General features: G+C 40.0%; 2 protein-coding genes across 7 annotated transcripts; one reads left to right on the top strand and one right to left on the bottom strand.

Moving 5' to 3' along the window:
• The first annotated feature begins 38,696 nt into the window (after positions 1-38,696).
• Positions 38,697-158,446, top strand: LOC140472531 (PHD finger protein 21A-like). Of its 4 annotated transcripts, none has more exons than XM_072567499.1 (14): positions 38,697-38,837; positions 95,982-96,236; positions 100,161-100,247; positions 101,714-102,001; positions 110,172-110,267; positions 112,369-112,420; positions 116,912-116,991; positions 134,072-134,132; positions 140,792-140,946; positions 148,097-148,204; positions 151,258-151,413; positions 152,417-152,492; positions 152,863-152,966; positions 156,511-158,446. In XM_072567499.1, exons 1-14 carry the CDS (start codon positions 38,724-38,726, stop codon positions 156,727-156,729), a joined length of 1,851 nt encoding a protein of 616 aa, XP_072423600.1. In that variant the 5' UTR covers positions 38,697-38,723; the 3' UTR covers positions 156,730-158,446. The 4 variants fall into 4 exon arrangements, with proteins under 4 accessions (XP_072423600.1, XP_072423599.1, XP_072423601.1 ...); XM_072567498.1 differs by having other exon boundaries at positions 100,158-100,247; XM_072567500.1 differs by lacking the exon at positions 140,792-140,946 and adding an exon at positions 140,726-140,748 and having other exon boundaries at positions 100,158-100,247.
• A 23,278-nt stretch (positions 158,447-181,724) lies between these two features.
• Positions 181,725-226,245, bottom strand: LOC140472529 (rho GTPase-activating protein 1-like). 3 transcript variants are annotated; one of them, XR_011957699.1, is made up of 15 exons: positions 226,227-226,245; positions 225,559-225,712; positions 214,699-214,755; positions 214,233-214,334; positions 212,145-212,232; positions 208,359-208,490; positions 205,762-205,848; positions 200,800-200,898; positions 199,393-199,485; positions 198,229-198,305; positions 197,057-197,134; positions 194,690-194,818; positions 190,145-190,248; positions 184,393-188,052; positions 181,725-184,326 (listed from the first exon to the last, which is right to left on the bottom strand). XR_011957699.1 is itself a non-coding variant. In XM_072567496.1 (14 exons), exons 2-14 carry the CDS (start codon positions 225,695-225,697, stop codon positions 187,879-187,881), a joined length of 1,359 nt encoding a protein of 452 aa, XP_072423597.1. In that variant the 5' UTR covers positions 225,698-225,712; positions 226,227-226,245; the 3' UTR covers positions 181,725-187,878. The 3 variants fall into 3 exon arrangements, 2 of the variants coding, with proteins under 2 accessions (XP_072423597.1, XP_072423598.1); XM_072567496.1 differs by having other exon boundaries at positions 181,725-188,052; XM_072567497.1 differs by having other exon boundaries at positions 181,725-188,052; positions 214,233-214,331.
• Between the last annotated feature and the right edge of the window lie 6,098 nt (positions 226,246-232,343).

Raw genomic sequence — 232,343 nt, 5'->3', positions numbered from 1 at the left:
CTCCCTCAGGACAGCGTTATGCTATCCCTGATCAAAAACACCACCCCCTCCTCCTCTCTTGTCTCCCTTTCTATCCTTCCTGTAGCATTTGTATTCTGGAACATTAAGCTGCCAGTCCCATCCATCACTGAGCCATGTTTCTGTGATTGCTATGATATCCCAGACCCATGTTCCTACCATGCCCTGAGTTCAGCTGCCTTCCCTGTCAGGCCCCTTGCATTGAAATAAATGCAGTAGAAATTATCAGTTGTACCTTGTTCTCTGCTTTGTCCTTGCCTGCCCTGACTGTTTGGCTCACTTCTTTTCTCAACTGGACCAATCTCAGATTGATCTTTGATCTTTTTCCTGACTCGCCCTGGCCACATAGACACACACACACTCCTGCAACACCGCTCCCTCTTCTCTTCCCCCACCCCCCCGAAAATCACATGTACACACGCGCACGCGCACGCGCACACGCACACGCACACGCACACGCACACACGCACCCTACCCTCACACCCCTATGCACGCTGCCCCCCCACCACACACACGCCCATATGCCCCTCCTTCCCAAAACGCACGCACAACCCTAGACCTCCCCCACATGCACGCACATCCCGACACCACCCACACACCCCGGTACATTTCCCCCCGGCACGCGCACTTCATGGCACCCCAACTCCATGCCCCCACACCTCCCCTGCACCCCCCACACACTCCTACACCCCGCTCCCACACCCCGCCCCCCCCCCCCCACGCGAACACATCCGTATGCCTAGCCCACGCACAATCCTACACACCCCCACATGCGCATGCAATCCTACACCCCCCCACCAACGCGCACTCGCATTCCTATATAGGTGCACGCCCCCCCCCCCCCCACACATGCCACGACAGCCCCCCACACGCGCCACGACAGCCCCCCCACACGCACACCCCATACACACCTCTAAACCCACCCCCCCACACATCCCTACACCCCTAAACGCGCGTGCACGCACACAAAACCCTACAAACCCCCCCCAAACGCGCACATCCCTCCCACACGCACACACCTCTACACCCCCCCACACGCCTCATGCCCACACCCGTACGCCCCCTCACACACCCACGCGCGCACCACTAAACCTCCCCACACACATCCCCCCCCCCTCCCTCCCCCCTCCTCCGCACCACCCCCCACCCCCCCACACACACCACCCCACCCCACACCACCCCCCTCCCCCCCCCCACACACCACCCCCCTCCCCCACACACCATCCCCCACACCACCCCCCTCCCCCCCCACCACACACACCCCCCACGCCCCCACACCACCCCCCCTCGCCATTCTCCCCCTACGCCATTCCTCCCCCTACGCCATTCCTCCCCCTACGCCATTCCTCCCCCTACGCCATTCCTCCCCCTACGCCATTCCTCCCCCTACGCCATTCCTCCCCCTACGCCATTCCTCCCCCTATGCCATTCCCCCCCCCCCGCGCCATTCCCCCCCCCCCGCGCCATTCCCCCCCCCCGCGCCATTCCCCCCCCCCGCGCCATTCCCCCCCCCCGCGCCATTCCCCCCCCCGCGCCATTCCCCCCCCCGCGCCATTCCCCCCCCCGCGCCATTCCCCCCCCCCCCGCGCCATTCCCCCCCCCGCGCCATTCCCCCCCCCGCGCCATTCCCCCCCCCGCGCCATTCCCCCCCCCGCGCCATTCCCCCCCCCGCGCCATTCCCCCCCCCCGCGCCATTCCCCCCCCCGCGCCATTCCCCCCCCCGCGCCATTCCCCCCCCCGCGCCATTCCCCCCCCCCCGCGCCATTCCCCCCCCCCGCGCCATTCCCCCCCCCCCCGCGCCATTCCCCCCCCCCGCGCCATTCCCCCCCCGCGCCATTCCCCCCCCCGCGCCATTCCCCCCCCCCGCGCCATTCCCCCCCCCCCCGCGCCATTCCCCCCCCCGCGCCATTCCCCCCCCCCCGCGCCATTCCCCCCCCCACGCCATTCCCCCCCCTACGCCATTCCCCCCCCCTACGCCATTCCCCCCCCTACGCCATTCCCCCCCCCTACGCCATTCCCCCCCCTACGCCATTTCCCCCCCCACGCCATTCCCCCCCCCCACTCGCCCCCCCACACCATCACCATCCCCCTCGCCTTCCCCCCCCACTTGCCCCCCCCACTTGCCCCCCCCACACCATCACCATCCCCCTCGCCCCCCACCACACCATCACCATCCCCCTCGCCCGCCCCACCACACCAGCACCATCCCCCTCGCCCGCCCCACCACACCAGCACCATCCCCTCGCCCCCCCCACCATCCCCCTCACACACACCATCCCCCTCGCCCCCCCCCACACCATTCTTCCCCCCCCCCCCACACCATCCCCCTCGCGCCACCCCCCACACCATCCCCCTCCCCCACACACACCATCCCCCCCCCTCCCCCCGCCCCCACACACCATCCACCCCCTCCCCCACACACACCATCCCCCCCTCCCCCACACACCATCCCCCCCTCACCCCTCCCTCCCCCCACACACCATCCCCCCCTCACCCCTCCCTCCCCCCACACACCATCCCCCCCCACACCATCCCCCCCTTCCCCACACACCATCCCCTCCCCTCCCACCTCCCCCTCCCCACACACCATCCCCCCCTCCCCCCCTCTCCCCCACACACCATCCCCCCTCCCCCACACACCATCCCCCCTCCCCCACACACCATCCCCCCTCCCCCACACACCATCCCCTCCCCCTCCGCCACACACCATCCACCCCTCCCCCACACACCATCCACCCCTCCCCCACACACCATCCCCCCCTCCCCCCGCACACCATCCCCCCCACACCACACACCACCCCCCTCTCCCCCACACACCATCTCCCCTCTCCCCCTCCCCCACACACCATCCCCCCCCTCCCCCCCCTCCCCCACACACCATCCCCCCCCTCCCCCCCTCTCCCCCCACACACCATCCCCCCCCCTTCCCCCCCTCTCCCCCACACACCATCCCCTCCCCCTCCGCCACACACCATCCACCCCTCCGCCACACACCATCCACCCCTCCGCCACACACCATCCACCCCTCCCCCACACACCATCCACCCCTCCCCCACACACCATCCCCCCCTCCCCCCGCGCACCATCCCCCCCACACCACACACCACCCCCCTCTCCCCCACACACCATCCTCCCCTCTCCCCTCCCCCACACACCATCCCCCCTCCCCCCTCCCCCACACACCATCTCCCCCCTCCCCCACACACCACCCCTCCCCACACACACCACCCCTCCCCACACACACACACACCATCCCCCCCTCCCCCCTCCATCCCCACACCATCCCCCCCTCCCCCCTCCATCCCCACACCATCCCCCCCTCCCCCCGACACCACCCCCCCTCCCCCACACACCACCCCCCCTCCCCCGCACACCACCCCCCCTCCCCCGCACACCACCCCCCACACCACCGCCCCCTCCCCCACACACCACTGCCCCCACACCCCCCCACACACACCCCCTCCCCCACACACCACCGCCCCCTCCCCCCACACACCCCCCCCCTCCCCCACACACCACCCCCCCTCCCCCACACACCACCCCTCCTCCCCCACACACCACCCCCCCTCCCCCACACACCACCCCCCCTCCCCCACACACCACCCCCCCTCACCCACACACCACCCCCCCTCACCCACACACCACCCCCCCCTCCCCCACCACACACACCCCCCCACACACCCTCCGTGCACACCACCCACCCCCACACACCACCCTCCCCACCCCCCCCACACACCACCACCCCCCCCACACACCACCACCCCCCCTCCCCCACACACACCCCCTCCCCCACACACCACCAACCCCCCCCCTCCCCCACACACCACCAACCCCCCCCTCCCCCACACACCACCACCCCCCCCCTCCCCCACACACCACCAACCCCCCCCTCCCCCACACACCACCAACCCCCCCCACCTCCCCCACACACCACCAACCCCCCCCCCCCTCCCCCACACACCACCAACCCCCCCTCCCCCACACACCACCAACCCCCCCCCTCCCCCACACACCACCCTCCCCACCCCCCCAACGCACCACCACCCCCCCCCCACACACCACCACCCCCCCTCCCCCACACACCCCCCCTCCACAAACACACCACCAACCCCCCCCCTCCCCCACACACCACCAACCCCCCCCCCTCCCCCGCCACACTCATGCACCCCTACACCCCCCCAACACATACACACACTCCCTCATTATACATACACATACTCTTCCCACACACACCCTACCTGTGTCATTGATTGTAATGTGTATAATGACCTCCTGCTGGGCCTAATCTCCTTGAGAACATTCTGCACCCTCTCTGAAGCATCCTTGATTCTGGCACTAGGGACGCCATGTACCATTCTGATTTTTCGCTGTTGGCCGTGGAAATGTCTGTCTGTGCCTCAGATTAGAGAGTTCCCTAATTCAATTGATCTCTTGGAACCCAACGTACCCCTCATTGCATTAGGGCCAGTCTCAATACCAGAAACTTGGCTATTAATGCTACATTTCCCTGAGAATCCATCATCCCTTCCATTTTCCAAAACAGCATATTTGTTTGAAATGGACATAACCACAGAAGACTCCTTCACTATCCGCCTACCTCTTACCTTTCCTGGAGTTAACCCATTTATGTGACTGTATCTGCGATTTTTCTTCCTTCCTTCCTATAACTGCCATCCATCATACCTCCTTGCTCTTGTAAATTCTTCACTGCCTCTAACTGTTTCTCCATTTGATCTGATAGGATTCGCAACCTACGGCATTTATAGTATAATCCTCAGTAACATGTAAACTCTGCCTAAACGCACACATCTAACGAGAAGAGCATATCAATACTAAGAGCTATTTTTTGCTGCTGCCAATCTGCAGACCCAGAAAATAGCCCTGTCTTATTCCTGTACAAAACACTGCTCCAGGCTAACTTAACACTTACAGCTTATATATTTTTAAGCTTAATGAAGAGACATATCTCAATAAAACATATAATCAAGAAAAAACCAACTATTCACTACTGCAGGCTGACAGCAAGGCCACACTTAAAATTATTCACTACTCTGTCTGTGCTGTGAACTCTCCCAAACATGTTCCTCCAAGATCCGTTGTGAATTTCACTGTTCGTTAATTTTCCCAGAGACTCTCCGATGTCCAGCAAAACATGAATTCAACAGCAAAAGCAGTAACTGCACAGTACAATTTCAAAACCAAATACCAGGTTAAGTAGTAAAGAAACAGTCAGGAATCCTTCTTCAGATGTGGCAGATAATGGCAAAGCCATGATTAAACCAAAAGAGAAGTAATAAACAGCTGAATAAAGCATCAGTGCTGATTGGCACGTTAGAGTGTATAGTTCAAATAAGAGTTCTTTATCTAAACATGCAGATTGCAAGCAATAATTTAAATGAGTTGCAGGTGCAAAGGCGGCACGGTGGCACAGTGGTTAGCACTGCTGCCTCACAGCGCCAGGGACCTGGGTTCAATTCCCGCCTCAGGTGACTGACTGTGTGAAGTTTGCACATTCTCCCCGTGTCTGCGTGGGTTTCCTCCGGGTGCTCCGGTTTCCTCCCACAGTCCAAAGATGTGCAGGTCAGGTGAATTGGCCATGCTAAATTGCCCGTAGTGTTAGGTAAGGGTTAGATGTAGGGGTATGGGTGGGTTGCGCTTCGGCGGGGCGGTGTGGACTTGTTGGGCCGAAGGGCCTGTTTCCACACTGTAAGTAATCTAATCTAATCTAAAAAAAAGTTCAAATTGGCTGTTGATATAGTAGCCATTACTGAGACATGGCTGCAGGATGGTCAGAATTTGGAACTAAATATACCAAGCTATAAGGTTTGCAGGACAGAGGAAGAAAATGGCAGAGTGGGTAGTAGCTTTACTGATTAGAAACAAAATCCATTCAGTGATGAGGGTGGATATAATGAGGGGAAATCATTCAGTCAATGGGTAGAAGTGAGGAAGAAAGGATCTGAGATGTTGTGTATAAATTCTCTGAGAGCAGCTCTGAAGTGCTTAAGTGGTATAAATGTCGAAATTTGCAAATGTATAGCTGAGGAAGAGTAGTATTAATGAGAGATTTTAACTTTAACCTTGGAGAGAGGCAGACAGGCACACGTCAGAGGGGTAGTGAATATCTGGAGTTAGCATTACTATTAGCAATTATTCATCCTCCCAGTCTGTCCAACTGTGTTTCTCTCTCTTTAGGCTCTGTCTCCACATAATGTTTTCTCGCTCTCGCTTGCCCTCAGACATTTTAGATAACTACATAAATAAGAAATGTATGCAGGGATGTGGGCCAAGCACAGGAAGATGGGATGAGTTCAATTTGGGATTATGGTCAGCATGGACGGATTGGACCAAAGGGTCCCTTTGCACGCTGTGTTACTCCGTGATTCTATGACTATTGCTCTGTACAGTCACTGGACCCAAAGCATTAACTTTGATTTCTCTCCACGGATGCTGCCAGACCTGCTGAGATTTTCCATCACTTTGTTTTTGTTTCTGATTTCCAGCTTCTTTGAGTATTGTGTTTAATTTCTGGAGTGTATCTGGGATAGTTTCCTACAGTAATATACCCTGGATGCAATAAGGAGATAAAGAAAATTGGATTTAGTAATGAGCAGGTCTAATTAGTAATCCAATAGTGTGTGAACATTTATCAAGTAGTGATTATAATATGATCAAGTTTAATGTAAGTTTTGAAAGTGAAAAGCATGTATCAACACTAGAATTTTAGATTTGGATAAAGCTGGCTTTAACGAGATGCAACAGACCATCCATAGTGAACTGGGAAAATCTAGTGAGTGAAACAGCTGAAGAACAGTGGAGGGAGTTTCACGAAACACTTAACATAATACAGATCCAATTTATATTCCTGAGAGGGAAAAGTTCCACTTCACAGAAAAAATGTTTATGGGTAACTGAAAGAAATAAGAGACAACATAAAACTTAAAACCTTACAAAAATGCAAGCAAACACATAGATCCTACTGGATGGAAAAGGTCTGAAGACCGCAAAGGGTCACAAAGTAGCTTATAAGACCTACTTGAAGGATTGTGAAAGGAAACTTGCAAGGGGCATCAAAATCAATTGTAAGAAATTTTATAGTAACATGAAGGGAATGCGAGTGTTCAGGAGCGATGCTGGCCCACTAAAGACTGAAAGTGGGAATATTTTCAATGACTGAGAAATGAAGATGTTGAGTAATTACTTTGCCTCAGTATTTGTGTGGAAATCCAGAGGAAGTTAATAGTGAAATTACCATAAGTAAAATATTAATGAGGAAATTAGAGTGAACTAAAGAGTGACAAATCCTCAGGACCTGACGGTGTTAAAGGAAGTAGAGGAGCACATTGTACATGCCCTAATTGTAATATTTCAGAGTTTCCTAGATTTAGGAGACCCCTCTGTTGAATGGAAAATTGCACGTGTAACTCTGCTTTTTGAAAAGGGCGAAAGTGAAAAACTAAGGAATAACGCACTAGTTAGCCTTACTTGTTGGAATCTACATTCTAGGATGGGTTACCTGAACATCTTGAAAATTTTCAGTTCATTGGGCAGAACCAGCATGGATTCATGACCGGTAGATCATGATTGACAAATCTTATTGAATTTTTTGAAGAGATGGCTGAGGTGACAGGGAGATGTCGATGGGCATTGTTTATGTGGTGTTCCATAAGACATTTTATAAACTCCCGTATAAGAGCCTGCTAACCAAGGTAGAAGCCCATGGAATTGAAGGCAAATTACTGACATGGCCAGGAAATGGCTGCATCAAAAAAGCTCTATGGTTAGGATGGAGAAATCCCATTCAGATAGAGTGACAGCCTGAGTGAGATTATAGTTTGAGGAAATTTGGTGGCAACATGGGAAATCGGTGCCAAGGGGAAGAGGTGCCTTTTGCATCCTTTGGTAAGGATTTTTAGTGGAATAAGTTTAAATTCAGAATCAGGGGCCCAGTGTAAGAGTGACATCACAGATAAACTATGTTCATTGGTTGATAGCTATTAGATTAGATTCCCTACAGCGTGGGAACAGGCCTTTCAGCCCAACAAGTCCACACCGACCCTCTGAAGAGTAACCCACCCAGACCCATTCCCCTACATTTACCCCTGACTAATCCACCTAACACTATGGGCAATTTAGCATGGCCAATACACCTAACCTGCACATCTTTGGACTGCGGGAGGAAATTGGAGCACCCAGAGGAAACCCACGCAGATATGGGGAGAATGTGCAAACTCCACACAGACAGTTGCCCGAGGCAGGAATTGAACTAATTTGACTATCTAGATATGTTACTTTCAGGTTTAAGGTGAATAGCAAATCTGCAGAGCATTACGAAAGTTTTAAAAGTCAAATTAAGAGCAATGTAATTAAGAGGTGCTGGGCCAGGCGATGTGTTCTAATTGTGAGATCTCGAAGCTGGTGGACCCCATTGTGATTCATTGTGACCACATCTGTAGCAAGAGTTGGTTGCTTGAGGAATTCAGGCAGAGTTGCTGAGCTGAAGTCTGAACTTCGAACACTGTGACACATCTGGGAATGGGTGAGTTAGCTGGATGCTACGTTTCAAGAGGCAGTCACGCCCCTTAGATGAGCTGTCTTAAATTTGGTCAGTGGTTGGGGCCAAAAGGATGTGACTACCAGCAACTCATGGAGAGGGATCCAGGAGTTAGTTATGAAGGAGCTTAACTGTTGAGCTTTTCCAATGGGTTTGAGATTCTTGCTCCCTGTATGAATGAGTGCGTGGGCTGTAGGAAGGATATTGTTAAAAATCACACAATGCCAGGTTATAGTTCAACAGATTTGTTTGGAAGCACTTTCTTTCGAAGCGCTGTTTCTTCAGGTGGTTGTGAAGCAAGACGAATTTGTCAAATGATGCTCACAACCTCCTGATGAAGAAGCAGTGCTTTGAAAGCTAGTGCTTCCAAATAAACCTGTTGGACGAGAACCTAATGTTATGATTTTTAATTTTGTCCACCCCACTCCTCGAAACCAATGTAGGGAGGATGTGCAAGCTGACCATAGCTTCGTGGTACAGGGAGCCTTTCAAGAAGTGGGAGAAAAGAGAAATCTAGCTGTAATTGGGGATAGTGTTGTGAGGGAATAGCAGAGTGTAGCCAGGATGAAGAGTTCTGAAGGGGGGAGCAAAGTTACATTGTGACCAAAACTACGACTACAGGTTTCCTGAACTATTCTGCATTTATTTGAGAATCAATTTATCTGAGATATGTTCTTTGTTCAAAACATTTTGTTGCTGATAAGTTTATTCTACATCACTTCAATACATCAAGGAATACTTTACTACCTGTCTTAGTTGTTCCATGGAATATGTTATGATTTTGTACATTAGTTTTAGTAGAAATGTGAACTAATATAAAGCAATGCAATTTCAACTTCATTTTGGATGGAAATTGAAATTCAACTCTATGAATTGATTCAAGTTGCTACAAACCCATCGTGCAATATGTGAGATGATCATAATGACTAATACAGAACTTAAAGGCATGGGCGTTCATGAAATGGATTGTTGCTCAGAACAACAAGAAATATGAATTATGTATTATATGTTAGTTATTCAACAAACTTGGAAGAGTACTGTATAGCTTATTAGTTTAAAATTGTTGACCACCTTGATATGTCTTTGGATGAATATCTGTGCTTATAGTTAGTCTGTAAAGGAATGTTTTGGAAGATTAGTAAAGGTTTCTCTAATGGCTCACAATGTGATTTAATTGATTTTAGCTATTGTGATGGGCGCAACAGTGGGCTTCCACTTCATTTGTTTGAAAAGCTTTTAAATCCAGAATTAGTGCTTGCAATTTGCTATCTAGCTGAAGCTGCAGCTGAATGCTGCAAATATACAAGGTTAGACTTTGTTCTTTTTGGTTCCCTGATAATGAACTGTGCTAAAGCCCAAAGCTGAAAAGTAATGTGATTTGCATAGAAGCATATTTTAGCTAGAAACCAGTGGTTTAATGGCTCTTTAAGAAATTAGGTGAAAAATCTTAGACCTAAAATGTTAACTTTGATTTCAGTTCTATGGTCACTGCCTCAGCTGCTAAGTATTTCCAGTATTTTCTGTTTTTACTTCACATTTCCAGCATTTGGAATTTTTTTCCTTTGGTGTCTTGGTTCTGTTTGAATAATATTATAAAAATTGAAGCACATTTCAATTAATATTCTCCTTTTAAGCAGTTTCATATTGGCTAATTATTGGGGTCAACCTGTTCTGCTATGCTGTAATCAGAGTTGCAGAATCCCTACAGTGCCAAAAGAGGCCATTCGGTCCAGAATCCCCACAGTGCAGAAAGTGGTCATTCGGTCCATAAGTCCATACTGAACCACCTCAGAACATCGCAACCAGACCCAGCCCCTCACCATATCCCTGTAACCCCACATTTTCCATGGTTAATCCATGTAGCTTGCACATCCCTGCGCCATGAAGCAATTTAACGTAGCCAATCTACCTAACCTGCACAGCTTTGAGTGGTGGGAGGAAACTGGTACCTCAATCCACAGACATAGGGAGAACATGCAAATTCCACCAACAGTTACCCCAAAGTTGGAATTGAACAGACCGACAAGGAGAGAGGGTGAATACAAGCAAGGGCTGCCAGGAAGTTTTTAAGTGGTTGAGATCTAAACCCAAGACCCTATACCGTAGGGCCTCCCTCCCACGACAACCTCTAACCTTACTAAGGGACTATAACCTCGTAAGTTTTCAGGTTTTTTCTTTTTTTTTCTCTTGTTTAGTCCTGTGTGGGATTTCAGACTAGCAGGGTATGGCTGATAGGGCAGTTGTATGTTCCTGCAGAATGTGGCAAGTGAGAGACACTTTCACATGTCTCTGCCGACCACATCTGCGGGAAGTGCACCCAACGCCAGCTCTTTGAAAACCAAGTTAGGGAGCTGGAGCTGGTGTTGGATGAATAGCAGATCATCCGGGAGGCTGAGGGAGAAATTGAGACGATGTATGGGGATTGCAACCGCTCCTCAGACACAGGATAAAGACAGATGGGTTACAGTCGTGAGGAGGACAGCGAACCAACAGATAGAGCAGGGATCCCCTGTGGCCGTTCATCTCAGCGATAAGGACACAGTTTTGGATACTGCTGGTGGGGAGAATATACTGAGTCAGTATGAGTGGAAGTTAGGAACAGCAAGGGAGCAGCCACCTCATTGGGGGTTTTCTACAGATCCCCTAATAGCAGTAGGGAGATTGAAGCACTTGTTAGCCGGCAGATTTTGGAAAAATGAATTATTATGGGTGACTTCAATTTTCCCAATATTGACTGGAACCTCCTTAGTGCAGCTGGTTTGGATGGACCCATTTTTGTCAGGTTAATTCAGGAGGGTTTCCTTACTCAGTATGTAGACAGGCTGATGAGGGGAGAGGTCATTTGGATTTGGTGCTCGGCAATGAGCCAGAGCAAGTGTCAGATCACGCTTTGGGAGAACACGTTTTGGTGACAGTGACCACAACTGCCTCACATTTACCAAAGCCTTTGAGAGGGAAGGGAGCAGTTACCAAGGGAAGATATTTAATCGGGGAAAAGGAAACTATGACGCTATCATACAGGAGTTGGAAAATACAGACTGGGAGCAATTGTTCCAAGGGAAGGGCACAGCAGACATGTGGAGACTGTTTAAGCAGCAGTTCTTGTGAGTGATGCATGAATTTGTCCCTCGGAGGTAAGATTAAGGAGCCTTAAATGAAGAGAACAGAGGAGCTTCTCGTCAGACGGAGGAAGGCAGCTTACATAAGGTGGAGGAAACAAGGATCTAGCACAGCTTCAGAGGATGACGGGCTTCTAGAAAGGAGCTCAGAAATGGACTGAGGAGAGTCGGGGCACGAGAAGGGCTTGGCAGGAAGGATTAGGGAGAACCAAAAGGCATTTTGCTCATATGTGAGGAATAAGAGAATGACCAGGGAAAAGGTAGGGTTGATCAGGGGTAGCTTAGGGAACTTGTGTGTTGCGTCTAAGCAGGTAGGGGAAGCCATAAATGAGTTTTTTTTTGGTTTTTACTAAGGAAAGGGATCTTGTTGTGAATGAGAACTTTGAGGAGCTGGGATACAGGCTTGAACAGATCAAGATTGATGAAGTTGATGTACTGGAAGTTTTGGCGAACATTAAAATTGATAAGTCCCCAGCGCCAGACCATATTTATCCCAGGCTGCTCCGGGAAGCGAGAAAGGAGTTTGCTAAGCCGCTGGTGAAGATCTTTGCTTCCTCACCCTCCATGGGAGTCGTACAGGAGGATTGTAAGGAGGCGAATGTTGTTCCTCTTTCCAAGAAAGGTAATGGGAAATCCCTGGCAATTACTGACCAATCAGTCTTATGTCTGTGGTCAGCAAGGTTTGGAAAAATTCTGAGGGATAGGATTTATGACTCTTTGGAAAGGCATTGCGTGATTAAAGGCAGTCAGCATGGCTTTGTGAGGGGCAAGTCATGCCTAACAAATCTTATTGAGTTCTTTGAGGAGGTGACAAGACAGGTTGGCGAAGGTTGAGCAATAGATGTGGTGTATATGGACTTCAAGGCATTTGATAAGGTTCCCCATGGTAGGCTCATTCATAAAGTCAGAAGGTATGGGATGCAGGGAAGTTTGACTATCTGGATTTAGAATTGGTTGGCTTATGGAAGGCAGAGAGTGGTTGTAGATGGAAAGTATTCTGGCTGGAGGTTAGTGTTGGGTGGTGTCCCGCAGGGCTCTGTTCTTTGGTCTCTGCTCTTAGTAGTCTTTATAAATGACTTGGATGAGGAGCTTGAGGGGTGGGTTAGTAAATTTTCAGATGACACAAAGGTTAGAGGTGTCGTTAATAGTATCGAGGGCTATTGCAGGCTGCAGCGTGACATAGTCAGGGTGCAGAGCTGGGCTGAGAAATGGCAGATGGAGTTCAACTTTGATAAATACGAAGTGATGCATTTTGGAAGGTCGAATCTGAATGCTGAATAGAGGATTAAAGACAGGATTCTTGGCAGTGTGGAGGAACAGAGGGATCTGGGTGTGCACGTACATGTGCCACCCAAATGGATAGGATTGTTAGGAAGGCATATGGTGTTTTGGCTTTCATTCACGGGGGATTGAGTTCGAGGTTTTGCTGCAGCTCTACAAATCCCTGGTGAGACTACACTTGGAATATTGTGTCCAGTTCTGGTCACCCTATTAGAGGAAGGATTCAGAGGCTTTGGAGAGGGTACAAAGAAGGTTGACCAGGATGTTGCCTGGACTGTGGAAGGCTTGCTTTTTGAAGAGAGGTTGATTAAGCTTGGACTTTTCACTCTCGAGAAAAGGGGGAAGAGAGGTGACCTGATCGAGGTATACAAGTTAATGAGAGGCATGGATAGAGTCAATAGCCAGAGACCTTTCCCCAGAGCAGCATTGAATGGCATGAGGGGTCATAGTTTGAAGATATTAAGAGGAAAGTATAGAGGAGGCATCAGAGGTAGGTTCTTTACACAGAGTTGTGAATGCATGGAATGCATTGCCAGCAGTGGTGGTGGAAGCAGAGTCATTAGGTATTTAAGTGACTGTTGGACATGCACCTGGATAGTAGTGAATTGAAGGGCGCGTAATTAAGTTATTTTACTTTAGGATTAATCTTCTGCGCAACATCGTGGGCCGTAGATCTATTCTGTGCTGTACTTTTCTATGTTCTATCTATGAACTGGGTCCCTGGCACTGTGGGGTAGCAGAGCTAGCCACTGCCACCCCATTTTTGTCACTTTTGGGTTCAGTTTTCAACCTTGGAATGGTTTAAGAAGAAATCCTCATCATTTTTGGAAACCTCTTGGTGCTGCAGCATCTTACCTGGTAAACCTATTGGATTTGGAATGTCAGTGATATTTCAGCTGAGAAAACTACTTCAGTGAAAAGTATCCACTTTGGTGCATGTTTGCTTTTATTTCCCTGTGTTGTTTCTGATGAATTTTTTGAAGTTGAGAGCTTCACTCGACAACTTGGTGCCAGGTCTCTGCTGTTTTTACTCTGGGCAAGCACTTGCTTAGAATTTGACTGTTCCTCACCAACATGGAAGATAGAGCAAACTTAAACCAATGTTTCGCCAGTGCAGTGCACTGTGAATTGGTCATTCAGTGACTTCTGTGTCTTGGATTTGTCAGCCAAGAGATGTGGTGTAGGAGAGAAAATTTACATTCCTATTTACATGTCTGTTTCTCAACCAAGTCAAACAAATTAATTATAGAGGAAAGGGGATGGTTTAAATTTGAAGTTAATGTTTTTGAGAGAATGACTCCTGATCTTGCAGTCAATATTTCTCTTCAAAGTTATCTGAAAGCTAATTTAAAGATTATTCTACTAAAAGAAACTAAATCTTGCTTTCAAATGGAAATTTAGCAATTTATGTTCTTACTCTATTATGTTTGTCATGTTTGCAGTAGAATATTCATCACTCTTGTCTTTCACATTCTTAAATTGTTCAAAACTTTGCAGCCTGTCTCTGAACTTGAAATGGGCCCTGTTCACCCTCATCTCTATTCATTGGTCTATATTGGCACTTGGCTGGCAACCCCTCAACTTTGAAGATCCTCACTGCTCTTTTAAAATATTTTCCATTATCATGCCTCCACTATGACTGAAACTTTGTTCAGTGCCAAGAGTCATAGAGATGTACAGCACGGAAACAAATCCTTCAGTCTAACCCATGCATGCCGACCAGATATCCTAACCCAATCTAGTGTCACCTGCCAGCACCCAGCCCATATCTCTCCAAACCCTTCCTATTCCTATATCCATCCAAATGCCTTTTAAATGTTGCAACTGTACTAGCCTCCACCACTTCCTCTGGCAGCTCATTCCATACACGTACCATCCTCTGCATGAAAACATTGCCCGTTTGGTCTCTTTTATATCTTTCTCCTCTCACCTTAAACCTATGCTCTCTAGTTCTGGACTCTCCCACCCCAGGGAAAATACTTTTGTCTATTTATCCTCTCCATGCCCTTCATAATTTTGTAAACCTCTAAAGGGTCACCCCTCAGCCTCCGAAGCTCCAGAGAAAATAGCCCAGCCTATTCAACCTCTCCCTATAGCTCAAACCCTTCAACCCTGGCAACATCCTTGTAAATCTTTTCTGAACCCTTTCAAGTTTCGCAACATCTTTCCAATAGGAAGGAGACTAGAATTGCACGCAATATTCCAACAGTGGCCTAACCAATGTCCTGTACAGCTGCAACCTGACCTCCCAACTCCTGCACTCAATATTCTGACCGATAAAGAAAAACATATCAAACACCACCACCTTCATTATCCTGTCTACCTGCGATTCTACTTTCAAGGAGCTATGAACCTGCACTCCAAGGTCTCTTTGTTCCGCAACACTCCCAAGGACCTTACCATTAAGTGTATAAATCCTGCTCAGATTTGCTTTCCCAAAATGCAGCACCTTGAACTCTCTACTCTCCAGACTGGTCTGTGAGCTAGGTTCCCTCCAATTTTTTTACTTTGCTGCATGAACCTCCAAGGCCTATGCATGACAACAACTTCACGAATCAGATGTCAATGCATCTTCATGGTGTTTGGTTTGCATGAAAACTCCGTGTGACCATGTAATTTAGGGGGATCGTTGTTCTTGGACATCCCATATTTTAATTGCTTAATCATTAGTGATCTGCTTCAACTATGAAGTTTCCTTACTGAACTTTTTAAATTCTATCCCACATTAAGCGTTTCTTGAATAAGGTTTTATTCACCTTTTCCAATATCTCTTTATGTAGCTCTCTATCCATTTTTATTTGATAACACTGCTGTGAAGTATCTTTGGACATTTATCTACATGAACCTTGCATTGTTAAAATTCTAGAAATATGCAGTGCAGTAGGAGGCTATTCCGTCTGCTCTTTTTGATTAAGCTAATTTAGTACCATTCTCTTACTCTCTCTCCATGTCAGAGTCATAGAGCTGTAAAGAATGAAAACAAACCCTTTGGTCCAACTCATCCAGATAGCCTAAATTAATTTAGTCCAATTTGTCAGCATTTGGACCATATCCCCCTCAATCCTTCCTATTCATATACCCATCCAGATGCCTTTCAAATGTTGTAATTGTACCAGCCTTCACCACTTCCTCTGGCAGCTCATTCTATACATGCACCACCCTCTATGTGAACCGGTTGCCCCTTAAGTCCATTTTATATCTTGCCCCTCTGATCTTAAACCTAATCTGTCTATTTTTTGACTCCCCACCTCAGGGAAAAGTCCTTGGCAATTCACCCCAACCATGCTCCGCATGATTTTCTAAACCTCTGTAAGGTCACCCCTCAGCCTCCGACGTTCCAGGGATAATAGCCCCAGCCTGTTCAGCCTCTCCCTATTGATCAAACTCTCCAAACCTGGCAACATCCTTGTAAATCTTTTCTAAGCCTTCAAACGTAACAAAATCTTACCGATAGCAGGGAGATCAGAATTGCACACAGTATTCCAAAAGTGGCCTAACCAATGTCCTGTACAGCCGCAACATGCAATAGCCTCCCAACTCTTAAGCTCAATGCACTGACCAATAGATGCAAGCATACCAAATAACTACCCTATTCTACCTGCAACTCCACATTCAAGGACCTATGAAACTGCACTCTAAAGTCCCTTTGTTCGACAGCATTCCAGAGGACCTTTCGATGAAATGTATCAGTACTACCTTGATTTGCCTTTCCAAAATACAGCACCCCACATTTATCTAAATTAAACTCCATCTGCCAGTCCTCAGCCTATTGGCCCATCTGATCAAGGTTACATTGTAATCTGAGATAACCTCCTTCGTTGTCCACTACACCTCCAATTTTAGTGTCATCTGCAGACTTGCTAACTATACCTCCTATGTTCACATCCAAATCATTTATATCAATGATGAAAAGCAGTGGACCCAGCATCGATCCTTGTGGGACGCCACAAGGGCACAGGCCTCCAGTCTGAAAAGCAATCCTCCACCACCACCCGCTGTTGTCTACCTTCAACTTGTTCTGTATCCAAATGGATAGTTTTCTGTGTACTTCATGTGATCTAACCTTGCTAACCATTCTACCATGATTAATCTTTTCGAAAGCCTTAGTGAAGTCCATGTAGATCACATTCACTGCTCTGCCCTCATCAATCCTTTTTGTTACTTCAAAAAGCTCAATCAAGTTAGTGAGACATGATTTCCCACAAACAAAATCGTGCTGACTATCGCTATTCAGTTCTTGCCCTTCTAAATTCATTTAAATCTGTTCCTCAGGATTTCCTCCAACAACTTGCTCAGCACCGATGTCAGGCTCACTGGTCTGTAATTCCCTGGCTTTTTCTTACCACCTTTCTTAAACAGTGGCACCACGTTTGCCAACCTCCAGTCTTCCAGCACCTCACCTGTGGTTATTGATGATACAACTACATCAGCTAAGTCCCAGCAATCACTTCCCTAGCTTTCGACAAAATTCTAGGGTACACCTGATTTGGGCCCTAGGAATTTACCCACCTCTATGCATTTTTAAGATGTCCAGCACCACCACCTCTGTAACATGGACACTTTTCAAGATGTCGCTATTTGTTTCCCCATGTTCTCAATTTCCATATCCTTCTCCACACTAAACACTGATGCAAAATACTTGTTTGTAACTCCCTCATCTCCTGTAATTCCACACATTGTTGACCTTGCTAATCTTTCAGGGGCCCTATTCTCTCCCTTGTTACTCTTTTGTCTTTAACATACTTGTAGAATTCCTTTGGATTCTATTTGCCAAAACTACATCATGTCCCCTTTTTGCCATCTTGATTTCCCTCTTAAGTATACTCCAACTGCCTTTACTGTTTGTTTTCTAAGGATTCACTTGATCCCTGCTGTCTGTGCCTGATATATGCTGCGTCCTCCTTGACCGAAACCTCAATTTTTCTCTTCTCTTTTAGCATTCCCTACACCTACCAGCCTTGCCTTTCACCCTAACAGGAATGTACTGTCTCTGGGCTCATTATCTCATTTGTGAAGGCTTCCCATTTTCCAGGCATTCCATTGCCTGCGAACATTTGTCCCCAGTCGACTCTTGAAAGTTCTTGCCTAATAGCGTCAAAATTAGCCTTCCTCCAATTTAGAACTTGATCTTTTAGATCCTGTCTATCCTTTTCCATCAATATTTTAAAACTAATAGAATCATGGGTACTGGCCCCAAAGTGCTCCCCACTGATGCCTCCGTCACCTGCCCTGCCTTATTTCCCAAGTGTATGTCAACTTTTGCACCTTCCCTAGTAGGTATGTACCTAATCAGTTCCACCCAGATAACTTCTCTGGATGTAATTCCAGGGATATCCTCCCTTAGTACAGCCGTAATGTTATTCCTCATCAAAAATGCCACTTCCCCTCCTCTCTAGCCCCCTTTCAATCCCTCCTATAGCATCTATACTCTGGAACATGAAGCTGTCAGTCCTGTCCATCTCTGAGCCACATCTCTGTAATCACTACAATATTCTAGTCCCATGCCCTGAGTTCATCTGCCTTACCTGTTAAGTCTCTTGTATTGAAATAAATGCAGCTTATCTTTATAATTTATTTCCCAGATGTTCATTATCCTGTTTTCCTTTAAAGCAACTAATCAAACTGTTCCTGCCATCCTTTTGGACAGTACATTCCAAATCCTGACCACTGACGAAAGATTATTGACCTGAAACATTACTTTCTTAACAGGTGCTGCTAGATCAGTTGATTATTACTCATGTTTTACACTTTTTATTCCTAACCAGTCGTCTTGTGAAAATGGTTTCTTAAATCTCATTACTGTGTCTTTAGTTATTGGAAAACATTTTTCTTTATTTAATCTATACCTTTCATGCTTCTAAATGCCTCTGTCATGTGTCCTCTTATTATCCTCTGTTGTAAGGAGCAGATCTTGAAATCCCAGTTCAGTAACATTGGGATATAACTTAAAAGCAGGTGTATGCCATATGGTCCTTCAAGCCATCTCCACCATTTACCGAAGTTACGCTGATCTGGTTGTGGTTGCAACCCTGCATTCCTGTGGAAACCTTGATTCCTTTATTAATCAGAAGTCTAACTCAGCTGGCAATAAAATCAGTGCCCAAGCAGTTACTGCTTTTTGGGAAAAAGCATTCCACAGGCTAATGATTCTTGAAGAAATGAAATTGTCTCAAACAAGATGAAAGAGACATTTGTACTTTCTACTGGTGCTAATATGTCCTGCAAGGGTAAAATTCTTTCAGACTTCATGTCAAGTTCCCTCAAGATCTTGGATGCTTCAATAAGGTCACTCATTCTTCTAAACTCCAATGGGAAATGCCCAACACGATCAAGCTTTCATATAAGAATGAGACAAGTGAACCTTCTCTGAACTTCTAAAACAATTATGTTCCTCTTCAAATAAGTTATTCAAGTACTTTAGATATGATCTCACCAAGGCTTGCAGCTGCTGTAAAATTTCCCTTTATTCCTTAGATTGTATTTCCTTTGCAATAAACATTCAACATTACATTTGCTTTCCTAATCACTTGCTGTACCCACAAACAACTTTTGTGAGTTGTGTACCAGGCACCTGGATCCTTTTTTACTTTTGAGTTCAGAAATATCTCTCTTTAAATTAATATACTGCTTCTCTATTCTCCCAGTCAAATTGGATAAGTTTACTTTTCCCATATTGTACTCCATCTGTTCAAATTTTGCCAATGTGAATAATCCATCTATAATCCTTTTGCAGATTCTCTACCTTTGACAATTTACCTTGTCTGCCTTGATATCATTAGCAAATTTAACTATGATGTATTAAGTATGTATGTAGAATTCACTGACATAGATTAGAAACAGTTGAAGTCCTTGCACTGATTCCTGTTGCATTGTACTAGTTGCAGCTCACTAATGTGAAATGGACCCATTTATCCCTAATCTCTGCTTGTTGTCAGATAATTGTTTTTATATTCATGCTAACATTTATTCTGTAAGTGGAAATCCGTTAGCTCAGTTGGCTGGATGGTTGATTTATGAGGCATAATTATGCCAACAGTATAGCATCAGCTGTGGTTACCATGAAGGACTCTCCTTCTCAACCTCTCCCCTTGCCTGAGATGTGGTGACTTTCTGATAAAATTATCATAAGTCGTGTGTGTGTCTCTGTCTCTTGTTCTCTCGCACTCTCTCTCTCCCCCTCTTTCCCCCCCCCCCCCCCCCAAAGACCCCAAATGCCTTTTGGAAATCCATATACAGCACATTCAGTGGTTCCCCTGTATCCGCATTACTTATTACTTACTAACTTCTAAAAGGTTAGTTAATCCAGTTTCCTTCTTGCAATATCATGTGATCTACCTGATCACATTTTACTTTAAGAATTTTTCTGCAGTATCATTAATCATGGAATCTAGCAATTCCCTATGATAGATGTTAGGCTAACTGGTTTATATTTTTCTGCTTTGAGTCCCTCCTATCCCAATTAATGGGGTTTCATTAGCTATTTGCCAATCCTTTGGGACCTTTTATGAATTCAAGTAGTTTTGAAAGATTATAATCAATGTTTTTATGATCTTAGCAGCTACCCTTTTAAGATCTTTGGATGCATGCCATTTTAGTCTAGCAAATTTGCCAGACTTAAGTCATTTTCCTATACCTTTTCCCTTTTGATTGTTCAAACTCACTCTCTCTCCCTTTCATCCCATGTTACGATTGTCAGGTCTTTGAGAAGTCATCGAGTTATATAGCTCAGAAACAGACCCTTCAGTCCAACTCGTCAAGCCAACCAAATATCCTAAACCGATATTCCATTTGTCAGTATTTGGCCCATATCCTTCTAAACACTTCCTATTCGTGTACCCATCAGATGTCTTTTATGTTGTTGTTGTAATTGTAAATGCCTCCACCACTACCTCTGGCAGTTCATTTCATACCAATCTCTGTGTGAAAAGGTTGCTACTCAGGTCCCTTTTTAAATCCTACCCCTCTTTCCTTAAGCTTTTGCCCTCTAGTTTTGGGCTCCCCCCACCCTGGGAAAAAGACCTTGGTTGTTCATCTGATTCATGCCCCTTATGATTTTAAAAACCTCTATCTGGTTATTCCTCAGCTTCAAACACTTAAAGGGAGAAAAGCTCCAGCCTATTCAGCCTCTCTCTGTAGCTCAAACCCTCCAATCCCAGCAACGTGCTTGTAAATTCTTTCTGAACTGTTTCAAGTTTAACAGCATCTTTCCTATAGCAGGGAGACCAGATTGAAATCAGTATTCTAAAAGTTTGCAACACTGAAAACTGATAAAAAATATCTGTTTAATACCTCTGATAGTTCCTAGTTTTCCATTGTTGTCATCTCAGACACACTAGAGGACCAGCACTAGTTTTAGTTGCACATTTCTGATTTAAATATTCAGACAAACACTTATCTGTTTTAATGTTACCATTTAGCTTTCTTCTATACTTCTCCCTTTTTTTAAACATTCTTTGCTGGTCTTTCTGACCAATCTTCGGTCCTGTCTTTATGCAATTTGTAACTTCCTTACTTAGCCTTGGATGATGCATTCTTCTCAGTATTTTCTCTCACTGGGGTAAATCTTTGCTGAGAGTTATTAAATATATTCTTAAAATTCTTCTTCAGCATCTCTACTGTCTATCTTTTAAACTAGTTTCCCAGTTCACTCTAGCTACCTCTGCCTTTAGTTCCTCATAGGATTAAAACGGTAGTCTTAAAACTGCACATCTCTCCCTCACATCGAAAATATACTTCGACCATGTTGCAATCACCATCCCCGAGAGACTGGTATATCTCGTGTTCTTCTTTAAGGGGCCAAGTAGTGTTATCGATTATTGGAAAAACCCGTCTGGTTCACTAATGTCCTTGAGGGAAGGAAATCTGTCATTCTTAACTGTTCTGGCCGACATGTGATTCCAGACCCATAGCAATGTGTTTGACTCTCAACTGCCCTCTTAGCAATTAGGGATCAGTAATACATGCTGGCCCAGCCAGTGGCACCCTCGTTCTGTGAATGAATAAAAAGCTGATCCTGTTTCATTGTTTATTAGCAAGTCTAGAATAACCCCTGCTTCCTGATTGCCCGTAGAACGTACTGCACTAAGACATAATCCTGCATACAATCTGTTTTCTAGGCTGTCTTTGTCCATCTTCATCCAATTTATATTTAGGTTAAAGTCTTCTATAATTATTGCAGTACCTACTTTTATTTATTCATGTTACACTGTTAGGGTGCCTAATCTCTCATGCTGTTACTTTCCTATTTCTTATTTTTACCCAAACTAATTCTACATATTGCTCTTTATAATTAAGTGTGACTCTCATTAATGTACTACTAATGGATCTTGAATTAACATAGCCACCCATCACCATTTCTCAAGCTTCTGTCTATGCTCACATTTTTTTTCCAATGCTGTGTGTATTAACATAGAGAACCCTTGGCTCTGTCTTTTGACTATTTTTACAATCTCTAACCTTGTTTACAAGTTCACTCTTAGGTTTGTACACTCTGTTCATTCATTGCACAGATGAATAACAGTCCTGAACTGTTACTTATTTTGTTTCCCTTTGATTTACCACATCTCTTCTCATGAGCCCCCGAACCACTATTTGTTTTTAAAACCCTTCCACAAACCAGGTATATGACTCACACTGAACATTGAACTCAGTACGGATCAGATGAAACCTAACCCAGTATTGCAGCTCCTACTTTTCCCAGTATTGGTGCCAGTGCCTCATGAATTGAAACCTATTTTTCTTGCCTCAGTCATCTCTGAAATTATTCACTCAATACCAGTTTGCTTGTGATTCAGATGATAATCTAGAAATCATTATTATTGAGATTTTACTGTGTACTCTAGCCCCAAACTGCTCATTCTTCCTGTGCAGAACGTCTTTCCCAGCCTTGATTATGTTATGGATGGGGAATGTGCGCTTCAACCATGACAATTGAATCGCACTGAAAATTCTTCTGCAACTCTGAGCGGACATCTTAAACCCTGTCACTAGGCAGGCTGCACAATCTTCTGAACATATGCTGTTAGTTGCAGAAAACTGTCTATTTCCTTGACTTTATTCTCTTTTATTATCACTACATTACTGCTGATTTTGCCACTTGAATGGCTTCCTATACCACAGTGTTGTGCTTAGTTTACTCCTCACCTTGCTTTTGTCTGTACACGTTCCAAACAACCTTCAATTTTTTGGACAATTGCAAGGGCCATACCTGCCTCATTCATAGTCCTGCTAATGAACCAATTTAGAAAGTGCTGTCCTAAGTGGCATAACCACCACCTGGAGCAAAGTGTCGAAGGAGCTTTTCTATTCCTTGATGAATCATTCAGCCTATGTTATCTCACTTCATTCTTCATCCTAAATAGTTTCACCACTAAGTTTTCTGTATTGCATTTTACTTGCTATTTGTCCACCCTTTCAATCAGCCTGTGCATCCTTTTGACTTGTCATGAAATTTGTAAATGCAGTAAAACACAAGTTTCAGAATTCTATTCTGTTCTCAAATCCAAGTTTCTATATATGTAAAGAACACAAGTGGTCTTGATATTGAACCATGGGAAATCTCTTTGCATCCTGCTACAGTACTGCCCTTTTTGTAATACAGTATACTTAAATTTTGCTAATATATCTATTAAATTTTTAAAAATAACTGAAACGTCAAGTGTACAATTTACGCATGTATTCCTCAGTTACTATATTTTTTATTAGTTCATTAAGAAACCTAGTATGACCCAAGTCAAACAGATTTTACTGCACAAATTTATGACTGCATTCCAGTCTAGCTGAGATGTATCCCTAGACTGCTGTGGGAAAGAGGGTAGAAGTCACAGTGGTGCTGGGCACATCTTCCAATCCTCCTGATGATTACTGATTTAGAACCCTGTTCTGGCCTCCAACAGAGGATCTTGACATTCCCTTTTTATGTCAGTTGTCACTCAATTTTTGTACTGCCTCTTTGCCTGTCTTATTTCCTTTCCTCTGTTTTTATGTTTAACCTGTTTAATAACTGGTTTAACAGAACTCTTATGAGAATCTTTCCTATAATTCAGAGAAGACTATAATTTGTTGATAATTGTCAAGTTTTTAGTTTTTTCACTTTAGATCCTGACTATTGGAGGCCCAGTGAAACTTTTTCTGATCTCAGGTAGTCTTGAAGATCGCTGTAATAGTCCTAACAAGCTCTGTACTAATAAACAGATTAATGTATACAGAGCATTCTAGTATAATGCAACACTTGCCTACCCCTGCAACCTTGCACTATGGAAAACTGCTATAGAAAATCATGCTGTAGAAGATCACTATACCTGTTAAATAGAAAGTTTGTATTATCCACAATGCATCCGCAATTCATCAATCCCATTATAATCAAATTGTGGTGTCAAAACCCGGTTTATACCAGAACGACCTGCATATACAAAAACAAAATACTATGTGGAAGGGTGGAGTAGCAAAATTCAAGGCTGCTTGAGTGACAAGTGAGTTAGAAAATATGGCACCAAAGAGAAGGTGTATGATGAATGGCAACTTATTTCTTTAGTGGAGAACCAGGCCATATATAGTAAGTTAGGGGTGAAGGAAAGAATATGAGAAAAGAAAGGCAGTTCATATAAAAGGAAACCCTAGATTCTCTATTAGAATACAAATATGGGTGTAAGTGGTTGGTGAGAAATGGGTTGGAGCTTATTGGGGACATAAAATAGGGATGTTATTTTTAAAGTTTCCAGCCAAGGCCGGTATAATCAATAAAGGTGGTACTAATGAGTATTCAATATGAAGATGCTGACAAAATACTTGTACAAGTGGAGATGATAGAGGTTTAGGGTAGAGGGAGAATTGATTGGCAGATTGTACTGATGAATTAGCTTATCCATCGATTGCATAAATCGCTGGTTAGGGGAGGTTCCAGAGGATTGGGCAGTGGAAATTTGTTCGTGTGAAGATATTCAGAGTAACTTGAGTGGTGTGTCGCGGTTTGGAAGTAATAATCAGCGAAGAATTTAACAGATTTATGGATTCGTTTGAGTTACCTAAATAGAAACAGCATACTTTAAGTCAGATTGTGTTTGAGTGATAATTAAATTCTTTGATGAACTGTCAGAAAGATGAGAATGTGGAGAATGATTATATGAATTTTAAAGTCAAAGGACCAAAATTAGTGAACAAAATTGAAGCTCATGGGATAGGAGGGTGTGTGCCAAAATTGGAGAAAAAATGGCTTAATGGCAGAAAACAAGAAGTCATGGTAATTGTTTTCAAACTGCAGGATCGTAGATGGGATATTCTCCAGGGATCAGTTTTGTGTATGTGATAAGTGTGTAGAAATGTGGCAAACTAATTTTGTGTTCTGTTGAAGTTGGCTGGTTCGGTTAGCAAACTGATAAACAATCAACGGATAGAGTTTAATACTGAGATATGAGAGAGGGTTTGATTTGTGTGTGTGTGTGTGTCATGTGCATAATCTATCTTCGTGGTGGGACATATTGAGGGAGTCTTTAGCAGATCGTATGGGTCTTGGACATTGTAATTTGAGGTATTGAGCATTAAAAACAGCGAAGTTGTGCTGTCGGTGCAAAGACCTGGATATACCACACTACGGGATTGAATCCAGTTCTGGCCTCCACACCTTAGTAAAGATCTGAAGGTCCAGTAGAGATTTACCAGAATGGTCCTATTAGTAAGGGATTTTGTCGACAAACTTAAGTTATTTAAGTAGTGGTTATCCTCTTTGGAGGGGAGGAGGTTACAGGAAATGCTGATACTTCATAAGATTGTGACAGATTTGGATAAAACGGGTATTTAAAAAGCTCCATTTTAATATCTGGTGCAGATCTACAAAGTTTATTATATTTCGTGACGTGATGTGCATTGAAACAACCCCAGTAGTGCACTTACCTACCTTTATGCTGGTAGAATTAAAGCCGGTAAAGGAGTTACATTCTATACTGGATCAGCTTATACTCATACACACTAGGTATTTGGATTTTCTTAGTTAAACGTGTTTGTACAGGTGTATGATGGAGCACATGTGTATGCTGAGTTGCATTCTTAATGATTAGAGGCAATGAAAGATCATTATATACAGAGAAACTGGTACAACCAAGACATCATTAATTGCCAACAATTTATTCCTTCAGGATCAGTAGACAAATACAGTCCCCATTACTTCTAGTTGGTGTTAATGCTGTGTGTTTTCTTGTGTGATTTATACAGCGAAGTATGAACTAACTTTTGTAACCACAGCCTCAATGCTCAATGCCTACTTTCTCTTCACTGCAAGCTACCTTTGGAATTCTACTTTGCCAGTTTTTAGATGAGAACTAACACTCAACAAATGCAACAGAAAGAAGTGGCTGAAACAATTTGTTAGCATTTGCACTCAGACTTTGCTTAGGTGATTACACTTTAACTTGATGCTAACAAATTGTTGGAACTGCTTGAAGACCTAACTTTGCCTGAAATCAGCACAGCTTTTTACATTGGTAAATATGGGAGCTTAGTGAAGTGCAATGTTATTTTTAAGTCACTCTGGATGTAGGTTTGTTCGTTGAGCTGCAAGGTTTGTTTTCCGAAGTTTCATCACCATACTAGGTAACATCTTCAGTGAGCCTCTAGATGAAGCACAGGTGGTGGAGCCTGCTTTCTATTTATAGAAGATCAGAGAATACCTACAGTGTGGAAACAGGCCCTTCAGCCCAACAAGTCCACACCGACCCTCTGAAGATATGTTTGGGTTTTCTTGGATTGTTGATAGGAAGTATTGATTAACATATCAATGTTGCATACGTGACTTATAAATTCAATATTTTTTCAAAATAATTATTTTACAATGTCAAAAGTGAATTATTTTGGTGATGGAGTCGTTTGGAATGTCGTAGGATTTAATTTGGCCTTGTGTGTTAACAAAATCGTCAACAAAGGTTTGATATTATGATCGGAGAATGAATTTCATAACAAATATTAGTGGTGCATAATCTATCCAGGTTTTCATTAACATAATGGGGCGACACGGTCAGTGGTTAGCACTGCTGCCTCACAGCACCAGGGTCCTGGGTTTAATTCCAGCCTCCGGTGACTGTGTGAAGTTTGCATGTTCTCCCCATGTCTGTCTGTTTCCTCTCACAATCCAAAGATGTGCAGGTCACGTGAATTGACCATGCTAAATTGACCATAATGTTAGGTGCATTAGTCAGGGATAAATATAGGGTAGGGGAATAGGTCTGGGTGGGTTACTCTTCGGAAGGTCGGTGTGGACTTATTGAGCCGAAGAGCCTGTTTCCATACTGTAGAGAATCTAATCATAACATACAACAGAAGAAACCCGTGCAATGATGTTGAGATAAAGTGAGTAAATCATGCGTTTCTAGTTCCCAAATAGAATTTGGGTGTCATATACAAGTTTCTTGAACATCTCAGTTCATTGCTGTTGGGTTCACTGTCCCTCTCCCCAGTTCAATTTAGACCTGTTGCTTCATCCCAGCCATTCATTATTCAGTTACGTGAATTCAGTAAAATACTATTGAAAATTACAAATCTGATTAGTTTTTTAAAAGTTATCAAATCTCTAAGTACATAAAATACTCCAGACTGTTATGCAGTTGTTGAACACATTGTGGAATGTAGCTTGCTACTCCTATATTGAAATGACAAAGCAGCACCGAAGGGACTTTGAGGATTGAGTAACGTCAGCTGTGATTATACATTTTTAAAATCTTTCAGTGGTATTTATCCTACATAATGTAGTCCTTAGTGTCGTAAAATGTGGTTTATTTACTTGTAATATAAACTTGTTATGTGTGTCGCTGGACTGTATCGAGCACAAAAGTGGGCAACTGAACCTGTGAAACTGAAGGAGTGATTTGCTCAGGTACTAAATTCCTAATTTTTTTGTATTATAATAAGAAACCACCAATGTGTATTTTTACAATGCTATACAAGTGCAAGCTCAACTTGAACTATGGAACATGTATGTATGTGACAATACTATGCTCTGTAACATGCATCATGTTATGTCCACATGACTTTTTAAATATAATCCTAATATATTATGATATACTTTGTTATAAACTGAATTACCACTACTGGAGGATTTGTGCTATTTCTCAATTTAGTATTTCTTCTTCTTTCAACCCAGATGATCTATCATCATTTGTGCTCAAATATTGTTGCTATGTTTTGTTTCATGTACTGATCTGACTCTTCGAACATAGTGCAGTACAGGCCCTTCGGCCTTTGGTTCCACAGGTCAGTGCAACGTCAATCAGAAACCCATCTATCTTACACCATTCCATTTTCATCCATATTTTGCAGATGACACTAAAGCCGGTGGAGTAGTGGACAGTGGAAAAATGTTACAGGTTGCAAGGGGACTTGGAGTTCAATGCAGCTAAATGTGAGGCGATTTACTTCGGGAAGAATAACAGGAAGGCAAAATACTGTGTCAAAGGAAAGATTCTTGGTAGTGTGGATGTGCAGAGGGATCTTGGAGACCATGTACATGGATCCCTGAAAGTTGCCACCCAGGTTAAGACATGCGGTGTGTTAGCTTTTATTGGTAGAAGAATTGAGTTCCGGAACCGTAATGTCATGCTGCAACTATACAAAATGCTAGTGCGCCGCACTTGGAATATTGTGTACAGTTCTGGTTGCCCCATTACAGGAAAGAATGTGGAAGCATAAAAGTTTCTTTACTCAGAGTAGTAGGGGAGACTTGCCATTTAAATGGCCATTGGATTGACATATAGAACAATGCAGTGCAGAACATGCTCTTCGGCCCTCGATGTTCTGCCGACCTGTGAGCTAATCTAAGCTCATCCCGCTACACTATCCCATCATCATCAATGTGCTTATCCAAGGATTGTCTAAATCTCCCTAATGTGGCTGATTTAACGACATTGGCAGGCAGAGCATTCCATGTCCTTACCACTCTGAGTAAAGAACCTGCCTCTGACATCTATCATCCCTCAATTTGTAGTTATGCCCCCTCGTACAAGCTGATGTCATCGTCCTAGGAAAAAACTTTCACCGTCTACCCTATCTAATCTTCTGATCATCTTTTATGTCTCTATCAAATCCCCTGTTAGCCTTCATCTTTCCAATGAGGACAGACCCAAGTCTCTCAGCCTTTTCTCATAAGGCCTTCCCTCCAGATCAGGAAACATCCTGGTAAATCTCTTCTGAACCCTATCCAAACCTTCCACATCTTTCCTATAATGCAGTGATCAGAACTGTACGCAATACTCCAATTGTGGACGCACCAGAGGTTTGTACAGCTGCAGCATGACCTCATGGCTACGAAACTCAATCCCTCTACTAATAAAAGCTAACACACTGTATGTCACCTTAACAATCCTGTCAACTTGGGTGGTAACTTTCAGGGATCTGTGCACATATACACCAAGATCTCTCTGCTCATCTACACTACCAAGAATCTTACCATTAGCCCAGTGCTCTTTATTCCTGTTGCTCCTTCCAAAGGAATCACCTCACACTTGACCGCATTAAACTCCACTTGCCACCTCTCAGTCCAGCTCTGCAGTTTTATCTATGTCCCTCTGTAACCTGCAACGTCCTTCAGCACTATCCACAACTCCACCAACCTTATTGTCATCCGCATATTTACTAACTCACTCTTCTATGCCCTCATCTAGGTCATTTATATAAATGGCAATCAGCAGTAGCCCCAAAACACATTCTTGTGGTATACCACTAGTAACTGAACTCCAGGATGAACATTTACCATCAACCACCACCCTGTCTCCTTTCAGCTAGCCAACTTCTGATCCAAACCACTAAGTAACCCTCAATCCCTTGCCTTTGTATTTTGTGCAATCGCTTACCGTGGGGAACTTTATCAAACACCTTACTGAAATCCATATACACCACATCAACCGTTTTACTCGCATCCACCTATTCGGTCACAATCTCAAAGAGCTCTAAGGTTTATGAGGTCCGACCTACCCTTCACAAAACCATGTTGACTATCCCTAATCAACTTATTCCTCTCTAGATGATTATTAATCCTATCTCTTATAACCTTTTCCGACACTTCACCCATAACTGAAGTAAGGCTCACTGGTCTAGAGTTGTCTCTACTCTCTACTTGAACAAGGGGACAACGTTTGCTATCCTCCAGTCTCCTGTCACTATTCCTGTTGAAAATGACGAAGTAAAGATCAAAGGCTCTACAATCTCCTCCCTGGCTTCCTAGAGAATCCTAGGATAAATCCCAACTGGCTTAAGGCACTTATCTATTTTCACACTTACCAGAATTGCTAACACCTCCTTGCGAATGTCAAATCCTGTCTAGTCTAGTAGGCTGTATTTCAATATTGTCCTCAACAACATTTATCTTTTTTTCAGTATGAATACTGACAACAAATATTCATTTAGCGCTTCCCCTATCTCCTCTGACTTGAATTAGCATTTTACTTGAGTAATATGTGAAGAGACCTTCCCTTTTGCAGCCATTTCAAGCCTGCAACCTCAACAACCAGAAGGACAAGAGTAGCATAAGCAAGGGAACACCATCACCTATAAAATCCTCCCTAAGAGAGACACCACCTGACTTGGAAGCATCTCACTGTTCCTTTGCTGTCATTAGGTAAAAATCCTGGAAATTCCTTAGTGACAGCAAGGTTGGTCTCCCGACACCCCAAGGATTGCAGTTGTTTAAGACGACAGCACACCACCATATCCTCAAGGCACTTAGTGTGGGCAATAAATATTGGCCAACCAGCAACACCCACATAAAATGCATTATTTAAAAAGATTAGCTCCCACATATACATTGAATGCACCCAGCTCACTCACATCTTCTGAGACATTTCTGCTGTCTATGAATTTAGTTACTGCTTGTTCAGCAAACATACATGCATGTAATTTCTCCATTTGAAAGACAAAGCTTTTTTCATAAGCTTTGTTTTTCAGCTCTGGAACAGACTGTGTCTTCACTACTGAGACCATCTTTCTTCCTGTCCATTGTTTTAGGCTAAAGCTAACAGTAATTTAATGTTCTGTTTCACACTCAGTTGAGCTTCTTGACTCTCATTCTCTTCACTATTGTCGTCTTTTCCATCAAAGTTAAAAATCTCACAACACCAGGTTATAGTCCAACAGGTTTTTTGGAAGCACTTGCTGTTGGACCATAACCTGGTGTTATGTGATTTTTAACTTTGTCCATACCAGTCCACTATTCTGTGCTGCAACACTGGCACCTCCAAATCTTATCCATCAATGCATTGTTCATCTCAACCAAAGCTTGTATACCATTGAAGCCCTTATCTGTACGCTTGTCATCTGGTTTCTCACCTATAATGACATTTTTCTAGCTTGCCTTTTTTTCTTGTGATCTAGTGCTTGTCTATCTGCTGATATTCTGGAGTAGTCTCATTTTCACACACTGCCTACCCTTTTTAACCTATAATGTACCTCAACATCTGAAGTTGATAATTCTATTTGCTTTTAAAATCCCTTTACGGCCTCAGCTTCTTGACCATTTCTAGCCCTGTCGCTCTTTTTTTGATGAACATCAACTCCACAATGTTGTCATCCTATTTTTGGAATGTTTTTTAACCTTTTTTGTATCTTGAATTACCACGCCACCTATAAGATTAGGAAAAGTCTCTCCTTTGTTTGAGTGCATTTTTGCTTTGTACTTCTGTAAAGCAATTTTGAATGGTGTGCATTTAAAAAAAATGTTTGAAGATCTCGTGCAGTGAGTGGCATCCCCTCCTCTGAAGCTCAGGGTTTGAATTCTACTCCAGGACTTGAGACACAAGGCAATCTGCCCATTTCAGTTATCAGGCTACTAGACCTTTATCCTAACTGCTTCCAGTACATTTACATCCTTAAATAAGTCTCTAATATTCATCGCAAATGTGCTCTCACTCTATATAAACGAAGAATAAATAACCTACGTTCTTTTGCAATCAATTCACCTCGCAATAAAAATATAATATTCTATCGGCTTTCCTAGTTACTTGCTGTGTTTGCTGAGGAGACAACAAGCATCACAGTTTTTGATGCATTGAGTAATTGGTGGGACAGAACTAAATAACTTGGCCCTTAAAACCAAAGGTAAATAGCAAAACTCAGAAACTATTTTTTTAATTGCTGGCTTATTTGTTCCAAATCAAAGAGCAAAACTCAGAATCTTGAAGTTAAAACAAATGGCAACCAAAAAGTGAAATACTTAAGATAATGGAAATCTGGAACCAAAACTGAAAATTTCATGCTGCAGTCTAGGTGCTATCTGTTGTCCAAAAGAATATTGGTTTTCGAATCCTAGACAAAGGTTTGTTAGTCTGAGATGGCAATTTTACTTTGTCTCTGAAGATACTGCCAGATTTGAGTTTTTCTTGCATTTTCTGTTTTAATCTTCTGCTAGAAGACATGGCAAAATTTTGGGCTGTGTTTCTTGTTTCGGGAACAACATTTAATATAATTGTTGTAAACATATTAAGCTGATCTATAAAGGACTTTGTTCTCAAATACACTTTACACATTCATATAATTAAGTATTGAAGATCATTTGTGGGCGGCACGGTGGCACAGTGGTTAGCACTGTTGTCTCACAGCGCCAGAGACCCGGGTTCAATTCCCACCTCAGGCGACTGACTGTGTGGAGTTTGCACGTTCTCCCCGTATCTGCGTGGGTTTCCTCCGGGTGCTCTGGTTTCCTCCTACAGTCCAAAGATGTGCAGGTCAGGTGAATTGGCCATGCTAAATTGCCCAGAGTGTTAAGTGAAGGGTTAAATGTAGGGGTATGGGTGGGTTGCGTTTCGGCGGGTCGGTGTGGACTTGTTGGGCCGAAGGGCCTGTTTCCACACTGTAATGTAATCTAATCTAATCACTAATCTAATCATTAATTTTCCATTCATATATTTGAAAGAAGATAAAAATCATATCAATTAGCCAATTTATCTTCAGTTTCTGTTTACTCTAGGGAAGGAGTTTCAAGATAGGTTAGGTCTTGTTTCAGTGAATTATATCTGAGAAAATATAATGAAATTGACACTTGTGACGCGTTCAGGAATCGTAAGATTAGAACATTTTCCTTTTGTAAGTTTAAGTAGTAGCTTAGTCAACCCTGGATCAATTAATTTGAAAGAAGTTATTCAGAGTATAGTATAACCCATGGTTAACTTTCAAAATAAACACACTTACCTGCAGTAAAATCTAATTCTGTGTGAATTTAAGTTTTTGTTAGCATATTAATTATTTTGCAGAATTTAATATTCTTTGTAAAATGTGATGGTTCAGATCTAATCAGTGTCCCATAAGATTTAACCGATGCATTGCAAATAATTATTATTGACGCTCTTTTAAACAAAGAAAGAGTTCACTTTAATAGTCTTTCTGTCTCATCATAGGTATTCTGATACATAACACTGATTTTCTTTCAGTGAAAGTGCATTTTAGGTTTCTGAACTTTGCATTTGTTTGAGTGATAAATGTGCACCAGCTGTTCTTAGTGGTGTAATCAAAAGGAAGTGGGAAGCAGCTGGTCCAGGTTATTTGAGGGTTGCAAACAGTAGCTGTGCTGCTAGGCCAAGGTCCCTGCAGGTTTGGCTAGCTGATCTCTGATACAGCATATGATGAGCTTGTAAGATTTGATTAGAGTAGGGAGTTGCTCCTCATAGTATCTGGTAGTTTGAAACACAATTGTATTTTTAATTGCTAGTGTTAAAATGGAGATCTTAGGTGTATATGAAGTTGAAAAGATCCCTTTTCCTGGGCCTCCTTTATTGTTCCCATAGGATTGTGATGCGTAGTTCATAATTATCTTTCAATTTCAGCAGTCCTTTTGTGATTGGCTATTTCTTTGTTTCAACCATATGACACTAGCTCAGGCTTCCTTTGCTCCCACTATACTTTCCCTTGCGGTTACAGGGAGTTTTTTTTCAGTAGAGATAACTGGACTTCACTGTGTAGAGATGGAAGAGTATAAAATTGTTATACAGTAATTTTCAACAACTCTAAGAAAGTACCTTCACTTGAGATTTAATTGATTTGTTCATCGCTAGTTTTGTGGATAAGACCTTGAGCAGGTGCAAATCTTTTTTGTATTTCCCTTCCCCCACCAACTCCTGTCAGTTTTCACTGAACCTTATAATTCTTTCATTCAGTTGCTGTTCGCACCCAGTGTGTTACTTCTGGACTGTTTTATTGTATATTGCTGCTATGTAAACGTGCAGTGTTTTGTGTAATGTTTGCAGATGTATGTGAATGCATGTAGAATGCTGTGTTTTGGTTGGGTAACTTTACTTAGCAAGTAGGTTTGTACATGTTGAATTTTTCTGTTTCTGCAATTTATATTTTGACACTGGATCACTTTCATTTGCCTTGTGTCCTATTTATTTCGTTATTTGTCATACTTAAAGTTCAAAATACATGATAAATATGAATGTTTGATCTATAACAGTATCAGTTAGAATAATGAGTAGATGGTGGTAAGACTGAAATCTTATGGAGAAGTTTTATTTTGCTTCGAGTTTGTTATTCGATGAAACATTACATAATGTGTTGTGTAAAGCAAGATAGGTGAATATTTTTCTAATATTATGTTGCTATTTAAATTTCTGATATGCATGTGATAGCTTTGCATTATAAATATACACAAAAGAATCATTGTTGAGAGTATTATCGAAGTGAATTGAGGCAAGTTTGGTCTAAAAAGGTGCTGCACACTAATGGTATGCATCATGTGAAAGAAAGGGTGTGCATAAAGATCTTCTAGAAATAGGATTAAATCATTCAGTTTTTTGGTGTTTAGAGATGAACTGCTATGAAAGTGTAACAACCTCCCTTTCCCCAATCCCAGTTTCTTTTTTAAAGTTATTGATTGATGCCAAGTTCCTCTTTGATAAGTATTAATACTCTTGTCCAAAAGATTGTGTATAAACTTAGGTTGAATATTGACAGGTTGCTCAATCAAGAGGACAATGCTGAATTCTGCTGCATTAAATGCTTATAAATTAATACATCCCAAAATGGTGATCAAAAGTAACTACTAATTCAGTCCAATTTCCTTCCTTCCACTATCAAAGCCTAGCAGCGCACAGTATAATTCTAGTGTGTCTACAACAGTTGTCTCTTTTGAGACAGAACAGCATAGGCCTCTTACTGAACTGATGACCTATTCAGTTTGTATTCGAATGCCAAACCATGGTGAATTTAAACTCATTAATTAGATGTGCCAATTTATGTTCTTTACAAGGTTGCATCATATTGTTTTCCTTACTTTGTTTTATCCCTCCTACACACAACACATACATGTACTATTACCACACTCTTAAAAGTGGCAAGTTACTGCCTTCCAGGATTCTGTCAGTTTCACTGCAAAGTTGGTAGCCAAGTTGTTTTTGAGAATGATCCAGAATAGCAACCAGTATATAAACTAGATTTTGTTGGTGGCTCATCATTTTCTTTAAAAAAAAAGTGAAGTTTACATCTTTGCATGTAAGTAGTTTTATTTTAAAATAGATTCTTTAGTCCTTGTATACTTGTACTTGTGCTTTCCAATAGTTACAGAAACTTATATCCGAATAGAAAGCTTTGAAGCATATTTCAAAAGAGACAACTCAGTTGAGGCTGATTGCTTTTACTGTTCACATTCTGAAAATATTGTCTTTCAGAACAATAACACACTGGTGCTCACAACAGCAGGAATTGCCAAGTATTGTTGTACGTCAGCTTATGTGATTAACTGCTTTTTTTAAAGCTAATATTGCATAGCCGGATGTTGTATTTGAAACCAGTCCTTGTAATTATTCCACTTCCTATCTCACTTGCATTTGTGGCTGATGAAGGGCTTATGCCAGAATCATTGATTCTTCGGCTCCTCGGATGCTGCTTGACCAGCTGTGCTTTTCCAGCACCACGTTCTTTGACTCTGATCTCCTGCATCTGCAGTCCTCAGTTTCTCTTTATTCATTGCCTGGTACCCATTTTGCAACTCTCCAGTCTTCCAAGTTAAGACTTTCTGTAAAGTACTGTCATTCCAAAGCAATTTTGAGTACTTTACATAATACATGTATGAACATACCATCTGTACACACCACCTTCGTCCGAGTGGATATTTGATAAGTGTAGTCCTTAAACAGCATGAGCTGAAAATGTGTTGCTGGAAAAGCACAGCAGGTCAGGCAGCATCCAAGGAACAGGAGAATCGAGGTTTTGGGCATCAGCCCTTCTTCCCGAAACGTCGATTCTCCTGTTCCTTGGATGCTGCCTGACCTGCTGCGCTTTTCCAGCACACATTTTCAGCTCTGATCTCCAGCATCTACAGTCCTCATTTTCTCCTTAAACAGCATGAAGCTATCTGACTGTGGACAATCAGTTTTATGAAATTGCTGCTAAGATCTTAAACTACATTTGTTACCTGTAAGTTACCATAATAATAGATTTAGAACAAAAGTCAGAGCATGTGAAGTGCAGGACAATTTTTAAAATGTGTGACAAGCTAGCTACGAAACAACAAACAGAACATAATAGGTAGCTACTCAAACCAGTAAAATATGGGAAGTGTTGTTCCACTGGGAATAATTTTGGGACAATTGTTGTTAGCAACTGGTGAATTGAATCAGGAATCATATGTATGACTTCATAATTTGTGATGGGGTTAAATGATTCTTTCTTTAATTGGTACTGAAGACGTGTGATGAAATAAGAAATATTCATTAACCCGCAAGATCTGTGTGATTGTAACTGAATATATTGTGAGGGCATGCATTTTTGTCGTAAGATTAGGAGATCATGAACTGTTTCAATAAGAGACCAAAATGGGGCAGTTGAGAGGAGGATCCTGAAGTACATTTATACACATTTGTCAAAACAATGTCACACATTTAACAACTCATTTAACAACCCAAGCAGTGAGGTTTATTTGTAACTGGAGAGATGGTATTGCACAGTACTTGTCTCAAAAGGATGTGAACCTTGGCTGGAACACAATTGTCAGTATGATGAATGGAAATTCACAAAGTATTTTCACTTTTGGGGAGTCTAAAATAATTGTAAATGTAAGTTGGTAACTCTCAAATTATCATTACCCTGAGTTTAGTTAGAATATGAAACTTTTTTCCGTAAAGTGTATTTAGGATAAATAACCAAAGGAAAAGGAAGTTTGATAAACGCATGAAGAAGAAATAAATATTGATAGCATAGGATTAGATGCAAAGTCATGAGAAACAAACACTGGAATTGGACTGGACTGGACTGAACGTCCTCTCTCTACTGTAGATTGTATCTGTGTGCATTCTAGTATCTTTCTGGCTGGACTCTTGTCCTTCAAACCATCAATTTTAGCTAATCCAAAACTCCACCGCCTATTTTCAATCTCGCACCAAGTATTGTTCTTATGTTGCCACTGTCCTCACTGACATATATTGAAAAAGGCACCCCATACCTCTAATTTAAAATTGATATCCTTGCAAGGCATCTTTTTCCACGCCCAGTCCCCCTCATTATACCTCATCAATTTATATCTGTGAAGTTGTTTCAAAGGTTTTTGAAGGTGCTAGCAAAACATAATTTAATTCTTTAATGGATACGTTTATATGTATAATTGGTCAAGGATCATTGCGTCCTCAACAAGAATAGGATGCCTGCCATCAATTTGATTCGCCTTAGCTCATGGATGAAAAGGTAGTTTGCTTTGTCACAGCAGCTATGATCAGCTAAAGCAGCAAGGATCACAAATGAAAGCTACACACTTTGGTTTATGTGGTTTTGTACCTGTTTACTGAGACAATAAGTATAAAAGATCAAGATACACTTTGAATTAGCTTGATAATTCATGTAGTTTTTTCATCTGTGTTTTTTCGAAACAAAATCCACTCTGGATGTGCTCCCATCACTTAGATCTTAGCCTATTGGCTGAGCAACAGATAGATAAATAATCAGTCTTGATGCTAATCGATTAGGTGCTGAGAAGCATATAGGGGATGGTACTGGTAATTGTTTGGTAGTAAAGAATGAGAGCATCACTGATAAATATGTATTTGTCAAAAATCTTTCGTCTTGCACTCATTAAGACATTTTGCAAAATACAACTTCACAAAGAAAATCCAAAATTTATACTGTATGACAAGAGTACTGATTAGTTGAGAAGTTAGTGTCAGTATTTCAACAGTCTAGTTACTGTTTTTTGTCTTGAATTTGTATTCTTGTAAAATTTCCTGATCAATTTAAGACAAAAAGCTTCATCAAGATCTCTTGGCAGCAGTGTGAAAAGCGTAGCGTTAATTTGTTTTTCTGTTCAGGTGAATCCTTTTGTTTGTTTATAAGATCACCAGATAACAAATGAGTAAGGCCATTTGGCCTTAATTCATTCAAACAGCATTAAACATAATGCATTGTTTGCACCACCAGGCTTTTCATTGCTTTATGCTGAGTGTTGGATCAGTAGTATTTATAACCAGTGAAGGCTAAAATATCAGGCACAGTGCAGAATGGGCAACTGATTTGCAATCACTGTCCAAAATATAAATACTTATACTTTGCTACTTAACTTGGCCGAATGGCATATTTTTGCTCCTATATCTTGAGTATTCCAAGTCCTTTGTAGACTTCTGTATGAATGAGGTTTTGGCTCTTTTTGTTTTCTGTACTTTCTGTTTGATCAGCATTCTTCAAGGAAGTCCAAATAGGCAGACATAGCAAACTAACATGAATGAAGTGTTTTACATTTCTAAAATGCTGATTCTATCTTTTTGTTTCAGAAAAAAGTCGTTGAACAATTGAGAAAAGATTTGATGGTGAAACAAGAACACCATGAAGGCAGACTGCCAATGCAACAACAGCAGGTACCACCACAGCAGCAACAACAGACTGTACCACAACTACTACCACAGCTGACCAGTCCACAGGTAATAGAATTGGAGGATATTTCGGCACTGAAGCAAATCTACTGGCGCATCAAATTCTCATTATAGTTTTATTCTTGAAGATAACCTTATTGTCGTCTTCATTATTATATATGGAACTGTTTGTTGAACCTGTAACTTGTTACACCCCTCGATAGCAATATCTGCACTGACCAATAAGGTAATCCCAATATTGAGCTTGATGGTTGTGTCAGTTTTTCTAATAATCTAAACCCTGCACAAGATTATTTTGTGTAAATTTAGCCAACTTATTTGGGTTAATTGTTAAATTTAGTGCCTATTTCACCCTCCTTACAATTCTGTCTTCTCTAAAAGTCCAAGGACTATTATTGATTTGTATAGTAATCTGAATCCTGTAGATTCTTGTGATACCTTTTGGTATGCACACTAAAATAATGTTTTATCTTTCCTTAGACATTTTAGCTTGGCTTACTAAAGCATCAGATATATACATTTAAAGCTGGTTACAGTCTATTGTTATGAGCTGCATAAAAGATCTTTGTGTATCTTGTCAAAATGTGTGATCACCATGTCAGATAGAAGCTCTTTGGGTACCCAAGAGTATTCTATCAATGTAATATACAACAAAAGTACCTAGTAAGTATTGGAGCACCCAGGTTTGTAAGCTAACATGATTAATCAAGTATCCTTACCCTGTGAGCCTGACGTCGGTGGTGGGCAAGTTGTTGGAGGGAATCCTGAGGGACAGGATGTATATGCATTTGGAAAGGCAAGGACTGATTAGAGATAGTCAACATGGCTTTGTGCGTGGGAAATCATATCTCTCAAACTTGATGGAGTTTTTTGAAGAAGTAACAAAGAAGATTGATGAGGGCAGAGCAGTAGACGTGATCTATATGGACTTCAATAAGGCGTTCGACAAGGTTTCCCCATGGGAGAGTGGTTAGTAAGGTTAGATCTCATGGAATACAGGGAGAACTAGCCACTTGGATACAGAACTGGCTCAAAGGTAGAAGACAGAGGGTGGTCGTGGAGGGTTGTTTTTCAGACTGGAGGCCTGTGACCAGTGGAGTGCCACAAGGATCAGTGCTGGGTCCTCTACTTTTTGTCATTTACATAAATGATTTGGTTGCAAGCATAATAGGTACAGTTTGCAGATGACACTAAAATTGGAGGTGCAGTGGACAGCGAGGAGGGTTAGCTCAGATTACAACAGGATCTTGACCAGGTCGGCCAATGGGCTGAAAGTGGCAGATGGAGTTTAATTGAGATAACTGCGAGGTGCTGCATTTTGGGAAAGCAAATCTTAGCAGGGCTTAGACACTTAATGGTAAGGTGCGAGGGAGTGTTGCTGAACAAAGAGACCTTGGAGTGCAGGTTTTTAGCTCCTTGAAAGTGGAGTCGCAGGTAGATAGGAAAGTGAAGAAGGCGTTTGGTGTGCTTTCTTTTATTAGTCAGAGTATTGAGTACGGGAGCTTGGGAGGTCATATTGCGGCTGTACAGGACATTGGTTAGGCCACTGTTGGAATATTGCATGCAATTCTGGTGTCCTTCCTATTGGAAAGATGTTGTGAAACTTGAAAGGGTTCAGAAAAGATTTACAAGGATGTTGCCAGGGTTGGAGGATCTGAGCTACAGGGAGAGGCTGAACAGGCTGGGGCTGTTTTCCCCAAAGGGTCGGAGGCTGAGGGGTGGCCTTATAGAGATTTACAAAATTATGAGGGGCATGGATAGGATGAATAAACAAAATCTTTTCCCTTGGGTCAGGGAGTCCAGAACTAGAGGGCTTGGGTTTAGGGCGAGAGGGGAAAGATATAAAGGAGACTGAAAGGGCAACTTTTTCGCGCAGAGGGTAGTACGTGTATGGAATGAGCTGCCAGAGGATGTGGTGGAGGCTGGTACAATTGCAACATTTGAGGCATTTGGATGGGTATATGAATAGGAAGGATATGGAGGGATATGGGCCGGGTGCTGGCAGGTGGGACTAGATTGGGTTGGGATATCTGGTTGGCATGGGCGTGTTGGCCCGAAGGGTCTGTTTCCATGCTGGACATCTCGATGACTCATTAAACTTGGAACAGTGTTATCTGTGCCCATTCCTTTTTGAAATGTTCATTATTAATGAGTAGAAATAGCCAGAACTTTGTAGTATGGCCTTTTTACACATATGTTGGCACTGGTCATGAGTCTTAAAAAATTCTGCCTTGTGTGTCAAGTTATTGAACCAAGCGAAGTGGTTCCTTTTCCATTTTTCCCTCTTGATATTCTGCAAATAATATAAATTGACTTTTGTTCAACCTGATTTGTATACTTGCAGTACTGGTCTGTTAACTCCTTGATTTGTTTTCAAGTTCAGAGGCATTTGTGATGTTGCTGTGTGATCATATTCCTTGTTCCTTGTGATGTTGCACACACTGCAGATTCATATCCTATAACTAGGTTTGGCCTTTTTTGGTTGGTAGCTGGATCCATGGCTGGTGAAATTTTTTTATGCTCTGCCAATTTATGGCACTCCTCGTCACTGTTATTTATGTCATGCACCTTCTGGATCTCTGATGTTGATACATTATCAGCCATGTGTATTTATGTGACTGTCTCTTGGCAGGAATTCAATTATCCCTACGATCATAAAACGTGTAATTTATGTATGTGATGGTTAAGAGTATTATGCAATTGTGTGTCCACCTTCAACAGTCATCTTCCTGGTCAAACATCAACACCCTTGGGGATTTTGAGAAATGTTTCCCTTTTGAAGTATCTTCTAGTTGTATGGCTAGTTCAATTACCGTTTGCTCTCATTTCCCATACATTTATTCTTGGACTTCAGTAAAGCCATCAATGTTCCGCATGGTAGACTAATTAGTAAAGTTAGGTCACATGGGATTCACGGTGAACTTGCCGGTTAGATACATAATTTTCTTAGTGGCAGGAGATAGAGGGGTGATGGAGGGTTGCTTTTCAGACTGGAGGTCTCCTACCAGTGGTGTTCCACAGGGACCAGCTCAGGGTCCTATTTTGTTTGTCATTTAAATAAATGACTTGGATAAGGATATAGAAGGCATGGTTAGTAAGTTTGCAGATTACATCAAATTTGGCAGCATAGTAGACAGTGAAGAAGGTTTAGGCAAAAGTGAGGACTGCAGGTGCTGGAAATCAGAGTGGTGCTGGAAAAGCACAGCAGGTCAGGCAGCATCCGAGGAGCAGAAAAATCAACGTTTTGGGCAAAAGCCCTTTATCAGGAATGATTGAGTGAAGGTTTTCTAAGATTAAAAAGGGATCTTGATCTGTTAGGTCACTTGCTGAAAAATGTCAGATGGAGTTGTATCTGTATAATACAGGTTACAGTACTGTCCATCAAACTTTTGATAAATGTGAGGTATTGCATTTTGATGCAACAAACCAGGGTAGGGCTTGTACAATTAATGGTCGGGCCTTGGGTCGTGTTGAAGAACAGAGGGACCAAGTTCTTTGAAGTTTGTGTTACACGTGGACAGAGTGGTTTAAAAAGGCATTTGGCATGCTTGCCTTCATTGCTCAGACCTTTTGAGTATTGGAGTTGGAATGTCATGTGGTGGTTATACAGGATATTGGTGAGGCCTCTTTTGGATACCATCTCCATTTCTGGTCTCTGTTAAAGGAAGGATATTAAGCTGGAGAGGGCTCAGAAGAGATTTACCAAGATGTTGCTGGGTATGGAAGGTTTCAGTTACAAAGTAAGACTGGACAGGCTGGAATTTTTTCACTGGAGTGTAGGAGGGTGTGAGGTGACCTGATAGAAATTTCTAAAAAAATGAAGGGTATAGATAGAGTTAATGGTAGTTGTTATGCTCCCCTTGAAATCCTAGGGAAATATTTTTAAGATAAGAGAGATTTAAAACAAGACATGAAGGGATTTTTTTTTTAACAGAGGGTGGTTTACATGTGGAATGAACTTCCTGAGGAAATGGTGGATGTGGATGCAATTACGATATTTGAATAAGTACATGAATAGAGATATGGGCCAGGAGCAGACAGGTGGGACGGGTTTAGTTTGGGATTATATTCGTCATGGATTGATTGGACCGAAGGGGCTGTTTCTATGCTGTATGACTTTGAGCTATGGTGTAGCTGAGCCATAACCAGAAACTCTGCAATTTTCTTTGAATTTAATTGATTTCCTAATTCATTTGCTTTCAACACCTCCTCAATAATAGCATGTTTCATTATAATAGCTAGTTCCTCTGCATCATAACTTTCATCTGGTCTAGTTTAAGTGCACAAAGTGTAGCTGTCCAATCAAACTTCTGAACTGGTCTGTTTCTTCATGGGATCTAAAATTACCTTTCCCAGTTTATTGAGATGCTGTTCATAATTCCCACACATTGCTCAAATACCATTTAATATGCCCACCGTAAATCATCTCTGTGTGTCATAAACGTGCCTGACAGACACTCACTCTCTCTTTACATCTGTGATGTCAATGGAACATGGCTAGGTCTACTTTAAGCTGAATGCGGCCTACTTTTAGTGCTGTCATCCTAATCAAGTATTACCATTTTCGCTGCATGATTCAACCTATAAACACACTCTTTAATTTTCATAGCTTTATGTCATTATCACCTTTAGGTTTCAAAAATATTTTTTGAATTTTTTTAAACTCCATAAAAATCAATTGACTTAATTCCAAGAAATATTTTGTTAAAATAGGTAAGATCTTCAAAATCGCCTTTTCTGTGTAGGGGGAATCCACTATAACATCTTGCTCACTAAGTTTCTCCTAAAATCTCAAACTACTAGTCACATTAGCGTTTTATTTCCTACTAGGGAGCACTTTTTCTGTGTATATACACATATGTCTGTATGAGGCTGGCTGACTCCTATCTGGTACTTCTGTGTATGCACCAAATTCTTTCCAGCTCCCCAACTCATTTAATTTGGCAACCTGAACTTCTAACTTGTTTGTACCCATAAAACTTCTCAATCATGAGTTTCTATATCTTGTATTCTCAATCTGTTCTATGGCACTTTTTCTTGTAAAGTGACTATTTCTGCTCACAATGTTCACCTACCTATCTCCTGGGTTACTGAAAAATTCTATGATCTGAATTCTTTTGCAAGTTTGCAATTATTTTTGGGGCCATGACAGCTTTCAGAACTCTTACTATAGAATTGGGCCTTAGACATCTTTACTATTTATCATTGTCGACTAATTAAATCTAATTGCTATGTTTACCAGTACATAGCAAAAATGTGTCTTCCCTTATCCAATTCCTTCATGTCTATTGCTACAACTCAATCCGTCTCTTGCTAATGGGTGACTCACTGTGAACCATGACACTGCTTCTCATATCTTTATATCACACTTATTACTGACTTAATCTTAGGGCTTCAGGCTCACTACCTTTATTCCTGATGAAGGGCTTTTGCCTGAAATGTCGATTTCGAAGCTACTTGGATGCTGCCTGAACTGCTGTGCTCTTCCAGCACCACTAAATATATATATATATATATATAGTCTACTCGTTTTCATTTGTTTGGATTTTTAATCTGATAAGGCAGATGGGCAAATTGGTAATGTAATTGTAAGATATGTACCCTCTTTTCCTTTGAACTCTTACCTCCGAATGTGAATGACTGCTTAATATTTTAATTAGAGAATGTACATCTTAATTCTGATTTTCCCTCCACAGATATGGTGCTGCCAAACTTGCTGATCTTTTCCAACAATTTGTTTAGGTTCCCAAAACAATTGCCTTGTCTACTTTTTCACTAGTGGGAGCACTTTTCTCCCCATTTCTTAGAGTCATAGAGATGTACAGCACGGAAACAGACCCTTTGGTCCAACTCATCCATGCAGACTTGATATCCCAACTAATCTAGTCACACTTGCCATATCCCTCCAAACCCTTCCTTTTCAGTGACCCATCCAGATGCCTTTACAATGTTGCAATTGTACCAGCCTCCACCACTTCCTCTGGCAGCTCATTCCATACACATACCATCCTCTGCGTGAAAAAGTTGTCCCTTAGGTCTCTTTTATATCTCTTTTTCCCCCTCCTCATCCTAAACCTATGCCCTCTAATTCTGCACTCCTGCACCACAGGGAAAAGAGTTTGTCTATTTATCCTATCCATGCCCCTCATGATTTTATAAACCTCTATAAGGCCACCCCTCAGCCTTTGACACTCCAAGGAAAACAGCACCAGCCTATTGAACCTCTCCCAATAACTCAAATCCTCCAACCCTGGCAACATCCTTGTCAATCTTTTCTGAGACCTTTCTAGTTTCGCAACATCCTTCTGATAGGAAGAAGGCCAGAATTCCAAAAGTGCCCTAACCAATGTCCTGTACAGCAGCAACCTCCTAACTCCTGTATTCAATCCTCTGACCAATAAGGGAAAGCATACCAAATGCCGCCTTCACTATGTTAAGGACAAAAGGGTAACTAGTGAGAGAATAGGGCCCTTCAAAGATCAGCAAGGTGGCAGCTGCGTATGTGTGGAGCTGCGCGAGATAGGGGAGATAGTAAATGAGTATTTTGCATCAGTGTTTACTGTGAAGAATGACATGGAAGATATCAAATGGAGGGAAATAGATGGTAACATCTTGAAAAATGTTCACATTACGTAGAGGAAGTGCTAGATGTCTTGAAACGCATAAAGGTGGATAAACCCCCAGGACCTGATCAGGTGTACGCTAGAACTCTGTGGGAAGCTAGGGAAGTGCTAAGTTATTTGTATTATCAATAGTCACAGGTGAGGTGCCAGAGGACGGCTAACGTGGTTCCACTATTTAAGAAAGGTGGAAAGGACAGATCAGGGAACTATAGACCAGTGAGCTTGACCTCTGTGGTGAGCAAGTTGTTAAGAGAGAATCCTGAGGGACAGGATTTACACGTGTTTGGAAAGGCAAGGGCTGATTAGGGATAGTCACTATGGCATTGTGCATGACAAATCATGTCTCACTTGATTGAATATTTTGAAGAAGTAACAAAGAGGATTGATGAGGACAGAGCATTGGATGTGATCTATATGGACTTCAGTAAGGCATTCGACAAGGATCTCCATGGGAGACTAGTTAGCAAGGTGAGATCTCACGTGATACAGGGAGAATTAGCCATTTGGATACAGAACTGACTGGAAGGTAGAAGACAGAGCGTGGTGGTGGTGGAGGGTTGTTTTTCAGACTGGAGCCCTGTGACCAGTGGAGTGCCACAAGGATCGGTGCTGAGTCCACTACCTTTTGTGATTTCTATCAATGATTTGGATGTGAGTATAAGAGGTATAGTTAGCAAGTTTGCAGATTACACCAAAATGGAGGTGTAGTGGACAGTGAAGAAGGTCATCTCCGATTACAACAGGATCTTGATCAGATTGGCTAATGGGCTGAGGCGTAGCAGATGGAATTTAATTTAGATAAATGGGAGGTGCTGCATTTTGGAAAAGCAAATCTTAGCAGGACTGATACATTTAATGGTAAGGTCCTAGGGAGTGTTGCTGAACAAAGAGACCTTGGATTGCACGTTCATAGCTCCTTGAAAGTGGAGTCGCAGGTAGACAGGATAATGAAGAAGGCGTTTGGTATGCTTTCCTTTATTGGTCAGAGTATTGAGTACAGGAGTTGAGAGGTCATTTTGCTGATGTACTGGACGTTGTTTAGGCAAAGTTGGAATATTGCGTGCAATTAGAGTCTCCTTCCTATTGGAAGGATGTTGTGAAAGTTGAAAGGGCTCAGAAAAGATTTACAAGGATGTTGCCAGGGTTGGAGGAGTTGAGCAATAGGGAAAGATTGAAGATTCTGTTTTCCCTGGAGCGTTGGAGGCTAAGAGGTGACCTTATACAGGTTTACAAAATTGAGGGGCATGGATAGGGTAAACAGACAAGGTCTTTTCCCTGGACTGGGGGAGTCCAGAACTAGAGGGCATAGGTTTAGGGTGAGAGGGGAAAGATATAAAAGGGACCCAAGGGGCAACTTTTTCACACAGTAGTACGTGTATGGAATGAGCTGCTAGAGGATGTAAGGGAGGCTGGTACAATTGCAACATTTAAAAGACATCTGGATGGGTCTCTGAAAGGAAGGGTTTGGAGGGATATGGGCCCAGTGCTGGCAAGTCTGACTAGATTAGGTTGGGATATCAGGTCTGCATGGATGCGTTGGACCAAAGGGTCTTTTTCCGTGCTGTACATCTCTACGGCTCTAAACAACTTCAACAAAACCTCCTTGCTCTTGCAGTTTATAGGTTTAATAAGAATATGTGTGTACATTGCTTTAACCTCCTCTGTCTGTCTTGCCATCCTCAATGGCTTGTGTACTTATTCACCAAGGATCTTTCCTCTTGCACTGGCTTTATAATTGAACCCTTTCACTGTCATTCCTTCTAAATGTAATCACTTCACATCTCCTCATTGAACTTCACCTGCCTCTTCTCCGCGGGGTCCTCATCTATGTCTCTTGTTTGCTCTTCAATGTTCGTAATACTTTCACGTTTGATATATTTCACAGACTTTGAAATTTTGCTCTGTACATCGATGTGACTATTACTGATATATATACACCAGGAAAGCATGGGTCCCAGCACTGATCACTGGGGTACTCTAATCCAAATATTTTCTAGCTCAGAAAATATCAATGCTGTTACTGTTTGTTTTTATTCCATCAACTACAGCTTTTCTTTTTCTAGTCCGTTGTGTGATGCTTTTAAATAACAAACAACACGTTAACAGCATTCCTATCATTAGCCATACCATGACCAAGCGCAGGAAAATGGAATTAGAATATTTAGGTGGTTAGGGCATTTTTCTGTGCCAAATATCTCCATGATGCTACGCTTAACCAGTTCAACTACCTCCTTGAAAAAGCTGCAACTAATTCATTAAACATTATTTTCACTTAAGAAATCCCTGCTTTCCTTGATCTGCATTTGTCTATGTGACCATTCATTTTTGTCCCGATTATTGTTTCTGGAAGCTTGCTCACCACAAAAGTTAAACTGATTGCTGGCTTACCTTTCAACGTTTTTGGATAATTATGCAATATCTGTATTCTCGAATCCTCTTGAACCACTCCAAGTCTAACAAAGAATGAAAAGTTATGCCCAGTGCATCTGCAGTTTCTACTGTCACATCTGTGAGTAGCATCTCATCCACTCCTGATGCCCTCTCAACTTTGAGTGCAAATAGCCTGTCCATTGCCATCATAATATCAATTATAAAACCCTGTACTGTCTGAATTGCCATCTCTTTTACTGTTGCATGGGTAACATCTTTCTTTGTCATACAACATGGAAACTGTCCTTCAGTCCAACTTGTCCATACAGACCAGGTTTCAAACCTGAACTAGTCCCATTCTTGGTCATGACAATTGCAAAGTATTCACTTGATAACTCATCTATGCCTTCTCACTCCCCTTTTCAGTCTGCAATTAGTGCTACTCTTCTTAATATGCCTCAAGAAAACTTCAGCATTCCCTTTTGGTTGCAAGTCAATTTTCACATACTCTTTGCCTGTCTGATTTGCCTTTTCACCTCCCCTCTAAAATTTCTATGTTCAGCTTGATTCTCAAATGTAATAACTAATAACTGAGCAATAAATGCAGGCCCAGCCAGCGGAGTTCGCATCCACTGAATGAGCGTCGTAAGTGTAATTTTTCTTCTTTATCTTAGCTTCTATTTCTCTAGGAGGCCCTAACTTTGTTTGCCCTACCTTTCCTTTTCAAGGCATAATATACTTTGATTCTCTTTAAAGGCAGCCCATTTTACAGCTTCATTTTACCTGCCAACTTTTCTCTAATTCAGTCCAGATCCTTCCTTCCCCAAAATAATTTGGCTCTCTCTCAATTAATTATTCTTCCTCTGTTCATTTTTCTTTTCCATGGTTACCTTAAATACTGATAACACGGTCCTCAATGTTATCTCACTGATATTTGTTCCACTTAAGCCGCGTCATTTCTGTGCACCATGTCTAGAAGTACCTATTTTCTCATTGAACTGGAAATACACTGTTGTAGACAATTTTCCTGAGCATTCTGTTGGAACTCTTGGCTTTCCCTGCCTGATTTTTCCTTCGCCAGTTTTGCTGCTTCTGACCAGAAAGTGTTTACTGCCATCAGTTTTGTAATGGAAAAAGAAATTGCATTTATGTTGCAACGTTCCCAACCTGTGGCATCCTGAAGGGGTATACAGCCACTGAAGTGATTTTTTGAAGTGTAATAACTGTTGAAATACTGTGATTGGTATGGTAAACCTTATTAACATCAATTATGCTTATTTCATGAAGCAAAACTTTTATGAGCAGATTGACTGAATTTGCTTCGGCAGACATCTCATTGGCATCTTCTTTAGCAATTAGGAATGAACAAGAAGTGGCACTATTCTATGAATAATTAATGTAAAAACCCTGCTGAAAAAAAATATTTTTTACTGAGGAGCGTTTGAAATAAATTTGATAACTTTTTTTTTCAAAATGTTCATGTTTGAGTATCTTTTTCCTTTGAAAATGATAATTTAATTCTTAGGACTTTTAAAAAGCTGGACAACAGATTATTATTTAAACAATAATAAACTCCAAAGTTTCACCCGTGCACTGTAATTGAGGAGTATTGGGTTGCTCACTTGTTTTGTCATAGGATAAAGTAGGCATTTTATTTTCAACATGTCTCAATTTCGTTGTTACTATTCAACATTAAGGATTTTTCTCAAGCACAAGATTTGTGAGCCAATTATTTTACTTCAGTTGCAATAGAATGAACAAAGGAGATTTGAGCATGATTGTTGAAGTAAAGCGAGCATAACTTTGTAGTTTACCCAGCTTTAGTACTTTATTTGGTTTTCTCTTAAACAGATGGGCACTTGCACAGTTTTCATTATTTAAAATCCATTTATATTTAATTTTGCCATGTTCTTTCCTTGTTATCCCCATTGTTTTTTAAATCATGTTGATTAGGTTCCGGCACACATTTGTTATATTGGAAATTTTTTCTACTTTTATTGTTTTGAAAAAAATTGTATTTTGTAGATAGTGGAATTAAAGCAACGATTAGGCCAATGTCTTTTGGTTGGAGTCTTAAGCCTGTGTTTTTAGGATTTATTTATTTGATTTGATTTGAACAAAGGTCGATATGAAAGCTCTTGGGATACTTTCAGAGCAGCTGTAAACAAAATACTAATTTGATATACTGTATATTAGCCAGTGAAATTATATACTTGGCTGCCACAGCTAATTTCAACACCTTTAAAATAAAAAAAAACAGCCATGCTGTTTGACTAAGAGACTCCAATACTAAATCTTGTTTGAGTTGGTTCAAACCTGTTTGATCAGTAACATAAGTGCCTTATTCCATATTTATGTTGACTTCAATTCCCAAAGACTATATTGAGAATTTTAATGGTCCCTAAGTGTGGTCTTGGATATTCTGCAAAAGCTGTTGGAACGTATTGTATACTCTTTTTATTTTTAAAGAATATTTTCTTTCCACCTTAGGATTCCCTGTGTTCTTCGAAGAGACTGGATAGTACTCTAATTCTCAGGTTCTGCCCGTGATAATAGATTAAGCTGCATGTAACCCTGGTTAAACCACATACATGTAAAATAATATAGATGGTGTTGATGTTCATTATTGCCAAAAAAATGGAGACGCATTGGATGATGTGCAAGAATAATACCAGACCTGGGAAGGTACAATGTCCTTGACAGTTAGAACTGCTCAGAAAAGAAAACACTCAGAGATGGTTTAAATTATGGAGTTGAAAGGGTATATTCAGATTTCTCCTCTTCCCAAGGAGTATCCAAACCTACAGATCATAAATATGAGTCATTAATAAATCGATAAGGAATTTGAGAGAGAATGTAATACATGAGATGGATATAGTGCATGCAGGAGAGCTGTATCTATGTTCAGCATGTAAGATCTTTTCAGTTATGTAATGCATCTTTATTCACCATAAATAGACGGTTTTGAGTCTGGAAATCATTGATTCCCTTACTAAGTATAAACATTGAAATTGATAAGAGATTGGTGGGGCAAATGAAAATGATCTTTTCATACAGATTTATGGTCAGGGTCAGCAAAGAAACATTTGGAACAAGGTTGGAAAAGATCTGTTTTAAAGTAACAAATGTATTTTTATTTTGTTTGGAAAATCTTACCTAATTTAAAGAACCAGAAACCAGCCATTTGACACATTTAAATTGGCACAGATACTTTTTCATTAATTACCTGATTCACTTCTGGAAAGTGTGTAGAATGAGCTGCCAGTGAAAATGGTAGATGCAGGTACAGTTACAACATTTAAAAGATATTTAAATAAGTGCATGAACAGGAAAGGTTTAGAGGACTATGGGCCAAATGCAGGCAAATGGGACAAGTTTAGTTTGGGAAACTTGGTCAATGTGAACGAGTTGGACCATTCTGCATTGCTCTATGACTCGAAATTACTGGTTTTGAATTGTTTTTGAGTATTGAAATGGGATTTTGTGTGAACCTCAAATTTAGAAATTGTGTAGTTGATACATCAAAGTTTTGTGATAAATTTGCTGGTTTTTGCCTTGTATTTTTCTTTCTTCATCCTTCCCATGGGTCATGTAGATTAGGTTTCTATGCATGCTAGTGTTTGTAGGAGAAATAAACTGCCCATATGACAGAATTTGCAATCATCTTCATAAACTAAAATTTGTTTTGAGTAGACATTGACACTCAATTTAGTGCGATTTGATAGTGTTGGTGCTATTCAAGAATGAATCTGCTAGATACAAGTGACATTTTTCAAAAACATAAGATGAGCATGACACCAAGATTATGAACCACTGTGTCCAATCAATCTTTTTAAAATCTTATGAGCAGGAAAATAGAGAAAAATAAGGAAAAATAGGTGACATGTTGAGAACAGGGAAAGGCTCAGGAAAAATGTACAGAAGGAATCTTCGGTGTTACAAAGCAACTGAGAATGTACACAGGCTGAAAAAGATAATAAAAGTAAATTGTCTAGTATTATAGTAATGCGAGTAGAGAGTATGAAGTAGGCAGCGCTTGCCAATGTTGCTCTTCGTGGCCTATTATGGGCATATTCCATAACAGGAGAGAACCATGAGTGTGGCAGTCTGCTCAGAGGCAGAAATCTCATGTCTGTCAATACTTATTGAGCAGAGGAAGATGCTTGCTACTCATTAACTTGCTATGGTGAGAAAGGTCCATTTCAGGAATACATAGATACATGACATGAAGAACTTAAAAATTGACGATTGCATTTGATAATCATTATGGCTCTATGATTTTGTCATCAACTAAAGTGTGGAAGCAGGCCATTTAGCCCACTGAGTCCACACCGACCCTCGGAAGAGCATCTCACTCATATCCAAACCCCTACCCTCTCCCTGTAACCTTGCATTTCCCACCGTTAATCAACATAGCCTGCACATCCCTGGACCCTATGGACTGGCAATTTAGCATGGCCAGTCCACCTAACCTGCACACTGTGGTAGGAAACCCTCATGGAGAGAATGTGCAAACTCCACATGCTCCAGGCTGGAATTGAAACCGGGTCTCTGGCACTGGAGTATTAAATGAGATGGAGGAAGGTTGTGAATTACTGCTGTATTGAGGAGACTCCAATATGTCAGCAAACGGTATAGTATGGTTTCCACAGTACAAGGGAACGACAAAGCTCTCTTTGATAATTACAGATCAGTACCTCATATGCATAGGAGACCAGTTAACAGCAGCCAAAGAATGAATGTGTGAAAGTTTTGAATAAATGATAATTGTAATGCAGAAATCTCACCTTGCTGACTACATGGACAGTTTTAGATTTATTGAATCATGAGGTGGTTACAGCACACAAAGAAGCCTTTTGGCAATTCTGTTGTGCCGTTTCTGTGAAATGGCTATAGACAAAACTTAGTCACCTTTTCCACATAACAAGCTTTTTCTCTTCATATAATTAGTTAATTGTATTTTGAGGGCCTCAGTTAATTTGTGCCCCTAACATGTTGAAGCCATGCATTCCAGATCCTAACCATTCACATCAAAATGTTTTTCTTCATGTCACCATTGCTTTTAATGCCACCTACCTTTAATTGATTTACTCTGCTTCTCCTTCCTGATGGTCTGTACGTTTAAAGGATAAATTCCATCCTAACAGTCTCCAAAGTCCAAAGGGAAATGTACTTCACAGTAGTTGACAGAGACCTTGACCATGTTCAACCCATCTGACGCATTTCTGTCCACACCCATTCTCCTCCTCCTCCCCTGAACACTGATAGGGTTCCCTTTGTCTTCATTTCCACCACTCGAGTCTCCACATTCCAAAGATTATCCTGTGCCATTTAACAACCCCTTTGTCTTTTACACTGAGTCTCCACAACACCTGTTCCATTTGTCCCTTCTCTGCCTCTTTGAAAGTACTAAAAACACCTGGTTCCAAACCTTTCAGTCCTGAAGAAGTCATGTAGGATTCAAAGCGTTAACTGTTTCTGTCCACAAATGCTGCTAGACTTGCTGAGTTTCTCCAGTATTTGTTTGTTTCAGATTTTCAGCATCTGCATTATTTTGCTTTTATTTTTATTTTTGAAAATAGTTTCCATAGCACTACCAGAATACGATGCTTTCCTTTGTTCCATATGTACAAATTCCAGCAAGTCATATTCTTTTGTTAGTATGGGTTTCATGTTGTATTACATGCACTAATAGCATTGAATTTTGAAGTGTTGAGGTCTCTAGTGATTTTGATAAAAAATGTCTTGCTACTCCTTGACCATAATTCCATCTGTTTGAAGTGAGAGGCATTTCATTCATCACAGATCATTAAAAATTACTGTAATTACACAATTCATTATCACAACGTTATTAGCCCTTTTGTGTTTGGCCACACTCATCCCAGATTATAACTGATTAATTTGTAATATAACCCCCTATTTCTCAAGCCAAGAATCCTATATGCTTTGCTAGCCACTCTCTCAACTTGTTCTCCTAACTTTAAACTGCCTGTCTGCTGAGCTTTTCCAGCAATTTCTCAGATTTACAGCAAGTCAGGCAGCTTCCTGAAATGTTAACTTTGATTCCTCTCCATAGAAGCTGCCAGACCTGCTGAGCTTTTCCAGAATTTTGATTTTTGCCTGATTCACAGCATCTGCAGTTCATTTGGTTTTTATTAAGTAGCAAATGAAATCTAATTTAAATGGTAGATAAATATGAAATGATTCATTTCGGTAGGAAAAAACTAGTAGAGATATGAGGGGTACTATTACAAAAGGGCTGCATGAATGGGTTGTTCTTCAAAGGGTCAGTGTGCACCTGTTGGGCCGAATGGCCTGTTTCCACACTAGGAATTCTGATTCTTTCGTCCTTTTGAGTATTACTGGAAGTCATACAACTCTGGTCAAATGCTCTGGCGATCACACCCAACTACTCAAAATTGCATCAATAGGACAAATAGTTTGATTCCACCACCAACATGACCAATTGTTTCTCTTTTTGTACTACAACCATAAAGAGACTTTTGTCATGCTACTTTAATGAATTCAAAAATAATCTGTTTACTATAAAATAGTAAACGATTCTAAAAATATGTGGCAATCTTTGGAGGGGTTTTTTTCCCTTTTGACTGCCTAGGTTTTTGAAACCAAAGTTGTGACCTGAAAAAGTTGCTAGACAATTCTCTTCCAAAATCAGATTTTCCAGCATCTTCATAAAATCCTTATCTCACTAAAAGCATCTAATCTGTGATCCTGAATTAGAATGAGAATGGCATGATGGCTCAGTGGTTCGCACTGCTACCTCAGCATCAGGGACCTGGGTTTGATTCCTACCTCGGGCGACTGCCTGTGTGGAGTTTGCACATTCTCCTTGTGACTGCATGAGTTTCCTCCTACAACTGAAAGATGTGCAAGTCAGGTGAATAGGCCATGCTAAATTGACCATAGTGTTAGGTGCATTAGAAATGCAGGGATAAATAAGGGGAACGGGTCTGGGTGGGTTACTCCTCGGAGGGTCAGTGTGGACTTACTGAGCCGAAGGGCCTGTTTCCATACTGTAAAGAATCTAATGTAAACTGTTTAAATTCCATCCAACAAACAAACAAACAAAAGCCCACACACGTGATGTCATTGAACCAAGACACTGAAAAGGATACAACAGTCTGAAAAACAAAAGTTGAATTTGTTACATTCCCAGTCCAGTGAGTTTCTTGTTGATAAAATCCAGTTCGTGTCAGCCATAGACTGTTAGAAGATTTTCAAGAAAGCTTCACTTCAAGCTGGTTCCAAGCCTTTGGGAAGTGTTCATAGTTCATTGTCTTGGGGGTTGACAAGTGAGGCAAAATGCTAAGACATGGATATTTTATCAGATTCCCAGTTACTTCAACCAAGAAATAGAGAAACTTGCAGCTTTACTGCAAGATTTGGAGGTTTCTCTTCCTCCTCCCTGACAACCTAGGTTTTTGAAACACAAATCAAGGTCAGAAAGGATTGCAATGCAATTGTCAGCAAAAGAACTCCTAATCTTTTCCAAAGCCAGGTTTTCTAGTAATTGAGGACAATAAATCCCAGCTGTTAACTCCCAGGAAAATTTATTTAATTATTCACATTAAATTACAAGAAAGACTTGATTATTTTGTAAATGTAAAATCTCATGTAGATTACATATAAATATTTGGGATCTATAAATTCTTGGCTAAAAGGGTGGTAGAGGCAGAGTCTCAGCGTATTTTTTAAAAACGAGATTTATGGAATACAATTTGTTGGGGTGGGAATTGAAAGATTCCGAGAAATGATTACTGGCTTGTTAATTATGTTGAAAAAAGGGTGGTGATTGCTAGAACAGTTAAGTTGAAAATTCTTTCAGGGCTTTTGACAATTTTTCCATTGGGATCATTCACAATGTTTATTTTCATGCTGGCTTTTTAAAAACAAATTGTATTTTTGAGAGTTGAGAAGGAAGGCATCCAGTTAAAAGATGACTAATGATGAAAAATTGTTTGTTCTCCCAGAGACTAAACAATAAACAATTTGCTAATTCGTGCTCACTGTTAGAAAACCCTTTTATTGTTACTTATCTGAAGTGGGAAATGAGCAGTCAGTTTTTAATGGAAATGCTGTGGGGGGCCTTCGTTAAGGCAAAGAACTCAAAAGTATGATAAGTATTCCTCGTGGATTATAGCTTGCTGGAATATCATCTCAACTTTAAATGAGCCTTAACTTGTTTTGCCTTTAGAGGCTGAAATCATCCAAGTAGTTTGAGTATATTTAGTTTAGTTGAAAGGAGGTTTTTACTTTTAGGCACACCATACTCTTCTCCCACCCTGGGATCTTGTACAGGTAGTTATGTAACATTGAGGTCATTTCCAAAAAGTCAAATGGTCGAATTGCTTGTGAGTGATCCCACTGAAATTGAGTGTGTTCCTGGCAGATGTTTTCTAACCATTCAGTGAAGTTTTAATGAAGACTTGGTCAGACCAAAGCTATGATTAGAGCATGCCATGTAATCCTACATAGTATGTTGGTTGTAAAAACATTTGGAGCCTAAAATCGCACAGAAGAGTAACCAGACTCCTCTATGATGTTTTAAAAGTTAAGCTGTGAAAAGCAGCCAGATAAACTGGGATACTTTCTTGAAATGAAAATGTATTATAAAGGTATGCAAAGATATTTGGTAGAGAAAATGAAAGGGACAAAATTTTGTAATATTCTGACACGACATGTTCAAGGCTGTGGAGAGGTGACGTGTACATGCCACATGCACTCCTCTACTGTCTCACATTTGTGAACTGTGATAGAAGGGATGTATAAAATATGATTATTACTAAAGGTTTTCATTCAGTTGAGAGAAAAACAGATATTCAAGTAGCAGTGTTTTGTTTCTCCTAGTGTGTGAAGTTTTCTAAGCCAGTAGATTTTGAGATAGAAATTGTTAGTTTGTTGAACCTGAAAGATTTATGCCATCAGACTCCAATTACAAAATTGTGTCTCGAAGATTGACTGGCAGAAGGCAGACTTTGGGAATGAAGAGGACTTTTTCAGGATGCCAGTCAACTGATTAGTGTTGCGACATTACACATTAATGATTTGGATGAAGGAACTGAGGGCCTTGTTGCTAAGTTTGCAGAAGACACAAAGACGGAGGGGCAGAAAGGGTTGAAGAATCAGGGAGACTGCAGAAGGACTTGGCTATGGTAGTACAGTGTGCAAAGTAGTGGCAAATGGAATACAATGTGGGAAAGTGTGAAGTTATGCACTTTGGTAGGAAGAATAGAGACATAGACAACTTCTAACTGAGGAAAAACTTTGGAAATCCAAAGTGCAAAGGGACTTGGGAGTCCTAGTTCAGGAATTTCTTAAGGCTGCTATGTTTCTCAAATTCATTCTCTTGCCTTCGCACCATAACCCTTGTTCCTCTTACTTATCAAGAACCTTTCTGTCTCTGTTTTAAATACACTCTAACTTTGCTTCCACAGCCTTTTGGAGCAATGAGGTCAATAGATTCACTGCCCTCTGGCTGAAGAAATACTTCATCTCAGTTCTAAAGAATTGGACCTTCATTCTGGGTCTGTGCCCTTGGGTCCTAGTTCTGGCTATTGAGGGAGTGCAGCGTAGGTTCACGAGGTCAATTCCTGGAATGGCAGGATTGCCTTACACGGAAAGACTGAAGCGACTGGGCTTGTATACCCTTGAGTTTAGAAGACTGAGAGGGGATCTGATTGAAACGTATAGGCTTATGAAAGGATTGGACACTCTGGCAGGAGGGAACATATTTCCGTTGATGGGGGAGTGCCGAACCAGAGGACACAACTTAAAAATACGGGGTAGACCATTTAGGACAGAGATGAGGAGAAACTACTTCACCCAGAGAGTGGTGGCTGTGTGGAATGCTCTGCCCCAGAGGGCAGTGGAGGCCCAGTCTCTGGATTCTTTTAAGAAAGAATTGGATAGAGCTCTTAAAGATAGTGGAGTCAAGGGGTACGGAGATAAGGCTGGAACAGGATACTAATTAGGAATGATCAGCCATGATCATATTGAATGGCGGTGCAGGCTCGAAGGGCAGAATGGCCTACTCCTGCATCTATTGTCTATTGTCTATTGTCTATTGATGTGTGGGTTCAGTTGACAGTTCAGAAGGCAAATGCAATGTTAGCATTCATTTCAAGAGAACGAGAATACAAGAGTAGGGATCCATGGCTGATGCTGTATAAAAGTGTGGCCAGACCGCATTTGGAATATTGTGAGCAGTTTTAGGCCCCATAACTAGGGAAGGATGTGCTGGCATTTGATGGGGATCCACAGGAGGTTCAAATGAATGATTCTGGGATGAAGGGCTTGTCAGATGAGGAGTGGTTGAGGACTCTGGGTCTGTACTTGATGGAACTTAGTAGGATATGGGGGGAATCAAATTGAAACTTATAGAATACGGAGAGGCCTGGGTGGAGTGGACTAGTAAGAGAGAATAGGACCCAAGGGCACAGACCCAGAATGAAGGTCCAATTCTTTAGAACTGAGATGAAGTATTTCTTCAGCCAGAGGGCAGTGAATCTATTGACCTCATTGCTCCAAAAGGCTGTGGAAGCAAAGTTAGAGTGTATTTAAAACAGAGACAGAAAGGTTCTTGATAAGTAAGAGGAACAAGGGTTATGGTGCGAAGGCAAGAGAATGAATTTGAGAAACATAGCAGCCATGATTGAATGTTGGAGTAGACTCAATGGAGTGAATGGCCTAATTCTGTTACTATGTCTTATGGTCTTATTGTTTAATAATGAGAAACTGGAAGGAAGCAGTTAAGGAAAAACTGCAGTTGAGATAAGAGTATAATTTCTCTGATCTTTCTATCTGCAACAAATATAAAGAGGGAGCTTGGTTCATTTGTTTTTGTATAGTAAACTTGTATTCCGTTGTTAAAGAGCATGTGAATTGTTTCAATGACGAACTGCCACATTAATGAATTAAAAACAAACTTACTTTACGTTGGAATCATTGGTAAATTGGTAGACAGTAATCTTCAATTGCTTGATCTATATTCAGGTGTAAATAGCCAGTCTATGTAAAGATCACTAACTTGTGATGCTCATCAACAAAAGGCATTAAGAGGAGTTGTGCATGGGCTGGGTGCACATCTGCAACTGTTACTGACACTTTTCTGACCAGCATGCAGTTAAAAAGTAAAAACATTTTGTGATATTTAAGAGGGTCACTTCTGGAACTATCTTTAGACCTAGTGACACCTTTCCTCCCTTCACTAAAGGGCCTTGTTTATTTGAACAAGTGCAGGGGTTTCCTCCACAGCCCAACAAATTTGGGCAATAATAGGACTCAAACCTTTGATATTGATTTTGAGTAACTCCACATTGTGTTGGATTGTTTCCTTAAATATTTCAAGAATGCTTTTATTTTTAGCAGATACCTTGGTGAAAATATCTATTTACCACACTCAGACAACTTGTATTCACTACTGGAATTTCTTTTTGGAAAACAGTATTGTTTTGCAAGTTCAAACATTGCAAAATTTCACTAGTAAAAGATGTTGGGGATAGTTTTAAACAACCTGGTTGCATTTGAAGGGATTTAAATATGTAAGTCCAGTAACAGGAGATGTAAGAATATATTTTTGTTTATGTAGGTTACTGTATGAAAACACTCGTCCATTGTTAAACATGGAGCTATAAATAATTTTATTAAACTTACCTGTAAGAGCTGTCATATATTGAGAACCATTAGCCTTTAGTTACCAAAGTATCTGGCACACTATAGTCCCAAGTCAGGTGGATATGATCCTGTTTGAGGTTGAATTTGAGTAAAATAATTCACAAGTATAGAGATGTGGGTAGTATTTGACAGGAAAAAACAATTTCAGTATTTATTAGACTAGTCTTATTTTAATGTCATAATGTTGTTTAAACAAAAGTATACAGCCACTCACTGACCAGATAACTATCAGTAAAATTAATCTGAGGTTGGATTTGAAACATGTGTTCCTTGTTCAAGTAGATAGGTACCATTTCTAGCCACTCCACTTATAGGCAACCAGAATTAATTACAAAATGAGAAATAAAACCAATTCCATTTATACTTATAATTTTAAAACAAGTCTACAGAATGTTTTTGGCCTTATTACTTTGAAAGAAAATGCAATCTGTTGTTCTGTTCTTTATTAGGCCCTAGTACCTTGGATGTCCCTCAGCCAGCCATTGTCGTAAAATCGTGCATATTCCATTGTAGACATGGCACTCACTGGGGGAAAGAAATGTATTTAACGCAATTTTATTTGACTTCCCCAAACCACAAAGTTTTCCTCGTAGTTAATTTAACATCTGTAAATTTGCAATTCTATGCACTAAGTGCGCTGACTTACAGTTAAATAAGGAAAATCTTCATGTTTATATGTAGGCTTTTTTTTGTAGGGTATGCTGCTGAAAAAACTGTATCTTGTAAGATATGTTGCTGCAAAACTGCACAGTGAACTTGGTAATTAGTTAAACCTCATCAGGTTAATCAGTCTTTCTTTATGATTTCCACCTGATATTTCTATGGACATCCGAGATGCATCCTTCCATTAGCCATTCCTAATTTGCAACCTCTTGGATTTGACTTTGTTTTCAGATTCAGCTCCACTAGGTGACAGAACCTGCTACTCTGATCACATCATTGAGTGGTCAGTTTGGCAATTCACACCTGTGCTAGCTCTCCAAAAGAGCTATTTACTTCAGTCAACCCCAATATTTATCCACTGTCCATTGATAGCCTATCATATATTTCACTTTTTCTGCTATTTTTGGTCATATTGTTCAGGACACAACGACCATCTGTACTTAAACAAAACAATTAACTTCATTTACTTAACAAATCCCGAAATAATGCCCAGTGGTTAACAATCTATTTTTCCAAATTACTTCATTTAAACAGTAACTTCTATTTATATTGTTGGGAGATGATAGAGTCATGGTAATGTCATAAGCTAATACGCTGGAGAGTTGGATTCAAATCCCACCACAACAGTTGAAGGAATTTAAATTCAATGAATAAACCTGGAATTAAAAACTAGTCTAATGGTGGTCATAAAATCATCTTTTGTTGTAAAAACCTATCTGGTTCATCAATATTCTCTAAAGAATAAAATCTGCTATCTTGTCTGGTCTCCATGTAATTCCAAACCTGGACCAATGTCATTAACTCTTAGCCATCCTCTGAAATGGCTTAATAAAATACTAGGCCAGTTAGGGATTTACGAGATTAACTGGCCTTGCCAGCAATGCCCACATTAAGGAATAAAAAATATGCTTTTACCGGTGCTCTCTGATCTTGGTCTACCATTTTCACTTATCCATGTGGACAGAATCTAACATTTCCATTTTCAAGATCCCAATCATGTAACCCTTGATATCTATATTTTTTCTGTAAAATGTTTCCGTTCTTTGTCTATCTTGATAGCTAATGTCCTTTCAACTTAGAATTAGTTTAGCAGTCCTCCTATGAAACCTTTCTGGGACTTGTCCATTCACATGATGAGAGGTATCAAAGCTAGATGTTTTATTTTCTAGACTTGGTGAGCCTAAAAATACATATGAAAGGAAATGTACCTTTTTGTTCTCTCCATGCACCCCAAGACTTTTGGCTTTTGTAACAGCCTTACAACTGTTAATGGTTGTTAACGGCTAGCTTTGGGTGTTTTTTCTGCAGGAGAAAGTGAGGACTGCAAATGCTGTGCTTTTCAAGCACCACACTCTTCAACAATTTTCTTTCATTCACTCACAATCGTATATTTGTTTTAATTGTTACCATATCACTGAACTGGCAGGTTGAGAATTGCACAAGAGTCCTGCTGATGGGCGTGTGAGTAGAAAAGACTTCAAAACAATTATTAGAATCATAATTTTGTTGCACTTTGCTCTCCCTATCTTAAGGGTTTATTTATATTAGAACTGAAAAGGTAACATCAACATATAAATTAGAAGCAATTAAGTAATACTGTCCTTTTTAAAAAAATTTTTCCTACCAATGTGACAATTTGAAGACTGGGCTAGAGATATTAGAAGTTATGGGATGGGGCAAAGTTGAAAGAGGTAAAATGTTTCCAGTGGATGATGAATTTAAAGCAAAGGCATAGATTTTGAAATTAAATTTGAGGTTTAGGAGAGGGCAAGAGAAACTTTATGTACCTGTTATTTTGAATCTCTGTACTCCATACTGGAAATGGTAAATTAAGACCATGTTAATCACCAAAAACCGTTAAGTAGTTGGATGGTTGAAGGAAAGCAAAATAAAACATGAAAACAGTTTAGGCAAGTTCGATTCAACTGTGAGCTCTTCTAGAGGATAAGCATTAACGTGGACTTACTGGATTAGTGGTGCTGGAAGAGCACAGCAGTTCAGGCAACATCCAACAAGCAGCGAAATCGACGTTTCGGGCAAAAGCCCTTCATCAGGAATAAAGGCAGTGAGCCTGAAGTGTGTAGAGATGAGCTAGAGGAGGGTGGGGTGGGGAGAGAGTAGCATAGAGTACAATGGGTGAGTGGGGGAGGAGATGAAGGTGATAGGTCAAGGAGGAGAGGGTGGAGTGGATAGGTGGAAAAGGAGATAGGCAGGTCGGACAAGTCAAGGAGACAGTGCTGAGCTGGAAGTTTGAAACTAGGATGAGGTGGGGGAAGGGGAAATGAGGAAGCTGTTGAAGTCCACATTGATGCCCTGGGGTTGAAGTGTTGCGAGGCGGAAGATGAGGCGTTCTTCCTCCAGGCGTCTGGTGGTGAGGGAGCGGCGGTGAAGGAGGCCCAGGACCTCCATGTCCTCGGCAGAGTGGGAGGCAGAGTTGAAATGTTGGGCCAAGGGGCGGTTTGGTTGATTGGTGCGGGTGTCTCGGAGATGTTCCCTAAAGCGCTCTGCTAGGAGGCACCCAGTCTCCCCAATGTAGAGGAGACCACATCGGGAGCAACGGATACAATAAATGCTATTGGTGGATGTGCAGGTGAAACTTTGATGAATGTGGAAGGCTCCTTTAGGGCCTTGGATAGAGGTGAGGGAGGAGGTGTGGGCACAGGTTTTATAGTTCCTGCGGTGGCAGGGGAAAGTGCCAGAATGGGAGGGTGGGTCGTAGGGGGGTGTGGACCTGACCAGGTAGTCACGGAGGGAACGGTCTTTGCGGAAGGCGGAAAGGGGTGGGGAGGGAAATATATCCCTGGTGGTGGGGTCTTTTTGGAGGTGGCGGAAATGTCGGAGGATGATTGTAGAGCTGAAAGAGACTGTTTCCGTGTTGGAATTCTGTGTACTGTTGTTGGTACAGCCAGTGCAGATCTTTTTATTGTGGATAGAAAATCAACCTTGAGTGATATGGATGGATGTCAGTTGATCATTAACCCAACTGTTGTTTTATTAAGTCCTTCCACTTCAAAGCTATTGAGAGATTCAATTAGACGTTGAACAGACCTTGGATCTGCCAAATAGGAGAGGGTAAAGGGTGCATCTGTCAGTAGGCCAAGTATTTTCTAACATGTTTTCTGTTCGTTTTAACTGCATTCTTTTACTTTTGTTTAGTCTGCCACAGTAAGAACTCAGAATGTGAACCTGGTGGATTTTCCTAATCCTTGGAATTTCCAAGCATTATTGTACTGAAGCCCCCATTTGGAGCTGTGTTGTAACAGTTTCAAGATAAATGGTTTAAAACTCTATTGCAGCAATGTCATTTTGAAGGGAAGTCGCAACTTAAACATTACTCAAAATGTTGTAGAACCTTGGAAAGAAAGAAGTTGCAATTTTGAATCAGTCAAAATGAATAGAAACTAGAACCCATACATGTTGTCAAAGATGAGAGTTCTTGATGTCTACGGCATAAATGCATACTGAACTTTTCAACTCATTTGTTACTTGTAGTAGATTGCTGGGTTTAAGGGCAATATGATGTGTGATCTTGTTGCCAATGATGGCCATCTTCGTGATATCAGGTGGAAAATTCTCTGTTATTGCGTGTAACTCTTGCACATTGGCTTCAATGGATTTTCAGTTGATCACAAACTTCTAGCTATTAAAACTAAGTAAATAGGGTGCCCTGCATCCAAAATATTTGGTGGTAACCCTGTGCATCATAGTACAAAATAAGACTTAAATTATGATTATTATAATTCATTCTGTTGCTCTGCTGGTAATGTATTCAACAATAATTGAGACAAGACAGTCATGGAACAACCACCTTGCTCTTAAGGGAAATATACAGGCATGGAACTGGAATCTGTGGTAGTGAAGCAGCTTTTCAGTAAATATCATAACTTTATCCAGTGCAGGCGGTCATGAATGAACGAACTTTTTGCATACATTTTTCTAACAGATAATATTACCAGGAGTAAATATTCTAGCCTTGGCTCATTATAAATAGGTTTGAATACTTTCTGTGCATAGCATTTCTCACTCTAAAATATAATCTGGACTGTATGTTTTAGTAATTGTTTTTGCAGGGTTATTTCAGCTTCATTATTTCAGATTTGTCTTCCCCTGGTAGTCATGAAAACAATTCACTGCCTTCACATCTATCCAACCCAAACTTTGGGTCTACTAAGTGGATGACACCTTAGTCATCACAAAGTGGAACAACTTCGAGGAAGCACCATCAACAATATCCTGACAGGCATAAAATTCACTAGACATTATTTCAATGAGCTACATCACACTGCAGTACCCAAGAACTACAAAAAGCAGAAGTAAAATATTTTTACAAAGTTTTCAAGAAAAACGGATACCCAATAAACATAATCCATCAATTCCTCAAAAACAAACCTAGACAAGCAGACACAGTGCAACCAAAAACTAGCCACATTACCTTACATCAAAGACTTATCAGAAATGACTTCCAGACTACTCAGACCCCTTGGCATCATGGTAGTCCACAAACCTACCAACACACTTAAACAGCGACTAACGAACCTAAAGGATCCATTAGATGCTACCAGTACACCTACGTCATTTAAGGATACCGTGCAAGAACTGTTTTTAAAAAAAAAAGTACATTGGACAAAAAGCAGGAAAGTTGCCACCAGGATACACTAACACCAACTTGCCACCAGAGGACATAACCCACTATCACTAGTTTCCATCCATACATAGACAAAGAAGGACACCACTTTGACTGGCACAACACACATTCTACGACAGGCAAAAGAAAGACATGCACAAGAATTCTTAAAGGCATGGCATTCTAACCAGAATTCCATCAATAAACATACACATTTAGATCCTATCTACCTTCCCTTGGGGAAAAAAACACTCAGAAATGACGTCACCCACCTTAAGAAACCAAGACCCATAAATAGAGAGATGGGACATACCACCAGCACTTCACTGGAGACTCTTGCTGATGATGATGCCTAGTATGGTGACAAAGGGTCTGAAAATAAACCTTCCAGCTCAGTGAGCTAACTTACATACTTATCATCAACTTGAGCTACAAATCTTCTCAAAAATCACTCACAATTCGCAAGCTTTTAGACAAGGCCATTAAGAAAAGAATTAGGCCATTTTATCCATTAAGTCTGCTCCTCCATTCAATCATAGCTGATATGTTTCTCAACTCCATTCTCCTGCCTTCTCTCCACAACCTTTGCCAATCAAGAACCTTTCTGTCTCCATTTTCAGTCCATTCAACGACTTGGCCTCCATAGCCTTTTGTGGCAACAGGTTCCACAATTTCACTACCGTCTGGCTGAAGAAATTCCTCCTCATCTCAGTTCTAAAGGGATCAACCATTGCTTTTATCCATGAGAGCCTGTAGGTTAAATGCTGACCATTGCCTTGATTGTGTGTGAAAGGTGTTTTTCTATATATTAATTTTTCCATGCTGTTCTGTCCAAGCCCTTGTGATCATCCTACTTACCTCGTTCAGTCAACCCTTGTTCCAGCCTTGTTGAAGTGAAACTATCAAACAGTATGGTTTCTGTTTCTGGCGGAAATAGTGTCAACGACTTATAAAATGGAAACCACCTTTCCCATACCATGTATTTACCTTCCTAACTCGATTACCCCATGACAGTTTTCATGTGGCTCAGGTAATAATCCAGAGGATCCTGTTTTCATTTTCAGTTCCTGATTCTCTCCAAATTAGATGACTTCTGTGTCATCGGCCCCAACATGGTTTGCAAAGACTGGATTCTCCCCATCATCACTAGTACCCTTTCAAGCCATGAAAGATTTTCTTGAGCTTAGTCCTGGGCAGACAATGTGCTGTGAGGGTTTCATTGCCCAAATCATTGAATCTCCAATGATTAGGGTTTTACGTTTTCCCCCTTCCTGCAATTTTTTTCCCCTCGTTTACTAGGTTAGAGAAAGTACATGTCCAAGCTTTTGCATTTTTTTAGCTTGCATGGAATTGTGCTGGGGCAGGCCAGCTTTTGTTCTCAGTCACACTTGCCTTTGCCCATATCCACACAGGTTCCCAAAGCAGCAACCTCTTTCCGGCAAAAGTGAGCAGGAATCTAGCAGTAAATTTGCTCACTTTGCTTCCTGGTAGCCTAAAAACGGATGTTGATGGTTCTTTTTATTTGGCCTTTGGCTCAACGAAGAAGCAGAGGGCTGCACAGTATCTAATAACCATGTCTGCATTGTAAACAGAAAAACATTGGAATCAGAAAATTCCCTTTGTCATTTTAATGTAGTTGGTATCAAATGTACATGGTTAGACAATGCACATGGAGTGGTGTGGGTGGGTGAGTGGAGAACAGTTGAGATTATATGAAATTTTTCAGTAGCATAAGGATTTCTGTTCCTGTTTGTGCCTCCTACAATACTCCGAGTGGAATTTTGAGCACAAAATGCACGTGTTACAGAATTTGGCTGAACTTGGTTTTTTTTATTGAACTCTTTTACAAAAAAAAATTCCGTCCCTTGTGAAACTTCTCCTGTGACTTGTTTGGAATGTGCTCAAAACCAGTTTATAAAATTAACTCAAACTTGTACAGATTGCCACTGTTCAAACATTTCTGCAATTGGACTCTAGCTTAAAAATGATAACAGTAGAAACGGTTCTAAAATTTGGCTAAAACGTAGGATCTTAATCCTGGAATGTTTTTCAGAAGATAATGATCCTATGATAAACACCAAGTTAATACTTTGTTCTTTTCAATCTTGGAATATTGTTTTTGAACTTTTAGTGACTTTGTTTTCATTCTTCAACCTAGTACCTGTTGAGTATTTGCTTTTCAATTCTCTTTTACTTTTAGAAATGTTAATAGCCCATATTTTGCAAGGATGACATTTAAAACGTTATTTTGCGATCATTTAAACCTCAGTCATTTTAAGATATTAGAAGGTTAGTTTCTGAGTTAATTACTCCTAAGTACAGCAAGTTGCTACACTTTAAATTTTTCATTCCGAAGGGATCAAGTATTTATGATGTGCTACTGTAAGGTAATAAATTATCTCTTAATATGCTAAATGTATGAAGTATGATGCTGGAGCAGGATTGTTAATTGGCTGCATTGGCCTCAGCCTTTTTCTAACATTTTTGTGCACATATGAAATTCTAAGTAATTATTATCCAGCTCCCATTCAATTGAAATATCTCTACTCTCTCTTGCTCCTGCTTCTAAGTTGGTTAATCAAATATACATTGTGAACCAAAATTGTGTTGCACAGAAATTGTAATTATTTCCATTATCCGTGTAATATTATAACTAACAATAAAGATTGGTGGGTTGTCACAATTTTAGATTTTTTTTTCCATCATCCTTTACTCAAAAAGCTATACTACAAATTACTGGAAGTGCATTTGGTGACAGAGCACTGAAGAAAACAATAGCACCTACAGCAATATGTAAGTTAAGGTGAGAGACAGTAAAAATGGAGAAGAAATCAAAATATACCAGAGCTTGGACTAGACTTTCTGGCCTGTTAAGCTTGATCCACTATCTAATACATCCATTGCAGATCTGGGCTTCTTTCAGCTCCCTTATCTCCAGTCTCTTTCAAATTATTACAATTTGCAACTCACATCCGAAATTTGTGAATGATGTCCACACTGCCAACAGCATGTTTAATAAAATCACTATTACTTTACCAGCAAGCACTAAACTTCATGATTTTACAAATAATACACCAGCAATTATACTACTAAAATAGAAGTGGTTTTTTGTGTAAATCTAGTTACGAGTAGTCATTTTCCTGCCATGGTATGTTCCCCTAATGGTAAGAGAAATATAGTATACAATTTCTGTGGCAATAAGTATTGCCAGCATTATGCTAATGTCATTTAGTCATGACATTAACGTAATAATTTTGATTATATGTTCGATAAAATGTGCTGACATTCAAAAAGGTCATTTGAGATATCTGCTACTTTGATGTAATTGCAAGATTAGCAGTAAAAAAAATTGGTTTATGATGAATAATTTTTATTGTATATGAAAATGTCAAGTTCTATAGCCATACAGCTTTAACAACATTGAGGACAGAGTACTGTATTAAAAATGATGAACATTTGTTTTAAACCGGTTAGAATGCAAGATGCTTAGTTATCAAACTCAGTAGTGCTGTTATAGAGTCAGAGTTATACAGCACAGAAACAGACTCTTTGCCTAACTTGTCCATGCCAACTAGATATCCTAAACTGATCTAATCTCATTTTCCAGCATATGGCCCATATCCCCCTCAATCCTTCCTATTCATGTACATATTCAGATGTTTAAAAAATGTAATTATATCCACTGCCGCCGCCACCTCTTGCAGCTCATTCCTTATACCCCCCACCCTCTGCATGAAAACATTGCCCCTTGAGTGCTTTTTAAATCTCTCTTTCCCCCCTCACTTATACCCTCTAGTTTTCAATGCCCCCACTCTGGGAAACAGACTTTGGCAAATCATCCTATCCTTGCCCCACATGATTTATAAATGTCTATAAGGTCATTCCTCAGCCTCCAGCATTCCAGAGGTTAAAAAACCCTAGCGTATTTGGCCTTTTCCAATTCGAGCAACATCCTTGTAACTCTTTTTCTGAACCTTTTCAAGTTTCACAACATCTTCCCTATAACAGAGAGGCCAGACTTGAATTCTTTCTTTCAAAAGTGGCCTCACCAGTGTTCTGTACAGTCGCAACATGACATCCCAACTCCCAAACTCATTGCATTGACCAGTGAAGGCAAGTAGGCCAAACGCCACCTTCACGATCCTTTCTATCTGCGACTCCACTTTCAAGAAACTATGCACCCTTCGGCCTCTTTGTTTGACAGCACTCCACTAAGCCCTTCTACTAATAATGTATCAATCCTGCCATAGTTTGCATTACCAAAATGCAATATCTCCCATTTATCTGAATTAAACTACATTTGGCACTACTTGGTCCATTGGCCCATCTGATGAAAGTCCCACTGTTCTCCAGTGGTTCAACAAATTTAGCCATTCTGGCACCTTCCATGCTCCTGAACTAACTGATCTTTGGTTAGAAAGCAACAAGGACTTCATCGTTAGCCGCAGCACCCCATGACAGGAGGATAAAGTTAGTATAGCAACAGTTCTGGTAATATTCCTGCTGGAATTGCTCACGTGTAAGCATCAAGTGTGGACACGTTGGCTAACTGTGTTAGTAGTCGAAAAGTGTGGTGCTGGAAAAGCACAGCAGTTCAGACAGCATCTGAGGAGGAGGAGAATCGATGTTTCTCGCATAAGCCCTTCATCAGTTGTGTTAGTTTCCTGCACTGCAGTCAGTGTTTAAATCTCTCAACATAATTAAAGTTGCAGTTAGCCAGGATCCATTGCTGGCACACTTCCTTATTCCTTTAAAAAAGGAAAAAGACTTGAAAATGTCATACAGAACAAAAATGTTCTATCCCTCAGAGAACTTGCAAGTGGAATGGCACTTGAAAGAGTAAGCTGCATAGAAAAACTTGAGCCAGAATGTTTTGAATCATGATTAATAGGCTACAATTTCATGAACCTTTCTGATTTTTTTCAGCCAGTTTCTTGGGCTATGGCATTAGATGTTACCTCGTCAGCTTTAAAATGATAGGTTGTAATGTTGGAGGGGAGACAATAGTATAGTACTAGAACCCCAGGCTAATGTTGGGAATAAAACACAGAGCTGTGTATGCTGGAGATCTGAAGCAAAGAAAAACTGAAATTGTTGGGGAAGCTCATTAGGTCAGACAGCATCTGTGGAGAGAAAACATAACATTTTGAGTCCTGTGACTCTACAGAATTAGAATCAGCTAGGAGCAGGTGTTATTTATGCTGGGGGCTGGGATGAGAAAGGATTGGGTGGAGAGGTGGGCCAGAGAGAGAGGAATAAAGAGTAGCCAGGCAAAGGGATTGTTGATAGCAAGCCAGGGTGGAAGACAAGCTAGATAGGTGATGATGGGTCACCAGTTTTGGAAGGAACTCACTTTGTGACAAGACCTGGGATTGTGGAAGTAGGCAATGGAAAAGGAACAGGGTGTTCATGCTCTGAAATTGTACAACTTGATGTTCACTCCGAAAGGCTGTTCAGATGTTTAAGCAGTTGATAAGATGTTGTGCCTCCAGCTTGCTTTGAGCTTCATTGGAGCACTGCAGCAGGCCTGAGATAGAAACATTGGCTCATGAACGTGAAAGTCGTCGGCAACTGGAAGTTCAAGATCATTCTTACAATCAGAATATAAGTGTTCCACAAAGCTATCACCCAGACGGTTTCCTTTCCCCAGTATCGAGGACACCATGGGGACATAGTTTTGAGTGCTGCCAAGGCAAATGGTGACATTTGAATTCTGAAATCTGGAATTAAAAGCTGGCATGATGGCAACTATAATTACCACTTTCAATCATTGCAAAAACCTATCTGGCAATGCGATAACCTTACCTGATCTGGCTTACGTGTGACTCCAGACACATGGCGATATGATTGACTCTTCAGTGCTCTCTGAAATGATATAGTATGCCACTCAGTTGTACAGGCCGTACAATGTCTAAAAGAAGTAATGAAACCAGTTAGGCCACTTGGCACCAATCTTGACATTAGAAATGGCAGTGGCGAGCACAGTTCAGTCGACCCTTCAGAGTCGTTCTTACCACTATCCGGAGGCTTATGCCAAAATTGGGAGAGCTGTCCACATACAAATAAAGAAACAACTTGTCATATTCGTGGAATCATACCTTGCGAACACTGACCAGCCATCACTATCTGGTTAGAAGCACAGGAAATAGTGACAGTGCTATACAGTAAGGAAGAAGTTACCTTGAGAGTCCTCAACATAGATTCCAGGTACCATGAAATCTCATGCCTTTAAGTCAAACTTTTAGTTGCACTTAAATGTTATCAAATCCGAACCTATTTCAGTTCCACATAAAGTCCAGGCCTTGAGATCATAATTATTTCAGGGATGTTGCTTGTGACTTAGTTTGTGAAAGTTTTGCAAATCATGTTTGTTTCTTGTTACTTTCCATGTTATTCCATTCTCTCAGTCCTCAGACTGCAACTTTTGCCAATTCTATAAGCCACCTTCTTGATCTCATACTATCTTTAATTTCCTTTGCTTACTGGCAATCTTGCGTTCCCTGTTGAGTATTTTTAACTGAAGAGAAATGCATTTCTTTAAAACAAACATTAATTCTTATAAATTAAACGACATCTGACTTTGGTGCAAAGTTACTTCAAATGCGGACAAAAGAGGTGAGATGAAAGTGACTGCACTTGACATCAAGGACCCATAATGAAACTGGAGCCAATGGGTGTTTGGAGGAGGGTATTCAACCTCTTTCCTGGTTGGTGTCATAGCTGACACAAAAGGTGATTGCGTTTATTGGTCAATCATCTCAGCTCCAGGATATTTCTGCAGAAGTTCCTCAGAGTACTGTCCTCGGCCCAGCCATTTTCAGCTGCTTCATCAAGACCTTCCCACCTTGATAAGGTCAGAAAATAGGAATGTTCACTGTACAATATTCAGCACCATTCGCAACTCTTCAGATATCCAGATACAGCAAGATCTGGACAGTATCTGGGCTTGGGCTGAAAAGTGGCAAGTAACATGTCACAAAAAAATTTTCCCATCACTGAATTCTCCATTATCAACATAATTTGGGTTACCATTGACCAAAAACTGAACTGATCTAGCCATGTAAATACAGCAGCTACAAGAGCAGGTCCAAGGCCAGAAATACTGCAGCAAACAACTCACCTCCTGACTCCCCAAAGTCTGTCCACTGTCCACAGTGCACACATCAGGAGTGTGATGAAATACTCCCCACTTGCTTAGATGCGTGAAGCTGCAACAGCATTCTGGTATGATACCATTCAGGACAAAGAATCTGCTTGATTGACACCATGTACACAAACATTCACTTATTCCACTGATGCTCATTTAGCTGCAGTGTGTACCATCTATAAGATGTAAAACAGAACTTCAGATCCTTGGACAGCATCTTCCAAATCCATGGTCAGGTTTCTTTTAATTTATAAAGAATTAATGTTTGTTTTAAAATAAATGCATTTCTTTAAAGTCAAAATACCCAACAGGGAAAGTGAGATTGCCAGTTAGCAAAGGAAATGAAAGATAGTATTAGATCAAGAAGGTGGCTTAAAATCCACAATCACTACCATCTTGAATGGCAGCAGAAACATGGGAACACCAGTTCCAGGCAAGTTCCCCAACAAACTACTCACCATCCTGATTTGGAAATATATCACTATTTCTTCACTGTCACTGGATCAAAATCCTGGAATTCCCTCCCGACAGCATTGTGGGTCTACCAATAGCAAATGGACTGCAGCAGTTCAAGAAGGCAGCTCAGTACCACCATCTCAACGGTAACCAGGAACAGGTAATAAATGCCTAGTCAGCAATGCTGTCATCCCACAAGTGAATGGAATAAAGCTAGCAGCCATTGCTTATCTGGCATCAAACTTTTGTGTGTTTTGCTAATCGATCACAGCTGTCACCATCCTCCAACTTTCATAACTTCCCTTCTTTAGAGACCCTAGTTTCACACTGAACTACATACTTTCATACTTATTGGAAACTCAGATTGTGCTCTGGTCATTTTGCCTAAATGTTCTTTTGCAGCAAAATTAGTCATTATTTCTTTCTCATTTCATAATGAGAATAGAGATGATGTTTCTTGTACATCAAGCATTATCTTGAAAATGTGAAGAAAGTGAATTACCATACATAATAGAAGTTACAATGTTTTAGAGAAATACATTTGTTAGATTTCCCCCATTTGGCACTAAGTAGGCATCGTGATTAAAAATATCTACAATGTGACATGCTGACGAACCATATAATTAAGGAAAATTTCAGGCTCATTCTTCTATATATGCTGAAATAGCTAACGTTAGCCAGAGCAGAAAATGAGGTATGACAGTTGGCATCAGCAGTCCTGTCTGTGAGCAGGAGAAAAGTCAGGTAAACTTCCAGCTGTACAATTTGCATGAATGGATGCCTGGTAAATGCATGATTAGTGCTGATTGTGGTGTCCATTTATTTTCTTCAAATGGTTGAATAGCTTGATAGTATTGTACTCTGTTTACATGTATTCACAAAGACTACTTGGGAAAGCACTTAAGAGAAATAATGAAGTCTGAAATAGACATTGCAGGGGAATTGAGAGAAACATCAGAACAGAAGTAGGCCATTCAGCCTCAACAGTCTGATCCACAATTCAACTAAATTATAACTGATCATCTATCTCTGCCCTTTTCACTATCTCCATATTTTTTGATGTCATTAGTCTCCAGAAATTTATCAATTTCTGATCTTGAACGTGCTCAGTGTTCCCCAAAGCCTGTGCACTTTCGACAGTGTACAAATCAGGAGTGTGAGGAGATACTCCCCACTCACTTAGATGCGTGAATCTCCAACAGCATTCTGGTATGACACCATTCAGGACCAAGAGTCTGCTTGATTGACACCATGTACACAAGCATTCACTTATTCCATCGATGCTCATTAGCCCTCTTTAGTAAAGAATTCCAAAGAAACCCTTTAAAACTTGTTGGCACAGCATAATTTTACTATTCTTTTCTAGGTGTCCAATTGTCTTATCTTTTAAAATAGATTCTAACATCTGTGTGAAGAAATTCCTCCTAAATGTTTTAAATGGCCTCCTCAACTGAAATTATAGCTGCGATTTTAAACCCACAAGCCAGAGGACACGTTGTCTAAATCTGGCTTGTCATTTACTTTTCAGGATTTGTTTAAGGTCACCCCTCATTCTTCTAAACTCTTGTAGAGTGTAGATTGAGTCTCTTCAGTCTCCTGAAACAATTCCTCCATTCCACCTCGTGATCTTCCATTGCATTCCCTTTCTTGACAAGTATGTCTTTCCTTAGATAAGAGTTCCAATACTGTACACAAGACTCTAGGTGAGGTCTCACCATGGCTGCATACAACTACAGCAGGACTCCTGTTGCTTTACTTTGAAGTATCAATGCTTCAGGTAATATCCTCACTAAAGTATCGTTGAACATGAACCCTTTAAAACTTGTTGGCTCAGCATAATTTCACTATTCTTTTCTAGGTGTCCAGTTGTCTTATCTTTTATAATAGATTCTAACATTTTAGCTACTACTGGTGACAAACTAACAATCCTGTAGTTTCTCTTTCACCCTCTTCATCCCTTCATATACAGTGGGGGTTTCATCTGCTACCTTACAGTCCACAGGAACCATTACGGAATCTTTAGAATTTTGAAAGATAACCACCAATGCTATGGTCACCCTTTCAGCACTTTGGAGTGAAGCGCATCTGGTCTACGTGATTTATCAACCTATAATTCAAATAACTTTACAAATGCTTACCTCTTCGCTGATATTAATTTATTTTAATTCCTCAATTTTCACTGGTCCCTTGGATGTCTAATATTTCTGAATAAGAAGCAAACTTTTTCAAATATAAAGAAAACCAATGGTTAGATTTTTAATTTTGTGTACAGTATAACAATTTGAGTTTGATATTTTTACTAATAAGATTTCAAGACATCTAGAGAAATCAACCCACAGCCATTGTGTCTCAATTTTTTATTGTCTCCATACCTGTTTGCAGAAGTAGGCAGATTATTTTAATGTTAATAGCATCAGCTAATAGGAGGTGAAACTTGCCACATGGATGCTCTTTATCATTTCGTTTTGTGTCATATTAAGTTTATTCATTTGGTTCTTAAAAATATTACAGACTTGCCTGCTTCATGATTTTTTTTTTAATTTGGCAAGCGAGTACAAGTTCTTATCATTTAACAATATGAACCAAATCTATCATTGCTACAGAAGTTATTTATTTAAACCTTGATCATGCACTTGAGTGTTAGACAATATGTGCAGGAGTAGGCCATTCTGCCCTTCGAACTGTTGTACAGTTAACGGGGAAAATCCCAAGTTATAAACTGAGAAATGCTGACATTAAAGTTAAAATCTTTTTAAGTAAGTCTGTTATACAGAACTGTTAAAACATGACGACAAATGTTCTCTGTTATTAGAGAAATATTTCAGTTTTGTGCAGTTTATCAGTGAAACACGAATAATTATTTTGAAACAGGGTGGGTAAATGGAGCTGTACAAAGAGGAGTGTCTCTTGCTAGAAGCTTCCCTTTCTAATTTGTTAATTTCAACAGGAAGTTTTTTTGATGAACTGCTGATTTTGATGGTGGAGAAGGATGTAATTTTAGTGATTGTAATAAAACTCCTGGTTAGTTTATTCTTCAAGAATTGATTGTTAGTAAAAATTTAAGAATTACATTTTTAAAAGCTCAAAAATATTGAATTGAAATTATGTACCTGCAAGTTATAAACCGTTAATTTGGTCAATTAAACAAGCAATTGCACTCTATCCTCTTTCAAATACAATCTGTTGAAAATTACAGTGACGTGAATTGTGCATCTGCTGCAAGGATTTAGTACATGCTGTTCTGAAATGTTATACAAAATGTTTTTTTAAAGTACATTCTGTAATGCTTTTGTATGTGTCTCAAATAGTTGTATTTCACCATCTTTCAATACTGCTTTATAATTTGGTCTCTTAAATTTCCTACCGCACAGAATAATGAAGTGGCTGGATTTGGACAGACAGCAGAAAATACAAATCTAGGCCTTGTTTCATTCAAACTGCTTGAGCTACAGCAATTTGTAGCATTGCTCTTGGTTCACTTCACAAATTGGGGATAGCTTGAATCTGCAAATTCATCAAAATGACTAAACTGACTGAATAGTTGTCAGAATTACTTGAATTTTGCATTTGGAGAGTTTTTTAAATCACACAAAATGTCCATCATAATCTGTTTGAAACTTAATGGCTGTGGTGTTCTGTCAGTGTATCAAGGAATCATGAAGGTAGCACCTGTTGGTGATTGCCTATACTTTGAGTTGCTTGCACTTGTATTGTGGAATCCAGTCTCCTGAAAGGGTAGCAATTTATGGTATAAATCACATAATCAGATATTTTCTGAGGGCTGTTATTACAGCTAATATTATTGTGAATCTCAAAAACTCCAAAAACAATTATAGTGGGGTGGGGTATGTTTTGATTGACAACTTTGAGATTATTAAAGGATAAGCTGCCTTTATAGTTACTGAGTTTATAAGAATTTTTTTAGAAGAAACTGTGCACTTGAAGGAATTAAAGGTTTGGAATATGTTTTATGAATGAGTATTTGTATTTTCAGTATCAACTGTGTATGGGTGAAAACTGTGCTAGATTGTTAGAAGTTTTAATTTATTGCATCTTCACGTACCTCCAGCCATGTACCTACAATGTACAGTTGGAGAGGTGGGTTGAGATGACAACTAGACAGCATCCTTTTATGAAACAGGGCCAAATTTTCAGAGAGCTGAGAGCCTCCTAATCAGCCCACTTTGGAACACTCATACCTTCAAGACCACCTCCACATTTCCTCGAGACATAGAGATGTACAGCATGGAAAGATATCCTTCAGTCCGACTCGTCCATGCCAACTAGATATCCTAAGCTAATCAAGTTCCATTTGCCAGCACCTGACCCATAACCCTCTGAACCCTTCCTGTTCATATACTCTTCTGGATGCCTTTTAAATGCTGTAATTGTATCAGCCTCCTCCACTTCCTCTGGCAGCTCATTCCATATGCACTACCCTCTGCGTGAAGATGTTGCCCCTTAGGTCCCTTTTAAATCTTTCCCCTCTCACCTTAAACCTATGCCCTCTAGTTCTGGACTCCTCCCAGCCCAGGGAAAAAACCTTGTGTATTTGTCCTATCCATGCCCTTAAGATTTTATAAACCTCTATAAGGAGACCCCTCAGCCTTTGACGCTACAGGGAAAACCGTGACAGCCTATTCAGCCTCTCCCTGTAGCTCAAATCCTCCAACCCTGGCAACATCCTTGTAAATCTTTTCTGAACCCTTTCAAGTTTCACAACATCCTTCTGATTAGAAGGAGACTGGAATTGCACACAATATTCCAAAAGTGGTCTAACCAATGTCATACACAGCCGCAATATGACCTCTCAACTCCTATACTCAGTGCTCTGACGAATAAGGGGAAGTGTACTAAACACCGCCTTTGCTATCCTAGCTATCTCTGACTCCATTTTCAAGGAACTATGAACCTTCAGCAGCACTCCCCAGAACCAGATTTGCCTTTTGTTAATGTAGCACCTCACATTTATCTAAATTAAACTACATTTGCCACTCCTCAGCCCATTGGCCCATCTGATCAAAATCCCATTGTACTGAGGTAACCTTCTTTGCTGTCCACTGCACCTCCAATGTTGGTGTCATTTGCAAACTTACTAACTACAGATTGAGGGGTGATAGATTTAAGACAGATGTCAGAGGTAGGTTCTTTACTCAGAGAGTGGTAAGGGCGTGGAGTGGCCTGCCTGGCATTGTGGTTTACTCAGCCACATTAGGAGATTTAAACAATCCTTAGATAAGCACATGGATGATGATGGCATAGTGTAGGGGGATGGGCTTAGATTAGTTCACAGGTCGGTGCAATATCAATGGCCGAAGGGCCTGTTCTGTGGTGTATTATTCTATGTTCTATACCTTTTGATGTTCAAATCCAAATCATTCATATAAATGACAAAGTAGTGGACCCAGCACCGATCCTTGTGGCACTGGTCACAGGCCTCCAGTCTGAAAAGCAACCCTTCACCACCACCTCTGTCTTCTACCTTCGAGGCAGTTCTATAACAAAATGGCTGGTTTCCCCGTACTCCATGAGATCTAACCTTGTTAACCAGTCTACCATGAGGATCCTTGTTGAACACCTTAATGAAGTCCATATAGGTCACATGCACTGCTCTACCCTCTTCATTCTTCTAAAAAGTCAATCAAGTTTGTGAGACATGATTTCCCCCACACAAAATCATTGCTAACTATCTGTAATCAGTCCTTGCCTTTCCAAATGTCCCTCAGGATTCCTTCCAACCACTTGCCCACCACCAATGCCAGCCTCACCAGTCTATAGTTCCCTAACGTTTACTTACCACCTTTCCTAAATAGTGGCAATAGGTTAGGTAACCTCCAGTCTTCCGGTACCTCATCTGTGGCTATCGATGATGCCACAGCAAGGGCCCAGCAATCACTTTTCTGGCTTCCCATAGACTTCTCAGGTACACCTGATCAGGTCCTGGGGTTTTATTGACTTTTATGCATTTCAAGACATCCAGCACCACCACCTCTGTAATATGAATATTTTTCAAGATGTCACCATCTATTTCCCTACATTCTATATCTATCTTGTCCTCCTTGAGGTAGCAGGTTTAGCTTGATAGCTTGATCTTGCTTGGCTGTTCTACCTCCAGCTCCAAGCAAAGATTGCTTGTGATGGGGCCATTATATCATAGCACATTTGCCTTGTCAGAAAGCCTTCTGTCTTGGGTTGCCCAAATGCCAGGAACATCAGGAACACACTATCTCAACTATAAAGCCAAATATAAGTATTCAGTCCTAGCAATATTCTTCAATCCAATTTCATAGAAGCAGCTGTTAATTAACCTGTGTGAATAATTTCAACTTGCACACCAGCTATCCTGGTGGGTTCAAGACAACATGCTAGTTTGTGCCAAACAATGAATCATTTTGTGCTATATGCCCAATACATTAAGTTCTGGATTGTTGTCAATTTCATTTCATATGACATCATTGCAGCTGGCCAAATCTGGAGATAGTTATTTTGATGCAAAAGCTGAAATTAGAATAACGTTAAACTTGGTTCTGAATGTATTTGAAACAACAATTGCTTTCTAACTTCAATATGGAAATGGTTTCTTGTGCTGAGCAAAATATTGGTAAAATTGATTCGGCTGGAGGGTTTAACCCCCTGCTGCTTTACAATACTGACAGTGTGAACTTGTAGACATTTGGTAATGCTAATATATATCTACTTCTTCAATTGAGAGGTAGTACTGAGAGGGGTGGCACAGTAGCTCAGTGGTTAGCACTGCTGCCTCACCGCATGAGGGATCCAGGTTCGATTCCAGCCTCAGGCAACTAACTGTCTGTGTGGAGTTTGCATATTCTCCCCGTGTCTGTGTGGGTTTCCTCCAGGTCCACCAGTCTCCTCCCACAATTCAAAGTTGTGCAGGTTCAGTGAATTGGCCGTGCTAAATTCCCCATAAAGACCAGGGGTATGTAGGTTAAGTGCATTAGACATGGGGAATGCAGGTTTACAGGGATAGGGTAGTGAGTCCGGGTGAATGCTCTTCAGTCGGTGTGGACTTATTGGAATGACATTCTGGATTCTATGAACTTCTACGATTCTGTGAGCCGCATCCAATGCAACATGCGTATCTAACTTTCACTAGGTTATTGTTCTGCATCATATAAATACAAGCACATATTCTTTAATTTTAGGTGCAGTCAGTGAGCAAGTTGTGATTTTTAGTTAGCACCTAATTTTAAAGAAAGAAAGTGGCCATGAGGAAATAATTTCACGCCACTTTGCGTTGTCCAAATTCAAAGTATATTTACAGTATTGACTGCACAGTTATGATCTTTGTAGCTCAGAGGAATGGATGCTACCACTGCACTTTTGGTGCCGTTGATACTCTCCGGGACAAAGTTGACCACTTGGCCAAATCTCATTCGCTATCTTAAACTCTATCCACCACTGATGCACAGAGGCAAAAGTATGTGCCGTGCATAGATGTGCTGCATCAACTTGAATTCACTTTCCAAAGACATGTCTTCCCCGAGCTAGAAGAACAAAGAAAGCAGAGGTATAGGAAAATGACTACTTGCAAGTTGTCCTCCAAACCACAGAAGCCCTCCCTAATATCACCATGTCTGTACACACACAACATGGGCTGTGATGGTTCAAGAAGGTGGTTACCACAAATTTTAAAATCCCCGAACACTATAAAAGTAAAAGCTTTTCATATGTGTCTTCTGGATAAGCTGAAAAAGATGGTATCGTTGATATTGCAAAGGTTGAAATTATTGGCTTAAGAGCTGTCTTAATCTTAATTATCCTGTGATTTTGCAAGAAGCCCCTCATTCAACTCCTATTAGAGGAGTAAGATACTCTTGTCAATAAGTAAAATGTTTCATGCCATTTACAAATAAATTAGCTGGTACATGAATTCTGGTAGTTATTTCTATAGTAAACGGTTGCAAATTGTTGAAAAGGAGTAAATGAGGTAGATTACACTGATCTGATTGTAAAATTTCACTAGCATAATCTACAACTATGTTTTTTAAATAGTTTTTCTGTTGTGTTTCAGTGAGTGTATGAGACTGCTCAGTGTGTTGCAAGAAATGTCTTTTGTCATAAATGTATTCCTATCTACATTGTTGCTCAAAGATGAGTACTTGCTCACAAAACTGAGGGTTTTAACAAAAATATGGATTTCTGTTAATTGTGTTTTGGATTATTACCAACTGGTCACAGCCCACACTTTAATAAATATCAGTCATTAATGTAAGTTCCAGAGAATATGTTATGGCCTGTTGTATTAAAGACATGGTTTTCAGGTTTGCCTGCTTAGTACCTCATCATTGTAAACTAATTCTGAATTGAAATACTTTTGCACTGAGATGTCTATTGCTCTTGGATTGAGACCAATGCCACATCATTCATTATTTGAAACTAAACCCTTTCAGTTCACTGTGCATGTTCTCATTTGTGAATGCTGTGAATTCCAAATATCCAATAGAAAGTGGTTTTGAAGTGTTAATGCAGAGATTTCTCGCTGTTTTGAGCAACTGTATTTTGGGGGTGGGGGAAGGGGGAAGTGAGCAAATGTTATTTTGAATCTTGTTAGTTGAGGGAAATGATTTTTAATTTCATTTTATTTCAATATTTCAAAACAGTCTAAGTCTGTGTCTTAGCTGTAGTGCAAAAAAGCTGCACTCAATTTGAGGGTAATCAGAGGAATCCATGCATTAAATAATTAATCATTAATCGAAGGATAGTTTTATCCTAAGCAATAGTAGAAGAAAAGTATTGTGTTGCTTCTAGCACTTCTAAGACACGAATGAAATTTGCAATGACTGTTTGGTCTGACTATTGCTCATTTATCATCTTAACCATTCACAGCATTGTTTGTTATTTGGTGAGTAAGTGTAATTTATAGCCTGGTTTAATCACATGCACTGATCTACCATTCACAGTGGTGAGGAACAATATTCTCTGGTAAAGTAGCAAGAATTCTCTACGCTGCTGTGGAGGTCTCATCAATCTGCACTTTGAGCAAGTAATAATTCTTTCTGGTTTGTAAATGAATGAGATTCACTTAATTGCTGGATTAGGTATGCTAATCCTAAGGAAATATCTCCCACAAAAAGCAAGATTTCCAATAGACGGAGAGTTGAGTCAGGAGTAATGTTGGTGTCAATTTGGAACTCTTGGAGTCTTTGTTGGCTCAAGGTAGAGTTAACATAGGACAAGAGAACCAGAGTAAAGGAAAATATTTCTTCCCATAACCTTATTAAAAAGAAACACTAAAAACCCTTTAACCAATCTCTTTCCATATTTGTACTTTTTATATGGTAATTGATTATCTGTCCTGATCATAAGTCAAAACATAGATTTCAAACAATTTGTAATGATCTGATTTTATTTTGTTTGCTGTGACTGGCTTTTTAACAAAAAGTTTCAGCTCAAGCTGTTACCAATTTGTCATAGTGAATTTAGGTGGCATTTTTCCAAAAGAATAGAAGAAATGCATTTTCAATCTATTGCTCATGTTGTTTCTGTGAAATGTGTTGGGAGGAAGAGTAAAGCCTACGCTGGTCCTGTTTTATAGCTATGAACAAAAACCTGAGTTACGGCTCTTTTTATTGGGAATAACAAATTGTCTAATGTTTATATTTTCTGGTTTGCAAGTTATTTTTAAAAACAAAATAATTAGCGAAGACTTAACCATTCAGGGTCTGAAACCAAGAAATCATTGTTAAAACAATACTATTAATTTTGGGGCTCTGCATGTGGGATGTGGAAACCAATAAGCTACTGTCAATGATCATATTACTAGAACTTTGTTGCTGGCGGTAGGTCACTTCCTGTAATTTAAGCTTCCTGTTTGAAGTAAGTATTACTGTGGCTCTCTGCTAGCAACAGAAACTGAAACTGTGGTTCTGCTATGTTTAGAACGATATTAGAACTCCCTCTACTGGAAGTCCATGATACATTTCAAATAGGTATGTGATTGACAACTTGGCCATGATAGCTATGATCAAGTATTTTAAAATTTTCTGTAATGTTTTAATCAAAACGTCAATGTACTGAAACTTTTTGAGTTGGTAAGTTTTATTCTTCTGCTTTCTATGTTATCAAAGTTTGTTTTTAATTGGTCTTGTATGGATATTGGTAAGCGAGGGATATTGGTCAGACTTCCAGAAGAATGTTCATGATTTTTCTTTTCAACTATTCTTTTAAGATTCTTTATGCTCATCTCACATTGATTTTTAATGTCTTCTTCAAAAGACTGCCAACAGTCTTTAGTACTGCACTAGAATCAACCAGGACCCTTCTCCTTTGATGCTGCCTGACCTGCGCTTTTCCAGCAACACATTTTTAAGCTCTGCACTAGAATCAGCCTAGGTTATATGCACCACACTCTGTAGTCAGGGATTGTCAGACTTGGTATTAGCCTTGCTTCAATGACAACGCTATGTTTCTATCTTAATGCAGTAGGGCTCCATATATGCATTTGCTGACTGCACAAAACTTTAGCCAACACAGATTTCCATATGTTCTGATATTCATTGTAGTGTTTTCAACTATTTACAATAATGAATTGACCTTGAAGCCCAAAATGTTTATGTAAAGATGTTTTAAATTGAATTTTCTACCAAAATTAAAAGGAAGATTGGTTTGCTATGAACAGCAATCAATTAGAGAGCTTCTTATCATTCAAATATATCTTAATTAGGTTTAAATTACTTAAACAAATTCCACTGAGGAGGAGAAATATTTTTTGACCAAACTAATTTATCTTCCAAACACAAATTGCAACTGCTGTCAAGTGACAGTTAACCATTTATCAATGAGTTACTTGACATAAATCTGGATGGATTTGATCTCTTGCTTTATTGAGATGTTTGAAAGAAGCAAAGAATCAGGAAATTTCTCCTAGTTCAACTCAAACCTCCTGAGAGAACCAAACATGCAAAGAAATTCTGCAACCAGTACACATTCATAATGTGCAAGTGTGGCTCTCAAATTTTTACGTCATTGATGCAGAATCTATTTTAGCTTCCTGTCACATGCTGGTAACGTTGGAGGCCTGAAGATTTCTTCAGACACGGCTTAGGAATCCTATCTGTGCGGGTGGCCAACAGCAGGAAGAGTAGACAATTCAAGTATCCTACGGAAGAAAATGTTGCTGCAAACTTCAAGATTTAATCTACAAGCGGATGCAAAAACGTATCAGACTGGGTATGAAACAAGCTGTAGCGGGAGTGGTAGGATTTTAATGGAGCTGAAATAGTCATTCCAAGACAATTGCAGATTGCATTGGGTGTCAATGATCTGTAGTAACAGTCCAGTGTCGAGGCAGAACCAGCAAACCTCAGAAGGTTCGAGAGTAAAGTTAAAGATCCTGAAGAGTTGAAGGAAAAATTTAAAAAGCAGTGCAGAGTTACAACATGGCAAGACAGAAATCAAGAAAGGTACTCACAGTTCAGTTTGAGCATTGTCACTATAGAGCATGGCCAGAATAAGGACAATCCAGGGCTACGGGGCAACTTAGTCCAAGGTCTGAGACAGAGGATGTTCTAAAAACTTGAATTAAGTGAGCAAATTTGAAGCCGAATCAATTTTGGTCTAAAATAAAGAGTTAAGAGAAGTCATTGAATTGCAGAAAAGACAGGTGGTCCTTTATTAAAATTATGGTAAAAGTGAGAAGCATTTAATGAAACTGCAGACATATTGTTAGTCTCACAATGCAAATCATCAGATTTATTATACCAAGCATTAGTATTAAAATCATGAGCACCAGGAATCATTCAGTAAAGCTGTTAAGGAAATGGGAATTGCTGATTTTTTTTTTAAATTCATTCATGAGGTCTGGACATCACTGACTCAGCCAGCATTTGTTGCTCATCCACTATTGTCCATTGGTTTATTCTGGAGGTGCATGCAGGCCAGACCACGTAAGGACAACAGTTTCCTTTCCTAAAAGACATCAATGAACCAGATGGGTTTCCCAATAATTTGCAATAGTTTTATCATGGAAACCATTGGACTTCCAATTCCAAATTATTGTTGAATTCAAATTCCACCATCTGCCATGGTCCAATTTGAATCCTGACCCCAGAATACTATCTGGGTCTTTGGATTAATAGCTTAGTGGTGTTATCACAAGACTATTACCAATTGTGAATTAGGTCACAATTAGCCAGATTTATCCACTGAGAAATATGTTAATGCTCTGCCTTGGCCATGGGGGAGGGGGGTTGCGGAGGGAGTCCTCTCAGTCATCTATAAGGGGCATGGGAACCTTTTCAGGAAGACACGTAGGAGAAATAATTTTGCCAGAATGATTTAATTTCAAAGATAGGCCATGTAAACCAGAGTTGAACATCCTGGAGTAACCAATTCTTAAATTACAGAATAGCTTGCGAATTTGATGCTAAATCAGGGGCAGAACAAGTTAATAAACCTTTATTTAAGATTGGAGAATAGCTGAAGTTGTAACAGTCCAGGTTTAATGAAGTAGCAGATACTATTGAAATGTTGAAAGCTTTTAATAATTACTTTAGCCCTTAGAACAGATAAAATTCTTGAAAGAACAAGATTTAATAGAAGAGTTCAGCATCCAAAGGTAAATTTGATAAAGTTTTATACAGATGAATGGAGAAAAGTATCCACGGTGATTTAAATTGGGGTTCATCAGAATTATTATTGGAATTGCTGATGAACCTTTTACAGATCTATTATTCATCTAAAGAAGATTTGGCCTCTGAGAAAGCCATAGAGATGGTCAGTAAAGCTGACATCCAGAAGCAACGCAAGATCACTGGATTCCCGTTCAGTTCTTAAGTGTACAAAGATGTGCAAGTTCAGTGAATTGGCCATTTTAAATTGCCCGTAGTGTTAGGTGTATTAGTCAGGGGTAAGTGTAGGGGAATGGGTCTGGGTGGGTTGCCCTTCGGAGGGTCGGTGTGGACTTGTTGGGTCGAAGGGCCAGTTTCCAGACTGTAAGAAATCTAATCTTAAACCACAAAAGACAAACATGAGAAACCAATATAATGAATATGATAGAGACTAGATACTGAAAATCCTTGACTGCATTTGAAGCAAGGAAATTTCTCACATAGGTATTTCACATCAATTAAAAAGGAATGGTTTATCTGTCATAAATAGATCATTTTCCGAAAGTATGCACAGATTGCACAGTCATAGAAAAACAAGTAGTCAAAAAGCTTGCTATACAGAGGTTAACGAGATAGAAAAATGTGCAATAAAAGAAAGGTCTAAAGTACTTGGGAAATAGGTGATCCAGTTCTGCCTTTTTGGTTGAAGATATTTACCTTGATGGTTATTTTAAATGTTATAATTTTGATACAGGGGCCGCATGTTTGAAAACTGTCTGCAGCTGACAACAGTGCTATGTAGGCAATAAGATTAAAGATATGCTTACAAGCATTCTTCAGCTTGAATAGCACCAAATGGTTAAACGTGTACATATGTCACAACACAGAATTCTCACACTTGAGCATTAATGTGTGCTTTGACATCAGTCATCTACAAATGGTGGAAGAAGTCAAACTAGTTAAAGTCAAGATAGACCAGGAAGACTAATTATAAAACAACAGGTCAAGGAACCAGTCAGTTAACAGATTATTTCACAACTGGCTATTAGAGGACAGCCTGTAGAAGATTTCATAAGGCTCCCTAGATTCATGGCATGATCCAATCAGAAGGCCAAATCAATTGTGGTTAGCCAGTTAGGCATAAGAGATTTATTTCATGCTATAAACATGATAAGCACCTGTAATTATCCTGGATGGGCACAATTGTTTTGCGTTGCTGTCAACACAAGCAAGTTCAGACGGCAAACTTTGCCAGCAGTCATTAGCCACTATGCAGGTAACGAGTAGTATATTCCACTTGAGTTCTTGATGAGCCTTTAGCCGAAGAAGCTCAGAGTGCAACACAATTTGATGAGCAAATAGTTATGACCTATTTAAGTCAGGTCCTGAGGTGATTTAAAAGGCGCAAATTCAAATTAATTTCATTATCATCCCAAAAAGAATTCTCGGCAGCTGTGACAAAGATCATGCCAAGCGAGTTACAATCCTCAAAGAGCAGAACTAAAAAACCAAAAATGAACATGTTGGTTTCATCAATTCTGTGATCATGGATGCTGAATAAAAACACCCAACCCTCAATTCCAACATTTAGCTTGGCCTTAATAGATTGTCAGAACCCTACTCAAGACTGAGGAGGAGAACTAGTATCTTTTAATAACTATGAATGTTTCCACGAGATTTCCGGACCATACCTTTAGGAAAAAGTACAGCATAAGTGGTGGAAGAGTTGGTACTTTTTTTAAAAGAAATGAATTACCAAATAAAGCATAATTGGATAAGAACCAAATTTAATGCTGCAGACAATTAAAGAAATTATGACTAGTTTAAGAATTACACAATTTTCATCTTCTACGTATGACTCAGTCACTAAATGCATGAGAAATATGATACCATACTTTGAAGATTATGATTGGAGCTTATTGCCAAGAATGGTCTAATGATTGAGGTAAGAGAATTTTTTTTTAATATTTACTGTTAGCAATGTTCCTAATGAGCCCACTGGATTTTGTCTTTTTACTTCATGTCCATATTTTAGTACAAGAGGACCACTCAAATTAAATTAATTAACCAAACCCTAGAAACAACACACTCCCAAATTTCAGAGAGAAACTGACTAATGCATGTTTGGGAATTAGAGTACACAAAGGTCAAATACAAAATTTTGTTATGGGCAACATAAGATGTTAGTAGTGTTACCTCGCTTTGGGGAAGCATTAAAAGCATAGTTTAATGGACTTTTTCAAATTAGGAGACTCAAGATGTCCATTATCGTATTTACTGCAGTAATAGTTGATCTCATTTAAAAGTCTATCTCCTGTCTTTGACTGAAAAATCTAGAATTTTTCATTTATCTTGTAAAAAATCAACCCTAGATAAGGCTAGGAAGGAGGACCTGTTTGGGGATTATCAAGCACTAGGTACAAAATTAAGAAACAGGTCCTCAAGGATTCTAATCTTCGGATAATTACCTGAGCCAGTACAAATTTGGTTTAGGGATAAGAAAATTAGGGAAGTAAACACATGGCTAAGGGAGCGGTCTGGGAAAGAAGGGTTCTATTTCATGGGGCATTGGCAGGCGGAGGAGGCATCAGTACCAATGGGATGGTCTCCATCTGAATCGATCTGGAGCCAGTGTTCTAGTGAAAAGGATAAATAGGGTGGTCATTAGGACTTTAAACTAGTGAGTTGGGGAGAAGGGGAAAACAACAGGAAGTATGGTAGTGAATAAAAAGGAAAGCAGGTTAGCATGTTCGCAAGACTGTTTAATTACATACTGTTCAAGAAAACTATTGCAGATACTTTCAAAGGACTCCTCCAGAGTTTAATCAATATGTAGATTAAAATCCCCCATACCATTTTTACAGGCATTAGCTATTTTTATGTTTATTGCCTGCCCCAATGTGATATTATTATTTGGTGGCCTATAGACTAAACCTATCAGTGACATTTTCTTCTTCGTATTTCTAATTTCTAATTCACAAACTTTGAATTTCTAATTTCCATCCAAATGGATTCAACCTTATTCTCTACAGAAACTATACACTGCTCTGATTTTGTCCTTAAGTATCACAGCTGCACCACCTCCCTTATCTGCCTGTCAGACCATGGAAGAAGTAAAAACGAAGGATAACTCATCTGATATATTGGATTGTTGGAATTCATAAAAAGGGTACAAAAATTAGCATAAAGGCACTTTACCTGAATACTCAGGGCATTCATAACAAAGTAAGTGAGTTAACAGCACAAATCATCACAAATGAATGTGATTTAATAGCCATTGCAGAGACATGGTTGCAAGATGGCCATGACTGGAAGCTAAATATCCGGGTATTAGGCTATTTGGAAGGTCAGACAGGCAGATAAGGGAGGTGGTGTAGCTGTGATATTTAAGGACAAAATCAGAGCAGTGTATAGTTTCTGTAGAGAATAAGGTTGAATCCATTTGGGTGGAAATTAGAAATACTAAGAAGAAAATGTCACTGATGGGTGTAGTCTATAGGCCACCAAATAATAATATCACATTGGGGTAGGCAATAAACATAAAAATAGCTAATGCTTGTAAAAATGGTATGGGGGATTTTAATCTACATATCGATTGAACTCCTGAGGAGGAGTTCACTGAAAGTATCCACAATAGTTTTCTTGAACAGTATGTAATGGAACCGACAAGGGAGCAAGCTAACCTAGATCTGGTCCTGTGTAATGAGACAGGAATAATTAAGGATGTCATATTTAAGGATCCTTTTGGAAGGCGCGATCACAATATGGTTGAATTTAGAATATAGATGGAAAGTGCAAAGATAAAAATCCAGTACCAGGATGTGCTTAGAAAGGGAGACGACAATAGAACAAGAGAAGAGTTGGATAAAGTAGACAGAAAGTAAAAACTTTATGGTGAGACACTTGATGAACAATGGAGGACTTTCAAATCCGTTATTCAAAGTGCTCAGCAAAACTAAATGTCAGTGAAAAGGAGGGACTAGGAAAAGGGGTAGTCTGTCATGGGTGTCTAAGGAAATAAGGGAGGTTACCAAATTGAAAGAGAAGGCACACAAAGTGGCCAAGATCAGCAGAAACCTAGAAGATTTGGAAAGATTTAACAGTCAACAGAGAACCACAAAAAGCGCTGTAAAGCAAAGTAATATTATTAGAAAAAACTAGCTCAGAATATAAAGACAGAAACTTTTGCTTTAACTATATAAAACAAAATAAAAGGAGTGGCTAAAGTAAACAGAGGATGAGAAGTGGGATTTAGTAATGGGATATGCGGGAAATGGCCAAGTCATTGAATAGGTATTTTGTTGGTCTTCGCAGTGGAGGACATGAATAACGTACTAGTAATTGACAGAGATGAAGGTAGGTGAGGGTCTGGAGGCAATCATCATGAAAGAGGTCGTGTAGGGCAAGCTAAGGGTAGACAAGGCTCCTGGCCCTGATGGAATGCATTCCAGGCTGCTAAAAGAGATGGTGGGAGAATTAGCAAATGCACTTGCGGTAATTTTCCAATATTCACTGGAATCTAGGGCAGTTCCAGCAGATTGGAAAACAGCAAATGTGATGCCACTGCTTAAAAAAGGAGGCAAACAAAACATGAGGAATTATAGAATTATAATTATAGAATTATAGCTTAACTTCTATAGTGGGGAAAATGCCTGAGTCTGTTATCAAAGAAGAAATAGCCAGGCAGCTAGATAGAAATTGTCCCGTTAGGCAGATACAGCATGGGTTAATGAAGGGTAGATCATGCTTACCTAATCTTTTGGAATTCTATGAAGTAATCATGAACACGGTGAACAACGGGGATTCAGTAGATGTGGTGTATCCAGATTTCCAAAAGACATTTGACAAGGTGCTGCATAAAAGGCAGCTGCATAAGGTAAAGATGCAAGGCATTATGAGGAATGTATTAGAATGGATACAAAATTAGTTAACCAACAGGAAGCAGAGTGTGGGAATAAACGAATGTTCTTCTGGTTGGCAATCCGTGACTAGTGGTGTGCCTCCGAGATCAGTGTTGGACCACATCTATTTACAATTTACATAGATGATTTGGAGTTGGCGGCCACGTGTTGTGTGTGTAAGTTTGCGGATGACACTAAGATGGATGGTTGAGCAAAGTTTGCAGAGGACTGTGAAACTTGTCAAAAAGAGACAAAGATAGATTAGGTGATTGGACAAAGGTCTGGCAGACGGAGTACAGTGTCAATAAATGAAAGTCATCCATTTTGGTAGGAGTAACAGTAAAAACGACGATTACTTGAGTGGTCAGAAATTGCAGCGTGCTGCTGTGCAGTAGGACCAGGGTGTCCTTGTGCATGAATCACAGAAGGTTGGTCTGCAGGTGCAACAGGTAATTAAAAAGGCAAATGGAATTTTATCCTTAATTGCTAAAGAGATTGAGTTTAAAAGGTTATGTTGTAGCTGTACAGGATGCTGATGAGGCTACATCTAGAGTACTGTGCGTTGATTTGATCTCCTCACTTGAGAAATGACGTACTGGCACTGGAGGGGGTACAGAGGAGGTTCATTAGGTTGCTTCCGGAGTTAAGGGGGTTGGCATATGAGGAGAGACTGAGTCAATTGGGATTATATTCATTGGAATTTAGAAGAATGAGGGAGGATCTTATGGCAACATATAAAATTAATGAAAGGAATAGATAAGGTAGAAGTAGAGAGGATGTTTTCACTGGAGGGTGAAACTAGGACAAGAAAGCATAGCCTCAATGAGGGGGAGCAGATTTAGAACTGAATTGAGAAGGAACTTTTCACCCAGAAAGTTGAACAATACAGGAATTCAAGTTTACGGTGAGAGAGTGGGCGGGTGGGTGGCGCTGAGTCCACGAACAGATCAGCCATGATCTTATTGAATGATGGAGTAGGCTCAAAGGGCCAGATGGCCTACTCCTGCTCCTAGTTCTTACGCTCTTATAACAGAATAACATGTATGAGTCCATGTGCTAGCCGTCCGAGTCTGCTGGCCGTGGCACTTCACTCCAGGTTTTCAAAATTACCTTAACTTGTTTTTTCATCAGTTGGGCTTCTTCTAATGATACAGTATCAATTTTATTGGGCATGAATTTCAGCCAATCAAAAGTAGTATCCATGTAATAGTTGACTCCATAAATTTAACTTTAATCAAAAAAATTTGAATATTACTTGAGTATGTTTGGTATGAGGTGACTACTCCAGGCAGGAGGAAGAATCATTGGATGTGTCATGTTAATATGTTGATATTGGGATAGGAATGATAGTTGGGCGGGAACAGTGGAGTTTGTGTTAATGAAGGAAGTAGGGAAAGAAATAGAAACGTCTGATCAATGGGAGAATTAATCTGAAATGGACAAAGTTAAAAATCACAGCTTTTTAACTTTATCCACCCCAGTCCAACACTAGCTCCTCCATATCATAACTTTTAAATGCTCATTTCAGATTAACTTCTCAACAATCAAGTTTAAAAATATGAATGTACATTTAAAAAGTCATATCTGATCTTTCATAAAACCATTGGTGGTTTCTGAATGCTAATACAGAATTATAAATCAACTTGTAAGGATAGGCCAGGGAAAACAGATTTGACTGTTTATACTGTTGGTGTGGAGAATGCAGTACCTACAAAGCAACACCTGTTAGACCTAAGCCAGAGAGATCAGCTCAGTTGAGGAAAGAGCTTGTCAGACATTATTGAACCAAGTCAAGAAACTGGAACTCCCCTGGGATACTGGCAAGTTCCTTTAAGAGGAAAAGGGAACTAAAGAAGTCTCAACTTTTGTATGCCAGCTGGACTTTTATAAGTGCAAAGTCATGCAGTTTTTAATGCAAAATGTGCCGACAAAGTTTCAATTTTTGACCATTGAATTAATTGAAGGACTTGGTATACTGTACTGCTTATGTCGATGACTTATTTATTTTGTGCATAAATCTGGGGGAACATCTACACCATTTGACTGAACTGTTTGATCAGTTACAAAAAGCTAATTGTTCATATATTTGGATAGGAGTGAATTTTCCAAGACCAAGGTGACTTTTTTGGGGCATATTGTGGGACCGTAAGCCAAGGTTCACCCAGAGAAGCAAACGTACAGGCTACTTTTGATTTCCACATGTCTAAGATGAAATGTGAAATTTTATACCCTGTAGGTGTGAATGTTTACTTCCATAGGTTCACTCTGAACTTCAGCGCTGTCATTGCACACCTAACAAACTTGTTGGAAAAAGGCAAGAAATTTAAATGGACACAAGAATCAAATTGCCTTGAAAATTTAAAAGCTGTACTAATAACAGCACTATTTTTGCTCATGCTGAATTTCCAAAGTAATTCAAACTTGCTGTTAAAACCGGTTATATTAGTGTGGGCTGTTTTGTTGTAAGATGGCAAGTTGAATTGAACAGCTTATCAATTATTCTTGGAGGAAGTGACTGCATGCCAAATATATTGGAAAAGAGATATTGAGTTTTACCCTAGAACCATTTTGACAAATACATCGCCAGTAATGCAAACAAAACTTATTTATATAGATCATAATCCATTGATTTTACTTTAAGAATATCTTTGGGACAAGAACTTAACCATTTCAATGGAATTTAATTCAACTTCCACCTGCTCCAGAGATGTCGAGTAACCTCTCTGACAAGCTGATTGAAAAATACCTATAATTTGAAAATCATTCATACACTTGGTAAATGAAAATCGCTGAGATTGCTTTATTGAGGGCACACATGCCAGAGACATGTAAAAATTATTGCTGTGTAATTTAGTGTATCTTTAATGTTAACATGCAGTTGGTGGTGAGATGTCATAGACTTAGTGATAAAAATTTTCATGAATAATGAAATGCCTCTTTAAAATACATTTCCATTCTTCAGAGGTGTGGGTAGTGTGATATAAACTGGGATTTACGTGTGTAATTTTCAATGTATTTGGTGAGAGTTTGAGTTTCTGGTTGTTAAGTTAGTAACCTGTGGGTTTCTTTGCATCCAGAATCATTAACTAACTTTGAAGTATTTCTGTAAACACAGAAATTACTTTTAGAAACAGTTTTTGAAGCCTGGCTGGTGAGTGGGTTTTGTGCACTATTGGACTTACAAAATGCATTGCAAAGACTCTAACAAACACTACATTGGACAAACAGGCAGAAGACTAGCCACCAGGATACATGCACATCAACTAGCCACAAAATGACATGACCCACTCTCACTAGTATCCTCACGTACAGATGAGGAAGGACACCACTTGGACTGGGACAATGCATCCATCCTAGGACAAGCCAAACACAGACACGCATGAGAATTTCTCGAAGCTTGGCATTCCAACAGAACTCTATCAACAAACACCTTGACTTGGACCCGATTTACCACCCCCTGAGAAAAAGAACAGGAAATGGCATCACCAACCCAAAGAAACCCAACATATAAAGAGAAATCAGGAATCATCAGCGGTGCTTCGTCCGGGGGCTCATTGAAGATGTTACCTAGTAATGTTATGAAATATCTGAAAATGAACCTTCCAGCTCAGCAAGCAAACCTACATCCAGAACCTCAACCTGAGCTACAAATCTTCTCAAAACTTAATAAATATAAGTATTTATTCTGACTAGACAATCTGGAAGACATTATCAGTGTTTTGAGAGGTCAGTCTTTTAAGGCTAAGATTAGGAGAAATATCTTGAATTATAGTGGGTGAATCTTAAGAATTGTTTTGAGGCTTAATGTTTGACTGCATTGAAAACAGAGGCCACCAGATTTGGGGGTAACGAGGGAATTGAAAAATATGGGAGCAAATGCAAGAAGATGGTGGTGAGGTCAAATTGTTCACCAGCAGAACAGACTCAAAGGACCAAATAGTGAATTCCAGTTCCTGTTTCTTGTGTTCTTATAAATTAGATATTCCAATTGTTTCATTTTGTACATGACTGCAGTTGAAAATCCATTAGTGGTTTAATCCATTAGCCCTTGCATGCTGAACAATATATTTTAAATACAGATAAACAAGGCAACAAAGATATCATTGGGTATCCTTCTATGACAGGCATGCCAAATTTTTTGTTTATTAAGTGAACAGTTGTACCCCTTTCCTGAACAGATCCACCTGAGCAGATGGACTTTCATTCTGTTGTCTGGTGGAAAGAGATTGACATTTGCCTGTTTATCATATGGTGTTGTTAAGCAATCAGTTGTGATTAATTTGGACTTGTGCTTCTGTAAGTCAGTTGTAGGTGATCGACATTCTAATTGGATTATTCAAAAAACATTAGTGATATCAAAAATGTTCAAAGTATAATTATATTTATCCTATTTGAAATATTAATGTGACTGCCTCATTTATTATGACATTGTCTTCTAGAGGAGTAGCTCTTATGGAAGTTGATAGAAAGAAGTGGATTAGAATTCTTTGTCACAAAATGTAGTTGAGACATCTAGAGTAGATGCATTAATGGAAATTGAAATATATACATGACAGAAGAAGGGATTTAAAGGCTCTTTTGGAGTTGGGTAAAGGTTGATGGAGATACATGTCAAACATAAATCCTTGGACTAAATGGCATGTTTCTGGGTGTAACTGCTGTAATTTGATCCTTTGAAACATATCACATAGTAAATAAACAGAGATCAATGATTAGTGAAAAAGTATTAGCATGTATCTGTCGTCATTATTTGCATGCTTACTTTATTTTCCAGCAAAGCTTATTGACCCTTACTGACATATGTGTGAGAGGAGAAAGATTTAAAAGGGACCTGAGAGGCCATTTATTTGTGCAGGGGTGGTTCATATGTGGAATGATCTGCCAGAGGAAGTGGTAGAAGCGGGTACAGTCACAACATTTAAAAGGCATTTGGATATATACATGAATAGGAAAAGTTTATTGAGGGAAATGGGCCAAATGCAGGCAAATGGGGCAAATTTAGTTTGGGAAATTTGATCAGCCTGAATGAGTTGGACAGAAGGGTCTGTTTCTGTGCAGTATGACTCATACAAAATTAAGCTTGCAGGTCAGCAGAATCTAGCAATTGAACTGAAATTGAGGTATAATAGACTCCTTCGAGTAATGACATAAAAATTTGAAAATTCAGCTCACCTGAACTATCACCATTATTTATGTTTAATTTGCAAAATAACTGAAACATGCATGTATTTTAAAATAACATTTTCCCATTCACCTGAACAATGCAACTGTATAAAGACCAATTAATGGATTTTCTTGAAGTACATTTGAATGATAATCCTGGTTAGCATGTAATACTTAGGGAAGTTTCCCTCAATGCCTCCTTAATTCCCATGTCAAATCTTCCAAACGTATGGATTTTAATGTCCTTGTGGCATTCTGACTTTTACAGTTCTTCAGTAATTGCAGAAAAGTTAGTGATATATCTGCTTTGTGAGTTGTACAGATAGAGATGAATAGCTAATATAAAAAAATGACTTCTACCATCATAGTTGTTCCTTTGTTCCATCAAATGTTGGTACTGATGCTTAAATAAATAATTTAGTCTGAAGGTCCTCTGACTCTTTGCCCATTTCCTATTCAGTCATGTTTCAGGTTAATCCTTGAATGCCACATTAAAGTGAAATTTGGCATAATTACACATTGGCGAGACTGGCTGTCTTCAATTACAAATAGTGGATTAACTGTGTTGGTTGGTGCACTTGCTTGCATGCAGTTGTTCTTCAATACTTGTGATTTCTGCTAAGAAAACTTCAGTATATTTAATTAATGGGATGCAGCCAGTTTCGGGAAGGTTGAACATAATGGATATTGAACACGTGGATGTTGAACATTTGTTCTTCTAAAATGAGTTCCTTAATGATTGCATGGGTGCTTGTTCTATGTATAATCTTAATTTTTTTTTGTAGCATTGACATGCTGAACATGTTTACTCTTATTTAGGTTTTATTTCGCATTGCAAAAAGAAATGCTGAAACATCTAATTTAAAATACGGATTGTAAATACATAAAGCTGAAATGTTTCCATATGTCTATCTCTTGATTTTTTTCATAACAAATAAAATGTAATCACAATTTTTGTATATTTTTCTTTAATTCACAGAAAGCAATAACTGACGCTTCAGTTGTTACCACAAATCAGATTCCACTTACTCTACTAAAAACAGCGCATGCAATGTCTGCCTCGGCCGTTACACCAAGACCTACCATTGCCATGGTAACGGCTCTAAGTAATCCTCAGAAATCAGTGGTTAATGCAGACTCTCAAAACACACCCATCAACCTTCAGATCACCAACAAACTGACAACTCTGGGGACTGATGCTGTACGAATAATGCCAAAATCAACTGTACAGTTGGTAAGAAAAACTTTAAAATGCTATCTTTTCTTTTAATGAGTTTCTTCAGTCTTTGTTGTACTCTACTACCTATGAATCAGTCATACATTATTGAGCATTAATTCTATGCACCTTAGGTTGATGGGCTATACTTTAGCAATGATGTATTTGTTTTTTGGATCTGTTGCTATTAGTATTGTCCTATCAAATCATCTTAAACCCAACCTCAGAAGACTAATTCCCCTCTTTCCCCAAACACCACCTCCCCACCTGCACACTACAAAATATTGGTTTTCACAGAAGACATCCTTTACTGCCTGTCTTCAGTTGGGTTACTAGAATGTTATATAGTTATATGCTGTACTCACTTGGACCTGAATTGTAACTGTTCAAGCTCACTGCTCACTTAGGAACTTTTACAACAGCAGACTTCCAGATTATATTTGAGATTGCTGTCAAACTGAGGAAAGATTAGTTAAAAAGAGTTTTTCATCAAATTGTAATTGGAATTTCTCTTCCTCTTCCCTTTGTTTGCCCACGGTCTTTATTTTTGAAGAGAAGCAAAACTATAGTGTACAATTGCCTTGTCGTAGTCAGCGACAATCATTGATATAAAGGAATTTTTGTCAAATACTTTAAAGGATAAAGTTAACCCTAATTCACAACTAATTCAAGTGATCTAAAAGAAACTACGTAAATACTATTGAGTAAAACAGTGCCCTCCTTTCTGTTCCTTCCATGTAATCTTATCAATTTGACCTGGTGAAGCCATACAAAAATAACAAAGATCTTGCTGAACTATCCAGCCTGTCTCATAATTATGATGTTTTCTGCATCATAGTACAGACACTTCCTGCCCACTCAGAGCCAATACTGAAATCCTTTATTTTGTCCTTAGGAGGACAGAAATATAACATGTATGTTTTATAGTAAAAAGTGAGGATAATATATGCTATATGAGAGGAACATTGAATATAAATCAAGTCTTTGATTCAAACTATGTTTATTGTGTGAATTATAACAAAGACACTCTCATTAGTGAACTATGAAAAGTTGGCATTCTTTCAGTTACTTTTTTTTATTATTAAAATCTTGCCTCCACTTTACAGCAATTTCAGCTTTGTTTCTAGTTAGCTAATTATTTTTTCAGCTCTCTTTTGGATTAGGAACTGTAAAATCTGTTTTTTTAATATTACTATAACCTGCTTGCTGGGATTACGACTATTGCTTTCCTGTCTGCTGACTGAAACCTTTATTTTTGATAACTCTTTTGTCTTTGTCTTATTTTAAAATGTATCTCTGGTCCCATATTTTCTTCTTACAATTTAGCTATTTAACATCTGTGCATTGTCCAGATTAAATGAACAATTTATTTTAAAATAAGATACCACTTCAGAAAATGTAAATTTGCTAGACCTATTTTCTGATGTTGAATGTGATTATCCATAAAACAGGGCATGAAATCCTTCCCAATTTTGTGATTTAATATTTTAAAAAAAGCTTTCTGCAAATTCTTTGTGGCAAAATGATTGGGAAATGCCCAGACACTGATATTAACAGAACTTTTTGTTAAAAATGACAGTTTTACTGTTTGTCACAAATTCAAGTTGTTGACTTAGATTTTGATGCCCATGAAATCAAAGTACTCACTGCTGACCTCCGGAAAAAGCTGCCCAGATGGTCCAGTGAAATCTGTGGCATGGACTTCACTTTTCCTAACATTAATTTAATTTAGGCATCCCGTAGATCTCGAGCAATGATAAGGATGTCATCGATGTCAATCACTTGATAAATTCTGAAAGACGCCAAAATAACAAGTGCATTTTATCGCAATAGTCATAAAATAGCAAAATAAAGATTGATATTAAGTCAGAAGCTGAACTTAAAGGCATTTTTTGCATTACTTTAAAAATGTAAAGTGTTTAACTGGAAATGGAGAAATTTTACCTTTTGCAACTGTAAGTTTAGTTTTCAGGAGCAGAGGGGTAATTCAAAAGTAATTATTTATTAAAGCATTAGTTACAACCCATTCAGGGCATAACATGAAGGGATTTTATAGCAATAAAAAAATTTTGGATGTTTACATCAATTCAGAATCTCTAATTTTGTAGCAAAACTCTTTGCTTTTCTGTCATTACTCCACTGAAACTGTCAACTCCTGTATGCAAAATATCTCCTTGATATTTCATGCAACTTTTGAAAAAAGGAAAACCGTGCCATAGAGATCGCTGCTTGTGGGTAGCTTTCTTTGAAGTCAGCGGCAAGTGACTTTGCTTAGCCACTGTCCCCAAAATTTAGGCCAGTGACTTCTGGATGATTTCCATCTGCAAGGACTTCAGCAATGTGAAGAACAAGATGTTCACTGTTAGCAACTTGTGAATTCTGAATTTTTCTATTTATCTATGCATGTCAAATGCTGCAAGTTACAGTCTCATTCAAAGAAGAATAAAGGGAAATACAATCCATTTTACCATCATTACAACTGCAAAATTTAGACTATTGTAGTTTTTAAACTCTTCACTGTTTTCAGTGTCTTATATATTTCAGGATTTAATTTCAAAACCATTTAATAAAATTCTATTTAAAAATGCCACATAATAACAGTCCTAGAGAGAAGTAAAACATTTGAATCAGAATAAAAGGAATATAGGCAATACAAGCCAAGTAACAGATAAAATGCTGACATGGAATTACATTGTTTTAAAAGATGAAAATGAAATTTAAATCTCAGTTAATGCTGTGCATCACTTACTGACTATAAAATGACTCGTCCTAACTTTGAAGCTCACATTTGTCACCGAAGCATTTCAGAATTGCACAACAGAGAGAGACCATTCAGCCTGTCTTTCTAGTTTAACCTAATATATTGCTTTTTTTTTCTCTATAACCCTATAATGTTTCATAATTCCTTGTTGCCTGCTGCTATTGAATCAGTACCTACCATCATATCAGATAATGCATTTCAAATCGTAACCATTGTTGAAAAAGATTTTTCTCTGTTACCTCTGGCCTTCAGCCATTTCAAACAGTTTATTCTTGGTTGCTCTAACCAAGCCCATCATGATTTTAAGCATTTTTATCAGATCTGCGCATGTTATCCTTACAGCAGAGGAGAATTAACTCCAGCTTCTTCAGTGTATTTACTTCACTGTAATTACTTGTTCCTTGGAACAATTTGAATAAAATGTTTTCTATATCCTCACCAAAGCTTTCATATCCTTCCTTAAATGCTGTGTTACGGAGTTGAACACAGTATATTCCATCTGGGATCAAATTTGTGTAATCTATAATGCATAACATGGATGATGGTTCAATTATAGATAAAAGAGCATGCATTTATACTGTTCCTTGCATGGCCACCAACCATTTTGAAGCACATCATTGCTAATATCATACTTTGAAATTTGGACATTTGTAATGTTGGAAATGCAGCAGCCATTTGTGTGAAAGATCATATAAGCTGTCAGTGACCAAATGTTGAATATTGATCAGAACACTGGAGAGAACCTTCCTCGTCATTCTTTGAATAGCCCAATGAGATCTGTTATGGACCCTGAGAGGGTAGGCAGGCAGACATTTGAAAGATGGCATTGCACTATGTAATATGCCTTCACTAATGAACAAAAGTACCAGCCTCGAATTTGTGTGCTTAGGTTCCTTGTGTTGGGCTATAATCTATTGACTAAAGACTGGAATCATGCTTTACTGAATTGTGAGGTCCTTACTTTTGTTTCTTTGTATGTTTCATCTGTAATAATTAAATAAATCCTGCTTGGGTGAAAAGCTTGTGGTTTTACAGTTCAGAAAAGAAAGCACATTGACTTTCTGGAATCTTGGTTGCAAACACAGGTGGTACTAGCGTGTATGTACCCAGGGGTTTATTCTTGATGTGAAGGATTTCTATGAAAGTAGTGTGTAAGAGATAAATGTGTTCAAAATCAGCAGGTGCAGACTACAAGTTCCCCACCAATCAAGGTTCCTCAGTTCATTCCTCCACCCAGACTGACTCAACGCCCAACGCTCTTACCACAGGTAAATAAGAGTTATAGGGAAGGCTGCTATTATTTGTGGCTTCACAAATGCAGAGTTGTCTACTGAAACATTAAATAGGTATGATTCTATAGTATGTCACTGCACCAGTTGAATTGTTTTATACCTGTGTTTCAGAGGCCATATTCCAAGGTGTTGTTTAGGAGAAATTCACAATTTCTTTTGTTTTTAATCTTTATTCACATACAAATGAAAAGCTGACTAAATCTACCATTCTGTTAAGAATTTTGTACCAAGAAGGATTGGTATGCAGGTCTTAATCCAGAATTAAATCGCATTTCTAATCTTGCCTCAGCTTTGTGGTCAGGGTTTTCAATACTACTACTATTCTTGGGAATATAACTTGGGATATCTTTTGTATATGAGCTGAGGAGAGAAATGTCAGATAAGAATCTCACTCCTGTGTGTTATTGAGTGTGAAAAAAAAATACTGTGGATGCTTTAATATGAAATAGAAACAGAAGATGCTAGATATACTCAGTAAATTTGCCAACATCTGTGGAACTTGAAAGAATTACGTTTCAGGACAGTGACCAGATGAAAGATGATCACTTAGTGATGTCTATAGCTACCAGAGTTCAGCTGTGACGCTTCACTTGGCTAGACATTCTGATGTTTGCATGGGTTCACAAATGAAATTTGATCTCCTGGTAAATTACAACATGGCTGTTGGCATATGTGAAACCATAATCCGAATGAGTTAGTCCTTCGGAAGAGGAATAGGGAAAGGTGACGAATGTTGAATTTTTGAAAATACTTTATACATGGTAGGTATTCAACCATTTTTACTTAGTTTTCTGCATAACGTATACTTTATGTTCTTATGTTGAGATACTGGACTTGTCAAGAATTTTATTCTAGATGTTATAAGGTTTAGGAAACTGTAACCGTAATTGAGTGTTACGTATATTTAATTTTTGTGGAATTTAAGCAGGACAGTTTTTGGAAGTGTCAGTATTTAGTTTGTGAAGATAGTTGGTAAATACAAGTCTGACACTGAGCCATCTTAAGTAGAAAGACCTCTGGTTCAATCTGCAGTCTTACCTAGGCTAGTTATGTTTATCGAGAGCTGTTGTAAAAGTGATACAGTTGATCCCAGCATTTTATTCCTGTAAGAGCAGGACAGAATTACCTATGGTTCTTGCTGTCACCATTCTTTGTGTTCAGAAAGTGCAAGTGTGTCATGGGGGATGAGCCCAACAATGGAATAAGTTGAGTTGCGGTAGGCCTTGGATGTAATACTCAGTATGATGTTTTGAGTAGCCTGATGACATTGTCTTGGTTCACACCTGAAGAGTTGCTGCTTGGAAGGTACTGGACCAGCCAGTTCTGGACAACAGGACCTTAGTAGTCGTCAGCTTCAGAAAACAAAGAAAAATTGGGGTGTGGGAGGAGAACCGGTTTGCTTTCTAACATGCTAAATTGCTCATTGCAACCCAAATTCTCAGGTTCGTCCGAAGCCAGTGATGCCAAATAGTATTCCTATTGCACCCGCACCTGTGTTTACGACTTCGCAACTAATCCAGCGACCTGTGATGCTGACAAAATTCACACCCACTTCTCAGCCATCAGCTGCAAATTCCATACATCAGGCTAGAATTATGAATGGACAACCAGCTACTGTCACCAAAACGTTACCAACTGCACAGCTGACGAGTATTGTCATAGCAACCCCAAGTCCCAAAGTGGTTGGCCCCCAACAGCTGAAGCTCAGCAAAGCAAATCTGGAAAACAAGGTACTAATGCCTTTGTATTTTTTTTGTTCCCAAAACAGGCACAAACCTATATCCAAGTTAAAATAATCTTTGCTGCATTGACTTTGTCATTTAAATAAACTTGGATATGTTATAACCCACCTCTGGGGCAGGTGAATACGTGAACGAAGACCTCCTGACCCAGAAGCAGGAACCGTACCACAGTGCTACAAGACCTCTCTTTATAGCATTCAATTGTGCATTCAAATCTGTGAATGGTCATTAATTAAATACGTTTGTATGTAACATTGAAAGTGAGACAACAAGAAACATTTGGGAGAAATAAAAAAAAACGGTGTTGGTTCTAAATAGTTGTGATATTGAACCACTCAAACTTAAAATTTCATGCTGTTCTGCCATATATGTCTCGTGTATAAATATGATTATATTGGTTAATTGGTTGGGCTATAATGCAAAGACCTACTCTAATAATCTATCACCGCAGTAATTAATCTGGAATTAAAAAGCTGTTCTCATGAAACTATTGGATTGTCATAAAACTCATCTGGTTCATTAATATTGTATAAGGAGGAAAGTCTGGTATTCTTCTCTGCCTGTGTGTGCCACCAGATGCATAGCAATGACTCTTTGGTGTCTTCTGAAGTAACTGAGCAAGCCATTCAGTCACGTGAAAATGCCACATGAAGTGCAAGAATCAAACTCGGCACACCGCCAAATGATCTAGGCAGCATATAGAGTCGTAGAGGTCTTCTGCATGGAAACTGAGCCCAAAGGCTCAACTGGCGCACGCTGCCCAGTTATCATAATTTAAACTAGTCCCATTTGCCTGCATTTGGTCCGTATCCTTCCATATCTAACCCATCCATGACCTATCTAAATGTTTCTTAAATGATGAAATTGGACTTGCTTCCACCACTACCTCTGACAGCCTGTTTCATGCAATCACCACCATCTGTGGGAAAAAAAAAATTACCCCTCTGGACCCTTTTGTATCTCTCCCCTCAAGCCTATGCCCTCTAGTTTTAGACTCCCCTACCATGGGGAAAAGCTGTCAGCTATCTACTTTATCCATGCCTGCCATTATTTTGTACACCTCTATAAGGTCACTCCTGAATCTCTTAGACTCCAGTGAAAACAGTCCCAGTCTATCCAACATCTCCTTATAACTCAAACCTTCTAGACCAGCTCGGATCATAATAAATCATTTCTGCACTCTCTCTAGTTTAATAATGCCCTTTTTAAAGTAGGGTGAGCAAAACTGTCCACACAATTTCAAATGTGGCCTCTTTAAAGTCTTGTACAGCTGCAACAAGACATCCCAACTTCTGTACTTGATGTTTTGACCAATAAAAATTGGCCTGTTGAAAGCCGCCTCCACTACCCTGTCTAACTGTGACACCATTTTCAAGGAACTATGAGCCTGTTCCCCTAGATCTGTATTTTTTGTATAACGCTCTCAAGGCCCTACTATTGACTGTGTAAGTCCTGCCCTGGTTTACTTTATCTAAATGCAATATCTTACATCTATCTAAATTAAACTCCATCAGCCATTACTCAGCCCACTGGCCCAGGTGATCAAGATTCCCACATAACCTTCTTCATTGTCCACTATATCACCAGTCTTGGTTTCATCGACAAACTTACTAACCTTACCTCCTAAATTCTCATCTAAATCACTTAAAAATGATGAATAACAGTGGACTCAACATTGATGCCTGTGGGACACCGCTGGTCACAGGCCTCCAGTCTGAAAAACCAGCTCTGCCATCAACCACTGTCTTCTAATGTCAAACCAGTTTTGTATCCAATTGGCTAGCTCTCCCTGGATCCTGAACGGTTTAACCTTCCTTAACAACCTACCATGCGGTACCTTGTGAAACTCCTTGCTAAAGTCCATGCAGACAACATCGACCGCACTGCCCTCACCTCCTTTCTTGGTCACCCCTTCATAAAACCTCAATCAAGTTTGTGAGCAGATATGCCAGAAGCACACCCAGCCCAGTATATCCTGCCAACACTTCACTGATGTGGAGATTTGCGCCCAATTTGGAAGAGCCATTATCCTATAGACCAGTCGAGCAACAACCTGACACTTCAGAATCATATCTTTCGGTAATTGTCCAAGACTCCTACACCAGTATTCCTGCTAAATGAATAATCATATGTACTATGGTATCACAATGTTGTAGATTCAAGAAGAAGTAACCCAGGGAGGCCTGAATATTGACTGTAGAAGTTATGAAAGTCTCATGGCATCAGGTGAAAAGTGAACAATAAAACCTCCTGCGGAATAGAATCTTGCACCCTCCTTAGCTAGTCAATCAGTACTCTTTCCATGTTGAACTTTGAAGAGGCACTGAGGACAGCAAGGTTATAAAAGTTTCTGGATATGGACCACCAGCCGGCTGACTTAATTGTTCACTAAAGTTGTTAAATCCCGTGGACATAGGTGTTACACTAGGCCAGGAGTGGTTTCTGTAGTAACCACCATGCAGGAAAGACTTTTTTCTCACTAATTTATCTGTCACACAAGCAGATGCCTGTTACTGTAGCTGTCCTGTTGTCCTTGGCAAGGCAATGCTCCATCTTCACCTTGAGGATATTGTCCACTCTGTAATGTGAAACTGTCATCACATTAGATTTAGAACAGACTTGGTATCTCAAAACTGAACTGAGAATCCCATGAAGCACTGAAGTAAACAACTCTTTGGATAAATCAACTTGGATAAGTCAAATGTACCCATGATCAGTCACACTCAAATGGTCTTTGGTATTCAACTCCTTTTCCCACATTTGGATCAAGGTTGTAATGGGATCAGGAATCAAAAAGCCAGCATTGACTACAGTCTATGTAACCTCGTGCCCTGGCGTAGCCCTTGTTCAGTCATCATCACCACTAAACAAGAGGACTGACTGATCCGCGTTCAATAAGTGTGGAAGAGCAAACCAGGAGTAGCACCCTGAAATCTGCAACCTGGTGAAACTAGAATCAGGATCACATGCTGCTAAATAATGGAATCAGTATTGTGGACAGAGCAAAGCAGAACTCTAACAGATCAAAAAACTGCAATGCAACCACATATAGTAATGAATGGTGGTAGGTATGTAAATACTTTAATTGGAGCAGTAAGTTTAATAAATAATCCCATCCTCTGTGGTGATGGTGCAAAACACAAGAGTATAAAAGACCAAATTGAAGCCTTGGCAACCATTTTAAGACAGAAATGTCAAGTAAATGGTCCATCTTGGTTTTCTCCTCAGTACTTCCTCATCAAAGCCAGTCTTCAGCCAATTTGATTCATCTATGTGATATCAAAAAAGTCTGAGCACATTTGATGTAGTGAAGTCCTACAATATTCGAACTACAGCCATATATAAGCGTTCTTCAAACTAACCATGTCCCTGGCCAAGCTGTTCCTCATGCAGCTACATTACTGGCATCTAGTTGAGAAAGTGTAGGGTTGCCCAGGAATGTCCTCTTCCCAGGACAAATCAAAACCATCAGTCTACTTTCAAATCACGAGCAAAGTGATAGAAGATATCATTAATGTCAAATTGCACTTGTTCACCAAAAGTCTCCTGATTGCCTATTTTATGTTCTATGAGTGTCATTTAATGCCAGACTCTGTATCCTTGATCCACCTACCAACAGGTGGCGCTAGACCCAACCCCACAACTAGGAAACAACATTACATATCGCCTAAGAAAATTACACAATTCTGGACAATTAAACAAGACGGAATTTCAGAAAATGAAACCCGATGGGACCAACACCCCCACGATTCTACGGACTACCAAAAATCCATAAACCAGGAGCCCCTCCTCAGACCCATAGTCTTACTACCCAGAACATCAACTTGCAGACTGGCCAAAGAACTACATGCAACACTGAAATACCTAGTAGAAGAGTCATGGCACTCCATCCACTCCACCCAGGAATTCCTAAAAATCATCAAAAACACTAAAATAGAGGAAGACAAAGCAATGATCTCGTTCGACGTAACAGCACTGTTCACCTCCATCAACATCGACCTGGCAAAGGAAACACTTACCACATTTTAGAAGAGACCATCACACACACACCAACCACCATCAATCACATTACCAACGAAAGCATCATGAAGCTAGTGGACCTGTGCCTCACCACCCACTTCACTTTCAACAACACAGTCTACAAACCAATGGCACACCCATGGGGTCTCCGCTATCAGGATTCATAGAAGCAGTAATGTAAAGACTAGAACAAACAGCCCTACCAACCATCAAACCAAAAATCTGGGTCCGCTACGTAGATGACACCTTTGAGATCACAAAACAAAACAAGATAGAACAGACATTTAACATCATCAACAACACCCTCACAGGCATAAAGTTCACCAAGGAGGAAGAAACCGACAACAAACTCGCATTCCTGGACGTCACAGTGGAAAGAAGGGACAACTGAGAACTACAAACCTGCATATACCGAAAACTGACAAACACTGACCAAATACTTAACTACACCAGCAACCATCCCAACACACAAACGAAGCTGCATCAGAGCACTATTCCAATGAGCCACCACGCACTGCAGCACAGACTAACTTCGGAAAACAGAGGAGAACCACCTACACAATGTATTCAAGAAGAACGGATACTCAAAAAAAATACAGTCCACAGATTCCTCAAGAACAAACCACGACAAGCAGACCAAACTCGGCCAGAAACCCTAACCACCTTACCATACATCAAAGAAGTTTGAGAAATGACAGCCAGACTACTAAGACCCCTCGGAATCCTAGCAGCACACAAACCCACCAACACTCTCAAACAAAAACTAACAAACTGAAAAGACCCAGGACAACCCATGGACAAAACCAAAGTCATCGACAAAATTCCATGCAAGGTCTGCCGCAGACACTACGTAGCACAAACAAGAAGAAAGTTAGGCACCAGGATACACGAACACCAGCTAGTCACAAAAAGACATGACCCTCTCTCCCTTGTAGCCCTACACAAAGGATGAAAAAGACCACCATTTTGACTGGGACAGCACATCTATCCTGGGACAGGCTAAGCAAAGACATGCCAGAGAATTCCTAGAGGCCTGGCACTCCAACCACAACGCCATAAACAAACACATAGATCTAGATGCCATCTATCAACCCCTCAGAAAATGAACAGGAAATGACATCGCCACAAACCCCAGGAACCCCATCCAGGAGAAAGATATAAATAGAAAGCAGGAGACAAAAGCTTCGCTTCACTTGTTACCTAGCCAGGTAATGAAACGTCTGGATATCAAACCTATAGCTCAACGAGCATTCCTACACCCTAATCCTTGATCCAAACATAGGAAAAGAAGGTGTAAAGTTCCAGCAGTGAGATGAGAGTGACTGTCATTGTTATGAAGTTGACAATCAGTTGTGTGCCCTTGAAAAATTTACACAGTGTAACTGGCAAAAATACTTTGCACTGTCTAAAAGACACAAGTCAGGAGCCTGCTCTCTGAATGAGTGCAGTTCCAACAATACTCAAGAAACTCAACACCAGCCAGTGCAAAGCAGCCAGCATTTTATTGCTACCTCCATCCAGAACATTAAACTTTCATTCCCTTTGACATTGCAAGGTGTACAATATAGAAGTGGGCAAAGTTAAAAATTACGCAACATCAGATTATACTCCAACTGGTTTATTTGAAAGTACAAGCTTTCGGAGCACTGTAACCTGGTGTTGTGTGATGTTTTTTTAAACTTTATCCATCCCAATCCAACACTGGCACCTCCATATAATGTAGAAGTGCACTGTGGGAAATCGTCATGGTTTTTTCATAAATATAGAAACATCAAAGATAGGAGCAGGAGTAGACAATTTGCCCCCCTTATTCTTCACTGTTCACTATGATCATGGCTGATCATTGATCTCAGTACCATAATCCCACTCTGCCCCTGTAACTACCTTAGAATCATACAGCACCAACTCATCCATGCCAACCAGGTTTCCCAAATTAAACTAGTTCCACTTGCCTGTATTTGGCCCACATCCCTCTAAACCTTTCCTATTCGCTGTTTTATACCACCAGTTTTGGTATCATCGTACTAACCATGTCTGCTGTATTCTCATACGAATTGTTTATGTAAACAACAGACAACAGTAGACCCAACAGTAGAACATCCTTCCTCAGATCAGACCAGAATTGCATACAATATTCCAGCTGTGATTTCACCAACTTCCCCAGTACCAATGTTAGTCTTACTGGTCTACACCCCAACCAAACAACTTCCCAGAAGGACCGCGAAGGGAGGCAGACACAAAGGAACCTGCAGTTATCCCTCCAAGTCTCTCAACATGCTGGTCTGGAAATGTATTGTCATTCCTTCAGCATCATTCAGTCTAAATCCTGGAACTCCCTCCTGAACAGCACTATTGGATTTGCCTTCATCATGTGACAGCAATAAGTCAAGAAGGTGGCACCAAAAGGTGATAAATGCTAGCAATACTTTTATCCACAAATGAATTTCAAAAAAGATATTTTCGAAAATCTTATTTTGGCAAATCCAGTAGAATGTAGAAATCAAAAATTATTAGTCTTCCAGCATTGCCTAACTCTGATGTTGATGTACCCGTATAGTTAGTTTCAGATCACACTTCATCCTCAAAAAGGATGTAATATGCTGTCAATTGACACTACTTTATGCATTGCTCATCATACTCATTCTGGCAGTTGACGAGTTTTGTTGACTGATAATGTGACGGATACATAAGCAAGCATTAGGGCACTCATACTTATTCAAACATAAATTTTCGAAAATGCTTTCAACTACCTAGAATTATCTTTAAACTCCCCTTTAAGTGACACTATTACTGAATACCCTAGTTCACAATATTCCTACCATATTGGAGTGATCTGTTCTATAATGTTCACTGAGCTATATTTCAGAGACCTAATAAGGTACTCAATCAATTGTTATCTTCCTCCAAAAGTGAGGATCATCATCAAATTGTTTCATAGCTTTGGTATAGTGGAGTTTCTGACCTGACTCCTAAATTAAATAATCTATTTATGTAATTTAGTTTGGCCAGAGTGTCCATTTATCCAGCTCATATTTGCATGCAATTATTTTGTAAGCTACCCTGCTGCTGTCTTTGTTAATTTCACAAATTTTTATAGTTAACCATACTGTTTGACAATTTTCAAGTTCTGAAAAATGAATTCCTCAACCATGACACCAAATATAGTAAAATAGTCACAATTATTCTTAATGTTCAGCTAAGAATATTGACCCTCAATCTGGCCCAGATTTTGCCTTTAGTGGCAAAACACCTGCAAAGGAGCAAGTCTTGCTGAAAATTAGTGATCTCCCTTGCATGAATTTCACCTCTAATATCATTCAGTTTCACTGCAAGTGTTCTTTACTGAACATTGTGTACGGTAACTGATGTTTTTGGTTTGTTCAAGCAATTAATCATATTAAAAGATTTCAAAGGATACTAAAATAAAAATACTTCTAAAAGTGTTTTTCCATACAGCAAATTAAACACATTAACAGATAAAATTGAAGCTAAAATAGTTTGATAGAATGCTTCGAAGCATACTCAAAATATGTAACTCAAAGTTACGATCAGTTTATTCATCACATTTTATTAATCACCTTGCTGTTTAAAAACAGGTGTACCTGATTCAACAAAGTATAACATTTAAAGAATTTGAAAGTGTAGGGAGAGAGTATGAAACTTGAAATTGTCCCTAATTTGTGATTTCTGGCTCTGTGGGGGGAGGTCACAGCAAGCAGCCTGTGTCACAATCACCAAGGACAGACAGCATCTTAAGGATTTGTGCACTAATCTGCATATGTCTGACATTCTGAAGTTGTCAGTTTTGCAATTGTTATCCCCTCCTCTGCAAAATGCAGCCTAGTTCTTATACTGAAAGGTACCAACATATATTTAACAGCCAATCATTAATTGTGGTACCACTTCATATCAGTTTTAATATTTTAGCAGACAATAATACTTTTGAAAATTGTTGGTTATATTCTTCAACATGGTAACTCATATAGGATTTGGTCCTTATTTGCTATATGTTAATTAAGATCCATTTTAAATGATCTGAATCAAAGCTTCATACATTTGAAGTATGGATGTGTTTATAATTATGGAATCTATATTGTTGAAATATTTAATAACTTACTGATAATTTTTCTGTTATTAGACCATCAAACTTCAGGTGGAATGGGAAGAAAGACCGAATGACAGCAGTCCCACTTCTCCAGTTCCACCTAAACCCAAGAAAGAGGAGAACGCAGAGGTAATGTTGTTGAAGCAATTTCTATTTACTGACCAATTTGTTAAAATTCAAAGGAAAACAAAAATGAAGTATTAAATTATATTTCAATATCTTTTAAATAAATTATTATTGGTTAATGTTAATATGTAAAACATGTCAGGTTATAATGTAGAGCAACTGGGACTGTTAAGAATATCTGAAAGAATAGTGGAAGCAGATTTAGCAATAACAGGAACTGAATATATTGTATTGTTGGAAAGGAAAACTGTGTGTAGGGCTATGGGGGAATCAAGAAGGGGAATCAGAATAGTTCCTTCAAACAACCTGCACAGGTAAGTGGGCCATCCAGTCTTGTCTATGCCATTTGATTCTATGATACTACTTGGGCACTGAATGATGATATAGGGTCAGAATATGTATGTATTTTTGTGGCGCGATCAATAAATTGCATTTGATATGTTGAGAGTTAAGAGTCACAACATTGGGAAGCCAGTGAAGAACTGGTGGTTATCCATGAAATACTGACATTTTATTGTGAGAAAGCAATAGACTTTCAGGAATTGGATTCGGGAGATAAAGTAGGAATTGGAGCACTGGAGAAGTTTGGTCCTGTGGTATGGAAAGTGCTTCTAGAAATAAATTTATCATTGATGTTTTTGATGTATCTGTAGGAAACATTCTCAGTTGTTTCAATATTTTGGCCACCTTCTAGTGGGACAGCTTTAGCATGCAAGGTACTGATTATCCATCAGTAATTATTTGGTAACTGATGACATTTGTATTAAAGTACACCTAGATCACTGTACACACTTCATTTTGAGTATGAATTTTGATTTAAATGTGTTTCACAACATTCTTGCTCGACATGGTCTTAACCCTGAGTGAGTTTGTTTATTTTTAAAATTAAGATCTTCAGGCTAAATCTGTTAAATTACATGGTCAACAACACAATTTATCCATATGTAGCACTCTTATGAAACAATATGAAGCCATATTGCTGCAACCATATTAAGGAGATTGACCAAATAGAAGTTTTGAGGAGTGCTTTAAAGGTGGAAAGCACTTCAGAAAGACAGAATTGTCGGGAGGAAATTCCAGATCTTGAAACTAAGGCAATAAATGATGCAGCTGCCACTGATGAACAAGTTATACTTGCGAGTGCTTAGGAGGCTGAAATTAATGGAGCAAAGAAATCCCTGGAGATTATGGGGCATGTGTAGATGATCAATAGGGAAAGAAATACATGAAGACTTGAAAATTGGATGAGAATTTTGAAGTCCAGGTGTTATATCACTTGGACCTGTAATTGGTAGTCAAACATAGGAGAACTGGACTAGTTAGTTACATATGGACCTTTAGATGAGTTAAAGTTTACTAAAGGTAGAATATGGGTGTCCAGCCAGGAATGCATTGAAATAATCTTGATCAAAGGTAACAAAGGAATGAACAAGAGTTTCAGTAGCCAATTTGTTTACCGATTAAGTCAACGGTTGTTAGTGAAATGGTAGTCCCCTGTCAGGTAGTGGTGTGACTGTAAGTTTGGAAGGTCATCTTTGGATCAAATGTGACATTGAGGTTACAAATAGACTGGTTTAATCTTATATTGTAACCATGGAGAGGGATAGAGTTGTTAGCTCAGGACAGAAGTTTGGATATGGATTGAAAACAACAGGGTTATTCTTCCCAGTATTTAATTGGAGAAAATTTTTGTTCATCTTGAACTCTGTCGGATGAGTAGTCTTATTATTGGAAGAGTTGAGATAGGTAGTGGGGAGCTAGGGCAGAGTGCTACCTTTGAAAAGTAGTAGTATCTGTTTAGACGATATTAAGAAGCAGCATGTAGATGAGAAACTGAGAGCGCTATGGGTAGATTCTTGAGAGACATTGGGGTTAAAGGCATGGGAGTGTGAAGAGAAGGCATTTCAGATGGTACTCTGACTATGATCAGATTGATAAGAATGGAACCAGGCTCAAGCAGACCCATCCAACTGGATTATATTAATTTGTTAGAAATTGTGTACCCTTCAACAGAAACTAATGAAAATTAAGACAGAAACTCTTATTGAACAGTATATATTATTAACACTGCTTTAATTAGGTACTATCATTTTTTTTTGTACAGAAAGTTGCTTTCATGGTTTCTCTGGGGTTGGTTACACATGATCACCTTGAAGGTAAGAAATTAGTTTTTGTCCCTTTTTGTCTCTGAGCGTTTTGCAATTTTGTTTGCATGTATCATTTCCATGTCACTCCCAAGAGTAAATTGAACATGTCCAACTGACATTTAGATTTAGTAAAATCTCAGTAAGTTGAATCATAAGAGCCCTGCCCACAATTTTGTGATAAGCAGAGCCCTGAGATAGCTAAGAAAGTCCCTGAATAGCCTGATTTGCAAACAACTGCAAGGTACATTTTAAAGAAATGAAAACAGTGATACAGTAAGTATGAGAAAAATCATTTTCTAGTTCAACACGTTCACACCTTCGAATGATCTGACCTTGAGCATTAAAAAGCATTGCAAATGCTGAGAGTTAGCTATGGGGATCAGTACTGTTTCTTTATAATCCTTAATTAATGATTTCTCGGTAATCTAATTAATCTTAGTGGGTGTCTTTGGATGAGTCCTCATGTCATCAATACAGTCAGACTGGTTTTCTGTGTTTTTGTGCTGTACAGTCATTACTTCTATAGTGTGCTAGTCATGTTCCTGTGCGACCCCACGCTTTACAAGAATCATACAATCCAAATAGCACTTAGTGTTGGCAATGCAATTGTGCTTTAATCAACGCACATTTCAAAAGGTCATGCTTTAGAAACAGCATCACTATTTGTCAATCATGTTAAAGCGAATTTGTGTTGACAAAATGTGTTGTAGCAGAATGACCAGTACTGCAAAATACCAGAATATTTCTTGGAGCTTGCAGCTTCAGCCAGGGAAGCGGGTGGGTGATCATTCATTAGACTCTTCAGGGTTAATAAAGATGACCATTTTCCTTTATTAATAGTTTTTCCAATTTCTTGATCCATATCTTAAAAATTGTGCAGGTCATTCAGACAATTTTATTAAACTTGTACTGTATGGTTAGTATTTTGATATTCACAAAGCTATATGGCTTCTTGGACTTTTCTGCACAAGGAGCAACAATTTCTTTTTTTAAGTGGCATCCATGTTGGCACAAATCATAGTAGCAGTGATATGTTCCTTGTTTCCCTTTTCACCATTATACATTTCATCTTGAAACATCAAAGAGCAATCTGGTAAAACATGATAAAACTGTCCAGTTTCATCTGTTAAAAATGTGTCTTACTGTATTTTTAAGTATGATGTGGGTAAGACTATTTGTAGCCATCATTCTAGGCTTGCCTCTGATTTTGGGCAAGTGTGGCCTGTACACTCTGTTAACCTGGCTGCATGATCAGCATCTACAATTTGGGCTAATCTGGTGTTGTCATTCTGGAAGTTCACCACCTTATCGTAGACATCCTTTATTTGCTATACTGCCACGTCGCAGGATTGCTTACAGGCCAGTGTGAATGGCATGCAATAAACAGCTGAGTTATTCCACAATTGACAGAACAGATTTAAGCCCTACAATCCTGGCACATGCAGTCATGAATGGTAAGGAACAACTAGACAGCTCACTGGAGGAGGAGGTTGCACAAATATCACCACTTTTAAGATGCCCAGCACATCAGTGGTAAAGAGAAAGTGAAGTATCTTAAACAATTTCAATCAGAAGAGTCAAGTGGATGATCCATTTTATCCTCCCCTGAGGTTCCCAGTATCGCAGTTGCCAGTCTTCAGCAAATTTTATTTGGAATAGATCAACAGACAGCTGAAGGCACAGGATACTGCAAAGACTCTGGGTCCTAATAACATTTGAGCACTGTTACCAAAGATGTATTCATGAACTAGTTGTGCTGTTAGCCAAGCTTTCTCACTGCAGTTAAAACTCTGAGGTCTATGTCTTACAAAAGCAGGAAAATATTAACTCTGCCACTCTCTCCAACTTGTCACACAACCCTGCTGACCTTGCAGAGTTCTCCTTACCAACATCTGGAGACTAATGCCAAAATTGGAAAACTGTCTGATAGATTAGTCCAATAATAGCCTTAATTTAATTATACTCATGGAATCATACCTTACAATGTTCCAAACATAACCATCAGCATCACTGGATATGTCTAACCAGGACAGGCCTAGCAGAAATGATGGTACCATGGACTGCTATCAGGTGGGAGTTGCCTTGGGAGTATTCAACATTGAATCTAAACTCGATTGCATCTCATGGCATAATGTCAAACATGGGCAAGGACACCTTCTGCTGATTGCCATGTATCATCTTCCCTCAGCTAATAACTCCCTGCTGCCCTGAGTTGGACAATCCTTGAAGGAAGCTTTGAGGGTGCCAAGGGCACGGAATGTACTCTGGATGGGGAAATTTAAATATTCAACATCAAGAATGGCTTGGCAGCAGCACTATTAATTGAGCTGGCTGAGTTCTAAAGGACAGTAGTGAGAGAACCAGCAAGAAGGGAAAAATGTACCTGACTTCTTCATCACCAATCTGCCTGCTGCAAATACATCTGTCTGCGACACTATTGGTAAGAGTGACCACCGCACACACCTTGTAGGGACAAAGTTCTGCCTTCACACTGACACCACTTTATATTGTGTTGTGTGGCACTATCACCATGTTTCGTAGAATCCACAGCGACCCTCCGAAGAGTATCCCAACCTGACCCCTACCATATCCCATAATTCCATATTTACTATGGCTAATCCACCAAGCCAACGCATCCCTGAACACTACGGACAATTTTTAGCATGGCCAATCCTCCTCACCTATACATCTTTGGACTGTGGGAGGAAGCCAGAGTGTGAGGGGAAATGCTCACAGACATGTGCAAACTCTACACAGTCACCCAAAGCTGGAATTGAACCTGAGTTCCTGGCAAGGTGAGGCAGCAGTGCTAACCTCTGTGCCACCATGCAGTTGTTAAATGGGACAGACTTCAAATGTATCTAGCCACTCAAGATTGGGATCCATGAAGTGCTCTTCAGCAGCAGAATTATACTCCAGCATAAGTGACCAAGCAAATAGGAAGCAAGGACTATCTCCAATACTAAGCAATCTAACTACTGACCCTTGACATTTAGCAGCTTTACAATCACTGAATTACTTGTATGAACGTACTGAGGATTACAGTTGATCAGAAGCTGAATTGAACTCAGTATAAGTAGTGCCTACCAGAACAGAGCAGAGGCTAGCAATGCCATAACGAAGAACTCACCATCTGTCTCCCCAAAGCCTGACCACCATCTATGAGGCTCAAGTCAGGAGTGTGATGGAATGCTCCCCACTTGCCTAGATGAGTTCAGATCCAGCGCCACTTAAGCTTGATGCCGTCCAGGACAAAGCAGTCCACTTGATTGGCACTGCATCCACAAACATCCACTCCCACCACCGACATTCAGTGCACATGGCTGCTACTATCTACAAAATGGCAGAAATTCATCAATGCTCCTTAGAAACCTTCCAAACTCAATCATTTCTGTCTTGAAGGACGAGCAGCAGATACATGGGAGAGTCACCATCTATAGGTTCCCTTCCAAATCACTCACCGTTTGAGTTGGAAATAAAATGCTGTTACTTCACTGTCACTAGGTCAACATTGTGGAGCTGACTGCCTTAGGGCACATCGGTCTACTTAAAGCAAAGGACTGCAGAAGTTCAAGAAGACAGTTCACCATCAGCTTCTCAAGGGCATCTAGAAGCGGGCAATAAACGCTGACCCAAATCCCATACTGAATGGTAGAACCCACATCCCAGGAGTATTTAAAAAATGGCAGCCATATGTGCCATCTAAAGGATGCACTGCAGTAACTCTGCAAGGCTCTTAAAAGCACCTTACTAGCCATAACCTCTACCACCTAGAAGGACAAGTGCAGCAGATATATGGGAACGTCACCACCTGCATGTTCCTCCCTGAGCCTGGAAGCCCTGTTATTACCCAGATTCACTGTACCTAGAGGCAGTCACACCTCTTAAGTTTTCTGACATGGTCAGACATCAGACAGGATGGGGTGTGATTCCAGATAGAGGTTTCAGAGGACAGTATTGCAGGAGTGTCAGCCTGTGCAATTGTCCAATAGGTTTGAGATTTTCTCAGTCTGGATGAGAGTGAGGGCTGAGAGATAAATGAGCTAAAGACTATGGCATTGTGGTACAGGGAGCTAAAAAGCCAACTGTAGTGGTTGTAAGAGACAGTGTAGATTTACACTGTTCTCTAATAAAGAGTGAGAGTCTGGGGGTTGTGTTGCCAGCTCTCAGGATTTCAGGTCTGGGCTGGAGAAGAACTTGTGGGACAGCAATGATCCAATTGTTGTGCTCTAATGATGAAGGTAGAACTGGAAGAAGAGGTTCTGCATGGCCAGTATGAGAAGTGAGGCTCTGGATAATAATGTCTTCCCCCCCCCCCCCCCCCCCCCCCCCCCACCGTCACGTGGGCGCTCATTCCACCCCACCACACCCCCCCCCATGCATTTCGTCACTGTGTGAAATTTGAGGAGGTCAGGCAGTAGAAACAAAAAATACAGTAAATGCATTGATATGCAAGTAATCTTGAAGCTTGATCTGTATAACATTTTTGATTTTAAACAGAGATCCAAAGCAAGAGGCAAGAAAGGAAACGACGAACAACAGCAAATCCAGTGTACAGTGGAGCAATCTTTGAACCAGAGGTACTACATAGGAACATGGGTTAAAAGCAGGAGTGGACTGTTTGGCTGTTCAAGTCTGCTCTACCATTTAATATGGTCATGGCTGATCTGATTGTAATCTCGACTCCACATTCCCACCTACCTCTGATAACCCTTCACTCCCTTGCTTACCAAGAACCTATCCACTCTACTTTAAAAATATTTCAAAGAATTATTTGGAACCCTTTTAAAGAAGATAGTTTCAACAAATCTGAAAGTCTCCTCTGAAATGGATAGCCCCTTAATTTTAAACAATGACTTTATATGCAAGACCAAAATCCATTCTACATCCACCCTACCAAGAATTTTTGTTTCTGTAAAGTAAACCTTTACTCTTCTAAACTCCAGCATTTACAAGGCTAACCTGTTCAACTTCCCTCATAAGACAACCCACCCATTTCGCGAGCATATTTACATCCTCCCTTAAATAAGAACATTATACTATATACATTACTCCAGATGTAGTTTCACCATGTTCTATATAATTAAAACTAACCCCTAATTTTGTATACATTCTCCTTTGCAATAAACAATAACATTATATTAGCTTAACAAATTACTCACTATAATCTGCATACTAACCTTGAGTTATTTGTGCCCTAGGACACCTCTGCATCTCAGAATTCTATAATTTCTCACCATTTAGGCAATGTGTTTTGTATTCTTCCTGCCAAAATGGACATTAGTACACTTTTCCACATGATAATCTACTTCCCAGATCTTTGTCCTCTTTGCATCTTGCTTTCCAGCCTATTTTTGTTGTCATACCTTTGGTCCCTTCATCTAAGTCATTTGCATAAATTGTAAAAGGTTGAGGCGCCAGCGCTGATCCCTGCGGCACATCACTCATGTCTTGTCAATCTGAAAAGCATCCATTTTTATGCCTGCTCTATTTCCTGTTAGAAAGCCAATCTTTTATTCATGTCATATACCTTTTATTTTCCACAATTGCTTTTGACGTGACACCTTATCAAATATGTTCTGGAAATCCAAGTACAGTATGTCCATCATTTCTCCTATATTCACAAAACATGTTATTCTTCAAAGAAGTCTAATAATTTGGTTCAACAGGACCTCTTCACAAAATCATGTTGCAACTGCCTGATTACCTTGAATTTCCAAGTGCTCTGCTTGGTGCCTTCATTAGCTGATAATGTTTTCTTTATGCCAGATATTGAACTAACTGGCATAAGTTTTCTGTCACCCTTTCTTCTTGATTTAACAAATTATATTTCCTATTCCCTAATCCAATGGAATCTTCCATGAATCAAGATAAATTCGCGAAATTGGAACAAGTGCATCAACTGTCCAGAATAGAATAAAAATTTGTTGTCATGTGTATTTTTACATGAAAAATACAGAAAAGTTTCATAAGTCACCTCACCATGGTACCTATTTTAATGATCGAAGTCATACATAGTAATAAAAAATAAAATTAAGACAAAGTTCATTACAATTTAGTTAATGGTTTCTGGGCTCAGGGAAAGCCGATTGAAGGAATATTGCAATACCCTGAAGACTGAGCCAGGGTGAGACCGCCATTCTCTGCCACTAGATTACTTGGCTGGAAACCACCACTGAAAAAGACTGCCATGCCAGGCCGAGATTGCCATGTGCGCCACTGGAAGCCACCTCATTGCTGGACTGGGAGAAGCCGTCTGTTCCCCCTCTGATACTCTTCCAGACGCTGCTGCCGATCTACCGTCCAGCTATCCCTTTCACCAATGCTTTCGCTCCTTCAAGACCCCAGGCATAGTTGCAGACCTGAAGTGTTGGCCCAGCCTCGAGTCCAGGCCAAGGGAGTCAGCCCAGAATCTGTTCCTCGCTCGACAGGAGATCCCAGGCTGGGGTGGAGCCATGTCCAGCTCTTCCTGACATTGCACCACTGCTGTCGGATGCCTCCTTTACCCACCACTGTCCAAATTTTAAAGAAAAAAAAACAAAAAATAAGCAAAAGTAAAAAGAAGAATAAAAGGTGAAAGACTAGTCCCAGCCTTGCTTCCTTACTCTGCTATCATCTTTGTTAATTCACTGGCCACTTATTTTAAGATTCTATCAGCTTCTGGGAACTTGTTGTATATACATGCTGACAAGTTGCTAAGTACCTGGTGTTTGTAATTTTCTCGAGTTTCTCTCTCCCTTCTGTTTTCCATTATATCTGGCTTTGCCTCTATGGTAAAATCCAATGTAAAATACTGTACAAATCATCCACCATATCCTTATTTTCCATCATTAATCCCTGAGGCTCACTTTCTATAGGACTACGTTTCACCTTGTTAATTTGGATTTTTTAAAAAACTATACAAATTCTTATTATCTTTGTATGTTTCTAGATTTCTCTCTCTCATATTCTTTGCCCCTGAAGACCATAAGATGCCGGAGCAGAAGTCAGCCATTCAGCCTATTGACTCTGCTCCATCATTCACTGATATCATGGTTAATTTGACAATCCTCAACTTCACTTTCCTGCCTTTTCCCAGTAATCCTTGGTTCCCTTACCAGTAAAAAAAAAATTTGTCTATCTCAGCCTTGAATGTACTTAACGACCCATCCTAAACATCCTCATTGGGAAAGAGTTCTACAGATTTGCTATCCAGAAAGAAATTCCTCTTCACCCCTCTCTCAAATAGAGTGACCTCATACTCTGCGATTGTAACCTCTGATCCTGAAACATTCTCTCAAAGGGAGACGATCTTTCTGCATCTACCCTTATCAAGTCTCCTAAGAATCCTGTATGCTTTGATAATGTCTCCTGTCATTCTTCTGTACTTGAATGACCACAGATCCATAATACTGAACAGCCTAGCGAACCTTCTCTGGACCATCTCGACTGATGGTATACCTTCCTAAAGGACCCAGAACAGTTCATGCTTCCCCTACTTTTATATTCATTTCCTTGGAAATAAAGGTCCAACATTCCATTTGTCTTTTCTGTCGCCCACTGAACTTGGATCCTAGCTTTCTTCTGAATCTTAAATGAAGACTCCCAAATCCCTCTGTTTTGTAGCTTTCTGCAATCTTTCACCATTTAAATAAGATTTAGCTACTTTACTCTTCCTACTCAAGTGCATGTCCTCTTATTTCATCTAAGTTTTTGTTCACTAACTTAAACTGTCTATATCCCTCTGCATCTTCAACACTTTGCTCACAACCTATTTATGTGTCATCAGAAGTTTGGCAATAGAGCATTCACTTTCCCTTCTTAGTAATGCTTTTAGTCATTCTCATTTCTTAATATTCTGTACAATCTTCTGACCTAGAATATAATTATATTCTTTCTCATTAAGTTCACTATCTTTAATTCTTCTGTTGACCACAGATGATCATCCTCCAGTGAATGTTAAATTATGATTGCACTGTTGGAGGGTTGCCTATACCAAAGTCGCTAATTAAACATATCTCGTTACATAGGCCTAGTATGTCTTGCTGTCTGGTCAGCTCATCTCTACTTTTATATCCTGGTTTCCTGAACTAAGGACATCCTTCTCTATTGCATTAATATGATAATTCATTAGCCGAGCCATTCCTCCACCTTTTCCTATTTTTCTTGTCCTTCCTAATTACCCTATACCAGAATGCGATAAAAACTGCCCTGTGTATTATTTTAACATTTTTTAAGTGTTTTATGTTGTGAGTTTGGGTTTCTGGTTTTTGAATTGCTAGGCATTGGCCTAGTGATATTATAGGTGGACTATCAATTTAGAGGTCCAGCTAATTTTCTGGGGAACCAGGTATGAATTATATCACAGCAAGTTGTGGAATTTGAATTCAATGAAAAGTCTAATTGAAAGTCTAATGACCATGTCACCATTGTTGAAAAGTCCATGTGATTCACGAATGTCCTTCATGGAAGGAAACTGCTGTCCTTACTTGGCCTAATCTACACGTGACTCCAGGCTGTCAGCAATGTGGTTGACTCTGAACTGCCTTCTGAAATGGCCTTGCAATCCACTGTAACAATTGCCAGAAAGTCTGAGGAAAGGAATGAAACTGGATACATATATGGTATTGACCTAGACACTGGGAACAGTGTGAAAATTGAGCAATGGCCTGACATATTTACACTCATGGAATCATACCTTGCAGATAACATCCCAAATTCTTCCATTGCTGTCGCAGCATATGTCCTTTCTCATTGGCAGGACAGACCTAGCAGAGGTGGTCACTGAGGAGGATACAGTCATAAAGGAGTTGCCCTGGGAGTCTTCGATATGGACTCTAGATCCCACAAAGTCTCATGACAGCCTGTTAAATATCAGCATGAAAACCACCTGCAAATTACAAAGTATCACCATCTCGGTTAATAAATCAGTACTTCTCCATGTTGAACACCATTTGGAGGAAGCACTGAGGATGGTATGGGTGGAGAATGTATGCTGGATGGGATATTTCCATGTCCAGCACCAAGAGTGACTTGGCAGCAGTACTACTGTCGAGCTGGTGGATTCCTAACATATAGTGTTGCAGTATTGGGCCTGCAGCAGGTGATGAGGCAACCAATAAGAAGAAACAATGTTCTTGATATAATCCTCACCAATATGACTCTCTCAGATGGATCTGTCCATGATAATCTTAGTAAGAGTGACTACCACACAGTCCTTATAGAGACAAAATCCCCCCCCTTCACACTGCAAATACCTTGTGTTGTGTGGCACCATTGCATGTAAAATGGGAGACATTGAACAGATTTATTAACTCAGGATTGGGCATCCATGAGGTACCATGGCCCATAAGGAGTAGTAGAACCATACTCCAATACAACCTGCAACCTCGTGGCCTGGCACATATTCCCACGCTACCAGTAGCATCAAGACAGAGGATCAACCCTGGATTAGTAGAGCGTGCAGGAGGCCATGTCAAGAGCAGGACTAGGAAAACCTAAGAATGTTAACCTGGCGAAGCTACAAAACAGGCTACTTAATGTGTCAAACAGCATGAGCAGGAAATGATAGACAGAGCTAAGTGAATGCACAATCAACAGATCTGATCTAAGCTACGTAGTCCTGCCACATCCTGTCATGAATGATGGAGGGCAACGAATTAACTCACGGAGGAGAAGGACTGAGTGATCCAACTCTGCCTCCTCCAGAAATTCCCAATGTCATAGATGCCTGTCTTCAGCCATTGCTATCAAAATATAGCTAGATGTGCTAGATGCAAAAGATATCGGCCCTGAACACTTGCATCCTATACACAAGAAAACAGAACAAATCCAACCCAACAAATTACTATCTCATCAGTCTACTCCTTTCATCAGTAAAGTGATGGAAAGTGTTTATGTGCAGTGGTATCGAGCAGCACCTGCTCAGTAATACCCAGTTTGGTTTTTGCCAGGGCCACTCAGCTCTTGACCTCATTACAGCCTTGGTTCAAACATGGACAAAACCGATGAATTCCAAGCATGAAGTGAGAATAACTGTCCTTAATTTGACTGAGTGAGGCATCTAGGAGTCTTAGCAAAACTGGAGTCACTGAGAGTCAACAAAACTCTCTTCTGATTGGTAGAAAGGAAGATGGCTTTGGTTGTTGAAGATCAGTCACCTCATTTCCAGGGTTACTCTGCAGGAGTTCCTCAGGGCAGTGTCCTAGACCCAAGCATCTTCAGCTGCTTCATTAATGACCTTGCTTCCATTATTAAGAACAGAAGTGGGAATGCTTGCTGAATGCACAATGTTGACCCTTTACAACTCCTCCAATACTGAAACAGACCATTTCCAAATGCAACAAAACCTGGACAATATCCAGACTGGGGCTAAAAAGTGGCAATGACCATCTCTAGTATGCAACAATCTAAACTTGACATTCATTGGTATTCTTTCATTTGACCAGAAACTGGATTGAATGTACCGTATAAATACAGCAGATAGAATAGTAGCTCAGAGGCTCAGAACCCTGCAGTATGTATGAAGCCTTCTGACTCCCCAAGGCCTGGTTGCTGGTCCTCCACAAATCAGAAGTGTGATGGAATAATCCATACTAGTCTGGATGAGTGCATATCAAACATCATTCAAGTTTGACACCATACTGAACAAAGAAGCTTGCTTGATTGTCACCACAAATATTCACTCCGTCTACCATCAATAGTTAATGGTAACAGTGTGTATCATCCTCAAGATGCAGTGCAAAAATTCACTAAGGCTTGTCGGGCAGCTTCTTTGAAACTCATTGATATCTCCATCTAGAAGGACAAGGGCAACAAATACGTGGAAACACCACCACATGCGAGGTCCCTTCTAAACCACTCATCACCTCACTTGGAAACAAATCATTGTTCCTTCAGTGTCATGGGATCAAAATCCCAGAGCTCCCTAATGGCATTGAGAGTCTATCTGCAGGACATGGACTGCAGTTATTCAAGAAGATGGCTCACCACCACCACCACCTCTAGGAATGAGCCAGCAATGCCAACATTCCTTGAGTATTTGAATTTAGTAATTAATTTGTAAGTCTTTGTATCGACAGTGTTTCTTTTGCGAACAGTTTGAGACCTTTAGAATTAATCAGTTTTGTGCATTACTCGTGGCATTCTTAAAAGGTTACATTGTTTGCAACCCAGCATGGTATATATTGGGACCTCACGGTTTCTGAGGGAGCTTTGGAACTTGCTTGTTTTAAGGGAAACACCATCAGCTGAGAAAAGAATTAAAGTTTTTTTGATTTTGTGTGGACCAGTCCTGTGAATCGTGATGTGGAGGTGCTGGTGTTGGACTGGGATAGACAAAGTTAAAAATCTCACAACATATGGTTATAGTCAAACAGGTTTATTTAGAGCTACAAGATTTCCGAGTGCTGCTCCTCTGTTAGGTAGCCAGTGGGGCAGGATCACAGGACACAGAATTTATACAAAAAGATCAAAGTGTTATGCAACTGATGCAATGTCTTGAATAAACCTAGATTACTGTTCATCTCTTATAATGGGGATGCAGGTTTTGATTAAGTAATATGTTAATTCCAGAACTTACTTCAAGTCACAGTCCTAAGATAACAAGTTTTTCTTAAAATAAAAGTGACATCTCAGCTCAGGCAATGCATTAAAGGTGTGAGGTTAGTGTCTGTCTGAATCCCAACCTTGAGTCAGACTGGGTGTACTTCCAAAGTAGGAATTTATAAAATGTCACATGGACTGATTACCTACAAATTGTGTGTGTTTTGAAAAAAATAAAATGTATGCGCACACACAAGTTCACCCCAAAGACTTGTGTGCATGCGTGTGTATGTGAGGAAGAGAGTGTGTGCATGTTTGATAGTGTGATGGAGTATATGCCTGTGAGAGGGTGTGCGTATGTGTGTGAGATTGTGTACATGTGTATGTGTGCTTGTATGTGTGACAGTGTAGTGGGGTCACCTGTAGTGTGATACGAACCCAAGATCCTGGTTGACGCCATCCTCATGGGTATCGAACATTGCTATCAGCCTCTGCTCGGTGACTGTGTTGTTGCGTATCCCGAAGTCTGCCTTGAAGGGAAGTCACCTGAAGATCCGAGGCGGAATGCTCTTGACTGCTGAAGCGTCCCCCAACTTGGAACGAACATCCCCTGTCTGGCGAATGTTGTGCAGTGTCCATTCATCCATTGTAGTGGCATCTGCTTTGTCTTGCCAATATATCATGCTTCACTGCATCCTTGCCTGCAGCGTATGTCATAGGCAACGTTGGCTGAGTCACATGAGTACCTGACACGCACATAAGTGGTGAGTGTCCCCATGTGTAATGGTAGTAATCCATGTCAACACTCTGACACATCTTGCAGTAGTTGCTATGACTGGGTTGTATGGTGTTGTAGTTGATGTTGTCCTGAAGTCTGGGCAGTTTGTTGCAAACAATGGTGTGTTTAAGGTTTGGCAAGAATTGAAGGTGTAGGGGAGATCTTAGTCAGGTGCTCATCCTCACTGATAATGTGTTGCGGGCTGCAAAGAACATGGCGTAGTTTTTCCACTCCCAGGAAGTACTGGATGACGAAGGGTGTATCCTGTGTCTGTCTCCTGAGGAGTCACCATGGACTACTCTTTAAAACTGGTCTCATTCTTGGGCACACTCATCTCCATCAAGGACAGGCACCTCAGTACCTCACTCTGCACACCCCATGGATAATCTCATGACGCTGCACTTCTCTAGCTCCCACTCTAAACACATTAAAACAGCCGTCCCCTATGGACAAGCCCTACGCATACACAGGATCTGTTCAGATGAGGGGCAGCACGATGGGCACCTGAAGTGCTGAAGGATACGGTGCTCAACTTATCAATCGTCACTTCCAACATGCCATTGTGAGAAGCCATAGAGACCTCCTCAGGAGACACACACTGGATGCAACCGACATCGTCCAGTACTTCCCTGGAACAGGGAAACTATGCAGTGTTCTTCGCAGCATGCAACGAATTATCAGTGAGGATGAGCACCTTGCCAAGATCTTCCCTATGCCTTCACTTTTTACCTTTAAACGCCTACCAAACCTTAAACAGACCATTGTTCGCAGCAAATTGCCCAGCCTTCAGGACAACATAGACCACAACACTGTACAACCCTGTCATTGCAACCACTGCAAGACGTGTCAGAGTGTCAACGTGGATACTGCTATTACATGTGGGGACACACCCCACCATGTGCATGGCAGATACTCATGTGACTCGGCTATCCTTGTCTATCTCATACTCTGCAGGCAAGGATACTCCAAGGCATGGTATTTTGGCGAGACCAAGCAGATGCTACAACAACGTTTGAATGAACACCGCATAACAATCATCAGACTGGGATGTTCCCTCCGAGTAGGGGAACACTTCAGCGGTCAAGGATATTTAGCTTTGGATCTTGGGTGACCATCCTCCAAGGCAAACTTCAGGATGTGCAACAACGCAGGCTTGCTGAGCAGAGGCTGATAGCCAAGTTCAGTACCCATGAGGATGGCCTCAACTGGGATCCTGGGTTCATGTCACATTACAGGTGACCCCACTGCATTATACACACTGACAAAAGTTTACACACGATCACACACTCTCAGATCCTCTCTCATACATACACGCTCTCTCTCAGACTCTCACTCGTGCACACCATCTCACAGGCACATACTCCATCACGTTCAGGTGCACACTCTATCAAGCATGCACTCTCTCTTCCTCATACATGCACGTGCACGCAAGAGTCTGTGGGGTGAATGTGCATTTGTAGATATATTCTGTTTTATTCAAAAAGCACACAATCTGTCAGCAGTCAGTCCATGTGGCGTTTAATAAATTCCTACTTTGGAAATAGAATCAGTCTGACTCAAGATTGGGATACAGACAGACACTAACCTCACATCTTGAATGTATTGTCTGAGCTAAGATGTCACTTTTTTAAGTAAAACCATACGTTATCTTGGGACTGTGACTTGAATGAAGTTCTGGGATTTACATACTAATCTATTGAAACCTACATTCTCATTCTAAGTGATGAAAGACTTAACAACAATCTAGGTTTGTTCAGTTCATTGCATCAGTACTATGACCACTTTGATCTTTTACTATGAATTTTGTCCTATGATCCTGCCCCACTAGCTTCCTGATTAAGGAGGAACACTCCGAAAGCTTGTACCTGTTGGACTATAACCTCATGTTGTGTGATTTTTAACTCAGTCCTGCGATGTCCTTGGAAATAGGGTGGCTGCGTAGGAAAGTGCTGCTGGGATGGGAAATATATATAGTAAGCAAGGTTTACCCGAGTGAAGAGTTAGCGTGAGTCTCTGATCAGACATGTTGGATTAAATCCTGAAAAGGTTATTTAAAGCTGAGTACATGTAAGCAAGTGTGTAAACCTCCAGGAAAAGAAGCTGTCTGAATTTCAAGTCTAGAAGTTGAACTCTGTGACTTAAACATACTGAGATGTTAGATACAAATGATGTTTTGAATATTTGGGAGTGTTTTGGGTACTATACAAAAAAATGATTTTTTTTGCAATTTATCAAGGAATGTTGTGCAGTATAATGGGGTTATACTGCTACAGTAGGTTTAAAAAAGTTTAATTTGTCTTCTAACTACATAGTTTAGTTCGTTCTGTAGACTGGTTATCAAGGTTAGATTACATGGGTTGCAGGGAGAGAGGGCCACTTGGTTACAAAAGTGGCTTGATGGTAGAAGATAGAGGATGGTGGCAGAGGATTGTTATTTCGGACTGGAGGCCTTTGATCAAAGGTGTGCCCCTCTGATCGGTGTTGAGTCCACTGTTTGTCATTTACATCAACGATTTGGATGAGAATTTAGGAGGTATGATTAGATCAGATTAATTACAGTGTAGAAACAGGCCCTTCGGCCCAACAAGTCCTCACCGACCTGCTGAAGCGTAACCCACCCAGACCCATTCCCCTACATTTACCCCTTCACCTAACACTACGGGCGATTTAGCATGGCCAATTCGCCTAACCTACACAATTTTTGGATTGTGGGAGGAAACCGGAGCACCCGGAGGAAACCCACGCAGACATGGGGAGAATGTGCAAACTCCACACAGTCAGTCGCCTGAGGTGGGAATTGAACCCAGGTCTCTGACGCTGTGAGGCAACAGTGCTAACCACTGTGCCACCGTGCCGCCCACTTATGGTTAGTAAGTTTGCAGATGATGCCAAGATTGGTGATACAGTGGAAAGTGAAGAAGGCTGTCAAAGAGTACAATGAGATCTTGATCAGATGGGCTAGTGGGCTGAGAAGTGGCTGATGGAGTTTAATTTAGATGAATGCGAGATGTTGCAATTTGGTTGGAACAGCAAGGACAGGACTTACACAGTTCATGGCAGGGACTTTGGGTGTGCTGTTGAATAAAAGGATCTAGGGGTACAGGTTTGTTCCTTGAAAGTGGCATTGCAGGTAGACAGAGTGATGAAGTAGGCGTTTGGCCTGCCTACCTTCATTGGTCAGTCGATTGAATATAGGCATTGGGACAACGTGATGCAGCTGTATAAAACATTGATGAGGCCCCTTTTAGCATACTTGTTCAATTCTTGTCACTTTGCTTTAGAAGGGATGTTCTTAAACTAGAAAGGGTACAGAAAAGATTTACAAGGATCATGCCCAGGATTGGAAAGTTAAAGTTATAAGGAGGGACTGGGACTTTTTTTTTCCCTGGTGCCTTGGAGACAGAGGAGTAAGAGAGGTTTATAAAATCATGAGGATCATAGATAAGGTGAATAGGCAAGGATAGGTAAGTCCAAAACTAGAGGGCATATGTTTAAGGTGAGACAGGAAAGATTTAAAAGAGATCTGAGGACAATGTTTTCCACACAGGGTCGTATGGAATCACTTTCCAGAGGAAGTGGTAGAGGCAGGTATAATTGCAACATTTATAAGACATTTGGAAGGTACATGAATAAGAAAGATTTAGAAAGATATGGGCCAAATGCAGGCAAATGGGTCTTGATTAGTTTATGATAACTGGTCAGCATGGACAAGTTGGACTGAAGGGACAGTTTTCATGCTATATGACTATCTTCAATTCGTGTGCTTCTTTTGTATTGTTAAAGCAAAATCTGCAGCATTTCAGTGAGAGACCATTGCTTTCAACCAGAGCAGATGAAAATATGATTTGTCAAACCTCTGGCTTCTATTTGGGATGTGACTTGTCTGGTACTACCATCAGCTGAGATCATAACATTCATCCCTAACTGATCTTCAGAAGGAGGTAGTGAGCTTTTTTTAATACATAAAGACTAGGAATAGATTATTTGAATCTGCTCTACCTTTCTACATGATCATGGCTGATCCTCTAAAGATCACATTCATCCTTTCCATCCATTTCTTGATGTCTTTTAACATCTAAAAAATTGTCACACTGTTTCTTGAGCATACTCAGACCCAGCCTCCACAGCCTTCTATGGTTACAAATTCCACAGGTTGGCCTATTGCATATCTTGAAACTGTGAGACCCCTTGTGCTAGATTTTACCAACCAGGGAAAATATCCTTTATCTTGTCAGTCCCATTAGAATTTTATACATTTCAATTTTATCCCCTTCCATTATTTTAAACTCTAGTGAGTGCAAACCTGGTTGGAGCAATCTCTCCTCATGGGACAGTCCTACCATCCCCATACCAGACTAGTGGACCATTACTACAATCTCTCAATGATGTGTATATCCTTTGTTGGGTAGTGAGACCATATTGCACACAATACTTCAAGTGCGGCCTTACAAAGACTCTGTGAAAACTACAATAAGATTCCTCTATTTCTGAACTCCAATCCTCTTGTAATTCTCCCTTATTTATTGCACTCATTACACCTTCCAAAAAACTCTAGATTAGTTGAGTCTTATTTCCTTTCATCATGCTGACTGTCTAATTCTGTTAATGCTTTTAGTGTTTTCAAATGTTATCATATTTTGCAACAGGCTTCAGTGTTCTTCCCAAAAGTGATGTTGGGCTAACTGGTCTGTAATTCTCGGTGTTTTTTCTCCTTTTATTTTAAATAATGGGGTTACATTTGCTACCAATTAATTTGTAGGAACTGCTCCAGAGAGTATAACATTTTGGAAGATATCTACCATTGTATCCAATAATTCTTGGGCCACTTCCTTGGGAATTTGTCAGCCTCTAACCTCATTAATTTCTCATGTTTTTAAAAAATCTTTTCTTAGCCACTATAACATGTGCAGTCAGTGAGATGCATAAACTCTATCCTACAAATTTAATCTAAAAGAAAGTTCAAAATGTAATAATAAAAGCAAAAATGGCAGATGCTGGTATCTGAAGTAAAAACAAGAACTGTTGGAGAAACTCTACAGGTCTGGCAGGCAACTGTGGAGAGAGAATTAGTTAAACGTTTTGAGTTCCCCATGACTTCGGAATGCTTAATTTTATTAGATTAAATAGTTATATACGACCCTTATTCTCAAAGATATTTGAATAACACTTGATTCTTTTAATCCTTTTCTCCAATTGAAATGAAATCTGATTATCTACCACTCTCAAATTGGCTATCAATTTCAAGCCTTTGTTGCCCTGTGATGAATCATCCCACATTATATTCATCTCTAAAACCTTTTGGTTCCATCCTTAGCCAATTAAATTATTCAATCTATCTAGCTTTTTAACAATTGATTAATGTTACATCAGTTGCTTTTCGGGGAGTTCATATTTTAATTATTAGCAGATGAAAAGATTTCTTCTAACATTGTAGGCTTGTTCAATTTTACTGGAATAATGAGACTAACACCATAATAGAGATAGTGAAAATGCAAACACATTTAGTCCTCAAAATAGTGTACTGCACTTTCGAATGAAGTGGAAGTTTTAGGGTTTAGAAAGAATCAAAGAGAATTGTTCCAGGACTGGGGTAGTTCAGTTATTTGGATACATTGAAGAAGCTGGGGTATGTCTGTCTTGTAGAAGAGAATTTTAAGATAAAATTTTCTATCTGACATTGGAGTAATACACTGTCCCTTTCTTCAGTCCTACAACTCCACTGACTACAACAAATTTGTCCATTTTATCCAGTTATCAACAGTTGTATCTAATTTAGAACTACAGGTCATATAAATTTCCATCAAGTATGTTTTTTAAATATGCCAGCATTTCCCTGCAGCTGTTACAGACATATACATCAAAATATTTAAGAATCAGTAACAATTGGAGGGTTTTACTTTCTACTGTAGAGTGTTCTTTCGATGGAGATTTAGCTTATTAAGTAGGTATTTGACTGGTTTCTCGATGTTCATCTCATTTTTTTTGTAACAACTGCACCTACCAAATTGCTAACATTGATCGCTACTGAGAAGGGTTTCGTGACATTATGAGCAGCCAACACTGGTTCATTGATCATTCTTTTCTGCCTCTCAGCTGCTTGACATTCCCCCAATCACACTGCCTTGACTTTGACTTTGTTTTGTAGTAAATCTGTTGGTGGAGCCATTCCACTGCTGAGGTTTGGTATGGATTTCCAGGATAAATCACATATCCCCAAAGATCTCAATTTCTTGATTAGTTTTAGGTGCAGGGAACTTCACTAGAGCCTGTTCTTTGGCAGCACTTGCCCTTGCCCTGCTATATACCCTAGCTAGCTTAACCATAGGTTTGCAGACTCACTTTTGCCAAGGTCTATCGCTAAATCAGCTGATTATAATCTTCTAAATAGAGCTTCTGATTATTCCAAGTGACACTACATACCAGTAAGTATCAAGGTAAACTGCACAATTTAGAACAATGGCCACTTGGTTCATTGATTTTTTTGGAAAGCGGCTTGGGTAATTTATTTTAGCCAAGTGACATCACTTTGCATTGGAGATGTCCATTCAGTGTGAGACATTCTTCCACTGGGGGCATTAAGTGAACTTTGCAGTATCCTTTTAAGAAGTCTATTTTTAGAAATTGGGCAGTGGCAACTCTGAAGAGAATCTTGCAGGTGACGAATTAAATAGAAGTCTACTTATGTTACTGCACTGATCTTTCTGCAGATAAATTGTTCACAGTATTCCATCTGTGGTGTAACTAGTACATTGTATATTTTCAGCAAGCGTACACCATTTTTATTTTCCATTGCCCATTGAAATAAAGACCAACATTCCATTTGCTCTCTGTATTATCTGCTGAATTTTATATGCTAGATTTTGTGATTTACACACAATGTGCTGTAGCTTTCTGCTTTCTCCATTAGAATGATATTCAGTTCCTCTATTCCAGCTGTCAAAGTGCATAATGTCATATTTCCCCAAATTATATTCCATCTGCTAACTTAAACTACTTCTATCCGCAGACTGTGTCATCCTCAGCACTTCCCCTCCCACATAATTTTGTCATCCGCAAACTTGCTGATAGTACAAACACTTCCCTCATCTAAGTCATTAATACATCTTGTAATTAATTCTGTCCCTAGCACTGATCCCATGGCACTCCAGTAGTTATAGGTTGCCATCCTGACTATACCCCTATAATCCCAACTCTGTCTTTCCTTGGTTAGCCTGTCCTCTACCATGCTAAGATATTACCTCAAACACCTTGCCTTCATTTCTTATTAAGTAGAGTATTAAATATTATTAAGTAGTTATAATCTTATCAAATGCCTTCTGAAAGTTCAGAAATATTATTGGATGAAGAGACTCCCTGCATTCTAGCTAAGTTTAGTGATGATGAAAATAAAGATAGGAAAACAACATATAAGATGACGACAAAGGCTCGGGTCTATTGTCAATCCATTGTGTTATGGGCAAGTATTTCTTGCAGACAGCTATTTTGTTGTTAAGATGTCAATGTTGTCCATTGTTATGATCCTAGTTGATGCTAATACTGAACAAGTCAGATCCCAAACTGAGATGTGGTCTGAGAGATTTTCTTCTTTTAATTTTTGCAGGTGCTTAATATTGTGCTTAACACATCAGGATAAAGTTTCAACTTTTTTCCCCCAACACCACCCACCAATCCAGAATCTCAATTAGATAAATATTACTGTCATCTCCGTTTATATTAAAACTTTCTTGAACTGTGGTGGAAAATGTTATGATTCTTTTCTAAGTCAGCTTGCATGAATATCTGTCAATTCTCATGGTCAAAATTGTTTGGGTGTTTCCATTTTGAAGTTTTCTATTCACCCTTTACTGGCTTGAAAAAAAATCCATAGACTTGAAACCATTCATATTGAGGTGACCAATTAACCAGAACTGATTTGATTTTCCTGGTAGGAGAAACTGTTCTACTTTGAAATGAACTCTGTTCTTTGAAACTAAACCTCAGAACATTCTGTTTTGAAGTTAAATCTAAGTTAAATGCCTTAATTCTGCCTATCATAAAGTCAAGAGTATTAATGTTGTATCTGCTTACATTGCAGAGTTTTCCCAGTCATGTACTTTTTTGGAACTGGTATATTTAGGCCACTGTTCCAAATTGGCTTTCTGGCCTTCTAAACAAAACCTTCACAGCACTGACCCATATTCATCTGCCTCCAATTTGAAATCAAAGTACAAATGTAAATTTTTCACTTTTCATCTCAAGATGACTTCCAAAACCCCAGCTTTATTGGCTTTTCTACAATGTTGGTTTGAGCAGATCCCCTCTCTCCATTTCTCTTGGTGGTTACTAATGTTAATTGGAGGGTTTTAACACCATTTTTGATTATACCGAGCTATTTTGCTCCAATTTGAGGCATCTGCTTGTGCTGCAGCTGAAATTAATGGAATAGATACTCCTGACTTTGAAATTGTCTTTAAATCATTTCCATTGATCTGTGTGTGAATTGGCTCCTTGGAGTAGCTCTAAGGGGAGCACCTGTTTGAACAGTTTTGAGTCATGGATTCTGCCAACAAATCCATCCATCCCAGCTGAGATTATCTTGGCAAGTTTGTGTCTTTAAGGGTATTTTTGTTATTTCAATCCCCCCTGTTTGGTAACCAAGATCCTTCTAAGACAGTGTTGATATGGTTCCAGTGGTATTAGTAATTTATTCAAGCCTTGATGCTATGAGGAAGAATGGGGAGAGCCATTGTCTTTTTAAGTTTGAGCCACTGCCAGTAAGTTTAGTGTCATGTCTGATTACGATTCTTGGAAACTTGAAAAGGTACTTTACCATAGACTGAGCTAACACTTTGAACCATACAGCAATTAGCTGGAACATGAAAGCAAGCTCCTCCAAAACTTCTGCTGACAATTAAATGGTCACAAACCACTGCGAGCTAAATTTGGAATATATAATAACTTCCAATAATGTTCCAATAATGAAAATTTTAAATCTACTGATAATGCATGTATAAGAACAGCTCACTTGCTGAATCTTACAGTACAGTAACAGTATTCTGTATGAAGTTTTTGAATCCTTATGATTGCATTCCTTCCTGTTAGAAAGTTTCCAGTTCTATTTGTATTTTGAAGGGAAGGAGGGTGTAATTGAGTTCAGTATTATTGATATGTTTTCTATTGGCTACATGAAATGTTGTCTTTGAGGTTTGCTTTGTGACTAGTTCCAGAATGAGACCGAACCAAGTACAGATTGTGACGAGATCAGTAGTAGGAAGAGATGGTCATATCATGGTAATTCAATGGTGATGTGAAGCACAAATCATGAAATTACTAATTTTGTTGTTTGCTCAAAATTGTTTTTGTTTTTATTTGTACAACAGCGCAAAAAGTCTGCAGTAACTTATTTGAACAGCCCTGTGCAACCTGGGACAAGGAGAAGAGGTAAAAAGTCATAAATAACCTCTGATTTTTAAAAAAATTGAATGTTCAATTATTGACTTCAGTCAGTTTATTCTCATTTCTATTAGTAGTAATAGGCGATGGAAGATATAGCTGTTGGTTGGTGTTGAGAAATTAAGCTGGTTTTTATGTTTCATAATAGACCAAACATGAATCAGCTTAACAATCTGTTGAATCTTATGTTTCATCAGATCTCAAAATATTTCAAACAAATTTTATTGAAAAACACTTTTTCGAATATGTTTTCCTGTTTGTCCACTAAAGAGTTGTTATAGCCACTCTCTATCTTGGCCCTGCAATCAGCACCAGCATTTGCTCTACTTTCGATGGTGATGTTTATTTTGTATATTAATTTAAAGAATGTCATCATGTTATTTTAAAGTGCACACGTTAATAGGCTAGCATGGCATGATGTGAACTTGTGCTCACTGTTTACCACTTTGAGAAATCTCAAGTACAATGCATCATGTAAAAGGCCACCTTGTGCATTATTACTTTCAGCTTCTGTATCATCTTCTTTCAAGATTTTGACGACAGTTTCGAAAAAATGAATTCCCCTCCTCCGTATGACTCAATCTCCTACCTTATAGATTAATGTATCAATTTATGGTTAATTAAACAATTATGTAAACACTAAGTTTATAATTATTACCAAGTACTTGCAACAACGAATTCCATGATGGGTAAAGATTCATTTATAAGAGCGATTGCAATTTGACTGCAACTTATCCCTGAGATTTCTAGGTATAAAATACTCAGTTTGTTCATGATTATGTATGATCCAAAAGGGAACTTGGATTTGATCAGAATTTAGAAGAATTTGAGCCCTCTTCCAAATATTCCAGTTCTAATGCCACAAGTCACAATTTTAATATATTTAATACCTTAATACCACTCTACATCAGTCATTCCCTTCTCCCCTCCAAGACCACTGCACTTCTCCTGGGCCATAAACACTTCGTTACACCTCTGTGCTTCTCTACCTCACGCCCCTCCTCTAAGATGCTCCTTAAAGTTGACCTCCTTGACTCTGCTTTTGGTCATCTGTCTCAATATTCCCTTATGTGATTGGGTGTTGCATGTGGATTGGTAAGAGGCTTGGGATATTTTAAAATGTTAAAGGTAAGCTGTATGATATTAGCATAATATTTTTCATGATTGCATCACTTGAACATAGGACTCAACCATCTTGATCAGGTGGGCCAATGGGCAGAGGAGTGGCAGGTGGAGTTTAATTTAGACAATAGGCAATAGGTGGCCATTCTGTCCTTCGAGCTTGCACCACCATTCAATATGATCATGGATGATCATCCTTTAATCAGTATCCTGTTTCTTCCTTATCTCCATAACCCTTGATTCCACAATCCTTGAGAGCTCTATCCAACTCTTTCTTAAATGAATCCAGAGACTGGGCCTCCACTGCCCTCTGGGGTAGAGCATTTCACACACCCACCACTCTTTGAGTGAAGAAGTTTCTCCTCATCTCTGTCCTAAATGGTCTACCCCGTAACTTTAAGCTGTGTCCTCTGTTTAGATAAATGTGAGGTGCTGCATTTTGGAAAGGCAATTCTTAGCAGGACTTGTACACTTAATGGTAAGGTCCTGGGTAATGTTGCTGAACAAAGAGACCTTAGAGTACAGTTTCATAGTTGCTTGAAAGTAGAGGCTCGGGTAGATAGGATAGTGAAGAATGCTTTCCATCATTGGTCAGAGCACTGAGTGTAGGAGTTGGGAGGTCATGTTGTAGCTGTACAGGGCATTGGCTAGGCCACATGTGGAATATTGTGTGTAATTCTGGTCTCCCTCCTATTGGAAGGATGTTGTGAAACTTAAAAGGGTTCAGAAAAGATTTACAAGGATGTTGCCAGAGTTGGATGGTTTTAGCTATAGGGAGAGGCTGAATAGGCTGGGGCTGTTTTCCCTGGAGCATCAGAGGCTGAAGGATAACCTTATAGAGGTTTATAAAATCATGAGGGGCATGGATAAGATAAATAGACAAGGTCATTTCCTTGGGGTCGGGGAGTCCAGCACTAGAGGGCATAAGTTTAGAGTGAGAGGGAAAGATTTAAAAGGGACCTAAGGGGCAACTGTTTTCACAAAAAGGGTAGTGCATGTATGGAATGAGCTGCCAGAGGAAATGGGACAGGTACAATTACAACATTTAAAAGGCATCTGCAAGCGTATAGGAAGGGTTTAGAAGAATATGGGTCAATTGCTGGCAAATGGGACTAGGTTAATTTAGGATATCTGGTCAGTGTGGACAATTTGGACAGAAGGTCTGTTTCCATGCTGTACATCTGTATGACCCTATTTCTTGAATATCACAATCACAGTGATATCAAGAAAATTAACCATTTCAATCAAAATGAATCAATTCAGCAGGCGCACTCACCACCACCACCATCACACCACACATATTCCGTGTTTTTCAAAAAAAAAGGAAAATCAAAAGGCTTACTTACTCCTTTGGCCCCTTATGTATGCAAGACATTGAATATGAAGTATGCCTGCTCCGCCTTTAGTTAAATTTTTGGTCTGATCTTCAACTTCAACTCCACTTACCTATCTTACCTGAATATCACTTGAATTTGTTAATGTGGTACCCATTGAGTAATACCCCATCAATCTGAAAATTGCCTGGTTTTTTGCTACTGTCTCGTCTCTTGTTCAACCAGTTCAACCATGTGGCTATATTTCCCCAACTCCATAAATATTTATCTTATCCATTTTATGTGGCAGCTTATAAAATCTCTTGAAAATCCAACTATTCCACATCTAGTAAATCCTCTTTAACTACCATGATAGATTCTATCTCAAAAAAACTATAGATATTTCTACACCATTTCCCATTCATAAAACCAAATTTGCGCCAAAGTGTTTTCTTGCAACTTAGTTAAAAATGGATTTTGACATTTTCTTGATTTTTGTTTTGACTAACTGGCCTGTCGCATTTATTGTTTCCCTAATTTGTTTACTAGTGTTATTAAAATTACAACCTTCCAATCCATTGGGAAAATTCCAAAATCTATGGAATTTAGGACGATTGCAACCAGTGCATCCATCATTTCTGCAGCTATCTCTTTTGCAAACCTGGAATATATGCCATCAGTCTAGAGGATTAGTTAGCTTTTGATTCCATTAATTTTTCCACAATTTTTCTTTACTGGTAATTATTGTGTAAAATTATTTTTGTGTTCCTCACTTTCTTTCTATTTCTGGTATGCGTTTTGTCTTTTGCGCTGAAGACAGGCATTGGAAACTTGTTTAGCATCATTCCATATTCACATACTATGCTACTTGGGTAATAGTATGAATTTTCTTTTAATTAAATGGTATCCTTACCCTTTTTAATTAGTCACATAGGGATCATTATTTTCTTGGAGTTTCCAATCTCAATTTCAGCAATCATGAAGAATTATGGCATGTTTCTTTAAATGTTTGCCATTACTTATTTGCTGACAAAGTTTTTTCATCTAATTTCATCAGTTATCTTGGTCAACTCGTCCTTTTTAACATAATAATTAGAGCTATTTGAGTTTAATACTCTAGCTTTAGCCTGTATCTATCATTCTGGAATGAGATGTGATTGTAACCTGCTGTTTTCACTGTTCCCCGAGAGGATTTTGTATTATGAGATTACATCTTTTCTTCAATAGGGATATTTATATTAGCATTTCCCTAATTAATTCCAAGGCACATCATTATAAAAAAAAATTTTGAATGCATTCCCATGCATTCCTTTTGATAATTTGATTTATCAAGTCAGTGTGAAAATTCATGTGAAGTGAAGTCACGCAGTTGTTAAAGCTGTAATTTTTAGATATACTACTACGTACTTGAAATGTTAGTGCTTGTTTTAATATTGAGTTTTTGCCATTGAGAATGGATATTCTTAATATATGATTTGACTTCCTTTCATCACTGGCCTAAACTCTTTGAACTGAGAATCCTGCTGTCATTCAAGATGGGAATCTAGGAACAAGAGTAACATTTATATACCCACACAAAACTAATAATTTTTTAAAAACCTACCCCGCTAGGAAATATAAATGCATAAAGCATAATAGTAATGCTTGTTTTGAGAACATAAGGAGTAGAACAGGAATAGACTGCACAAGCCTATTCCATCATTAAACAAGTTAGGGGATGCAATAGCCTAGTGGTATTATCCAGAAACTCAGCTAATATTCTGGAGTCCCAAGTTCAAATCCTGCCGTGGGCGATAATGGAATTTGAATTCAGTTTTTTTTAAAGACTGGAATTAAGAACTGATTGCTGATTGTCAGAAAAACCCATCTGACTCACGGGAAGGGAAATCTGCTATCTTCACCTGGTCTGGCCTACATGTGAATCCAGATCTACAGCAATGCAGTTGACTCTCAGGTGTCCTCTGAAAAAGCGTAGCAAGCCACGCAGTTCAAGGTCAGCGAGGGACGGGCAATAAATGCTGGTCAGCCAGCAATGCACATGTTCTAAAATGAATTAAAAATGAAAGCTAATGCCTGCGCTTGTTTTTGCATCAATAAGGTCAGCCTCTATCCCTAACTCATAGGAATAAAAATTCCACGATGGTTTCAATTGAACTTTTCAAATTTAATTCTACAAAGTTTTATTTTCTACCTTTTATTTTCCTTACCAGTGTCTCAATCCCACCACCTCCCTCCCCACCTTCCCATTGCTTAAATTGTAACCTGTTAATCAAAAAAGAAATGTGTTTTCCCACGGCATTCAAACTCATCATGTTTATTGATACTTAGTTGACAGGTTACCATAAGGCAAAGTACGTTATTTTCATTTCTCCTTTGTCTGACATTTGTGTTGGCTGTAGAAGTAGAACGAAGGACTAATATATCTACTCATTCGACAGTGAAGGGCTGATAGTGGATGCAGTTGTCTTCATTGAAGTATTCGCTTCCATTTAGTTTTATATCCTCTCCCTCTCCCTCTCCCCTGACCAATTAGGCAGTGATGTAGATGAGAATATAGAATGTAAATGTTACTGATGCCCTTATGATTTAGTGCAAAAGATCAATTGCATTCAAATGTCCCCATTCTTTGCCTTGCTGAATAGTCTATCTTCAACTCTAACTGCATCTTTCAATCCTAGCAGTTTAACTTCCCACGACCATTATTATTCTATAAAAGTGATCATCAATAGGGTTTTGTTTTTGTTGTTGCTGACTTGGTATTCCCTCTGCGTGAAATTTATTGTAGTAACTTAGAAGTGTTAATTTTCATCAGTATGAGATGCAGTGTAGACTGCACTTCTAAAAAGATTTTTATGCATGAGAGATTTGGGCTTCTGAAATAAGTGCTGGTAGAAGTGATTGGGGATTATTTTAGTCAAAATCCTCTGAAATATGAAATGAAGGTACATCAATTCTAATGGTCTCAATACAGTAACCTTTTTTGTGGAGTAATTTAGAAAATATAGCATATACATCAACCTTCTTACACTATGAACATTCAACCTCCATTTTGCTTAAGACAGCTAGCAGATCCTTTAAAGTCTTTTAGGATTATAAAATGCATCAGTGTGTTTCACACTGTTTTGGATTGGAGTCTGAGTTCTCTGAGCTTAGCCAAATAGATCCTGGTTATGTAGTAATTTTTATTACTCTGTGAAGTGCTTTTTTCTTTGATTTAAAATGGCCCCAGAAGAATAATTGCTGCTATTCTGACATTTGGGAATTCTTTTAGATCATCACAAATGCCAGACTCTTTTGCAAAGCAACCTTCAAGTTCTGTGAAATTTGCCGTGAGAGTATTGTTTTTCAATTTCTTGCACCAATCTTGAAGGCCTGGCCAGGAAGTGTTTCAAATTCAGGTCTTGAAAGAAGTAAACAGTATATTACTGATGGACTTTGCAAAAGAATGCTTCACTCACGCTAGCTTAAGAAGTGGCATATGCTTCACTGGGCTCTGTATTGGATGTTAACAAATATTTTGCACATTTGAGTAATGAAATCTGTGGATATAATTTTCCTGGATATAATCTTGGATTTTATATTTGTAATGGGTGTTTAGAACGCTTCAATGAAAAAAAATCATTTTAATATTTAGTATCTCATGCTATTTTAATTGGCAAATGTAACTATTTTCTGAAATATAAGTTGTCTGTTAAAATTGGGATTTGAACAACTATTCCTGTTTACCAAACAACTGCTTGGGAATTTGATTTAAAATGACCTCACTGTAATATCTTTGAAACAATTTTGCTTTGTGTTAAATTGAGATAAGTAATTCAGGGGGTTGATTTGTTATAGTTTGTTTATTGATTGCTAGGTAGTTAACCCACAAATAGTAGCTTCGGAAATTTGAGCTGTGAGGTTATTAATTATTATAGTTCACCATGTAATACAATGACCAGTATTATTGTTTATAATCTTGACTAGATGTATCTTTTCTATATATTAAGCCAAGTTGCATTTGTCCAACAAATTAGTGCTGACAAATTTTCTGTCATTCTTCCCTTTTTAATTACATGCCAATTATGTATTTTTGCTTGTTCCTTGTTTTGATTAACTTACAACTGTTTATTAATGCTCCTCCTCCTCCTCTTTCCTCAATGGCAGCCAATGAGGATCAGTGGTTAAAGGTATGTGTGTATATATTTTGTGTTTTTTTTTTCTTGTATGTAGGTCGCCCTCCTAAGTACACTAGTGTGCTGGGTATAGGGACTCTGGCACCTTCCTCCCCTCCAAGTCATCCTGCCTCCCCAGATTTCGAAAAAACAGAAAGTTTGCTCAGTTTTGGTGTTCCAGCACAGTCTGCATCCAGCCCCAGCTCTTTAGATGTAAGTTGCCAAATTTCATAAGGTTAATAAGTCAGCAAATTTGAGGTATTAATTATGCAGGCTTATTTATGTATCTTATCTTGGATAATGAGTCATAAAAGAAGCAATATCATAGTAATTTAAACTACCTTGTGAGCTTTTTTCCTTCGACTTTCTTCATTTGCTGGATGCACATTACTGTATGTCTACATAGTTTCTGAGCAAAGAACGCATCTGTATAACACATCACACACTGCTCTATAGCAATAAGTTTAAAATTTACGTCTCTATTTCTGTATTGAAAATTGGATTACTCCTCTGCAAACTGTCAAGATAAGCTGTTCTATACTATTTGAGAGCATTATCTGGACCTTGAAATTTGTTTTATAATTGCATATTATTACATGCTCACTCGATCTGAGCCCCAGATTCTCAATGTCCCTCAAAATGTAATGCATGATTCTTCTATTAACTGTAATTCAGTACGCTTCCTTGAAACTTAATAGGACGCACTGCAGTTCAGCGACAGTGCGAATGTGTCACTGTGTTGATCTTTATGGTTGACAATTTTATTGCCCTGCTAATTTACTCAATAATCATAGAGTCAGAGTCATACATCATAGAAGCAGACCCATCAGTCCAGCTTGTCCATGCCAACCAGATATAGTCCCATTTGTCAGCATTTGGCCCATAGCCTTCTAAATCCTTCCTATTCATCTACTAATCCAGATGCCTTTTAAAAATGATGTAATTTGACCTGCCTCTCCCACTTCCTCTAGCAACTCGTTCCATGCGTGAAAATGTTGCCCCTCAGGTCCATTTTAAGTCTTTCCCTTCTCACCTTAAACCTATCATTTTGGACTCCTTGGCAAAAGACTTTGCCCTTCATGATTTTGTAAACCTCTATCAAGTCACCCCTCAGCCTCTGTCTCTCCAGGGAAAAAATCCCCAGTCCATTCAACCTCTCCCTATAGCTCAAAAACTCCAGTCCGGCAACATCCTTGTAAATCTTTTCTGAACCCTTTCAAGTTTAACAACATCTTTCCCATAGTAGGGAGACCAGAATTTTGTGCAGAATTCGAAAAGTGGCCTAACAACTGTCTTTAGCAGCCACAACATCACAGGCAAATGTGGCAAAATAATGCAAAAGAAATTGTGTGGCTCATGTTTGATGTTTAATTCTTTCTTGCCCTCATTTCCATATACAACCAGATAGCAAGAGAGAGCAAAATACTGTGGATGCTGGAAATCTAAAATAAAAAAGCATAAAATGCTGGAGAAACTCAGCAGGTCTGTTAGCATCTATGGAAAGAGAAACAAAACAAACACTGTCAGATCTGAATTCTTCAGCGTTTTGTTTTTATTTCAGGTTTCAAGTGATTTGCATGACATTGTTTTCCTGTACTTTGCCATAGCTGAACAAATGATGACTTGAGAACGATGCTTCCTCCTTTTCACCTGCAGATAGTCAGCAGATAGTGTAGTTTGGATCAGATTACTCTGGTCACTATTGATTGTTATTATTTGCTTGAATGTGTTAACAGAAGGGTGGTGCACTCTATTGGATTATCATCAAATATGTAGGAATGAATATATCAAAATAGATTACAGCAAAATATTACATATAGAGTCACTTATTAATGAGCAGACCTATGGAGCTGTGGATTGGCAAGTCTCTTGCTCTAGGTGGACATCATCCTCTGGTCTTAAGAGAGCTTGCAAAAGAGGTAGTAGATGCATAAAGTAGTTGGTATTAATTTTGCAAAATGCCCTAGATTCAGGAAAGGTTCCGTCATGTGACAGTAGCAAGTTAACCCTGTCAGTTCAAGAAGAGGTTGAGGTACAAAAGAGGAGGCTTTTTTCTGGTTAACTTGACATCTGTCATGGGAAGCTATAAGAATCGGTCATTAAAGAGATTATATCTGAGCAGTTTGACTCCAGCAAATCAGGAAATGTCAGCATGGTTTTATCAAAGGGAAATCATGTTTAATCATTTCTTTGGAATTCTTTGAAGGAATAATATGTTCTGCGTATCAAGCAGAGACTGTGGCTGTAATATACTTGGATTACCAGAAGGAATTTGTTCAGCTGCCACATCAAAGGTTGTTGCAGAACCTAAAGCCTCATGGTGTAGGGGGTCGCATATTAAAATGGATAGATAATTGGCTTGGTGGCTGAATTACCTTCACATGAAAAATTAATTATTGGGGCCTCCACTTTTTATGATCAAATCAATGATTTAGGTTAAGGGAATAAAGTCATGGTAGCTAACTTCACAGTCAACACATAAATAGTAAAGTATGCTCTGAAGCAGACAAGTTCCAGATAAATATATTTTGAGAGTAGACAAAAGTCTGACAAATGGAGTATAATGTGGGAGGATGTGAAATTGTTTACTTAACAGGGCAAATGAAAGTATTCAGATGGAGGACAACTGCAGAATTCTAAGGTACACAAGAATTTGGGTGTTTTAGTATGAGTCAGAAAAAGCTGTTATTCAGTATATCACATAATCAAGAAGGTAATGAGATGTTTTGTTTTTAGAGGAATTGAATATAAAAGCATCTGAGTATAACTTAAGTGAAGAATGACTGCAGAATTTCAAGATGGAGAGGGATTTCAGTTTTTGGTGCATGAGTCACAAAATGTTAGGATGCAAGTACATCATGTAATCAAGAAGACTAATGGGATGTCGTTTATTACAAAAGGAGTTGAATATTGAAGTGTCATATCTTAGCTTTTGTTGTACAGGCTATCTCTGATGTTATGTGCAGTTTTGATTCCTCACAGTATATAAATGTATTGCAGTTGTTTCAAAGGAACTTTTACTAGGTAGCTGGAATGATTGGAATGCCTAGTTGGACAGAGTCAAATCAAGCTGGAAGTAGCATAGTAGGTCATGTAGCATCAGATGAATAGGGGACTCGAAGTTTAGGTCTGGTCCTTCCTGATGAAAGGTCCTGACTTGAAATGTCGACTCCCCTGCGCCTCTGATGCTGTACCTTTTCCAGCTCCATACTTTATCAACTCTTACTTTCCAGAATCTGCAATCCTCACTATCTTAGTGCCACTTTGAGCTTATTTCTACTGCGGTTTAGAAGGGAGAAGGGTGGCTTGATTGAAATGTATGAAGTCCTGTGTGATTTTGAAAAAACGGATGTGGAACATCTGTTTCATCTAGAGAATTGGTCCTGAACTAGGGGAACTGTTTAAACATTAGGGGTCACCTTTATAGAGGAGTACCTGACTGTTGAAGATCCAAAATTTATCGAGACAATTGGTGAAATTTAAATTCAATTAATAAATCTGAATATGATGATCGTCAGTGACAACCATGAAACTATCATCAATTGCCTTAAAAACCTATCTTAGTCACTAGTGTCCTGCAGGTCTGGAAACCTGTCCTTACTAGATTTGGCCTAAATCTGACTCCTGGCTGACTGCAGTGCGATTAGCTCTTACCTGTCCTCTGAAATGGCAAAACACAATATTCAGTTCAAGGATGACTAAATTAGGGATGGGTAACAGAAATTACCCTTGCCAGTGAAAGCCACACCTAATGTAAAAAATAAAGGAAAGCTCTATACGACTTCAGTTAGGCCATGTTTGGAGTATGGTATACAGTCTAGTCCCCACATTATAGGAAGGATGTTGAGGCTTTGGAGAGGGTGCACAAGAGTTTACCAGAATGTTGCCTGGATTAATGTATTGGCTGTAATGAGAAGTTGGGCATACTTGGAGGTTTTTTTCATGAGTGTTGGAGGCTGAGGGGCGACTGGTTAGAAATATATAAAATTGTGATAGGTATGGATAGGGTGGAGAGTGCGTGTATTTCTCCCTGGATAGAAATGTCAAGTACTAGGGTGCATAGATTTAAGGTGAAAGGGGGAAAATGTAAAGAAGATGTATGAGGCAAGTTTATTTTACAGTGGATACTAGGTGCCGGGGAAGTGGTAGAAGCAGAAGTGATAATTGTGTTTAAAAGGCATTTATACAGACATGAACAGGAAGAGTATGGAGGGGGACGGACATATGCAGGCAGATAGGATTACTTTAGAACATCATCATGGTCAACGCAGACAGAGTGGGCCAAAGGACCTATTGAAGTGTATCGTGTGTCTTGTGCATGGGGTCTATTCAACCAACTCAGCAATATTTACGGTGCCATGGCCATAGTTTGTCTCCATTGCCCTCTGTTTTATCTCTGGGCAGATTTTTGATATTGGCACCTTTAACTGCCCTTTTATTGGGCGTAGGACAGGAAGAACCCATGTTCACGCCAACCACCACCTGACCTAATCCCAAGGCTATCCTCAACTATAACTTGCAAACTGCTGCTGGGACCTGTCTTAGACTGCAAGATACCAAAAACATGGTACAAAGTTCAGATGCAGACTTGTGTTTGGAAATTTGCAAAATGGCATTTTGCTAGCTCTTGACAAAAATCCAGCTCAAGGAATCTTGAGTGATATAGATAGATTAAGTGATTGGGAAGAAATTTAGCTAAAGGAGTGTAATAGGGGAAAATGTGAGGTTAACAACTTTGATAGAAAGAACATGAAAGCAAAATATTACTTAAATGGGGAAAGATAGAGTGCTCTCGTACAGAAGGATCTGGTTCTCCTTGTACATGAACATGATACAGCAACTAATTAGGAAGTCACTATGCTGGACTTATCGCAAGGTGTAGGAGTGTGAAAATAGGTTGTTGTGTTACTATTATCAAGGTCGTTGATTATACCACACTTGGACTGCTGCATTAAACTTTCTTATTTAAGGAGGGATATGCTTGAATTGGAGGCAGTCCAGAGAAAGTTGCTTTATTGATTCCTGTCTTGTAAGTTGTCTTGTTAGGCAAGATTGAGCAATTTAAGCTTATTGTCTTTGGACTTTAGAAAAATAAGAGGTGATCTGAGGAGCCTTAATGGGTGGGTGTTCAGAGGATGTTTCTCCTCATGGAAGAATCTAGAACTGGGGGCACAAGTTCAAAATAAAGGGTCTCCCATTTAAGACTGAGAAGAGGACCTACTTTCTCAGTGGGCCATTTGTGTGCAGAGTTCTGTTCCTCAGTGACCAGTGGAGGCTGGATCATTGGGCATGAAAGGTTTTTGATCTACAAGGAAATTGAGAGTTATGAAGAACAGACAAGAAATGAAATTGAGGCCACAATCTGATTAGCTGTGATCGTACTGAACGACAGGGTAGGTTATAGAGTCATGGAGCCCTACAGCACAGAGACAGGTTCTTTGGCCCAAACTAGTCCATGCCAATCACAATGTATATCCACGCTAACTCCACTTCCCTGCACTTGGTCCATATCTTTCTAATCCTTTCCTGTCAATGTATTTGTCCAAATGCCTTTTAAATGTTGTTAGTGTACTCGTCTCAAACACTTGAGCTAGTAGCTCATTCTATATGCGTACCACCCTTTGTGTAAAAAGAAAGTTGCCCCTCAGGTTCCCTTTAATTTTCTTTCCTCTAACCTTAAACTGATGCCCTATAGTTTTTGATTCCCCAACCTTGGGAAAAAGACTGAGTGCATTCACCCTTTCCAAACCATTCATTATCATCTATACCTCTATAAGGTCTGCCCCCGTTCTCCTATGCTCTAAAGAAAAACGTCCTAGCTTGTCCAACCTCTTCCCTATGACTCAGACCGTTGAGTCTTGGCAACATCCTTGTAAATTTCTTCTGCACTCTTTCCAGTTTAATAATATCCTTCCTATAGCAAGGTGACCAAAACTGAACACAATACTTAAAGTGCAGCTTCACCAAGGTTCAAGGCACAAATGTTCTACTTTTTTAAAATATTCATATGTAATGCAGACAAGAATTGATGCCATTAGCAAAGATACAAATATGGAGTTGGGTATCAAATCAGTCATGATTCCATTGCATTGTGGAACAGGCTCAGTGAGTTAAGTAGCTGACTCCCACTCCTATCTTCTAAGTGTGTCTGGTGAAATGATAGACCATTGGTTATATCTGGAAAATCACTCAGTTATTGAGAGTTTGTCGAGTGGGGCATGGCGTAAACTTGGAATGCATTGCTGATGTATGCAGTCTGAATTTAATTTATTAAGGTATACTTCATGAGTGTTTTCCCACTCATCATGTGTTTTGAAAGTTTGAAAAAGTAAAAGCACTGATATTTGTAAAAAAAGGGCACCTTCTCTTTCACTCTGACACCTGTTAAAAAAAATTATTCCTATTGTGCATTCTTTTTGCTATTCTATCTTGAGTAATGTATCTTGAATACTTTGTAAATACTTGATGTAATGTATAGGCTGGTAGAGCTAAAAACAGTTTGTTCACTATATGATTGAATGCTAAGATGGAAGAACTACCATAAAAGAGGAATGAATATTTCTTGTCCCTGACTTTGTAATTCACTGTTTTTACTGATGTTCAATGTGAAATATAGATGGATGCAGATATTGTAGATACTTACATTAAGTATGATTCCTGCAGTTGAGAAATAACGTTGAATTCTGTGATGACATTGATTATGTAATGTATTGAATATTGTGTTGATGTTAGAACTACATTGAAAAAGAAAAATTTAGTTGTTGAAAAGTTTCAGATTTGATTTTGAGGGACTGATATATTGCACATTTAATGTGTTCCAACTTTCAGAAATGGATTCATTTATATATGTTTGAAACTTTGTTCTGGAAGTAACAAAAACAGTCGTTAATTTTGCAGGCAACATTTTAAAAACACTCTTTTGCAGTTACAACTTTAATATTAATTGATAGCCGCCTCTCTTCTAGTCTTTTTTTTTAAAAGCAATGTTACTGAAATCTGTATTGAAGTTTTTTTTAATTTAAAATTTGAGTGTCAGAGGCGGTAACCTATTTGTTCTCTGGGAGCAGGCTTCAAGCTTTACTCAAGCAGACTTTAGTTGCAGAATTTGATACATCCACTGAATGATTCTTCCCAAAATGCAACAGGAAATGTATATTAATTTGTACCCGGCGTATGTGAGAATTAGCATTTGAATCAGTAGGTTTGTTGTACACAGAGGACAGTCAATGCACTAACAGTTATTGCAGTAAAGCACACGTGTTGTAGCAATTCAGAAGAATCTGAATGGGTTAACATGGAATGTCGTGAATGGACATTTACAAATTTATTTTAATTTTTTTTATTTTAAAACATCTTTAACTAGGGTTTGCCCTATTTAGCCACAAGGGCTACTTTACAAAGGGGCCCTGTCAGCAAGATACAAGATGAGACAAACGACATTGAAAACATCACAAAAAATACAACCTTGTCTGTGAGTGCATTTATATTTGTTTAAAATGTATTTCAGGATCTCTTTAAGCATTGAACTCGAAGAGAGTTTTTTCTCAAAGGTGGTTAGGATACAGAAGTAAAGGCAGCTTGGACTGGAAAGTACTGTTTGGCAAAGATGGTGCAGACCTGGAGTAGATCTTGTTCAGAATGACATTTAAAGCAAAACGTGGGTTGGAAAGCCAATTGACTGATTTGGAGGGAGACTTGTAATCTGTTTCAACTGCCTGTCCACAGTGCAACCTAATCACATATTTAACGTATTTATTTATTTGATTTATTCATTCATTCATTCATTTTAATTGTTTATCTTCAATTTTATTGAAAATTCAGCAGTGAACATTGTGTTGTACAAGATACCTTATTAGAAGACAATATAAATTAGAGTCATAGAGATGTACAGCACAGCAACAGACCCTTCGGTCTAACTCCATGCTGACCAGATATCCTAACCTAATGTAGTACCACTTGCCAGCACTTGGCCCATATCCCTCTAAACCCGTCCTATTCACGTACTCATCCAGATGCCTTTTAAATGTTGTAATTGAACCAGCCTCCATCGCTTCCTCTGGCAGTTCATTCCATATCCGCAACACCTTTAATTTGGAAAAGTTGCCCCTTAGGTCTCTTTTGTATCTTTCCCCTCTCACCTTAAACCTATGCCCTCTAGTTCTGGACTCCCCCACCCCAGGGAAAAGACTTTGTCCATTTATCCTATCCATGCACCTCATGATTTTATAAACCTTGATAAGGTCACCCCTCAGTCCCCTGACGCTCCAGGGAAAACAGCCCCAACCTACTTAGCCTCTCCCTATACTCAAATCCTACCATCCTGTAAATCTTTTCTTCTGAATCCTTTCAAGTTTCACAACATCCTTCCAATAGGAAGGAGACCAGAATCGCATGCAATGCTTTAAAAGTGGCCTAACCAACGTCCTGTACAGCTGCAATATGACCTCTGATACCAGTGCTCTGACCAATAAAGGAAAGCCTACCAAACGCTGCCTTCTCTATCCTATCTACCTTAGGCTCTACTTTCAAGGAACCAAGGTCTCTTTGTTCAGCAAAACTCCTTCGTACCTTATCGTTAAGTGTATAAGTACTGCTAAGATATGCTGCCCCAAAATGCAGCACCCCGCATTTATCTAAATTAAACTCTGTCTGCCACTTCTCAGCCCATTTGCCCATCTGATCAACATCCAATTGTAATCTGACGTAACCACCTTCGCTGTCCACTAGACCTCCAATTTTGGTGTCATCTGGAAACTTACTAACTATATACCTCCTATGTTCATATCCAAATCATGTATATAAAAGTAGAGGACCCAGCACGAACCCTTGTGGCACTCCACTAGTCACAGGCCTCCAGTCTGAAAAGCAACCCTCCACCACCACCCTCTGCCTTCTGCCTTCTACCTTTGAGCCAGTTCTGTATCCAAATGTCTAGTTCTCCCTGTATGCCATGATATCTAACTTTGCGAACCACCCTTCCATGGGGATCTTGTTAAACGCTTTACTGAAGTCCACATAGATCACGTCCACCGCTCTGTTCTCATCAGTCCTCTTTGTTACTTCTTCAAAAAAAAACTTAATCAAGTTCATGGGATATGATTTCCCATGCACAAAGCCATGCTGACTATCCCTAATCAGTCCTTGCCGTTCCAAATACATGTAAATCCTGTCCCTCAGGATTCCCTACAACAACTTACCCACCACTGATGTCAAGTTCACTGGTCTATAATTCCTTGGCTTATCCTTTGCACCTTAAATAGTAGCACCACATTATCCAATCTCCATTCACCTGTGACTATCAGTGATATCTAACTTTGCGAACCACCCTTCCACAGGTGACTATCAATATCTCAGCAAGGGGCCCAGCAATCACTTCTGTAGCTTCCCACAGAGTTCGAGGGTACACCTGACCAGATCCTGAGGATTTATCCTTATGTACGTGTCTCAAGACATCCAGCACTTCCTTCACTGTAATATGGACATTTCCAAGATGTCACTATCTATTTCCCTCCATTCTATATCTTCCATGTCCTTATCCACAGTAAACACTGATGCAAAATACTCGTTTAGTATTTCCCCATCTCCTGTAGCTCCACACATAGGCTGCCTTACTGATCTTTGAGGGGCCCTATTCTCTCCCCAGTTGCCCTTTTGTCCCTAATGTATTTGTAAAAGCCCTTTGGATTCTCCTTGACTCTATTTGCCAAAGCTATCTCATGTCGCCTTTTTGCCTTCCTGATCTCCTGCTTAAGTATACTGTTACTGCCTTTATACTCTTCTAAGGATTTACTTGATCTCTCCTCAATATACCTGACATTTGCTTGCTTCCTTTTTCTTAACCAAACCCTCAATTTCTCTAGTCATGCAGCTTTCCCTACACCTACCAGCCTTTCCTTTCACCCTAACAGGAATATACTATCTCTGGAGTGTCATCTCATTTTTGAAGGCTTCCAATTTTCCAGCCATCCCTTTACCTGCAAACATCTGCCCCCAAACAGCTTTTGAAAGTTCTTGCCTAATACCTAATATCTTTTGATATCATGAATAAAAACCTAACTAGGTCTTGATTTAAGATATTATTCTCGAACAATTTGTATATACTTGCAGATATGTCTGTAATAATCTTAAAAGGAAAAGAGAAAGGAGTATTATGGAAAAGAATTCAAATTTCACAATTTTGAATTTGCTTTTGGTGAGCCCTTTGGCTTCAGCACAGATACTGATCTACCAAGTGCTGCATCTCAGTGGTGCAGCTAAATCATTCCCTACACAAACCTGCTTTAGCTTCCACATTAGGGTGTAGCTGAGGCTGGATTAAGGAAATTTCAACTCAGACTATGATCCAGATTTGAATCGGTTTGTCAGAATTCCTAGGAGTATAGATGTCATGAAGCATGGGTCAGATGTTTATTTAGGCTACTGTCTGCCACATTGGGAGCCCAGTGCTGATAACTGTAGTGAAAGTTTAAAACCCCAATTTATAATTTAAGCATGTAAATGATTGTGTAACTTTTTTTTTGATAGGGTGACATCCATGAGGATTTCTGCTCTGTGTGTCGGCGTAGTGGACAGCTGCTGATGTGTGACACTTGTTCTCGTGTGTATCACCTGGAGTGCCTGGACCCGCCATTAAAAGCCATTCCGAAAGGAATGTGGATTTGTCCCAAATGTCAGGAGCAGGTGTGGGCTTAGATAGTGCCTTAGATTAATTTAGTCAAATGTAGCTCAAGTATTTTAGGGTTTTGCTTTGGTAGCATCTTTGGTGGGATTTACTCTTTAATTCTAATTTAATTCGACGTAGTGTCTCAAACACTCCAGGGTATACACATAGATATAATTCAGGACACTAACGTAGTAAAATCAGCAGTGACTAGTATCTGATAAATTTACCAGCTTTAGCTGTTCTCTGGTCATTAGGGATTACAATGACCCCAGACTATTATTGTTGAGTTAAATAGTGTAATGGTTGATTTAAATATATCAGACAGTATTATTGGAACTGGATGTTCTTTCATCTCAGATCCCTTTTTAAGTCTAGAATTTGAAGAATGCTAGTCAGTTCTGGCAGATAGCGGTTAAAGACCTGAAGTGAAATTTAGTATGAATATTCTCAAAATATAGCTTACCTGAACCAATTGTAATTTAGAATTCCTGACACTAGGTTTGCCAAACCTTTTGAAGAGAGATCCATGAATAGGTGGTATGCATAAAAATACTGCACCTGTACATGAAAGAATTTTTTTTTGTGTGGCTTTTATTAAGGAATATTATTTGCATCTCAGTCTGCTACACCACCCCTGAGAATATCATACCACCACAAACACAAAGAGACTAACACTTTATTCTCTTACCATAGTCATCCATTTATCATGTGCATTTCCAGGCACAAATTGGACATTGCTGTTGATATGTCATTTAAAAAATCAAATTTTCTTTCATTGAAATGCAAATTGTGTTCTAAGGCATCAATACTAAGGGAAAGGAAATTGCAAAGAACAAATTTGCGTCAGTACTTTACGGATTGACCAGCCTTTACCCAAAAGCAAGTCTTGTCTTGTCATTCAAGTCAGTTTTTGTTTGGTAATTAAGCAAATTATTTTTGTTTTCAGCAAATGCTAGGACTGTAAAGAGTTTAAGAAAGTGACATGTTCTATCCATCACTGTTGGAAACATTTTTCTTTAGATCCTTAAAAAGGAAGAAGCAATCCCGTGGCCTGGAACATTAGCTATTGTCCATTCTTACATTGCCTACAAAGCTGGTAAGAGTTTGCCATTCTCTGAACCTGTCAACAAGAAACGTTGACTCATCATTGAATGTATCAGATCATCTATGAATTAAACTGATGCTTTTGCTCTTCAGAATAGATTTTGTGTAGTCTTTTTTTTCCCCTCTCCTCTTCTGCGGTTGTATGAATTGACGTTTTATATGTAGTCCCCCTAGCAACTCGAAAACGTAATAGAAGAACCTGTGGGACATAGTGTGTAACACCTTATTTTATTTTTTTAAACATGTGCTCTTAGATTAATACAATTCCTTTTCAAAAATCATGCTAATATTCAAAATTGTATAGCAGCTATGTTTGTCAAATCTGTTACAGGTTGTCAAATTTTATTTTTTCTATTTTTCAGCAAAAGAAGAAGAAAAGCAGAAGTTATTGAAGTGGAGTGCGGAGCTAAAGCAGGAGCGAGAACAGTTAGAACAGAAAGTCAAACAGCTGAGTAACTTCATAACGGTGAGTTAGACAGGTGCAAGAGATTGTTGGGCTGACTTAGAAACACAAAGTCGTGATTATAAATTAGAAGTAAGAAGCAGCACCGGACAGCATTTTCTGGAAGGAGACAATTTTTTTAATGCAGTTGGTTTCATGTTTGGAAACTGGATGTTTAGAAGAATTGGTTGGAGTTTTTAAAAGTACTGTCTTTCATTGGTGGAAGTGACAATAGAAATCTTCATGTATGTCAAATATATAGCCTCAATGTTTCAACCCACGAGTCATTTAGTCACTGTCACAAGAAAACCGTGTAACTGGATGAGAAGTTTGTCTGTACCAACCAATCAAATTGTAGGCCTAACATAACCAATCTTATAAGCTGTAGCTAGTGAGTCATAATTCAGACTTTACTTTTTCTCACTAGCTGTGCAAAATTTGAAGATGGTTCCAGAGAATTATAATTAAAGGTCAGTTTAGTTTGTTTATGTTTTAGGAATATAATTTTTAAACAGTCATTTAGAACTGCAAAATTTGACTCCTGCCAAGAAACAAAGGGATATTTTGACAAGTGACAATGTCCTGATGAGTACAAGACAAACAATTTCAATAACTTTTATCAATTGTTGGGTTGATGAAACAAAACATAAGTTACAGGAAAAGCTCAGCAGGTCTGGCAGCATCTGTGGAGAGAAATCAGTTAACGTTTTGGGTCCAGTGACCCTTTCTCAGCTGATAGTAGCTAGGAAAATGTTGGTTTATATTGCAGAAGAAAGGGTTGGGGGGAGGATGTAACGAGTGAAGAATAGGTGGGGATAGAACCCAAAAAAAGAGAAGAACAGTTGGAGACACAAAGGAGTTGATAATGATCTGGCTAGAAGGATGAATAGCTGTTAACAGACTATTAGTAGCCTAACAATAGGCAGCACGGTGGCACAGTGGTTAGCACTACTGCCTCACAGTGCCAGAGACCTGGGTTCAATTCCCGCTTCAGGCGACTCTCTGTGTGGAGTTTGCACATTCTCCCCGTGTCTTGGGTTTTCTCCGGGTGCTCCGGTTTCCTCCCACAGTCCAAAAAATGTGCAGGTTAGGTGAATTGACCATGCTAAATTGCTCATAGTGTAAGGGGCAGGGGTAAAATGTAGGGGAATGGGTCTGGGTGGGTTGCGCATTGGTGTGGACTTGTTGGGTCGAAGGGCCTGTTCCCACGTTGTAAGTAATGGCAGGCTCTGTGAAAACAAGGCCTGGTGTGTGTGGCAGGGGGCAAGGACATGGGGGAGTTCAAGCACTAAAATGATTGAATTCGATATTGAGTCTGCGAAGTCCCCAAGCAAAAATGAAGTGGTGTTCTTCCAGCTTGTTGCTGAGCTTTGCTGAAACACTGCAGCAAACCTGAGACAGATATTGACCAAGGAACATGATGGTGTGTTAAAGTGGCAGGCAACTAGAAGCTCGGGATGTTTTTTTGTTGGTGGAATGTAGATGTTTTGCAACACAGATACCCAGTTTATGCTTCATTTCCCCTGTGTCGAGGAGACCACATTGTGAGCAGTGAATGTAGTAGACTAGATTGTGGGAAGTGCAGGTGAAATGCTGCTTTAACTGGAAAGTATGTTTGGGCCCATGGATATTGATTAGGGAGGAGGCAAATGGGCAGGTGTTACACCATCAGCGGTTGCAGGGGAAAGGGCCATGGGGTAGGTGGAGGGTCCTTGGAGTGAAGGAAGGGTGGACCGGGGTGTCCCAGAGGGAACGGTCCCTGTGGATTGTTAATAAGTTTGTTTTTGAAGGAATGCACTTTGTTATAATTTCAACATCAGAATGCGTGATACTGGCTGTCAGTAGAATGAATTTTTATTAACAGTTTAGGTTCTATAAATTTAAAAGCTGTTTTCAGTTTGTTTGCATGTTGCAGGACCCTTTCTGACTATGCAATAACAGGGAAGACATTCTGTATCATGTACTCTAGCATAGTCAACATACACAAAAAATTAGTCAGGACAGAAATAGAAGTGTAATAAACTTAATTTCAAACTGAAGACAGTCAGCCAGTTCACCTGACACAGCAACATTTCATGTGCTTGTTCCTTTAAGGTTAGCACGCATTTTGATTTCTAAATTTAAGTGGGTAGTTTTCAGGTTTCACTTTGACTGTGCTTACTGACTCTAACATTGTGTTTTTTTTTGAGGCTCTTGCACTAGCATCGAGCATGGGCCTCTCTCCATTCTTGCTTAGTGAATCCAAATTAGAAAATCATCTTTGATTAATTCCCTGCTACTGGCCTATAGCTTGTGGCAGATTCTCTCTTTGCTTGTCTCAATGCTGCTTCCAGGCTGCCCTCCACTGCCTTTCTTCAACAGTCACATAGATAAAAGCCAATAACCAAAAAGAAATCTTCAGAGAAACTATTCCGAGCGCAACACTGCAAGGGTGTATCAGTCAAAGTGTTATGTTCATTATTTTTGACTTTGTACGTGTTCTTTTAATCTGAAATATATTTGAATACTTTAAGGCTTTCCCTTGTTTACCAGCCCTCCTCAAATCTTGGGCAATCATAGATTTTTGGGATAGCTGTATATTTACTGACTGCAATCTGAAACTTGGAGAGGGGCCAACACTTGTTTGTTGTTTCCATTTCTAACTCTGATTTATTAAATGTTAACCAATCTTTGAATTGAAATTACTTTCAGTTTCTTTGCCAGCTTCTCAAACCAGGTGCTCTAATTTATCTTGCATACACAACGTTTTGTTCCCCATAATCAAAATGATTATTGTTGAAAAAATAAACTCTGAATCTTTTTTGTCTTATGCTCGTCAAGACTTTGTTTCTTTGCCAATATACGTCTGAGTTTCAGCACTACTCAAGTCCTGCACATTGAAATGGCTATTTAAAAACTATATTCCTAAATCATATGAATCATGAAATTATGTTGTTCTTCAAGTTGAAAAAATTAAATTCATAAATTACTTCATGAAGCATTTATCTCACAAAGAAGAATGGTTACAGCATCAAATTTGTCTGGAATCTCTTCTGCTGTAAGACAAACCTGATTTTTGTATGTTTGTATTTACATTTGTATTTCTAAGTACCTGACGAATCCATACTCAACCATTTATATTAACTTAACACCCTTTCTATATGGAATTTAAAGTATGGAGCTCAAAGCTGCACACAATATCCCAAATGGTTTGAAGTAAATCTTTGCATTCTGTTGCTCTGCCTCTATTCCATCAGCTATATTAACTTATTGGCTGCATCTAATGTCTTGTGAACATGAATTCCACACACCCCCACCAAATTCGTTCTGCTCTTATATGCCACCCGTTCTCCCATTCAAGTGAAATTATTATTTCTATTTTTTTCTTGGCAAAATAGACCTTGTATTTACTTAATTAAATTCCAGCTGCCACAATTGGGAATATCACTCGAGGCTTGTATGAGAACTAATATGGTGCATCCTGAACCCTACATTGAGAATGAAAGATTATATGGAATTATATGGAACGTGGAATATGTTCTTAGTCGCATCAATAATTGATCACACTGTTATAAACTTTTCTTTTCAGAAATGTATGGAGACTAAGAACACTTTACTTGCTCGACAAAAGGATATGCAGACCTCGTTGGAAAAAGTGAAACGACTTATCCAATTGATCCAGGGTATACAGCTCTCAAAAAATGCCACACTGACGGATGAGATGATCAACAGCCCCACAGACTGCATGAACTCCCCCACCACTGTATCTTCGCCTGTGAACTGTGATAGTAACTCAGAAACCAAGTAGCTGAAAGAACAGGCTGGATTTTGTAGAATGTGTAAACCTTTCTGGGAACAAAATTGTGATGGACAGTTCCTGATTTGCCAATTTAAGGGAGATTCTGTGCGAGATTGTGTTCTTATAGATCCATATTGGGCGTACAAGCTGGGTAAAGATCAGCGCCAAGCCAAGTGAAAATACCAGTGTGTGCCTGCTGCCACCAGTTTGGTTTTAAGTTTGTCTACTCTTCAGGGAAATAGGTAGAAAACTATGGCCGAAACTTAGTCAGCTGTCCTGGTCTTGAATTGCATTCTCTCAATTCTCAACTCCAGGATTACTTGAGCAGAATGGCAGAACATTTAGTACAATACAACATAACGGAGAATAAAGATGGATAGAATGCAAGGGATTGGAGGCATGAGAACAAAGAGGTAGCAATCATTGAACTGTGACTGAAGTAGTGAAGGTTCATTCAGAATTACAGACAAAGAGAGGTACATTGTGTAATGAACACAACACAAATTACAGATATTCTCCTCTTACTTTATTTTAAAATACAAGGAACAGAAATGTAGATTTATTACTGGGATTGGTAGGCACCAAAACCATGCATGGCTTTTGATGAAGAGTGTTTCTTTTATAATTTTAAAAAGTCACATGCTTGTTCATTGTTCAAGTAAGTTTTTCAGTGCCTTGGGCACTGGAAAAGGTACAAGAGGGACAGACTGAATTTGTCCTGAGATTTTTGGGTTTTTTTTTAAAGCTTAGGGAAATATTCAGGTCTTCCTAGTATTGAAGAAATTAGATCAAGTAAACTGTTGAGTACTTTTATTTCCTAACGAGGTGATTTATAGAAAACAAAGTGTTAGAAATTGAGCAGATTCTGTATATATAAATATATATATACACACCCACACATGCATATATATATAAAAAAACTGTATATATGAAAAAAAAAATCTGTTATTGTCTGAACTGCCAAATGCTTCTATATTGAACCTGCAGGGAATGATCTTCAGTTTACTGGGGAATATACTGGAACAGTTTTACAGTTCTTACTATTTCCATCTTTAAGACAAGTGGATTGAAGGTCACAGCTAACAAGATCAGTTAAGTAAAACGGTCATAGGTCATGAGTTGTGTAAAGAATGCAAATAGTCTGTTGTGCAAGTGCAGCCAGAATGGAAATTTTATATTATCTTTGCATTAATATTTAATGTTGGTTGTACTTAACTCACATATCAGGGTGTGCTTGCCTTTACATTTGGCACTAGGTGAAAATTTCAGCCATTTATACTTACATTTGTAATTATTAGCCAAACAATGTGCAGATGGAAGAGACAATTAATTCAGCGTTTCTTCTAAATCAATTATGTTGGGGATTCAGTTTTCCTTATTGCTGCTTGCCCAACCTGGCAATGGTACGTTAGTAGAACAGGAATTGGAATTTTTTTGGTAAATGGGTGTGGGGATAGGAATTTGCCTAGAAGCGGTCGCAATTTTCTGTTGTTGTTTAGTGATGGTCTTTTACAATGTTTTTAACTCAATTCTGGAACATAACTCATTAAAGATATTTTTAATAGAATTGATATTCGGTATAAGTGATTTAAAAGCCAACAGACTAATGAGCAAAACTGTCTCAAAACCAAAAGATGAAAGCTTTTCAAAATTAGTTTGCAACCAAATAACTGCTGTTGAGGACTGAAGTAATATTTTTAAATAAATTAAAATGGTTGCAGAAATATTTCTGAATGTCAACCAAAATCTTTTTTTCCTTTATTCTCTCCACCCTTTAATATTAGTACTTTGCTCAGCATTTCAACATGCAAACACATACTTACCCTACATATTTTTCTACATCAGGACAGTCCTGCCTGCAGGAGTCTCCGCAACTTTTGTTGGGACTCTTCCAGTTCACCCATTAAAATGCTTAATTAAGTAGGAAACTAGAAACTGATATTCAAATTAGAGAAATGGTATGTGATAACTGTTTTAAAATTGAGAAAGTATCTATCAGTTGGTAACTGCAGTGAATTGATAAATATTTCCACTTCAGTTTAACCATAATTTATTCTTGTAGGGTGTTATTTCCCTGCCAATTCTGGCTTACTTTAATCATGGATGTGTCATGATTGGCTCAACGCTCGCCTGTTGCTCAAAAGGATATCAGATATGCCTTCTACCTTCGTTCTCATATCAGACTTAAATTAAGTTCCTCCTTCAGTGATGATTTCCATCACACTGTGTGTGGCAAATATGCAGTAATAAATATCTAGCAGATATTTGTCTGTAAATTTATATTTTGCTAACGTTCATGAACTTTCCTTCATTAAAGTTATCTTCGGAAACCACATGAGTCAGTAGCTTCTGCAGCTCATTGTCAGCTGTGTAGTTGCAACTAATTTAATTACTGGTCATAGCAGTAAACTAACATTACAGTAACATATTTATACTTTGTACAGAGAACTATCTGAAGCATTCCAGTTGATTGATTTGTTAAAACTAATGTCGAAGAACTACATGGATCACAGGTCTCATCTGAATTAGTTTCTCGATGCTGAGACACCGTCAATTGAAGGCAGTGGTACAGTTTTGATGCATCTGAGGAAGAGGTATTAACCTAAAAATCAAAGATTTGTTCACCAGTGATTTCTACTAGAAAGCCCAGAGTGCAGGCATTAGTAATCTACAGAATGGCTTGACTGTAATGTCCTCCATGTGCATTCAATGTATGAGAATGCAACTTCCTTGTGTGATGGGTGCCTAATTTTACTGTATGACAAAGAGTGGAAGGGAGGTGAAAATGACAAAAGGAAAGTCCTAATAATGAATGTTCAAAACAAAAGTAGAAGGTAGATACATGAAGGATCCCATGTTTACTACTTATTGAGCAGTGTTTTTGAACTTTGTAAGTATGCTAACTCCCAGCTGTCATTAGTTGATCATTCTTAAGGACATTTACCATGGTGAATTTGTATCAGATCAAGTTTCATGTCATAACAAGTACAACAGCAATGGCTTTCATTAGTATTTGCAAAATAAAGCAAAAAATCCACCTCTTTTGCACTGCCCACTCCCTCCTTGTTACTTTGCTCCTGAATAATCCACTATATATTGCATCCCTTCAAATACTTTGAGAAGCCTTTGGATGCACAGGTTTATTCAGAAATGATAATTTCTTTTTGCTTTGTAGTGTCATCTTTTTTGTCACATAATCTCTCCTGCCTTCCGTGCTAGCACAGAATTTCTTTTTTGTTCTTTCCACTCATCCACCTCTTGCTTCTCTATATTTGCTTGAAACTGTTCCATTCCATTCTGACTTGTTGAGTATTTTCTGTATTTAGAATCGCTTACGGAAGCAAGCAATGTAAATGAGTTACTAAGCAGTTTAGTGTAGTGCTTAACTAAGCTGGGGTTATTTAAAAAAGACACTAACACAAGCTCCTATAAAATCTTTTAGAAATTGATATCAAAGCATTTTTTAGAAATTAAGTATTTTTCACATTGGCTAGGAGAAAGTGAGGACTGCAGGTGCTGGAGAGTCAGAATTGAAAAGTGCGGCACTGAAAAAGCACAGGTCAGACAACATCCGAGGAGCAGGAGAGCCGATGTTTTGGGTATCAGGCCTTCGTCAGGAATGTGGCGGGAGAAGGAGGCTGAGAGATGAATAGGGGATGGGGCTGGGGGGGAAGGTAGCTGGTAAGGTGATAGGTAGATGCCCCTCTACCCGCATCTACCTATTGCGTTCCCAGCTACCTTTCTCCTCACCCCCATATTTATCTCAGCACCCTTCCCCCGTCCCCACATTCCTGATGAAGGGCTTATGCCTGAAACATCGACTGTTCTACGCATCAGATGCTGCCTGACCTCCTGCGCTTTTCCTGCACCACACTTGTCAACACATACTATGACTGTTAGCCAGATTTAAACAATTGACTGATCAAACTTTTAGAGTCTGTAGACAAAGGCATAAGGTCACTTGGAAATATTTCAGAGAACTGCAATTGCACATCCACCAAATGCTGTAAATCTCTAAGCAGATCTGGCAGCATTTGTTGAGATAGAATGTAGGGTTAAAGTTTAAGCTTTTGTAACCTTTTGTCAAAATTGTTTTTTGTTTACCAAGGAGACTGCAAAACTGGGAGAGGAGAATAAAGCCCTTACAGAAACTGAGCAAATTCTAATCAATGAGAATGAGGGAACAAGGTGAAAATCGAACACAAGCAGTGAGCATGTGGCCTGAAAGAAATGGTCAGGGAAGAAATCAGAGCAGTGCAGAACTGAATTGAAGAGTGTAGAACATAACCTCTAAAAAGGGAGGCATTGCTTGAAAATATGTGGGTTCCCATTAAAAAATGTTTTATTTGGAGTAAGTAATTGATGTTAAAGGAAAATTTGTTCAGTGTAACAAAAAGGTCAAAAGATTTGGAAGATTGCCTCTAGCTTTCCCTTTCCCTGATTTGAGTCTGAGCACTTTCTGGAAATTTTATTTTTAATTTAAATTTCCAACCTTTGTAATATGATGCTTTTCACAATTTTATTTTATCTGAGTTTAGACAGTCTGAGACAAATTCAACCTAGAACTGATGTTTAAACACATTCCTTTCATACCTTGTACAGGACATTATTGCACATTTGCAGTACATGCTAATAGTTTTGGAGAATTGAGAATTGTTGGTTGGTTAACATTCATTAGCTTCTCCAAGATTTTCTCCACATTGTGTATAAGATATACATCACCTCTCAGATAATTTGTTTCTCAGTATGCACAAAACTACCTGATTTATCTTAAAGACCGGTCGGTACATCTGGGGATCTCCAAGGACTCTTGGGTTAGTTCCAGAACACGATGCAACATCTCTGATTCTATGTCCTTGTATCCCATCACAAGGGATGTCCCTCAGTAAATACACCAACATGCTAAAGTTGTAATACTTGCCTCATAATTCATTACATAGAATCTACAACACAAAAAAAAAATTAATGGTGTAAATAATCTGTGGCGTGCCACCTAACATTAAATTTCGCCGAACCATATTAACATGACCTGCTCGTCCATTCTCCTGCTCGGACTTGACTAGCTTTTCCTTTTCTGAACGCCAACCCCACCAAATCCCTGTGTAATTTTAAAGACCACACTTGGACATAGCCCGCAACCCCAATTCTGCCTCAAACTGTTCAATCCTTTCTGAAAATTGTAACATGTCATTCTTGTAAATTTTTTTTGTATGCTCTCCAATACCTTAATCATCATTTTATAATATGGAGACCAGAATTGTGTCCAAGGCATCAAATAATGAGTCACATTCAAACAACTTTGCATAAACTCTTCATCTCAGTGTGCCCATGTGACAGACCTGCTGGTTAAATATCTCACTTTTTTGCTGATTTGTGTAATTGGTCAAACTTTTTTTTGCTAGCTGCACTTGCGCTAATTTGGAAAGGTCAGTTTGTATACGATTTGTGTGGGATTCGTGCAGCTCAGAGACCCCACTGGTCTTAACAATTTACTTCTCTTTTTTTTCTTCAACACTAGTATACCTGCAGCTTGGCCTGTTACTTGTTTCAGTTGGAGCAAAACTCTAGTGCTCTGATCTGGTGAATTTTTTTTTCCTGACAATCCTGGTCATAATCAGTTGATCTATTCAGGTAATATCTCACTTGCAGTGTGTATCTAATATGTTTCAATCATGAATTTTCCTCAGATGCTTCCTTGATTAATATAATGTATAATTCAGCACTTGTATAAACATTCAACTATTGGGAGCCCCACTGTTACACATGACATCATCCTTTAATCAAATACTCATGTTCCTTGATTTCATAGTGCACTGGATATCCAGCAGAAATCACTGATTTGCCACAGCTGTGGCAACACAACATTTTTAACAAGATGTAAAATTAGTAAGCACTTTTCATATATTCCTATTTCACAATATATATGTACTTAAAAGCATTTCCCTCATTCGAAACCAAAGAAATGAATTGCCATCAACAATTAGAAGGCATCCCCACTCTGATTTTAGTCGCACTCTATGACCAACAAATTCCTGCAAACACTATGCACACATTGAGCTATATATGGCTAGTAGCTAAATCTTTTAGTGGATGTGGATGCCACTGACAATAGCAGCATTTGTCACTCGTCTACTTTTGTGAGTCACCTTCTCAAACCTTTGTAGTCTTTGTGATGGAGGTAATACCTTTGATGCTGTTAGGGAGGGTTTTTTAACTTGTGTCAATGAAGGACCAGTGATACAATTCCAGGTCAGACTGGTGACTTTACATCTGTGCCCTTGCCTCTACTGCCCTTACCCTTGTAGGTGATAGAAGTCACACGTTTTGAAGTTGCAGTCAAAAAAGGCTCGTTGAGTTCCAGTGAATCTTGTATGTTGTACGCACTGCTGCTGCATATGTTGGACAATGCTGATGTCGAGCAATGTGACATTAGACTTCTTCCACCAACCCCTCTTATATGGTAGTGATGCTGATCACGTGTTCTAGAAAATATTTGTGTCATCGAGACATTGGGCCAGTAACAAAGTTGCAAAAATTTGCTATTTGTGGAGTCGACCCATTCCCTTGATTTCGAGTAGAATTTTCCTTTCATAAATCTTGACTATTCACCCTAGTTATCATTATTTGCTGTAACATTGCTGAGTCCCGTTCTCATCTTTTGACAAGTTTTGATCTGAACTATCAAACTAGTATCTCTTACTCAGCCATCTCTACTGATCAGGCTATGATCCACAGTGCAATTCAGTCTAATTGCTCCCTGGTTGATAATTTCTGTGAGATGCCATACAAATATATGCTTGTATCAAGCAGCCTGAACTGTTACTGTATTAAAGGTGCTTTAACAATGCAAGGTGTAAGTGCTGAATTTAGTCCATCATGGCTGGGATAGTTGAGGAACCAATGTTTTGGATTTGGATTTAGGTAGATGAGAAAGCACTTGGAGGTCCACCTTCTGCACTGTTGTTGTGTTTTTTTTTGCTGTGGTATCTACAATCAAGCAATCTGCAGATGACCTTCGTTAGCTGGAAAAATATGTAAACTTGAACTATAACTGTGGACTGGTGAATAAAAGAGGAATAAATCTGTTGAAAATTGGCGATGTGTTCTTAGCACTCTGCTTGGTTGGGATGCACTTTGGTAAATTACTATCATCATTACAATCTTTTAAAAATCAACCAAATGTGTCCAACCCCAAAAACCATGTGCTAATCTGTTACAATCTATTGACTCTGATATCTGATAATTATGTGAAAGATTGTCCTATTACATTTATCAGGGAAGGGCAGGAGTTCCATCTTCAGAGCAGGATGAATCACATTTTTAGAGTTTCTAATTCTGAAAGTAGTCTCTTCCTTTGCTGAGGTGAAACAGCTTGCTGTCATTCACTTTCTGGCCCACATGTGAAAGAAGCTTACTTGCAGAAGTTACAGGGTATTTAGTGTGTCTAAGGTGTCTACTGAAACAATATCTTGTACAAGAATTGGTTAGGTGCAGGGTTTACAGTGATATGTGCACTAATCTTTTTAGTGTTGTGCGAGTTCATTGAATGCATATTTATCCCCTGAGTATGTACTAGTTTTATTTTTTTTTAATTAGTTGCATTTATGCAGGTAGAAAGCTGAACATATCTAATCTACTGCAGTAAATGTCAATTCTAACCAAGTGGATTTTCCTCCAGGTTGCTCACTTGAACATTGGAAGTACAAGTTTGTTAATGACTTACTAGAATTTATTTTACACAGTTCATGCCTGCCTTGTTTTTTTTGCTATTTTGAAAATGCAACATTCTTTTAGAAACTATTTGTATCAGTGCTATGATTCAGCATTGATGCCATGTCTGGCATTGCTCCAATTTTATATAACACCCCCTTCCCACCCCCAACTCCCTTTCCAGCCCTTTCCCCTCCTCCCTGCCATCAACCAGATTCATTCCTCCCATTGACCAACCAGGTCGTACCTGTCTTCACCTATCTCCACTTCACCACCCTGCTCCCACCTCCCCCTTTATCTGCAGCTCCTTCTACACCCAGCCCCAGCCCTGAAGAAGGATTAGACCCAAAATGTTGACTTCTCTACCTCCTGCTGCTTCCTGGCTTCCTGTGTTCTTCCAGCCTCCTGCCTATCTAGTTTGAATTCCAGCATCTGCAGGTTTTTTTTGTCTCTAACGAGGTTCAAATCCAAGCTTCAACTCCTTTTCAGCCTAAACCATGTATTAACTATTTTTACAATCCTTATGGAACACCATTTTATACCCTCACCTTGGCTCCAGTGTGGTGCACCCCACAGTGCAAGATTGGAAATTATTTGAGCAGATCCAGAAAGTTAATGCTCAAATCAACTAAGTTTGGTTTACAGTAGATCAATGAATTTACCGTCCCATTGTTCAACTCATTAATTAAGCCTGGACTCTTTCTTTTTATCCCAAGTTAAGTTTGCATAAGCTGGATAATTAGTGGAAAACTTCCTAAGTGGCTAGTGTTGGTAAACTACAAGCATAAACCTGGAGAGAGACAGTCTGGCAATGAATCAGGATCAAATGAGTAAAATATAAAAATGCTAACACTGCATTAAAGTGAGTTAGCAGTCAAAACTTGATTGTTTGCCTTTTTGAGTGAACAAAGTTGTACATGAACTGTTGTGTTTATTTATTCACTCCTCTGTTCCCATTACTAAAGCAATATGATGTACTAATAAACATCATCCCACCCTGACACATTCTCTTAAACAACACACACAGTCAAATATAATTGAAATCTGATGACTCATTGAAGCTTGGGGTAATTTAAGCAGGTTATTTTTTGGTGACGAATCATATTGTATTTAAACACCGCCTTGTTTCTTTTTCCCTTTAAAGAAGCATGTACAGCAATACAATTCACCTTTTAAACAACTCAAACAATCAAAATGCACATGGTTTCTTGCAACTAACTTGGCAGTACACACTTACATTCAGTCCTTGAATGCTTTTATTATATTTTCCAGAATGAAGATCAATATGCAGACAGTGCGATAGAACAACTACTGCTTTCTTGGCTTTGAGAAGCAGTACAGATATTAGATACATAACAGGAGATCAAATAGGGTACCCACCCTGATCACAACTCGGACCCATTTTTGACACAAATATGATGACAACATCTAGTGAAGATAGGAGCAGGGACTATTGTGATCAAACCACAATATAAAAAAAACACTTCTGGTTGATGTTAAAAATGATCACTCAGGTGAGATACTAGTTGGCTTCTAATAATGAAGCATGTTTAAGATGAGAGAGAACTATAAATCCAGTGCTTAAATTCAGCTTCATGTAGCACTGACCAATATTTTGTAAAATTGTACTATTAGCATTTAAGGGACACTGAAGAGTAGAGCGATGGTCATTACAGTACCGATGGTAGCCGTTGGTCACATCGTGCCCTCTTTGCAATCCAGTCAGTCCGATCCTTATAGCCCAGCGAACTGATTTCCCCAAGTGCCCATCGACTTTGTATTTGAAGGTTGTTGCTGCTTCCACCAGCCTCATTGACTTTAAGTCTTAACTACTCTATGATTGTGGAGGGAAAAGAAAATAAGTGATGTGGCTTGTTTAAAATAAAGCAGTAGTAATCTTGAGTGATGAAGTTGGTGCCTATTTCATATTCCATGTTAATTCATACACTTTTATAACTGATAAATAATTTTTGGTGGCTGCTTTAGAGTAGGGTTTGTGGAGGGAACAGCTGTTGAAGGGATCAGGTTGTGTTGGTTATTCCAAAGATTAATAGGCCATCAGTATCAAATTATAAAAATATGGAAATACACTCCTGGGTGATGGTACATTAATTGTTAACATAGTTAACAAATCAAGGAATTCAAGTCTAGAAGCAAAATAGATTGGGGAAAGTCCTGGAAGACAGTGAAATCATTTATAAAGCATAGCCACTGGTGGTGATCTATCCAGTGGAAAAAAGCAGGAAATCTCTTTTGAAAGGTAACTAATTGCAAACGATCAGTCTGCAAGTGGGAGTAACTGAAAGTAATAGAACTTACAAACTTAAGTAAGCTGTAGAAAATAAATGTGCTGTTTGTTTTCCATGGATTGGTGTCAAACATTTCTTTCCAGTTTCTTTTGATGTATTGCCTGATACATCTGCCTGTCTCTCATTCAATCTTGCAGTTTAATAGAATAAATATGGTATTAAATATGCAATCATGGTGCTGACTAAGCTTTGACCAGTTTCCCGAATCGAAGTCAATTGAATCCTGCTGCAAGGGGAAATTTGCTCGTTCTTCCCACATGCGATTAGCATTCCTTTTGAAAGTTGCTTCTTTATTGTTTTTAGCTTGAATATTTTAGAATTACAAGAGATTAATTTCTTTGGTAATCTCCATGAAGTGAACTAAATTAATATCTGTTCAGTTTTTTACAGCAATGATTGACTTAAATGCAACATTTGAGTTTTGATATTTAACCTGCAAAAATTATTACTACTTTTCCAGACTTACTTTGAAGTTTGTTAATTTGAGTCTTTGCTGTAAGAAGTATATGTGTAACATCAGTTAAAACCTAATTATTGATTTTAATTGCAGTGGGAATTGGTGAGTGATGACAATAGTGAAATGTATAAAGGAATGATAAGCCCATTAAGGAAGGTTGACTCAGCACATCCCACTAATGCATGTTTAGCAGGTAAGAATGTGAGTTCTAGACTGCACTGAACTTGGGTCGAGAAGAATCCAAAATCTAAAAGTAGAGACTTAGCTTTTGATTGAATCATCTGTGAAAAGATCAGAGGGAGGAGGTTTGCAACTTGTCTTTTGGCTACTAGGATTGCAAAAGCTAATGCTATTTTAATCACCTGGCATAGTTCAACCTGTGGGCTTAGTCTATCTCATCCTCCAGATTGAGAATTGTTTGACTTCAAGGGGGGAGAGGAGGAAAGAAAACTATATTGCTTTGTGTCAGTTGTGATTAATCTTTACTGTATATCAAACAATATCAATTGGAACCAGCAAATCAATAAAAGGTTCAGCTTTAGGTAAAAGCAATCACATAAACAAAACCTTTTGGTGAATCAGGCCAAATTATTATTTTCTCTTTATAGTCTCTCTCCCTTCTGTCCCTATTTAAAAAAAGGGTGTGTTCATATTTTCTAATTTTGTAGTTTAGCAAGGCAAGCTGCGTCATTAAGTGTTTAACTTCTCTGGAGCTAGCATGAACAGAATCAAAGCTGCACTGGTCAAAACAACAAAATACATGCTGCATATCTCCCACGTTCGTGAAGCAAAAATGTGATTCCACTCGTACTATGAAATTAGCTGTGATATGCAAATAAATCTCTCCACTCCTCATGAAAGAGATATTGTCCTGACTACCACAATGCCAATCTGTTGCTACTTTTAAAATTATATTTAGAGTAGCCAAGAAGTCTCTGGATGTATTTACATTTAGTTATTAATAATCTTTTTTCATTGAATAATCTGAGAAATATAATTTGCATTGATTAATGCCCACAAATGAAAAGCAACTCTATTGTCAAAAGTTTATTTAAAAAATGGATAAAATAATACCTGACAGTTTACATCCTTTAACAGTTAACTAAGTTCTTTCTCACACCTAATCATTATTATTTTGTAAATTGTATGACTTTCATGTCATAGATAAACTAAGTGTCTTAAAAATGTGGACTTAAAAATGAAGATTGCAACATCAACTCCGGATATTTGGTGTAACCCATTCATACCTGTATGCATTGAACAGCCTAATTATATTTTTTAAATCACCAGTAATCCCCTGATGAAAGTGCTATGCAGTTGTAGTCACCGAATATGGGCTCAGTCATTTGAGGATAAAATGAAGGAGCGATGAGTTTTTAAGCAAAAAAAACCACCTAGCTTTTCTTTAGATTCTTCTTGATAGAATTAAGGCCTTTTGGTTTGGAGTGTCAGATTTAATGGACCTCGTTGTTAGCTCTTGTCAAAACTCCATGGCACACATTACTCATTCAGAGTTTGCAATCCCTTATGTCTGGCTATGGTTCCACTGGACTTCCTGACCCACAGTTTGGGAAGTCCTGATCAAGTTGGAGAGAGCATGCCTGAATCTTGTCCCCTAGAAAACCCTAAGGAAATCAAAGTGGTTTCATGTAAGATGATCTAATTGAGGATACAGTATTTATGAAATGTTTATACTGGTGTATTCCTGATTAGTACATCAGAATTTTTAAATAATTTAGAAATTTTCTGCAATCTAAATCTTATATTTTGTCACTATCAGAATGGCCTGCAATGCTTACATGGCTCTTCCTCTCAAGAATCTTTTGGGCCCTCTTGTTCTGTACACTATTTCCTGCCTTGAAGAGAAGAGAAGCAGATGTTGTGCTTTGAGACTCTGCTCCTTGACTATCTAAAAAATACCTGAAAATTTCCCTTTTGACAAAGAGGGGAGAAAGATTCTGCCTTCACTTTCTCCTTCCTCAACACTGTCATTACTCATGTAATATCAGCTCTTACTACTTTAGGACAGCAGTATCACTGGCCTGTTTAAGTTGCCAGAAAGACCATCTACAAAGTGTCAGTTGCTGTTACTCAATATTTGGATGCTTTGTCACTGTGGCTTGGAGTTTTAATTGATATTCTCAAGATTACTTGATGTGTGGTCTGAAGCTAATAATGCAAGAATGGAGAAGGTTGTGTCTAATGTTTTTCTTATGTCTAAAAATATATCAATCACCAGAACCAACACTGTAGATAATTTTATAGCAAGGCATGAATTGCAGACTAAAGGAATCACTGCATTTCTGCCAGATTCTGGAATGAAAATCTGGAATCCGTTTTATCGCCCCAGATCTAAACAACCTTGTGGCAGTTTGACCCTACGTTTGGCAGTACTTGAATCAAGAATCCTCTCTCGATGTGAACTTTCTTATCATGTACTGCAGTATAGCCTTAAAAAAAAATTACACCACTCGTGCACATATTGTTTCGCCTCCATTGCCTATTGCAATTATTTCTTTTATTAAAGCAAAAATGCAAGCTACTACAAGTTGCACTGTTATGAATCCCCAATATTTAGAGAACTATTAAAAACAGGAATGGAGTTATAATTTATATTAATTTTTATAACAATTATAGTTTCTACAATGAGCTTTGTTCTTAAATATTTTGTTTATTTATTTATAAGTCTGCTCCTGTTATGATATTTAATCATTGCTTCTGTGACATTGCTTCAATCGTTTACATTATTCTTAGTATTTAATGATTTCTAGATTGGTGTTCCTTCTGAATTCAGAAATGAGTCCTTCTGCAATAATTGTAATGCCTCCTAGCTTTACAAACACTGGTAAATATGTTTGGTTCAGTTTCTCCATAATCTGTAACAATCTTTTCACTCTCCCTTAGTAGTACTGTTAAGCCACAGACCACATTGTGGTAGCAGAGTATGGCATCTTGGTTGAGAGGAGACAGTGAATCCTTGCCTGCCTTTTTGCCTGCTAAAGAGTAAAGTTGGTTAGACAACAGCTATGGACTGCATCTACTGTGAAGAAGTGATCTTACTAACTTGCTATTCAGCTGGAAATGAATGACAGCCTATCTAATCTTTGTGTGTTACTCTTGATAGGATTTTAAATAAGTAGTCTATCATCAGAAAAAAGTGTTCTCTGACCATTAAAAAGAACTCCAGATACTATGTTCAAAATAACAGATGGCAACTGTTACTAATATCCTTACAAACAAAAATAATAGAGATTTCAAATGATCATAAAAGCCTTTATGGATTATATAGCTATCTTTTACCATTTTAAAAAAAACTACTGTGAATGCTGGAGCACTAAAATAAAAACAAAATGCTGAAAATACTCAGCATCTGCAGGGAAAACCAAGAGTTAATGTTTCAGATCTGTAACCTCTGTCAACAATACTCAGTTCTGATAAATGGTCGCAAGCCAGAAACATTGACTGTTTTTCTCTCTCCATAGATGCTGCCAGACTTTGTGTATTTCCAACATTTTCTGTTTCTATTTTAAGAGTCTAGTATCATGAAGAAAACATTGGTGGAGCTCCTTGCTCTACAGTTGCTAATGTTTAGTGCTGTAAAAGGTACCAAATTAACCCTGAATAAAGAAAATCTTGATTTTTTTTTGTGTTTCAACTTGACAGGGTGGGGAGTAGTAATGGAAATTATGAATTATCTGTGACAGTAGCAACAGTGCTAAAGGATGTGACTGTTCATTGTGTCACAGTGCCCCTGATATCTTGTCACATTTTCTATTACCGCATTTACTGTTGGTCTTATATTTATAAATGAGAAAGCAAGAAATGGGCAGCAGTAAGGTTCTGTAGACTGGAATTGAGATGAAACCAGCATCAGTATTATATCTGTTTACTGTAAGGAAAGTAAGAAAAAAGCAGAATCTTTTTTCAAAAGATGTGACGATGGTACGTTACAATTTGCACATACTGTATATTTTTCCCCAGTTTGTTATTTTGCTATCACTGGTATTTTTTCTCTGTTCTTTGACTAGTAGGAGCAATGAATTAAGTAGGCAGGTCTGATGTTATGTTGCTGTTTTCTGCTGCCTGAAACAACCCTGTGAATAGTTCAGCCTGTACTCCAAGGCAGACCAAATAAAAAGCCTTTCAAGTAATTTGGAAGGAAGAACATGTTTTCAAAATTACCCTTACTCTCTTCAGAATCAGTCTTAAGGTCTCTTGAAAGCTTCATTAACCACCAAATTAAATCTGAAAATGATTTTATTAAATGTACTTTATCAGGTCACTGTCGCCACCATCAACTTTCCATTTTATATGTTTGAAAATAATAAAGTAGATGTGAGGAAATAATTCTCAGGATTTTTTAAATAAAGATTCAAGTCTGAAAAACAAGAGGGCCAATATGTGACATTAGTTGAGTAATCTTCCATTATCTCACCAAAGTCAGCAATGTTTCTTAAACTTTCCAATTTTGTTTTCTGTATGAGTGCAACATTACTTAGGGAGTAAGAGCAATATGGATACCTTGTCTTCTAAGACAGAAGTTCCTGGAACAACAAGCATCAAGTTATTTATACTTGGTAGGGCCAGATCTATCTTTTCATTTCTGCACTTGTACATACGTGAGTACGAAATGCATATTTACACCACAATGCAGAAACATGCACATACAAGAAAGGGGGCACACAAATGGGAAAACATACACACCGAAGTCAAGTGCAGAGAAAATGCACAACAGCACACCCATTAACAGATGTACACGATAGAGCACATTTAACAGAGATAAGCGAGAGCATATACACAAACATATAACCATGCACATGCCCCAACGCGCACATGAATTTACAAAATACACATATGTGAAAGCATAGACACTTGTGCACACATCCATGTACAAAGTACATTTTTCAGAAAGTTTTTCACTAGCTTTCATTCTATCCAAGAATGGAGGGTAGTGCATCCACTACTTTCCTGTCTAAGATTAGCTTCTGCTTCTAACCTCCAATTACAAAACTGAACAGTGTACTTGATGCCTGAATAGTACTGAGGGGAATATTGCAAGGCATAAATGCTCTGTGTCCTAAAACAATGTTTTACAGCCAAAAATACCATTGGTGGTGGACTGCGTGTGACCTGAGGTAACATGGCATTACATCCTGCTTTTAAAATACCCATCTGCTCTTAGATTTTGTTTTTGGAGAATGTACCCGAGCCAGTAGTGACTGACCCAGAAAAACAACCCTACGCACTTGGGGTGACATGAGTTGTGCTTTGTTTAAACAATGAGGTTTAATTATCTGTCTGCACCTTGATTGTGAATGTCTGTAGCCTCTCCTCCCTCCCTGGCCAAAAACGATTACATTTGCCGTAATGATGGTTCACAAATGGCAGCAGGAATCACTGCTTTTCAAAGCCAGATATCCTTCAAGCAGTAGTTTGGTGCTGTTGACTTATGGAGAGCAGAGCCTAACAAAGTAACTATAACTGTTTACGTTTGTTTTTTTTTAAATGGACACTTTTACCTCATATGCTAAGTACCTTTACTCTATTATTGTCTTAATATAAAAAGTGGGGGGTGGGTTGGGAAGCAAACAAATGAACCAGGAAAACAAAACTAGCAAAAATGCTATTTGAGATTATTTGGCTCATGCTTCCACATTTAGTGCAGACAATTAAGGAGGAAGCAGCACCATGTTACTTAACTGTTCATTCAGGAGGGCAAAACAAACACTAGAACTGTTTGAATGTGCTGCACATTATGTAAAATGTATCATAACACTGGCTTACTATCAGTGTTTATTTTATTGTAAGATAGTGGTGTTCAGTTTTTTGAAAATTGTATAGATTTTTTTCAAGTTGGTTTGATAGGAAAAGGCAAATCCAACAAACTTTTTTAAATGTAATTGTTTTCTAATATTGTTTAAGATCCTGTGCTAAATAATTTTTGTTTCTACACTTGCACCAACTGTTTACTAGCAGTTTATGCCTCTTAATTACTCACTCTTCCCTTCTGTTTTAAAGCCATTGTGGTTTTTAATTGGTGGTGTATCTAGATAATAGCTGTACTAAAAACAAAGGACAAAAATTGAGATGCATCTGAAGCCTTTTGGATCAATTTGTATTTATTTTATTCTTTGCTAAGTAAAGATTGTACACATGCTTTTTGGACTGTTTTGATCATGTCTTTTTGTATGATGTAAGCCTGAACCAGCAGAAATATTTTTAGGATGACATATTTTGTTTTCGTTTTATTTTCTTTTGTTTTCTTTTCCTGAGGAAATGGTGGCCAAAATAAATTTTACTGGAAATTACAACCCTGCACCGTTTGCACTCCTCTGTATAACATTTTCAATCATTTGGGAAAATCTGTTGTGCCCGTGAATATTATTGCTTTCCCTGCTCATGTATTGGTATATCCAGTTTTGTCACTTTATTACCAGAAATGTCTAAAGAGCAGTTAATGCGGTATTCTCACAGCTGAATTCTGGCTTTACTGTTTGAAAGGCAAATTATGTACTGGATGATAAATAGACCCAATCAGAGTCTTCATGAACTTCAATCTTCAGAACCCTCCTTTGCTGTATCTTTCCTTTGGAGATTTTATTTGCTCCCTAAATTGATTTATTTTAAAATTTAATTTGAATCTGGAAAAGTATTGCTTATTCTAGTTTACTTTTTGTTTATTCCATTTAACTGGAATCTGTAAGTAGTTAGAAATGTGCTAACTTGTCAATAAATGTAGGGAGATGATTGGCTGCCTTCAAAATTCAAGCTTTTAAAAAACTGAGCAAAGCTAATGTAAGGAATAGAGTTCCTTCTTGTTCCCCCTAACTTGTGTTTCCTGAATTTAAAGAATACTATTGCATTTAATGTTCTGAAGAGATTTTCAGTGGCTGGAGTTAAAAAATTGAATTGCTTTTTTGTGGCCATCTACAATTGCTTCACTAGAATTTCTTTAACTTTAATGGAATGATTTTCTCCTCTTGAAATATGTGTCTTGTGGCTGGTAAGTTTGCAGAATAATTCATCTCGTGTAATTATAAAGTACAATGAAGATCCTTCAAGTAAGATTGTAGTAACTGCACTGTTTCTGACATCGACTCTGTAAACCCAGTATTGTACTAATGAAAAATCAGACACTGGAGTTCAGGTAACTTCTGTAAGATCTTGATCATTACTATAATTGGGGTGCATTTGGTTATGATTTAATCATATAAATAACAGGGAAAACAAGGATCACTCCCCTTTTCAAATGTAATTGAAAAACTCTTTAAACCATTTTAATTTGAGACATTCATGTGCCAAATATGTACATCATTGCTGCTTAATCAACTCCAGAGCTATGAGATTTTTATGCACTTCTTTCTGTTCCCCTTTAAGAAAATTAGTAGCTAATTTATCTCCCAAAGTTGCTGAGGGACTACTCTCCAAGTTTAGAAGTGGTAGCTTGCAAGCCATGATAACTATTTACTGTATCATTTCGAGCAGGAAATGATACATCCAAAGGCAAGTTGATGAATTAGAGAATCTGTGCATTTTTAGTTTATTTCATTTAAATGATACACATTATGGTCTTGTATGTATGTAAGATGTTCTATAACGATATGGAATCATCAGCTTCTACAGAGTGTAAAGGAAGAAGCTAGACTGATAGTTCTGTGCTCACATGAATGATCGCTATTTCTCCAAGATACCAGAGGTCCAAGTATTTTGAATCAACTTGTTTGAACATGTTGTGACACACATCTGCCACAGCTGGAACTTAACGCAAAGGACCACAAGAAGTAGGAACAGTTGCCACAAGATCCCAATCTTTGGGCTGTGTCTAGGACAAGTAGGCTCTTTCTGGAGACTGGCGAAAATGTGCGTTTAGTGGAGGAAGCAAAACTTCTGTATTTTGCTGTCACTCAGTCTTTAGTTCTGAAGTAGATTCTGAATTAGTTAGCAGTCAGCATTTGCTATGCAGTAAATTACTGGAGTGCAATCAAGGTGCAGGATACTGGTGTTCATTTTATTCAGAGGACAAATGCCTACCAACTAAGGAGTGCTACTGTACATTATTAGTAAGTACCTAACTTTTAAACAATGTTTGTTACTCACTCCTCTGCTGTTAACATATTATTTTGCTCATTCTTCCTTTACATACACACAATTCTCACAAGTAATTTGAATCTTATTTTGAAATGTCATGGCATCATATCAACCTGTACCAGCAGATCAACATTGCAAGTTTTCAAGACCATCTTACAGTGGAAGAGAATGTCTGCAAGTAGACACAAAGTATCAACCAGTAAAGTCTATCCCAACCAAAGCATTCTCAGTGGTAGCCTTTGCAATTTCCCACCCTTTACCTCTATATTTTAGCCTATAGCATCAATAATTAGCCTCTTTCAAAAAATAACTTAATTGAAGTGCTTTTGCTGAGGTCCACAACTGGAGTCAGGATGACGGGATTGCAATGAAGGTAGAGCAAAAACAAATCTTCCTTTCTCAATTACAGAATGCGTTTGATTAACTCTAAGCTGTACCTCTCAGCCTAATTCCTCTCACCACCTCAGTCTTTTCTCTAAAAGATATTAGGCTAATTCTTTACACGGAGGGTTTGAGTGTGGAATGAACTTCCTGACGAAATAGGTGTGGGTACAATGACAACATTTAAAAGACATTTGGGTGGATACATGAATAGGAAAGGTTTGGAAGGATATGGGCCAGGAGCAGGCAGGTGGGACTAATTTAGTTTGGGATTATGTTTGGCATGGACTGGTTGAACCAAAGGGCATGCTGTATGACTCTGACTCGAAGTCACATTTCAGCGCTCCGTGTTTCAGGACCATTCTCTGCTAAATCTTCTCCGATGTGTTCTCATTTGGAATAGAGAGTTATCCTTCATTCAGAAAGTGTTTTCATTATTTGTTGTTTATGAATAGAAGTGCTGCTGCTTAGACCAGTATTATTTCCCTCAAGACAATGACAGGAGCTGCTACCTTGAACTCTTGTTATGGGTCTACCCATACTGCTGTTAGGGAGTTCCAGAATTTTGACCTAGTGAGAGTGAAGACAGACTCCTAAATTGTGTCTTATTGATTGGCTGACCAGCTTTGAGTGTCAGGAGATGCATTACCTCTTGCTGAATTCCCAACCTTTGACCTTTTTATAACCACAGCATTATATTATTGGTTTGGCTAACCAGTGGTAACATTCAGGATGTTGATTTTGGGGGAAATGAGTGACTTCAGTTCCATTCAACATCATTTGAGAAGTTTAGATTCTCTCTTGTTGGATGTGATCATTGTCTAGCATTCAGTGTTGTCCAGGTCTAGCTGCACATAGTCAAGAATTGTTTTATTGCCCGAGGAGCTAAAGATGAAATTGAACATTGATATCATCAACTAACTGCCTTGCATTGAAACAGGATCATGGCCTGTTTGGAGCACAAATCTTAAGCACAACAACGGCTATTGATATAAGTTGGAGTTGAAGAGGTTGAATCCGTTTCTATTAGTTATGGGTTAAATTTTCAGTAGTATTGTAAAAGCAAATGGGGACCACAGATGTACAAAGGCAGGCTTTAAGAGTGGCTCATTCACTGTCAGCAAGGTAGCACTGGCCTTGTTTGAAGTACAGACAATGTTTGTGAAAATTGAGAGAAAATATTACCTTCTCCCAGTTTCTCCATCTCAGTTGCGTCTGTTCAGATGATGCTACATTTTGAAGGGGATTTCTCAGAAATGTCTTTTTTTCCCTCCACAGTTGATATGGCTCTTATTACAAGGGTGTCACAGTGGCTCAGTGGTTAGCACTGTTGCCTCACAATGCCAGTGACCCGGGTTCAATTCTAGCTCTGGACGACTTCAGTACAGAGTTTGCCCATTCTCTCTCTGTCTGTGTGGGTTTCCTCCAGGTGCTCCAGTTTTCTCCCACAGTCCAAAGATGTGCAGGTTAGGTGAATTGGTCATGCTAAATTGATTGCTCATAATGTTCAGGGGTGTGTAGGTTGCATGCATTATTCAGAGGAAATGTAGAGTTATAGGGTATGGGAATGGTTTTAAGTGGGTTCCTGTTCTGAGGGTCAGTGTGGACTTGGGTCAAATGTCCTGTTTCTACACTGTAGGGATTTAAGGATGATTCTGTGATGATTATCAATGTTCGCCTCATTCCACGCATGTGTCCCCTCAACTCTTCCCTCCCACAACATCCATTGCGTCCCTTTCCTGACCTCCCATGCCCCCCCCCACCCCCCAGCATCTACATCCAAAATATCATTAGCTGCCATTTTTGCCACCTCCATAGGGATGTCACCAGATATGCCTTCCCCTTCCCTGTCAGCATTCTGCAGGGACCGTTTCCTCTGGTCCTCTCCTCTACTCCCAACATCACTGCACACTCCCACAGCACCTTTCCAATAGCAAAAGTTGCAGCACTTGCTCTTTTACCACGACCTTTCTCATTATCTAAGGACCTAGAGACATCTTCCAGGTGCAGCAACAATTTACCTGCAATTCATTCAATCTAGACTACTATATTCACTGTTCACATGAGGTCTCCTCTACACCGCAGAGACAAAATGCAGACTGGGTGACTGCTTTGCAGAGTAACTACATTCTGTCCATAAAAATGGCCTGGAGCTTTCACTGAAGTCTGCCACTTCAACATACCACTGTGTTTCCTGGTCAACATCTCAGGAAGGCTTTGTGCAAGCTGGAAGAACAGCATCTAAACCCTTTCCACGTCCTTGACCAACCCCACACCTTAGGCCCTGTTATGAAATGCACTGTTTTCAGCCAACTCATTTTCACCTACTCTGTCCCCTTTTGGCAGCTTTTCTTTTCCTGGTATATGACCAATCATCTTGCCTAACTTTCTTGCTCTCTTTCTGGGGTCTGTCGCACTTGCTCTCTCCATCCCCAACCCCTGTCATCACGGTGGCACAGTGGTTAGCACTGCTGCCTCACAGCACCAGAGACCCGGGTTCAATTCCCGCCTCAGGCGACTGACTGTGTGGAGTTTGCACAATCTCCCCGTGTCTGCGTGGGTTTCCTCCGGGTACTCCGGTTTCCTCCTACAGTCCAAAAGATGTGCAGGTCAGGTGAATTGGCCATGCTAAATTGCCTGTAGTGTTAGGTAAGGGGTAAATGTAGGGGTATGGGTGGGTTGCACTTCGGCGGGGCGGTGTGGACTTGTTGGGCCGAAGGGCCTGTTTCCACACTGTAAGTAATCTAATCTAATCTAATAAATACTACCTTTTTCAAGCTACTGTCAGTTCTGAAGAAGGATTACCAGATCTGAGATGTTAACTGTGCTTTCTCACCTTAGATGCTGCCCAGACCTGCTGGGTTTCACCAGTAATTAATGTTTTTGTCTTGGATAATGTTAAGCCCCCAGATAAAGAAATGTGGGCAATGTAATATTTTGTGTAAAGCTCTGAAGATGTCTGTAACCCAAGCGGGGTTAGTTTTACACTCCACAATCATAAGACTGGCTGTCCTTGCATGTGTGAGAAAATTAATGATCATAGATCCATTTCCCTTTAACCAATTTGTTATTGTGCAATTTGCAATGCATTCGGTTGAGTATGTTTTACTGCCTGTAGTCAGAGCAAGGAGCCACACTGGACAGAGATGGACAAGATCCAAAGAATCTGAAGATTAGTTTTAAAATCTAATGGAGAATTTGGGACATGAGGTGGCAGGTGAGACAGCAGATCAGCCTGGTGGAGTGGAAGGAGAGAGCCCAAAAGTGATGCAGAGATGTGAGTCCTTTCAGAGGTGGCCAGTGGAAAAGGTGATTTAAAATAAAGTTTAAAGTAGAACTAGCTCAGTTGAAGGCATGCTGGTCAGAAACTAATGTTTAAGTAAGGCACGTCATTTTTCCTCCATTCTTGTAGGGCAACCAGGAAGGAGACTATGTATTGATGACACACGCAAGTAGTTTTTATGGAAACAACCAGTTAATTATGAATAAGCAGATATATTAGTGCCTGGGATCAAATAGAAATGTTTGATTTCTGTTTTAAGAATATTGATGGAATATTTTATTGGATAGGAATGGCAATTATGAGATGCCTCAATTTGAAGAGAAAGTTGAAACAGTAAATGTGTTTTGTGCATTTGGAATAATCTATTAAGGTAGAACTCAATTTTGCATTTATGTATGTATATTATAATATTTTATATAAAGCTGGAGATGTCTGTAACCCAAGCAGTTAGTTTTACATTCCACAGTGATAAGACTAGCTGCTCTTGCATACTCATGAAAATAGTTGAGTGGATGCTTGATTCTGGAATCCTCCTATCAGTTTGTTGAGTTGTCCAATAATTTTGTGAATTTGCTGAAGATTGGCATGTGTTATGACAATGGACCACCTGAGAAAAGACACATAATTATCCACTTGACACTTCCAGCTGAAGATAGTTACCAGTTTGTCTTTTACACTCTCCTGCTCGGCTGTGGTATTATTTAGCTGCCTCTTTGCATTAGTTGTGAATGATCACAGACAATTTCACAACTAAGTATGGCAGGGCCAAGGATCTGAACTTTGATCTGATCTATTGGTTGTGAAATTGCTGAACAGGCCCAGCTGTTCAGCATGTACTCCTGTGTTGTATTTCCACCGTGTTGACATCTCATTTTTAGGTATATAATGATGCTTCTACTATGGTTTCCCACACTCAAAGGCAAGGAACCAATCCTGGTACAAGGTTAGTCATAAAATGAGGGATATAATGGGCCAGGAGGTTACAAGTTGTGATGGGTAGAATTCTGCTGATAGACCACATCAACTCCAGCATGTCCAGAATTCAACTGCTAGATCTGTCCCATTTAGCAGGGTGCAGATCTAGTCTGGCAGATATGTTGAACTTCAACACATAGCCAACAGTGGTAAATAGGAAAATTCCTCATCCATAGTACATTGTGCTCTTGCTATTCTCAATACTTTATCCAAGTACTATTCAATGACATTACCATCATTGTTATAACTGAGATCAAGAGTGTAACTATTAACCAGAAACTGAACGGAACACACCATGTAAATGCTATCGTAACCACAGCATTTACAAAGGCTTGGAATTCTGCACTGAGTAAATCTCACCACATGACTCCCCAAAGCCTATCTACCATTTACAAGGCACAAGTCAGGATTATAATGAAATACTTTCCACTTGCCTGGAGAAGTAAGCACCAACAAATTCAAGGACTTTGACACGACCAGGACGAAGCAGCTTGTTTGATCAACACCTGATATATAACTCCTTAAACATTCATTTCCTGTACCACTGACACACAGCAAGAACAGTCTGTACCATTTACAGTTTGAACTGTATCAACTTGCCCATGCTGCTTCGTCACTAACTTCTCTAGCAGTTGGAAGGCAAAGATCGCACATACATGGGAACATTGTCACAACCTGATTTGGAATTATATTGCTGCTCTGCTATTGTTATCAAGTCCATATCGTGGATCACCCTTCATTAACAGCACTGTTTGTGTCCCTACAATCCTAAAGATTGTAGTGGTTCAAACAGATCACCATCTTGTGGCAGGTGGGACTAGATTGGGTTGGGATATCTGGTCGGCATAGACAGATTGGACCGAAGGGTGTGTTTCCATGCTGTACATCTGTGATTCTATGACCAATAAGTATTGGCATTGCCACTGATCTGCACATCCTGTGAATAACTTGTAAAAAGCTGTGTTAAACATGGTTGGGATTGATTCATTGGTTAAAGGAAGATGATGGATGGTAATTAGCAGGAGATTTCCTCACCTATGTCTGGCCCGATCCAATGAGAGGCTGGAAACAATGAGAAATGTGGTTGTCTACATTGTGAAGTGTGCCTGCTCTAGAGACTGTGTTTCAGTTTACTGGGATCAAATGATTTAATCTTCAGTTTGATGCCTAAGGTTGTTTTAAATCTTTCTCTACTAACAGGACCATCGAGAATTTTAAAACTGACTGGCAGAATGTACAAGTTTTTTTTAGATTCTCTACAGTGTGGAGACAGGTCCTTCGGCCCAACAAGTCCACACTGACCCTCCGAAGAGCAACCCACCTAGACCCATTTACCTCTGACTAATGGACCTAACACTACGGGCAATTTATTACAGCCAATTCACCTAACCTGCACATCTTTGGACTGTAGGAGGAAACGCATGCAGACACGGGGAGAATGTCCAAACTCCGCATGGACAGTCGCCCGAAGCTGGAATCGAACCTGGGACCCTGATGCTGTGAGGCAGCACTGTGAATGCTAACCACTGAGCCTGTACAGTATCTTTGTTCAAGATTCAGCTGTGAGAAAGGGAAAGGTCAGTTTATGTAAAGATTATTCACACTTCTATGTTTGGATAACACAATGAAACATTTTATTTAAACTCTCTTTATCCAGACCTGCATAGTTCTGAGCATGGTCCTAGTTCGTTAAACACATTGCCATAAATGGCTATTTTTAACAGATACAATATGGGTAAATGCACTTTAACTTTATTCTTTTTAAACTTAGAAACAAAGAAATGCTCAATTCAAGGTATGATACAGTCTATATGTATTTTATTTTAAAGTCACTTTGATCATCATTACATTATAAAACGAAGCAAATTACAACACATGTGACTGGTCTCCTGAAATTGAGATGGAGTGTCACCTCCCACTGACCAACGCACATATTAAAGCATTAGGTAACGAACAAGTGACTTGCAATAAATGTCAATAATATTAAGAAAACATACAGTCAACCCTTAATGTGGGTGAACAAAGTGAAGCACAACATAGTAAATTTAAAATAATAGGATGATTGTTTGTTTACTTTCTAAACCCCTGTCCAACACCCTCATTTTGAATTTGATTTTCCAGACAGGTATAAAAGCACGATTAAAGATTAAATGTACTCTGTCATGGGGCCTGTTTTGAATGTTAGGTAAAGGGTCCAAAGCACTTTCCTCTTTTATATTTGCAGCCACTTGTATAATCAGCCATTTATTTGCTAACTCTGTAATGATCAAAAACAAAAATTAATCCACCCAGTTACAAATCTATAGGTCTGGTGACGAATATGTACTTTGAAAGCACTTTGAAAGTTTTCTCTACACTCTTTCCCTTCCAGCGCACTATTACTACAGGCCTTTATCAGAAAATTAAAACTGAACATAAAAAGACGCATTCTTAGAAATTCTCATTTTTATAAAAATACGTTGCCGCCATGTTCATCCCAATAAACGGGACAGTTGTAATAAAAAGACGAGAGATTAAAGTTGTTATAAAATCACAAAACTAGAATGAAAAATAGCCAGGTTTCTAAAAATATTCTAACACTGATTGTCTGGGGAAGCAGCATAGAGAAAACAGTGTTGATCAGCAACATTAGAAGGCAGTCATAGATTTCTTGACACATACATTTTAAAGACATCGTTTTAGAAACCAGCCAATTCTAGACATCCCAGCAGGGGTAAAGGAGAATGGTGAGTGGATAAGCAACTCTTTGGGCTTTGGAACAAAGACTTTTTTCAGAGTGAACTGGATTTACCCAGAAAGAAAGAAGCCTCAAAGAATTTATAATCACCCTTTGTCCCAAAAAACTTTTGATACAGTCGAACATATTATGTATGTGATTCTTTGCATATCTCACACTTTGAAATTTTAAAATAGATGTTTCTAGGAATGTGTCTACAATTGCCTACAAATGCCTACGTGTTAAAATCTTAGGGCTCACAAGTGAAAAGATGAACCTAACAATGAGGTTACAGTCCTTGCATTTTCCAACTTTTATTCTTGGGTTTAGTTGGAAATGCTTGCACTTGTAGAACCCTACTGTAAAACAACTTTATCTCAACAAGAAAAACATTAGTCTTAGAGCAGAGAAAAAACAGCCCAATAAAAGATGAATAACAGTGAGGTAGAAAAAAACTCATTCGACAGTACAGAAAAATAGTATGGATGAATAGTTGGCACATTACTAGGATTTTATTATCTGAATATCTAATTTTTAGAGTGTCACAAGTTTTTTAAAAAACTTCAATTACTAAAATTTGTTTCCACACAACAGAAACAAAAATAAGGCAATCTCACCTTGTTGAAGGGAGAAGACAGCAGGATTTTATAAATAGCTAAAAGAACAAAGTTTGAGCAGGTGCTGTTTAAAGAAATCCTAAAATAGTTAAAAATCATTATGTATATTTAATGCTTGCTTGTTGCTCCTTGCTTCAAACATGGAATAGATTTTTAGACTCAAAAGATCAGAGAAGGAGCTGTACAGGATGTGCACAATTTGTTTAATCCTCATTTCACATAAATCTGAAAATGAGGCCAATAAATTGCAGCAAAGAAAAGCAAAATTCTAGAGAGACCCAGGGGTTCTGTTACATAATTCTTTGAAACTTGCGTCACAGACAGGGTAGTTAAGATGATGCTTAACATGATTGCCTTCATTGCTCAGACCATTTTGAGTAGAGGAGTTGAGGCTGTGTTGTATGTTGGTGAGGCCTCTTCTGGAGTACTGTGTGCAGTTCTGGCCTCCCTGTTATAGAGGAATATTAGATTGGAGAGGGGCAAAAAAGATTTGTCAGGGATGGAGCTGGAATGGAGGGTTTGAGTTATAAAAATAGGCTGGATAGAGATTAGGATTTTCTTTTTCCCTGGAGCGTAGGAGGTTGAGGGGTGACCTTGTGGATGTTTATAAAATCATAAGGTGAATAGCAAGGCTCTCTCTCCCTAGGCTGGGGAGTTCATAACTAACAGGTATATTTTTAAGGTGAAGAGGAGAAAGTTTTGAAAAGAGTTTGTGTACGTTTTCCACACAATAGTATGTGTGTGGATTGAACTGGCAGAGGAGGTGTTGGATGCAGGTACAGTTATAACATTTAAAAGACATTTGGATATAAGTACATGATTAGGAAAGGTTTGGAGGGACATGTGACTAGTTTAGTTGGTTGGTGTGGACTAAAGGGTCTGTTTCTGTGCAGTATGATTCTGACTATTAAGCAACAGACTTTTAAATAACTACACGCATAAAAGAAAGCATATAACTAATGTACAGACTTCATACAGCAACTGTTTACGAATTTTGATTGAGGGTTTTGTACATCACGTGAAATTTAGGTTACTGTTTCATAACTTGCTCCCTGCTAGTTAGATTATCCCTTTATGTAAGAGTTTGGTATGTTCATTGTATAAAGGGCACCTCAGTCAGCCTCCTCTCACCACACCATAGACCCACTCAGTTCTTCCTTTACTATTGTGGTGGATTTCATAACATCTGCAGCTAAACAAAGTCACAACAAGCAATCGTTTTGATATACAGATACTTATAAGTTTTGATTTGAAGGCTGGATTTCATAGGAGTGGAGCTCCATATGGTTTCAACAGGCATGAAACTTCTTCAACGCAGGAGGCCACTGATTATTCTACTCCCAGGATAGAGGGGAAAAGTTCATTAACCAAATGTAGTGAGCCACCTCCAAAATTGCTCCTGCTCTTTCAGATCCACTTCACATTTACAATGTGATTGTAAATATCTGGCCCCTTTTGCATTTGCTTGTTTGGAATTCTGCTTTGAAATACTAGGATAACACAATGAGACAAATCTGAGAGCCAAACCTGAGATATGTACACTAACAATCATCTTACTTTGCTACGGAATAGCAATCAACAGAATCAGTATATTTCCGTTAGATGAAAAACAGACTTCATTGACCCTGGAAAATCACATTTCTTGGAAAGATGCCAGCAATGTAAAAAGGAAGGCAAAATATTAAAAGCTCCTGTCAATTCTAAAGTGTTGAAAGATTAAAACTGGTTGGAGTTTAATCCAATAACATCACTACAGATGCTGCAATGATTTAAACCAGATATATCTCAATCTCATCTTTGCCTAATTCCTGCTGTCCATAGTTAACAATAAACTCTCTTGGAGTTTAGAGAAGTTTCTTTTTAACGAATGCTAACGTGCCAGGGTCAGTCAGTGTTGCAGGGAAGATGTGATCATTACTGCCCAATGTGGAAATATCTACTCTCCAACACAACTGCAATTACAGCCCTGAGGAGGAAGGATAATAAGATTGTTAGTCAGAGCATTCCTGTACTATTTAATCAGTCATGTCCACAGCAAAATATGGACAATTTCCAAAATGATACTGTATTACCAGTAAAATGAGGGAATTGCAAGGTCGAAACATAAAAGCAGTTCCAGGAACAGTATTTAGAAATAGACCATGTTCAATTTCTGAGCAATGCAATGTTGGATGATCTCACATGGAGGAAGGTAAAATGGACTAAACAACAAAAAAATCATCACTAGAGTGGTAGAAATATGGAATGTGCTGCCAGACACTCTGGTGGAGCTAATACTTGCAACATTTGAAACATTCCTCCAGCAGAGTCTCAAAAGGTCAGGCATAGCAGGCTGTGGATCATTGGGATTGGTTTCGGCGAAGGGACTGTTTCTATGTTGTATGACTCTAAGATTGGGATATAATATTTAGCTTCAGCACACTGAAGAGAAAGTGGTGAAGAGTAGATGGAAGAGAAAGGAAAAACAGGATTCTTACTTCTGATCACTATCCAACTTGACTGCTATTGGTGAGGATTGAGCAATCTCAACTGTGATGCCTAACATCATTCACTATCTAGGCTGAAATGTCCACTCAATTCAGAGATCCAGTACCTTGGCTAAGACCTCACACCTCCAGGACAGAAAACCAAATGAAGGGACATTAGTGGGTTCTTTGTTTATGGCACTTATTAATCAAAACACGCAAAACCAAATTTTAGCAACACCATCAAACTCTACCTCAGACTGAAGGATTGCATTCATAAAGCAACACAAACCTAACATTTTACATTAATCCATTGCAAACATCCCAGTGTAAATTCAGGTTTCCTTTCGTAACAAACAGGTAATAAAGTTATTCAAGGAAGTTTAAAACTTGCCTATTTCAATCTTTTCCTTATGCAACACCATTAAAATGCTTCTAAAATTTTGACTTCCGGTTGTAAGTTGTAATAAACAGTATGCCCCACTTCCCAAAAAACAGTCTTCATGGCTTCTGACAAAATAATTAAGATGCTGTATGGCAGATGGAAGATGCCAAATTCTGACCACATGCTTTTTTTTTAATCAAGTTAATGCAGCCAAATCAGAATAGACTTAAGACTGGCTTTCTGGTCAAACGTTGGATTGCAGACTTTGAACTTGGAAAACAAACATTTATTTTAGTAAATCATACTTTTCATTTAGTGGATATTGAAGTGTATGTAAAGATGCAAGTTTACTGCCAATAACTTGTTCGCTTTTTTGGTTTTAAATATTGAATGCTGATGACATTATCATGAGAATCACAATGATCTCTATGTTCTCAAGTTAAGAATCACACAACACCAGGTTATAATCCAACAGATTTAATTGGAAGCACTAGCTTTTAGAGCACTACTCCTCACCTGATGAAGGAGTGACACTCCAAAAGCTAGTGCTTCCAATTAAACCTGTTGGACTATAACCTGGTGTTGTGTGTGATTTTTAACTTTGTCCTCCCCAGTCCAACTCCTGCATCTCCAAATCATGACTCTATCAATGTGAAATTGCCAATCAATCACCAAATCCCCAGTTAAAAGCAGAACCCAATTTCATCCCTTTGAACAAGAGGAATTATGTAAGCCTCTATATTTGATTGTGGAATGTCAGTCAGGAGCAGCATCAACAATGGAATGGCAGTTGAGCACACTGTTTCCTGAGACGACTCTTACAGTACAGAATCCCCACAGGTCTGACAAAATATTTGCTTAGTTTGCAGAGAATGACAACCTGGAGCATCTCAAGATAATGACAGCATTGGCATTGTTATCAGCTCATCTACTTCTAGCCTCAGGAACTATTTCTCTGATCAAGTTAGCTCCCATGATACTGTCACTGACACTCAACAGATAACTCTCTCTTCAAACAACTCTTATTAAAACATTAAAACAAAAATTGTAACATAATGTTCTTCAATATTAAAAATTTCAAAGCTGATTAAACAAATACCATTTTGACATGCTGTTTCGTCAGAATGAATTCCCAACTTGTTCTGACTAGTTAAACAAATGAAATATATACCCTGCTCTCCCACCTTCAGCTCTCTTAGACTGGCACAGGATCGATGAAAAAGGTACAGAAATTTTAATTTTGATAAAGTTGTACACAACACCATGAAACTGAACACCTTTGCAAAAAAAATCCCTTGTTTAAAAATTGAATCAAAAACGTATTCATTCTATTCAGTTTCAGGTGTATCCAGCATAGAAATATCCCAGCAATAATTCTTTTTTGTAAATCTTGCATTTTTTTTTCCAAAATTAGATGTTTAAATTGATTGAATGATTGATCTCAGCACACTAAAAGCACAAGGATAGAGCAGGAAATGTTCAGAATTTAAACCAAAGTAGTTCTCCAACATCCATTCCCATTACAATAATTATCAAAGAGTCACGGATTCCAGCCCCAGACTCAAACGATTAAAGCCCCAGCCTGGACGCTTGTACAACCATATAGAGCCACCAAATAGACCAAGCAGCATTATGAGGTGCTAATCATCCCCTCAACTAAAAGGGTACACCCAGTAATTTGTTGGCTTTTCTTCTGTGTGCTGCCACAAACATTTAGAAAGTGAAGGGCAATCTGATTTGACTCCAGTGGTTTAAGATGGTAAAGCTTTATCTTATTTGGCTGGAAATATCTCAATATAATTTTCAAAGAGTAATTGAGTGAAGTTATTAATGGGGTTGATGGCATTGAGTGAAATTGCAGCATCCTTTGCCCATAAGAGAGCGGGTCCAAACACCAGAGCCAAGTTGGATGCAGTCATTTTATTCAGGTCACTGTTGTCAGCAATCTGAGGAACAGACAGGAAATACAACATAATCAGGCTAAAGCAACAGGTTAAACATCATACATTAATTCTTCAGTCAGGATTTAATGAAACCCTTGCCTTTAGATTCTTTCCTGCTTTCACTACTGATCTAACAGGATAGAAAAGAACTTTACCGTTGCTGATGTTGGCTTGTAGTTGCTAAATATGAGACATTTCTTTATGTGGAAAATCATCTATTATCTTAACATTTCTACAGCTGACACACCTGGCAATGGATCACAGGTATAACAGTGTCTGCATCAAGTATTCATACTCTATTAGACTATGCTGTTCCATCAACTTAGATGTCTAGCTAAGGGAAACCTGTTCTCTGTTAAATCAAAACACTATATTTGATAGATGCAGTGTTGAGTGAAACTCTCACGTGTTGGCTACAGCACACTGACTTTCTGACTGATCATTCAGAGATATTATCACACAGACTGCAACAATTTATAGAGAAGTGGGATCCTAGCTGTTCACCTGCCATCCAAAAAAGACAAACAGGGTCTCAGTTTACTGCCTCAGCCAAAATACAGCATTTCCGTCAGTGCAGCATTCCTTTCTAACTGCACTAAAGTGTCACCCTGCATATTTGTGCCTGTGGTTGATCTAGGCACTGATTGACACTCATTCTGCAGCTAACCTGCACCATACCCAATGAGAGAGCTTCATGCTCACATCTTCTATCAGAATTGGAGCACTTTCATATGGCAGGAGTAACCATTGCTCACGTAGCAGACCTAAACAAAATCACTAAAGACTTCAAAGAATGACAAGTATCACTACAATGCCTGGCTACTTCAGTGACAGCGCTCCACTGTGGTGATGCAGGAATCATAAGAGCAATACTCTGAGGGATGCACAGCTACACTCAAAATCGGGGGTCAACTAGAATTTTGCAAGTGCTCTATTGCTCCTAATGTAATTCCTGACTGCTCAAAATCAAACCTTTGCTGCCAGCCCTGCTGTGTTTGTCTCAGTTCTATGCCACATTTATCATACTAAAGAGTTGGAGTTCAAGAGTAATGGTAAGATGGAAGGGCGAATGTGTTAAAAGGATATCTGCTTTCTGTAAAAATTGCAAAGTACCTACAAACAAAGTAAAGCAACACAAATATTTGGTATATCTGACAGACTAAACATGCTCAAACAGGAAATGATGATGATTTGAAACACATAGGAACATCTAGAATACAATCTGCTAAAATGGATATAAATCTTCTGCATGGGCTCTATAAAGATTTGCACAACAGTGATCCCAAATTACAAATATCGTAATATTCAATTTTTTCAGACAATTATAAATCAACATGTTTTATAGTTGTTTCTAGCTAATGGACAGGTGGGAAGTCAATATGGTTAATATTTGGGAGATGTTGGAGTGCAGAGGAAGTAAGGAGACTGATATGTCTAATTGAACTTATGAAAATGCTCTGTATCAGGTAACTGTTTTCAGTTACAATGCTGCCTAACAGCCAGCTATGCTGAGACCTCTTAGCGCACCTATGCCTCACGATTTAGGTCCACGTAAAGAACTCTTTGCATGTCAGTGCCTTGTCAGGGAATCAGATCACATTTAGGTCTTTTGCAGAGGAAAGTTCTTTGCAGATCTTCGTGAACAGTGTGGAGGAATTTAAATGCATAAAAACCCAGAAACTTTCATCCCTGGTTTTTGACTGAATGCAAATCCACTGCACTACCACAGAAAGATTATACCACAGAAGGAGGCCACTCAGTTCAACATGTGGGCACGCTTGGGGAAAAAAAAACTAGTTGTCCATTTTAATCACACCTTCCAGTACTTGGTCTGTAGCCCTGCAGATTACAGCACTAAAGAGGGGAGGATTTCTGTCTCAATCACTAAACTGGGCAGCAAATTCCAGACACCACCCTCTTATGTGGAAAAACTTTTCCTCATCTCCCCTCACTTCCATCACTTTAAACCTACACCAGTCAATGTTTCCCACCAGCCAATTAAAAATATGTCAATGAAAAACAATTTTTTTCTGGGCAGTTAGGCTACATGGGGCAAGTTATTTCAAAATTCAAAAACCAAAACAACCAAACTTACCTCTCCCAGGAACTCTACCAAGTAATGTAGCACAGTGTAGTTATCCTCCGGGAGAAACTGAATCATCTCAACAATCGCTTCTATCTGTTTATTTTGTGGTACTTCTATTCAGTGAGAGAAAATAGGTTAGACACAAAACCTGAACACTGTGCAACTACAGCAAAAACGTGCAAGAGGAAAGATAAAACTGATTAAATAAGCATCATACAAAGTTGCAAAGGATGATGCCAATTCACCAAAGTGCTTGTATTAATCAAATCTGGAATGTGTTTACTGCTTTCTACTACAGTGTATGAATTTAGCAAAGACCTGAAATCAAAGCTTTTTTTTTCAGGTTTCTGTTCATTTTAGTAATAGTAGAGAACTTGGAAATCTGTCAGCTTCTGAGTGTACTCAGTGCTCTAGCAGCAGGGAAAATCATTCAGCAGCTCACAGAATTTACAGAGCTGTTTTCTGATGACAATTCCAAATTATAAAGGAAAACGGATTTTAAGACAATATGCATTTTGCAAATTTCTACCACCTTCGATCTCCACACAATGCATTTGAAGTTTCAATAATGCAGAAAATCAGCTTCCTTCCATCTGTAAACTTCACCCTCAAGACAATGTGCTTTCCAACCTCCACTCAATCAATGTCCCTTTCTTTCAACTGTGCTGAGATTGAGAGATTCATCAGGAAGAGATGAGCTATGTCCAATCACTCCACAATAAGGAAACATACACTTGTACTTGTGCCAATATCTCATTCTGGACTTCCTCCTTCACATACTCAGCATGTTGAATTGTTCTCCTCCAATATAAGAGGCATGTAGCACACATTCCCTCTAACTAGTTCCACAACCACTGCAGTTTGAGGAGGTAAAGATTTTCTCTGTAACCAGCTCCGTAATAGAAGCCATTTTTAATATATGGTTTAGGACAGTCGCAGCCTTGAAATAACTGTGAACATGCTGTAGCTTCCGCTCGAATGGAGAGGGAATGAAACATTTGAAACCTGTTGTAAATATTTTATAAAAATCAATACATTTTTGGTTAACATAGTGTTAATTAAAGATGAAACATTACCATTGGCAAACAGCATATCTCCCATTTCTGGTACTGTCAGCAACAAGCAGTCTCATACCAGGTATAGTACAGAAAGAAGTAAAGTTCCATCTCCACAGTGTCTTGGTTTCAATAAAACACAAGATTCCTGAATTGGTGCTCCTGCTCTTTTTATTCCTTGTGAGCTATTTTAACTGAGAATTCTGATTTAGTCTTTTGAATTAAGGCTGTTTCGGCCTCTACACCCATTAAAAATGAATCAAGACTGTGATCAAGCTCATTATTTTCTGAAAGATGTAAACAGAGGTTCGGTTCTGCCTGGTCAGCTTAACAGGTGAATGTGAATACAGAACAACCTCAATTATCCAAACGAGACAGATGGTGAGCACTTTGTTTGGATAACCGATAATGTTTTTACGGGACCTTGAGATCTTGTTTGGATAATTAATGTTCGGATGACTGAGGTTGTTCTGTTCAGATAAATATGATGAGGCACAAGCTGGCTATAATAAAACTGGGAAATGTTATTTGAAAGGATGATGGTGCATGGTCGATGGCAAACTATTTAGAGCACATGGAGAACTTTAATAATTGTTCTTTTCTGTCTTGCACAAAATAAAACAGGAAAATTAAGGACAATATTAGATCCAAGAATAGGGCACATAAATTGGCCAAAAAACACAGATGTGCAGTTTAGATTTCAGCAAGTAAGGACAAAGGGACTGATTGAAGGGTGAAAAATCAGAGTATGACAGTAAACATGTGGGAAATATAAAGGCTTTGATAGGCAACGTGAAGAGAAAAAGTTGAATGAAGGAAAATGTAGGCCCCCTTACAATCTCCAGAAGGGGAGGTTATAATGGGGAGCAAAGAGATGGCAGACTGATTTAATACATAAATTTGTTCTGCCTTCACAATGGAGGCCCAGAAAACGTTAGGGAATACAGGAAATCGTGGGGGGTGGGGGGGGGGGGGGGGGGGAGGGGAGTAAATGAAAGGAATCAGTATTAGTAGGGAAATTGGTAAGATTAAAGGTTGATATTCTACATCCCAGAATACTTAAGGAAGTGTCCCTGGAAACAGTGGATGCATTTGGTCGGCATCTTTTAAGAATCTACAGATTCTGGAAGAATTCCTAATGGACTGAAGGGTGGCTACAGTAACCACACACTCTGAAAAAAACAGGTAGAGGGAAAACAGGGAAGTATCGATTCAGTGCCTGTAGTAGGGAAAATGCTCAAGTTTGTTATGAAAGATGTAATATCGGAGCATTTGGAAAACATTGACTGGATCAGTCAGCATCAGCAGGGATTTATGAAAGGGAAATCATGCTTGACAAATGTACGGGAATATTTTGAGGATGTAAGTAATAAAGTTGATAAGGGGGATCCAATGGATGTGGTTTACCTGGACTTTCAAAAGGCTTTCAATGAGGTCCCACATAAGAGATTAATGCATAAACTTAAAGCGCATTGGACTGAAATGGATTGAAAACTGGTTGGCAGACAGGAAACAAAATCGAAATAAACGGGTCATTTTCCAAGTGGCGGGGAGTGACTAGTCGAGTACTGCAAAGATCAGTGCTAGGACACCAGCTATTCACAATATAAATGATTTAGATGAAGGAACTAAATGTAATATCTCCAAATTTGAAGATAACACAAAACTGGGTGGGACGATGAACTATGACAAGGACGCAGAGATGCTTCAGTGTGATTTGGCCAAGTTGGGTTTGTGGCCAAATACATGACAGATGAAATGGAGATAAATATGAGGCTATCCACTGTGGTAGCAAAAAACAAAGGCAAATGGAACGGTGACCTACAACGCAGAAGATTTGAGCACAGGAGCAGGGACATCTAGGGCCTTGGTGAGACCACACTGGAGTGCTGTGAGCTGATTTAGTCTCCTTTTATGGCTGTTGAGGGCGTGTAACAAAGTTTACCAGACTGATTCCTGAAACAGGAGAACTGACATATGGAGAGACTGGATTGGTCAGGACTCTTATTTATTGGAGTTTGGATGAAGGGGATTCTAAAAGAAATTTGTAAAATTCTAATAGGACGAAGACAGATTAAATGCAGCAAGGATGTTCCTGATGACCGGACAGCCCAGAACCAGGGGTCACAGTCTAAAGATATGGGGTAGGCCGTTTAGGATGGAGATGAGGAAATATTCCTTCACCCAGAGTGATGAGTCTGTGGAATTCGGAAAGCAGTTGAGGCCAAAGCACAGGCTTCAAAGGCTGAATCGCCTACCTCTTATGGTCTTAATACACTGAATGTTTTCAAGAAAGAGATATAGTTCTTAGAGCTAAAGGGATCAAAGGACAGGAGGAGAAAACAGGAACAAGGTACTATATTGAATGATTGGGCAGGCTTGAAGGGTCAAATGGCCTCCTGCTTCTATTTTCTATGTTTTACATTTATCCTTTAATCTTATCAGGAAGAATTGGTAAGATGAGGGCTTTCTCACTGAGAAAAGTGAAGGTTATACAGTAATCTGCACGAAGGCCTTGACAGGGTAGACATATAGAAATGATTTCCATCTGTGGGGCTCTCCAAACTAGAATTGATAAATGTATCACTAATAACCGCAATCAGGAATTCAGGACGAGTGCTTTACCCAAACAGCTTAAGAATGTGGAAATCAGTACCGCAAGGAGTGGTTCAGGCAAATGAAGAAGAAAACAATAGGATATGACGATGGGGTTAAGCAGAGAGGTTTTGGAAGAAGATCCGTATGAATCATAATGCCAGCATTGATAAGCTGACTGGCTGCAGTCTTTATATCACAATGTAAGCAACACTCTGAAGCAGATTATCTAGTCACTATCACATCTGTGGAATCTTGCTTTGTGCAAACTGAGTACTGTGTTTTGCTCCAGCATCAAGGCTTTACAGTCAGTGAAGTATGCAAATGCAGCAGCCAAACAAAAGGTCATCTAGTTAGTACATTCAGGACAAAAATGATCCAATGTGGTGTACAAAGATAAAAATCACACAGCATCAGGTTATAGTCCAACAGGCTTATTTAGAATCACCAGCTTTCAGAGAGCTGCTCCTTCATCAGATGGTTGTCTCCCAAAGCTAGTGCTTCCAAACAAACCTGTTGGAGTATAACCTGGTGTTGCGTGATTTTTAACTTTGATCTATGTACACTACATAAAATAGTGACGTTTGATTGTTTAATAATTCAGAATAAGATTATTGCTTCCTGGGAACACCGTGGTTAGTGCCACTCTGCTGCTCAGTAACATCTGCTCCTATTTATACAGTGCAATGCTTAATTAGTGAATGGAGTAAGTGTAGCTGCTTTAAGTGAGAAACAATTTCTGGAGTCAGTTTTTACTGAACATCAAATGGTATTCTTACTAAATGCCACTCTTTCAAAGGGAAACTTAGTGGAGCAGGACAATACAATAAATATTCGGGAACGTACAACATAGGAACAAGACAATAGCAACAATGCCAAACGTTGGATCAAGTGCAGAACTTACTTCCCAATGAGACCACTTTGTTATATAGATTGTAAGTCAGCAGAGGCTCAGGCAATTCTCGAAGAAAAGTCTTCAGCATAACTGCTGCCAGATGAACATCATTGTAGGTTTCAAAATCCACGACAACTCCTGCAGAGAAGTCACATCAGACAAGTATTTCAGATACTCATACCTCCGGTTAAATGCCAAGTGATAAATGAGCATGCATTTGATATTAATATGCACGATATGATGCCAATGCACAGAGCCCATGTGTGGACTGTGGTTCCAGCAGCTCACATTTCATGTATCCAAATTATATTTCATACTCTGCACTCCATTACAATATTATTATCAACAAGACCTGAGCCAGCACCAATCTGTATACACAGCATATTGATTCTAATAAAGTGATGTGAACTGGGAGATGTAAAATTTATTTGTAGCAGGAATACCACCTAACATGTTTTGATTATATCCAGCACATATGTGTGTCATCACTGTCCTTTGCAGGCTCACTTTACATTGCCACCCACGTGAAAAGTTAGAATAACTAAACCTGATGGCATTTTGGTCATCATTTTACTTAGTTCCTCCATTATAATGGGCTCCTGCAATGCAACCTGGTATTACAGATGTTTTAATGACAGCACACACAAAAGAGGTAACAAAACCTAAGTTCCTAATTAAGATCTTGCTTACGAATTAGTCCTGCAGCGAAAACTGACAAACTAGTCAGGAGGAGGCAGAAGCGAGTTTTGAGAAGATTTGAAAAGAAGAATTCCACCCCTATCTTGTACCATGGCCACAGCACAGCTCACTACATGAACAATACAACCTTACAGTCCCTATGGTCATCTCTGATCCATTTTGATTTGCTGTCCTGAGGTTTAATACCATTTCTTTTCTTACTCTTCAAAAGATACCAGTGGAGAATGCACAGGAACAACTGTGTTAACAGAATGAATGGTGGAGGACGGTTCCTACTTTTCATGTTCCCATTTTCCTCTACTCACTGACAAGACCATGTTTCTCTGGATCTTCCTTCCCCTGCACCTACCCAACAGGCTCTGATTCCTTGTGGTCAGGTTTTCCAGCAGTCTCACCACTGCCATTGTCACCACTCCTGCTGTGCACACCTCAGGGTTGGAGGAAGTTACTCATGTTGGTTGCAACTTGCTGCTCTTCAAATCAAAAGGTGTTTCTCTCCCGTACTGGCTCACTAATGAGTCAGGTGGGCAAAAGTGAGGATGACAGATGCTGGAAACCAGAGTCTAGATTAGAGTGGCGCTGGAAAAGCACAGCAGGTCAGGCAGCATCCGAGGAGCAGGAGAATCGACGTTTCATCAGGACTAAAGGCAGGGAGCCTACAGGGTGGATAAATTAATGGGAGGGGGGTGAGGCTGGGGAGAAGGTAGCAAAGAGTACAATAGGTGGATGAGGGGTGAGGATGAAGGTGATGGATCAGAGAGGAGAGTGGGCGAAGGTAGCTAAGAGTATAATAGGTGGATGGGGGTGGGGATGAAGGTGATGGATCAGAGAGGAGGGTGGGAAGGAAGATGGAAAGGTCATGAGGACAGTGCTGAGCTAGAAGGTTGGAACTGGGATAAGGTGGGGGGAGAGGAAATGAGGAAACTGTTGAAGTCCACATTGATGCCCTGGGGTTGAAGTGTTCCGAGGTGGAAGATGAGGCGTTCTTCCTCCAGGCGTCTGGTGGTGAGGGACCAGCGGTGGAGGAAGCCCAGGACCTCCATGTCCTCGGCAGAGTGGGAGGGGGAGTTGAAATGTTGGGCCACGGGGCGGTTTGGTTGATTGGTGCGGGTGTCTCGGAGATGTTCCCTAAAGCGCTCTGCTAGGAGGCGCCCAGTCTCCCCAATGTAGAGGAGACCGCATTGGGAGCAACGGATACAATAAATGATATTAGTGGATATGCAGGTGGAACTTTGATGGATGTGGAAGGCTCCTTTGGGGCCTTGGATGGAGGTGAGGGAGGAGGTGTGGGCGCAGGTTTTGCAATTCCTGCGGTGGCAGGGGAAGGTACCAGGAGGGGAGGGTGGGTTGTAGGGGGAGGGGTGGACCTGACTAATCACTAATGAGTCAGTCAATCAGCAGCTAAAGTGGGAGAGAGGTGACCTCTGAGTGGAGGAGCATTTCCTGTATCTGGAACCCCAATGGCAGGTTGGATCTAACCCCTTGGGGCTCCTGGACAGGCATGGTTTAGAAGCTGATTACTCCATCTCTGCTGAGGTGAGAGTCTGATAAATTGCAAAGTCAATGTCAGTTTTCCCTCGCTGCTTGTCATCAGTAGGCTATAAGGCAATGATCTAAAAGGCACACCTTAAAATATGCCGAAAGCATGCAGTGTGACTTGTCCAGCAGCCCACTCACCATTATTGTACTTTTCCAGTACTTCCTTTACCAGGTACATGTTAGCCGACCTCCGGAATATCCCTTCCTTGTTCAAACCTGATGATAGAAAGCAGCACATCATCGAACTGAACTGACAATAACAAACATTTTAACCCATTAATAAAAACCGAAACAACCACGGATTCTGTAAATCAGAAACAAAGACAGAAGTTGACCAGAAAAGCTCCGCAGTGACCTTCTCTAATTACCCTTGAGAACAGTAACTCTGATTTCTCTCCACTGATGCTGCCAGACCTGCTGAGCTTTTCGACAAGTTTTTGTTTCTGACTTTAACCCCTTTGCTCACGGACTAGGTTTATTGTTTTTAAAAAAGCTTATTATTCGTGGAAAAGCACGAAGAGCAAGGAATGCTGACTTAGAGAAGCAAAAACAGAAATTACTGGAAAAGCTCAGCAGGTCTGGCAGCATCTGTAGAGAGAAATCAAAGTTACCGTTTCAGGTCCAGTGACTTTTTCAGAACTGACGATAGCCAGGAAATAGTTGGTTTATGTGCAGAAGAATGGGGAGAGAGTAAGGAGTAAACTTTTAAGGAGGGATAGAGCCCAAAGAGACAGAAGAACAGTTGGACAGTCAAAGGAGAGGCTAGGAAGGTGAACAGCGTTAATGGAAATGGTTAGCGACTAACGATGTGTAATAGTGGACCATGTGATAACAAAATCTGTTGTTTGGGGGTTGAGGTAAGGGCGTGGGAGACCTCAAGCCTGAAAACTGTTGAACTCAATATTGAGTCCAGAAGGCTGTAGAGTTCCAAGCGGACAACGAGGTGCTGTTGTTTCAGCTTGTGCTGAGCTTTGCTGGAACACCGCAGCAAGCCTGAGACAGAGATGTTGGCCAGGGAGCAGGATGGGGTGTTGGAATAGCAGCAACAAGGAGCTCAGGGTTTCTTTCTGCACCCAGACTGTGCTTTGTTTCCTTAAGTAGAGAAAACCACATTGTGAGCAGCAACTGCAGCAGATTTACTGTCTAAAAGACATTTAGACAGGTACATCAATAGGAAAGGTTTAGAGGAGTGTGGGCCAAATACAGGCAAGTGGGGCCAGTTTGAGATACTTGGTTGGCATGAAGGATCTGTTTCTGTGCTGAATGGCTGCATGAAAAAAATGGTCATGCTTTAAATACACATCACTAACCATGCTTTCTGATGTAAGTGGAAGTCTGTTCCATTACTAGCGGGATGGCTTTGTGTTCAGGGTCCTTTTCTCTGAGCCTACAGCAAACGTAACAAAATATAACATTAAATATACAAACAGAACTCCTACATAATGGAGGTGTATATCCCACTGTTTCTCTACTATCACACACAGCTACAAGGAGTGACTATGGTGTTCGCGAAGGTGCAGGCTGAAATACACTTCTGCAGCCAAACAGAAACTCAAATGTTTCCTTTAAGTACATATGGCACAGACACACAGCTCTGTTTTACCGTTTCTCCAAACTGTGGTCAACAACTCCTGGTTCTGAATGCATATATGTACGTTGAGAAACTGTAGGGAGGGTAAGGGGATGCTCAGAAGGTATCAATCTGGCTTAATACTTCACACAGCAATGCTGCCAGGAATATGGGGCAGGTTTGTGGGACACTGAGGAGAACGGAATCTGCTGCCCCACAGCCAATCGAAACTGACCGCACTCATGCAGAATGGGGGAGGTACCAGGGCCTACTGCTGCCTACAAAATATCAACTTCAGAAGGAATCATTGCCACCAGAAGAGGTGAGGAAAACCAGCCAAGCACAGCCCGTCAAGCAGCATCTGAGGAGCAGGAGAGTGGTGGACGTTTCAGGCATAAGTTCTTCATCAGAAATGGGGAGAGGGAATGCTGAGAGATAAATAGGAGGATAGAGGTGGAAGATAGCTGGGAAGGTGATAGGTAGATGTAGGTGGGGGTGATGGTGATAAGTGGGAAGGAGGATTGACAGGTAGGACAGGTCAAAAGGGCGGTGCCAAGTTGGAGAGTTGGATCTGGGATGAGGTGAGGAGAGGAGTCCCTTCAACTTGGCGCCACCCTCTTGAGCTGTCCCACTTGTCCATCCTCCTTCCCACCTACCCGCTCCACCTTCCCCACTAACCTATCATCACCCCCCATCTTCATCTACCTATCGCATTCCCCCAGTCCCCACTCCCCAAACATTCCTGATGAAGGGCCTATGCCCAAAACATCGATTCTCCTGCTCCTCAGATGCTGCCTGACCTGCTGTGCTTTTCCAGCACCACACTTTTCAACTCTGATCTGCAGTTCTTCACTTTCTCCTGTTTATTAACAAAGCCAACATCAAAACACATGAGAATACTTACTCTTGAAGAGGGATTCCAAACTGTTGATGAGGTAACTGCTTTTTAGGTTCTTGTGGCTTGAGTCTCTGTGTTGCCTGAATACGCTCATCAAATCTAAAGAAAACCAATAGATCAAGATAACGAGGACATTGAATCATCAGACACAATCTTGCCATCAAGCAACAAAAATCATGGCATCAATTCCAAGCTCTAAGAACTTTCAAAATGCTTCAGGGCTCGGTAAAACTCGAAGTACAGTCACTTATTATGCAAACAAGTTAACCAGCTGGTCAACAAAGAGCCACAAACAGCAAATAATGTTTCTGGTGGCATTGGCTGAAGGATAAGTCAGCAGGGACCCCAAAAGAACTCTGCAAGTGATTCCCCTGAATTTTTACAACTCTGCCTACACAGACCATCAAAGTCTGCATTTCATAACTTCTCTGAAGGTCAGCACTTTTTTACAGTCCTTTTATGATCGTCACTAATGGGATTGAATGATAGGGAGGACCTATTTAGAATGATTGTGGCACAGGAGGAGGAATTTTGGTTCGCTGAATCCAAAGAGTAAACAATTTTCAGGTTAAGAGGCAAGAGTTTGAACTGAGCCAAACCTCTGACGGGTTGAAAGATTTTAAACAAAGGAAATGGGCAGATGAATAGCTTCATCTTTCTAACGTTTAAGAAGATTAACAAGAGCCCTCCCACAATGAAGTGTCAGTTTTGCAATGTCAGTGAGAAGGTTGGTGTAGATAACAGGGCATTAAGAATGCTGCTATTTCTGTGCAAACCGCTGTAGTTGAAAAGACTGAAAGATGTAGTTACCAACTTACACACAAGGCTTTTGTATTTAGTCTCTCATTTGAGGCTGTCATCCTTATTTTCCAGTTTAAACCTGACTGAATATACAAATGTCTGTGTGTAAAACTCCATTCCTTGACCTTTTATTCTGGAAATTGGAAACCTCTTAATCCACTTTTGCCCCCCTCTCTCACATTTCTGAGCTCAGTCTCAATTGCTGATCTGAGCAATTGAGCAACGGTCTGTTTCCAGGCTGACATCATGGCTGTTTTGAATTATGACCGGGTCAGATGTTTGACCCTTCATATCCTCAGTGCCCTTTGCAACAGTTTGGACAGTAATAGTAACATGCACTTGTATACTCTTAGGATTCAGCCTCCTTCTGTGCAATTACTCTAAATAGGTCCTCCCTATCACTCATCACACATTATAATTGCACACAAAAATAGCCTGTGTACAACTGAAAATATCCGATACATTTTCCAAAATAACAAGTACGCAAAGATGAAAGTTTCCTCAAAAGAAACACTATGATTACACTCCCTCTGCCAAACTGGGTCCTGTACAAATCTTGGATATATTAAAAATGAACACCTCTCTCTCAGGGGTGTGGTTTAATGAACATACCTTTTCACACACTGTGGAATCACCATTCGCTCGCACTTTAGGTACTGTTCAAGTTCCCCCAAATGATTCACATACAAGATTTTCCGCCCAAACTTCATGCTGGAGCAAAGAAAAGTAGGAATAGAAAGAGAACATACATGGAGTATGCTGCGTTGTTTGCCAAACTTACTTATTCATTACTTGTTTCACTCAGCAAGTCCTAAGCGACTTAATCTGGGGAGAGGAATGAAAGTCTTAGAGGTTCATTGGACGAATGCCCCACAATATCTCCCAGTCACACTGGCCAAGAAATTCAATTACTTGCCCAATGGCCTCTCCTAATATAAAGACTGTGGTGAGTGTGTATGGGCCTGTGAGTATACGTGAGCCAGGAGTTGGTGTTTGTTCGTGAGAACAGGTGCAGTACAGCCCAAATGGACTGCACGTGAGAGACAGCCTGCCTAGAGTGAGCATTTTCATACAGCGATTGTGATAGGGGACACTCTAGGGAGAGGCACAGACAGACGTTTCTGTGGCCAGCAGCAAAAAAGCAGAATGGGTTGTTGTTTCCCTGGTGCCAGGATCAAGGATGTCTCAGTGAGGGTGCAGAATGTTCCCAAGGGGGGAGAGGGACCAGCAGGAGGTCATTGTCCACATTGGAACCAACAACATAGGAAGGGAAAAGGATGAGATTCTGAAGGGAAAACATAGAAAGTTAGGCAGGAATTTAAAAAAGGAGGCCCTTGAGGGTAGTAATATCTGGATTACTCCCAGTGCTACGAGCTAGTGAGGGAAGGTATAGGAGGATAGTGCAGATGAATGCATGGCTGAGGAACTGGTGCTGGATCATTGGAATCTTTTCTGGGGTAGAAGTGACCTGTACAAGAAGAATGAATTGCACCTAAATTGGAAAGGGACTATAAACTGGCAGGGTGATTTGTTAGAGCTGCTTGGGAGGGTTTAAACTAGTAAGGTGGGGGGGTGGGACCCAGGGAGATAGTGAGGAAAGAGATCAATCTGAGACGGGTACAGCTGAGAACAGAAGTGAGTCAAACAGTCAGGACAGGCAGGGACAAGGTAGGACTAATAAATTAAACTGCATTTATTTCAATGCAAGGGGCCTAATAGGGAAGGCAGATGAACTCAGGGCATGGTTAGGGACATGGGACTGGGATATCATAACAATTACGGAAACATGGCTCAGGGATGGGCAGGACTGGAGGCTTAATGTTCCAGGATACAAATGCTACAGGAAGGACAGAAAGGGAGGCAAGAGAGGAGGGGGAGTGGGGTTTTTGATAAGGGATAGCGTTACAGTTGTACTGAAGGAGGATATTCCCGGAAATACATCCAGGGAAGTTATTTGGGTGGAACTGAGAAATAAAGAGATGATCATCTTATTGGAATTGTGTTATAGACCCCCCCAATAGTCAGAGGGAAATTGAGAAACAAACTTGTAAGGAGATCTCAGTTATCTGTAAGAATAGTAGGGTAGTTATGGTAGGGGATTTTAACTTTCCAAACATAGACTGGGACTGCCGTAGTGTTAAAGGTTTAGATGGAGAGGAATTCATTAAGTGGGTACAAGACAATTTTCTGATTCAGTATGTAGACCTACCTGCTAGAGAAGGTGCAAAACTCCTGGGAAATAAGGCAGGGCAGGTGATTGAGGTGTCAGTGGAAGAGCACTTTGGGGCCAGCGACTATAATTCCATTAGATTTAAAATAGTGATGGAAAAGGATAGACCAGATCTAAAAGTTGAAGTTCTAAATTGGAGGAAAGCCAATTTTGATGGTATTCGGCAAGAACTTTTGAAAGCTGTTTGGAGGCAGATGTTCGCAGGTAAAGGGACGGCTGGAAAATGGGAAGCCTTCAGAAATGAGCTAACAAGAATCCAGAGAAAGTATATTCCTGTCAGGGTGAAAGGGAAGGCTGGTAGGTATAGGGAATACTGGACGACTAAAGAAATTGAAGTTTTGGTTAAGAAAGAGAAGAAAGCATATATCAGATACAGACAGGATAGATCGAGTGAATCCTTGGAAGGCAGTAGGAGTATACTTAATAAGAAAATCAGGAGGGCAAAAAAGGGGCATGAGATAGCGCTCGCAAATAGGGTTAATGAGAATCCAAAGGGTTTCTACAAATACATTAGGGACTAAAGGGTAATTAGGGAGAGAAAATAGGGCCCCTCAAAGATCAGCAAGGCAGCCTTTGTGTGGAGCCACAGGAGATGGGGAAGATACTAAAGGAGTACTTTGCATCAGTATTTACTGTGGAAAAGGATATGGAAGATATAGACTGTAGGGAAATAGATGGCGACATCTTGAAAAATGTCCATATTACAGAGGAGGAAGTGCTGGATGTCTTGAAACACAAAAGTCAATAAATCCCCAGGACCTGATCAGGTATACCCTAGAACATTGCAGGAAGCTAGAGAAGAGATTGTTGGGCCTCTTGCTGAGATATTTGTATCATCGATAGTCACAGGTGAGGTGCTGGAAGACTGGAGGTTGGCTAACGTGGTGCCACTATTTAAAAGGTGGTAAGGAAAAGCTGGGGAACTATTGACTGATGAGCCTGACATCAATGGTGGGTATGTTGTTAAAGGGAATCCTGACGGACAAGATTTGCACATATTTGGAAAGGAAAGACTGATTCAGGATAGTCAACATGGCTTTGTGTGTGGGAAATCATGTCTCACAAACTGGATTGAGTTTTTTGAAGAAGTAACAAAGAGGATTGATAAGGGCAGAGAAGTAGATGTGATCTATATGGACTTCAGTAAGGCGTTCGACAAGGTTCCCTATGGGAGATTGGTTAGCAAGGTTAGATCTCATGGAATACAGGGAGAACTAGCCATTTGGATACAGAACTGGCTCAAAGGTAGAAGACAGAGGGTGGTGGTGGAGGGTTGTTTTTCAGACTGGAGGCCTGTGACCAGTGGAGTGTCACAAGGATCAGTGCTGGGTCCACTACTTTTCATCATTTATATAAATGATTTGGATGTGAGGATAGGAGGTATAGTTAGTAAGTTTGGTGATGACACCAAAATTGGAGGTGTAGTGGACAGTGAAGAAGGTTGGTTAGATGGGCCATTGGGCTGACGTGTGGCATTTGGATTTTAATTTTGATAAAATTCGAGGTGCTGCATTTTGGAAAGACAAATCTTAACAGGACTTATACACTTAATGGTAAGGTCCTAGGGAGTGTTGCTGAACAAAGAGACCTTGGAGTGCAGGTTCATAGCTCCTTGAAAGTGTAGTCACAGGTAGATAGGATAGTGAAGGCGGCATTTGGTATGCTTTCCTTTATTGGTCAGAGTATTTAGTATAGACGTTGCGAGGCCATATTCCAACTGTAGATGACACTGATTAGGCCACTTTTGGAATATTGTGTGCAGTTCTGATGACCTCCCTATCAGAAAGATGTTGTGAAACCTGAAAGGGTTCAGAAAAGATTTACAAGGATGTTGCCAGGGTTGGAGGATTTGAGCTACAGGGAGAGGCTAAATAGGCTGGGGCTGTTTTTCCCTGGAGCGTCGGAGGCTGAGGGGTGACCTTATAGAGGTTTATAAAATCATGAGGACCATGGATAGGACAAATAGACAAGGTCTTTGCCCTGGGCTGGGTCCAGAACTAGAGGGCATGGTTTAGAGTGAGAGGGGAAAGATATAATAGGGACCTAAGGAGCAACCTTTTCACCCAGAGGGTGGTACATGTATGGAACGAGCTGCCAGAGGATGTGATGGAGGCTGGTACAATTGCAACATTTAAAAGGCACCTGGATGGGTATATGAATAGGAAGGATTTAGAGGGCTATGGGCCTAGTGGTGGCAAATGGGACTGGATTAGGTTAGGATATCTGGTCAGCATTGATGAGTTGGACCGAAGGGTCTGTTTCCGTGCTGTATGTCTGAATGACTATGTGATTGAGCAAGCAAATGAGCAATTGTGTGTGCATTAGAGGGAACCTAGAGAGACTGCACGTGCAATTTTGCAAGCTGCAATGAAGTGTGGGCATTCCTGACTGACCTCTCCCCTTCTTCAGAGGAACCTCAATTATCCAGAATTCGATTGTCCGAACATAGAATATCCGGCAAGATCGCAAGTTCCCCATGCCTTGCATTCGAATATCCGGAATTCGATTAACCGAACAAAATACTCCCCCCACCTGTGTCCTTCGGATAATCAAGGTTCCTCTGTACATAAACATAAGCTCAGCCAAAACGTTCCCTGGAATCTCCTCCCTCCCTGCAATTTTCCAAAATATTTGGACTCCAGCAATTCTTGCCTCTTGTACATCCCATTGGTGGATGTTTCTTCAGCTTTGGAAGTCCTAACCTTTTCCCTGTCTTCATCAAATGGCCTGAACAGGACTCCTCTGACACACCTTGGAACGTTTTGCTAGCCTAAAGGACTACGGAATTTAACAAGTTATTGTGAGTGAGGATTAACAGCACGTAAGCTCCATGTCTATGTGCATGTTGTCATGGAGATGGGCTATACATCATGAAATCATTACAGGGAGAAAGTGAGGACTGCAGATGCTGGAGATCAGAGTCAAGAGTGTGGTGCTGGAAAAGCACAGCTGGTCAAGCAGCATCCGAGGAGCAGGACAGTCGATGTTTCGGGCATAAGCCCTTTCCAATGAAGGGTTTATGCCTGAAACATTGATTCTCCTGCTCCTCAGATACTGCCTGACCAGCTGTGCTTTTCCAGCACCAAACACTCAACTACGAAATTGTTACAGTCAACTTCAACCCTAATATTATGTCTCGGCAGTCATCAGTGGGTAACAATCAGCATTAGAAACATGCCAACCACAGAGTATTCCACTGCTGGCCTGACTGAGATTAGCGAGGACGATGCTGACCTGTCTAAGAGAAAACTGTGGCAGAAAAGTAAATTATTAACAGCAATTTTTAAGAAGTAATGAATTTGTAACTTTTTTTTAAAATTCAGAATGAATTAGCATGGACCAACCTGATTATTGGTTTAAAGACAACCAAGAGTGCTTTGATGAACCTGGTAGGGTGGACGATGTACAGAGCCTTGATGTTCTTCTTGTATCTGAGTGGATGGAAATAAGCCAGGTTTCCGAATACAATTCACTCTTTTCACAGGATTAATTTTACAGGGAAAATTCATAGCTTTGACAGTTCAATCATGCTGGGTTCCTTCATCGCTGGGGACCGACGGTTAAAAATTGTTATGGTATTGACGGAGTTTTGTTTCCTCGATTGCTGATGAAGAGGAGACACGGCCCACCCAGAGTGAAGCTGTTAAATATGGCTCACTCGATGAACCACTGCCTGCAACTCTTTTGGGACAAGCTTCACACACTTGGCTACCCTTAATTAAAATCCATCACATGCAAAAGCACATAGGAACGTGCGGATTAGGAGCAGGTCGGCCATTCAGCTGTTCGAATCCGCTCTGTCTTTTAATAATATCATGGCCGATCTGTTTGCAACCTCAAATCCACATTCCTGCCTCCCCCTGATAACCTTTTGGTTCTTCCTCAGCAAGAAGCGCCTTACCTTTGCCTTGAAGATATTCAAGGACTCAGCTTCAATCACCTTTTCAGGAAGAATTCTTAAGACTCTCAACCCTCATAAAAAATAATTCACTTCATTGTTGTTTTAAATGGGCATCCACAGACTTTTAAACAGTGACCCTCTGGTTCCAGATTCTCCTCTAAGAGGGAACATTCTCTCCACATCTACTCAATCAAAATTGTTCAGCATTTCATATGCTTCAATCAACTCACCCTTACTCTCTTAAACTCCAGTGGATTCAAGACTAACCTGTCCAATCGTTCCTCATAAAACAACCCTCTCACTCAAGGTAACAGTCTGGCAAATCTTATCTGAACCACCTCCAAAACAACAGTCTGTGTAGATAATAAATATACCTAAAAGTATAAAGGTTTAATTAGTCACCAGGTTTTGCAGAAGTGGTTACACTATAAGGTTTAGGAGCAGGAGTAGGCCATTCAGCCCATCCAGTTTGCTTCATCATTCAATGAGATCACGGCTGATCTCATAATTCTTAACCCTAGCTTCCTGCCTTTTCCCCATAATCCTTAGTTCTCTTATTGAATAATCATCTGTCTATCTCAGCCTTGAATATGCTTAATGACCCTGCCTTCTGTGATAAAGAATCCCAGACCTCAAGAGTAGAAACCCCTCCTTTTCTGTTTTAAATGGGTGGTCCCATACTCTGATATTCTGCCCTCTGGTCCCAGACTCTCTCACAAGGGCAAACATCTGGTCCGCATCTATCCTGCTGAGCCCCCTCAGAATCTCATAAGTTTCAATAAGGTCACCTCTCATTCTTCCAAACTCTAAACAAGTACAGACCCGACCTAATGAGAACCCTGAATGAAACAGTTCCTCCATACCCAGCATCAACCGAGTGCTATCACATCTCAACTCAGCTTAATCCACTCATAAATAGTTGCTCAACAGCTGGGAGCAGGAATCCTTACATGTTTTCTTCCTTCCTAACCCAAAGAACAAGATCAACTACAGCATTCTACACAGAATAGCTGAACAACCAAGGAACTGAGTCTAAAGTAGCCTCCAATACAGTCAATCTGACACACAGCAAAGGCAGAATTACTAAAAGCTTTAACCTGGCATAGTGGCATCATTGGGTGGCATGGTGGCTCAGTGGTTAGCACTGCTGCCTCACAGCGCCAGGGACCCAAGATCGATTCCAGCATCGGGTGTCTGTCTGTCTGGAGTTTGCACACCCTCCCTGTGTCTGCGTGGGTTTCCTCCGGGTGCTCCGGTTTCCTCCCACAGTCCAAAGATGTGCAGGTTAGGTGAATTGGCCATGCTAAATTGCCTGTAGTGTTAGGTGCATCCATCAGAGGGAAATGGGTCTGGGTGGGTTACTCTTCGGAGGGTCGGTGTGGACTGGTTGGGCTGAAGGGTCTGTTTCCACACTGTAGGGAATCTAATCTTAATTGTGTCAAAAAGGTGTGAATTCAAGTACCACCTCAGGGTTTGAGCACATACCCTAAGTGTTTAAATACAACAGTGATGGACAGCTGCATGTCAGTGTTGTTGCCTGCAGCTTGAAATACTAAACTCAGGCCTGCTCTGAAGAACAGAGAAGGCCTCAGCATCATTCATTAAAAGGGACCTTTTTCCCCCAACACAATTGGCTGCCTTGGTTATCTGGATTAATTGAATCTGCTTTGATATGAAGGACAATAATGCAGAGGTCACTGAACTGCTTCAGCTTTCACACCATATTGTATCAAGTAACAGGAGCTGGCACAGAATATCAGGTGCTTTGATCATGTTTGTTGCACAATTTTCTCCAATCTGACTTACATTCTCGGGTTTGGCTTGTATCATTTCCCCCAACCCCACCCCGAACCCCCGAGAAACACATTCATTTTATCAAATCAACAGACGACCTGGAAGAATCTACTTATCAGATCTAAGCACTCTCCAGAATGGACACATGCATTCTCTCTTGTATGAGTACAATGCAGCAAAAAACACAGAACAGAATGGGAGATCCAAGCTGAAATGTTGAAAAGCCTAAGGTACAAATATACTTACTTTCTGTCAAATTCCTTGTAGGCTTCCAGTAACCAAGCAAATGAAGGTTTATTCTGACTGTTGAGTCCGTAATGGAAGTACACAACTGAGTAGTCACTCTCGACATACTTGTCCAGTGTGTGCTTCAGGTATCTAATGTTGAGGAGATAGAAACAGATTCAATACCGCAAGCCCCAAACTCATTACAAAATATGATCAAAGATTCAAACAAAACTAAATCCAACACCTTAAGACAAGACTATAAAGAAAGGAGCAGGAATAGACAACGTGGCTATCCATCATTTGATACAAATATTTTCTGCCATTTCCACTTTCCCTTCACTCCACATCCCCATCAGTGTATCGCAGCCTTGAAAATACTCAATGATGGTGCGTTCACAACCCTGAGGGATAGAGAATTCCAATGATTGGCACTCTTTGGAGTGATGAAAATTCTCCTCATACCGGTGCCAAATGATAGTCTCCTTATTCTGAGACTGTGCCCCTCTGCTGGAAATCTCCCAGCTACAGAAAACAATATCAAATACTTTCAGGATCACGCATGTGCCAACCTCTCATTCTTCTAAACACTACAGTGCAGGCCCAATTTATTCAGTCTCTTATCATAGAACAACCCTTCATACCAGGCATAATCTAGTAAACCATCACTGCACTTTGTCCATTACAAATATATCCTTCCTTCGACACAGAAATCAAACCTCAGACAGTACTCTAGGTGTAGTCTCTGCAGGTCTCTCATTATTGCACTGACTGTAAACACGCCACTTGCTTTCCTATTACTTAGTGTACCTACATGTTACCATTGTATAAGTACACCAAACTCTGTCTGAACACCAACATTTGCACATTTCATGCCTTATCCAGGACATCCTGCTTTTCTATTCTTACTACCAAAGTGAATAATTTCACAGTCCTCATGTTATACTCCCCCTGGAACCTTGCTGCCCACTAACTTAACCTGTTTATATCTCTCCAGCCTCTGTGTGTCCTCCTCACAGCTAAGGTTCTCATCTTGCTTTGCATCATAATCAAACTTAGATATATTACTCTCGGCCTCCTTGTCCAAGTCAGATTGAAAATAGCTGAGGTCTCACCATTGATACCTGCACCACTGAAGTCATTGTCTGCCAACTTGATAATAACCTGTTTATACAAGCCCTTTGCTCCCTGTCCATTATCCCGAATATAATCCTGTATTCACGTATATTACCCTCAACTCCATGAGCCCTTATCTTCCATATTAAGGGTCTGTTTCCATGCTGTACATCTCTATGACTCTATTATTCTTTTGTGAGGCACCTTATCTAATGGACTTTGTTAATCCAAGTGAACTACAACTATTCGTTCCCCTTTATCTACCCTACTAATTCCACCAAAGAAATTCCGATATACTTTTCAAAAATGCTGCCTTTTCTGATTATACTATTCTTCTCTAAGTGCTCTGTTCAGACTTTTTTTACCAAACCAGCTGCATTTAGAATACTGTGCACAGTTCTGGTCGCCACATTACCAAAAGGATGTGGACGCTTTGGAGAGGGTGCAGAGAAGGTTTACGAGGATGTTGCCTGATATGGAAGGTGCTAGCTATGAAGAGAGGTTGAGTAGGTTAGCTTTGTTTTCGTTAGAGAAAAGGAGATTGAGGGGGGAACCTGATTGAGGTCTACAAACCATGAAGGGTATAGACAGGGCAGATAGAGATAAGTTTTTTCCCAGGGTGAAGGATTCAATAACAAGAGGTCACGCTTTCAAGGGGAGAGGTGAAAAGTTTAAGGGGGACACATGTGGAAGGTACTTTACACACAGGGTGGTAGGTGCCTGGAACACGTTGTCAGCAGAGGTGGTAGAGGCAGGCACGGTAGATTCATTTAAGGTGCATCTGGACAAATGCATGAGTGGGTGGGGAGCAGAGGGATACAGATGGTTAGGAATTGGGCAACAGGTTTAGACAGTGGATTTGGATCAGCTTAGGCTTGGAGGGCCGAACGGCCTGACCCTGGGCTGTAAATTTTCTTTGTTCTTCTTTGTTCTTTAAAATATTTCAGCACTTAACAGATGATTGATCTCAGGCTAACTGTGGTGGCCGATTTCCACTCTCTTTCCTTTCTCGGGTACCAGGGTTACATTTTGTCATTTTCAGTCTTTTGGGACAGTTCAGGAAAATAGGGAATTACGGACAATCATAATCACTATCTCAGCAGTTCTTTTTTTTAAAACCATAGAGTGTAGACTATGGTCCTGGGGATTTGTCAGACCTTAGCTTCTTTCATTTCCCAATACATTTTCTCTGCTGTTATTATTGACTTAAGTTTTTTTTTACTTTTTATCTCCATGGTTACCCTCTATTTCCAACATGTAATTTGCATCTACTATGAAGAGAGATACAAAGTGTTCATTCAATATCTGTCTTTAAAGACAGGTTGGTCACAGTCACGATTGAAATACAACCCAGACCGAGAAACAGAGTGCTCATTTCCTGACAAGATGCAAGGCCCTAAGTGGGTTTGGGTTGGTTAGCTCCAAGTGGTATGAGGACCACCATAATAAGGAGGACTCCTGAATGGCTGGTGTGGAGAGTGGCAGGCTGGGGCCTTCTACACTCTTGAAGATCGTTGAGACACACTGTTAGGGTTCTAATAGAGAACATTTAGGTGCTTTATCTGTATTGGGAGTACTTAGTGCGCACTGTGCACCCAAAATGAACAGTCTGCCACAACCTTCTAGACCCACAGTATTATCAACACTTCAACAAAAACAGAACTCAGTTCTAAGAGAAACTTGTCCCACTCTACTTCCTAAATAATGAAGACTGAAAATGATTGTGGTTACGATGAGGCAATGTCGAGGATCAAGAAGCTCATCAGCATAACTGAGTTAATCTTTAGAGCGAGTCAATTAACTGCAAAAAAATGCTGGCAGAAGCTAAGCTTTGAGAATGGAGAATGTTGATCCAACCTGGACAGTAGTATTTTGGGGCTTTTGACTCCTTTCCCATCAGCCACCTCCTGATAGCAAAGCTTATCACTCCAGAAGGAATTCCAACTGTGTGCCACAAAACAGTTCAGCAATGAGAAAGGAGTCAGGAGGTTGGGCTCTGTGGGAAACCAGCTGCTGACTAAGATCCAGCTCAATATCGCAAAGTCGCTGATTACCCAAAGCAGTAAATTGCTATGAAGCTCCACAATGTCATATCTACTCCAACTGGTAGCCACAAGTTCCAGATTAAAATTCATCAATTTCATAGCCCTGCTGACTTTCTTGCCCCATTAAACTGGCTACTCTGTTGACCTCCGGGTGGGGATTAAGAATCATGGGCTGTTAAGCAGCAACATTCCCCAAGGGGACCCAAGAAGGGTGTGGTGTTTGGCCAAGAGACAGTCCTCTAACTCCACTTGCTGATTGATCTTGGCCAGTTCGGGAATGGGGTGGGAATGATAGAAAGCACTCTGTTTTGAAGATTTTCCAGCAAAGAGTCTCATTATTCGTTGATTATAGCCTCCTGAAAATTCTATTTGCTATTCCATTAATTCCCTTAATCCCCTCTCAAAATAACTCGTTGGTGTACAAATTCAACATTATATCCAGGCTCAAGAGGATATGGTGTTAATACGAGACAAAACAAAAATTCTACCTCTGTTGGATTTTCCATGATGACTTAAGATCCCCAGTTATCAAACTGTCCCATGTCCTCCAAGTCAAGTTGCATTCAAAGATTCATTTATTCTGGGTGTTTAGGATATGGCACTTTACAAGACAAAAAAAAAAACACGTTTCTTGTGGCAAACTCACTTAAGCAGTTGGGTATGGTCCAACTGGTGACTGGGAGGCATCCGACAGGCACTGACCACTATTACCTTCCTGCCAAAGTTATCATCCCCTGTAGGAATAGACAGGCTGGGTCAGTTCATTTCACACAAACCAGCGTTCTCTCCAGTGAGCCAGTCAGAGCCTTTCACTGAAAAATAAACCTTTAACCAATCACATTTGCAAACCAAACATTGTGGACACCAATCAATAATTTTTCTTTTTAAATCTGGTTTGAGTATTGTCATGAGGGTTTCCTGTAGCCTTGGTTAGTCTACAAAGGTCTCAAAATCACAAACAGTATTTGGACACAACCAAATGTGTGATCCCTCTTCACCATCTCCTAACAGTGCTCTTCTAACCCCACACTATTACAGAGTTCATCACATCCAAAATCCAAGGCTTGTTTGTGGGAAACAGTGCTCAGGAACCAAGTAAAATTGTCTCACTATGAAGGAAGGGACAAAAAAAAAACAACCTCAAAGCATCAGCAAATATGTGAATGGCTATATCATATGTAGTAGCTGCAGCATCATTTACAGGGAAAGCAAGCGAAGCATGAGAAAGAAAGCAACACAGATGGATGGTTAAATCAAGTTAGGTGGGAGGAGGGTCCTGTACGACATCAACAATGGTACAGACCAAATGGGCCAAATGGCCTGCTTGTGACCTGTACTTTCTATGCAATCCTTTCTAAATATTTGAAAATAGTTTCTTCCCCTTCACACACATCAAACTGAAGAGGAAATTGCAATCCAAATCGAACGTGGGGTACCAACTAGAAACACACAATTAAACAGCTTACTGATCAATTCCACAACACTTATGATGCAAGGAACAATGCTTCCAGAACTTTGAGAAATACAAAGCATATTGTACCTAGTGGCTCTGGTGCTGCTACGTCAGGTAGAACAGTCATTTGTGCAACATACAAAACCACATCAAACTGGACCTTATTACATGGTGAAAAGTACGTGTGTCGCTATGGAAGACAGTGTGCACAAGACACCAGGCAAACAGAAACTCTAGCAGCATGGATTTCAACGATGTAGAGATAGCCTTTCACTTAGTGGTAACATTCCAATTAAATCCAGAAAGTTTTTACTGCATTCCAAATAGGGCTGGCAATGGCATGGCAGCTGTAACATGGTGTATATTCAGCAAGATACCCACATCTCGTGGGTGTAGTTGGGATTCTCTACTTATACTGTGAATGATATTATATCCACCCATCACAGAGGTCAGGTCACTAAATGAAAGTAACACATCACAGCCTAACAAACTTAGTCTGTTCCAAATCTGTTCAAGATTCACATTATTCTAGGAGGGAAGAACACATGGAAACAACCACAGTTTAGTTAAGGGACCCAAACATGACAATGGTTTCTATTAGCATCCAACACCTCACAAGGTAAAGAAGCACAATTTCTGCATCCCCAGCCCTGGGCGAACCGAGGGACAAATTGGAACACCAGAATAGAGAGAGATTTGTCTAAACTCTGACAAAGATATGAAATAAAAGACAGCAGATACAGAGATAACACATGGGGGAATTTGTGTGTGGGGGACATGGGGAGGTGGGCATAACTAAAGACCATAAGATAATCAGGATGAAATCAAATAGGGAATTTATCTTTACTCACGAGTGTTGAGAATATGGACACTGCTACCACGAGGAGTAGTTGAAGAAATTAGGACAGAAACACATATGGGGAAGACAGAGAGCATTTGAGGGAGAAGGGTTATGATGGCAGGTTTAGACGAGGAAAATTGGGAGGAGACTCGGGCAGAATCCAAACAATTGCACACCTGGTTTGCCTGAATGACCTGTTTCTCGGGTCGATGTAATCTTAATTTTAAAAAAGTTGAGGTAATTTTAAGAATCCCTTTCGCATGGCAGAAAGGGAAGGGGAAGCTGCTCACAGGAAAGAACATTCCTTCATTTAAATACTACAAAACCTGGCAAGCACAAGGAGTTGCATCAGTAGGGTTTCAGTTGGATTTTCCCTCCTCATCCAACTCCATAATTGTATTCTGAACAATAGTAATTCCAGACTATTTTATGCCACTTACCTGCTACTTCCACAATTTGGCGTCTTGCAATATCATAGTATGGATCGTCCCACTTCAGATCAGGGGGAGTTTCAACAACTTCAGGCAAGGTGTCATTGTCTGCTGGAAATCAAGAGAATATTTAGCCTCCAAACTCACATCATATACATATATATAAGTATTAGAGGGCGTGCTCTACACCCAGTAAAACATAGGTAGGTATCAGTCAGCAAACACAGGCAGTAAACTGGTCAGAGATTTGATCTAGATAGGTATTACACATCCAAATACCGATCTAAAATCATTACACTCTTTAGTGTAACTTCGGGATTCCACTAAGCTCCACCCCCCCCCCCCCCCCCCCCCCACCCCCACCCCACACACACACAATCATACTCCCAATCCTCAATGAGCCACCTACCACCTCAGCTCAATCTCCCATTCACTCACTCTCATGTCCTCTCAATTGACAGCTTTAAATACTTACCTGAATATGGCAGCTCTCCCTCTTTGCCACCTTTCCTTGCAGAAGACTGCTCTGAAACTAAAAATCAACCATGGTGTTAGGATAACATCAGTTCAAGAAATCAGGATGTATAGGCAGCTTCTTAAAGATAAAAATGCCAAAGGCAATCAGGGACTTCTTGAGAAGTGGTTTACAGACTTCCTTAAGGATGGGAGGTTGAAGTGTAAAGGAAGAGGCAATCGGAGTTTATCAGAGAGGCACAGAGATAATCATAGGGGATTTTAATCTACTTGAAGACTGGAAAAGTTAGATGGGAATAAGTAACCCAGACAAGGAGTTCATAGGATGTTTTTGGGACAGTTTCTTAGAACAGCACTTTCTGGAACGATTCAAGACAGCAGTCTATACTAGACCTGGCATTGTGCAAAGAGTTTTGATGACTTTGCAGTGAAGATGCCTCTTGTTGTCAGCAAACGTAAAACCATTAAATTTTATGCTCAGTTTGTGGGAGAGAAGATGGATCCCAAGCCTGGCATTTTAAACTTAAACAAAGGCAATTGTGAGGTCATGAAAGCACAGCCAGCTAAAGTGAAGTGGCAAATTTAGTTAGGAATAGGTTAATAGGTGGATATTTAAGGGGGTATTTCAGAATGTACAGAGTAGGTACACTGCAACAAGAAAGAAAAGTTCCAAGGAGAGGATCCACCATAAAAAGTTGGCTTCAAACTTAAAGAAAACGCACATAATTGTGCAAAGAAGGATGGCAGGAGAGCAGATTGGACAGAATTTTTTTTTAAAAACCGGAATGACTAAATGATTAATAAGAAGAGAAACATTACAGTACTGTACAAGAGAAAATCAAATACAAATGTGAAAAAGTTAAGCGTTTCTACAGATATTTAAAAATGAAAGTTAACTAAGTGAGCTTTAATTCAATAGAAAGTGGGTGGGGAAAATTACTAATGGAAAATAAGGATGAATTGAATAGGTATTTTATACTAGTCGTTATTACAGAAAATACAAGAAATCCCAGAAATAGGTGTTAATCAGGAAATAGAAAGCTGGGAGGAACTCAAGAAAACCACCAGGGAAGTGCTGCTGAGCAAACTGTTTGAGCTGAGCTGACAAGTCCCCAGGTTCTGATGGACTTCTCTTAGGATGTCAAAAAAACTGGCTCATGAAAAAAAACTTGATGCATTGGTTTTAATTCTTCAAACTTTCCTGCATTCGGTGAAGATTCTATCAGACTGTAAAACAGCATCTTTCCCCAAAGGTGGAGGGAAACAGGAAGCAGGAATGTACAGGCCAGTTAATTTAACATCTGTCACAGGGCAGATATTAGGAGCTAGAATTAAAGACATTACAGCAGGACACGGGTTACTTCATGGTTTTGTGAATGAAAAATTACATTTAACCAACATATTGGAGATTTTTGAGCTATGAATAAAGAGGAACCAGTGGATACACACTTAAGCTTTCCAGAAGCCAGTTGATAAAAGGGCTATGTTAAAGGTTTTTGTGGAAAATAACAGCTGAAGATTTAGGGGATAACATATTAGCATGGAGAAAAGATTATTTTTTGTTAGCTAGGCTTAAATGGGTCATTTTCCAGTTGGGTAGATATAACAAATGGTGTGCAACAGGGATCAGTGCAAAATCATCAACCTCTTACAATTTATATATGGAATTGGATAGGCCATTGTAACCCATGTGCATGTTACACCCTCAGAAATCGTGCACACTTGGATAAAGGGAATTTGAGAAACTATATCTGAGCTATTGTTTCACAGTATTGCTTACCTTATTTAAGAAAAGATGTACTTCTGTTAGAGGCAGTTCAGCAAAAGTTTACTAGACTAATATCTGGGCTGGGCAGGTTGTCTTACGAGGAAATATTGGGTAAGCTAATCTTGCTTCTGTTGGAGTGTACAGCAGAAAGAGGTGATTTGATTGAAATATATGGAGGGTGCATGTAAAGATACATTCTGTTGTGAGAAACTGTAGAATTAGGAACCAGTGTTTAAAAGTAAGGGCTTGCCCATTTATGTCAGAGATAAGGAGACATTTTTTCTCACAAAGGACCGTGAGTCTTTGAAATTCCCTTTCCCAAAAAGTGGTGGAAGCAGAGCCCTCGAATATTTTTAAGGCAGAGGTAGGTAGATTCGTGATTCCTAAGGGGATGAAAGGTTATCATAGGAGCATGTGCATGTGAGGTAATCAGACACACACCAACCACACAGAGAAAGAAGGGTATTTACAACACCTGCCTTTTCAATTGTGCAAATACTTTGGAAATTGTCATTGTTTAGAGATTTATACATCACAGATTAATAAACAAATCTGTGCAAATTTCTAAAGGAAAGCTCAGGGAAAAGAACAGTAGGGTAGAACTAATTAGTTAGCCAAGTCAATGTCGACATAACAGTCAATAACACAGAGCTCCATTAATATCTTAAAGAAACATCAGGCCTCATTAACACAAACCCATTCCTAGCAGATTTTTTTCCCTCCCTCAGACAACTGAAGAGGAGGTGGTGTGAAGGTTCTTCGAGATTAGTAACATAGATTTGTTATTAGCGGAGCCTGAGCTACATTTCACATTTGAGAAAGTTAATAGTAACTAGCTGTGATTAGTCATATCATTCAGTTCAGTCTCCTGGAGTTTACAATGTTGCATTCAAGTCTCAAGAATATCTAAGAAATATGCCAAATTAAAAGTTTCCCAGGAGCATGCACGATTTCTGAGGGTGTAACATGCACATGGGTTACAATGGCCTATCTAATGCCATTAACTACAAGCACTGAGTCGTTCACTGCTAATGAGGGCCACATTGGAAGCCCAACTTCAGTGTAGCTAACTTATACTCAAAGTTGGCCATTGCCAAGAATGGCTTCATAGGGGTCTATATTAATGGTCAATGGGATCACTTGGGCTCTTTTCCTAATACTTGGATTGGTTTTACATTGATTTATTTACAGCGGTTCACAACAGGCACAAGACTCGCTACCTGACCTGCATTCCCTGTCAGTGGTCGACGTGCTATCTTGCTGAGATACTTATATCATCGATACTCGCAGGTGAGGTGCTGGAAGACTGGAGGTTGGCAAACGTGGTGCCACTGTTTAAGAAGGGCGGTAAGGACAAGCCAGGGAACTACAGGCCGGTGAGCAAGTTGTTGGAGGGAATCCTGAGGGACAGGATGTAAATGTATTTGGAAAGGTAAGGACTGATTAGGGATAGTCAACATGGCTTTGCGTGTGGGAAATCATGTCTCACAAACTGGATTGTGGTTTTGAAGAAGTACCAAAGAGAATTGATGAGGGCAGAGCAGTAGATGTGATCTATATGGACTTCAGAAAGGGGTTAGACAAGGTTCCCCATGGGAGACTGAATAGCAAGGTTAGATCTCACGGAATACAGGGAGAACTAGCCATTTGGATACAGAACTGGCACAAAGGTAGAAGAGAGAGGGTAGTGATGGAGGGTTGTTTTTCAGACTGGAGGTCTGTGACCAGTGGAGTGCCACAAGGATCGGTGCTGGGTCCTCTACTTTTTGTCATTTACATAAATGACTTGGGTGTGAGCATAAGCGGTACAGTTAGTAAGTTTGCAGATGACACCAAAATTGGAGATGTAGTGAACAGCAAAGAGGGTTACCTCAGATTACAACAGGATCTGGACCAGATGGGCCAATGGGCTGAGAAGTGGCAGATGGAGTTTAATTCAGATAAATGCGAGGTGCTGCATTTTGGGACAGCAAATCTTAGCAGGACTTAGCAGGACCTAATTGTAAGGTCCTAGGGAGTGTTGCTGAACAAAGAGACCTTGGAGTGCAGGTTCATAGCTCCTTGAAAGTGGAGTTGCAGGTAGATAGGATAGTGAAGAAGGTGTTTGGTATGCTTTCCTTTATTGGTCAGAGTATTGAGTACAGGAGTTGGGAGGTCATGTTGCGGCTGTACAGGACATTGGTTAGGCCATTGTTGGAATATTGCATGCAATTCTGGTCTCCTTCCTATCGCAAAGATGTTGTGAAACTTGAAAGAGTTCAGAAAAGATTTACAAGGATGATGCCAGGGTTGGAGGATTTGAGCTATAGGGAGAGGCTGAACAGGCTGGGGCTGTTTTCCCTGGAGTGTTGGAGGCTGAGGGGTGACCTTATAGAAATTTACAAAATTATGAGGGGCATGGATAAGCAGACAAAGTCTTTTTCCTGGGGTCGGGGAGTCCAGATCTAGAGGGCATAGGTTTAGGGTGAGAGGCGAAAGATATAAAAGAGACCTAAGGGGCAACTTTTTCACGCAGAGGGTAGTGCGTGAATGGAATGAGCTGCCAGAGGAAGTGGTGGAGGCTGGTACAATTGCAATATTTAAAAGGCATTTGGATGGGTATATGAATAGGAAGGGTTTGGAGGGATATGGGCCGGATACTGGCAGCAGGGTCTAGGTTGGGTTGGGATATCTGGTCAGCATGGACAGGTTGGACCAAAGGGTCTGTTTCCGTGCTGTACATCTCTATGACTCTATGACTCTAATTGGCCCAAGACCAGCTCTGGTAGACACAGGATCATGGAGTAAGGTTGCAAGCAAGGGGTTTGAGCAATATTAGGTGGGGTGTTGTGAAGGATTCCAGAAGTGATAGTGGTGGAATTGGTGTTAGGCAAGTCATGGAATGGCAGGGGAGGTTAGTTTAGCCAAAGGGCTCTGGGGGCCATGGACCTGGAATTAAAATAGATGGCGGTGGAGAGAAAAACACTGAAACCAAGGAAACTAAATGGGGTGGTCTTCATGTGAGGAAAGGGATGGCATCTCTGAAACTAGGCCATTACCACTAGAGCTCCCTCACTGATTGTTCCAACAAATTCCTACTGGGGTCTACCTAGAGGCTGTCAATGGGGTAATCCACCATGTTGCTGGAGATTCAGATACAGGTATCAAGATGAGAAATAGTAGATGTTTCATTTGATCTTGTCCTGTTTCATTAACATTCTCACTGGCTGCAAGAGCCAGGACTGCAAGCTCTGAAGTATCTCTCAACACTTTTGCTCCACCAGCTGACAACTCTCATTGCCTTTGGGTGTTTACAGCTTTCAGTAACGTGCCGTAACAGTTACTTATGCCCCGAGTCTACACAGTAGAGGTTTCAGGCTAACTGGACATGAAAAGTACTGAATTCAAACCTCTTATCACATACACGTATGGCTGCTCTGCGGAAAACAAAGATAAAGACTCTTGGATATTCACCTCCCTTCCCTTGCTTTGTGATTCAGAGAGCAGTTGGTCTCATGAATAATACTACCTGACTGAGATCAGTTAACTTTCCAAACCACAAGAAGAAGAATGGGAATACAAAAATCTCTAAGTCCCCCTTCTCGCCGTACACATCTTGACTTGAAAATAACACACTGGCAGCTGACCACCATCACCTTGGGAACAATTAAGGATGGACAATAAATACCAGTCCACATCCCATTAATGAGTAAGTAATAAAAACTGGACGCTAGGACCTGGGATCTGCAGATGTATCAATACCAAACTGAAGGCTGCCCTTAGACCAGTAAGGAATTAAGAGGAGCCCAAGGTTTACTGTGATTTTAACTAAACCACAGTTGGAGTCCCATGCAATCATGTGACCTACCTTGCTCCCGAAGCTTGAACCCAACAGCTTCACATGCCTTCATGGCCACAGTCAGTTTCACTTCTGGTGTGGTGTCTCAAACAGCTGATCTTCAGAGGTCCTAGTATTGTTTATGAACTTAATTTTGGGCTTAACGTCTCTCAAGGGACCAGGTAAATCAGTTTAAATGACTTTTCTTACCTAGTTTCCTCTCAGCTGAAAAGACTTTGCGTATTAAGGAACAAAATCCACAGTCAATTAACATTCCACTGCTGGTGGGTGGCAGCCTTAGGTCTTTGTGCCACTATGGGATTGGTCACCAAGACTGACTGACATGCCAGACAGCCAATCAGGGATGGATATACCCTGCTGATGTCACAAAACACCAAATCTGCCTCAACTCTTCTGACCCAAGTCTCGAAAATGTCACTGGGGTGAGAAAGATTCAACACACCCAAATGGGAACAAGATACTGTCTCAGGTTTAGAAGCTCGAAGATACCTCAAAATTAAAGATTAAAATTTGACCCACTGAGTACAAATGCAGGAGTAATCAAAATTAATTTGCATTCAAATAACTACTGCAATATCTTAAATAAATCAACACGGCAGACTACCTAAGAACGGAGGTGAAATGCATGGACCTTGGAAGACCTCTATGAAATTGTAGGTATTCACTTTCATGTAGTTGGACAATCACTCTGTGTGACTGCTGAAAATGTTAATATTCTTTTGACTTCATTCTTCTGATCATCATGTGCCCACACTCTTTGGTTCACTCACTAGCAATTAGCATGCCAATACTCACTGACATTCACTAAAACATACCCAGCAAAGGCCGCTCCATCAGGACATTACTGGAAGGATTGGCTGACAGGGGAGGGCAAGGATATTTTGCAATGGGAATTTCTTCCTTTTCCCCTTCACAGTATCGCCTCTTTACTCAACAACGTACTTGTTGAAGTTGCCCAGAACCCCATCAGCTTTCTCAGATTATTTTGCTCCTCGATTTGGAAAGTGCTGTCTCATGTCTGGGTACTGTCCCATGATTCTTTTATTCATAGTGGTGAGGGGGTACTTACAGTGTCACATTGAGGCTATTGAAAAAGCTTCTATACATAGATCATTGAACAATACAGCACTGTACAGGTCCTTTGGCTCTTGAAGTTGTGCCGGCCTTCTATCCTACTCTAAGATCAGACTGACCTATATACCCTTCTTCACCTAAGTCTGCTCACTGAGCTGGAAAATCCGTTTTCAGACATGGTGTTACCTCGTATGGTGACAACAATAATGAGCTTCCAGTGATGCACTGGTGTTATGGCCTGCTTTCTGTGTTTATATTTCCTTGGGTTGGTGATGTCATTTCCTGTTCTTTTACTCAGAGGGTGATAGATGGGATCACCCTCTGAGAAAAAGAACAGGAAATGACACCACCAACACAGGAAATTTCATCACCACCGGAAATGACATCACCAACCCAAGGAAACCAAAACACAAACAGAAAGTGGGCCATAACACCGGAAGCTCACTGATGATGTTACCTTGTATGGTGACGAAACATCTGAAAACAAACATTCCAGCTCAGCAAGCAAACTTACATCCAGAACCTCAACCTGAGCTGCAAATCGTCTCCAAGCTCGCGACATACCCTACATTGCACTATCTTCCATGTGCTTATCCAAGAGTCGCTTAAATGTCCCTAATGTATCTGACTCCACTACCACCACTGGCAGTGAATCCCATGTACTCACCACTCTGATAAAGAACGCATCTCTGATATTTCCTCTAAACCTTCCTCCAATCACCTTAAAATTATTTCTGGCATTTCCGCCCATGAGAAAAATGTCTCTAGCTATTCACTCTATCTACGCTTCTCAACATCTTGTACACCTCTATCGAGTCACCTCTCATTCCTTCTCCGTTCCAATTAGAAAAGCCCTAGCTCCCTCAACCTTTCTTCATAGAATATGCCCTCCAGTCCAGGCAGCATCTTGGTAAATCTCCTCTACACCCTCTCTGAAGCTTCCCGAAAGAGGATCCATTACAGACAGAGAGAGGAGAATTTATAATTGATAATACAGAAGTAACAGAAAAGGTGCTGGGTCCACTTTTGTTTGTCATTTATATAAACGATTTGGATGAGAATTTAGGATACATGCTTAGCATGTTTGTGGATGACACCAAAATTGGTGGTATAGTTGAACGTGAAGAAGGTTATCTAAGATGACAAAGGGATCTTGATCAATTGGGCCAATGAGCTGAGGAGTGGCAGATGAGATTTAATTTGGATAAACAGGAGATATTGCATTTGGTAAAACAAACAATTCCACAATTAATGGTGTGGCCCTAGATAGTGCTGTCGAACAGGGAAGTTCAGTACATTGTTCTTTGAAATGTGCATCACAGGTCGACAGGGTGGTTAAGAAGTGTTCAGCACACTTGCCTCATTGCTCAGAGCTTTCACTATATGAGTTGGGACATCATATTACAGTTATACAGGACATTGGTGAGGCCACCTTTGGAGCACTGTGTTCAGTTCTAGTATCTTGCTATAGGAAGTATATTATTAAATTGGAGAGGGCTCAGGAAAGAGTTACCAGGATGTTGCTGGGACTGGAGGGTTTGAGTTATAAGGATAGGCTGGGACTTTTTTCACTGAAGCATAGGAGGTTAAGGGATGACCTTATAGAAGTTTATAAAATCATGAAGGGCATGGATAAGGTGAATAGCAAAAGTCTTTTCCTTAAGATAGGTCATACTTTTAAGTTGAGAGGGGAAATATTTTAAAGGGATCTCAGGGGCAACCTTTTCATACAGAGGGGGGTTTGCATGTGGAATTAACTGCCAGAGGAAGTGGTGGATGCAGATATACTTAGAACATTTAAAAGACATTTGGATCGGTATATGAATAGGGAAGGTTTAGAGGGGTTGTGGGCCAAGTGGAACTAGTTTAGTTTTGAGGTAAGATGTCTCCCTAACTGGGGAGAGGAAAACCAAAGAGGCACAACTTAAAATTAAGGGACATGCCACAAAGGATGAGATGAGAAAACTTCTTTTTTTAACTCAAAGGATTATGGATATCTAAAGTAGAGATTGATCACTTTGCATTATCAATGGTGTAAAAGGTTGTACAGATAGTGAGATGAAAAGGTATTGAAGTGTTTGATCAACCATAGTTGTATTAAAATGACAGAGTAGGCTGGTCAGGCTGAATGTCCTACTGTTGTTCCAATGAGTGCAACTGTTTGACAGGGAGATTTGAAACAGTCCCTTTTAAAACCCAGACCTTAACAAACGAGGCACCTGACAGTGGTTATTTACTTCAAAGATCACTGACCAGGAGCATTCAATTCCATTTGGATAGAGAACTCTTTCAACCCAGTTATCTCCATGTCAAAACTAAACTAAAGTGGTCAATTCTCCTGCGAATGCTTAAGGTATCCAAGCCAGCAGAGTCTGATGATATGTTAGGAAAATTACAAAAAAGGTGGAATGCCAACTATAGGGCCAAATCCTCCCGACAGTGAATGACATGGACAATTCAAGGAAGTTGGGACAACTGCGCAAGATTGGCAGCAAGGAGATCCCCAATTTTGTGAGCAAAAATCCCATTTTCCAACCAAGTGCCGAACAACGAGAGGAGGCTCTCACTGCTGAGCAGCGAGAGGCCTATTTGCCTGTAGTAATATCTTCACTATCGTGTCATCTCAGCTCAATGAAATATAGGTTTCCATTCTTCCACCTCAGGATAGAAACTAGACAGCAACAATTCCTAACATGACAATCAGAGCGGTTTCCTGGCAACTCCAGCTCTTCCTGCCTTCTGTCAGCCAACATCTGAAGGCACGTTCTGTGGACAGTCACCACAGGTAGATCCTTGTCCACCAAGGCCTTCAAGTCCTCATCAGCAAAGCAGGCTGCCAAATTCTCCCTCTCTGATATGTCTAGGCCAAGTGCACACTGCCAATACTTCACAGTGTCCATAGCTCAGCTTTAAAGATTGTTAGAATCCCAGGAATCGCAGCAGCAGTATTTCCACCTGTGGTAAGTGGGAAAATACAACAAGCAGGGTGCCATGGGGACATGGTGCACGAGGCTGGTTTGGGAAGAAAGGTTGAGAAAACTCGCTCGGCCTCGTGGAGAGAATCTCTCTGTGAAACTCCAAAATGGGTTCAGGCCTAGCGTCAGAATTGGGAGTCCAGCCTCTTGCAACATAAATCTTGCATCAATCATGCAGCAGAGCAAGGAACCTTTTCTATATTAGACAGAAGACCTAACCTTTTTAAACCAGAAAATACTAGATTCTTACATCTTGTTGCTAAAACCTCTGTATGTGGCAGGTTTAAACGTGAGAGGTGCAACTTCTGTGTGAGCTTTATAAGAAGGAACTGATGCTTATCCTGCATTGAGAGTGGTTGCTTGACTCGAAGTCTCGGTTTGGTCAAGTCAGGGGAGTGAACTTTAGCCTGTTATAGTGTTGAGTTCTAGTTGATGTCTATAACTCAGGACCTAGACTTCACACAACGCTAGATTGCAGTATAGAAGTCGGACATGTAGAAAACAAGATCCTAACCCATGCCGAGGTACTGCATGCTGGCAGAGATTGACATTGAGAGTCTAAGAAGACAGCAAATAGGGACGATGGCTTGTGCAACGTCAGCTGAGGGAAACCAGTCTGGAACTTTCCGCAGTGAACACAGGTGCAGAGAGAAATGGTCAGCTGGAGATTTCTTTTGTGTGTTTCAGTCAGTCATGAATGTCTTGTGTAGGATCTATATGAGCACAGCTTTGGCAATTAGGTAGAGTTCAGTTTCTGTTCAAAGATGAGAGAGGGACTCTGTATATTTTCTCAAGGAATCCTCTTTAGATTTTCTCAAGGGCTTTGAGAATTTGACTTGCAGCAACTCATTAATGGCTGTCATAGGGATCCTTTCCCAGTCTCATTAATTCCTTCATTAGGTGATGCACTCACAACAAAACCTCCTGCGTTTTGTGTCATCCCAGAGTCCCTGTCAGCAGCAAATGCCCAGAGAGAGGCACAGCCAGTGATTGAAGAAGCAATTCCTCACAGATTATGTTAACTCTGCTCAGGCAGGAGAGAGGAGAGCCTACTTGGGTGCCTCCGCGATTTCTTTTTCTCAGGATTTTTAGGGTGAAATTGCTTGCCACCCCCATATATTTGAAGCATCGATCACAGTTCAGTATTTAGAGGCTCTGCACTGAGCCCTGCCCCTTAACAGAACCACAATCACAGGTAAGACTAACCTGACTGTAACTCGCCATCACACTCTGTAGGCCAGGTCTTTTCATCCAGTGGTGAGAGTTTGAGCTGTCCAAGTGCCTTGGAAGTATCATCTGACACCAGGTCATCTTGTAAATCCACCAACAGGTCAGTTGTTGCCATGGCTGGTTATTCCACCTAAACAAATTGGAAACATCATTGCCAATAGACCAATTCTGGGAAAGCGGCTGAGGATTTGTTTTTTTTTAAACTTAACCTATTCATCAAATCAACCTGCTCAGAGATACTATTACATGCCTGTGGGGCAGGTGGGACTTGAATCCAGGCCTTCCCATCCAGGGATAGGGACACAAGCACTGTGCCACAAGCGGGCCCCTAATTTTTTAATATTTTTAGTGAACCTATTTTGCTTATCAAACTGTTCAGTGATGTTACTGCACAGCTCTGCAGCAGGTAGGGTTTCCCCAGTTAAAGTGTAGGGACACAACCACTGCACCACAGGAGGCTCCCAAGAGGGGACCCTATTCTCTGGCAAGTAATTTAGGTCAATCAGTTTCAAAATTAATTAGAGTTAAGGCAGAAAGTGACTTTCCTGTTTTGGAGGTTAAAGACCAAACAACAACAGACTAGAGATTCTCTATCTTGCTCACAAACAAGTGGCCCCAGTTGGATCCGACATCAGTGTACACACCCTCAGCTGTGACACGCCTCCCTCCATCCCGCTGTCTGTTCACATTTACTTCACAATCAATTGTACATAATGTGCATTTGGGTAAACTAACTGGAAAGTTAGCAGCATCTTCAGAGTGATGTCTCAGCAAGCAGTGTAAACTCCAAGAGCAGGTGAAGGGGGCCACATTGAGCCTTCGAAAAGCAAAACAGTAATGTTAAGTTCTGTGAATAATTAAAAGAATAAATTAGAAATGTGAATGGTATTTTGATGGATGACTTCACAACCAGGGACACGATCACCGTTAACCATATTGCATGGCTCAGCAGTGAGTGACAGAAGGCTGACTTCAGCTGTGGACACCACAGTCATAGTCCTATTGGGCCATAGTCTCTACACAGAAGGCAGTGGGCACTAATTAACAGTTTAACCCTGACCAATTCTCATTCATGTTTCAGCTCTCTGTGGCTACTTGTAGCATCCTGGCTGAGATCATCTCATACAGCAAGGAGCCTAGGACTCTGCTGCCCGAAAAGCTCTAACAAAAATCATCTAAAGGGAGTCCCAGTTCAATATTCTGTTATTCTGGGGATAGAACAAAAACACAATTTTGTATAAAACAAACAACTTGAAAGAGAGGCTACAATGATTCTGAAATAGAGGTGACGCCTTTGTAGCATAAGTAAGAGCTTGCTTTCTGAGGAAGGATCACTGGACCCAAAAAGTTAACTCTGTTTTCTCTACACAGATGACTGTGCCAGACCTGCTGAGTTCTCAAGCAACTTCTGTTGGTTTGTTTGGATATAAACTACATTTAGACATTTATAAGCAACTTGTTCAGACACAGAGAAGTGTGGGGGGAAAATGCTATTATAATAAGACATGATACCAGAGGTTTAGAAAACATTAACCAGATTGGACAAAGTCAGCAATATTTGTCTTTCATAAATCAATGCTTAACAAAGGTACTGATTTTCTTGAGGATGTAACTTAATATAGATAAGGGAGAACCATGGATGTGTTGTATTTGGGTTTCCAGAAGACTTTTGATAGGGTCCCTTATAAAAGATAAAACACATGGGATAAGGGATAATTAATATATTGGCATGGATTCAAATTGCAGAGTGGGAATGGATTGGAGTTCTTCTGAGTGCTAGTCAGTGACAAGTGATATACCAAAAGGATCAGTGCTTGGGCCCCAGCTATTCACAATACCTACATTACCTAGATGGGGGAACCAAATGCAACATTTCCAAATTTGCTGATGACAGAATTGGGTAGAATTGTATGGGGGAAATGTTAAATCAAGGCCCGTTCTGCTCTCTCAGGTCAATATAAAAGATATTTTGAGAAGAATGGGGAATGGGACATATTTCAAGTATTTTTTAAGATTAGATTAGATTCCCTACAGTGTGGAAACAGGCCATTCAGCCCAAGCAGTCCACACTGACCCTCTGAAGAGTAACCCAGCCAGACCCAGCACCTAACATTTTTGGGCAATTTAGATGTGCCCCTGACTTGCACATCTTTGGACTGTGGGAGGAAAGTGGAGCAAACCCACGCAGACACGGGGAGAATGTGCAAACTCCACACAGAGGGTCGTCCGAGACTGGGATCGAACCTGGGACCCTGGTGCTCTGAGGCAACAGTGCTAACCACTGAGCCAGGTAGTTTGATTTTTGAACTGTTGAGGAGTTAACAGCTATGAGCAAAAGTGAGTTTTTGTCGAATGGCGGAGCAGGGACAAATGGTTTACCAGTTTTATTTAATATTTTTATGTCCTTCTTCTGTATCATGGTACATACTCTAATAATACTGGTTCAGCAACAAGTATATGGTTATGATTATTTGAGGTGGACTGCCACTGCATTTCCAAAATGACAGAAGTCAAGACCCCTTCAAAGATACTGCATTCCATTAGCGTAAAATATCAGGGTTCAGAAAGGTGCTACATAAATTGCAAGTTTTGAATAAACTGTATGTGACTGAATACTCTGTGAAGCAAGCATTCTAATTGGTACTGGGGAGAAACACAAAAGAAAAATGTCCAAGAAATGAAAAATCATGTGGAGCATTATTATAGAAATGGCATATTGTGCCCCTTGCAAAAATACTTCTCATGGTGAAATGGCGAACAGATAACAGACAAGAGGCTGAGATTTGCTGGATCACTAACTGTTCCACAACTCCATGACAGAAGGATACAGAGGAACCTCAATTATCCCAATATCAATTATGTGAATTTCAGATTATCCGAAGAAGATCCCAAGGTCCTGATAGAAACATTACATCAAAGAGGTGTTCCCAACACTGATCAGGTCTTTTGTTTACAATCATTAATAATGAACCCAGCTTATTGAACTGCTGCGGAGAACAGTCCTGGACATCGATGGGATTCCAGGCACTGTCTCCACAGGGGTGTACCCTAAACCTCCTCCCCCCCTTCCCCAGATAATCTCTCAAATATTGTCCTGTACAGGGCAAAGGCAGAACCTATCAAAAAGTTACAGCCAAAAGGGGATGTGTGTGTGTGTGTGCGTGCGCGCGCGCTCTATTTGGGGAGGAGGGGGGGGGGGGGGGGGGGGGGGGGGGAGATGATGGGTGGCGACAGTCAGGGCAGGGGCAGATAGAGGCGGTGGTTGGATGGGTTGGGGGATGGACAGGGGCCGGGGGAGATGGTGAACAAGGTGTGGTTAGACAGGGTTGTGTGGCAGATGAGTAGTGGAAGTGGGGTGGGACCAGACGAGGGGGCAGGGTGGGGGGCGGATGGGGGCATTGTTGGACGGGGTTTGGGGGCAGGCAGGGAGGTGCAGGGGTGGGGTGGGATGGGAGCAGACTGGGTTTGGGGTTGGGGGTGTGGATGGTGGGGGGGGGGGGGGGGGGGGGGGCGCGTTGTTGGATGGGGTTGGGGAAGGGGGCGGAGGCTCACGCGCAGTGCTACTGCTGCCTAGTCTCCTGTATGGGGAGTGGACTTAGTAAGTGCTCACTGTGTCAATCCCTTTGAACTGATTGGGGGGTTTCAGCAATGCTGCAAGTCCCTTACACACAAGTGTGTGTCTGCTCAGAAACAAACCCTGAGACAGAGAGAGAGGGAGCAAGGCAGGCAGAGAGAGGACAAAGGAAACTTCAGAAAACTCCGAATCCCAGAGGAAAGGCATTCAAGCAATTAACTGAATTACCAATTTTCCAAAAGAAATAGTGCCCACCCATCTTGTTTGGATAATCGAGGTTCCTCTGTATTTCGAACAAGATGCCCTCCAATGTAAGTTGTTTTGATTACAAGGCTATAAAAGACTACACATTTGGGAAAATAAAGGTTAATTGATCCTTTTCATGGGAAAGATAGACAGACACTGGGGAAGATATAGAACAAGATTTTTAAGGTCAAAATGTAGATCTTTTTCCCTTTCAGGAAGACTGGAATGTTTCCTCTCTCAATAAGAGAAGCCAAAGAGAAAACCTGTTGAGACTTCAAAATTACAAAAAGTCGTGATAACATAAATGTAGAGAAGCTGATTCTATTTATGAGGAAAGCAAAACCAGTAACCTTAATGTAATAAATCCAAATCAGAAATTCAAACACAACTCTTTACCCAAAGACTGATCAGAATTAACTGAACTCAATACCACTGCGCAAAGTTAAGGTGAAAAGCATGTGGGTATATTGAAGGGGAAGCTAGATAAACCTGAGAGGGGAAGAACAGAGCGATACATTGACAAGGTCAGATGAAGAGGACTGTGATTGTTTTATGTCATCTAAAAACAACTAATAAGGTGGTTACTTAGCCTACAATCATATGGATGACCCTGAAGAATATGGAGTTGAATTATATAACAATTAGGGAATGGGTGTATTGCACTCTCTGGTGTCAAATAAGATCCTCTGGACCTCAGTGCATCAGAATTGAGAGTGGGCTTGGGGCAAAATAATCAGCACAAGAAAATAAACTCTTCAGAATACCTTCTGATATAATGCTCAATCATTATCATTAAAATGCTAGAAAAAGCAGCAAAACATTATGAGCAGAATCAAAGTTTTGTATCAAAATCAGCTCATTACCCGATTCAACAACTGCAACAACCTATCTCTCACATGTGATCTTTTATCAGTACGATCACACAAATTGCAGCATGGTTTATTACAACCTCATATCCTTCTGCATTTCTGGGAATAACGTTGCACATGAAAACATCAAATTTAAGTCCTCACCAGTAAAACAAACCAATGATGAATCAAATAATGAAGATCTCTGAAGTTGAATGTCATTCAAAAGGATTTTAACTAAGTCCTTGAAGCAGTAGCCTTGTTGAAAGGCTTCAATTAAAGGGCTGAAGCTTTTTAATCGGTTGGACGTCAGCTTGTCTGAGGCTGCATGACCATTTGGTTTAATGCTCACTGTCAGCTTTGTCTCAAATGCGCAGCCTTTTTAATGGATATCAGCAATACTGATTGACACAGTCAGTGAATATCTTCACTGGCCACATGGAACAGAGAAAGATAGGAGTGGAGGGATTGGGAAAAAACAGAGGTAAAGTTAGCCCCTTACATACAGACATGCTTCACCCTCATCAACAGAATTACATAAGAGCGAGGGGGCAGCACAGTGGTTCAGTGAGGTAAAAACAATGACTGCAGATGCTGAAAATCAAATACTGGATTAGTGGTGCTGGAAGAGCACAGCAGTTCAGGCAGCATCCAACGAGCAGCGAAATCAACGTTTCGGGCAAAAGCCCTTCATCCTGATGAAGGGCTTTTGCCCGAAATGTTGATTTCGCTGCTCGTTGGATGCTGCCTGAACTGCTGTGCTCTTCCAGCACCACTAATACAGTGGTTCAGTGGTTAAGCAATGCTGCCTCAAGGGATCCGGGTTCGATTCCAGCCTCAGATCACTGTCCTGTGTGGAGTTTGTAAATTCTCCCCACATCTGCATGGGTTTCCTCCCACAGTGCAAAGATGTGCAGGTTAGGTGGATTGGCCATGCTAAATTGCCCAGGGAGAAAGTGAGGATTGCAGATGCTGGAGATCAGAGCTGAAAATGTGTTGCTGGAAAAGCACAGCAGGTCAGGCAGTATCCAAGGAGCAGGAGATTCGACGTTTCGGCATGAGCCCTTCCTTCAGGAATAGCAGGAATTCTCCTGTTCCTTGGATGCTGCCTGACCTGCTGCGCTTTTCCAGCAACACATTTTCAGCTCATGCTAAATTGCCCATAGTGTTCAGGGATGTACCAGGTAGTAGTGGGTTAGCCATGGGAAATGCAGGGTTACTGGGGTAGGGGGGGAAGGGTCTGGTGGACTCAATGGGCTGAAAGGCCTGCTTCCACACTGCATGGGATTCTATGTATGAGTGCTCAATGTTTTCAATTAGGCTAACATCTGTAAATATGGGCTACATTGCCTCAATAAATTAAACATGGCCTTCAACATAGACCACTCCCCTAGGTAGGTCACAAGCTCATATTCAGCCAACATAACGAAATACTAAAACAGGCAACTAGCGGTTTGGAAATCAAGGTGGAGAATACTCAGGGCGCTGGTACCTGATGACAAAGCACACCGATGGTGAAGCAATGAAAATTGGAAACACTGAAGAGGTCTTACTGGAGGAGAGGAGAGATCTTAGTTGGTTTTAACTAGGATAAGTTTAGATTAGGTTATATTAATACAAAGCATATGTTTAGGGTTAGGTTTAGGGTTGAAGTTCAGATTAGCATTGGGGGTTTTGTTACACTTAGTGCTGTAGGTGAGTGGAGGTTACAGAGTCAGAGCTATGACAATGGAAGAAATTGAAAACAAGGATCAGAATTTTATACTCGATACAATGCCCAAGCTGGAGCTAAAGAAGGTCAGCAAATACACAAAGGAAGCGTAATTTGTTCACTAGATTGATTCACTGAATGACAGGATTTTCCTAAAATGAGATGGTGAGTTAATTGAAACACGAAAGTTTCTGAAAGGGCTGACTAGGGTAGACACAATTTGTTTCCATAGGGTGAGGAACCTGAAACAGTTCAGAACAGTTTTAGAATAAATAATCATTTAGGACTCAGAAGTATGAATTTTTGGAATTCTATACCCTTATTGGGAAGTGCATGCTCCATCACTAAGTAAATTGAAGGTATATAGGGAGTGGGCGCAAAG

The sequence above is a fragment of the Chiloscyllium punctatum genome, unplaced genomic scaffold (genome assembly GCF_047496795.1).
Source record: "Chiloscyllium punctatum isolate Juve2018m unplaced genomic scaffold, sChiPun1.3 scaffold_355, whole genome shotgun sequence".
Classification (NCBI taxonomy): domain Eukaryota; kingdom Metazoa; phylum Chordata; class Chondrichthyes; order Orectolobiformes; family Hemiscylliidae; genus Chiloscyllium; species Chiloscyllium punctatum.
Note: the sequence above shows the minus strand (reverse complement) of the source record. Positions and strands in the feature narration are given on the sequence as shown.

What these genes read in the sequence shown, in the direction of transcription:
- LOC140472531 (XM_072567498.1), top strand. Translation starts at nt 38,724, where the DNA reads ATGGTGAAACAAGAACACCATGAAGGCAGACTGCCAATGCAACAACAG. An exon ending in ACCTGGGACAAGGAGAAGAG is followed by an intron (nt 134,133 to 140,791) that starts GTAAAAAGTCAT and finishes TCTTGTATGTAG; the next exon opens with GTCGCCCTCCTAAGTACACT. An exon ending in CAAAAAATACAACCTTGTCT is followed by an intron (nt 148,205 to 151,257) that starts GTGAGTGCATTT and finishes TTTTTTTGATAG; the next exon opens with GGTGACATCCATGAGGATTT.
- LOC140472529 (XM_072567496.1), bottom strand. Translation starts at nt 225,697, where the DNA reads ATGGCAACAACTGACCTGTTGGTGGATTTACAAGATGACCTGGTGTCA. An exon ending in CACTTACATCAGAAAGCATG is followed by an intron (nt 197,135 to 198,228) that starts GTTAGTGATGTG and finishes TTCTATCATCAG; the next exon opens with GTTTGAACAAGGAAGGGATA. An exon ending in TGGTAGAGTTCCTGGGAGAG is followed by an intron (nt 188,053 to 190,144) that starts GTAAGTTTGGTT and finishes TCTGTTCCTCAG; the next exon opens with ATTGCTGACAACAGTGACCT.